This window comes from Sphaeramia orbicularis, chromosome 21, assembly GCF_902148855.1.
Source record: "Sphaeramia orbicularis chromosome 21, fSphaOr1.1, whole genome shotgun sequence".
Classification (NCBI taxonomy): Eukaryota; Metazoa; Chordata; class Actinopteri; order Kurtiformes; family Apogonidae; genus Sphaeramia; species Sphaeramia orbicularis.
This window is the reverse complement of record NC_043977.1, coordinates 9,190,616-9,396,915: the sequence shown is the minus strand read 5'-3', so window position 1 is coordinate 9,396,915 and position 206,300 is coordinate 9,190,616. Positions and strand designations below refer to the sequence as shown.

General features: G+C 36.9%; 6 protein-coding genes across 11 annotated transcripts; 3 read left to right on the top strand and 3 right to left on the bottom strand.

Moving 5' to 3' along the window:
* Positions 1-23,583: 23,583 nt before the first annotated feature.
* Positions 23,584-30,328, bottom strand: nup35 (nucleoporin 35). Of its 2 annotated transcripts, none has more exons than XM_030125077.1 (9): positions 30,026-30,328; positions 27,883-28,038; positions 27,667-27,800; positions 26,772-26,829; positions 26,557-26,665; positions 26,070-26,139; positions 25,866-25,994; positions 23,896-24,033; positions 23,584-23,812 (listed from the first exon to the last, which is right to left on the bottom strand). In XM_030125077.1, the coding sequence occupies exons 1-9, from the start codon at positions 30,036-30,038 to the stop codon at positions 23,735-23,737; spliced, it is 885 nt and encodes a 294-aa protein (XP_029980937.1). In that variant the 5' UTR covers positions 30,039-30,328; the 3' UTR covers positions 23,584-23,734. The 2 variants fall into 2 exon arrangements, with proteins under 2 accessions (XP_029980937.1, XP_029980938.1); XM_030125078.1 differs by having other exon boundaries at positions 27,667-27,794.
* Positions 30,329-31,355: 1,027 nt separating this feature from the next.
* dnajc10 (DnaJ (Hsp40) homolog, subfamily C, member 10) lies at positions 31,356-51,538 on the top strand. 4 transcript variants are annotated; one of them, XM_030125036.1, is made up of 26 exons: positions 31,446-31,467; positions 33,602-33,843; positions 33,932-34,097; positions 35,623-35,673; positions 36,751-36,833; positions 36,953-37,084; positions 38,389-38,482; positions 38,571-38,648; positions 38,751-38,794; positions 38,926-38,991; positions 39,799-39,864; positions 39,955-40,044; positions 40,135-40,245; positions 40,538-40,652; positions 41,012-41,139; positions 42,399-42,515; positions 42,589-42,690; positions 44,100-44,160; positions 45,517-45,611; positions 45,841-45,974; positions 46,661-46,714; positions 46,813-46,960; positions 47,036-47,158; positions 50,689-50,796; positions 50,879-50,918; positions 50,952-51,538. In XM_030125036.1, exons 1-25 carry the CDS (start codon positions 31,461-31,463, stop codon positions 50,888-50,890), a joined length of 2,427 nt encoding a protein of 808 aa, XP_029980896.1. In that variant the 5' UTR covers positions 31,446-31,460; the 3' UTR covers positions 50,891-50,918; positions 50,952-51,538. The 4 variants fall into 4 exon arrangements, with proteins under 4 accessions (XP_029980897.1, XP_029980898.1, XP_029980896.1 ...); XM_030125037.1 differs by lacking the exon at positions 31,446-31,467 and adding an exon at positions 31,356-31,424 and having other exon boundaries at positions 50,879-51,538; XM_030125038.1 differs by having other exon boundaries at positions 31,386-31,514; positions 50,879-51,538.
* An 11,806-nt stretch (positions 51,539-63,344) lies between these two features.
* On the bottom strand, positions 63,345-88,342 carry frzb (frizzled related protein). 2 transcript variants are annotated; one of them, XM_030125074.1, is made up of 8 exons: positions 87,962-88,342; positions 77,197-77,445; positions 73,996-74,031; positions 73,027-73,082; positions 72,697-72,763; positions 69,477-69,681; positions 68,665-68,728; positions 63,345-67,671 (listed from the first exon to the last, which is right to left on the bottom strand). In XM_030125074.1, exons 1-8 carry the CDS (start codon positions 88,266-88,268, stop codon positions 67,606-67,608), a joined length of 1,050 nt encoding a protein of 349 aa, XP_029980934.1. In that variant the 5' UTR covers positions 88,269-88,342; the 3' UTR covers positions 63,345-67,605. The 2 variants fall into 2 exon arrangements, with proteins under 2 accessions (XP_029980934.1, XP_029980933.1); XM_030125073.1 differs by having other exon boundaries at positions 72,697-72,762; positions 73,023-73,082; positions 87,962-88,341.
* Positions 88,343-95,772: 7,430 nt separating this feature from the next.
* On the top strand, positions 95,773-108,222 carry dusp19a (dual specificity phosphatase 19a). The gene is made up of 5 exons (XM_030125136.1): positions 95,773-95,846; positions 98,079-98,303; positions 100,149-100,195; positions 102,463-102,615; positions 107,928-108,222. The coding sequence occupies exons 2-5, from the start codon at positions 98,081-98,083 to the stop codon at positions 108,138-108,140; spliced, it is 636 nt and encodes a 211-aa protein (XP_029980996.1). The 5' UTR covers positions 95,773-95,846; positions 98,079-98,080; the 3' UTR covers positions 108,141-108,222.
* A 17,283-nt stretch (positions 108,223-125,505) lies between these two features.
* On the top strand, positions 125,506-171,100 carry pde1a (phosphodiesterase 1A, calmodulin-dependent). Its single transcript, XM_030125648.1, is given in 17 exon segments — positions 125,506-125,660; positions 143,023-143,049; positions 152,699-152,812; positions 152,901-153,083; positions 155,024-155,090; positions 157,268-157,294; positions 157,296-157,385; positions 160,232-160,372; positions 161,452-161,552; positions 165,564-165,689; positions 166,102-166,203; positions 167,193-167,313; positions 167,533-167,614; positions 168,031-168,151; positions 168,777-168,961; positions 169,703-169,882; positions 170,771-171,100. Coding segments are annotated over 17 exon segments (1,737 nt in total). The 5' UTR covers positions 125,506-125,658; the 3' UTR covers positions 170,839-171,100.
* Positions 171,101-187,361: 16,261 nt separating this feature from the next.
* Positions 187,362-198,857, bottom strand: LOC115412817 (interferon-induced protein 44-like). The gene is made up of 8 exons (XM_030125476.1): positions 198,836-198,857; positions 191,226-191,258; positions 191,091-191,124; positions 189,853-190,063; positions 189,165-189,323; positions 188,570-188,741; positions 187,665-187,765; positions 187,362-187,575 (listed from the first exon to the last, which is right to left on the bottom strand). Exons 1-8 carry the CDS (start codon positions 198,855-198,857, stop codon positions 187,405-187,407), a joined length of 903 nt encoding a protein of 300 aa, XP_029981336.1. The 3' UTR covers positions 187,362-187,404.
* Positions 198,858-206,300: the final 7,443 nt, after the last annotated feature.

Below are 206,300 nucleotides of genomic sequence, written 5' to 3'. Positions count from 1 at the left end.
CTCACAACGACACACACAGACACACAACGACACACAGACTCACAACGACACACACAGACACACACAACGACATACACAGATTCACAACAAAACGCACAGATTCACGACACACACAGACTCACGACACACAACGACACACACACACACACACAACAACACAAACAGACACACAGATGCACACCAACACACACAGACATACACAGATTCACAACGACACACACAGACACACAATGACACACACAGACGCACACCGACACACACAGACACATACCAACACACACACACATAAATGTAGGTCAGTAAAATAAAGTGTAAAACACAGAGGACTGTAAATATTTTAGCAGTGATGTATGTGCAGTGACACACACCAATGGAGACACACACACACACACACACACAGACACACACACACGGACACACTCATGGATCCACACATGGACCCACACAGACACACATGGACACACACTCCCAGACCCCCCAGGGGGAGTGGGGGGGTCTGAACAGCTTGTGACGTCTCCAGGCCATGATAACGTCTGTTAATTGGTTCCATCAGGCCTCAGTGTGAGTCTGTGTGTGTGTGTGTGTGTGTGTGTGTGTATTTCCGCACAGTAACTCACAAAGCCCAAATCTGTTCAGTGTAAATGTGCAGTAACACTTTAAACATGAGTCAGCGTCGGTTCCATCAGGTGAACAAACGTCTGCTCTGCTTTTGGTTTTGTGTTTTTTTTCTTCTTCTTGTGTTTTAGGCTCTATTACAGGGGTGTCAAACATACGGTCCATGGGCCAAAACGGCACACCAAAGGGTCCGATCTGGTCCATGGGATGAATTTATCGAATGCAAAAATTACACTGAAGATATTAATCATTTTATTCAGGTTCCACATTCAGACCAATATGATCTAAAGTGGATCAGAACCAGTAAATTAACACCAGAATAACCTATAAATGATGACAACTATGAATTCATCTCTGTTTATGTGTAAAAAAAAGTTAAATTACATGAAAATATTTACATTTGAAACTGTCCTTTCAAAAAATGTGAAAAACCTCAACAAATATGAACAACCTGAAATGTCTTCAGAGAAATAAACATAATTTTAATAATATTTTGTTAATGTTTCTCAAATTTTTATTCATTTTTATGCATGTTTTATTGCTTTTACAATTTTTTTTGGTCATAATTTTTGATTAGGCAATTTCTGATCATTTTGTTCATGTTTCTCAAATTTTTGTATGTTTTATTCATGTTATTTTTTTGTTTTGTTTCGTTTTGTTTTTGTTTTTTTTGAATTATTTATTGGTTATTATGATATTATTTTACTGGTGGTTAGGGTTAGGTGGTTCTGGTCAGAAAACAACACAACTAATTAGACACAACAGCTGAACCTGGACTCATGTTATTACACAAACCATAAGAAACTGAATAAACCTTTCAACTTTAATGTGTTCAACATCGTCCTTTAGTCCTGTTGGTTTGGTTTATTTCCACAGATTTAATGTCCTGGTCCTGGTTCTGGTCCTGGTCCTGGTTCTGTCTGTAGTTGCTTTTCCATTGACCCTTAAATTGCATGAATATAACTTGCACATAAAAATTTGCCTAATGGAAAAATGGAAATATGGCTCAAAGCTACACTGGAAAGACTTTTTTGTGGAATTAAAGTCACGTGAACAAAATAAAACTGGATGTTGATGGATGTTACAACAAGTGAAGAAGAAGAGTTCTAAAACAAACATGGTGCGTGTGTGTGGACACACAAAGCAACCCAATCATTTTTTAATTTAGTACGGGATAGAGGGGTAACGGGCATTTAAGATTCAAAACAACAGATATTTATGCTCGTTGCCATGTTTATGGAATGACTTCTCGTGACATCTCACAATAATAAATAAACAAATCATCGCATTTGTGATTTAATGGAAACACCAACAATACGTACTTCTTTGTTTTCGTCACTTGGTAAATGTCGGTAAAGTTTTGCGCAGATATCCAAAGGAAAAGCCACCTGTGTAATTTGTAGATCTGAGCCGGTCCACTTTAACCCCTTCAGTCCCAAAGCAAGAACCGACCAAACCCACTGATAGAACCACAGATAAACCCTCAGATCTGAGACACACGTCTGTTGAACCTGCTCCTTCCATTTCATTAGTGTTCATGTTCTATTTACCAGGTTCTAAAGCTTAGAACTGAAGAACTACGAGGACTAAATGAACCAATCACACCTCATCTAAAGGAAATCAACTCTAGTTTAAGAACATTTGCTTCCATATTACTGTTTTAGATTGTGGATGAAATAAAACCTGAGCTATATCAGGTTAAATTCAGAAAAAAACAGTTTTATCCTTATTTTTTAATCCATATTTGAATAATAATTATGTGACTCTCTTTTTCTTAATTTTTTGCTTATTTTTATTTGTTATTTATTATAAACCCAGTGTGTCCATCCACTGTCATTGATCCAACTCCATGGGTTTTACTGGTGAATCAATATTGTAGAAAATGACAGTGTTTCCATGGTAACTACGAAGCCTCTGAACGTCCAAACGGGTCACTTATTTTGTACATTTTTTGTTTATTTTTATTCATTTTATTTTATTTTTTAATTTTTATTCATCTTGTTACCTTTTTTGTTTATTTTTCAACATTTTGCTCCAACTTTTATTATTTTTTCTTCAATTTTGTTCAGTTCGTGGCTTATTGTGTTCATGTAACTTATTTAGTTAATTTTTTTTTTTTAATTTTTTGTTCATTTTATTGTTCATGTTGGCTGTTTTTCTTCATTTCATGGCAGTTCATTTTATTTATTATTTAATATAAATCCAATGTGTCCATCCGCTGTCACTGATCCAACTCCATGGGTTTTACTGGTGAATCAATGTTGTAGAAGATGATGGTGTCTCCACGGTAACTACGGAGCCTCTAAACGTCCAAATGGATCATATCTGATGACCATGAAAAGACAACAAACTGTATTTTACACCAATTATTTACAAGTATTGATAGGATTTGTGGATCAAAAAGTATTAAATATTTTCGTCAGTAGATAGTTTTGGTTTGTGGTGGATGTTTGGGTCTCAAAATTAAGTTAAATCATAGTCCGTGACATCCAGTGTATTCTATTATTTCCTGTGTATTGTCTAAAATCTGTGTGTTGGACTCTGGCTTTGTTCCAAATACAGTTGTGAGTGTGTTCATGTGTGTTCAGAGTATGTAATAGTGTTCAGGGGGAGGACCGTATGTAACCGACTGGGAGGAAACATGGGGAAAAAAAGCCAAAAATAGAGTGAATAAACCTCCGTCCATCAGCCTGAGGAGCATCTTTCAGACCCAAACTGACTTCGGAGGAAACGCTTCCACATCCATTATGTGAAGTGTTTACAGAGTCAGAACACAAAGCACGAGCCCCAACTGTGAAAGTCCACATAAATAAACCCGGTCCAGTGAACTAGGTCACAGTTCACATCATCAATCTGTCTTTTTATTCCAAATACACGAGTAATTAATGACAAAATAAGAGAAACGAGGCTGTTTACTGTGCATGTGTGTGTTTTTGCCATATGTTGGATGGGATCCAGGCCTGCAGCAGTTCCACGCTGCCGTCCCACAGGCGACGCAAGCTGTTACCGAGGACGCCGCCGTTGGACACGGATTCATGAGCTGCTCGCAGCCTTTTCTGCTTTTCATCAGAATAACCGACGTCCTGCAGGTCGGTGTGTGCGAAGCGATGACAGGCCGCTCTAAACTACAATGAACAGATTTGTTTATGTCTCATAAAACACACAGTAAATCACACAAATCCAGCAGATTGTGGTTTGGATCTCTGTGAACGTACGCATTTATGTCAAATAATCACACAGCTGAAAAATTGGTAAGAACGAGCAGAGAACAGGCCTGGAGGTGGAAATCTTCACTACTGTACAATTTACATAAGTGGAATTCATATATGAGGATGACCATTATATAACAGGAATAGATTTATTTATGTTGGTTTTGCAATAAAAGTGCCAGAATATGGCTTTTTTTCTGAATTCTTTTGCACCGTTTTTCAAGAAGAACTGAACTTTCACTATTTGTCCATTAATTATCATTATTAAATGTAATAATTGCCTAAAACTGTGTTATAGTAAAAAATACTACATCATATTTAGATCTTTAGACCTTTTTTTTTTTGTTGTTGTGCCTTTACAGCTTTTTTGTCTTTATTTTTTCATGTTATTTGATCTCAGTATGTCGAAGTCATATTTGCTTGTTCAGTCTTTTATTGTGTTCATCTTGTGTCTTTTACATCTATTTTCATCATCATCACTGCTTTTACAATGTTTCCATCTTGTTTTTGTCTCATTGTATGTTCATTTCTGTTTATTTAATTTACCGGATGGACGGATGGACTGACAGAGATTTATACAATATTTACAGATAAAATACAACTATCAATGAACTATACAAACCGCAAAAATACAGATAAAAACAGTGAAGAAAAGGTGAAAAAACAGCGAAACTTGACAAAAACACAACAAAGCACACTAGTAGAACATGCCAAAACAACACTATCAATATTATATACAGTTCTTTACCAGAATTCACCACTAAAACCTCATTAAAACGCTGGTAAAGGAAATAAAAAATCTTCCATCTCTCCCTCACCGACTGCACTCTGCTGCTCTGCCCACTTCCACCCCTTCCCCTCAGCCACTGCAGACCTCTACCCTAATGTGGTACAGACCAATAGAAAGCAGCCAATCTCAGATAAAAGATGATGTTTGGATTTAGTCAATAGTGTAAATGGTTCAGGAGTTACAGTCGTTTAAATGATAGTGAATGAAAAACTGTGTCATCTGAGACACAGTCGTCCATAAAGGGTTATTCTGTACATTTTAACACAAATATCTGTACTTTCTCCTTCTGACATTCTCAAAAACAGACTCAGCGCTTTAGTTTTTATTCAGTGACGCCTTTTGTGTTTCTGTCCTCGTGTTTCTCTTTCAAATGATTCAACTGTTCTGAGGTGAATCTGACGGACCGTCCTCAAGGAGACACGATGAGTTTCACCCACTTCAGCTCCTTCCTGTCCCAGAATCCACAGCAGTGATGTCACATCCTGTCTGGAACAACGGGCATTGTGCTGGACAGGAAGTGGACTTCCCGTTGACAGCCCCCCCCCACACCCCGAGGGTCGTTTGGTTCAGTCCAAGTTTGGCAGGAAGACGTTAGCATTATCAGGACTCATTAACATGGACGAGGCCCAGAGGGACTCAACCCCAACAATTACCCAGATAAGAACCACAACAGTTTACATGTCTTACTTTAACCAGTATCCGGGTGAGCGTATTATGCACACTTTACACTTCATGCTATAAAAGGTCATATTATTTTTCACAGTTTGTTTTGGGTCAGAATTCAAAAGTTGTTCATTTTAGCTTGATTTTTAATATTCTGACCCGTCCACTAAAATCAGCTCATTAGAAACAATGTTAAAACAAAATACACACTGACACATTTCGGCATTTAACATTTGACCTAGCACAAAAAATAATAATGGATATTAACCAGTAGGCCTGTAAAGGTACACATACTGAACCGAACCATTTTGGTACGCACCTGTAGTTAAAAAACAAAAAAAAAGAACAAAAAAACAAAAAACATCCCCCCGCCGCTGTGTTTTTGACAAGTCGCACCTTGCACACACACACACACACACACACACACACACACACACACACACACACACACACACACACACACACACACACACACACACACACACACACACACACACACAAGTACACAAAGTGGCCTAATCAGTTTGTTAGCTGTCCTAAAATAAATAATTTGGTTAATTTTGTTGTCAGTGTTTCTCTTCAGTTTGTTCAAACAGAATACCAGTTTGCCCTCTTGTTAACGTTGCACTTCATGTGGAATTTTTTTTGTTGTTATTTTTATGCAGAATGTGAACTGACAGAACTGTGATTAGATTTTTGTTGATTGTTCAAAACTGCCTTTCAGGGAAAAGTGCAATACTAATGTTTGAAATACATTTAATAATATTTTATTTATCTTATTTTTTATTTGATTTATAGCAGCAGAATTACATTATTTCTGTTTTTCTATATTTTATTGTCTCCAAAAATTAGGGGAAAAATGTTCAAAAATTCATAAATGCATTAAAAACATTTTGAGGGGTTTTCTTTCTTCCCGTACCGAACCGAAAAAAAAAAACGAACCGTGGCTTTGAAAACCGAAAACATACCTAACTGAAAATTTTGTGTACCGTTGCAGGCCTATTAACCAATGTTGGTGTTAATCATTGACATATGCCAGGATGAAAAAAAAAATAAAAAAATAACTAATACAATTTTTATGTAGTGTATTGGGGGAAAAAACTAAACGAACATGACATGTTTTCCTCATATTTTACCATTAATGTATTATTTTTATGCATTTTTTTTAAACTATTATTTTTGCTCATTCTGATGATTATTTTCTTCATTATTTTCTTCACTTTTGTCAATTCTTTAATATTTCCTTGATTTTTGCTCATTTTAAATAATATTTATTTATTTATTTATTTTCTTGATTTTTCTCTTTTGGTCATTTGACCTAGCACAAAAAAATAGTAATGCTTATTAACCAATGTTGGTGTTAATCACTGACATATACCAGGATGAAAAAAAAAAAAAAAAGTAATCCAATTTTCATGTAATATTTTGAAAAAAAAAAAAGAAAAAAAGAAGTTTTTGCATCAAAAAATATGGTTTGTTTACATTACAAACATGACATTTAAATGATTAAAATATGATAGTTATTGAATATTGTTTTTTTTGTTTTGTTTTGTTTATGGCTGAAGTTGATGAAATACAAAAAAAAAAATTAAGAAGTTAAAACATGACAGCATTTTTGACATGACGATGGTACTGTGCAGATTACACGCTTTAGTTGCTTAAAGGACCTCTATGGGTGGGACAGCAGAGGGTTAAAGTACAAATACCTCCAGTTTTTACTACATACTTGCCAAACATTCCACCATTGACTTTTTTCCCCCTAGGACTGAACCCAACCCTCTGACATCTGTTAACGTCTAGGATGTTCCGACAGCGAAGGGTTAACGCCTTGTGCTGCGTCAGTGTTTTAGTCCAACTCCCAGGACTGGCTTTCCAACCCGCGGCTCCATTAAGCTAACGAGGACTCATTTATTATGTTAATGAGCTGCGGCTGAAGGTGTCCTGAAGGGGGGCTGATGGTCTGGAGATGAGCTGAAGGCTGAGGGTGTCGTCTGATTGGCTCTAGCACATGTTGTGGGCGGGGCTTGGTCCTGAATGCTATCTGTCTGTGGCCCTGACCTGCTTATCACAGTCAGAGGCAGATCTGTTCCTGTGAGGTGGACGCTGTGGATCCAGCTGTTGGCCTCCTATCTACCACCTCCTGTTCTGTGTCCGTGTGTGTCAGTGTGTGATGGTGTGTGTGTTGGTGTGTGTGTCTGTGTGTGAGGGTGTGTGTGTCAGTGTGTGATGGTGTGTGTGTCAGTGTGTGGTGTATGTGTCAGTGTGTGATGGTGTGTGTGTCAGTGTGTGATGGTGTGTGTATGTCAGTGTGTGTGTCAGTGTGTGATGGTGTGTGTGTCAGTGTGTGCTGTATGTGTCAGTGTGTGATGGTGTGTGTGTGTCAGTGTGTGAGGGTGTGTATGTCAGTGTGTGTGTCAGTGTGTGATGGTTTGTGTGTCTGTGTGGTGTGTGTGTCAATGTGTGATGGTGTGTGTGCGTTAGTGTGCGTGCATAGGGGGAAGGAAGCTATAACGGCTGTTAATGAAGCTCCTCTGTGTGTTTCAACAACTAAACGACACGAGACATTTTCTATGCAGTCTTTAACCCTCTGAACCCACCCACCCCCCCACCCACCCATAGAGGTCCTTTAACCACCAAAAGCATGATATCTGCACAGTATCATAGTAATGTCAAAAAAAATTCACAGTTTGTTTTTAACTTTTTTTTTTTTTTTTAACTTTTTTTTGTATTTCATCAACTTGAGTCATAAACAAAATATACCAAATATTCAACGTGGCTTACGCTGTCAGGGGCCAACAGCAAGGGTATATCCCTGAAATCCCCCCAATCTCTGCTCCCCCAACCATTTGGAAAGAAAAGAAAATAAGACATCATGTAAACTCAAGGTAGTGGCATGAAGAAAGATAAACTTAATTGTCAGACAATCGATATGAACTCAGTTTGAGTTACATCAACCTGATAGTGGCAGAATAATGGTCATCCATTCATTCATTATCTGAACCCGCTTTATCGTCACTAGGGTCACTGGAGCCTATCCCAGCTACTGATTGGCGAAGGTGGGGTACACCCTGGATATAACGTCAGCTCATCGCAGGGCTAAAATAATGGTCAGAGAACCAATTTTTCCCCACAAAACTCCACCTAGTGAATAAAAATCCCACCATATGAACTCTGGATGGTAGACAGAAAATGAATATTTGTAAGATGATCAATATGAACTAAATTCTTATCTCAGTCAGCCTAAAACTGCTTGATTTATGTCCAAAAAAAACTGATTTTCAACTAAAGCGCCCCCCTTTGGATGACTTATAATACTCACAGAGAGGCTGAAATCCACAGGGTTCTTCCACTAGGGCAGGGGTCAGCAACCCTGGTCCTAGAGAGCCACTATCCTGCATGTTTTAGATGTTTCCCTCTTCTAGCACACCTGATGGTCATTATCAGGCTTCTGCAGAGCTTGATGATAGGCTTATCATTTGAATCAGGTGTGTTGGAAGAGGGACACATCTAAAACATGAAGGATCGTGGCTCTCTAGGACCAGAGTTGCTGACCCCTGCACTAGGGGTTCACTGTGATGGTCATCAAGGGAGAAGAAATCCAACCAAATCTGTCCAATCGTGTTCACACAAAGGACATCGGGTGGCTGTGGATCTGGTGGCAGTGTTCGGGGTAAAACCATTATATCCCCGAAATGGAGTTTTGGGGATATAATAACTGTCATTTATTTATCAAGAGTCACTTATTTTCATGTTTGTTTGTTTTTTTTACACCTGGCATATGTCAGTGATTAACACCAACATTGGTTAGTACATATTATTTTTTGTTCTAGGCCAAATGTTAAATGTGTCAGTGTGCATTTTGTACTCACTTGGTAGAAGGGTGTTAGTGCAGGAATTTAACATTGTTCCTAATGTGCTGATTTTATTGGATGGATCAGAATTTTAAAAATCATGCAAAAATGAACTTCTGAATTCTGACCTAAAACAAATTGTGAAAAATAATATGACCTTTAATAACATGGAGTGCAAAGTGTGCATAATATACTCACCCAGAAAATGGAAGGTTAAACAAATCACTAAATTGCTTGACAGTAAATGCAACACATAACACTGACAGGTTGTATTTTACTGTAACAGAATATACAACAGTGTTTGACCTTTGACCCTCAGGTTGAGTGAAGAAATAAATGTTTGGAAAAACCATCCTTTAACTTTACTGTCACTCGTTTTCACCGAGTATGAATCTAGAAATATCCTCTAATCGTGTCCCTTTAAGATGTGATGCTTTAACACTCACAGCTGTGAACTGTCCCACCGCGTTCTGAGAGGATTCACACTGTTCATGGTTCATTAACAGACTCTGCTGGAGCTGATCTTATGGATGTGATGCTGCCTTCGTGTCCACAGGCGTCCGTCCCATCAATCTGTCCTCCAATCCATCTCTCGCCTGATTCTCACTGATATTAAAAATAACACCAGTGTCCCTGTATGTCAGCGTCATGTTCTATCCAGAATCAATTCCCAGTTGAATGTGTGAGGTTGTCAGGTTCTGTCATGTTCCAGTCCTGTGGTCTGGATGAAGGAGATCAATCTAATGCCACGTTTCCACTACGTGGAACCAGCTCGACTCAACTCAGCTCGACTCGGTATTCCTGGAGACCGTTTCCATTACAGGATACTACCGACTTTACAGTACCTGGATGTCATAGCGATGCGGCGTGTTATTTCCATGTCATCTGTTCAGAGAGTTGCTGAAAACTCGCTCATTGCGTGTTGTCTCGTCTGAATTTTTACGTCGGCCACCAAAGACTGAATCTCCTCGACCGATCATGGTGTAGTTTTTGGCTGTTATCATGTGGATTAATGTACCGCTATATTTACTGTCCACTTCCACATCTGTTTTTTGTAACCAATCAGTGGTCTGCAGTGTTATATGTCACGGTTTAGTACCGCTTGGAACCTCGGCAGAGGTGATACCAAAAAACTAGCACTAGGTACCAGATTCCAAGTCCTTTCTTGTAATGGAAACGCAAAAAGGCCAAGCCGAGCCGGGCCGAGCCGAGTCGAGCCCATACCATGCAGTGGAAACACGGCATAACAACAGAAGTGGGTGGTACTTTCACTGGAGGAGAACTCAACTAATTCAATCAAAGTCCATATATGACTTCTATCAGTGATCAGTAGGAACTATATTGATATCTGTAACCATTTAAATGTTATAAACCATCAAAATATGGATTGTTAGAAGGAAAGGCACATTTGTAATATTTCAAAAATTCGTCAAAATTTTTAAAATCTAAATTTAGCAAAATTGTGAACAAACTTTGTAGACATTTTCCCAAGGAAGATACATATAAAATATGAAATGAATCCAACTGGCAGTTTAGTCAGAGATGTTTGAAGAAACTGTTAGCAAAGACGACAACAACGCAGATGACAACAACAGAGACAATGATGAAGACTACAAAGATAAAGACGAAAAAGACGATGACAATGAAGACGATGACGACAAAGATGAAGATAACAAAGACAATGGAGACTACGACGAAGATGATGAAGATGAAGATAAAGATGATGACGATGAAGACGAAGATAAAGATGATGACAATGAAGACGATGAAGATAAAGACGAAGACAACAGCGATGACAACGAACATGAAGGCGACAAAGGTGAAAATGACAATGTCGACGAAGATGACACAGATGAAGATGAAGACGTCCCTGGACACCACTCTTCCCAGTTTCTCATGTCCCTTCAGCTGGTGATAAAAACCAGAGACACAAACACGTCCTGGAGCTGCTCTTTACACTTCGCTGTCATGTGATCGTGAAGCTTCTGAAGTTTAAACCCGTGACGGACGGAGACATGACCTTCTGGAATCCTACAATCACATGGTGACCTGAACGCATCACAGAGGTCACATGTCACACAGATTCCCTGAGGACAGAGACATGGTGTCCTGCAGCACCTCATCACATCCATTTATCCCACTATCTAATTAGTCACCATAACTTATACATGTTTTTCTTAATCTGCTCTTAAATGTTATTTTTACTATTTATTGTCAAATGTGTTTGTTATTTGTGTTTTAACTGTGTAATCTTATAACTGTGTGTTGTATTTGCTGCTGCCTATTGGCCAGAACTCTATTAAGAGATAAAAGAGGTTCTTCCTCTGGATAGGATCTTTCTCCTGGTTAAACAATAATAATAATAATAACAATAATAATAATAATAATAATAATAATAATAATAATAATAATAATAATGATTGGTTGCAGTTGTTTTTATGTTCAGATAATGCTATATTTAAGTGAAAAAAAATTACAAAAAAAATAAGCAACAAAATGAACAAAACAGCTGTGATCAATGAAATGGACAAAAATTGATAATAAATCAAAAACAATATTTGCATAAAATAAGCCACAAACTGAACAAAATTGAAGAAAAAATAATAATACAAGGAATAAAATGTAGAGAAATAAACAAAATAAGCAAAAAAAGAACAAAAACAAATAAAATAATAAATAAAATGAATAAACATGTACAAAATGAATAAAAACTGAATAAAATAAGGTTGTAGACGTTTGTTTTTTGTTCAGTTAATGATATATTTTACTGAAAAAGTCACTTTTTCTTAAGTTTTCTCTGTTTTTGATATAATAATTCAATTTACTCTGAGCTTTAATGAACATCTACATGATCAGTAAATTAATTATAGGAAAATACATGATTGACACTGAAAAAAAATGTAAAATGCAGAGGATAATATTATAATAAATGGTGATAAATCACTTAGAAAAGGTCAGGTGTAGAAAAAAAGATATTTTAAAGACATTCTGCTTTTTTTTTTTTTTTTTTTTTTTACCCATTTAAATATAGTGTTTAATGCTTCATCATTGGGTCTGAAACTCATCAGCTTAAGTTGCTCCTTGTCATTTCCATCAAGGAAACTGGTGTGAAACATGTCTGCGGTCGGAAATAAAAATGAAAACTCACGTTTCTCAGAGATCCTAATCAGAGGTCAAAGGTCACTGCTCTGACCACCACTTCCCTTCAGTTGGTTTTGGTGGTAAATAACTCAGTAACCATGGTAACGTCACCGCTGACTGAACTTCCTCTTTACCGTCTCCAGATTGGCCGTTGCACCTGTTGTCCCCGGCAACAGATGTGGGCTCATCGTCTGTCAAGTGTCACAGGAAGTTGACCTCTGTCCAAGGCCATCAAAATAAAAGACCTCCTGTCAAAATAAAAGACAAGTCCTTCACTTCATATAAACACAACTTCCTGCATGCACACGTGCGCGCACACACACACACACACATATTTCCTGCCTCCAAAACCACCTCTCTTTCCTCTGAATTAAATAAAAAAGCCCCGACTCTGCTTCCCTGTGATTGGACAGTGGGTGTGACATCACAATTTTGTACAACATTGTCAACATAGTTCAACAAAAAGCACAAAATCAGCTGTTTACATCCACACTCTGTCCACTCCATGGTTTTAAATGGAAGAGGCGTTCAGGGACAGAGCAGGATTTTTTAAATTCTGACCCATCCACTAAAATCAGAAGATTGTAAACAATGTTAAATGACTTCAGTGAGTAAAAAATGCACACTGACACATTTGTACTAGTACAAAAAATGTAAACGTAAATTAACCAAAGTTGGTGTTAATCATTGGCATATGCAAGGATGAAAAAAATAACTAATCCAATTTTTATGTACTACATTGAACACATTTTTTTGTTTTTTGCATCAAAAATATGGTTGGTTTATATTACAAACATGGCATTTAACAGGTTAAAAAAAGGGTTAATGTCATGAAAATTCCAGCTACAGGAGCAGAAAGGAGGGAAAAAATAGCAAACACCCCTTCCTTCTGCATTGTCACCTCTCAACCCTTGCAGTATTCTTACTCAAGTATTTGTAGTTTTGTATATTGCCTGTATTTTACAGTATGTATGTTCAGTGTCATTTTTATTTGATCGTTTTATTTACAGTCCTTCCTTTTGCTCTTTAATCTGCTGATAAACTGAGTTTTATGGTTCCAGGGACAGTGGCAGTAAAGACCTCTTCTCTTCTCTTCTCTTCTCTAAATAGATCTTGACACCGTTTCAGTCACATCAATGTCCAACATTTATCACCTTGTCCGTTTCTCCCCAGTCTGTAAACTGAGTCCAGAGGAGGTTAAAGGTCTCGTTTCCTCACATGAACAAAAGTAATTATGATATTTTTACTCATCGACACTAAAAACGAGCTGCTGCTTTAGTTTTAAATGTGATTTTCATCTGTTTTTCCCGACAGCGTCTCTTTGTTCATTCATCTCCATGAAGGAGGAAGTTCTCCACCAGCTGACAGCTGTGATCAGTCACCATGGTAACCCCTTCCCAGACCCCCATCCTGTTTATCGGCCTCCATAAAAACACAAACAAGCTTTGATACAGAGAGCGGGACATTCATGTCAACCAATCAGAGGCCAGATCTGCAGTGATGTCACTTCCAAACTGTTCTTACTGTGATGGAGACGACGCAGGTCAAAATGTTGTTGTTGTTGTTGTTGTAATTTTTGTCGTGGTTGCCAGTAGCGATGTTGACATCAACAGCTGCTGTAACTGCAGGCATCGCCACAGTGACACAAACCCAGAATGCCTCTGGAGGAAAACAGCTGTTCTGTCCAGAGGCGAGAGACCTAGAAGAAAACAGAGAGAGAGAGAGAGAGAGAGAGAGAGAGAGAGAGAGAGAGAGAGGATGAAAAATGACAAACTTTACTTTGAAAAGTACAGTTTGTTTTTTCTATAGTTGAATAAAAACTCAATTCAACCATATGATGTATGTAAAGATGGATGACATGACGCTGTAGGATAGACAAGATGAAATTATGTCTTCTGAGGATGTGAGAGTCAGAAAAATGACCAGAGATTGAATTTTTTTCTTATTTTAATTTTCTGGTCTTTTGTTTGATTTCTTATGATATGAGCAGAAATACACCATAAAAAAATTTGACTTAACGCTCAGTTAATCTGTATGTAGACATGAAAACAGATGTGTATGTTTAAAGGTCCTGAACAGAGAATTTGTTTATAGTGGATTGCAGTGACACCTTCAGCTGGAATCGGTGGTGTTTTTAAGGGACAAAGACTCTGTTTCCCATGAACACTAGCACCTACTGTCATAAGGGCATAACTGTGGAGAAGGCGTTTTGAAGCTAATGACTGAAGAGCAGATCTACTTTACAACTCTGCATTTCTTTTTTTCCAAACAGTAACTTGCAGAGTGCAAAGTGACGTTTGAAAATAGACAAGTAAACTTCACAAAGTCCGTTTGTAGAGTAGTTTAGTAACTGGGGTGAAAACTTAAGTGAAACCTAACTTTGGACGTCTGACTCCAGCTTCTATGTCTGTTTTACTCCAGAACTCCTCAGTGTTACTCACAGACCGGTGTTTAAGACGTGTCCCAATAATATACATTTGCTCTAGCTTTTCCACAAAGTATTCAAGCATTTTCAGAAATGACTTCAGTCATTCAACACCTTCCTCATTCTGCATTAGCAGTTCAGCTCTAGCTGCTTCAGCCTTCTGCATTCACACTATTCTACTGGTAGACTTGTCTTGTTCCTGAAACACAGTTTCGTATCCAGGCCCTGACATGAACATTCAACTCCAAACAGAACCATGTCAGTCTCACCTTCCAAAGCCCTTAGCTTGGACTGAAACAATGTTCCAAATAAAACAGATTAGCCATGTCACAGAGCTAGCCATGTGGCTAACACAGAAGTGTTTACTAAGTGTTAGACTGAGCTGCCGACAGACACTGGAGTCCAATCCAATGTTCCAACGCATCTGCGTAAAGAACAGAAGCATTCTATACCTGTTAGAAGGAAGAGGGACAACTGCAGCTCTGTTTTCACTCCTTTAACTCCCTTAGTTCTATCCATCAGTTCAACGCAGAGGTTTTAGTCTGTGCTCTGTCACTCTACAGTTTAGTTTTCTGTTTCTTTCTGTCAGTCCAGCTCCAGCTCCAGTGTCCACCATCACAACTAAATAAATCCAAGAAATCCCTTTCTTTAGGAAAAAGGACAGATCTTACCCTCACTCGTTCATCTTACTTCCACTGCTAACCTCTGCCAGTCGGTGTGCTGTTGTCATAGCGACGCAAGTCTGCTGTAAATCAGTCCAGTCTTGTCCGACCCGATCAGAGAAGCTGGAAATAGCATTTGGAAATAGCCTATTTTGTTGAAGATAATCTCATTTTAAATTGTGGACTATGATCAGGCATATATATAAAAATTAGACTTTTTCAAGATCTCACCAAGTCTGTACAGCACCTTTAAAACGGTGAAAACGTCATCGCGTCAATATATCCATGAGTCTGAATGGGTCCAGCAGAGGACACCGCTGAGCACTAATACACAAGCATCTGGATAAAAACTAAGACACGTTAAAATATTCATCTTCTGTTTGATACATTTTTTTAATCATCAGGTCCATGGTCTTCCGTGGGATGGTCTAAGATTCAGATGTGATGTAGGTCTGTTAATGTTGGGTTTTTCTGTGAAACATTTTCTCTGTTTCAATTGTTTTTGTTAAATATTTGTTGTGTTTTGACTGTTTTTTTGGGGTTTTTTTGTTAAATCCCAACTGTTTTTGTTAAATCTTTCCTGTTTCATCTTTTTTTTTGTGTTAAATTACAACAGTTTTTTTGTTCGATATCTACTGTTTTGCAGATTTTTTTTTTTTTTGTTCAATATCTACTGTGTTTTTTTGTTTTTGTTTTCAATATTTGCTGTTTTTGGTTCATATTTGACACTTACCCATCTCCATGTGTTGAATCCAGACACAAAACTCCAAACTGAAACATCACGGTGAAGAAAATCAGTCCAACAGAGAAACCTCAATCCAAATCTAAATCACCTGTTTTTATTAACTGAGCTGAGCTGTGATTGGACCTCTGTATTTCAAACGGGCCAATCAGAGAAGAGCATGTCTGTCCACCTGACCTGCACCTGACGAAACAGGACATTAGTTTGACTAGAAAATAAAGTCTAAAAGCAGTGATGAACTGAGGAATAAATCTAGTATATATATATATATATATATATATATATATATATATATATATATATATATATATATATATATATATATATATATATGTTTTTTTTTTTTTTAAGTCATAATAGTATAAGATAACACTTTAAATGGGAAAAAGGCTGAAAAGGATCCGGTGAGTTTTGATTTAACATTTATGCAGCTTCATTATTTAACTTCATGCAACTTTATTCTCCTGATATTTTGATTTTTTCTTTGTTGAAACATGACTTTATTCTCTGAATACTGACTTTTATTTCAAATTAATGACTTTATTCTGCCAATACTATGCTCTTTGTCTCCTCTATTTATGGCTTTATTCCCTGAATGTCATGAATTTTCTGTAGAAATATGACTGAAGTTTTATAATAACATAACCTTTTTACTCAAAATACAACTTTATTCTAGTAATATAATGACATTTTCTTTTAAAAACATCTGAATCTGTGACTTTATTTGTCATCGGTCTGGTCTTATTTGTTCTATATAAACATTAAATGCTAAAATATGGTAAGTATGTCGTATCCTTCCACTGTGGTGCAGGAACTAGTTCCCTTGACGGGTCTGAAATGGGACACATGGACGAGGTCAGATGTGGACCAGGACGTCCACTTCATTATGTGTGTGTTTGTGTATGTTTGTGTGCGTTTGTGTGTGTGTGTCGTATAAATACCACGTCTAATTAAAGTTAAATTCGTCCTTCCTGTCCTCCGTTCCCATGGCGACTGTGAGAGACTGTTTGATTGTCCAATAACACAAATGCACACTGTTTATTATTACACAACACAATGAGCAGATTTGAACAAAAACACACACACACACTCTGATGTGAACAGACGAAGGCAGTGTCGTCTGGTTAAAGTGACTCGAAACAGGTGATTTTGTTTCTGGTCTCGTTGATTTTATTTTAACTCTAATGCGTCATCTGTTCATTTTTATTATTCATTCATTGATCAGATCTCAGGTCAGATGGAAACTTTAGTGGGTCAGAATGTGATTGACAGGTAGTACAATAGAAATAAATAAATACATAAATGTATGTAATTTTATGGACATGTTAGATTAGATTAGATTAGATTAGATTAGATTAGTTTAGAATAGAATAGAATAGAATAGAATAGAATTAGGTTAGATTTAGATTAGAATAGATTGAACTTTATATATATATGATAAAAGAAAAGAAAATAATAAATAACATGAATAACAATAACTATAATAAATTATAATAATAATACTAATAATTAACAACTGTAACAAACTAAGAATCATTATAAAGCGCTCATCAAAAGAGTAGACATAACAATATATAATAATAATAATAATAATAATAATAATAAATTATCAACAAACAAATATTGCACAGTGGATACAATAAACTCCATGTTATTTTCTGTAAATATTCAGTGTGATCTGATTAAATATGTGCTTACAGATGTGTTTTGTCGCCTTATCCCGTTGTCATATTTACAGATTAAATACCTGCTGTTTAACAGTGCTCGTGTGCAGCACAAACAGTAAAAGCGTGTGTTCAGACTCTATTGTTCTGTTTTGTCCCAGATGTGACACAGTTCGGTGCATTAATGATGAAGAGGCTGTGTGTTGGGTTGGCTTGTGTTTAGTTGTTGGACAGCAGAATGGACTTGCGTTGTCACATCTGCAGCTCTCGGCAGTTTCCCTCCAACCAAGGTCGACGCGCCGCTGGGAGGTCAGAGGTCAAAGGTCAACCTCAGCTTCTCTGCACTTTATGAAGCTTAAACCTGGAAATAGTTCACTTTTAAAGTCGAATATTCAGCATCAGTGAAGTCGATACAATAAACTATATGGACAAAAGTATGTGGACACTTTGAGTTCAGGTGTTTCTTTTCTAACAGGGGTCTGGGATACAAAACAGTAATAACTAATGTCGTAATATAGTTTTATATCGAGATAAATATCATTGCACCGGTTAGTTTGGTTTAAATTGTTATCTTTGCTTCCAAAATGCCTCAGAGATGGTTTTTACTTAATTTCTCTCAATATTCATTTTGTTTTGGTTTTTTTTATCCATGATTATGATTTTAAAATACATGATTTACACTGAAAAACTGAAAATGCATAGGATGACATTATATTAAATGGTGATAAATCACTTATGAAATGTTACATGTAGAGAAGAAATAATTTGGAAGTTGCTACAGTCAATAAAATCTGCAAAATAATGAACAAAATTATCAAAAAAAATGAACATAGTCACAAAAATAAACTCAATTATCAATAAAATGAACCAAATTATTAAAGGAATGAACATAAAAGAAGAAAAATAATAAATAATATTAAGAAGATGAACAAAGTAATGCACAAAATTAACAAAAAAAAGATTATCAATAAAATGAGCCTAATAATTAAAGGAATGAACATAAAACGAGGAAAATAAATAAAAATAAGAAGATGAACAAACTAATGCATGAAACTAACAAAAAAAAAAAAAAAGATCAAATACTAAAGAAAATGTTTAAAAAAGGTTTATGTTTATATCTCAGATCATCATAACAGGACATCTTACAGCTGTAGACATGATGTGTCCCAATATTTATGTCCATATAGTTTATAAAAATCAATATTTCATTAAAGTTTAATGGGAGATTTTTCTTCCTCAGTGAGATGTGAAGAAAGTAGATGGTTAGTTGTGGTAGAAAATTATTATTTGCTGTCAGAACATAGAAAATATTTTTTTTTAGAAATTTAGAGGTAGAATGTTTAAAATCATAGTCATGATTAAAAAAAACAAAAAATAAAATAATTGTTGACAGAAATTAAGTCAAAACCATCTCTTAGGCATTTTAGAAGCAAAGATAACAATTTAAACCAAACTAACCAATGCAATGATATTTATCCCAATATAAACTATTTTATGACATTAGTCATTATTGTTTTGTTTCCCAGACCCCTGTTAGAAAAGAAATACCTGAACTCAAAGTGTCCACATACTTTTGTCCATATAGTTTATTTACACCACACAGATGGTTTTTAATTAATAATATTCAAAACAAACTGATTTTTCCTTCTCTTTCTGATTCTTCCAGGTTTGGATGAAACCACAGAGACTGAACACGTCTGCGTTCAAAACACCTTTAATCTTTGCTTCATGTTTCCTCAGCTGTCGAAGTTCACAGCGAATAAAAAGAGTCTCAACGGGAACCGAACGCTGCATCAACACCCAGGGGTCAAAGGTCACAGGATAAAAGCGTCTTCAAAACTAAACGGAAGAGACTCACGTTGTTCAGGCAGAAGTTCGAATACCTAAAGTAAATATTCAATAATAACAAATCAGCTCCAAACCAAGTCAGAACCAACTTTTATTAAAACAACTTTAGGTTTTGGTCAGAAATGTATTTAGTTTACAACTATTTTCATGGTTATTGACAATGAATCCAAATGTACAATTTTTAATACAAATTTCACTCTTTAAATGTAAAAGTCTGTCAGATGCACTGCATAAGAATAAAGACTGAAAATATTTGATTCATTTTGGTGGAATGTTACGGAAGTTAACACAGTGAAGAAAATAATGAAGGAAATTAAGAAAATAGTAAAGAAAATAAAGCCAAATAAACATGGAAAAAAGGAAGAAAATATCAGGAAAATGAGTAAAGATGAAAAAAACAAAACAATAAAAGAACAAAACATTCAATTAAATAAACAAAAATGTTCAAAATAATCCAGAGGAAATTCAAATAATCATATCCATAATTAAAACCATGAAAAAAATGGACTTGTATTAATTATTGTTCATTTTGTTTATTTTTTGTTCATTCTAAAAATCATTTTGTTCATTTTATTTGTTTTATCAATTTTTTTAAAAATAATTTTTAGGAACTTTTCCCGTTCTTTTTAAAATTATGTTACTTAATCTATTTATTATCATTATTATTATTATTATTATTATTATTATTATTATTATTGTTGTTATTATTATTAAGAAGAAGAATTTCACTTTTTGTTCATTTTGTTCATGATTTGGTTTCTTTTTGAAAATTATAGCTTATTTTGTCAATTTTTTTTTCTTTTAATTTAATTTAGTCTGAACTGTCGATCAACAAATGGCAAATCAGCAAAGATAAGAACATCCCATAATAACTTTATACCTTCATAATCCTCAGAATCAAATTCACCCGTGTAGAAGAAACGCTGACATTTCACCATTTAACTCCATTCTTTACATTTTCATCTGAATCCAGCGGAGAAAACGACTCTAGTTTTATCACTTCTTTTCTTTGATTCTGACAGTTGTTTCTTAGTAGTTCTCATCCTCAGAGTGACTCACTACTCCCTCCAGTGGTCATATAAATCCCCCAACCTGTCAGTGGAAATAAATTCACTTCATATTTGTACGATCCAATACATCTGCATCTTTGACAGAACTTCACAGATCCATCCATATTATAAAAACTAATGAGAATTTAAGGTAATTTTTCTAATATTTTAAAGTATAAATACTATATATCGACCCTTTAAGGATCTATTGAATGAATACTTGCAGAGGTTTGTCCAACTTTTGGGAGTCAGTGTGAAACTCTACAGGTCGGTTGTTGCAGAAACACGAAAGTGCAGAGTTGTTTGTGTGTGTGTGTGTGTGTGTGTGTGTGTGTGTGTGTGTGTGTGTGTGTGTGTGTGTGTGTGTGTGTGTACGTGTGGTACCGGTGGGACTGTTCTAAACAATGCAGCATCACAATAACTCAGGCTCATATTTATCACCTGCAGCGTCAGGATGGAGTGTTATTAATCACAGCGGTGTTGCTGCTCCGGGGGGACGTCCTGGATCGGGGGGGCATCTGTTGAGCTGCCGCTGCTCTTCTTCTGTGGTGGAAAAAAAATGCGGATTTAGAAGCAACTGCAACAAAACAAGGGAAGTATATTAACATACAAACCCATCTCCAGTTTTTATTCAACGTTAACATTTAACTGTAAATAAAAAACTTTTAAAGGACTTATACGCCAAAATAAAACTGTCGATTTTCCAGTCCCTACATTAAGTAAGTAAGTAAGTAAGTAAATTTTATTTATAGAGCACTTTTCATAGACAGAGTCACAAAGTGCTTTATCAATTCAAATCAAATCAATTCAAATCAAAATCAAATCAAGTTTACTGAGACCCAACAGAGTCCTTCAGAAGCAAACACTTGTGATTGGTGACAGTGGCGAGGAAAAACTTCCCTTTGACAGCAGAAACCTGGAGCAGACCCAGACTCCTGAAGGATGGCTGTCTGCCTTGACCAGTTGGGGTTAAAGAGAGAGAGTAAAGGAGGAGAAAAGAGAGAGCGATAGAGATATAGAGAGACTGGGGCCCGGGGGGGGGGGGGCACATGGAGTACTTTATGATGAATACATAGAGTGTAGTCAGTCTGTGGTGGTCCTGGGTCAGGTGGGAGACTAAAAAGCCTTTTTGAACAGGTATTAAGCAGGTATTAACTGTAACTGACTGTGTTTTTATTTGTTTAATGTTTTAGTTTATTCATTAACAACTACTGATCCACTAATTCTACCAATCCATGGAAGTAATTGGTGTAAAATACAGTTGTCTGTAGTTACCATGGAGACACCGTCATCTTCTAAAACATTGATTCACCAGTAAAACCCATGGAGCTGGATCAATGACAGTGGATGGAAATACTGGGTTTATATTCAGTTATTTATATTTTTACTGAAAATCTCAGTTTTTCTTTATTTTTTTCTGTTTTGATAGAGTAAAATCAAAGGTTATTCTGAGTTTTATGAACATCTAAATTAAATATAGGAAAATAAATAAAGGAAAATATATGATTTACAGTGAACAATGCAAAATGCAGGTGATAATGTGGTAATAAATTGAGATAAATCACTTACAAAAGGCTAAATAGGAGACAAATTCATTCAAGAACTGATACAAAAGTAGCTCTGGGTCTTTATGGTTAATGAAGTTTTGAGTAACATCATATTCAAATAGTAGAGTTTGGATTGTTAATGCAGTTTAATGTAGAACCAGTTGATGAGGTTCAGCTACTGTAGCATTTAAAAGGACTAATGAGGCAAATACAAGCAACTGAGTAAAAGGAGTGACATTTTGCTTTCTTAAAATTGAATTATGCATTTTAAAATATTTCCCTGTCGTCTACATAAACTGGCGTACTCTGAGAAATAAATGTTTGTTTGAAGCCTTATATGTGCAAATGTCGTGACGTAACTAGTTACAGACGTAACAAATTAAGCAGGAATTAAAACAGGTTGTAGAAATCCCCTCGATTTTTGCCAAAATGAATATAAAGATAGCTTTGCAGCACCTGGAGGGTTCAAATTCAAACTGTATGAACTATTAGGGTCCAAATACACAAATAAATGAACCAAAGACTAATAAAAATGAGTTTAGCAAAATATGACCCCTTTAATGTGTTCTATATTAGAACACATAAAAAAAACACATGACCTGTAGTGTTCTACAGAAGAAATGAGAGGCTTCCTTATTCACAAATAAACAATGCATGATACAAAAACATCAATGAAAAGAAATGTAATGGGCCCAAAATAAAAGTCAAGGAAACTAATATGTTTCCCCTGGGGGTTTTAGTCAATATAATGTTTGCATTATTTCACATATAAAGAGTCTCAACCCTCAGTGTTTTCCTCCTAACAGAGTATACAGGATAAACAGGTGGGTCTGGGTTTAAGTAAAATGAACAAGACAATCAAGAACATAAAACTATAAGATATTATCAATAAAATTAAGAAAATAATCAATTAAATGAACAGAAGTGTGAAAAATAAGCAAGAAAATTAACACAATAATCAGAACTGTGAAGAAAGTCAGAAAAAAAAAAGAACAATCAATGAAATAAAATTCAAGTTCAAAATAAGAAAATGAAAACAAATACACAAAATAATCCAGAAAATTAGGAAAAATAAACAATAAAAAACATGACAAAAACTGAAGAAAAAAATGAATAAAATTATCACAGATTAACAAAATAATCAAGAAAATGAAATTAAAGTATGTGAACAAAGTAATTAATAAAATGAACTAATGTGTACAAAATAATCTAGTGAAACTAAACTGTATCCCATTTTCTGCTTATTTTACATTTCTCCATTTCTGAGTTCATTCAGTGCATTAACGTTCATCGTCCACGTCCTTCATAGTAATAAGTGTATGTATTTAAATGGAGGCACCGCCCCCTGGTGGACACTGACAGAAGCACACCCTGGACTGAATATTAAATCAGAGGAGCTTTATTGAGTCAGAAACATTAAAAAACAGATTATAAAACACACAAACGTACGCACACATGCAAGCACATGCGCACAAACATACACACACACACACACACACACACTGTAGTGAGTCCACCACCGATCGTGTCACCATCCAAACATGTACTCCATCGCCTTGGAAACGAAGCTGTCGTCCTTCCTGGGCGTCTGTCTGTCTGCCACCACCTGAGGACAGAAACACAGACACCATCAGTCATTCATTCAGTCGACCTTTACCAGACGGTGGACGAATGGAGGTCAGAGGTCACCTGGTAGTCGCCGCTGGGCGTCCTGTAGGCGGAGCTTAGCGGTCGGAGGGCAGAGCGAGGGGTGGAAGGGAGGGTGGAGGAGTTAATGAAGGAGGAGGAGAGGGGTGTAGACACGGCGTCGCTGCTCTCCATCACACTCTGAAAGACAGGAAGAGGACAGACACTAAGCATGATGGGTAATTTACTGAATAAAATACATAAGATAAAACTGAATCATTCACGTAATTTACAGTGTTTTTACAGTGACACTTAAAGCTATACCATATGATGTGGCATTTTTACACTTTTCTTTTGTCATCTTAAAATGCTCCTAATAAGTGTGTGTCAAACTAAAATGTAAAAGAAATCCACCAGGTATTGAAACTCAAAAATGTTTAATTCTCATATATTTCTGATAAAAGTCTGACCAATCATTTTAGTCGGTCCGAATAAAATAATTGGCCGAACCTGACTGAGCCTCCTGTCAATCATCCATTACGGCCGTCCAGCATCCGATCCATTATCGCCGTCTCACATCCGATATATGTTACCTCTGAATCTGACGCTTCACTGGCACTGCTCCTGTCACTGACCACAGTCTACTGTCTAGGATGTGTTTGGATAGAACTGACATGCACATGTGGAAGGGATTAAACGGATTTATGAACAGAAATGACAACTAAGGGGCACAAACGGGAGTCTGATTAGTGAAAGATGGAGATAAAAGTCCGGAAGTCAGCTGTACTGGACTGAACAGGTCTGCATAAAGCTCAGCTTTTATGACGGTGGGACTCATACAGGTACATGTACATGGTGTCACACAATGTAAGATGATGTAAGATGATAATTGTATGGACTATGAAACTTCAAATGTCCTCGGAAAATTCGCGGAGGCCGCTCGTTCACAGTGCGGCGCCCATCCCCTGGGCACTGCAGTGAAGACACTGGCCCAGCGCTGCACAGACCAGGTCTACTGATGGAACAGGAGCCGCGGGCCCACAGCAGGTGGATGATGCATCTGATTACTGAGGGAGGGGTCCGCGGACACGCCAAAAACGGACCGGACCTCCGCCTCTGCCTCCTCCTCCGTTTCCATCGCGCATCAGGTGAGAGGAGGAGAGAGGAGGAGGAGCCTCAGTGCTCAGGCAGAGGGAAGTGGGTGGGGCTTTGGAGGGAGGCGGGTTGTTCATGTTCAAACTTTTACCAAGTGCTGTGAGAAATGCCACATCAGTAGGTATAGCTTTAAGTGGAATCTAAAAGGTCTGATAATAGAAAGAAAATAAACAGATGATAATACTTTTGGAGCTGAACTCAAATGAAGTCATTACATCACTTAATTCAGAGAAAAAAAACACTAGATTCATTTGGAAAAACTCACAAACATGTGTCTTCAATCACAGGTTTGGATCTGAATCATAGACGGTGAATAAACAGTGGAGGAATAAATGAAAACCCCGCCCACATCCTCTAACAGTGTCATCATAAACCCCACCCACATCCCCTAACAGTGTCATCATAAACTCCGCCCTCATCCTCTAACAGTGTCATCATAAACTCCGCCCACATCCTCTAACAGTGTCATCATAAACTCCGCCCTCATCCTCTAACAGTCATCATAAACCCCGCCCACATCTTCCAACAGTGTCATCATAAACCCCACCCATATCCCCTAACAGTGTCATAATAAACTCCACCCACATCCATTAAGTGTCATAATAAACCCCACCTACATCCACTTGGTGTCATAATAATCTCCGCCCACTTCCACTAACAGTTTTTGTCCAGTCTCAATTTTTTCCTCCTTCTTTCACTTTATTTTTGTACATTACATACATACTGTTTTTTTATACATTATATTTTTTTAATGATAATTAATGGACAGATATTGAAAGTTAAGTAAAAAAAAAATTCTGTCACTTTAATTGCAAAAACATCATAAATGAACCCATGATATGATGGTAGTCTAAACCCTGTGACCCAGAGGTACAGACCTTGTCGATGCAGGGTTTCACTCCCACCATGATGGCGTCTCCGAACACTTTCCCGTCTTTAGACAAAGCTTTTCTGGCCTGAAGCCGCGACTGATACTGAAGATGCATCCAGTTGCCGGGAGATGCCATCTGACGGGAAAATACGTCATCAATATGACATCAGCGAAGATCAATACGTGACTGTTTGACCTGTCTGAGTCTCACCGAATGTCGCAGGATGTTTCCATACTGAGCAAACTGCAGCAGGATGTAGGAGGCCGATGCCGGAGGAAACCTACGGACAGTGAACGCAACACGTGAACGACGCACTAACGGCCAGAGGTAATAAATACTGTCAGTATGTTAGTATGTATATATTAATTAATTAATATTCATAGATATCCATACTGTTAATAACAGTTAACATTCAGATATAAAAACAGTTAATAAAGTTAACCCTTTAGGAGTTTTTTTCCCCATAAATATAAAATTTTAATATCCAGATTTCTAATTTTAGTTCTACGCTTATTTTACTTTTTGTAAAAGTTTACATTATGTTTTCTTATTTTACTTTTTAGTTTTTTGGAATTTTATATTCACTCTTCATATTGTTGATCTGACTGGAGTAGAACTCCTAATTTCAATGAACACAATGACAATAAAGGTGATTCTATTCTATTCTATTCTATTCATGTGTGGACGGTGATGATACCCGAACACGGTGACCCAGGTCTGGTCCAGCTGGTCCTCAGATGACAGAGCTTCTCCCTGACTGTAGAATGGGTCCACCTGGGCCGGAGACAGACACAGCTGCTGGACGCCTGGACACAGGCCACAGAAGGGACACAGGGGATGGGTCAGTATGTCCTCAGACTCCAAACAGTCTGGACTCAGTTCTGTCTTTTAATTCTAGTTCTATGGACGTACTTGCTCCTGGAGTGGACGCCTGGCGGGCAGACAGAGGGGACTGCATCACCGGGAAAGACTGAGGACATGGATAAAGACAAGTATTTAGGTCAGATTTTATAACAATAAGAACAACTTTATTATATTTGAATGGAGCAACTGTAACACATTATTACAGTATTCTGATTCTGAAATTACCTGGAAACATTGAACACATCACAACAGTAATATTCATTAGCATTAGCATTCTTATGGATCTGACTAGCTACACGTTCAGCATCAGTGGTTTCTTACACTGGTTGCATTATCTCCATGTAAATACTAAATGCTCTTGTAGCCTATGTTTCCACCTCCAACGAAGACACTCAAAATGATGATGATGATGATGTCATCAACCAGATTATTAAAGAAGGCAATTCCCCCAAAGTGACAGGGTGGACAGTGATTTCAAAGACACGTGTAGAATGTTAAATATTATTATGAAAATAAAATATAAATTATCAAAATGACTTGTTTTATAGAAAAACCTATTGAGTACAATGACAAGATGTAAAAAGTATTTAATTTTTTTTCTTCATTTAAACACTTATCAAACTCAATAAAGTTTAAAGGGCAGTGTGAGGGACATAAATAAATCATGTACATTCCCTCAAAGCTAAACTGTATAAAATAATAAAATTACAAAAAAGAGGTTTAAAATTATACTGATATACTGTATGTGTAAGTGTTTCATATTAAAATCCCAGAGTGTCATTATTTTTCAATGTGTTCATGATGACAGATTCTGCATCATTGTCTGAAACCTCATTAAAGGTTAAATCAAGTTAATTAAGTATTAGCAGTTGTTGAGGTTTTAATTTCACTAGATTTACAGTAAAAACACCAATATTCTCTTTTGGACAGTTGGCGTACTCACCTGTCTATGTGCCGCTAGAGGAGTCATTACAGTCGCCAGGTCGTCATGGATACTGCGAACAGGGGGGGCTCCGCTCTTGTCTTTGGGGGTGGGAACAACCGGCTGAGGGGCGGAGCTTCCTCCTCCTGCTGTTACTGATCAACATAAACAGATCAATAAGTGATAATCTGCTCCTACACAGTCAGGTGATGTGTTGGTGGGCGTGTCGTGCGGTACCTGTGCTGTCCAGGATGGGTGAGGCCAAGCTGAAGGGGCGGGGCTGAGGGGTCACGGGCGCTGGCAGGTCGCCCATCAGGAACCCGGGCAGGAACTGAGCCCCCGAGGCGGGTTTAGGGGAGGTGGGGGAGCCAAGAGTCATGGGTTCACTGCCCACTGAGACGGGAACAGAGAAACCATCAGAAAACACACCTGGACTCACCTGTCAGTGGGTTTTTATGGTTCTATTGCTTCTGTGGAGTCTTTTTCACTCAGGACACACAAAGCAGACGCTTCGATTTATGGCACAAACTAAAAGTCCTGATCATTCATGAGCTTTCAGAGGCAGTGTACTGTTTTCATGTGTATTCTACAATAGAACAGAATGTCTTTATTGTCATTTTACAGGTACAGCGAAATTGAAAAGTGCAATCATCCTAGGTGCCATCAAACGTATAAATAATGTATCGGCAAAAGTATGCAATCGTCTTAAACTCTTGTATCTATACACGTAGGTGAAAAAAAATAAATTTGTGCAAATGCAATCAATGATATGTTGTCTATAGTGTAATGTGGTGTTTTTTTGTTAGTTGTTATCCATGTTAATTGTTATAACGTACATTATATATCATATGTTACGATCACTTCAAATTCCAAATTATACATCAATGTATATGACACTAACAACATTTTCTAGATGTATTCTGAATTCTTTATATTTCTGTTCAATTGTTCAATGTAATATATTCAGTCAGTCAACTAAATCACAAAAAGAGGTTGCACTCACGGAAACTGAAAAAACAACAACATATTATGACTCTATAACAGTGTTTTTCAACCTTGGGGTCGGGACCCCACATGGGGTCACCTTATATTCAAATGGGGTCACCTGAAATTTCTAGTAATTGATAAAAATAAAAGTGAAAAAAACAAAAACAAAACCCCAAACAAACAAACAAACAAAAAACTTACTAATAACTTACGAATACTAAAATATATGGTGAGTTGAGAGAAACAATCACAGTACATAAAAGACATAAACTCTGAGTCAGAAACTGCAGCACTGTGGTTCTGTTTATCTGTCAAATGTTCATTGTGGTCAGTTTCAGATGCTGCAGCTCTTTTATAATACATAGTTTGAGTTCTTGGGTGTTCAGTATTAATTGTCAGCCTTGTAAATCCAAGCTGGACTGACTGTACATATACCGACCAAGGAAAATAAAATTCTCACTTTGTGCAGTAATCTACACATGGATTTACTGCCTCTGTCCATAATAATATACATTATATAGACTAAATGTCCTCTAAAATCAACATTCATTTGCAACATAGCATAGCAAACTATTACATGATCAAACACAAATTAATTTTAGCAAAAAAAAAAAAAAAGTCTCCTTTTTGAATGTCTGGGGTCGCCAACATTTGTTATGTTAAAATGGGGTCATGAGCCAAAAAAGGTTGGAAACACTGCTATACATCAACAACTGAAAAGTACAATGTAACAGAAAGATCTCCTGACAAGTTATCATGAAAACTCTTCAATATAGAGAAGAGAAAACACTGCATCCGACATGCTCACGACTTTTAGAATGAACCTCCATTCCAATAAAGCACAGGTGTCAAACTCCGGTCCTCGAGGGCCGGTATCCTGCATGTTTTAGATGTTTCCCTCTTCCAGCACACCTGACAGTCGTTATCAGGCTTCTGCAGAGTTGGATGATAGGCTTATCATACCGGCCCTTGAGGATCTGAGTTTGACACCCCTGCAATAAAGGGTCTCAGACTCTAACATTGTCCAGAGATCTAAAGATTCTGAATACAGAACATCCTAGAGTGAGGAAAGATTCACCTACATGTACAACTACGAAAGACATCTGGAATCATCTGGGTTTTAATAATTCTAAACACTATATGATCATGGAATTGTAAAATACGAACATAAAACCAGCTGTAAAACAGATCAGATCAGATCAGATCAGATCAGATAAGCCTTTAAATCAGTTTCACACCCAGTTCAACCCGGTTTGTCTGAACTTAAACCACATGTTTATCTTCCATCAAACCAACAGCAGCAGTCAACGGCTAAATTTCACACATCGGCCTAATAAACACATAAACAATCCATTACAGACCAATAATGAGCAGAATTAAAGCTCAAACTCACACTGAAGCTCCATTTCTGTTAATTTGTGGCCGCGATTTTCAAAAGAAGGAAGTGACGCCGGCAGGAGAAGGTGGGTTAGCGGCTAACGCGGCTAGCACGGCTAACGAAATACTCACTTTAACACACTGTTTATATTAATTAAATGATAAACTTCAGTCCAGAGGAGGTGAAGACTAACTGTTAGCATCCAACAGGGATCACATCACTGTTCTTGACGAGAAATATCTCTCTGAATCTGGTTTATTTGTCTTATTAGAAGCTGCTGCTGTAGTAGATGACAACCCAGGGGCTGATGCGGCTACACAGTCACTTCCGTCGCAGGTTTCATACGTATCATCAGAAGGCGTTTAGGGCAACCAGGAAATTTGTGCTTTAATGATGTTACCAAGAAAACGTTCTGAAATAAATACATCTAGAAGCCGTAATTGTACCCTTAGGAAGATTCTGAAGGACTTCCCTTTACAGAGAAATGAACTGACATAAATCTGTTAGATTAATGACCAATCTTTGGTTGTATTAATGAAGTTTGAGAGGTATTAGAATATATCAATTAAAGTCAAAGCCAGCTTTATTGTCAGTTATGCCTTATGTACAGCACAGACAGAAAACTGATAGCACAAAAGTCAAAGGCCCACGATGCAGCAGGAACATTGTAAAAATATACTTGAAAAATAGAACACATATATTTGCTCTTCGTTGTGAATATCCTTGGCAACCCTGTGAAGCAGAAAGAAGAAAGAATCTGTCCTTTTTTTTTTTTTAATCAACACATGTTTTACAAATTTTATGATTTGTTTAAAAATGCTATTTGAGTCTACTATATTGTCATTCATGATTTAACTGCACAGTCTGAGATACTGAGATTACAAGTGTGATTCGATGAATTTCTTTTGTAAAATATTCTGGGTTGATTTTCATATAAAACTGTGCAAGTGCTTAATTTTTCAGGATGCTATTAGAGGGGAAACACTGAGGTAACATGGTTCTGAATTTTATAAATTGGAGAAAACATCCACAGTCATTAGAAATGAGCTCAGGCAACATATTTACACCTGTGATGGTCTGTCAGTGAATGCACCACGAGGCGTGCATGGTCAAGTTTGACTCAATCAGCAGAAACACTTGTATGTGACATTAAAGGTAAAAGTCAGAAACAGATTGTGAAGCATGTTTTTACCAACATTTATCTGAAATTTACTCAGTGTTTTTTTCTCTGTTGTAATGGCTGTAAATAAAAAACACTAATTCGTTTCATTTGTTTAAGAATAAATAGTTCTATTATTTTGACATTTCCGGTATGAGCGGAAGTGGAATTATTACATTGTGTTTAACTTGATGCCGGTAAAAACCGGAGCCTGAACCGGATCCGCAGAGTTTTAAAAGTTGAGGCTCTTCCCAGGTAACGAGGCTTCTTTATTAACCTTAACCTCTGTAAATGTCAGGTACACTTTAAGTGCATTATTGTGGATGGTAGCCGGTTAGTTTGACGGTGAGTTTTGCGGGTTAATCGGTTGACATAGTCGCTGTTTGGCGCTGACTGCTCCTGAACTGCTAGCTTAGCTTAGCTCCGTTAGCTCATTTGGAAAAGTCCAATAAAGTCTAAACTGTGATTTACGTCAGGTTTTATTCTTCACACATCGGTACAGTTTCCAACCAAAGGCCAGCGTTTAGCGTAATGTTTAATAGAGGTTTAGCTTCCTTTAAATGTGCAGGTTTTTGCTTCTTATCTACAGTAAACGTGTCTTTCTCTTATTTTCATTGCTTATTTACTTTATTTTTTGTCTAAATGTATTCACTATGAGATGAATTTCAATCATTTTTTCACTGTTTCCTAGTTTTGAGAATGTTGTTTTAAGTGTTGTTTTGCTTAAGAAAGAGTAAAATCTCTGCTGTGGTTTCTTCCTCAGGAAAAACACTCCCCATTACCTTGAACAGACAGTGTTTTTATTCTGTTAACAGTCATTTAAACAGTGGGTCTCGTCTATTATTCATGAAATTGCAAATGGGCATCAACTTCATAAATGATCAGATTCGTTGCTCGTTTCTTTCTACTGCTTTCCAAATATAGCAATGTGCGTCCAACATTCTTACTAAAATAGCTTGGTTACAAATATAATTGAACTTAACCCATGACATTTGTTTTTAACTCTTTGCTTTGTGGCTTCTGTTTAGTTAGAGTTGGTTAAGTATCTTTATTTCCGTTTTTATGCAGATGAATTGATTTGTATAAGCTGATGAAGGTCAACTGAAAGAATGTATGATGTGAAACATATGTTGAGTTTCAAAGTTTTTTATTGGAAAGTTACTAGAGTCACAGGACATACAGAGAACTAAGATGCTGTTTCTCTCTCATCTTGTTATTACAAAAGAAGTAAAAGAAATAGAACAAGAATAAACTATCATAGAATATAAAATGTATGAATTTATTTACAATGGCTGTGGCATTAAATGTCCAATATTCTGCAAAGGTACTTAAGTCTTGTACATGAATCATTAACAAATGGGAAAAAAAAACAAACCATTATAATTTTGTCAGACATTCTGTGTCATTCAGTTTGTGTTGGGTTGTTGGAACTATCTGTCATTTTTATTTTCCTGAACAGAATCCTTTAGTTGAAGAGTTTAAGGTCTTGTCCTTTTGATAACTGCAGTAACTCCGGTCCAACCATAACACTGTGGAGCTGATTTACATTATCTATAGAGTCTAGATAATATTTTCCCCTCTGCCACAGTTTTCAGAGTTCCTCTTGTGCATTAGAACCAGGTCTCTTCATCAGTTTTAGTCTTAACTATGTTTACCACAGACTTGTAGAACATCCTCCTCATGTTCCAACATGTTTCAGACTCTGAATGACCCTGATGACCTGTTCTGTGTGTCTCAGACTGGGTTCATTGACCAGCTCAGCTTCCTGTCCTGGTCCACATCAAGGTTCTGATAGTTCTGGATTAGTCTCACGTATTGTCACTTTCCTGCAATAATTCTCTAAGTCAGGGCTGTCAAACCCTCTAGTTGTTGATTTGTTTTGCTGTTTTTGTGGTTTGCATAGTTCATTGATAGTTGTATTTTATCTGTAAATATTAAATAAATATGTGTGTAAATCTGTATGCAGATCTATCCAGGGCATAAACAGATGCAGTGTCTGTATTTGAATCAAATGATGGATGTTTTTGTCAGTGAAATAAGGGGCTCTGTCTACAACTGGACAGAAAATGAACACAGACTATCACACAGGATCAAATTGACTAGAAAGAATGAAAAATAAGAAGAAGAACATGGACACAGAATTATTTAGATCAGAGGTCACCAATCCTGGTCCTCGAAATCTACTGTCCTGCATGTTTTAGATGTTTCCTTCTTCCAACACACCTGATTCAAATCATGAGCCTATCATCAAGCTCTGCAGAAGCCTGATAACGACCATCAGGTGTGCTGGCAGAGGGGAACATCTAAAACAGGGGTCAGCAACCCTGGTCCTCGTGAGCTATTCTCCTGCATGTTTTAGATGTTTCCCCAGTTTCCAGTTTTGACTGTATCAACACTTGAACTGAATCCACACTGTCTTGTTTGTGTTTCAGCTGCTGGTTGTTGTCATCGTGTTGCTGCCATGGTAACGGGGTTCAGGATCGACCTCGGGGTTCGGCGTTCTCGCCCGCCGTCGCTGCCGCTGCTCTTCCTCCTCCTCATCTTAATGATGTCTGTTTGGGCTGAGAGTCGAGACTACTACGAGCTCCTGGGCGTGAGCAGAGAGGCGACGACCAGAGAGATCAGACGGGCCTTCAAACAGCTGGCGCTCACCATGCACCCCGACAAGAACCCGGTGAGGCACATCACATGACATCACAGACCCAGTCCGAGTCCATAGAGCCGCGGCAGAACCTGAATGGTGACCCAACTCTGTGTTACAGGGAGATCTGTCAGCACACGACAAGTTCCTGAAGGTGAACCGAGCCTACGAGGTCCTGAAAGACGAAGACCTGAGGAAGAAATATGACAAGTACGGAGAGAAAGGACTGGACGAGCAGCAGCAGGGAGGACGCTATGAGAGCTGGAACTACTACAGATACGACTTCGGTCAGTTTACATTTGAAGGGTTAAACCCTCCAGACTGAGCTTTAAAATGTACTTATTTATTTCTAATAGTTGTGGAGCTCCTCTGTCATATTCATCCTGTATGATTCGTCCATGTCTGTAAATTATAAAGTAACTAGAAAAGCTTCCCCCCCCATCACCACCAAAATTTAATCATTTGTTCCTTGTGCCCGTATCAACATTTACTGAAAATTTCATCCAAATCCTTCCATAACTTTTTGAGTTATCTTGCTCACAGACAGACAAACAAAAAAACCCCTATGAAAACATAACCTCCACCGTTCCTTGGTGGAGGTAAAAATGCTGCTGTAAATGACCTCCATATTTCAGTAAATACACAGGTCCTGTCATATTAGTCCTGAATCAGTCAACTCTGTAACTTGGTAACATTTGGACAGTTTTTTACATATTTCATGCATTTATTACCTCCACCAGGGAGGTTATGTTTTCATCGGGGCTTGTCTGTTTGTTTGTTTGTTTGTCTGTTAGCAAGATAAGTCAAAAAGTTATGGATGGATTTTCAGGAAATTTTCAGGAAATGTTGATACTGGCACAAGGAACAAATGATAAAATTTTGGTGGTGATCAAGAGGGGGGGGTTGTTGTTTGTCCGTCTGTTAGTAGCAAGGTAACTCAAAGTTATGGAAGGATTTTGACGAAATTTTCAGGAAATGTTGATACTGGTACAAGGAACAAAAAATGCTAAAATTTTTGTGGTGATCGAGGGGGGGCTGATCTGCCTTGGCAGAGGTCTGCGCTCTCCGAGTGCTTTTCTAGTTTAACCTGTTTCCTGTTGGAGGATGAAGTGGAGACGATGAATGAAAGTTTTAAAGGAGTTGTTCATGGAAATTCAGGAGGATATTCCTTAAAAAAACAAATTTAATTTAACTTTCTTTAATTCTATTCTGTTCCATTCTATTCCATTTGGTTGTGTTCTATTCTGTTCTGTTCTATTTTATTCTGTTCTAATCTGTCCTGTTCTATTCTGTTCAATTCTATTCCGTTCTGTTCGATTTTTTTTTTTTTTAACACTTATCTGTGAGTGTTGAACTTCTCTTTAACACCAGAACCATAAAATAATGTCAGAAAATTCCAGTAAAAATCAGACTTACTTTGTTAATATTCCACGTAAGTCAGATGTGAGGGGTTATTTACAAAGTCACTGCAGATCCAGAGGTTTTGCTGGTGTAGTGTCAATAAAACTACATACAGGTTTGTGATAAAACCTAAACTACAGCGATCAGAGTACAGAAATTTAGCTCATTTTACTCCAAAATGACCCACTTATATGTTTATTAAAATGAAGCCTATTGACCATAAAATCCAAAAAGTAATTGTAAAAGTTGGAGTAATGAGTTGGATAAAAATGTGTACCCTAGTATTAGCTGATACTTTATTCTTCATAATCAGATTAATCGGATTCTCTGATATTATCTGTTTATTGTCTTATTCTTATGTTCCAGTCCACAGATGATGGTTTTAATGTGTAAATGTGTCTTGGTGTGCAGGTATCTATGACGACGACCTGGAGATCATCACACTGGACAGCGGAGACTTCGGTAAGAAAACCTGTACCGAGTAAAAGTCAGTGCTGATGACTGATAGGTTTCCATGGCAACACATCTTCACACATCTAATAAAGACATAAGAGACACAAACATGAATGGGTGTAATATGTGAGGTCCATGTTTAGACCCGTCTGGACTAAATGTGTCAGTAAATGCTTCAACTATTCATTCATTTTCAACACTGCTGCCCTCAGTTTGTGTCATTTAAAACATGTTCCGCACAACCTCCTCCTTCTACAGAAGAATGTTTGGAGGTTTTGTTCAGGGTGAAACCACACGTTTGTTTCATTAGATTTTGTCCAAAGGGTCTGAAGTGAGGGTGTTTCCCCCAAATGACTCAGAAAATAAGACTCTAAGATTTTGGCAGAATTACACATTACGTCACTGTAGAAGTAAAATAACTCCTGAGGAAACGGTTTGAGTTGAAGCTGAATTCTGCTGCGTTTGCTCTGATTCTTATCTCTTGTATTCACACCCTGAGGATCCTCCTGTCGTCCAACCGTGACATGACTTTATCCCTCTGTTATTCTGCTCATAGAGGCCCTTCCTAATCACCAAAAGAGCGTAATCTGCACAGAGCAGCACTAATGTCGGAATATTCATCATACTGTTTCTTTGTAATTTCTTTGTTAAATGTGTTTTCTAATCTACAACATAAAAATTGTATTAGTTGTTTTTTGATTTTTTTCATCCTGGCATATGTCAATGATTAACAGCAACAGTGGTTAAGATGCATTATTATTTTTTGTACTAGGTCAAATGTTCTAAAATGAAGAGAACAATCAAGAAAATTTATAAATAATATAATAAAATTAAATAAATAAAATGAAATTATTCACAATGAGCAAAAATTAAGAAAATAATGAACAAAATGAAGCCAATCATCAAGGAAATTAATAAAATAATGAAATAATTAGGGAAAATAATCATCAAAATGAACAAAAATAATATGACTTTTTATAACATGAAGTGTAAAGTGTGCATAATATGCTCCCCTGGATACCAGAAGGTTAAAGTCAATAAAACATGCATTGTGTGTTTAATGGGGTGGTTGTGTTTGTGTTTCAGAAGCAGCAGTGAACTCTGGAGAAATCTGGTTTATCAACTTTTATTTCCCACGATGCTCGCACTGTCACCAGCTGGCCCCGACGGTAATAAGACACTAAAACACACCTGAGCCACGCTCTTTATCTGCATTTTACACCAGTTTTGATGTGTGTTTGTGAGGTCACCCTTCAGCTTTAATGACTAACATGGCGGTTTGTGTCAGTGGAGGGAGTTTGCCAAGGAGATGGATGGTGTGATCCGGATCGGAGCGGTGAACTGTGGAGACAACAACCACCTGTGCAGGAGGCGGGGCATCAACAGTTACCCCAGTCTGTTCGTCTACAGAGCAGGACAGGTGTGGTTACCACCTAATGTGAACCAAACACAACTGAAACCACAGGATGTTCTCAGAATTTATCTATAAAATCAGATTCTTACTGTGTTGATGCTGTAAACAGCCCATATGTCGACATGGATAAGATTCTGTATCAGCGTTCCAGTCGTGATGTCAGAGCTGAGGTCACTTCCTGTCAGACTCAGTTCAAATCTTTGTGACTCCTCCTCCATAGAGGAGGATTTTTTTTTTCATACAGTTTGTTTTTAACTTTTCTTTTTGCATTTCATCAACTTGATCCATAAACAAAAATCCCAAATACTCAATAACTGTCATATTTTTAACCCTTTAAATCCCATGTTTGTAATGTAAACAAACCAGATTTTTTTTTACACAAAAAGCACGATGTGTTTTTTTTTCCAGTATTCTACATAAAAATTTGATAAGTTTTTTTTTTTTTTTTAATCATCCTGGCATATGTCAATGATTATCACCAACACTGGTTAATATGCATTGTTATTTTTTGTGCTAGGTCAAATGTTAAATGCTAAAATGTGCCAGTGTGCATTTTGTACTCACTTAGTAAAAGGGTGTTAGTGTAGGAGTTTAACATTGTTTACAATGTGCTGATTTTAGTGGATGGGTCAGAATTTTAAAAATCATGCAAAATTGAACAGCTTTTGAATTCTGACCTAAAACAAATTGTGAAAAATAATATGACCTTTTATAACATGGAGTGCAAAGTGTGCATAATATGCTCACCTGGATACAGGAAGGTTAAACATGTTTCAACTAAATACGATTGCAGCTCCTACAACGAGGAGTTTCCATTGGTTTTTGTAGTGATTAGAGTTTCGCTTTTTGTTTTGTGACAAAAAAATTCAGCATTTTTCTTAACTTTCATGTTTTTTCAATGTAGAGCTTTTTAGTTTGACCACAAGCCTAACAATGTAAACACATTTTCGGTTCTTTCAGTGTGAAGGACAATTCATTTATTTATTTTCTTTGGTCAAGAAAATTAATTAAAGAAAATAATTTTCCATATTAGAAGAATGTTCTTTATGTGAATTGTAAATAAATAAGAAGAAACAAGTATTTTATTTGACCTTTATCTAACTCATTGAGAGCAGGAATCTGTTTACATACAACCATAAAAAAGAAAAAGAAAGTTGAAACGGAAACTGTAACCTCAAATTTGGGATTTATTTTAACTTTAATTTACAAACAAACCCTTGATTAATCAGAACAATTCCATATATTTCAGTGTTTAGACCGTAGATGACCTTCATGTTTTGTAGTTTAACGTCTGCTTCTGTTTTTTCTAGAAACCAGAGAAGTTCAACGGCGAACGCACCAAAGATGACCTCATCCGATTCTCCATGCAGTTTATTACAACGTCTGTTACTCACCTGTGGCAAGGTAAACCTTGTTGATTCCTCCCCTCTGTATGGGGTACACTGTTCTGTGGGTGCGGCCTGATATGTGGGTGTGGCCCTGTTGTTGCCAGGTAACGTGTTCAAGGAGGTCGAGAGCGCGTTTGCGTCGGGAATCGGTTGGTTGATTACGTTCTGCGCAGACTCTGGAGGTATGGACAGACATTCACAGAGACTGTAAATGATGAATAACGTGTTTTAATGTTATTTCTATGTTTTATTGTTATTTTATTGATCGTTTGTGATCGTGTCAGATTGCCTGGAGCCCAGAACCAGACAGAAACTGGCCGGGATGTTGGTGAGAATACTGATGCTGCAGTGCATGACTCAGATGTTCCAGTATTATTGTTAATATTTTTCTCCATTTTTGGACATGTGATCTGAATGTTTCTGCTCACTAACACTTTCATACATATGTGTTTGTCATAGGAGGGTTTAGTTAAAGTGGGATGGATGGACTGCACCAATCAGGAGCAGCTCTGTGACAGTTTCCAGGTAAAGGAATTTTACATTTTTACCTTGTATAATCTAATTTTGCCTTGTATATATCCTAAATTACCTGTATATATTATTATATATACTATATTACATGTATATATCCTAAATTACCTGTATATATCATTATATATCCTATATTACATGTATATATCAATGATATATCCTGTATTACCCGTATATATGATATATTACTTGTATATATCATTATATAGGCTATGTTTCCTGTATATATCCATTATATATCCTTTATTATCCATATATCCATTGTATATTCTATATTACCTGTATATATATCCATTAAATGTTATTACATATTTCTTCCATCTGTAATATAGAGTTGGCTTTTTGTATATTTTAGTATATTTCTGTAGTTTTTTTTTATATTGTTAATGTTTTTGGTATAATTTTGTGTGATATGTTCAGAGTCTATACAGTGTTTTTATTCAGTCTTTCTGTACAGAAACAGAAATTGCCATATGATGATATTAACATGTGGAAATGCAGAAAAAATGTACACTAAAACATCTATTAAAAAGGGAAAAAATCATGATGGATAGTTTCGTTTCTATCTTTCTGAAGGTTAAAAGTAGAAAATTTAACCTACTGTTGTAAATGTGAACATGAATGTGTTAAAGGATCGTTCTACAGATTTTTCTTCATCCTCCTCATTGTCAGTTTTTCCCAGTTTTTCTCATAGTTTTTTTTGTTCCGTTTTTCTTCTCTATGAAACAGAGTAAATCTGCTCCACAGTTTGATCATGAACACAGAATCTAAAGCTTTTATTTCATCCCTGTTGTGTTTCAGGTGACCAGTGGAGCCACGGCGTTGTTTCCACCTGGAAGCGCTCTGGATAAAGAAGGCAGCGTTCTGGTACCATCGCACACTTTACAGACGTTTGAACATTCAGGTCCTGATGATCCCACAGAGCTCTGACACAATATGTGTGCGTTTGTGTTTCAGTGGTTGAAAACTCTGGACAGTAAAGAGATCTACAGCCAGGTCATCAGTCATCTGCCTGATCTGGAGCTGCTGACCACAGACAGTTTCAAGGTAAAGTCAAACCCACCATGGTCTGTATCTGCCCATGAACGCCTCTAAAACCCTCCTGCTGATGGACTGTTGTGGACTTCCTGTCTGCAGAGGAAACTGGCCCGTCACCGCTGGTTGGTCAGTTTCACATACGGAGACAAAAGTGTCCCCTCCCACGAGTACAAGAAACTCCAGGCCTTCCTTCGAAATGACCACATCCAGGTACCTGTCTGTCTGTCCACCCACCTGGCTGTCCACCCATCTGACTGTCCACTCGTCTGACTGTCCACCCGTCTGTCTGTCCACCTGTCTGTCTATTCACTCGTCTGTCTGTCAACCCATCTAACCATCCACCCATCTGTCTATTCACTCATCTGTCTGTTCACCGGTCTAACTGTCCACCCATCTGTCTATTCACTTGTCTGCCTGTACACCTGTCTGACTGTCTTCCTGTCTGACTGTCCTCCTGTCTGTCTATTCACTCATCTGACCGTCCACCTGTCTGTCTCCTCAGGTGGGCAGGGTTGACTGTGTGTCAGATTCAGAGCTGTGTCAGTCTCTGTACATCCACAAACCCTGTGTGGCTGTTTTTAAAGGTCTGGGAATCCACGACTTTGAAATCCACCACGGTCAGTCGTTCTCCTCCTTCTTCTCCTTCTAAACACAGTTATAATAGCAGTTTGTACAATATGTACTAGACACATATTATCAACATGATGAATAAAAGACATGTAGATAAATGAGTGTACAAAAATACTGTTGTGTGTAATAATGTTTATGGGAGGGCATCTGTTGTCCCATTATCTATTAGTGTCTCTGTTTTTATGCTACTTATCAGGTGAGATTGAATAAAAACAGGAAAAACCACTTGAGGAACCAGGATCTTTTCACATTTCCCACCTGGTGTTGTTTTTACTGTTACTGTAGATCAGGTGTTACTGGCCCAAATGGTGAAGTTATTTACATTGAGTTTGATTTCCCTCTGTAGGTAAGGATGTTCTATACAACATCGTGGCTTTTGCAAGGGACAGCGTTCGCGCTCATGTGACCACTCTGAGGCCCGACAACTTCCCCTCCGACAGGAAGGAGCCGTGGCTGGTCGACTTCTTCGCTCCGGTACGTTTATAATGTTCTGCAAACACTGGTTTTATGAGTCATATGAATGTTTTCACTGCTGATCAGTGGATGGAAGGCGTACCAGCGACCATGATAAGGTGGAAATGTGTCTGTTTGTTCAGCTGAGTTTACCTTCAGGGCAGGTGATGATGATGATGATGATACACCTACAAGACAAACACAGGTTTACAACAAACTCAATAATCTGGGCAGGATTTAGATATATTTATCTGGAGGACCGAAGTCTGAAGAACCCTTCTAAAACTGGTTATATTAGACTAAATATTCAAGTTTTTGTCTTTATTCTGAAAAGGCAGTGTATCTAGGAAGTGGTTCATAAGGATCAACATGACATGATCTGTGAACCATTTTTACTCAGTTAAACACAAACTACAAGTTAAATTAGATGCATTCATTCTTCCCACATCCTAATCTATTCATGCAGTTCTCATTTATGAGCAATTTTGACCAAAAATGTGTGGAATGAGGTCACAGTGACTTTGAACTTTGACCACCAAAATCTAGTCATTTGATGTTCAAGTCCAGGTGAATGTTGGTATAAAATTGTGAATTGATCTCTCAAGTTGTTTTTGAGATGTCACATTCATAAAAATAGACAGACATGAGGTCACAGCAGTTTTGACCTTTGACCTTTTGGCCATCGATGATGATGATGATAATAATAATAATAATAATAATAATGATAATGGTAAAATTGATAAAAATGATGAAATTTAAAAATAAAATATAACAATAATAATAAAATGATAAAAAAAGAAATATATATGATAATAATAAAAACCAATAAAAGTAACAACAACCACAATGATAAAAATAATTTAAATAAAATAAAAAGTATGATAAGAATTAAAATTATTGAAAAAAATAATAGAAATTATAAAATAATAATAATGATCATTAAATCCTTTTAAAAATAATAACAATAATACTAAAAATGATAAAAAGTAAAAAGAATTCTACTACTGCTACTAATAATAATGTGAATCCAGCTAAATTCCACGACAGTAGACATTAAACCTGTACACTATGGGCTGATCTATGAACAGTTTCTTGATTTAGTTACACTTTAGAGAATAACCTCTTTAATTTGATCTGATAAGATCAGTGGAAATGTGAATGAAAACCTCTTTAATCCAGTCCCATTTTGAGCCCCAGACTTGATTTGAAGCTGTGAAATGTCCAGGCTGATTCTTGTCTGCGTTGACTGACTGTAACCATGGTAACCGTGGTGTTTGCAGTGGTGTCCTCCATGCAGAGCTTTACTGCCTGAACTCAGAAAGGCATCCATTCAGCTGGCGGGGCAGATGAAGTTCGGGACTCTGGACTGTACCATCCATCATAACCTCTGCTCCATGGTAAATACACATCTGGACCGCACCATTAAACATCCCATAGACCCACTGTGATGGTTTTCTGTGGTGATTTCAGTATAATATCCAGGCTTATCCCACTACTGTGATCTTCAACGGGTCGTCTATGCACGAGTATGAGGGTCATCACTCAGCCGACGGCATCCTGGAGTTCATACAGGTATGTTACACTCATGTACCTGCACCGCCCCTTTACTGCATTAGTTTGGGTATTTTATTCACAGGTAATGATGGAAAAACATCAAATTGTCACATTTTGCGAAGGTCCAAACAACAAATGTCTTTCTTTTACATTTGAAAATTATTAGCATTTAACCCACTGTCAATATGGATGCACAGTCAGCATTTAATTTGTTATAGTATTTATTTATACCAAAAGGAAACTCTGTGTTGTCTTATGTGAAATCCTATCGTCTTTAACCTGCCAGTATCCAGGTGAGCATATTATGCACACTTTGCACTTTATAGTATAAAATGTCATATTCTTTTTCACAATTTGTTTTAGGTCGGAATGTTCATTTTTGTGTGATCTTTAAAATTCTGACCCATCCACTAAAATCAGCACATTGTAAATGATGAACTCGTACTTTTATTGTAACAGAGTATTTTTTTTAAAATACTCTGTTATTGTAGTACAAAGTTTTTACATAGTGTTCTTTTAACATCTTATCAGTACTTTTATTATATCGGAGCGCTTTTATAACATAGTGTTCATTCTTTTAACCTTCCAGTATCCAGGTGAGCATATTATGCACACTTTTCACTTCTTGTTTTAAGAACTCATATTATTTTTCACAATTTGTTTTAGGTCAGAATTAACAACTTAATTTTTTCATGATTTTTAAAATTCTGACCCATCCATTAAAATCAGCATATTGTAAACAGTATTAAATTCCTACACTAACACCCTTCTACCAAGTGAGTACAAAATACATACTGACACATTTTTAGCATTTAACATTTGACCAAACACAAAAAATAATTATGTATATTTACCAATGTTAGTTTTAATCATTGACATATGCCATGATGAAAAAAAAGTAATAAGTAATCCAATTTTTATGTAGAATGTTGAAAAAAAAAATCATTGCGTTTTCCTCATATTTTTTCTTAATGCATTAAATTTTGTCCATTATTTTGTTCTTTTTTTGTTTATTCTTGTCATTATTGTCTCCATTTTTGCTCATTTGGATTTTTTTCCCCAATTTGTTAAATGTTTTATTGATTTCCTTAAAGATTTCCTTCATTTTGTTCATTATTTACGTTTCTTCATTTTTCTTGATTAATCTCTTAATTTTGTTTACGTTTCAAATATGGCATTTAAATTATTAAAAATATGACAGTTATTGAGTATTTGGTATTTGCGTTTATGGGTCAAGTTGATAAAATACAAACAATAGGGGGAAAAAAAGAAGTTAAAAACAAACTATGAAAAATATTTTGACATGACTATGATGCTGTGCAGATTATGCTCTTTAGGTGATTAGAAAGACCCCTATGGGTGGGATAATTCAGGGTTAATTCAGGGATGATTCAGGGTTAATTCAGCATCTGTTTGTGTCTCTTCAGGATCTGGTTCAGCCGTCAGTCGTGGTTCTGGATCCTTCGAGCTTCACAGACAGAGTCAAAGGTAAAACCAGTCCTGATTCAAACTAAAACCAGCCTCCTCATGTTTATTCTGACACGTTACAATGTCTTTTTAACGTCCGTCCACATCGAGGATGGGGTGGTGTCATTAATCTCACACCAGTCATGAGTCACCTGGACTTTGAGACAAAACTTGAACATTATTCACTGGAAAAACAATACATTTATATTCTGAATGAAACAAGTTTTTCCAAACTTTTGCACTAAAAATAAAAGCATCACTGTGTGAAACAGCAACAACAACGATAACACTGGTCAACAAAAAATTTATTGTTTAAGTTTTTTGAGCTGATTTAGGATAATTTTGGTGTGCTGAATCCAAAAATCACATTAATTTTGCTCAATCAGGTCAACTTTCTGAACTATGCTGCATATTGTCTTTTTAACATTTTTGCTTACATTTATGGGCATTTTCCCATCATATGATACAAAATTCTTTCATATTTCTTGCAATAAACGAGTTCTGAAGATTTTACTTTTGCCAATTAATGATTAATGGTTTTTTTAATATTACAGGTGAATGAAATGGCTTTGACTAGAAGATCTTGCAAAAATAAGCCTGATGTATTCTGCTACATCTGCGGTGAATACACCAATTTACCTAACAGGAATCCTGTTAAAAAATGATTTTTTTCTCTTAAAACCTATTTTGGGTGAGAACTATATAAAAAATCAACTGATAAAGTCACAAAAATGTAATCAATTTTGTTAGAAGATCAAATTTTTCAAAATCAAATTAGCAAAAAAACCTGACCTGAATGAGAAAAACAGATGTCATTTTTGGATTTAGCGGTGCAAAATGGTCCTAATTCAGTTAAAAAAACCTAGACAACTTGCAAAAAACATTTTTTTGTAACCCAGTGTAATGAACCAGTAGATTGTTTCTCACCACCATTGACTCTGTGATGCAACCAAAAGCATTATCATGATAAATGTAAAATTATTGTTTCTTTTGGTTTAGAGACTGATTTGTTGAAGAACCCAGACCATTGTCAACTTTTTAAATGGTATTTTAATGGTATTTAAAAATGTACAGGTGTAATATTCAGAAAAATTAAAGTCATACAGTGTTTGTTCGACAAGAAACAACAATAAACATGTATTTAGAAAATGGAGAAATTGAAAGAGATGCGATAAATAAAAATGTAAATATATAAAAATATACAAGAATGTACAAAAAGTATAATAATGTGCATCGTACAGATGTTTTACCGCACAGACAGATGTGTTTATACCAGGACCTCTGTTCGTCTAAATAGGGGAGGTCGTTCATGATGGAGTTATTGTTGTTTGTGATTGGAGGAGTTGACCTTTGACCTGCCATGTCTGTTCTGTCCAGGTCGGTCTGAGGGGGAGGTGTGGGCCGTGGACTTCTATGCCCCCTGGTGTGGACCCTGTCAGGCCCTGATGCCAGAGTGGAGACGCATGGCCAGGGTAAAGACTGACAACAGAAAACATGCATTTATATACAGATCTGTACACACATTTATGTACAGATCTATACACACATTTATACACAGATCTATACACACATTTATACACAGTCTGAACATTAAAACAGATCTATACACACATTTATATACAGATCTATACACAGTCTGAACATGGAACCTGAGCAGGTACAGATGATTTAACCTGTTGTGTGTGTGTGTTGACCCTCCAGCTGGTCTCAGGTCAGATCATGGCCGGTTCCGTTGACTGTCAGCGGTACCAGACGTTCTGTCAGAGTCAGGGTGTGAGGGCATATCCAGAGATCCGCCTGTTCTCTGGTAGTACACGGCAACCGGATCGATACATGTATGTACTGCAATTTGACTTAACGGGAGGGGAAACCTGTGTGTGTGTGAGTGTGTGTGTGTATTATTATTTCTACTAGCACTTTCTAACCTGCAATTGGCTGTATTTACACTGCTGTTTTTTTATACAGGGTGTCCCATAAGTCTCCATACATAGGAGACATAATACATTCCATGGTTCTAACATGTATTTCTTTATATTTCTTCTTTATAGTTCTTCAGCAGTGGAGGACACGCACTGAAATGTGTTCCCGACAAAATGGCAGTCATATAGAGCATATTATATAAATAAAAATGGTTTATGTCAAGAAACGTTTATTTTTCCTATGTATGGAGACTTATGGGACACCCTGTAGTTATTGTCATTAGTATTTTCTTGTAATAGTTCTTATGTGGGTACATTTGCTGCTACTGGAACCTCAATTTCCTGAGGGATCAATAAAGTTCTATCTAATCTAGTCTACTCTAATCTACTCTAATCTAGTTTAGTCTAGTCTAGTCTAATCTTAATCTAATCTAATCTTAACTGTAATCTTAATATTAATTTAATCTAATCTTAATCCTAATCTAACTGTATGGATTCATTCACATCACCAGGAGGCTGTGTTGTGTTGGTTTTTCTTGTCGTATGTGTTTCCGTTCTGTTCAGCGGGTTGAGTTCTGTTCCTCTTGTGTGTGTGTTTTCAGGACGTACAACGGTTGGAACAGAGACGCTCATTCACTGAAGACCTGGGTGTTGAGGTCAGAAACAGCTGCTGTACTTCTGTCTGTGTTTAGAATCACTGACTCTGGAATCATTCCTGGAGGTGCTTATTTGAGATGTGTCGTCCTGTGTCCAGTGCTTTACCCAGGGCGTCGGTGGATCTGACCCCAGACTCCTTCAGGTCTCTGGTTCTGTTCGGTAAAGACCACTGGGTCCTGGACTTCTACGCCCCCTGGTGTGGACCCTGTCAACACTTTGCCCCAGAGTTCGAGGTTCTGGCCCGGGTACGAGGTTTTTCTGTCTGAGTTTGTTGATGTGAAGTTGAGCTGGAGTATTGATGGTGTTGGTGTTTGTGTCAGACTCTTAAAGGGGAGGTCCGGGCCGGTAAAGTGGACTGTCAGGCCCATTATCAGACATGTCAGTCCGCTGGGATCACAGCCTACCCGACCATCAGGTTCTACCCGTACCTGGGAACCCGGAGGGTAAGGAACAGCAGCACAAATAACACAGAACACTGTGATCCAGGTTTCTTTAGTCTTTTTTCTCTCTGTTTGTGGATGTAGGAGCAGGTTTTTCCACAATATTTAGTTTATTTAACATCAGTCTGGAGCTCTGAGACAAAACTGGCTGAAATCCACTAGAGATCTGGATAAAGTCATTTTAGTCTTGACCTCACTGGTCGTTGCCTTTCCTTCTAATGGTCCATAATTAGGTGATTTATAACATGTAAAGGGCTAGAGACATCAATATAGTTACTATTGATCACTGATAGGAAGTCATGTATGGACTTTCATTTGGGTCCATGACCTTTGACCTTGAGTGACCTTGAAGGGTCAAACTCAAGGTCACCAGTGTCTGGATTTCAATAATCATCTTCTTCCCTGAAACTACTGGTTGGATTAATTTCATATTTTTTATGTATCTTCTTGGGACAGTGTCTACAAAGTTTGTTCAGTTTTGAGAAATTTTTAAATATTTTAAATGAGCCTTTCCTTATAATGGTCCATATTGTGGTGGTTTATAACATATAAATGGTTACAGATATCAATATAGTTCCTATTGATCACTGATAGAAGTCCTATATGGACTTTGATTGAATTAGTTGAGTTCTCCTCCAGTGAAAGTACCACCCACTTCTATTGTTAGATTGATCTGCATCCAGACCACAGGACTGGAACACAGAGACAGAACCCGACAACCTCACAAATTCAGCTGGGAATTGATAGAACATGATGCTGACATACAGGGACACTGGAACTATTGAAGTTTAGATTAATTTCACATTGATTTGAGTTTGGTTTAGATGATGACTAAAAGGACTCACTATATTTAAGGCTGATAATAGAAGTGATAATGCAGTGACCTGACTGTCCTCCTCGGCCGACAGTCAAAACTTTGATAACATGCATGCTTTGGTTTTTTTTCAAGGTTTGTATTTGACGTCTTTCAATGCCTTGAGGAGCTTCAAGTTATCATTAAATAATAAAGCCAACAAAACAGCAAATCTAAGAATAGAAATGGAAATGCATTTTGTGATAATCTTGGTCTGTACATTCAGTTCCTGTTAATTTTTACTTTATTATGTCTTATGTTCAACACTATTAATGAAATAAAATACACTATGATGAGGTTTTCCTGATGATCAAAGAGTGAAATTCACCAGATAAAGAAACCATGTTACATAGAAACAGCAGAAAGTAGATGAAACATACTATATAGTGACTAAAGTACTGACACTGATCTATTACCAATATTAAAAACAACCAAACTACACTGTTTTGTCATCATGTGAACCAAACATGGACGGTATAAAGTATGACTGATTGAATCCTGAATTGTCAATATCTCTCATGTCAGATGTGAAACTTCACCTGGAAAATCATATGAATCAAAATATGAACAATACAGCATTTTAAAATATTAATAACAGCTATAAATGCCTTTAACCTTCTGGTATCCAGGAGAGCATATTACGCACATTCTGCACTTCATGTTATTAAAGGTCATATTATTTTTGACAATTTGTTCTAGGTCAGAATTCAAAAGATACCATTTTTGTATAATTTTTTAAATTCATCCACTAAAATCAGCACATTTTAAACAATTTTAAATTCTTACACCAACACCCTTCTACCAAGTGAGTACACACATTTTAGCATTTAACATTTGACCTAGCACAAAAAGTAATAATGTGTATGAACCAATGTTGGTGTTAATCATTGACATATGCCAGGATGAAAAAAATGAATGAAAAAAGTTTACTTTTCAAACATGGCATTTAAAGGGTTAAAAATATGACATTTATTGAATATTTGTTATTTTTGTTTATGGCTCAAGTTGATGAAATGTAAAAAATTAAATAAAATTCTACATTACTATGGTGCTGTGCATATTATGCGCTTTTGGTGATTAGAAGGACTTGTATGATACCAGAGGGATAAAACTACAATGAGAAATAGATGGAGTTTGGTGCCCTCTGCTGGTGATTAGGACTAAGTACACAGATTCGCTCCACAATTTGTGATTCATGACAGCTTTAGAGCCATTAATCCTAGAAATAAAAAGATTTTAAAGTTACATGAACCCATCAGGAGGAATTGTAATTATTTATAGGTTATTCTGTTATTATTTTAACTGGTCTGACCCACTTTAGATCCTACTGGTCCAAAAATGGAACCTGAACAACATTGATAACACCCCTGGTCTAATTTAACATTTTGAGTAGGTGGGAGTTTTTCACATCTCACTATATTAATATTAACCATCACGAAGCTGCTACTGATTGAATCTGGGGGTGATTTAGATGCTCGCTTTGTAAACCTGATGATATGAAAATGTATTTCATGTTCACGTCAGTAAACGGGTTATTAAATGTGTATTTTAGGTCATTTCGTGAATGTTCAGTGGTTCAAAAAAACTAATATCACAGTATGTTCATGATATTTAACATATAATCCAAGTAACTGTGATTCAGTTTAGACAGCAGGGGGCAGCACACCATCCAAACATGTTAAAACCAAAGCAAAAAGGCTGGAAAATCTAACACCAAAAATGACAGAAGAATGTCTGATTATATATTTTACTGAAAAAGTCCTTTGTTCTTTAGTTTTCTCTGTTTTGATATAATCACCTTTGAATTTACTCTGAGTTTTAATAAACATCTACATGATCAGTGAATTAAATATAGAAAATGCATGATTTATACTGGAAAAAATGTAAAATACAGAGGGTAATATATAATAAATGATGATAAATCACTTAAGACAGGTTAGTCATAAAAAATCATGCATGTAACATAAAATGTACTAAGTTTAAAACCCAGATGTTTTTAACTCATCCTATCGTTACCCAAATTTTACTGTTTTTATGATGCTATGTCAAAAAAACCCCTAAGAAATTAATTATGAGAATCGGTAAATAACCAGCACGATTTAAAAAAAAAAAAAAAAAAAAAAAGTCTTTAACAGTCAAATATCCTGAATTTTTGCATTTTTCCATGGAAATGTGGGTAGATTAAAGGTAGAGAAAACATGATTTGGAAAGTGGTACAATCAATAAAATGTACAAAATTATCAAGAAAATAAAAATAATCAAAGAAATAAACTAAATTATCAACAAAATGAAGCAAATAATCACAAGAAGAATCAAAAGAAGTATGAATTTTCTCAGTGCACCACAGTTAGTCATGGAGTTCCTCAAGGCTCAGTTCTTGGACCAATACAGTTCACCTTATATATGCTTCCTTTCTGTAACTTATTAAGGAAGGACATCATGTCTACAGCTGGAAGATGTCCTGCTCAGGCTGATTTGAGATAAAAACATCAATATTTCCTTGAAGTTTAATGGGAGATTTTTCTTCCTCAGTGTGATGTGAAGAAAATAGATGGATAGATGTGGTAGACAATTATTATTTACAGTCAGAGCATGGAAAAATAAATAAAACCAAAGCAATAAGGTTTGAAAATCTAACACTAAAATGTGCAAACTCATGTCTGACTGTTTGTGTTGGAAGCATGAACACAGCGGCGAATACGTCAACAGCAGAGACTCCAACGTCATCGCTGACATCATCAGACAGAGACTGCAGCAGCTGTCGCCACGGTTACACAGCAAACCAAAGGTAACCACGGTTACAACAGTCGTTTAGAACCATCGGCGGCCAGTCGAAGCCTGACACTTCGTCTTTTTGTTTGTCTCTGCAGGATGAGCTCTGATGAGGGGCGGGGCCAAGGACACAGACCGGTGTTGTGATTGGTCAGGGAGGGACGGAGTCAGATGTGATTGGTCCGTCTGTGAAGGAGGTTACAGCTGTGAGACGGACAAACGGACACTTTAACCTACTGTGTATGAATGTACCGAACACTCTTGCCTTGTTTGGTTGTTTTTCTTCGGTCTCCATCGTTCGTATTTACTCTATGAAGTAAAACTGTGGGACTCTGTTACTGACGCACACGTACGTATATAAATACGGCCAAATGTCGAGTCAAACCCTGGTTCCACTTGGTTTTAAAGCACTAATGAACTGCTGTGACACATGTTTATTTCACCAACAGAACTTCTACGGTTTTATCATATAGTGTTTTATTATGTGTATATTGACCTATGCAATAATGGGAACATCCATAAACTGGGAATTAGCTGCACTTACTAGTTCCTTCAATCAAAAGTATTTGGTTTATACTGTATTTACTGTCATAGTGGTTGGGATGAGGATGTCAGGTCTTTATTTAACAGGCTTGTATTAGAGCAGGGGTGTCAAACATATGGCCCGTGGGCCAAAAGTAAGCCACCAGAGGGTTTAATCTGGCCCATGGGATGAATTTGTGAAATGCAAAAATTACAGTCATTGAGGTTGAAATCATTTTAGTTCAGGTTCAGACCAGTAAAATAATAAGAGAATAATCTATAAATAATGAAATCCTTTCTGTTTGTTTTGGTGTAAAAAAAAAAAAAAAAAAAAAAAAAGTTAGGAAAATATTTGCATATTTACAAACCATCCTTTCAGAAATTTTTGCAATTTTAACAATATTTCAGGTTTTTCATGGTTGTCCATATTGTTCATATTTTTGTAATAATAATGTACGAATGCAATTTTATAATAATTTCATTTTACTTTTTCACCTTAAAACAGAGAAAAGTTTAGAGTTGTCATTGTTTATACGTAACTATGTTATTATTTGACTAAAATCATTTTAGTTCAAGTTCCACATTCAGGCCAATATGATCTAAAGTGGGTCAGACCAGTAAAATAATAACAGAATAACTTATAAATACTGAAAATGCCAAGTTTTTCTGTTTGTTTTGGTGTAAAACAAAAAAAACAAAAAAAAAAAAACCCCTAAAATTACATGAAAATGTTTACATTTACAAATTATCCTTGAACAAAAAATGTGAATAACCTGAACAAATATGAACAACATGAAATGTCAGAAGAGAAATAAATATAATTTTAACTTTTTTTTTTTGGTAATTTTTCTGCATGTTTTGCGACTTTTATCATATATTTTATTCATATTTGTTCATTTTTTCTTTTTTCTATTCATATTTCTTAACATTTTTGTCTATTTTTAACATTATTTATAGGTTATTTTGGTATTATTTTACTGGTCTGGCCCAGTTGAGATAATACTGAGCTGTGAATAAAAAATATGAATGATGTGAATAAATATGTACATAAAATTTATTAAGAAAAATAAATGTAGTTGTACCAATATTCTGTCTGTTATTTAATGTTTTGTGGATTTGTAGATCCACTGTGATCTGTAAGTTATAATGTACAAGTATAAGTGATAAACTGAGTCAGAATATTGATAAAAAATTACACTTGTTTTTTTTAAAGACATTTCAAGTTGTTCGTTATTCATATTTTTAAAAGAGTTGTTTGTAGATGTAAACATTTTCATTATGCAATTTTACTTTTTTCACTGTAAAACATAGAGATATATGTGTATTTGTCATTATAAGTTATTCTGTTATTATTTTACTGGTCTGATCCACTGGTCTGATCATATTGGTCTGAATGTGGAACCTGAACTAACATCAGTTTGACATCCATGTATTAGAGGCTCAATTTTATTGGATTTTAATTTATCCATTTAAAACAAACCAAACTCATCTTTCATGAAAAAAGTACATTTGAACCACACAGTATACTGTCATAGTATTGACTATCATACACTACACATAACTGTCATCTTAGACGTTGACGTTACGTCTATAATCATAGATTTACTTCAGTATAGTTCCTCTGAAAGGTACAGATGCTGTATTTTCCTGTTATCAGAGACGTTCCAGGACACATTAGTGTTTAAACCATAGACGACACTTTAACTAAACTGTGATCCAGACCCTTTTTAATCCATTTTTCTGCAGTATGTGGGTGTGGGGTCTGGACTCAATCATCATCTGATCAAACTTCACTTTAAAACCAAGTGTGAACCATCAGGGTCTTTGTGTTGCGTGTTATGGATTGTGTAGAAACTGTTGGGACTTCAAGAATAAAACTGTTTCTCTTTAAACACAAAACCACAGCAGCTTTTCCTCCGTATCTGTTTGGTTTTTACCCATAAATCCAAAAACACTGGGCGATGATTCGCATCTGTAATGGTTTAATAATCATTATTTAACCCATAAAGACCCAAACAGCCAAAACCATCCACTGATCTAAACTGTTTAATACCTGTTGATCCACAAATTCTATCAATACATGGAAATAATTGGTGTAAAATAGTTTGTCATCTTTTCATGGTCATCAGATATGACCCATTTAGACGTTCAGCTCTGTAGTTACCGTGGAAACACAGTCATCTCCTACAACATTGATTCACCAGTAAAACCCATGGAGTTGGATCAATGACAGTGGATGGACACACTTGCTTTTACAGTAGATTCTGTTTTTGATATATTTGTTTAAAAGTTACTTTTTCTTTATCATTTATGTGTCAAATCATCATGAACAGGACATCTTACAGCTATAGACATGATGTGTCCCAATATTTATGTCCATATAGTTAATAATCATCAATATTTCCTTAAAGTTTAATGGGAAATTTTTCTTCCTCAGTGAGATGTGAAGAAAGTAGATGGTTAGTTGTGGCAGAAAATTATTATTTACAGTCAGAGCATGAAAAATATTTTAGAAATTTGGAGGCAGAACATTTAAAATCATAGTCATGAATTTAAAAAAAAATCAAAGTTGAGAGAAATTAAGTCAAAACCATCTCTGAGGCATTTTAGAAACAAAGATAACAATTTAAACCAAACTAACCAATGCAATGATATTTATCCCAATATAAAACTGTATTCTGACATTAGTCATTATTGTTTTGTATCCCAGACCCCTGTTAGAAAAGAAACACCTGAACTCAACGTGTCCACATACTTTTGTCCATATAGTACGGTTGATCTGGAGTCGTATGTTTCCGGTTCAACCAGCAGGGGTCACTGTTGTTCCTCCAGTTGAATCTGAAAAGAATCTGTGACGTCAGAAAAGTCTTGAACATGTTTCCATATGGACTGTAACAGCACTGAGGTTATTATCAGGTTATTGTAATTAGATTATTGTCAGATTGTGATCAGATTATTATTAGATTATTATTTATGATCATATTATTAGATAATTTTCATATTATCAGATTATTATTATCAGATTATTATCAGATTATTAGATTATTTTCAGATTAACCATTGTTGGTGTTAATCATTGAAATATGCCAGGAGGAAAAAAAAAAATCTAATAACATTTTCATAAAGAAATTATTGGGGGGAAAAACACTTTTTGTGTTTTTTGCATCATGCAACATGGCATTGAAAGGGTTAAAATATGACACTTGTTAAGTATTTGGTATTTTTGTTTATGGCTCAAATCGATGAAATATAAATAAATGTAAAAAAAAAAAAAAAAGTTGAAAACAAACTATGAAAAATATTTTGACATTACATCGCTGTGCATATTCTGTGCTTTAGGTGATTAAAATGACCTCTATGGGCAGGATACTGTAGTTTCTTCAGAGGCTGAAGTATTTCTTGCTGAATTCATCCAGTTGCTGTGGATCTTTATCTTCATCCTCATTGTCTTAATTGAAATAAACTGTAAAATGAGACGTAAACACTGCTGGAAAAACCTGATAAAAACCAGATAAATTGACGCAGCCACAGGCCTGGTTTTCCATCTGTGGTAAAATATGATACAATAAAAATATGAATAAAAGTACATGTAATAAAATAACACTTCCAAATGAGGGAGTTTCCCTTTGATGGTTGAAGTGTGTTTTTATTGCTGCAGTAAAGGCTGTGAATGCTCCTCTTTTGTTTCTCTGGAGTAAATGAGTGGAGGTACTTTCCACCTCGGGGTATAATTAGACTCGGACATTTCAGTGGATCTCCCTCCTCCTCCTCCTCGCCAGTTCTCCTTGTGTTTTGTGGGCAGTTGGAGGTCAGCATTGACGCAGCACCGCTCCATAAACCACTGGAACCACTTACTGTGTGTTCGCTCTATTGTTTCATGATGTGAAATGGAGCGAGTTGGACAAACACTCCCTGAGAAAGGCTGGGAACCGACCTGCTCGTCCACATTGGATGTCTGATCTGAGTGTTGGACGGCTGTGTTCCACTTTAACAGCTGATCACAGCCAGAACGTCAAGGTACATGCCATCACAGCGTGTGTTTTCACAGATTTCCCTCTGGATGATGTTGGATCGACTTATTCACATCAAATCTACGTAGTTCATTACAGATGCAGGGAATTGAACCAAAACACAGAGAAAACAGAGTAAAACCAAAGTTAAAACAACACATGTTAAGACTAAAATGGCTGAAAAACAGGTAGTTTTAGTCCAAATGGTCCACTAAGGTTAAAGGAGTGATATTTTGCTTTTTAAAAAAAATGGAATTCTTCGTTCTCCAACATTTCCCTGTGGTCTCCATAAACTGTAAATGCTCTGCTTGGGTCTGAATTTTTTCTTAATTCAACTCCACAGGTCCATCTTCAACCCTATTTCTGAGTAATGACACCAGAAAGGTCATTTTGAGCGCTGGCCCTTTAAATGCACATGAGCCACTTCAGGCCCCGCCCCCTCCAGGTTGTTGGCTGTGCTGCTCTGTCCTGTTCAACCAACAACTGAACATTTTAGGGAATCGGGTCCAAGTTTGGACATATTTTCAGTTTTTACTACAACCGCTGCTGCTAATAAACAATTATGTCGTACTCGGAGAAATGTTCGTTGGAAGTCTTGACCTTATATGTGCAAATGTCGCAACTAGTTATAGATGTAAGAAATTATGCAGGAATTAAAACGGGTTGTAGAAATCCACTCGATTTTTGCCAAAATAAATATAAAGATAGCTTTACAGCACCTGGAGGGTTCAAATTCAAACTGTATGAACTATTAGGGTCCACATACACAAATAAATGAACCAAAGACCTGGGGGGGGGGGGGGGGGGGGGGGGGGGGGGGCTGAAGTGGCTCATGTGCATTTAAAGGGCCAGTGCTCCAAACCACCTTTCTGGTGTCATTACTCAGAAATAGGGTTGAAGATGGACCTATGGAGTTGAATTAATGAAGAATTCAGACCCACGCAGAGCATTTACAGTTTATGGAGACCACAGGGAAATGTTTGAAAATGAAGAATTCCATTTTAAAAAAGCAAAACAACACTCCTTTAAAACATGGACGGGACAATGCACCAAACAGGCCTCAGGTACAAAGAAATAATGGAATGAATCAATTCTAAACACCAGTAAAGAAATGAGAAACTGTTGGACCTATCAGAGCTAAACAGATGATGGAAGTCTGAAAATATCTGAAAACACCAGATAAAACCATGATAGAACTAAGTACCTGAAGTTAAAGTTAAAACCACAGAATATATAAAAGGAATGGCGTCTAAGTGAGTTTAAAATACAGGAAAATATGTGATTAAATTAGTGGTTGATGAGTGTGAAACATGAGAATATTGCACCAAACAGGCTTAAGATATAATGTAATAATAAACCACATCACTACTAAATCACAGTTGGTGAACAAATGACAGTGTTGGACCAATTAGAGCTAAAACATCCAAGGTTGTGGTGAAAACCAGAGGTGTTGGATGGATCCATCCAGGGCTGAAGCACCAACAGAACCTGAACCCTTCCAGATGTTGAACATAAATAGACATGAGATAGAAGAGCAGAAACAGTCGATCCATCAGAACTTCAGCGTTAGATAAAAGTCAAAGTATCGTGGACTTAGGTACATGCCATCACAGCGTATGTTTTCACAGATTTCCCTCTGGATGATGTTGGTTTGACTTATTCACATCAAATCTACGTCGTTCATTACAGATGCAGAGAATTGGACCAAAATGGAGTAAAACCAAGGTTAAAACCACAGAGGTTTAGACTAAAAATGGCTGAAAAACAGGGGTAGTTTTAGTCCAAACTGTCCACCAAGGTTAAAGCCTTTTCCTGTCAGAGAAAACTGGTCAAATGTCACAGTATTTAACCAAAACAGGATTACACATAATTATGCAAACAAGAATATTGGACCAATATGGACCAACTGAAACATTAGAAAGCATTACATTAAAACATCAGCAGTTGGATGGATCCATTCAGAGCTGAAGCACCAACAGAACCTGAACCCTTCCAGATGTTGAACATAAATAGATATGAGATAGAAGAGCAGAAACAGTCGACCCACCAGAACTTCAGCATTAGATGAAGGTCAAAGTAACGTGGAATTAAAGCAGTGATAAAGTACTGTTGAATGTGGAACCAAATCAGCCTAAAACGTGAAGATAATGAACCAAACAGGCCTGAAAAGAAGGAAATAACTGACCAAACGTTACCCAACACCAGTGTCAACAAACTACAGTTCTGCTTCTAAACAATAGAACATGTTGGTCCAATCCATGTTAATCTGTCCCCATCTGGTTCAGATCAGACAGAGAACAGTGGACAGTCAGAGTCAGAGTTGATCATCGGCGCCGACCCTCGACCCGCCACACCACGGACAACGCCTCCAGCACCATGTCCAGTCGGTAAGAATGAAGGAACGGAACCGCCAAAACCACCAGACACAACAACATGTCCTCCCACAGGACGAACACAGACCGACCCAAAACATCCACTGCATGGGTCCAACATCTGTGGTGGAAGTGTTTCTGTCAGTAGAAATACTACGACCACTGTTAAATACAGGTTTACTCACACCCACTATGTGGACAAAAGTATGTGGACATGTTGAATTCAGGTGTTTCTTTTCTAACAGGGGTCTGGGATACAAAACAATAATGACTAATGTCAGAATATATTTTATTTTGGGATAAACATCACATAGGTTAGTTTGGTTTAAATTGTTATCTTTGTTTCCAAAATGCCTCAGATGGTTTTTATTTAATTTCTCTCAACATTGATTTTGTTTGTTTTTTTTAAATCCCTGACTATGATTTTAAATGTTCTACTTCTAAATTTCCAAAATATTTTTCATGCTCTGACTGTAAATAATAATTTTGTACCACAACTAACCATCTACTCTCATCACACCTCACTGAGGAAGAAAAATCTCTCATTAAATTTAAGGAAATATTGATGTTTTTATGTCAAATCATCATGAACAGGACATCTTACAGCTGTAGACATGATGTGTCCCAATATTTATGTCCATATAGTTTATAAACATCAGTTGGCTTTAGTTTTAATATGTATGTATGTATGTATGTATGTATGTATTTATTTATTTATTTTTTCGTCATAGTGCATCTTCAAATCCAGGTCATTTTATCCACCATCTAAACCTAATCAACAAGAATAACATCAGAATGAATATATATAGTACATATTATAATATAACATTATTACTTTTGTATTATTTTCCACTAGTAATTTTTAATGTAAACTGCCTTTTTTTTTTTTTTTTTTTAACTACTTTTTTAAAGGTGTTTATAGTTGACTATTTTCTTGTAATATTTCTTGTATGTGTACTTTCATTGTTGTGCTGCTGTTGGAACATTAATTTCCTGAGGGCTCTGCCTATCGGATTATTAAAGTTCTGTCTAATCTTAAAAATAAATGCCCAGGTTGTGGCGAAGTAAGAGCAGGTTTCCAACCACTGGAGTACAGACGGTGTGGACCTGATTACACAACAACTTAAAGGATCATTGAAACCACATCAACAACTGGTGCATAATTACAAGCACATGCACAGAACTAGAACTGTAGAAGGGTGGAAACAGTAGAACTAAAACACAACAGACAGAATAAAGTCAAGTACAGAGGATTCATTCAATCAGCTCCAAACCTGCACATGACGACCCACCAAAAACTCCAGTCCCTCCCATGGCATGAATCAGTGAAATACAGAAATTAACCTGAAGATATTAACAATCATTTTAGTTCAGGTTCCACATTCAGACCATTTTGATTTCAAATGGATCAGACCAGTAAAATAATAACAGAGTGACCTGTAAATAATGACAACTACAAACGTATCTCTTTGTTAAAGTGTAAAAAAAAAAAAAAAAAGTAAAATTACATGAAAATATTTACATTTACAAACTGTTCTTTAACAAAAAATGTGAATAACTTGAACAAACATGAACAACATGAAATGTCTTAATACAAATTAGTGTAATTGTACTAATATTCTATTGGAACTATTTTATTGTGTAAATTCCAGTCTTCTGTTTGTTCATGTTAATGTTTGACTAGTTTTTTTCCTGTATTTAGTCGGTGACTGTGAAACAGTCGTCGTCACCTCAGCATCTGTGATTGACGTCCTGACCTTCCTGTAAAGTGCATTGAATTCATCTCTGTTTAGACAGCGTTAGTGTAAGTGTTGACATCGCAGCAGTTCGTCGCATACTTTTGTGAATTCAGATTGTGTAGGAGTGGAGCTGAACGCAGGACGCATCTCTGAGACAATGGACATATTCACATAAGAGTCGTCCTTAAGCCCCTGTACTGGAGGAACTGTATTTAAAGTACATTCCATGACGTCTGTTTGTTTGTTTCTGTCCTCTAGTGTAGACAGATCACGTCACACAGTCCCTCTGTTTTTAGAAACGTCCACATTTGGTTCAGGGGCAGCATACAGATGAATCAGTCGTAGTCATTTTAATTTTTTTTTTTTTACACTAAAACAAAGAGAACATTTAGGGGTTGTCATTATTTATAGGTTATTATGATAGTATTTTGCTGGTCCTACTAAATGTTTTGTACATTTGTTGATTCACTGTGATCTGTAAGTTGTGTTCCTGATAAGCTGAGGCAGAATATTGTAAAAAAAAATTGCTCTTATTTTTCTTAATTTTCAGTTTGATCATGATTGTTCATTTTATTCACAAGGATAGTTTATAGATGTAAATATTTTCATAATATATTTTTTCCATTTCTCACTAAAACATAGAGGAAACTTTGTAGCGGTCATTATTTACAGGTTATATGTTATTACATAACTGGTCTGACCCACTTCAGATCACACTGGGCTGAATGTGGAGCCTGAACTAAAATACTTTATAAGAAAATAAGGCTTCTTTATCCCACTGAAGAAGCTTTAACCGGTTTGTCGATAACTCAAGAAATTCCACTTTACCATTTTACTGAGTTGGGAAGCTAATATCTAGCATTCGCTCAATCCTTATATTTGTGCCCTATTTGTCCAAATACAGTCACTTCACTCACTAAAAACCCCAATTAATGCAAAACTATGGCAAACTACTGGCCTCAGAATGGTGGTTCAGTGACCAGTCAGATACAGATTTAATGGACTCTGTGCACAGCCCCGTTACTTCCTGAACTTCAGGTGGCTCCTGTATTTCCTGTCTTTCATGATTGGACACACTGATTAATCCAGGTGTGCCTAATTAATCAGTAGTCCCAACAAGAAGTAGCAGACACACCTGGATTAATCAGTGTGTCCAACAATGAAAGACAGGAAATACAGGACCCACCTGAAGTTCAGGAAGTAGTGGGCTGTGCATAGAGTCCACTGTGATAGTGTTTTACTGCTCTGACCCATTTCAGATCATACTGAGCTGAATGTGGAACCTGAACTAAAATGCGGTGTAAAATGGTAACGTTCAGTTTCTTGAGCTATCAACAGATCAGTTGAATCTTCTTCAATGAGGTAAAGAAGCATTGTTTTCTTATAGAGTTGTAAGCTAGCATTTAGCATTAGCTCAAACCTTATGTTTGTGCCCCTTTTGTCCAAATATCGTCACCTCTCCTGCTAATTTAGTTTTAATTTTGATTAATTAGTTTGTATTTTGTTCTGAACTTGGTGTTGTTATATTGTTGTCTTATTGTGCTGTATTTCCTGTAATAGAATAGAACAGAATCGAATCGAATCGAATAGAATAGGTAAGCTAGCATTTAGCATTAGCTCAACCCTTATAGCTGTCTCCCTTTTGACCAAATATGGTAACTTCCCCTGCTAAAAACCCAATTATGGCAAAACTACAGTAAACTACTGGCTTCAGAATGGTGGTTCAGTAACTAATCAGTGACTAATCACAGTCCAAAGCTTGGATGGATTACATTCATCATAGTAGTTGTTCTGATTTAATTCTGATTGACCCACTTGAGTTTGAACTGGGCTGAATGTGACCCCTAAACATCCTTGACTATTAATATCCTCAGTGCCATTTTTTGTCTCCCAGTGGGCCTGATTTGATCCTCCGGTTTTGGCCCATGGGCCATGTATTTGACACCCTTATCCAAGAGGATGAAATATGCGAGTGTGAGTGTGTGCTGTGTCAGCGCTGAGGAACATGAATAGAAGCACTCAGCCTCAGGAAACAGACTACACCTTATACCAACACCAGGTGTGTTTTCAGTCAGCTGAAGTCAACACGAGGAGGAGGAGGAGAGGAGGAGGAAGAAGAGGAGGAGGAAGAGGTAGAGAAGGAGGAGGAGGAGGAGGAAGAAAGGGAGGAGGAGGAGGAAGAGGTGGAGGAAGAAGAGGAGGAGGAAGAGGTAGAGAAGGAGAAGGAGGAAGAAAGGGAGGAGGAAGAAGAAGAGAAAGGAGGAGGAGGAAGAAGAGGAGGAGAATGAGGAGGAGAGGAGGTGGAGGAAAAGGAGGAGGGAGAAGGGGGGGAGGAGGTGGAGGAAGAGGAGGAGAAGAGGAAGAAAGGGAGGAGGAGGAAGAGGAGGAGAAAGGAGGAGGTGGAGGAAGTGGAGAAGGAGGAAGAAGAGGAGGAAGAAGAGGAGGAAGTAGAGAAGGAGAAGGAGGAAGAAAGGGAGGAGGAGGAGGAGAAACGGCAGCAAAATCCATGAAAACATTTTCCCCAGCCTCTCATGGAAAGTGCAGCTGAGAAAACAGTGGTGGAAATGAGGAGGCAGGAACTACTGGAAGGACGCCTACACACACTGAACACACTGACCAGCACATGCTCCACACTGGCTCCCATTCGCTTTGAGCTGACAAAGCCCACTCCCATCAGCGGAGGTCTGAGGGTTCAGCTCCTCTGCAGCTCACATCTACTAATCCACTTAACCCTGTAAAACCAGACCCAAAAGCCAGACACAAAATTCAGATTTTTTGGAATTGAAATGTTTATTAGCCCTTTTAACATAATCCAAACCATGCCATGTCATTTTGTTTATGATATTTTTTTTTGTTTCACATTTGATACGTTGGGTGTTTTTGGCAACTTTTTGCTCACAATGTTAATTTTAGATACAAAAATAAATTTTACTCATAATATGTAGAAAATATAGGACATTTCAGGTCCATTCTGTTTTACATAAAACTTTTTACAGTTTTTGTTTTTGTTGCTGTTTTTATCTGTATATGTGCAGTTTGTATAGTTCATTGATAGCTCTTTTCCGTTTAACTGTTGAACGGAGAAGAACTACCAATAAGAATGATGACCTGGGCAAATGAGAACCTACACAGACATCTTTATTAACAGATGTATTTTAGCTGTAAATGTATAAATATATGTAAATCTAAATGCAGAGAGCTAACCAGGGCAGAAAGAGATGCAGTGTCTGTTAAAGAAACAAATGATGGAAACTATGGTTCCTCCATTCACTTATTTTATATAGTTGATGATTTTATAACATAAACTATGTGACATGTGAAAATAAGATTTTTTTTGTATTTCTCTGTTTTCCTCACTCTCCCTTTTATTTCATCACTCACATGACCACTGTCCTTGTCTCTCATTTGCTGAGCGCAGGAGGAGGCGGGGCTTGTACACATCTGTTACCGTTTACCTTTAATGCAGATGAAAATGTAGCTTCTGTGTAGTTTGATTAGATTTGTTGGACATCAGTCCATGAAATCAGCAGATATTTATGTTTGTGCAATCTGAATGTGACAAAACCAACAAATATCACGTCTATTTCTCAGATTCTGAAGTGTCGTCAGTCCTGTTTCATCTACTTTTATTCCGTTTGCTGTTGCTGCATAGAGGAAACCAAAGCCTCTATATTTTATTGTGTGACTTTGGTTTTTTAAAGGCCTTGAACTAATGTGTTAAAACACCAGTGCATCATAAAACCCTGCCTTTAAAAACCAAACTAACCTTTTAAAAGTCATTGTAAAGTTACTGCAGCTGTTAGATGGAATGGTGGCAGTGGGGGTTTTTCCAATGATTTTTTTATATTTAAATAAGTTTAGACTAACTGTTAACGGTGAGATTTTTGACCTTTGACCTTCCATTGAAACACTCAGACGTCCACTGTGTAAATTCATGTTTAATGGTTCAAACTGCTGCAGAGTCCAGAGTTCAAAACGTCAGTGTTAGTATGTTTTACTGCTAATAGTACTGAGTGTTAGTGTGTTAACATGAACTTTACTGTGTAATAATGTGAGTACTGTGTGTTTATGTGAGGACATGTTCAGACAGCAGGAAGTCCACTCCAACGTAAAACCACCTTCTCAGCTCAGTTTTACATCCCATAACTTTCTCTGATTGTGCTTCGTTGTGTTTCCTCTGTAGGACCAGAGTCTGTCAGAGAAAATTCAAAACCCACTGAAGACACATTGCTTTCTGTCGTGGAAAATGAAGAACCTTCTGCAGAACAACAGGATCAGGTCAAGATTAGACGAAGGTTCTTCTTCTAATGTTTTAATTGTCAAGTTCTGTCCTAAATGAGTTAATATGTAAATGCTTCTAATGTACATTCAGAAAAGGCAAATATGTTCATCTTTTAACCTCTTCTTCTTCTTTGCTAAACTGGTTCTAAGCTAGCATTTGGAAGTTCATTTGTATGTCCTCTACAGCTCTAATATATTTTTGCAATAAATGCTTAATTTCTGCTGCATTTTCACATCAGTTCAGTGTTTTACCCTCTAAAAATGGACTTTTGGACACTTTCTAAATCATAGTTGTTAATATAATAGTTAAACTCCAGCATTTTCATAATGGAAACATGGAAACATGCTAATGGGTAAAAACAAAGGTACAGACGCATTCACAGCGTCGTCTTCCCTGATTCGTTGAGCCTCTGTCATGTGACCCTTCATAGAAAGTGTACTCGTCAACCACATGCTAACTCAACTTAAATTCAATTGAAATACAGGCCATTCTGTAACAGCTGTTATTTAGCTGAATTATGGTTTTAATCATGAAGCTATTCACTATTTTCACCACAGGTGAGATGCTATTGTGTATCTCAGACATGATGGAATGTTTTCAGAATATTTCTGAAACTTTATGGATGAAAATCATATTTGTTTTCCAATGAAACTACATTAGCATGGACTTGACCTCGCAGCTACCTATACTTTTAACTTGAGAATATCTTATATTTCATATTTTAATCACCACTTTGAATTATTGTTGATTTGTTTCTGACCAATCAGCTGTTGTTGCTGGGCAGAAGTAACCAGTCAGAGCTCTGAATGATCCTAAAACGCTACATCGTCATCGTCAGTGGGTCTTCACCGTCACAGAAAAATACAACATGATCTTCAATAGGTTTCAGTTTCTCCAACAGTGTCTGACCTGTTTCAACAGTTAAATCCATTGTCACATCTGAATAAACTCCAAACTAAACATGCAACAAAAACATCTGTTTCAACAGTATCATGAAGAAAAATCAAACACAGAATGAAATATGTGTATGTGGAGTTTTCCACTGTGATAATTAAACCCTGGTAATTTTATATATTTTTTTGTATAGTTTCTGAATAGAATTTCCTCTATTAATGCACTGTGTAACTTTATATGTGCATACAGAATGTCAATAGGTGCACAATTTAAAATGTGCATAAGAAATGCTGAAAACCCCTCAGAATACTGTAAAAAAAAAAAAAAAAAAAAAAGAAAAAAAAAGTTTTTCCACAAGTGAAAAAAATACATGTAAAGAATGTGGAAAAAGTGCAATTAAAACTGGTTTAGTGAATAATTTTGTGTTTGCACTAAATTAACAGAAGAAATAAACAGAAATGATCAATGACAAAGGCTTTGACAAACAGTGTTATAAGATCCAGACCAGAGGTTAAGACTAAAACTAAAACCAGACTCACCTCACAGTGGATGGATACATCGGTAAAACTGCATTTATATTCTAAACATTAGGTTAAAAATTGCATTTAGTTGCATCTGATATTATTAAACCGTTCACAACTTCAGCAACAAAGATTAATGCTATTGTAAGACTGGATTTAATCTTTTAATCAAAACCTGTAAATGTATTTAACAGAGGAATGAAGTAAAACATGTATTTGAATATTGGACTATTTACAGACGTCAAGAAACCAGAGAAAACTAAGGGTCCAAAGCAGCTAAAGCCTGAGCTTTGTCTCACAGGTACGACTTTAACCCTCCAGTATCCAGGTGAGCATATTATGCACACTTTACACTTCATGTTATTAAAGGTCATATTATTTTTCACAATTTATTTTAGGTCAGAATTCAAAAGTTATTCATTTTTGCATGATTTTTTTTTTTTTTTTTAATTCTGACCCATCCTCTAAAATCAGCACATTGTAAACAATGGAAAATTACTACACCGAGTAAAAAATGTACATTCACACATTTTAGCATTTAAAATTTGATCTAGCACATGAAAATAAAAATGCAAATTAACCAATGTTGGTGTTAATCATTGACATAGGACAGGATGAAAAAAATCAAAAATAACTAATCAAATTTTTATGTAGAATATTGAAGAAAAAAAGAAAGTGTTTTTTGCGTCAAGAATTTTGGTTTGTTTACATTACAAACATGACATTTAAAAGGGTTAAAATATAACAGTTATCAGTATTTGGTACTATTTGTTTCCAGCTCAAGGTGATGAAATACAAAAAATAAATACATTTAAAAGTAAAAAAAAAACTGCATGAAAAATATTATGACATTACCATGGTACTGTGCAGACTTCTATGATACCGGAGGGTTAAACTCTGACCATGTTTAAAACAGAAATAATAAAAATAACAACACGTCTTCTTTAAAACAGATCAGATTTCTTCCAAATAAACAGTTTGGGTTCATTTTTCCAGAGGCGTCGTTCACTTTACACACATCAATGTGAAGGTCTGTGACACTTGAGCCAAATAGAAAGTGAATGAATTCTCCTCGAGTCCACACACTGATCCTCCTCCTCTTCTTCTTCCCCCTCTTCTTTTTCCTCCTTTTCTTCCTCCTCTTCTTCTTCCTCCTGCTGCTGTTATTGTTGTTACTGTTGATGTCATTGTCGTCCAAACCAGCTTTAGTATTTCAGCAGAGTTCACTAAAGTTCTGTTAAAGGTTCTTAGAGCAGATCGGTGACAGTCCAGATGTCCACGTCCAATGTCCCAATAGACAGGCCAAGTCCCGCCCCTTTCAGAGGTGCACCATGGGACTTTACCTCCGAGAACACAGTAAGGGTGTCAATGACGAGAGACATATTTTTTTTAATTTAGGGCTGCACAATTTGGTGATTTAGATTTGAGTATTTGCTTAGAAATCAAGGAAAATGCAAAAATGGAAGTTTTTTTTTCCCAACGCAAACTAAAAATATACAAACTTAAACATGAAAAACAATTCAGCCTCTGTTTTTGAAGCAGTACCTGTGTTTTCGCAGCGGCATTGCATCCAAAATGTCACCAGAAAACAGAGACTGTGTTTATTTTTTATCCCATTTCTGTAGGTGGATCAGACTAAAAAATGCACAGACAGATATTACGATTGGAATTTTAATCCCATTTGAATGTGATCATGTACAGATACAGAGTTTAGGTGGAATGTCCGACCATTATGTGCATCACCTAAAGCAAATTAATCCTAAAAAAATAATTTTCCCAGTCGACTTCATCTTTTGTCTTTTAGCTTTTTGCATCTAGTCATTTTAGGATATGCCTCTTCCTAATTTTTGAACACATATGGAAATAATAATAAAAATAAATAATAATAATAATAATAATAATAATAATAATAATGATGATGATGATGATGATGGTCCAAACTTTGGGAAATTATTTGTACTTTTTATTACAAAAAGTTTCTTGCTTGTTTGACTAAATTTCTCTCACCATTGACACTAAGATATTTCTTCTGATGTAAGGTCTCACAGGGCACACCAAAGGGGCGGGACTTCTCCTTTCTACCGCCTCTGTCTTGTTTTTATGTCCTTCATCCCGTTGCCATGGTAACACCACAGGTATCCAGGATTACTAGACTTGTAGCAGTGACCGTCGGGAGGAACTGCTGAAAGAGATGTTCGTTTCCCAAAAGTGTCATGTACGTACAGTCAGGCTGCTACAGCTTTTGAAGCTCCGCCCCCTTCTCGTGAGTGCTCCAGGTGTACACGCCACACGCTAAAAGCACACTAAATTATGTCTGTGCAAAGATAATAAATGACAAAAGTCAGACTCCAAAAGCGTCTGACGGATGAAGAGATGAACTACATTCAGCTACAACAGCCTGTGATAGTGCAATATCTATACACACACACACACACACAGTCGCACACTCACGCACGTCATACACACTCGTGCACACGGTCAGGTCTCAGTGACGACTCGGACGTGGATTCGGTCTTGGTCGGCCTCGGCCCTGAAGGATCTGGTCCCACCTCTGCACAGAAACGGAACGAATGCCTCAGTCAAACAGAAAATACCAGAGTTTTTAATGCAACTGTGACCTGAAGCAACTAAGACCTGAAGCAACTATGACCTGAAGCAATTATGACCTGAAGCAATTATGACCTGAAGCAACTAAGACCTGAAGCAACTGTGGCCTGACGCAACTAAGACCTGAAGCAACTAAGACCCAATGCAAACTATGACCTGACAATTTTCTCCTTGGTCAAATGTGAAAAAGTTAAGTAACATTATGAAAATGTTGACATTTTTCACAGTGAAATGTGAACCTAAAATTTCTAAAGAATAATAAGTGTCATTTTAAATATATTCTGCCTGTTACTAAATGCTTTGTGCTTTTGTAGATCTACTGTGATCTGTAAGTTGTGGTAATAATAATGTAATACTGAAATTTTCAATTTTTTCCAAAGAAATTTCATGTTGTACTTGGTTATTCAGGTTATTCACATTTTCATGATGTAATTTTACATTTTTCACACTAAAACAGTAGTTTTTTAATAGGTTATTATGTGACTATTTTGCTGGTATGACCCATTTGAGATCAAATTGGGCTGAATATGGAACCTGAAATAAAATGGGTTTGATGTCCTGAACTTAAAATAGTTTTTATCACAGACTGTATTATGTCCATATTTATTTATGAATACTTATATGTACTTTACTACTGATTATTTATATCGTATTTACTGTATTCATAATGTGTTATCCATGTGTTTTTTATTGGGGCCAATACAATTTCATTTTGCAGCCCATGAACATAAACATAAGTAAGTAAATAAATTGATCAGTTAATTGTGTTTAATATGTTGCTACAACTTTGTCAAATTTCCTGAGCTAACATCCTGAGAGGAAATCCTTTTGAATTGGTCAATATTGTGTTAGTACAAGTTGTTGTATGAAGGTTAATTTTTCTAACATTTACATATAGTTGAGGTGCGTTCAAGTGCAGCTCAGATCATCTACATACCTTGACCTTCCTGCCCATTTTGTCCTTCCACTTCTGAGCGATGGATCCATCAATGAGGAGCAACCTGCAACAACAACACAGTCACTAACACTATATGGACAAAAGAATGTGGACACGTTGGATTCAGGTGTTTCTTTTCTAACAGGGGTATGGGATACAAAACAATAATAATAAATGTCATAATATAGTTTTATTTTGGGATAAATATCATTGCATTGGTTACTTTACTTTAAATTGTTATAAAATGCCTCAGAGATGGTTTTTACGTAATTTCTCTCAACACTGATTTTTTTTAAATCCATGACTATAATTTTAAATGTTCTACCTCTAAATTTCTCAAATATTTTTTGTGCTCTGACTTTAAATAATAATTAAAAATAATAACAATCTCCCATTAAACTCTAAGGAAATATTGATGTTTATAAACTTTATGGACAAAAATATTGGGCCCATTATCGGCTATAGCTGTAAGACGTCCTGTTTGTGACGATTTGAGATAAAAACACCAGTAAGTTAGCATTTAGCATTAGCTTAACCCTTATATTTGTGCCCTTTTGTCCAAATATGGTCACTTCTGCCTCTAAAAACCCAATTATGGTAAATTACTGGCTTCAAAATGGTGGTTCATCAACCAATCAGTGACTAATAACATACAGTCCATGGCCTGGATGATTAAATTCATGTTGTAGTTGAACTTTGACCTTTCTCCAAGCCCTCCATGAGTGGACATAATGCTCTGTTCTGATCCCAGGATGTTTTTCTTTTTTTTTCTTCTACCATTGTTCCACATCCATTAGTCTTTGTCGTCGTACCTGGACGTCTCCTCGTTCTCGTAGCCCATGATGAGGTACTCGTCCCCGGGGGTCAGCGGAGGACACAGGCATGAGGACGAGTAGTACAGCGTGTGCGTCTCCCTGGGGATGTTGACCAGAGACGACTTCAGAACCTCCTTGACGTCCACCACTGCCGTGGGCTCCAGACCTCGGTTCCTCACATCCCTCACCCTCGCCCTGATCACTGGAACACGAAACGCAAACGGTGAGAGGAAACACCCACACCCACTTCTGTCCGTGTTACCACGGTAATGCTACACAGCACTTGTACTAATATACACATGCCATACATCCACGTAACCATGAGAACATCAGCTAAAAATTGAAACAAAACCAACAGAACACAACTCTACCAACAAACACTTAAATATATAAACTAGTCTAACAGTCTGAGACCACCGCATGTCAGGAATAATCAAATAAAATAACAAAAACAATCCTAGAAATGCTACAGCGCTAAGCTAACAGCACTAAGCTAATAGCACTAAGCTAACACTAAGAGCCAACAGTACAAGGATTACTTCTACTGACAAAACTCAATGAACGACAAAGAACAAAAATGTTCATTTTTGTGATTAGTTAACTTTTTTCTTTTTTCTACTTCATTTTTTTTAACATTATGCTATTTTTGTTATTCATTTTCTTGTACATTTCCTATTGTATGTTGATTTTTTTTTTCTTTTTTTAATTATTATTCCTGATTACTTTGTCCATTTTTACTTTCTTTCTTGGTGATTTTGTTCATTTTTGTTCATTTTCATTCCTATTTTGTTCATTTCCTCAGTGATTTTATTCATTTTCTTCCTCTTTATGTTTATTTCTGTTCAGTTTCTTGTTCATTTTCCATCTTGTATTCATTTTTTGTTTATTTTCTTAAATTGCCATTGTCCGTTTTTACCATTTTCCACTGTTTACAGTGTGTTGATTTTAGTGGCTGGGTCGGAATTTTCAAAAACAACTTTTGAATTCTGACCCAATACAAATTGTGGAAAATAATATGAACTTTTATAACATGAAGTGTAATGTGTGAATAATATGCTCACCTGGATACCAGGAGATTAACGTGAGAAAACACCAAGATAATGAGGTAATTAACTGGTGATCTGTAGATAATGTCTAGAACAGCTCTTGTGTCTCTTGGTGAAACAGGATAAATTCCAGTTTTAGTCAATTTAATCAATAAAGACATGAGTGTAAAATGCAAACTTACATGAGAGCAAATATGCAGAGACGATTTGTACCAAAGGTAAAATGACGCGGTGAACGCAGAAAAGGAGGAAGCTATGTAAAGCCATCATCCTCAGTAATGTTCTGGCATTTTTCAGTCGAACCCAGAGCACTGTGTCCTTCCATCACGCTGCATTAAAGTCCTCTGTTGTAATTAGATCTGAACATTTGGAACATGAACTCCAGCTTTTAATGATGGCTGGAAAACACGTGAGACGGTTCACAGATCGACTGAGTCCAAGTGGAAATCTGAGCTGGATTTGCCAAATCATGCCTGTATGCATCTGGAAAAGACTTTCTGTGCTTTTTGAAAGCTTTGAGTCTAATTTAATCCCAACGAAGTCACTGAAAAACCTCGAAGCTGAAGGTTTTCCCTTTTATAGCAGAGACGAGGAAAACAGCTGCAGGTTTCAGTCAAATATTTTAACCCTAACAGAGTTTAACCTTTGGAAAAGTAGAACTACACACTCCTTTTCACACTTTTCTGTGTCACGACCACTTTTCCAAACACTTCAGCCGACCATATGAACTAAACCAGGGGTGTCAAACATACCAAAAGCCAAAAGAGCCAAAAGAGTCCAATCCCTCCCATGAGATGAAAATATTACAATGAAGAAATTAACAATAAGTGATGTTAAAATCATTTTAGTTCAGGTTCCACATTCAGACCAATATGATCTAAAGTGGATCAGACCAGTAAAATAATAACAGAATAACCTGTAAATAATGACAAATGCAAACTTTTGTTAAAAAAAAACAACAAAAAACATGAAATTATTTCATTTATAAACTATCCTTTAACAAAACATGTGAATAACCTGAACAAATATGAACAACTGGAAATGTCTTAATTAAAGTAAATACAATTTTAACATAATTTTGTTTATGTTTCTCGAATTTTGGTCATTTTTGTGCATGTTTTGTTGTTGCTATTGTTTATTTTGTTCATATTTGCACATTTTTGGATAAATTTTTTTCTTATTTCTCTTCATTTTGTTGATGTTTCTCAAATTTTTGTGCATGTTTTATTCTCGTTATTGTTCATATTTGTTAATTTTTTCTTATTTCTGTTACCATTACTATTGACAAACTATCCTTTCACCAAAAATGTGAATAACCTGTAAACAAATATGAACAACATGAAATGTCTTACAAGAAATTAAGTGTAATTCTACCAATATTCTGCCTGTTATTAAATGTTTTGTGTATTTGTAGATACACTGTGATCTGTAAGTTATAATGTACATGTGGAAATGATAAACTGAGGCAGAATACTGTTAAAACTGCACTTATTTTTCTTAAGAAATTTCAGGTTCATGTTATTCATATTTTTAAAGGATAGTTTGTAGATGGAAATATTTTCATCATATAATTTAACGTTTTTCCACCGTTATTATTTTACTGATCTGACCCACTTTAGATCATGTTTGGCTGAATGTGGAACCTGAACTTAAACCGTCCATTTTTCTACATTTATTTGACACTACATGTATTTAAGCACCACTTCATCCAACCTCAGAGACAATGTTTACCACCTAAATTCTGTACAAATTACAACAATATTCAGACCTGTTCCACCTCTTGTTAAGTCTGATCGTCCCATCCTACCTACGTGATTGTTGAAACCTTTTGGCCACCAAACCTCACACCAAACCCACATCTACAAAAGCCAACAAATCCTGGAAAAACTAAAACATCTTGAAAATGTGGTGCGTTTTTGGAACCTATGCGCCTGAGAACCACTGTCCAAACCAAACCCTCAGCAGAGCTTCAGCTGGGAGCAGTCAGTGAATGCATCATTATTTTATATCTTATTATATGTTATAAATGTTATTTTTATATGTTATTGTGCAGACAAGTATAGAGTAACGGTGAAGACAGAGATGTGTATTCTGTTAATATAATAAGTTTATTGAAATTGTCCTGGACCTGGACCAGGGCCTGGATGTGGGTGGAATCCCAGAGGACTCACCGTAGTTGTAGTTGTTCTTCAGATAGGTTTTCAGAGCCATCCTTACTGTCTTACATTTACAGCGATCTGAAACACAAACACAGGATAAGACTGAGGTGGACAGATAGAGGGACAGGTGGATGGACAGGTGGACAGACAGGTGGATGGTTTCCAACAGAATCATGAAGAAAACGCAAAACAAAACAACATTCAGGACATGTCACACATCGGCAGTGAAGGTGGAGACTGGGTTAGAGACAAGGTGGATGGACAGGCGGACAGACAGATGGACAGATGGACAGGTGGACAGATAGATGGACAGGTAGAGGGACAGGTGGACAGGTTACCTCTGATTGGACTTCTGCAGTGGAAGTTATTGGAGTCCATGGGAAAGTCTGGACTGGATTCTATCAGAACAAAAACAGAACCAGAACCAGTTCAGGTGGATCAGACTCTTTAAGGTTCCCACAGACGCTTTAGACACTTTAACTTAGTGATTATTTAGTTAATTTTCACTCATTCTTTCATTATTCCATTCATTTTGCTGATTTTGTTTATTTCTGCTCATTTTGTTAATTGTGTTTTTTTTAAATCAGGAACTAAATTTCACAAAAATACCAAAAACTTCATTCTCAATTTTTAGTCAAACTTCCTTCTTCTCTTCCTCAAATACTGGATGAGAAAATACAGAGGAGGCTTTCCCACCGCTCCTCCTCCTGGGACGCAGAATTGTGACATTTGTCACATTTCAATGATGTAAATGTCTGATAAATGCAACCTGGCTGTTCAGACTAAAGTCGCATTACAAAATATTGGATATGTATCGGATTTAAGACCACATATGAAAGTGGCCTGGGTTGGATTTGACAAAAATCAGATTTGTGCTGTTCAAACTGTCTTTAACAGATCGGATACAGGTCACATATGGGCACAAAAATCAGTTTTATGCCACATTTGCCTGTAGCCTGAATGTAGCCATAGAGACAGAACCTGACAATGTCAGAAATTCAACTGGGGATTGATTCTGATAGGAGATGACGCTGACATACAGGGACAGTGGAACTATATATGCTTTTTATATATATATTTACAGACGTGTGTTTGTATTAAAAACATCCAGTGTCACATTTAGGCAGATTTAACAGGAATTCACTGTAGATACAATATTAATATTTGTGTTTTCATTCATGAAATGTCTAAATGACGTATAAAACTATAGATGGACTTGAATGATTAAATCACTTTCATCAGACACTGTTTAAGTCTAATAAAAACTAATGAGGACACAGGAAACAGACAGAAGGTCAAAGGTCATCCTACCTGGGTTACACCTGGATGGGTCCTGGTAGTACGGATCTACAGACACACAAAAACACACAACACAGTCAGTGTCACAACAACACAATCAGTACACAGTGTAAACTATACAACAGGGGGAAGAAACACATGGGATGGGACTTTTTAAAGGAATGTGAAAGATGTTTTATTATTTGAAGAAGATGTAATAAGATGAAATTATGTCAAGAAAAATAACATGGAAAGTTATGTAAGACAAAAGCAACAAAATAAAAATGTGAACTGTAAACTTATGGAAAACATGTTATAACATGAAAATAACAAAATAGAGGATGAAATTAAAAAAAAAAAGAAAACAATGAAACAAATTAGAAGTTACATTACAAAAATGCAACAAAAGTGATCTAATGGAAAGAACTGCAACAAAATGAAAAAAACATAAAATGTGTGGGGTTTTGGGGGTTGGGCTTGGTGGGATGGGGAGGTGGGCCTCCGGGCCCCCAGGGCGCTTGGCTGTGGCATTGGGGTGCGCACTGGCCTGCAGCGAGTGGCGGTCTGGGCCGGCCTGGCTGCCCGGTGTGCTGGGTGGGACCCCTGCCCGGGGAGATGGGTGGCTCCTGGGCTCGTGGGGCTCGGGGGCCGGCTCCTTGCCTGCCCCTGGGTGGCCGGCCCCCGGCGGGGGGGGTGGCGGCTGGCGTCCCTGGCCTCCTGGGGCCTGTGCTCGGCTGCTGTGGGGCCTCTGGTGGGGGGCCTCCCTCGACCATCTTCGGGGCGGGCACACTGTTGCCTCTCGGGGGGGGGCGGGCTGGATCCCCCCTCTCTGTGGTGTCTGCTAGATGGCCGGGCCTTGGGGCCCTCTTGGTCGGTCCCTGATCCTTGGAGGGAGTGCGGTTGCATGTGTGTGTTCTTCACCTCAGTCTGTTTGCCTGGTTCACTCTGTCACAGCAGATGAATGTGAACAACTGATGTTGTGTGGATTTGTTTCTTGTATTATTTGTGTGAACGTGGTATACGATATTTTGTTCATGCTTTCTTTTCTCATATTCATCATTTAATAGGTCTTATGTATGTTATTGTATTTTTTTGTAGTTTTATTTTGTTTTGTTTTGTTTTCTCTTTCTTCTGCCCAGTTTACTCAGTTCTGGTTGTAGTTACTGTTACCATTATAATTATCACCATGATTGTTACTGTTTGTATTGTTGATACTTCCTTGTGAGGGTCTTTGCCACCTTCTTCTCTCTTGCTCTCTCCCCTTCACCCCCCCCCAGGTCAGGTCCGGCATCGAAATGTGGTTCAACAAAACGCATAATAAACACAGTAGAATATCAAGGGGAGCTTCATATACTTTACGAAGTTACCCTTGGCAAAGCAAATTTGTTCAGCACCAAAAGACAGCCAGACTACCATTCTGCTGTTAGGATGCTGGACAAGACAAGGGGAAAAAAAAAAAAAAAAGAAAAAACATAAAATGTAGGAAGATAAAAATGAAAAAAACAAAATCAAAATGACTTAAAAACACACACAAAAATAAAAACGGCATTAAAAATGCCAGAAAATAAAAATGACTTAAAAAAAACAACAACAACAACAAAAAAACACACTACTGGTTCATTTTGTCAACTGGTCTAGTTCATTCAGATTAACAGGCCCTTGAACGCAGCATTAAACTTGTATTAAATGTCCATAAACAGTCTCTGTTAAACTCCTGTTAAACATCAGCAGTCGTTTCCAGTCGAGGTTGGGATTGAAGGGGTTAAATACGAGCCTTGGTCCTCAGGCCTCGGTCAGGACCACTTAGACTGAAGCTGACCTCCATGTCTTTGATGGCGGGGAAACCCGTCGGAAACCCAGGAGAACTCTGGGAGGAAACGGAGCTCTGCCCTGGTCGCCACAGCAACCCAGAGACTCTTACTGTGAGTCAACAGTGAAACCACCGGCGACGACCAGAGCAACTGCAGCAGATATTTGTGGTGAAACGACGGGGTTTAAACTGTACGTCACCTGATGGGTTTAAGAGAATCCTCTGAAAAAAAAGGGGGGGGGGGCATCGATGGACATGCACTATTTAGGGGAAAAATAACCATATTGTGATTAACGTGGATGACATTCTGATTTAGATTCAAGTTGACTTGCTTTGTTAGAGTAATGTAAATGTGTAGCAGCAGAATCCATAGATTTCCACCTTCAATTTTAAGTCGACCAGTCTCTGATGATGTCATACCTGTTGTCTTTGCTCTGATTGGACGTTTATTCCCATTGTTACTGGAATCTTATAGCCAGTATTCCAGGCTGATAACAGTTTTTTCCATTGTACTGGGAAACTTCATTTATAAAAATAACTGAATTTCTTTCATCACACACAACCATGAACTGAATTGCGTCTTATTCACCGATGGCGTCTGGAGGTCAGTGAGGTCGATATCAGGGTTTTACCTGGAGGTTATTATTCTTAGGTGCAGCACTAAAGACAGTTTGGTAACTGACCCAAATTAATGTTCAACCAATCTGGAAACACAGTAATGACTTTTACATTTTCATCTCTGGTTACAGTGGGCTCCTTGTTGATCTAAAACTGTTTTTCGGTAAAACAGAAGCCAAAATTCTAGAAAAGTATAGATTTTTTAAATTAAAAATGTTAGATTTTCTTGTTGGGCTTTCACCTAAGTCTGACTAAACATGTAGAAAATGGAGATCTGGTTATGAAAAGACTTTTGACCATAACAACAATGAGTGTTACCACTTTTCTGTTTAACATATGATAACTGGAAAGGATAACCATCAAATTTGTGTAAATTATCACATGGTAGCCTAAGAAAACCCCTGGATAATAATCAATACCACTGTGATGTTGGTGGATCCCCAATAATGACAATAACAACAGTAATTAAAGGTGCAGGCAGCAGTAATCAGACCCTCATATCCTTTATGCACCAAAGATTTGTTGTCTTTAGAGGGAGATATTGGGTTATTTTTCCATGTTCAGCCACAGATTCCACAAATGATCAAATTTGTCACCATGTCTGATCATTGCACCAATTTCTACATGTTTTCGGGGATGTTTAAGTCTCCAAAAATGTGATTTATTCAGCGCAAAGAGGAAGAATGAATGCAATAATACTCCTATCTGATGAAACATGTCCTGTCAATACCATATAATAATAAGAAGAGGAAGAAGTAGAAGGAAAAGTAGAAGAAGGAGGAGGAGGAGGATATAAGCCTTTGTACCTGGTCCCTCAGCCTTGACGATGGCCTCTGGGGAGATGCAGACTCCGCGGTCGTACAGCGGCAGTTCACTGCAGGCCAGGCTGTCAGGCCAGCTGTGGTTGTAGCGCTTCATGACGGGTTCGCAGCCGTACTTGGCCCGTTCGCACACGGCCTTGCAGGGTTTGATGGGCTCGTGCTGGAAGTCGATGGTGCAGATGGGAGCGTACATGGCACACAGGAAGAAGAGCAGGTCTGGGCTGCAGCTGGTTCCTGAAGACGACGACACGGACGGTTACATTGACCAATCACAACCAACATGGACCCAATCACATCCAACATGGACCCAATCCCAACCAACATGGACCCAATCCCAACCAACATGGACCCAATCGCAATCAACATACAATCAAAAAAGAATTTTATGTTTTGTGTCAAAAAATGGTTTGTGTACATTACAAACATGGTAATTAAAGGGTTAAAAACAATACAGTTATTGAGTATTTGGTATTTTTGTGGAAAAAAAGTGGATAAACAATCAAATTTTATGATAAATCCAAGTGAATAAAATAATTTATTGCAGTGCCATATATTACCTAAAGTACAAAGGAAAAAAAACAATGATATTGTCCAGTGTTTCCACTTTAAATCTTTATATTTATCTGTGGATGAGAAAACAAGAGGAAAATGTTTGATTTCCAAAATGTCTTCATTATTGTGGACTCTGTAACTGTTCAGAAATAGTTTGTCGTCCAGTAAATTCTGCTGGTTGATAAAATGAAACCCATATATTCCTTCAAATGTGCGACTCTTCTGCTCTAATGCTGTGCGTTTTTGTGCAGCTGAGGCGTTCGAGGGCCGTCTGAGTGCATCAGTACAGGACGGTGCGTTCAGGGACCTCTGTGTGACCACACACAGGAGCTTTAGTGTCACGGCCGTGGTTCAGAGCGGATCAGCGTTTTTATGGCAGCTCTGAGGTTTGGCCTGAACTCCTGACCTGGAGCTGCTCCCTGGTTTCAGGCCTTTCATTAGGACATTTTTTCTGGTTAAACTGACTGCCTTCTGTGCTTCCCCTCGGCTCTGACCTCAGCCCAGCTCAGTTCAACCAGAGTCTAAATATATTTATTAAAGACAGACGTGTACATGTACTCACACCGTCCTCATTAACTTTCCCTTCATTAAATGAGTTTAAACCCCATATTACTAACACTGCTGCACTGTGAAGATCCTCAGGAATATGTGGCCACGAGAAAAAACACAGAACAACAGAATGTAATGTGTTTAATAAGAGGTAAGGAAGCTGTCAAAATATTTGTGTGCATAAGACAGATAGGTGTGCATACTGGACTATAGTTGTGCAAAAATAAATATTTAGAAACTCTTGAATGAGTTCAGTCGTACATAAATGTATTGTGTGTATTTTATCTGTCAGAATAGGAATGAAAAAGTTTTGAAATCCAGAATTACAAACACGAAACGCAACTTTACGATTGTGCTTTCTCCATCACAAATACGAATTCACAAACAGACTCTACTGTCAAAAATATGTCACCACTTCACAGGCATTATTTATGAGCAGAAGATACATGGATTCCACAGACTGACTATGAGTTGAGAGACAGCGGGTGCACATCAAGGCAAAGCCATGGATTCACCAGGTGCCTCGCAGTTTGCCAGAAATATTAGTTGCATATTTCACTTGACCAGGCCTATTCCTGTGTAGCCTATGACTGGCTTTGGCTTCTGTGCCGGTAAAATACGTGTGAAGTTCTTGTTGGAGCTGTGGTATATCATAGTTTCCAGCGTAGCAGACTAATACGCTTCTACATAGTGTGTTTTACGTACTGTTTGTGCTCCTATTTCCTATTGATTGCATTAGACTGTTAGCTAAAGAAGCACCTTGTTCTGCTCGGCGCTGTGGACCATACATGTGCCAGTGTTACATAGAGAAGTTCTCATGGCATGAAGCCATGGCGGGGCGGGTGCTGCAGAAGCCACGCCAGTGCCTCGATCTGTGTCCAATATTTCTGGCAAATAGCAGACACCCGGGGCACTCAGGGCAGCTGCCACAGAATCCATGCCAGTGCCTCAATCTGCAGTCTGTGAACTCCATGTATCTTCAGCTCATAAATAATACCTGTGAAGTGGTGACGTATTTTTGACAGTAGAGTCACATTGGTGAATTCGTATTCGTACAGTTGCATTTCGTGTTTGTAATTCTTGATGTTAAAACTTTTTCATTCCCATTCTGACAGATAAAATACACACAATACATTTTATGTACGACTGAACTCATTCAAGAGTTTACAAATATTAATTTCTTGCACAACTATAGAATAATATGCGTGCATTTCTGTCTTATGCACATGAATATTTTGACAGCTCCTTATCCCATAGTTTTAAGTTGGGGTATCTGAGTCCTAATCAGCAAAAACGCATTATCTGCACACTGTCGTAGTAATGTCAAAATTTTTTTCATACAGTTTGTTTTTAACATTTTTATATATTTTGTATTTCATCAACTTGAGCAATAAACAAAAATACCAAATACTCAATAACTGTCATATTTTTAACCCTTCAAATGCCATGTTTGCAATGTAAACAAACCATATTTTTTGATGCAAAAAACACAAAAAATTGGATTATTAATTTAACTAGTTTCCAGAGTTGATTCAGCAACAGATTTGTTCTTTTGAACAAATTAAATGCTGGTTAGTTAAGTCAGCTTTCATAAAATTCCCTTTCTATGAAGGAACCCTGATGAATCCAACTCCATTAATCATTTTCCTTTTAGCTCTGTTTTGGTCACCACCACCACCTTTTAATCTGCTCATCTCTACCTGTGTCTCTGAGCTTTTATTTTGAAAGAAGCTTCCTGTCACTGCCCAAAACCACATTAGGTCCACAAGGGTCATTCAAAGCCTGAAACCAACTCTATGAACTCAAACTCTGACAAATAAACTCTAATAACAGACGTATTTCCATAAAAACAGGGAACATTCAGTATTTACATTCAGCAAAATGTTGAAAGTGAAAGTGGACATGGTGTAAATACGGTGAGTTTACAGAGTGTATGTACAGAACGTGCAGCGGTTTTAACTCTATTTGTCAGCTCATAGAGTCGTGATGTTCAGTATCAGCTGGAATGTGGAGCAGAAAAGCTTCAACCGCAGACAGAAAACACAGGATGCAGATAAACCAGACGCTTCCAGCCTCAGCCAGTGGTTTGATAAAGAGCATCGCACAAAAACAGGCCGTCAGACGTGGAAAATCATCAGCCTCAGTGTAGTTAACCTTCCAGTATCCAGGTGAGCATATTATGCACACGTTACACTTCATGTTATTAAAGTTCATGTTATTTTTCACAATTTGTTTTAGGTCAGAATTCAAAAGTTGTTGATTTTTGCATGATTTTTTAAATTCTGACCCATCCACTAAAATCACCCTTCTACTGAGTGAGTACAAAATACACACTGACACATTTTAGCATTTAACATTTGAACTACCACAAAAAATAATAATAATGTATATTAACCAATGTTACTGTTAATCATTGATATATGCCGGGATGAAAAACAAAAAGATAACGAATTTAATTTTTGTGCAGAATATTGAAAAAATAAAATAAAAAATTTGTGTGTTTTTGCGTCAAAAAATATGGTTTGTTTACATTGTAAACATGGCATTTAAAGGGTTAAAAATGTGGCAGTTATTGAGTATTTGGTATTTTTGTTTATGGCTCAAGTTGATGAAACAACAAAAAAAAAGTTAAAATACATGAATAAATCTTAAAAATCTTTCATTACTACAGTGTTGCACAGATTATTCACTTTTGGTGATTAAGACAGACCTCTATGGGATAACAGAGGGTTAAAGAGACATTCATTCACTCACTGAACATGTCTATTAAAAGTAAATGGAAAAAGTTCAAATAATTCCTCACTAATTACTTTCTGGAAGTAAACTGACCATAATTGACTTGCCATATTTGGCTTTAAATTATTGAATAATTATGTAAAAGATTCAACAACACAATGAAAAAAGGACAAAAATTAGGTAAAGGGAGCAATGAGATAAAAATGTGGCAAAAACCGACAGGATGAAAACTAAGTATACAACATAAGATTAAAAAAGTAATACATAAGTCAAATTTTTTTTTTAACAATATTGTAGATAAATGAGGTGAATTTATTTCCAGTGATTTGCTGGGGGACTTATGTGACCACTAGAGGGAGTAGTGAGTCACTCAAGGTCAAGTTGAGGATGAGACCCGAAGGAAACAACTGTCAGAGTCAGAACAGAAGTGATAAAACTAGAGTCATTGTTTTCTCCACTGGATTCTGCCCATAAACGTAAAAAAAAAAACTGGGTTTCATGGTGAAATGTCAGTGTCTCTTTACACGGGTGAGTTTGATTCTGAGGCTTATGAAGGTAAAAAGTTATTATGGGATGTTCTTATCCTTGCTAAATTGCCATTTGTTGATCAGACTAAACTGTGGTTTAGACTGTGGTTTTGGTTCAGACTAAACTGTGACAGTTCTGACCTTGTTTGTTGGATTCCAAAATGATTTTTAGTTCAGTTATTGACAACACAAATTGAACAGAAAGCAGAGGTGATTTCTGGTTTTACTGTGGCTGTTTTCTGTCTAAAAACAGAGCTAAGCTAACAGCGCTATAATGTAAACTATTGGCTGATGCAGCACATCAACATTATAAGACACAGTGTTATTTTAGCCACTGTTAAAATAAGCGTCTATGAATTTATTGACAACACAAACTGTACAGAAAACAGAGGTGTCTTGTAAAAATCTTGGATATCCTTGTATGCAGATGATGTTCTTTTATAGTGAAGAAAATCACACATCGCCATATCAGCAAATCTTACAAGAAATTTAACCAATAATGATATGAAGTGACAACTACAGTCACAAAATGACACATTACACAAACTCTGCAGGTTAAAGACACTAAAACCAACACTTTAGAGCAGAAAGACCACAAAGAAATACTACAAACTGACTGGAATGAACTCAGTAACATAATACTAAAAGGCATCGGTCTGTGTAAAATATTATAATTCCACCAACACACGAACCATTTATAATGAATGTCAGAGGAGGAAAGTTTGGGCAGAGCTGTTCCTCTGAAATCACAGATAAAGTGCAAAATTAAAATTATATTTTTTTACTTGATAATTACATCTACTGATAAAAGCAAAAAAAAAAAAAAGAAAAAAGAAGAGAAAAAGAGAACAAAAAAGAAAAAAAAAGAAAAAAGATAACTACATCTACTGTGATTTACATTCATTTTGATTTGAGGTTTTAATTAGTTCATATTATGTGTTAAAACACAAACAGTTCAGTGTAGTTTTGATGCTGAACCAAATTTTGTCATTCTAATATTTTTTAACGCTCATTCAATGGTTTGTATTTTATCACGTGTTTGTTCTTTTTCTGACCATAAAAAAAGAGTTAAAACCAGTAAAACGTGTGTTCTTGCTGAATAAGAACACATTTTCTTTACTTTAAAGCAGATTTAGTGATGGATGTTTGGTGTTAATTGTTGGTTTTACGTCCATCATGTTTTACGTTCATGTCTTTGTTTCTGCTGAATCGAGGAGGTTGAACTGAGGGAATGTTCATTATCGGAGCTCACTGCATCTGTTTTATTTAAATTCTTTTCCTTCAGCCCAAACCCAGAGTGTGTCCTGAACGCTGACGGTTCAGCCAAATCCAGATGAAATGTTCCTTCACTTCCTCCTGGTGTTTTTTCTGCCGGTTCTGTGAATGTTTGGGTTTCAGCGGTGCAGGTTCTAACATGTCGCTTTTAGCTTCTGCTTCTCACCACATTTACAAACGTTCAAACCAGCAGGATTTCTTCTGTTTCCGTCTGTCAGTTCCCATGTCTCCACGTCTTCACCTTCTCAAAAACATCCTGTTCCAGAGTCTGATCGTACATCTCCGACTCAATTGAAACGGTTCAAAATCAGGGTTCGTACACATTTTTCAAGGTCAGATTCAAGCACTTTTCAAGTACTTTTAAGAGTCATTTTGAAAATTTTCCAGCACAGCACCTTAACACTGGGGTCAAATCCATATGGGTGCTTCTATGAAACTGGTCCTAAAAACAGGACGTGGGGCTAAAAATTCATCCCAGACATAGACTATTGTTATGAAGCAAGTTTGGAAGCACTTTGGGTCTATTTTAAAACTGAATATTTACTGAGACAAAAGAGAAACTATTTTTCAGATAAAACACATTTTTATATTATTTTACGTTATATTTAATACAAAAATCTGCATGTAACATGGTCAAAAGGACATGAAAATTACACGCTATTTTTTTTGAATATCTCTTTATTCTCTCACAGGTGCATTTTGGGGATTGAATTAATTATGCAAGGCAGAGTCTTTCACACAAATGACTGCTGTTGCAAAATCATTTATGATTTATTTGTATTTAACTGGGCAGGTTCTATATGTAACGCAAGTCGCCATGATGGGCTACACACAAAACCTGGAATGAGACTCAGATTCATGAAAATCCACATGTCTGGATTAGAAAAACCACTAGGATCCTCAAATTTAACACAGTGTCTTTATTTCTAGTCTATGTAAGACCATTTCAAGTCATGTTTTCAGATCAGATGCACTGACACCAAGGTAGCTTTTCCTGTCCCAATTTTGGTCCTATTTTTGGCCCCAATATTTTATTAAAAATTCATTAATTTTGGGATGGCTCAGAGTAAGAGTATAACTTTTTTGGCATTTATCTGTGGTTATCATTAGGTCCATCCTGGGGGGAAATATGTCTAAATTTCTCTTTTATTATTGGGTCTAAAAAGCTGGAAAAGGGCCAGATACCAAAATGTACCCAGTTTCATAGAAGCACCCACATCTACAGGAATACATATACTCATGATTATATTTTCCACTTTTTATCACAATGATGTACATTGTATTATGCTATAAACATCTGAAATTATGTTTCATAGCAGAAAAAAGTTTAAGGGAAGGAAAAGAGAAGCCATTTGGTGTTTGTTCTTCAGACAGACTCGCACCGACACAAACATTTAGGCTACGTTTAGACTGTAATGATCTGAACCGAAAAGGCAAGAGTGGTGTTGCGTTCTCACTTTTCATTCCACATTTAGACATGTGTTTTGGGGGAAAACTCTGCATGCAGATGAACATGCAAAAGTGTGTTCAATTTCCTGTTGATGGATGTAGTATGCAGGCCAGGTGGCATCACCACCACCAAGACCAAGTGCCTGCGTAGAACCAAACTACTTCTCTTCCTGTAATTAGTGCATCAATAATTTGCTGAAGGTTGTTAATGTGTCTCCTCTGCTCTCTACTACTCTCTATAAAGATTTGTGACAGTTGCTGAAACGACTCTTGGATGTAAGTTAGAGCGGCTAGGGCAACTTGAAGGTCTGTGGCAGGGAAATAATCTGACATGGTTTTTTTCTACTGACGCATGCCTGTGATGTAAAGTCTACGTGATGAGAAATGCAATGTTGCATTTTCAACCCTTTAGACGCTGACATGAGAGTGAAGCGTTTTTAAGATTTCCACTCCGGAGGTTTCTTTCTGCTTCTTATCCTGATGATTTTTCCTAACACATGTATCAATGCACAGAAAAATCATGTTTCTAGAGATTTTTTAACGGTTGATTTCGCTGCCGTTGAAGGTTTTTGTTCATAGTAGAACTGTAGTGGTGCCATCAACACATTTCCAGTGCAATGCTGCTGATCCCTTTAATTGGATGGATGGATGGATGGATGGATGGATGGATGGATGGATGGATGGATGGATCCTGGTCTGACCAGCTCTAAATGTAAAGTGTCATGAGATAACTTTTGGTTTGATGTGGTGCTATATAAATACAATTTGATTGAATTTGATCCTCAACTTGGCCTTGGCTGTCAGTATGACACACTACTCCCTCTAATGGTCACTGGAAATAAATTTATTTCACATCTGCACAATCCATTTTTTTAAAGGGTTGAAAGTAAAAATACTACATACAGACCCTTTAAGAAAAGCTCTGTACTTTTCCTGTTCCAGTTGTTTTCACTCACTATCTGACCCTCCAGACATTAGAAAGTCAATAAAATCCAGATTATTTGCCAGACCAAGACTAGTCTGAATTCAACACTAGTGTTTGCACTTAAACCTCCATTGAGTCTTTAGTTTTTCTGCTCTTCTTTAACTCATCCTCAGCTCCTTCGTGTTTGTCATCATTTATTTTTCTCTAAATGCCTATTTTTCCAATTTGTTTCCCATCTTTTTTTTTTGTCACAATGTCAACAGTGACACCTCTAACTGTTCTTTGCAGACAGAACGTTGGTTGATTTATTTTTACTCATCAGGTGATATTTTATTAAATTTGTTTTGAACAAAACATGTTACATTTCAAATTTTTATCCTTAATGAAGGCTTTAATTAATTCAGTCTTCATACATTTTTTAAAGAAATTTTTCTTCCTTTTGTTCAACAACTGTTAACACAAAAAGCTGCAGCTATCAGATTATATTTTATACATTATCAGTAATCTGCAGATTTATGAACCGATCAGTGGAAAAGAGTCAAGAGTTTGGGTTTAAATAGTGTTTTGTTCATCTGTTTGTGTCTGTCAGTTACTAGAGTCCTACCAGGACATTTATCAACCTTTAGTTGTTTTAATTAGTGACCTTGACCTTTGACCTTTGGCCACCAACTCTCTTTACATCAGCTGAACCATAATGACTATGTTTTATCGCACTTTCATTGAATCTGTCGGGTTTTATCTTTGGTGTAATGGTTTTTGCCCCAACATTAAAAGGAACAAATTCACTACATCAGATCAACAACGTACAGAAATATTTAATTTACTTATTTAATCTTGTTCTACTTTCTACTGTAGTTTTTATTCTGTTTGTATCCATTTGAGTCCTTTTAGTTACTTATCATTGATTCCAATTTGTTTTTTGTTTGTGTCCTGATCATTGGAGCCTGTAGGACTTTTATCATGTTCTTTATGTACTAATAGTTTCTATTATATTGCAGTTCCCATTGTTTTATTAATTGTTTGTTAAAGTCAATGTCACCAGCTTCTGCAAAACAAAACTATTTACAGACACAAAAAAATGACATGACTTGGCCAAAAGTCCAATCCATCCATCCTTGAGTCCAAATGGACAAGTTTGGTCCAGAAAAATTGACTTTTATGTCAGGTCAAGATGAAGTTTTTCCTTAAAACCAGATTATGTTTCTAATGACAACCATGTGTAACAAAAGAGATCAGTGATAAAACAGCAATGATGGTGTGGCTAAAGCTAAGACTAGTGATTACTGTCACTGTTATTGATTAATTGTTTGATTTAAAACAAAAAGAGTTTGTTTCTCCAAAACCCCTCACATCATCCTCAAACATCTCATTTAGTCGACAACAGAACGAGGCTCAGTTACTATTTAAAAGGAGGGGAAAAAAAACCCAGAAAAAACTCACATTTAAGAAGCTGGAGATGTGATTATATCCATCAAATTATTAATCAAACACTAATTGATTATTAATCAATACAGCACCAATCATCGACTGGCACTATTACAGTTTACATGTTTGTCTTCATTTAGTTTCTTTACATTGTTGTGTGATAAAATATTTTATTATTAAAAGTGAAAGTTCTTCCTCTAGATTTGTTTAAACCACAAACAAAGCAGAATGGAGCAATAAAACAATCACACCTATCTTCTCAAATATAGTTTTATAAATTTTTCTATTTTCCTCTGAGATCAGTAGATATGACCAACAACAGTCAAATAAAGCACAGTATTTTAGATGTTTTACTTAGTTTGACCTGCTTCAATGTTTTAAAATATTAATTTTTTGTATAATATTCAGAATATTCTGCCTCTGTGGAAGGATTAGAACAACCAACATCACTATTTACTTAGTTTTCATCTCATTTCAATAATAACTCAGATCGAATTAGTCAAATGGAAGATGAATTCCATCAGTAAAAATCACTAAATCAGAGAGTTTTTGTCTTTTATGAACAGTTTAACATTAACTGTTTAATACCTGTTGATCCACTAATTCTATCAATACATGTAAATAATTGGTGTGAACTGCAGTTCTTCATCTTTTCATGGTCATCAGATATGACCCATTTGGATGCTCAGAGGCTCCGGAGTTACCGTGGAAACACTGTCATCTTCTACAACATTGATTCACCAGTAAAACCCATGGAGTTGGATAAATGACAGTGAATGGACACACTGGGTTTATGTTCAGTTAATGATATCTTTGCTGAAAAAGTCCCTTTTCTTCAGTTTTCTCTGTTTCTAATATAATAACCCTCATCTTTAATCTGAGCTTTTATGAACATCTACATGATCAGTACATTAAATCTAGGGAAATACCTGATTTTCACTGAAAAAACACGAAATACAGTGGATATTATTATAATAATAAATTGAGATAAATCACTTAAGAAAGGTTAAATCTGGAGAAAAATTCATTTAGGAACTGGACCAAAAGTCTCACTGGGTCTTTATGGCTTAAAACCACAAATAACTGTCTGGTTTCTGGAAGTTTGACTCAGAACTAAAACCAGCTTTGAAACTTGAAGAACTGATGATTTATCATTTATTCTGATTCTTCTTAAATGATCTGTGACATGTTTGTCCACATCTCAAACTCCTGGACCAGACTACAGTCCAAGGCTCGGCTACGCGTCTGGAAACCCGCTCCAGATCCAGGTCCAGATCCAGGTCCGGTGGATCAGACCCCCAAGCCCACTCACCCACAAGCCCCTCGAACTGCTCGATGGCCAGCACGGCGTTGTCCTGCGTGCTGTGGTGGAGGTGGTTCGGCATCTTGGTCATGTTCCAGGGCATGGACCGGCACAGCGGGATCCGCACCGGTTCGCAGGACGCGGCCCGGACCGCGGCCGGCCACAGCGCGCAGGACGCGGCCAGCAGCAGAGACACGGACAGCCCCGCGGACAGCATGGCGGATCCGGGTCCGGAGGGCTCGGGCTCGGCTTCGGAGAGGAGGAAGAGGAGGAGGAGGAGGAGCAGCAGGAGCCGGAGCCGGGAAGCGTCGCGCATTCACGGTGCGTAAAATCCAGGCTGGGCTCGTCCGCGCCTCGGTGCTTTGTGCGGCTGTTGTCCCAGGAAACGGGAGGAGCCGCGCTCTTATCCACACTTTCACCTCCTCCTCCTTCTCTCCCCTCCTCCTCCTCCTCCTCCTCTCCTCATCCAAAAGACAGATTCCATTTAGATGAAAAGACAACACCAGCAAAGCCATTAAAAGCCCAAAGTCCGTGAGCGCGTCTGTTTACATTACATCAGGTAAAATGAGCTCCATCTCAAGGTCCACGGGTCTATTCTGGGTCCAGGTTCTCTGAAAAGTCCTGGATCTTGGTCCACGTCGTGTGTCACCATGTTCCCATGGACCCATGTTCCACTTTAAGAGCAGAAGAGTCAAACTAAAGTAAAAGATGGTTAAAACTGACTAAAGGTTGGCAAAACTAACCTAAAAGACAGTAAAAAACAAAGTATTTGAAGGTTCAACCAGATTTAAACATGGTTTAACTAGACTAAAGTATGATAAAACCAAACTAAGAGATGGTTTAAACACAGTAAAAGTTGGTAAAACTAGTATAGACAGTAAAACTTAGGTGGTTCAAATCAACTAAAGATAGTAAAACCAAACTTAAAAATGCTAAACCCAACTAAAGGATAGTTAAACCATAAATTTTCTGCACTTATGTAATGAGTATTTCACAACTTTTCTGTGTTAAACTGGACAATGAAGCTGAAAAGTCCTGAAAATCAAGACTGTAAAACTAGAATAAGAGTATTTTAAAACAGATCAAACTTATGGATGGAACAGATGGAGTTTAATTCTGCACAGTTTCATAAGTTCTGCATGAAAAGTTGGAAGAGATGAGGGACTTCTGCTCTATTCCTTAAAAACAGAAAAAGGAAATTCGTCTATTCTGTAAATGGTTCTTTGGCAAACAAAACAAAACAAAACCACATCTGATCTTCTGATGCCACTTTTATGTCTCTATGATATACAGAAGGATGACAAATTAAAGGAAAAACCTGGAGCTACAGTGACAGCCCCCACACACATGTACATTATACTCAGTGGTTTGTACTAAATCATCACATCCATCTGACTGTGATTCCAGATCCAGACAGAAATATTTAACCCATAAAGACCCAAACAGCCACCGACGACCAAAACCACTGACTAATGTAAAATGTTTAATACCTGTTGATCCACTAATCCTATCAATACATGTAAATAATTGGTGTGAAATACAGTTTGTCATCTTTTTATGGTCATCAGTTATGACCCATTTGAACATTCAGAGGCTCCGTAGTTACCATGGAAACACCGTCATCTTCTCCAACATTGATTCACCAGTAAAACCCATGGAGTTGGATCAGTGGCAGTGGATGGACACACTTAGATTATGTTCAGTTACAGCTCATGGGCCGTAAGTGGCCCACCACAGGGTCCAATCCATCCTGTGGGATAAGTTTGTTAAATGCAAAAATTACACTGAAGATATTAATAATCATTTTAGTTCAGGTTCCACATTCAGACCAATTCAATGTAAACTGGATCAGACAAGTAAAATACTATTACAAACTACGACTACAAATATTTCTCATTGTTTTAGTGTAAAAAAAAAATTTTAATTACTTGAAAATGTTTACATTTACCAACTATCCTTTCACAAAAAATGTGAATAACCTGAACAAAAATACCTGAAATGTCTTATATAGAATATAATAGAAGTAAGTAATAATAGAAGTAAGTGTAATTGTACCAATATTCTGCCTGTTATGAAATGTTTTGTGTATTTGTAGATCAACTGTGATCTTTAATTTATAATGTACATGTGGAAATGATAAACTGAGGCAGAATATTGTTAAAATTGCACTAATTTTCTTTAAAAAAAATTCAATGTGTTGATAGTTGTTAGTCACATTTTTTAAAGGATAATATGCAGTTGTAAACATTTTTGTTATGTAATTTTACTTTTTTGACTTTAAAATATGGATACAAGTTTGTAGTTGTCATCATCTATATATTATTCTGTCATTATTTTGCTGGTTCAGCCCACTTTAGGTCATATTGGTCTGAATGTGGAACCTGAAGAGTGAAATTATTGCAGTGACTCAATCAAAGAATAAAATTAAGATACTGAGGTTACTAAAACTGGTTAAAAGAAAAGTCCAATGTATTATTAAAACCTGAAGGACAGTGGTGAACCGTCATCTATAAGAAAGAAATGTGAGCAGGAAACCAGAAGAAAGAAGATCAATTATAACATGTGTCAAATAAAATCATAAAAGTCAACATTAGAACTTATGGCTTTGTTTAATCAGAGCATTTTCCACAAACACAACTAGACTAAACTAAACTCGATAGCTGTGAAGAAAACCAACGGTCAGTGACAATAATCACAACAAAAGGCTTCGATTTGAACCAAAACCAAGCTATTTGAAGGTTAAACCAGATTTAAACATGACTTAATTAGACTAAAGTTTAATAAAAACTAAACTAAGACATGGTTTAAACACAGTAAAAATTGGTAGAACTAGTAGAGAAGACAGTAAAACTAAAGAAAAAAATGGTTAAAATCAACTAAAAGATAATAAAACCAAACTTAAAAATGCTAAACCCAACTAAATGATAGTTAAACCAGACTAAAATATAGTCTGTGATGATTGAATACTGATTATGAAGACAAAAACGGCTCAAAAGACAATGGGTTTAATCTTCTCTTACACTTAAACAACAGAACGTTTAGAATAAACCATTTTATGATGATTCAACTTTTATTCAGTTTCAAACTATGGAACTCAATGAAACATTTGATCTTTTATTTGACAGTTTCAACAAAATGAAAGCAAAAACTCTACATGACATTAATCATATGCACTGATCTGTCATAAACAGTCATGTCTATTTATGATACGATGACTTTAATGGACTTTTCATCTTTCTCGTTCCATTTCTTAGATAAATCGTCCTCCTACAGATCTGATCATCTGCTGGTTTCATGGTGGATGATGTTCAGGAATACGTCTTTTCTTGTTCCTGGCAACAAACGGAAGACGTTTTCATCAGATTCTGGTCGTTTTGATCATTGGTTTTCTTTCCTCTGCTGCTGATGCTTCTCATGTGTTTCCATGTAATTAGACCAAAGTTCAGGATGAAACACCAACATCAGTAGCTGTGGTTCCACCATGGACCATGATGGTTCTTCAATCTGATCTTCTCATAAATGCATAAAGTAGATCAAAACCCACAAATGAAAACTACTGACACATCAGACTTAGTTGAATTCCTCCAGTAGAAGAACAAATACTTGTTGAAAAGCAGAGATGTCAAACTGGTTTTAGTTCAGGTTCCACATTCAACCCAATCTGATCTGAACTGGGCCAGACCAGTACAATAATAACATAATAACTTATAAATAATGACAACTACACAGTGGTGTGCACAGACTTTCTGAAGGGCAGGGGTGAAAAGAAAAAAAAAAGTGCACATACAACGCGTTCTCGCCACTGAAGAGGGCATTTATAGTGCATTTTGACTCTCAAGAGGGCACTAGCACGGGTTTTGACTCCCTAGAGGGCACTTTAACGTGCATTTGGCTCCCAAGAAGGCACTTTAGCACACGTTTTTCAACAGTTGGGCCACGGGGGGGGTGTCCATCCATTCATCCATCCATCTGTCATTCATCCATCATCTGTCCGTCCATCCATTCATCCATCCATCTGTCCATCCATCCATCATCTGTCCATCCACCCATTCATCCGTTTTCTCAGTTTAAACATTTGTAAATTTCCATGGTATTTTGTGATTAAAACACAGGTTCCTAAACCATAATATTCAGTTTTTATGTACATTTTTCACAGGGTCCAAACTTTCAGTTATTAGTTTTGTACTTCGTTTCCTCCTTGTTGTTTCTTGTTTGTCATTACTATTTTATATTTGTATCTCATAACATCTTTAAATCATTTTTCTCTGTTGCATCTTAGGTTGTTTTCATCCTGTTGTATTTTTTTATGTTAATTTTGTCATTTCTCCTTTTTCACGTGTTCTAGTTTCATCCATTTAGGTTGAAATCAGTCTTGAAGAAAGGTGCAAAAAGTACAGAATACAATGAAGATATTTGCATTAAACTGCAGAGAATAAATATGCACGTTAGGTGTATTTGTGAATCTGTGCATGTAAACGTGGTCATGTGACGATGACGGGGTCACTTATATCCGTTGACCTTTGACCTCTGCAGGTTTGCTCGCTTACGCTATCATTTGTCTGTTGAACGTGGATGGATTGAATATGATGCTGCAGACTGTGTGTGTGTGTGTGTGTGTGCGTGTGTGTGTGTGTGTGTGTGTGTGTGTGTGTGTGTGTGTGTGTGTGATAGCAGTAATGGTTGTCAGATGTTGGAGGAGCTTCCCATGTTCGGCTTGAATTCCAGCCAACGCACACACAGGGTTTTCTGACTCATGCATCAACATCCAGAGGCCTGAGTCAGCACTTTCCCCTCCATCCTCTGTTCTTCCTCCTCCTCCTCCTCCTCCTCCTCCTCCTCCTCTTCTTCTTCTGTTCTCATGATTGCAGCTCTTGAAGCGTGTTTGTGTTTCTGACGTAAAACCTTGAATTTGGCAGGAGAACCTTATCAGTGAAACACACGCACACATTCCATCAGCCTCTCCTCTTCGTATTCTTTCTCATCACTCTTTCTTTTTCTGAAAAAGTAAAACAATCTGACCTCTGTTGATCTGGATCTAACAGGTTTTTCTTTTCTTACAAGGAGCTGCAACTCAGTTTGAACATAAATCAGTACGTTAGGGAGTCGTCTTAACCCTCAAAGACCTAAACAACTACTGGAGTCAACCTGTTGATCCACTAATCCCATCAATACATGTAAATGATTTGTGTAAAATAGTTTCTTTTCATGGTCGTCAGATATGACCCATTTGGACGTTCAGAGGCATCGTAGTGAATGTAGAAACACCGTCATCTTCTGCAACATTGATTGACCAGTAAAACCTATTGAGTTTGATCGGTGACAGTGGATGGACACACTGGGTTTATATTAAATAATACATAAAATGGATTTAAAACATCACAAAAGAGAAAATAAAACCCTGAAAAAGTAAGCAAAAAATGGACTAAAATGTAGTGAAAGAATAAAATAAGCAACAAAATTAACAAAAACAGCTCACATGATCAATGAAATGAACAAAAGTGAATAATAAATCAACAAAATAATAAGTTATATGAAGAAAATAAGCCATAAACTGAACAAAATTGAAGAAAAATAATAAGAGGCAATAGGGTGAACAAAAACAAATACAATAGCAAGTAAAATGAATAAAACTGGAGAAAAAAATGAACAAAATAAGGTTGTAGACAGTAATATATTTGACTGAAAAAGTTGCTTTTTCTTCAGTATTCTCTGTTTTTGATATAATAACTGTTGAATTTATTCTGAGCTTTAATGAACATCTACATGATCAATGAATTAAATATAGAAAAGACAGGATTTACACTGAAAAATGCCAAATACAGAGTTTAATATTATTATAAATGGTGATAAATCACTTAGGATTTAAAGGGTTTTTGGGTTAAAAGTACAACCTTGAAACACATGCAACTAGAATGAACGCTTACATAAAAAGTATGTTTCCTCAGGGTTTTATGTGGAACTCCTCAGGACATAAATCAGTAAATGTGTGGGTTAAGTGTTGATTCAGGGTTAATTCAACATGCTGTGATTACATGAAGTCGGTCACATTAAGACCTGACCTGCAAACCGAAGACGTTTCAGAGCCTCAAATGCCTTTTTCAGGGTCCAGATTAGAGTCAGATTACATTAGGGAAAGGTCAGGGGTTAAACATCCAGGTTTCATGGTTAAAGTCGGGATAAGACGCCTGGGAATAACAGCACTTTATGTCAGTGTGTCCCCATAACGCTGTTTGGATCAGTGTGTGTGTGTGTGTGTGTGTGCGGGTGTAAATGGAGGAATGAAAAGGTCCGATTTCAGCCAGAAAACTGTTTCTCTCTCTTTCTATGTGGAAATATTCTTGGAAACTACCAGAATCTTTTCCAACATAAATAAGACTGCAGCTGTCCACACACACACACACACACACACACACACACACACACACACACACACACACACACACACACACCACACACACACACTGAAAGCACAGCCACACACGTAACGTAATGATGTTTTAAACGTGTGTGTTTGTCCACAGGGTGGCGCTGCAGCAGAGGTCAGAGGTCATGAAGCAAAAGTCAATCATCAGATGCATCATGACGTTGATAATTCTTCCTGTTCTGCTGCATCTGGATGAAAGAAATGATATAAATACATCATATGGAGTTATTTAAGAGAGAAGAAGAGTGTCAAACATACGACCTGTGAGTCACAAACGGCTGCAAAAAGGTCTTATTTCTGTTCATTTTGTTTACCTTTCTCAATTTTTTATATATTTTATTGTTGTTGCTTATTTTATTCATATTTGTTAAATTTTTTTTGTTTATTTTTGTTCAATATGTTCATGTTTTGCAAATATTTTGTATGTTTTATTCTTGATATTGTTTATTTTGTTCATATTTGGGGAGTTTGTATATTTTTAATATTTCTGTTCATTTTGTTCATGTTTCTAAACTTTTTGTCCATTTTTTATAGTTGTTATTGTTTATTTTGTTCAAATTTGTCCATTTTTTTGGTAATTTTTTTCTTATTTCTGTTACTTTTGTTCATGTTTCTCATTGTTTTGTACATGTTTTATTGTTGTTGTTGTTGTTGTTTGTTCTGTTCATATTTGTTCATTTTTATTAATAAGTAAAAATAACCAAACTAAACTGTCAACAATTTTTGGCATCTGAATCTTCATCTTAATTAATCTTAACGTACTGATGCTCGTGCTTGAGGATTTTTTTCAGTTTCCAGTGAATTGAATTCATCAGGTTATTTAAATGGGGCTTTGTCTCCCTCTAGTGGACACACAGGAAACACACTGGCATTAAATGATTTCTACTGACTTTAATGACTTTTTTCACACTAATACAATGATGTTAAAAATATATATTTATATTTTTAAAATATATATAGATGTTCATACTTGAAACCGTTTATTGACGAGTTCTGTTTCTCCATTTGTGTTTCTGCTCTAGTTCTATGTGTTTAAACCCATAGAAATACAGACATGGACTTCAGTTTAATTCCATGATCATTAATGCAGTTGAATTGTTGTGTTTATGTGCGTTTGTGAATTTTCCTGGTTATAAAACAGTGTCAGTGACAGACGGAGGTGTCCTGTTACAGCAGTGTTCAGTCTCACCTCCAGCAGAGTCCAGGTCCAGTTTAAAGTTCACCTCGGTCTAGACTTGAACGTGGGTCTGGTCTGGACCAGGTTTAGCCTTTAAACTGGCCTGGCCTGGACCGGAACGCTTAACTGCATCAAACTGTGACAGAGGAAATGAGGAGTGAATGAGTTTAAAACCTGGAAACTGATCTGGATCACGGGTTTGTGTCTTTGGTTTTGTTTTTTCTTAAAGTGGACTGAAGACCAGCAGCTGAGCCTGACGAGTCCTGATCCGATCTGGTCCATCTGAACCACAGGTACACACTCTGAAACCCACAAAACTACACAAACCATGATGTTCACTATACGGACAAAAGTATGTGGACATGTTGTATTCAGGTGTTTCTTTTCTAACAGGGGTCTGGGATACAAAACAATAATGACTAATGTCAGAACATAGTTTGATATTGGGATAAATATCATTGTATTGGTTAGTTTGGTTTAAATTGTTATCTTTGTTTCCAAAATGCATCAGAGATGGTTTTGACTGAATTTCTGTCAACAATGATTTTGTTTTTTTAGTTTTGTTTTGTTTTTTTCTTCAATTTTTATCCGTGACTAGAATTTTACATGTTCTACCTCTAAATTTCTAAAATATTTCTCATGCTCTGACTGTAAATTAAAAATTTCTACCACAACTAAACATCTACTTTCTCCACATCTCACTGAGGAAGAAAAATCAAATTAAACTTTAAGTAAATGCTGATGTTTTGATGTCAAATCCTCATGAACAGGACATCTTACAGCTGTAGACATGATGTGTCCCAATATTTATGTCCATATAGTTTATAAACAATATTTTCATTGATTCGTTCATTTTTATGCATTTTGTCGATTTTTCTGTTAATTTTTGTTCATTTATGTTTGATTTGTTGACTATTTTGTCAGGTTTTTTTTTGTTTTTTGTTCTTTTTTTACTCATTTACTCATTGACTCTGAACACCAGGATCCCTGACCGGGTCATTTCAGATCCATCCTCTAGGACTAGAAATTAAGTCAAAACCATCTCTGAGTCATTTTGGAAGCAAACATACAATTTAAACCAAACTAACTAATGCAATGGTATTTATCCCAATTACAAATTATATTCTGACATTAGTCATTATTGTTTTGTATCCCAGAGAAACACCTGAACTCAACGTGTCCACATACTTTTGTCCATTTGTGTATTTTTCTCCACGTTACAGACAATAAAGCAGCTTAAACCTCAGGCTGAAACAGTCGTACACATACACATACATCTGAATATTCACATATTGATGCATAAACTACATCCAACAGCAGCTCTCACTTTACAGATGCACCAGTAAAAACCTGCTGTTCTGTTTTAACCCATTAAAACCCAGAACTAGTGTTTGAGGCGACATTCAAATGAATTTCTCTTTACATTTAACCATTACCAAGTAATTTATCACCCTTTTATTATAATGTTATCCTCTGTATTTTGCATTTTTCAGTGTAAATCATATATTTTCCTGTATGTTCATTAAAAGTAATTGAATAAATAACTAACTTTCTCTCAGTAAAATAAAGCTATTTTAGCAAATATCAAATTTTTTCCATGAAAAAATGCAAAAATTTAGGGTATTTAACTGTTTAAGATATTTTTGTAAGGGTGCTGTTTCTTTAATGTTTCTCATAATTCAGTTTTTGGGTTTCTTCAGTATTTAGTAATAGAATGTGACAAATAACATCATAAAAACAGTCAAATCTGGATAATGATGGGATGAGTTGAAAACATCTGGGTTTTAAAATGAATTGATTTTTCTTTTTTTTCTGTACTAACCTTTACTAAGTCATTTATCACAATTTATTATAATATTATTCTCTGTGTTTTGCATTTTTCAGTGTAAATCATGTATTTTCTATATTTAAGTCACTGATCATTTAGATGTTCATTCAAGCTAAGAGTAAATTCAAAGGTTATTATATCAAAACAGAGAAAACATCACATGAGACTTCATAAATTGATGTCCATTTTCCCCTGATTTATGTGTTTGATAAATGTGGATTGAATGTCAGTTAGTTCAGAAAAGATGACACTTGAGGAAAATGGGTCCAATATTTGTCATATTTTTTTTACTTTTAGGGTCAAATAAATAAATAGAAAATTTGTGAATTAAATAAATAACAAATAAAAAAAATATTAATAAAAATAAATAAAAATTAAAAAAAGAAATAATTTTTTCTCCTCCCATTGAAATGAATGGGTCAGGATCTGCTGATTGTCTCCTAAAGGGGCGGGGCTTAGGCAAACCATGTGACACTGAACCAGGAAGTTGCCAGATGGTCAATGTGGTCACCTGACCGGATCTCCAGAACAATGATTAATCACCGGGTCAACTTCTATTTATTATTTATTAATTTTGATCCTGAACTAACCCTAAGTTAAAAACAAAAATGACGTTAACGTGTCAGGGGTTCTGTATGAGTTTTGCAGTTCTTAACCAGCCTGATGTGGTTCTGTCCTGGTCCTGGTCCTGGTCCAGTCATGCACTCCCTGGCCGAGGAGATACAGAGTTTTTCTCGGACTCGCCTGAAGAAGCAGTGCACACGTGTGACATCACTGAGCGGCCGCCGCATCATCGAGACCTGGAAGGGGTCCACGATCACGGTGGTGGATGACCCCGCCCCGCAAGAGAGGACGCTGGGATACGTCCCTGACACCTCCTGGGATGTGCAGATCGGCATCGTGAAGCCGTACCTGCTGCTCGGTGAGTTGAGTAGAAACACGAATAAATGCATCTGAACCAGTGTTTTGAAGAACACGGGTTGTGTTTTTGTAAATGGAAGTGACCATATTTGGTTAAAAGGGGTGGAGCTGTGGGAGCGCAAGGAGTTATAAGTGGGCTAATGCTAAATGCTACTGTACTGACTTGGTAAAACAGCAAATTATTGCTATTGTTAGTGGAACCTGTTAGCTACAAATAGTACGACTGGGAAAAAATGCACAAAAGAAGTTTCAAAAGTCAGATGCAAGCTGTCAATCATACCTGTCAATCAATGGCCGACATCATAGCTTCTATTTGACCTGAGATCTGATTAATGGAGAAAACATACACAGAAGGACCAGGTCACTTATTAAAGGATCCAATGAGACCAGAAGGACCCCTGTATTTTCATAGAGTCAGGGGGGAACTCAGACGAGTCACATCATTTTGTCTAAAGTTTTATGTGTCTGTAAATTTCTTCTGATCATATTAATAATACAAAAAATACTACTAACAATAAATCACCGTGAAGAAAAAAGGTGAATAACAGATGTAGCAGTACGGTATCATCATAAACTATTTAATAAATTAATCCATAATAAAATTATTATTATTATTATTATTATTATTGTTATTATTATTATTATTATTATTATTATTATTATTATTATTAATAATAATAATAATAATAATAATAATAATGATAAAGTAATAATGAAAGAAACTTTGATTAAAAAAAAATAAGATAAAACTGTCACAAAAGATCAATAAATGCAGTAAAACAGCAGAAATAGAAACAGTTTCAACTGTATATGATGATTTGTTGGAAGTTAAACATTCAAATTGTACATAGTTATGTGTAGAAATTATTCTTTTCACTACTGATTAACCTGTCGATCCCTTTCTCATTTAATTGATCAGTTTTTCAGATTATTTGATGTCACAAAATGGTGAAAAATATCTATCAATATTTGCTCAAACCACAGGTCTAAAAAGGATTCATTTAATGTGGTTTTATAATAATGGGAGGATCATTAGCACTCCAGCATCCCACCCATAGAGGTCCTTTAATCACCTAAAGTGCATCATCTGCACAGTGTTGTAGTAATATCATAATATTTTTTTTAATCTTTATCTTGGCATATGTTAATGATTAACACCAACACTGGTTAATATACATTATTATTATTTGTGCTGGGGCAAATGTTTATGTTACTCTAGGAATTTAACATTGTTTACAATGTGTAGATTTTAGTGGATGGCACAGAATTTAAAAAATAATGCAAAAATGAACAACTTTTCACTCTTTGTATTTGGTCAGAATTCAGTTCTGACCAAACACAAAGAGTGAAAAATAATCTGACCTTTTACAACATGGAGTGTAAAGTGTGCATAATATGCTCACCTGATGTCAGAAGGTTAACACCATGTGGTTAAACGGCACCGGCCATCTTTATTTACACCCACGTCTCTGTGTCAACCTGAGCTGTGATGAAACCTTTGAAACCTGTCCATCAGTGGATGTAACCTGATCCCTGGACGTGGGGGGCGGGACTAGACATGACCTGCCGAGCCAAGGCGACCCCATGACCTGCAGCAGATCCATCCACATCCAGAGACAGGTCCAAGTCCAGATCCAGGACCAGACCTGGACACTGGAGCCCATCCCCAAAACTACCTATGACGACTTGACAGACCAGATAACTAATTACCTCACTAATCCACTAATTAATTAGTGTGTCATTACCTCAGTAATTACTTGATTACCCTTGTAATTATGTAATTACTGTGTAATCAGCTAACCCTGTGTGTGTGTGTGTGTGTGTGTGTGTGTGTGTGTGTTTGCAGGTTCACAAGATGCTGCACATGACTTCGGTACTTTGAGAAAACACAAGGTACTGACGTGGAAACACAAAATACTGCACGTTATGTCTTATATCATGTTACAGTAAAGGTCAAACTAATACAATATAAAACTACTCTGATGTGTTTGATTATATTAGTACAACAGTAAAAGTACAGTTAATCAAATAAAGTAGAATACAATACTGTTTGTAAATAAAAGTACTGATGCTGTAAAATGAAAATACTGTGTTAAAGTATAATTTATTAAATGTAATCATACTGATCTTTGATATTTTCATTAGAGAATCTCCAGCCTGTTAAAGTCTGATGGTTTTGACAGTACGTCTGTTTTAATACATTGATGATTTAATAAAATATTTTAGCACAAAATCAGTTTATTTGGATGATATTTGGCTGAACATGCATCTGTTAGAATAATGATCAGAAATTTGTTAAATTTGTACAGATTTTTCAACACTGATACAAGAAAATCAAGAATGTCGTGTCATTATTTTTCAATGCACTGAGATGGACAGACTCAAGGCTGCAGTGACTCACTGCTCCCTCTAGTGGTCACATCAGTTCACAGCCCATCAATGGAAATCAATTCACTTCATATCTCTGTGATCCAACACATCGGCAACTTTGGCAGAACTTCACAGATCTTTATTTTAAATACTACAATACGAATCTTAGGACAGTCTTTAGTATTTTAAAGTAAAAATACGACATTTAAATCCAATAAATTGAATCCAGCTGTAATAATGAGATTTTACAGGAGAGTCTGTTCAGTAAGTGGAATAATCCTGTTTCCTGTTTCACTCAGTATTTGTGCAGATTTGTCTGTTTTATTCAATTTAGTTTTCTGTAAATTTACAGATAAACCTGATGTGTTTTATCACAGACTTTACTGCCAACAGTGTGTAAATCTGTCACAGAAGCAAAATGTGGTTAATTTACAGAACCTAAAATCTGATTTACTACATAATTCCATGTGTTCCTTCATAGATGTGATGTTTTCATTAATAATATATAAGGTAGAAAACACAGAAACAAGCACTGATTAGTTCTGTATTTATTTGTTACTTTAACCCTCCATTATCCTGCCCATAGAGGTCCTTCTAAAACACCTGAAGTGTCTAATCTGCACAGTGTCGTTGTGATGTCAAAATGTTTTTCATACAGTTTGTTTTTAACTTTTTTTTTTACATTGTTTTTGTATTTTGTCAAGAAAAAATACCAAATATTCAATGACTGTCATATTTTCAACCCTTTAAAGGCCATGTGTAATGTAAACAAACCCTATTTTTTAATGCAAAATGTTGATTAACACCAACATTGGTTCATATATGTTATTATTTTTTGCGTCAGGTCAAATGGTAAATGCTAAAATGCGTTTGTGTTTTTTTGTACTCACTTGGCAGAAGGGTGTTAGTGTAGGAATTTAACACTGTTTACAAAGTGCTGATTTTAGAGGATGGGTCCGAATTTAAAAAATCATGAAACATTAACAACTTTTGAATTCTGACCTAAAACAAATTAACAGTTCTACTTGTAAAGGGGTCATATTTTGCTAAACCCACTTTTCTTAGTCTTTGGTTCATTTATTTGTGTATTTGGACTCTAATAGTTCATACAGTTTGAATTTGAACCCTCCAGTTACTGCAAGGCTATCTTTATATTCATTTTGGCAAAAATCGAGTGGATTTCTTCAACCCGTTTTAATTCCTGATTAATTAATTACGTTTTATAACTAGTTACGTCATGACATTTGCTCATATAAGGTCCAGACTTCCGATGAACATTTCTCCGAGCATGACATAATTGTTTATCAGCAGCAGCAGTTGTAGTAAAAACTGAAAATATATCCAGACTTGGAGTCGATCACTTAAAATGTTCAGTTGTTGGTTGAATGGGACAGAGCAGCACAGCCAACAACCTGGAGGGGGCGGGGCCTAAAGTGGCTCATGTGCATTTAAAGGGCCAGCGCTCCAAACCACCTTTCTGGTGTCATTACTCAGAAATAGGGTTGAAGATGGACCTGTGGAATTGAATGAATGAAGAATTCAGACCCAAACAGAGCATTTACAGTTTATGGAGACCACAGGGAAATGTTGGAAAATGTATAATTCCATTTTTAAAAATAAGCAAAAATATCACTCCTTTACCAAAATGAAGTGCAAAGTGTGCATAATATGCTCACCTAGTTACTGGAACATTAACCTCTGTTTTACCTGAGAAGACATGAAGCACCTGTACTGTTTATTTATACCAACAAATAATAAATAATCCAACAGACTCAACATCCATGTTTCAGGTTTCTCACATCCTGAACGTGGCCTTCGGAGTGGAGAATGTTTTCCCTGATCTGTTCATCTATAAAACCGTCAGCATCCAGGATCATCCAGACACTGATCTGCTGCCTTACATCCAGGACTGTTGTGATTTCATCAAGCAAGTTCACAAAGAGGTAACACACAACGGAAAAAATAAAGGTTAAACAGACCAACTGGACTTTAACTGAACAATAAACCTGATTAGTTCATCCAGGGGTGTCAAACATACGGCCCATGGGCCCAAACCAAAAAGTCAAAGAGTCTAATCCAGTCCATGGGATGAATCTGTGAAATACAAAAATTACACTGATGATATTAACAATCATTTTAGTTCAGGTCCACATTCACACCAATATGATCTAAAATGGATCAGAACCTGTAAAATAATAACAGAATAACCTAGAAATATTGACAACTACAAACTTTTCTCTTTGTTTTAGTGCTAAAAATTTAAATAATTAAGAATATTTACATTACCAAACTATAGTTTCACAAAAATCATGAATAACCTAAATATGAAGAACATGAAATATCTCAAGAAAAATTTAATTTTACCAATATTCTGTCTGTTATTAAATGTTTAATGTATTTGTAGATCCACTGTGATCTGTGCAAAATACAGAGGATAAAAACCCCACAGATGCAATAAATGATATTATGATATTTTCTTTGTAAATTGGTCTGAAATTGGACCAAAGATGACCAGAAAAACATCTGAAATAGTCAGCAATTCAGCTTCATCAAACCTGCAGATACTCTGATAGTATATTTTAGTTCATTTTCTGTATAGTTTAGTGTATTTTTTTTAGTGAATTTATTGTATTCTTTTGTGTATATTTCCGTGCATGTTGGTGTAAAATAACCAGGCCTGTTGGACTGTTATTTATGTTAATTTAAGGTCTGAAATTTGACCAAAGAAACCAGAAACATGTTTTAAAAAGTCAGAAATTCAGCTTCATCAAACTTACAGATAACTTAGCATATTTATTGTGTATTTTAGTGTATTTTAGCACATTTTATAGCTTTTTGGTGTTTTTTTAGTGTTTTTTTTTTTTTTGTGCAAGTTGATGTCTTAAATTTATCTTTAAGACCTTTAATTCTCCTTGAATTTGACAATTACTCCTTAAATCTGACACAAATCCAACATGAATAAAATGTAATTTTTTCCTGACTGACACATTCTACCATGTCAGTAAGCTAACGCTTAGCATTAGCTTAGCTAATGTATAGCATTAGCTTACCCAACATTTAGCATTAGCTTACACATCATCTATCACTGTCCAAATACATGAAGCATGAATATAACACAACAGATCATCACTGTTCGAATTTCCTGAGTAATGCTAAAATACTCATAAAATTATTGTGAATTTTTTGAGTATTTTAGCACATTTTTGTATATTTTAGTATATTTTATCTGTATTTTAATGCATTTTTTTAGTGTTTGTCCTAAATAAAGGCCTTAAATTCTCCTTAAATTTGATCATTACTCCTTAAATCTGACACAAATCCAACACAAATAGATTGTCAATTTTTCCTAATTGACACCGTTTTATCGTGTCAGTAAGCTAACATTTAGCATTAGCTTCCCCATCATCTATCACTGTCCAAATGTGGTCAGACTTGTCTTTTTTTTTTAACTCGTAGACCAGTGTAACCATCAAACATCTGGTCTGTTTTCTATTTTCCTGTTTGAGTTCTGCATGTGGAGCTCAGCCCAGTGAAAATGAAAACAGGAAACAGTCCCCTTAAGCCCAGAGGATTATGGGTAGGAGGAAGCGGGCTAAAGGGTCTCCTCTGACATGTGACACTTGTTTGGACATCTCCTCTTCTGAGCCTTTGTCTTAAATAATAGATGTGAAGTTTTGTTCATGTTTTATTAAACTGCACCCAGATCAGATCTCAGTGTCATACAAGCTTTTAGCAGCGAAGCCTGGAGCTCACCTTAACATGACACCGCACACACAGACACACACAGACACACACAGACACACACTCATCATTAGTCAGTCATTAGCAGTGTATCATTACAGGAAGTGTGTGTGCTCATTATGATATGTTTCTCTGTGTGCATATGTGGTAATTCCAGCCCTGATAATCAAACTGATGCTTTTACTTTGAAATGCCGTGTCCGATTACCCAGCAGGCCATCTGGCTCTTGACGACCCTCAGTTATTATCGCTGCCATGGCAACAGCAACATCATGTGACCCAGTTCAAGACTACATACAGAACATTTAAAAACTTTTTCTGTTTCCTGATGTTTGAGTTGATAACATCACATTTTATCATCATTTTCATGTCTTAAACCTCCTTTATTTGATCTTTTTTGGACTTTTTAAGCGCAGAATGTGCAAAAAAAACCCAACAGGAAATAAGGATGAAACAACAAGAAAAAGTAATATTTTATCTGAAATGTAAGCTTTTTTTTGCAAGTTTTAGTCTGATTTTGACCCAGATTTTGGACTAAATACTTCATTTTGTCTAATTCCCATATTCATTCTTTTACATTAATTATACATTTTTTACTTTAATCTCAGATCATATTCAGCTTGTTTCTTGCAATTTGGGGAGTTTTTCAATTGAACTTGTTTTTCAATATTCAATTTTTAGATGAGGCAAAGACGATATTTGCAGATTACCTCATCCCTCCGTTTTGACACTGTAAAAGCATTATTCATATTAGGAATGTACAGTGATTGACTTTATTATTGATTGTAAAACTTGAAGTAAAAGAGATAAACACCACCATGAATAAATATGGAAAATCAAACTCAAAGTGACTCATTAATAAATGAAGTCAGGATGTAAATGATCTGTGATTTTTATCTTGACCGACGTGATTTATTGGTTTATTTCTACTGATCAGTTCTGGTTGAAGCTGTGATCAATAATGGCTGATAGACATGATAGAAACAGGCTTTCATTTTAAGAATATTCACATTCTTTCTTGTAATTTTATGACTTTTTTATGACTCAAATATTCAGTTTTCTCTGGTAAATTGACTTGAATATTATAATATTTTAATGTACTGAATATACTTCACTGCATTTTAGTGTATTTTCCGAGTATTTAAGCATTTTTCCTGTGTCTTTTACTGCATTTTTTGTGTTTGTAGAGTATTTTTTTGTGCAAGTTGGTGTTTTAAACTTGTCCTAAACTAAGGCCTAAATTCTCCTCAAAAGTGGTGATTAATCCTTAAATCTGACACAAATAAAATGCATGTTTTTCCTGACAGACACTGTTTTACTGTGTCAGTAAGCTAACGTTTAGTATTACGCATCATTCATCACTGTCCAAATAGGGTCACTTCTGTTTCCATAGAAGGAACATGACATAATTCTCATTAACTCTCACTTTTTCACATTTTCCACTTCATTTTTTTCTCCTTTGTATCATTTATGTATCATAATTACTTTTTTATCTATTTATTTTTTATATTCTGTGTTGTCTTTTTTATCCTCTGCTGTAGTGTCCATGGATGTTGTGAAAGGTGCTTAGAAAATAAAATGTATTATCATTTATTATTATTTTGACCCAAAACTGCATTTTCTGTATTTTTCCATATTCTCTACAAAAGTTTCATTCATATATTTATGTTTACTTGCTAAAAATTCAGTAGTAACAACAATTTCTGACTTTTTCATGCAACTTTAGCTGCATGTTAGTCCAGATGAATGATTAAAACCTTTTGATTTGTGTTCCGTGGACTCTGACATTTGGATAAAGCTCCTGTTTTTTATCTGCGTTACCAGCCTCAGGCGAGGTGATGATATCGGTTTGTTTCTGGCAGCAGTGAATGGCTTATAACTGGGCCGCCGCCGCCATGTGAAGACCGACAGACGCTGTAATGGAGACGCTGATGGGAATCTAAACACACTAACAAACATGCAAACCCTCTCTTTTACCTAAACACCAGCGTGTGAACTGGGACTTTAGACCTGATGAACTGGTCCACAGAGTCCTCTAGTGGTCAGATAGAGTCACTACAAGGGTCTGAATCCCACTGTGGACAGTAGAGCTACAAAAAGTAACATGAATAAGAAAAAGGGAAAAAAAAAAAGGAAATATGAACAAAATAGACAACAATGAGAATAAAATGCACAAAAATAAACAAAAATATGAGAAACATCAAACAAAATATTGTTAAAATTGCCCTTACTTCTTTTAAGACATTTCATGTTGTTCATATTTGTTGATATTATTCACATTTATTGTTAAAGGATAGTTTGTAAATGTAAAGTTCTTCATGTAATTTTACTTTTTTACACTAAAACAAAGAAATGTTGTAGTTGTCATTTTCATAGGTTATTATGTCAGTATTTTACTTTAGATCACAGGTGTCAAACATGCGGCACGGGGGCCAAAACCGGCCCACCAACGGGTCCAATCTGGCCCACGGGATGAATTGGCAAAGTGCAAGTTAGGGCATCAAACCCAAAAATTATATCATAATAACATATAAATAATGACAGCACCAATTTTTTCTCTTTGATTTAGTGCAAAAAACATTAAATTATGAAAATGTTTACATTAACAAACTATCCTTTAAAATGTGAAAAACTTGAACAAATATGAATAACCTGAAATATATGAAGAAAATTAAGGGCAATTTTAACAATATTCTGCCTGTTACTAAATGTTTTGTGCCTTAGTAGATCTGACCTACAATGCGTATGTATAAATGATAACTCGAGGCATAATATTGACAAAATTGTACTTATATTTTGTAACAAATTCCATTTTTTTCAGGTTATTCACATATTTTTTGTTTGGATAGTTTTTAAATGTAAATACTGGCATAACTGAATGTTATTTTTTGCAGTTAAACAATTTGGAGTTGACATTATTTATCGGCTGTCATGCTGTTATTTTACTGGTCCGGCCCACTGCAGATTAAATTGGGCTGAATGTGGCTCCTGGAAGAAAATGAGTTTGACACCCCTGCTTCAGATCATACTGGTCTGAATGTGGAACCTGAACTAAAAGGATTTTAATATCTTTGTTAATCTTCAGTGTAATGGTTTCATCCCATGGGCCAGATTAGACCATTTTGTGGCTGGTTTTGGCCCACGGGCCGTATGTTTGACACCTGTGTCTTACAAACTGCTTCAGGGTCAAAACATGCTATCCAAATAACTCTGACAGGACATTTTAGAGACGATTTGACAGATTGTTGTTGCTAAATGACCCACATTTTTACTTTTAAATTATTTTTTGTTTTAGTTGGACCATAAGGGATTATTCAAAACAAGGAGCTACTTTATATTGAAATAAATGTTGGAATGGCAATCAATTAAAGTTTGCTCTCTGACGGGACATTACTGTGCTTTAACCCTTCACTAATTGTGTCCATTGAAGCCGGTGTTGACCCAACTCTGTCCCCTTGTGGCCAAAACCCAAACACCTGCAGCTTTAACATGACCTCTGACCTTCTGGCCCTCAGAAAGGCGTGGTTCTGGTTCACTGCAACGCCGGTGTGTCACGGGCACCCGCCGTGGTGATGGGCTACCTGATGTCATGCGACGGCCACTCCTTTGACTCTGCCCTCTCATTGGTCCAATCGGTTCGTCCCTCCTCTTCTCCGAACCCCGGCTTCTTGGAGCAGCTGAGGAACTACAAAACGACCACGACGATGAACGGATCCACCAAACACTAGAGGTCTAGACCAGGACCAGATGATGCAGGTTTACCTCCAACAAGAACTGGAACAGGGCTTTGATTGGATGATATTTTTACTGGGTTTTGCACTGAAATGGTTTTTCTTTGCTCTGGTTTGTTCATTGGAGCAGGTGAAGGTTGAAGGTGAGGTTTACATGTGCGACTGTGTAAAGCTTTAACCCAGAAAGACCCAGAGCTGCTTTTGTGACAGTTCCCAAATGGAATTTTCTCTATATTTAACCTTTATTAAATGCTTTATCACCATTCACTGTAATATTAACCTCTGTATTTTGCATTTTCGGTGAGAATCAGGTATTTTCCTATATTTAATTTAACCCATAAGCACCCAAACCTCCACCGACGACCAAAACCATCTACTGATCTAAACTGTTTAATACCTGCTGATCCATTAATCCTATCAATACATGTAAAAAAAAAAGGTTTAAAATGCAGTTCTTCATCTTTTCATGGTCATCAGATATGACCCATTTGGACGTTCAGAGGCTCCATAGTTACCATGGAAACACCATCATCTTCTCCAACATTGATTCACCAGTAAAACCCATGGAGTTGGATCAGTGACAGTGGATGGACACACTGGGTTTATGTTCAGTTAATGAGAGATTTTGCTGACACACTCACTTTTCCTTCTGTTTTGATATAATAATCTTTGAATTAACCCTGAGTTTTTATTAAATATAGGAAATTCAACGTAGGAAAAAAGATTTACAGTGGAAAAATGCAAGATATAGAAGATGATATTATAATAAATGGTGTTAAATCACTTAAGAAAGATTCAACGGAGAGAAAAATTCATTTGCCAACTGCCATAAAAGTAGCACTGGGTTTTAATGGGTTAAACTGATCATGTAGATGTTCATTAAAGCTCAGATTAAAGTTGAGGGTTAATATATCAGAAACAGAGAAAACTGAAGAAAAAACGACTTTTTCAGCAAAGATATCAATAACTATAAAACTGAGCATCTCCATCCACTGGCATTGATCCAACTCCATGGGTTTTACTGGTGAATTAAGGTTGTAGAAGATGACAGTGTTTCCATGGTAACTACAGAGCCTCTGAACGTCTAAATGGGTCATATCTGATGACCATGAAAATATGACAAACTGTATTTTATACCAATTATTTACATGTATTGGTAGGTTTAGTGGATCAACAGGTATTAAATATTTTCGATCAGTAGATGGTTTTGGTTGATGGTGGATGTTTGTGTCTTTATGTGTTAAAGTGAATTACATGCATGAACTGAGTGGATGGTTTTATTAAAGGGTCAGTTTGTCTAAATATGAACACATACTTTACTTCTCCATACAGATTCTCCATGTTTTGTTGATGCAAACAAGGCCAGTGATTCATCAAACAGATGGGAAGAGATAATGCCCTTGTATGTTTCTGTAAATCATGTGTAATCTGAATGTTTCTGAACCAAAACCAGGACTCATTCCAATATTAATATCCCCCAAATCGAGTTTTGGGGATACACTGGAAAAAATGTAAATCTTACCAAGTGTATTTTTCTCATTTCTAGTCAAAATATCTCATCACACTTAAAATAAGACATAATCACCAAAAGAGTAACTTTTCAGTGAGATATAAGAACTTATTTTTAGACAACAGATCTGGAAAATCTTATTTCAAGAAATCTTACCTAGATAATTTTCACTTTGCTTGAAAAAAGAAATTAAAAATCTACTATCTATAAAAACAACTTGCATGAATTTAGGTCTTTCATTTTACTAAAACACCGGTAACTGTTCAGTCATTTGTGACATTTACTGGTTAAAACATGTTGAGAAATGTTGATATATGATGTTTTTTTGGTTCTCAAACACTAAGACTGTATGGTTTTTGCAGAAAAGTACAACATAGAAACATATTTTTCTTCAGAGGAGCTAATCTTTATAGAGCAGTGATAAAAGTACTCACGGACCAGACTTTAACTAGATATTTCATGTTTTATGCAAAAAACTTCCAAGCAGAAGCTCTAACGATGAACCGTCGGATCAATGTGTTAGATTAGTGCGTTAATGCAGTGGAAAACCAGTTAGATTCACACTGAAACTAGTACATGCAGGATGTTTAAGATAATTATGACGTTTTTTAATGACTGTGTTTGTTCTTTTGTGTGTTTTAAATAATGCTTTTTTTTTTTGATGCTTGTTCCTATTTTCATCTCTGTGTTTTATTAGATTGTATCAAACCAAACCACAAACTGTAATTCAACAATAAAAGAAGTAGAAAACTTTATTGACACCGTCTTGTTGACATTGCCTCTACATTTATTCCAGCAGATTAGTATAAAAAACATTCACTGGTATGTCAATATTACTTTGCATTCATGTTTACTGATCAGTTTTTTTCTATGATAGTGATTCAGAATGATCTGGTCTACACCTTTTACTTGATTTATTTATATATTGATGTGTTTTTCTCAAGTGTTTCTTTATGTAAGGGAAGTAAATAGACTGTAAAACACAAGAACAAGAACAAGAAGAAAGTTTGCTGCTGTTTGATTATAGGATGAAACCAATGAAAGTCAACGTTAATGTGTACGTATTGTCCTCTGTGAACTGTGACTGTAACTTTGCTAAATGTTGCCAATATAACTTTCTATTATCTCATAAACTAACCGGAATCTCTCATTAATGCTGCCTTCATGTGCTATGGGAATTTTCGTAAATACTAGCTACGAATTCCAAAATTGCACATGAACGCTCCCTAATGTCGTATTTTTTCTATTTGTATTTTAAGACATGTTTCCCAACATCTTTGGTCAAATTTCATATAAGAAACAGTTCAATGGGCCTTATAGTTATTATACACCAGCTTGCACAAAAAATACACAACACACAAAATTTCATTAAAAATACACTAAAATGCATGAAAACTACACTTAAATGGACTATAATATACAAGAAATAAAGTAAAATGCACATAAATATTGTACAAATACACAAAATGCACTAAAATATGCAAGAAATACACTAAGAGTCACTGAAATGCATTAAAATATGACTCTATCTGCTTCTGACCTTCAAGCTGCTAAAGTTCACACCTGATCCACCCATGAATGACTGTTGGAGTTATTTCACACCAACATGCACAAAATATACACTAATAAACACCAAAAAGGGGTTGAAACATTCCCCTGTGAAATGGGACAACCCTTGCAGACCTGTTACATCATCATCAGCCATCGATGCTACTATGAACAGATGCGACAACTTTGTTTCCAAAATAATTCCCCATTCCATCAGCAGCTGGAACCATCTCTGTTCCATGGGCTTTGGTCATCTTTTTGTGGCTATCAACCGCAAACTGCAGAAATGCGATCTATAACACACTGAAACGGCATTAAACAGACGATCAAATAATAGAATTATTTATGAAGAAAATGTGAACATTTGTGTGTTTCTTTCGTCACACTGCTGCACTTTTTTGCTGTGTTTACCTCCATCTTGCTGATGATTCAAACAGAATTATGGGAGATTTCTCACAACCCTCCATTTGTAGTGTGGTCCTGAAATATCTCCATTTTGAGGGCCAAACAGCCCTTCCACTTTAGCCCTTCCCCTCCAACTCAGATTGGAACACCCCTACTCCTTCACATGAACGCACAAAATGTTGGGGTAGGGGTAAGGGGGAGGGGCCAAGGGGTGAATTGGGATTGAGCCAAATACTGCCCCCGTCTGCTGATATCTGGAGGTGATTCTGTCATCGTAGTTTTACAAATTGCCCCTTTAATGTGTGTGTAAACCGCTGATGTGTGCATCACACACACTGACACTCTTCAGCCGCCACTTCCTGTTCGAACAGAAACCCTTCAGCGTTCAGACCCACAGGAGGCAGAGCTCAGCAGAATGAAGACCAAACAGCATGGACATGTCCTCCATTAGCCTGGAGCCTCCCAGCACCTCCTCCACCTCCTCCTCCTCCTCCACCTCCTGCTGACGATGGGCTCCTTCTGTTCGAGTCTGGACAGGAAGATGACGGTGGTGACGGCGACGCCGCGTAAGGAAACATCGACAGGTCAGACTGGTTTAACTCTGCCTTTATCAGCTGTTCACCACAGAGTCACATCATTTATTTACAACAGGAACATGCAGAGTTTACACTTTTTGCACAATTTGTTGTGGTTGAAAGTAGATCTGAGAATTGAAGCAACAGTTATACTTATAAAATACTTTAATATAAAGGTTTTTATCTTGTTTTACATCACATCTTGTCACATCGTCTTATGCCATTTTCATTTTGGTGCATCTGGATCATTTTCATTGTGTGTTTGCACTTGTTGCACCTACTGTCCACATCTCCATCACTTAAACAGAAGCGTCTACAGACAAGTTAGGAAGTTAAGAAAAGTGGCTTCATTTCTTCACAGTGAATCTGCACATTTGATGAGGCTGAATTTCTGACTTTTTGAGACATTTTTCCTAGTGTCTTTAGTCAAATTTCACACCTCACATTCATATAAATAACTGTACAATGGGCATCATAGTTATAATACATCAGAATGCATAAAAAATATACAAAATAATACACTAAATACCTCTAAAAATACTCTACAATGCATTAAAATATACAGGAAATACACTTAAATGCATTAAAATATGACTCTTTCGACTACTGATGTTCAAGCTGTTAAAGCTCACACCTGGTCCACCCATGAATAACTCTTGGAGTTATTACACACCAACATGCATTAAAAAAATACACAAAAAAGCATTAAAATACACAGAAAATATGCTAAAATATACAAAAATACACAAGAAATATTCTAAACAGAGACATCACAGTTATTATACACCAACATGCACAAAAAAATACACAAAAGAATACACTAAATTTCACTAAAAATTCCTTTTTAAGCATGTTTTTTTTTTTTTTTTAGTACATTTAAGTTATTTTCTGTATATTTTAGTGCATTGTAATGCATTTTTAATTGAATTTTGTGTGTTGTGTATTTTTTTGTGCATGTTAGTGTATAATAACTATGAGGCCTGTTGGACTGTTATTTATATGAATGTAAGGTCTAAAATTTGACCAAAGACGCTGGGAAAAATGTTTTTAAAAGCCAGAAAATTAGTTTCATCAAACCTGCAGATGCTCTAATTGTGTATTTAGCATATTTTGGTACATTTCAGTGTGTTTTATGAGTATTTTAGCAAACTTTTGTATACTTCAGCATTTTTCTTGGTCATTTTTCTGTATATTTTAGCGTATTTTAATGTATTTTTTTGTGTTTTTTGCATTACAGTACATTCACTTTACAGGTTCTATTTATTGAACATTTACAACTACTAACTCTACTGTATAAATGAACTTCAGCTAATATATATGTGGAATCACACTTGATCATATGCATCCAAAGCATCACTGTTTGACATTCATCTTATTAAAGTATGTGAGATTTTGAGACATTTGATCTGAGGAAAATCATTTATAAAAAAAAATAAAAAAAATAAATTGTATACCAGTGTCATGAGTTATAACATGATGACAGCTTTAATTTATAAATTTAATCGTCTAAATCGAGTTAAAGAGTTAAAAGGTGTTGAAATGTTTTTCTAATCACATGAATATTCATCTGATTTTCATCGATATATTAAATCCAGGTGGACTAAATGATAAATTGGCTGTTTTTGAGCTTTACTCTGATGCTTTATGGGTAAACATTGTCTTTCGGCTCCACTCGTGTCCTACTTATGGTGTCGAAAGCCTTTTGACAAACAAAGACCTGAATACATTAACTCAACACACATACATACTGGATCGTAGTGTGTTCAGGGGACGTTGCATTGACTTCCATTAATTTCCCAAAGACTTGTGAACCTAATTCTGGTCTGGCAACGACTCTCAGCCTCTAATTCAGTCGTTTACGTCACCAGGGTTTTTGGTTTGTCTTGTTAAGGAGCTGGTGTCTTCACGTGTCACTGTGGAAGGAGGTCCAGGTCCCCAAAAGGCCACATATACCAGAACTCCCACCACTGCTCACTCGCTCATCTTTAGACGACTCTCCAGAGTTTGGGTTGATTATGAAGACTCAATTAACAACTAATTAGCCAGAAGACCAATCAGAGGGCCAGCTGTTGCCATGAGGGTATATTTACATCGATAACACAGATGCACACTTTAACACACACACGAACGCACACTTGAACACACACTGATTATCTGAAGAGTCTGGACGTCGTTGTCGCTGTCGGATCAGGTCCAGACCTTTCATTCCTGTTCATGTTTTAAGAATCAGGAAAACTAAAACATATAGACACAACCTGTAATTAATGCATCTGAGCATGAATCATGTGACTGTTGTTGAACCTGACTGATGAAGATGATGATGATGATGATGATGAAGGTCTGGAGTGTTTGTCAAAGTCAAGGATTCCTCTGTCCTTCAGGATCTTCCATGGTTATTGATCTAGAAGATTATTACACAGATCATGTCATTCAAAGGTTAAATAACTGCTTTAAATGTCTTGTTTATCAGTGTAATTACAGTATTTTACACTAACATCGTTAGCCTCGTAGCATAATTACCTCAGTCATATTTTTGGCCAAATTGTGACATCGGCATAACTTTACTCTCCTAACACTGTTGATTCATTTGATTCATTGGCTATGACCTGAAAAAAATATGGCTGAGGCAATTATGCTCCAAGGAACACTTATTTATGTATTTTTATTTTATTTATCAGATTGATAATATTTGTCTAGTACATATTGTACAGATTATTGTTCAAATTGTGTGTGTGTTTTTTTTGTTTTTTTTACATATTTATTTAAATTTTGAATGTTAGAATCACAGTACATAGATATAAAGTCAACATAGACATACAATATGAACTATTGTTAATGCAAATTGTGTTTTAATAGAGTGTTTTAATATATACATATGTAATAAAAATACAATATTTTGGGAGATATTAGTAATTTTAGAATACAATAGCCTTGCAATCAAGTCGTGTTGCCCATGACGGTTGACAGGGAGTGCAGTACCATGCTGCATGATGGGAAATGTAGTTAAAAACAGGAACCTGTGGGGAACCATGGGTCATATTAATACAGATATCTAGGGACTGAAGTTAGTAAATGCGTTGTTCCTGTTTTTAACTACATTTCCCATCATGCAGCGTGGTACTGCAGTCCCCGTCAACCATCATGGACAACGCAACATGATTGTAAGGCTATTTTATTCTAAAATTACTAATATCTCCCAAAATATTGGTCCTATCAACTTGCCAAGATATTTAATGTAGAGATGGGACTATTCCTCAGCTGTAGGAACCAAACTGGACCGTTAAAAACATCTCAGTTTCTCAGAACTGTGCAGATACACACACACACACACACACACACACACACACACACACACACACACACACACACAAACGATGCTCTGAGACCTTCCAGTATTATGATATAGATATATATGTGTGTGTGTGTGTGTGTGTGTATTTATACCTTAGACTGATAGAGCATAAAAATGTGATAATATGAGTCCAAAATGATGCAAAAAGTCAGATACAACATCACAAAGCAATAGATAGATAGATAGATAGATAGATAGATAGATAGATAGATAGATAGATAGATAGATAGATAGATAGATAGATAGATAGATAGATAGATAGATAGATAAGAATAAACAGAATATAAGACAAAAATAGAACACAAGACAAACTATACATAATAAATTCTAAGTAAAAACAGATCTGGCAAAAATAAAAAAGGATAAAAATCCTGATTTCTAAATTATGTTTAAACTGACAAACATCATATGTGTAGATGATGCAGAATTCAATAGGATTAAAAATGACTTGACTGTCGAATAGGATTTACCTGGAAGGGGCGGGGCTTCTGTTTACTGCAGAGGCTGGTTTAGCCCCGCCCCCTCTCACCTGTCCTCTAAACTCCGCCCACCTTCACCTTCACCTTCCCTCTGTCAGGTTAGTGTCACTTCATCTTCATCATGTTTCCCTTTTGTGTTTCTCGGATTTTCCCAGTTTGTTGGACTTCCTGTTTGCTTTGTAAGTTTGGTTTCAGTTTATAAACTCCTCCTTGAACCTGAACTGAATTCATCTGAACATCATTGATCGTTAGTGTCGTCACTGTGATTTTTCCATGTCACACATTCATCCCATGGGACTGTTTGGAGTGTGTGTGTGTGTGTGTGTGTGTGTGTGTGGGGGGGGGGGGGGGGGGGGGGGGGTAGGTGCGCATATGTTCGTCTCTTTTGGTTTGTTTAATAATTATTAGACATGAAACTTTAACTGTGTTCAAACATGCATCTTCTTTGTTACATTCAAAGCACAGATTTAATGTTCTTCCACTTTATTATGTGAGGTGCATTCAGGGTCTTAGTTTTCTCGGGTATGCTTAGTCTTATCGTGTTTCTCCTGGTTTTTCTGGTCTCGTTTCATTCCTCCTGGGGTCTTATGTTCTGGTGTTGATGACATTTTGTTAATGCTAATGCTAAAGCTAATGCCACCTCTGCTCTGTTCTGTTCTGTTTTGTTTTGTTTTTTTCTCTCTCTATTGTTGTGGTTTCTTCTGGTCTGGTTCTATCGTCGGTTGTGTTATTGCTCTTTTGCTATAAATCTGTGGGAAAAAAGTTGCCTTTTAAACGAACCATTTGATCCAGATTACAAAATAGGAGATACGTTTCATTGCTGAGGTGAAATCCAGCATTTAGACGGCACCGAGGCTCCGTTATCTGGACCATCATATGAGTTCATTAAGTCTGGACATATTATCATGTTTTTAATCCACAAAGACCCATAGCTACTTTTATGTCAGTTCCCAAATGATTAATTCTCTCTATTTACCCATTATTAAGGGATTTATCACCATTTATTATAATATTATCCTCTGTATTTTACATATTTCAGTGTAAATCATATACTTTCCTGTATTTAATTCACTGATCATGTAGATGTATATTAAAACTCAGTAAATTCAAATGTAATTATTTCAAAACAGAGAAAACTGAAGAAAAAGGGACTTTTCCCGGTAAAATATATCATTAACTGAACATAAAACTCATTTTGTTCATGTTGATTCCTTTTATTTATTATTCAATTTGTTTTTGTTCACTTTGTTGCATGTGTCGCTTATTTTTCTACATTTTGTTGCCTGTGTTTTGTTCAAATACTGATTATTTTGATTTAGGAGACAATGACCAGCATCCAGAAGTATACAGCAGGTGAATTCACGGGTCTGACCACTAGAGGGAGACACATGCTTATGGTGATGGGTTTCAGTCAGTACTTCAAATGGAGCTTTTTCTCAGGAGTCAGTGGAGCTAAAGAAAATCCATACTGACTATAATGATAACACAAACATTAGAAATAGGTGGTTAAATGTCAGTTCAAAGGTAATAATCATTATAAACCAGGCCTCATTTATTGTCAGAAACATCTTTACTCGCCAATAAACTCATACTAGGAATGCTTTGCTGGTAGATGTTATCTTTCTAGTAAATTCTAATTACAATATATAATCATCATCATCATCAAATCTGAATACTTTATTAATCCCTGGGGAAATTATTGTGCGTTGCAGTTGCTCTGTGCAAGAATAATTAAAGCAGCAGGACTTAGAATTATCAATACTACAAAAATAAATGAATGCACTAAACACACACATGCATGCACTGTCTATGTACTAGATAATATATTATCAAGATAATGAAAAGAAATATACATAAGTAAGTGCAAAACTATTGTATGTAATTAAAATGATGTGGTTATACAGTAGAATGTGGCTACATATAAACTCTATATCTATAAACTAATCCATCCTTGAACATTAAATTAATCTGTAACCGTCCTTGAAGTTTTGTACCATGAAGGAATGAACACAGAATAAGTGGTCTCTTAGTAATGGGGCCATTACTGCATTTTTGTTAATTAATTCACATTTTGTGTGTAGGTTTAGGCTTTAAGTGTGTTATTTCTGCTTTGGGGAGTCATTAACGTTGGTGTATAAGTAAAAAAATGAACTCAAATGAGTGCACTGGAGCCAGATTTAGTGAATAATTATATGTATGTATATGATGAGACTATAATGTTGCGTTGGATCCGCACCATGGGGTGGTCTTTTGATGGAATTGTTGGATTATTGATCAGTTCATCAAGGCTAAATCAGGCGCGATGTTGGAAAGGTTAAAGGTCATCTGACTATTATTTCTGTATGGAAATTCAGTCGCACACAGACACACACACACACATACACACACACACACAATGCATAGCATTAGCACGTTGGGAAAGATGTGCAAAATAAAAGTAGTTCCCTAATAGATGGAGTCAGTTGAAAATATAAAAAGTAGAAAGTCCAGATATTTCTGAGCAAAAGGGAAAAAATACTTGAACTTCAGTGATAAGATAAGGCACGGCAAAAAAAAAAAAAAGGTCATTATCTGGATTTAACTTGGTAAATAATTCAGATCCTCTCATTAGATAATTAAAATGGCTGCAGTGATGAATGTGATTTGGTTCTTTAACCGTTTTAGTGACGCGGAGAGAAGCTTCTCATTTCTGAAACAACCATGAGAGAAAGATGAAACAAATGAATGAAACTAAACAAAGAAACAGAACAGAGAAGATGAAACTACTAAAACTGGTTTGAAAACTTTCCAGTCATTCAGTTTTAATTATTAAAACATGCAAGGATCGTGGTGAACCATCATCTTTTGGTAGAAGTGAGTGGGTTTTTTTCATTTGTTATATGGAAAATAACTTTTTGTGTGTGTGTGTGTGTGTGTGTGTGTGTGTGTTTTTCATAAACAGCAGGGACTTCAAGACTTAAATTCCTTAAAATAATTGAATGTTTAGTAGTTTGAAGCAGGGCTGAAGTTTATGCAGAAAAAAATATTTTTTACTGTTTTATAGCAGTTTTTTTTTTTTTTTTTTTTACTTTTTTTGGCCTGAATGAATGAAGAGGGAAGTAAATGTTAAACCTGACAAACAAATAATTCACCAAAGTCAATATGTTGGTGAATGTTTGACAAATCCAAGACTGATTTAAAAAAAACAACCAAAAAAACCCATCCATCAAACATTTGTTATATGGAAAATAATTTTGTTAGTATTTTATATAAATAACAGTGACTTCACGTAATCAGACTGGTGTGGCAAAGGTTAAAATCCTTAAAATGACTGAATGTTTGGTGGTTCTGAGCAGGGCTGAAGTTGTGTAAGAGCTTTATTTAGAAAAAAGCAGTACAAATATGAATGTGTTCTATCTTCTTGTCAGTTTTTTTGGGAGGTTTTCGTCCTGACTTTAAGTGAACCCAAGGGTCAAACCCACATCGTTCCTGTGTTTTCTTTCATTTCCAGGTGATTCTGTTCATCTGACTAAAGCCATTCATCGACTGCCACAGATCAGTAACAGACTCAGCCTCGGGAGACGAGTCCTCGGACCCCCAGGACCCTGCACCGGCAAGAACCCCAAGACCTGGTAAAGACCTGATCAAGTCCTAGTTTATGAGGTTTTTAATGCAGACGTGATGATAAAAACCAATGTTAACCCTTATAAGACGAGTGTGTCTCCGGCGACACATTTTGTATTTTGCATCATTCAAATGGCAGCAACTCCTGAACCATTTACTTTATTGAAAAAATCCAAATGTCATCTTTTGTCTGGGATTGGCTTCTTTCTGTTGGTCTGTAACACATTAGGGTAGAGGTCTGGATTGGCTGATGGGGAGGGATGGAAGTGGGCGGAGCAGAGAGCAGCAGAGTGCAGTTGGTGAGAGAGAGATGGTAAATTTGTATTCATTTTAGCAGCATTTTAGTGAGGTTTTAGTGGTGAATTCTTTTAAATAATTGTATATAATAGTGATAGTGCTGTTTTGGAGTGTTCTACTACTATGCTTTGATGTGTTTTTGCCAAGTTTCGTAATTTTTTTTCACCTTTTTTTGCTGTTTTTATCTGTATTTTTCTGGTTTGTATAGTTCATTGATAGTTGTATTTTAGCTGTAAATATTATATAAATGTATGTATACATATATATGTAAATCCATATGAAGCTCTATCCAGGGCATACAGAGATGCAGTGTCTGTTTTTGAATCAGATGATGGATGCTTTTGTCAGTGAAATGAGGCGCTCTGTCTACAACTAGACAGAAAGTGAACACAAACTATCACAGAGGATCAAAATGACTAGAAAGAACTAAAAATAATAAGAACATGGCCACAGAATGATCTAGGCAAACTCAAATGTGAAATAAGTGAAAGTTTATTTCTGTTTCATTATGAACATTTTCAGTTGTCTTTCATTATAAATATGATAAAAATTCAAGTCGATAGTTTTTTTTTTGTTGCTAAAACATACTGTTTTAAGCATTTATTACATATAATAATAATTAATGGTTAAGTTCTTCCTGAAAAAACATGCAAAAGAATTGGAGAAAAAAAGACAATTTCTGACATTTTTATTGCAAAAACAACAAATAAATCTAGGCCAATTAAGATGGTAGTCCTTAAAGGGTTATTAATCTGCAGTAACAGAAGGACACAGTGGCATCAGGTTGTTTAATAGTTGAACTGATTCAAACCCTGTAAATGAAGTGAATCAGATGAAACAGACGCTGCTGTGCATGGACTCGTACGGTGACAGACGCTGCAGCACTTTTTCATCTGATTCTGTTGAAAAAAGACGAGGGCGTTGAACAGGTGGGTGGATGCGAACTGACAGAGCACAGCCAGTTTCTGAACACCATCACATCTTCTGACAACGGCAAACATGAGTAAAAAAAAAAAAATGAATAAATGACAAAAATAATAACTAACAAAACCAAGCTGAGCCACAAACTGAACAAAACTGAAGGGAAAAAATAAACCCATGGAGTTTGATCCATGATAGTGATTGGACACACTTGTTTTTTTAATTTATAAAGAGTAAATAAAACAAACAAAAATTAATACAAAATTTACAAAATGATACACTACATGAAAAAAATAACAAAAAAATAATGAAATAAAGTAAAAAATAAATATAAAATAAGCAAGAAAATGAACAAATACAGCCAAACTAATCAATAAAATCAACAAAATGAACTAGAAGCACTCGGAGAGCGCAGACCTCCGCCAAGGCTGATCAGTGGCCCCCCCTGTGGGCGCCCCCACCCCCGATCACCACCAAAATTTAATCATTTCTTCCTTATCCCATTTCCAACAAACCCTGAAAATTTCATCCAAATCTGTCCAGAACTTTTTGAGTTATGTTGCACACTAACGATCAGTGCCCCCCCCGTGGGCCCCCCCACCCCCGATCACCACCAAAATTTAATCATTTCTTCCTTATCCCATTTCCAACAAACCCTGAAAATTTCATCCAAACCTGTCCTTAACTTTTTGAGTTATGTTGCACACTAACGGACAGACAAACAAACAGACAGACAAACAAACAAACAAACAAACCCTGGCAAAAACATAACCTCCTTGGCGGAGGTAATAATAAATTGACAAAAATAATATGTAACAGAAACAATATAAGCCACAACCTGAACAAAATTGAAAACAAATAAATACATACATACATACATACATACATACATACATACATACATACATAAACAAACCCATGGACTTCAATAAATGACAGTGGACAAACACACTTGGTTTATGTTCAGTTAATGATAGACTGGAAAAGTTACTTGTTTTGATATACATCCTTTGAATTTACTCTGAGCTTTATTGAACATCTGTATGATCAGTAAATTAAATATTGGAAAATACATGATTTACACTAAGAAATGCAAAATACAGAGGATAATATTATAATAAATGGAGATAAATCACTGAAGAATGGTTAAATAGAGGGGAAAATAAATTTGGGAACTGACACAAAAGTAGTTATTTATAACTGTAGTAATTACTGATCTCATCTAGGGATGTTAAACTCATTTTCTGTTAGGTTTCACATTCAGCCCAATTTGACCTCCAGTGGGTCAGACCAGTACAATAACACCACCTATAAATAACTCCAAATTTCTCTTTTTGTTTTAGTGCAAAAAACAATGTTAAAGTATGAAAATATTTATATTTACAACCTATCCAAACAAAAAAGATGTGAATGACCTGAAAAAACTGAAATAATAATTGCAATTTTAATGATATTATTCCTAGATGTATCATTTATACTTGTACATTAAACGGATTGGATCTACTAAGGCAAAAAACATTTACTAACTGGCAGAATATTGGTAAAATTGCACTTAATTTTCTTTAGACATTTCAGGTTCATATTTGTTCAGGTTATTCACATGCATGGTTAATGAGAAAAGGACTGGTCCAAGAATATAACCCTGAGGGACACCATTCTTGATATGACACAGATGATATGAAGTTGTTCATGGACACACAGAGCATCCTGTTTTGCAAATAAAATGGCAACCATTCCAAACAGATTCCAGGTAAAATTGTACTTAATTTTCTGCAGACAGGTTTCAGGTTGTTCATATTTGTTCAGATTACTACTGTTCACATTTTATTGTTAAAGGATAGTTTGTAAATATTTTCAGAATTTAATGGGGTTTTTTTTGCACTAAAACAAAGAGAAAATTTTGGCGTCGTCATTATTTATATGCATAATGTAATTTTTTTTTTTTTTTTCACATCAAACCAAGAAAATGAGGGGTTATTATTTACAGGTTATTATGTTGTTATTTTACTTTAGATCAGGGGCCTCAAAAATGCAGCCCGGGGTCCAAAACCAGCTCGCCAAAGGTCCAATCTGGCCCCTGGGATGAATTTGCGAAGTACAAAAATTACACTGAAGATATTAACAATCAAGGGTGTGAAACTCACTTTAGTTCAGGTTCCACATACAGACCAATATGATCTAAAGTAACATAATAGCACAGTAACCTATAAATAAGGACAAGTCCATTTTTCTAGGTACTAGGTTCAACTGGACTAGTTTTGCTTCAAAAGAGCAAAACTAATCCAGTTGATCCTCAAAGAACTACCAAGGAGCAATGAGCAATGAGCTGGGCAAATGAGAAATTGAATGAGAAATTGTTATTTTAGTTCCAAATTCCAAATTTTTAACAATTTTATGCTTGTTACCAAATGTTTGTATACCATTGTGCATAATGCACATGTATAACTGTTGAGTTGAGGCATAATATTGTTAAAACTACCCTTATTTTTCTTACAAATTTAATTTTTTTTCAGGTTATTTACATGTTTTTTGTTAAAGGATAGTTTGTAATAATTTAAAACTTTTTACTGCACTAAACAAAGATAAAAAGTTGTCATTATTGATAAGTTATGATGCATTACTTTACTGGTCTGGCCCACTTGAGGTCCAATTGGGCTGAATGTGGCCTCTGGAAGAAATGAGTTTGACAAATCAAATCAAATCAAATTGTATTTATATAGCACCAAATCATAACAAAAGTTATCTCATGACACTTTACATGTTGAGTTGGTTGAAACCAGACTCTAAGCCAATTTACAGAAACCCAACAGAATCCTCCAGGAGGAAACACTTGTGACAGTGACACTTGTGACATCCCTGCTTTAGATCATATTGGTCTGAATGTGGAGCCTGAACTAAAACCAGTTTGTCACCCTTCACTGTTAGTATCTTCAGTGTAAGTTTTGCATTTCATGGGAGGGATTGGACTCCTTAGCGGCCCACGGGCCACATGTTTGACACCCCTGGTTTAATCTGATGGAGGCATTAACTCTGATGTGTTTTCTGAGTAAATGACAGTAATGCAGCTCTATGCTGGACATCCATTTGGGAGATACTGTAGTAACACGGCGGAGGCGAGGAGGCGATCTACTCCCTCTGTGGATATAAACGGCTCCATCAAGCTGTTGAGTCTTTATTTCATTATTTATGTGACAAACAGCGATGACACGTCTACTGAGTCTGTGCAGAACAGGAGAAGGCAAGAGGAGGGAGGACGCTGACGTTTGGACCAAGTTTTCCAATATGTTGTAGTGTCAGTTTTGGCCTGTAGGGGGTGGCAGCAGGACTCCGGGCTGTAGATGTTCTACCTCTGGACTGAGGATGAGGTTTAGTCATAATCGTCTCCAGTAACATTACATCATCTGTACAAAACACACACACACACACATACACACACACACTCTGCCGGTAGCAGGCAGCGACGGATGGAGATGCCTGTGCGTCGTTTGAGCTGAGCGTAAAGTTATGTGTGTTTGAATTTGGCAGAAGGGAGGAGGAGGAGGAAGAGGAGGGGGAGGAAGAGGAGGAGGAGGGAGGTCTGTTGGATGCAGGATTCCATCACTCTTAGCAACCGTTACTGAGTTACCACGGAAACACTCAGCGATGTTCTCTGCTTCTCCTTTGTCCTCCTCCATCACTCTCCTCTCTCTCTCCTTCCACTCTGTCTTTACCATCGGTCGACTTCCTCCTTACGTTGCCACGGCGATGCTCCGGGACATTCATCCTGATCATTCTGCGGCGGCGTTGGTGGCGGCGTGTGGAGCCGTCTTCTACTGAAGGGACGAGTCGTCACGTGATCGGATCTTTTTGACGGTCAACTCCAACTTTCAGGACCGAAAAGAACTACTCTGCTCATCTTGTGACCTTTAACCCCTCGGCTGCCCCAAAAGGATCCGATTGCAGCTGATTGGCTGAGCCCTGAGGTGACATCACAGGAAGTTGGAAGAAGTTCCATCAAACACAAATGATCAGCGTCAATGTTTTCACGACTCGGTCGGTCTGAGAGCGCCTCAAACTCTGCCTTTGTGAACAGTTTCCGACAGCGAACGCCTCCTTCTGCTCCTCCCCGACGAGATGAATGAGGAGGTGGAGGAGCTGCAGCTGCAGGAGGAGGAAGAGGAGGAGGAGGAGGTAAAGCAGGAGGAGGAGGAGGAGGAAGAGGAGGAGCAAGAAGAGTTGGTGCAACAGGAGCAAGAGGTTGAAGAGGTGCAGCAGGTAGAAGAGGAGGTGCAAAAGGAGCAGGAGGTGAAGCAACAGGAGGAGGAGATGATGCAGGAGCAAGAAGCGTTGGAGGAGGAAACTGAGGAGGAGTTGGGGGAGCAAGTACAGCAGGAAGAGGAGGTGCAAAAGGAGCAGGAGGACGTGGAGGCAGTGCAAAGTGAGGAGGTGCAAGAGGAGGAGGAAGGGGAGATGCAAGAGGAGCAGGAGGAGGTGGAAGCATTGCAAAGTGAGGAGGTGCTGAAGGAGGAGGAGGAAGGGGAGATGCAAGAGGAGCAGAGTGAGAAGTTGCTGCAGGAGAATAAGGAGGAGGAGAGGAGGAGAGAGCGAGGGGCATCAGATTGTGGAGGTGTACATCGAGGAGGTCCCACTGAGTGAGGAGGAGGAGGGAGCAGCTGCAGCAGGAGGAGGTGCAGACTGAACAGATGTCACAGGCTGAGAAGGAGCATCAGGTTGGGGAGGAGGTGCACTCAGAGGAGGTGCAGCAGCAGAGCGAGGAGGAGGTGCAGATTTTGAAGACGCTTTGGAGCAGAACTGCAACAGTCAGGTCCTGATCCGGCTCCGAGGAATGTGAGTAAACACTGAGGATGAGGATGAGGATGATGTAATATCGATGACGCAGTGCGATGGCTGTCGATTGATTATCAGTGATCGTGTTTTGTGGGAATCACTTCTGTGGAGTCTGACGGCCGTTTGCGCGTTTGTGTGGTCGGCTGGTTGCCATGGCGACGCTGGCACGGACCGAGGATGGAGGGAAAATGAGTGACAGAAATGAGTGGTTAACAGCAGGAGTGCGACATCAAGTGTGGTGTGTGTGTGTGTTTTTATCTGTGTGTGTTTTTATCTGTGTGTGTCTTTATCTGTGGTGTGTGTGTTGTGTGTCTGTGCCTGATGTTAGTAACAACAGGAAACCGTCGCAGCAGGACTAACAGCTGTCGGAAATCGGAGGCTCACGCATCAGATATATCCAAACGGCGTGTCTTTTTTGTCCTCCGCTGTTGCCACGGTAACGGCCGAGCGTTGCGATGCAGCAAACTCTCTGCAAAAGAAAAGAAACACAAACCCAGGAGCGAGATTGCGCACACAGAAAAAAAAAAACAAATGGTGCATAAATGAGCCACAATGTGAGCTGATTGATTAACGACGGTTAAAACAAGGCTATTATGTGTGTACACACACAGGGTCTGGACCCACAGTTGGATCCACAGAACACAGACACAACAGGCACATTACATTTAACCTCTGGAGACCCAGCAATGCACTTACGTCCTCTGTCCTCCTCGGGAGGGTTAATCTGATTTCTTCAGTCATCTTTGTCACTCTTCTCGTTAACAGTTTTCAGTAGCAACATCCTCTCTGACAAAACTATGGTTAGACTGCATTTCAAATTTTGTATGTAACTTCACTGGGATGATGTCGGAAATCTGTGCCTTTACTTGTAGTGGTCCATATTTTGATGGTTTATAACATGTAAATGGTTACAGATATCAATATAGTTCCTATTGATCACTGATAGGAAGTCCATATATGGACTTTGATTTGAGACCATGACATCGACCTTGAATGACCTGAAGGTTAAACTCAAGGTCACCAGTGTCTAGATTCAACAATCTTCTTCTTTGACAAAACTACTGTTAGGATCATTTCTAATTTTATATGTATCTTCTTGGGACAGTACTACAAAGTTTGTTCACAGTTTTGACAAATTTAGATCGTTGAATTCTTGAAATATTAAAAATGTGCCTTTCCTCATAATGGTCCGTATTTTGATGGTTTATAACATGGAAATGGTTGTAGATACCAATATAGTTCCTATTGATCACTGGTAGAAGTCATGTATGGGACTTTGACTGATTAGTTGTGTTCTCTTCCAGTGAAAGTACCGCCCACTTCTATTGGCAGATTGATCTCCTTCATCCAGACCACAGGACTCTAACATAGAGACAGAACCTGACAACTTCACACATTCAACTGGGGATTCAGATAGAACTGTGCCCGGTGACATACAGGGATGTGGAGCAATTTTTAATTCTTTTTTTTTTTTTTTTTTTTTTTTTTTTTAAACTTTTTTCTGCATTTTATCATTAAATGTGGCCACAGTACAGTGTGCAGGCGTTCTATAAAAGGCTGTACTGCCTCTGTTCAAGAATCAGTATCTATAAAAAAAATCAGCAAAAATTGAGATGAATTCCCAACTTGAAATATTTCTTTACACTCGTAGTCTGTATCCAAACAAGTTCAGTCTCGTGCATCACAGTGTGTGTGGACGTAGCTTTTTTCTTGTTTTATTACTTAAGTTTAATTTAGGAGAAGTGTGAATGTTCTGCAGGATGTGATGATGCGACGCTGTAGCCGTGGACTGTCTATTAAATATGGACACTGAGCTCCTGCCAATGCATGAGCTAATATGATGGTCTGGTAATATAATCAATGTGTGTCTTATAGATTCAGGTCTGGGGTTCAGTCTTCTGAGGTTGTGGGGTTTTTGTGCATCACTTTACACATTTTGAGACTATTACTGCACTATAATTATGTTTGTGGAAACACCTGGGGGTTTTGGGGGAAAGGAAGTATTGTAGCTTTTATTTATATTTGCACTGTTACATGATTGTGACTGTTACATGTGGTTTGGAATTGGACGGATGGTTGGACTTTAGACAGTTTTCAGTTCTACATCTGGTGGTGGTTTTTAGTCCAATGACCTGAAGGTCCGACGACTATTGGTATCAGTTGTCGTCCATCTGCCGTCCGTTCATCATCTGTCCGTAAACATTTTCTTCAAGAAACTTCTTTTCCAAAACCATCAGCCAGAATCACCTGAAATTCATAGCAGGGTTTTGTTGGGCGTGAGGTCTACCAAGTTTATTCAAAGAATGGAGAAATATAGATTTTTAAATTTTGATGAATTTTTTAATTTTAAAACTCCCATTGGTTCATAATGGGTTTAAGTGCTATAACTTGGAAACAGTTGAAGATATTGATATAATTACTATTGGCAATAAGTCACATATGAGCTTTCATTTGGTGCCATGACCTTTGACCATGAGTGACCTTGAAAGGTCAATAAATGTCAATTAATGTCTTTAAATATGCTGTTTGACTACAAGACCCTTGGTGCTGTTTTTTTTTTATTACAGATACTTTAGTACATTATCTTTATGCACAAGAAGACAGTCTGAATGTTGTTTGTGACAGGTTATGTGTGGAATTCAGTTTGGGTTTCTTGAAGTTTTGTGTTTTCCTCCAAACTTTGATGATAAAACCCTGACTTGTAGAGTATTCTGCATATCCTTCAGTTTGTGGATGGCCACTGTGATGTTCTTTACAGATTTTCAGTACATTCTGTTGATAGTACATGTTGTGAGAAGAAATTCCCAATATCTCTAATTTGTAATTAAAATTAGGATGATCTTTACAACTCCTGTTTATATCTAATTGTCTGATCTTATCAACACTCACACAAACACCATATAACTTTGAATCACTATAAAATAACCTGTATAAACTGTAAAACTGTCCCTTCTGTTCTGATATTAGTTTACAAAGCATAGATTTACTTCATTAGAGCAGTTTTTTCCAGGTGGTGGGTTAAGAGGAAAATGACCTCAAACTGCAGAAGCATCAGGTGTGAAAACCTGAAATGAACACTTTAAGTTGGCTCATCACAATGAGCTGATCAATTAAAGTGAATTGTATGTGAATTATTCTGTTTCTGTCTTTTTTATCTGTATTCAGTGAACTGTTCTATGATTTAACCCACACTGATCACATTTTATTGTCCTCCGACACTCATGAGTGGAGACAAAAATGTAATTAAACTGTATCGTAGCATCGATGGCACCGCAGCGTTGAATGTTTTGGTGTAGTGGTAGTGGTTATAAGTATTATAGTTATTATTAGTAGGAGTAGTAGTGGTGGTGGTAGAGTATTAGTAGTAGTTGTAGTATTAGTAGTATGGTAGTAGTGTATTAGTGGTAGTTGTAGTTGTGATAGTAGGAGTAATGCTGTAATAATGTGGTAATATTGTAAAAATTCCCTTTTTTTAATGTAAGGTTGCTCATGCTTATTCACATTTTTCAAGGATAGTTTTAGATGTAAACTTTTTCATAAAGTAATTTTCCTTTTTCACTCTAACACATGGAGATAAGTTTGTAGTTATCATTATTTATCATTATTCTGTTATGATTTTACTGGTCTGGTCCACTTTAGATCATATTGGTCTGGCTGTGGAACCCTGAAACTAACATAGTCTGACAGCTCTAGTCTAACTGACACCGTCATACCTCCAGTCATTTGCATTGACATGTCGGGTCAACCAGCCTCATATTTTCGTGGTCGTGCAGGTTTTGTGTCCGACAGTGGAATGAGCAGAGGTCAGGATGAAAGCGGTTCCGGCTGAATAAACCACGGTCTGGAGGTGAGAGGAACCTGTAATTGAAGGCTTTTATCGGCCCTCCTCATGGCATAATTCTCTTTCATCTGTGAAATCAAGCGTCATTTTCTTAAAACAATCCTCTGGATCTCTGTTGTGTTTTACTGGACCCAATGTGCAGCATCTGTATTAGTAACCAGTTGGCAGCAGAAACAGGAATTCCAAAGCAGAAGTCAACGCCAAAACCAGCTTTTATTCCTGCCAAAGCCTGTAATAAACATTGGCAAGTGAAGTGTCAGCAGTGGATTCAAAGAGACAGAAACAGCCGAAGGTGAGAAAACGAGAATGAAAACTCACAAGGACGTTGAATGTTTTAACCCTGGAACACTAGAGCAGACGCTGACACCTGTAAACGGGGAAAGTCTGGTTTCTATGTGGATCTGATCTGGATGTTTAGACAACTCTATAACAGCGGTGTCAAACATAAGGCCCACGGCCCAAAGCCAGCCCAACACAGAGTCCAGTCCCCCCATTGGATGACGATGGGAGGGGGTGTCTGGGAGGGATTTGCTTGGCTATGGTGTGTGTGTGTGTGTGTGTGTGTGTGTGTGGTAGTGGTGGTGGTGGTGGGGGGTAGCTTTTTAGTTAGTGAAAACCTGACATGTTACCCATGTATTGAAAATATATAATACGTTTTTTTTATCTATCTATCTATCTATCTATATCTATCTATCTATCTATCTATCTATCTATCTATCTATCTATCTATCTATCTATCTATCTATCTATATCTATCTATCTATCTATCTGTGTGTGTGTGTGTGTGTGTGTGTGTGTGTGTGTTTACGTGTATCGTGTACGTAAATATCTTGTGACAGGGCTTGACATGAACCTTTTCAACCCACTGGCCAAACAGTGCTGTAACTTTTTAAAGCTACATCTGACTTTTGTCACCAATTTTTATCAGCTCTGTAAAACCCAAGTCATAGCCGAAGTATCACAAATCCATAAGCCTTTACACGATTACTCACTTGAATGTCTTCCCTCACGGTGAACAATTTCGAAGTGTACTCCACCATAAATAGTCCATTTCTTCAAAATGCCTGAGTGACGTACTGGCTCCATTTGTAAACAAATGGATTGTTTATGGTGGACTACACTTCAAAATTGTTCACCGTGAGGGAAGAGGTTCAGGTGAATAATCCTTACGGCTTTTCCTTAAGGCTTATGGATTCGTGATACTTAGGCTTTGACTTGGGTTTTACAGATATGATGAAAGTCATACGGCGTTTTAAAGTCACTGGCCCTGATCCATGAGCTACTGGCCCACATATCAGGCCCACTAATTTTGGTTAGAGCATATACAGGGGATGCAACATTGTTAGTATGTATATGCAAATTTTGGCATCATTAAGCATGAAAAAAGAAAGCAATTGGCATGGTGATGGGTTGTTTTTATTCATCTTTTATATTAAAAATATTATGGGTGATTAGTAATGAATGCCGATAACCGATATTTGGAGCCAATATTCATTTGCTGTAAAATTGAAAAACTTGGTGTCAAATATCTATATCTATATCTATACCTATATGTAACACAATTAGAACAGCAAAACAAAAATTCTAAACTAATGTAACTTAAAAACTAAGTTAAGTAACTAACCTATTAACCAGAGTTTTAAAGGCTCATTCCATTGATTTAACCCTTTGTTCAGTCTGACTTGACCTGAAAAATAAAGCTTTATTATCTCATCTGTGGCAGACGTCATCATGGTTTCCTTAGATTAGAAGAGACCAAACCAGGCAGCATTATGGGAAACGTAGGAGGTTGTTTTAGAATTTGAGCTGCTTTTTGGCTTTGTTTAGGTTTGAAGGAAACTGTTCAGATGTCATCAAATAAAGTAAACTCCAGTCTGGTATGGAGAGTTGAACTAAACTGTTCTATTTTACTGAGAAAAAGTGACTTATTTATTCAATTAGTTTTTATGAACATCAAACTGGTGGATGGAGACTCTCGTTTTTATGTTCAGTTGATGATATATTTTGCTGAAAAACTCACTTTTTCTTCAGTTTTTTCTGGTTTTGAAATAATAACCTTTGATTTTACTCTGAGCTTTAATGAACATCTACATGATCAGTGAATTAAACATAAGAAAATACATGATTTACTCTAGAAATGCAAAATACAGAGGATAATATAAATGGTTTAAATTACTTAGAAAAGTTTGAATATAGAGAAAAATTAATTTTGGAGTCACCACAATCAATAAAATGTACAAAATAATGAAGAAATTGAATAAAATTATTGAGAAAATTAACCAAATAATGAAAAGAATCAATATAAAATGAAGAAAATGAGAAATAAAAATCATGAACAAAATGTTGCACAAAATTTACACAAAAAACTGGTGAAATAATCAACAAAATGGACAAAAAAGGCAAAAGTCACTTTTTCTTCACTTACTTTTGTTTTGATATAATAACTTCTGAATTTACTCTGAGCTTTAATGAAAATGAATTGTGAATGATCAGTGAATTAAATATCGGAAAATGCATGATTTACACTGAAAAATACAAAATACAGAGGATATATAATAATGATAAATCACTTAGGACAGAAAGGTAGGAAAAGAAAAATTCATACCCATAAAATAAAATAAACATTATTTAACAGATACTTTAACTCATCCTTTACCCCAATTTTAGTGTTTTATGATGTCATTCATCACATTTTTATCATTAAATACTAAATAAACTGAAAAATCAAATGAAATAAACTCCACTGTGAAAATATCATCTGACACTAAAGTACACAGGTTTTTTCCCAATATTTTTCCATTGAAATGTGGAGAAATCAAACCAGTAAATGATTTAAATCAGTCTATTTCAACAGGATATTTGTTAAAGTGTGAAAAGGTGAATTTATACATTTGCTGAGCTTTATTTTATTCAGCCCGTTCTCAGCATTTATAAACCGTAACTCTGTCTAAAATGTGCAGAAAAGTTTGATAAAATTGAATTAAAGTGCATCCGAGGTGTGAAAGTTGTGTTTCTGTGTTTGTTGTGTGTTTTCTGCTGTGATGCGTTGTATTCGTCGTCTGCGATGGATGTAAAACTGTATGTGGTCGTTCCTGTTTGAAGAGAAAACAAATAAGTGCACACATTTGGTCTTTTGTCCTCCTCCCTGTCAGTTTCCGTGGTAACAGCGAGAGCATTTCAATGCAGCAAACTCTGCCGAGGAGAAAAAAAAAAGGAGGAAAAAAGAGACCAGGACGACACTTTTTTAAATTTTTATTTGTGCATTGTGTGAATTTATTGACATCTTTTGTGAGAAACAGCAGAACTCGAGTCCGACAGATTGTTTCGTGAAGCACAAATGTGTAAAATAGCATTTATTTAGCAAAACAAACACACAAACAGCAGATTTTTCAGCGTTTGGTCGATTAAAACTGAACAAGACGAACACAGAAATGCTGGAAACCCATGGAATTCCCTGATTGATAATAAAACAGACCATTCTCATGGTGCGTTCAGGGTCCCATATGGGCCGTTTCAACACAACATGGTGCATTTGAGGACAGGTTGATGTGTATGTGCATTTGAACTCAAACCGCTGAAGTTTGAGGGGGTTTTGCGTTTTTCAGTAGCATTACAGATTCTGCGTTGATGATGCACCTGAATGCATCACAGTCAATTAAGAAGTAGATTGCAGTCAATCAGATAAAAAGAAGTACGATGCTATTTTTTTCAACACTTTTTTCTGTACTTTTTTTTTTATTGCTTGTATTCATTTTTGTTCATATTTATTTAATTTCATCCTCATTTGGTTCATTTTCTGCATGATTTTGCTCCTTTTCTGTCCATTTTTTGTATTATTTTGCTTATTAATGTTACTTTTGTTAAATTTTTGTAATTTAGTCTGTGTTTTGTTTATTTTCTGGATTATTTCACGTTTTTTTTATTCAGTTTTTGCTTTTTCTGTACTTTTTATTATTGCTTAGCTTGTTTTTTGATCATGCTTTTACTCATTCTCTGCATTATTTTACAATCTTTTGTCCTTTTTTTATTATTTTGCTTGTTTTTGTTCATTTTTATTTATACTTGTTTAGTTTAGTGTTTATTTTGTTTATTTCATGCATTATTATACAGTTTGTTTTCCTTTGTATTGTTTTTTTCCCATTTTGGTTATTTTTGTTATTTGGTCAGTATATTATTTATTTTATACAATTTTTTTGTTTGTTTTATGACAGATGCGTGTGATTCCAAACTTTCATTCGTAGGTGGTGTCGGGATGAAAACGACTTAAAGACTCTGCACTGATCGTGCACCTGAAGGCATCACAGTGAATTAAGAAGTAGATCAGAGTAAATCAGATAAAAATAATTATTCCCTAAAGACCGACTTGTCCTCCACAAACTAACTCTGTCCACGTTGTTGAAGTAGGATTCAGACTTATTCAGCTTTTTGTCTCTTTCTGTTCCTTTTTTTTTTTTTGGCTTTTTTCAGTCTTTTTTTGGTCTTTTTTTCTGTCTCTTCTTCTTTCTTTTTTTTTTTTTTTGTCTTTTTTGTCTTTTTCTGTGTCTTTCTTCTTTTTTTTTTTTTTTTTTTTCTTTTTTTCTTCTTTTTTCAGTTTTTTTGTCTTTTCTCTTTTTTGTCTTTTTTGTCTTTTTTTCAGTTTTTTCTTTTTTCTCTTTTCTGTCTTTTTCTGGTATTTTTTCTTTTTTCTGTCTTGTCTTTTTTGGTCTCTTTTCTGTCTTTTCTGTCTTTATTTCCTTTTTTCTGTCTTTTTGTCTTTTTGGTCTCTTTTCTGGCTTTTCTGGCTTTTTCTCTTTTCTTTCTTTTTCTGTCTATTTTTGTCTTCTGTGTTTTTCTATCTTTTCTGTCTTCTTTGTCTTTTCTTCTATGCCTTTTGTCTTTTTTCAGTATGTTTTCTGTCTCTTTTCTGTCTTTCTCTATTTTTTCTGTCTTTTTTCCTTTGTGTCTTTTGTCTACTTTCAGTCTTCTGTCTTTTTCTATTTTTTCTGTCTTTTGTCTTTTCTCTGTTTTCGGTCTCTTTTCTGTCTTTTTTCTACTTTTCTGTCTTTTTCCTGTCTATTTTTCCTGTCTGTGTTTTTTCTCTTTTCTGTCTTTTTTCTGTCTTTTTTTTTGTCTTTTCTGTGTCTTGTCTGTTTTTAGTCTCTTTTCTGTCTTTTTTCCTGTTTTTTCTATCTTTTTTGGTATTTTTTCCAGTTTTTTTCCTGTCTTTTTTCGCTGTTGTCAATGGTCAAAAACTCAGATGAAAAGGCGCTGTTCGCCGCCTGTTCTCGCTCCGCGCTGATTTCGCCCACGCAGGCCAGAGTCAGTGTACAATTAGACATGAAAAAAAGACGTCAAATCACAGGTTTGTTCAGTCACGTCTCCAGCTGAGAGGTGTCAGGGCTGTGATTAGCTGCCGGCCTCGGGTCCAGGCCTGTGATTGGCTAATTTCAGACCCGGTGCTGCATTCGGAGTCGTTGTAAATGAGGGGGAAAATGGAGATGCAGATGTTTGAGGTTATTTATGATGACGTTTGGGTGAATTAAGTCTAAAGACGAGGATGAATTAAAGGAAAATCCTGAAGAACTAAGTCAACTGTGCATTACAAATGTGAATTAATGCTAAAAATTGACTGATAATAAGTTCATACAGGACGTTTATCATCTTAATCGCTGTTATTTTCAATCAATCAATCAATCAAATTTTTTTTTATATAGCGCCAAATCATAACAAAAGTTATTTCACGACACTTTACATATCGAGTTGGTCGAAACCAGACGCACAAATTTTGCTGTGTATTTTTATTTGGTGCTGCTTTTGTTCATTTTCAAAATTATTTGGATCATTTTAAGTTTTTTTTCTGCATTATTTGACTCATTTTAGTCTTTTCTTTTGGAATTCTCTAATTGTTTTTGTTTATTTTGGTTCATTTTTGTGTTTTAGTCACTGTGTTGTTTGTTGTCTGTATTGTTATTTTACTTGTTTTTTTGTACAGGTTTTGATTTTTCTGGACTTTTTAATAATGCTTAGCTTTTGTTTGTTCATACTTATTTAATGTGGTGCTGATTTTGCTAATTTTCTTTTCCTTTTTTTGCTTATGTTATTTACATTAGTTCTGTTTGTTCAGTTTTGTCATTTTATTATTTGAGTATCATTTTGGTTGTTTACTATTTTTCATATTTTTCAGAATTGTTACTTGTTCATTTTCTACATATTTAATTTACATCTCATTCTATTCATTTTCTGCATAATTTTCCTCTTTTTGTCTTTTTTATTACTTTGCTTGCATTTAGTAATTTTTGGTCATTTTATTTTTTAGTCTGTATTTTGTTTATTTCTAGATTATTTCACTTGTTATTTGTGTAGTTTATGTTTTTTCTGTACTTTTTTATTATTGTTTAGCTTGTTTTTGTTCATACTTGTTTTATTGTGCTCATTTTGCAAATTTTTTTACATGATCAGATGTGTCATTGAATTTTTCCGCTATTAATCTGATAATTAATCAGACTCAGGTTGGACTTTGATTGACATGTGATTGACAGTTCATTCATCTGCTAAATCTGACTTCAGAGTCTGATTTTTTTTAAGAAAGCACATTTTTTCTTGACAATAACTATGGTTGTGATTAACAAGTTCCACCCAACTTGACCGATGTGTTCGATGAATCCCAAACTATTGGCGCCCAAAGCAGTGACATCATCATTTCTCTGCCCACTGATTATTTACAATGATTTAAACTGAAGAAAACTCATGCATGTTGAAATCTTTGTCACATAGAATTAGTGCTGAATCTCCGATGTGTATGAGTCACATACTGCGGGTCGTTTTCTGGCGTCCGATTGGTCTGGTCATGTATCCGTGGTTACTGATGCAGTGAAACCGACCGGACTTTGGGAGCAATAAACTCATTTTCCGATCAATAAAACCACTTTTCAAGCTGTGTTTGACACTGATCCTGTCGCCGTGGGGGTCCACAGTCAGTTCTGGTCTCGACGCTCTCGCCCACTTATGGAGAATACGGTGAAGGATGAGTCATCGGACCAAACGCTCTCTGCAGACCACCAGGTTTTACGACGTTCAACTCTCACATGTGGATTCAGCTTTTTAATGAGAGCAACATACTGTTAATGGAACAGAAGATGGACTGTTCCAGAAGAAACCTGGTAGATGCACAAATACATGGATTTATCCACCATCCACAAACGTCTGCTTTTTCTTCTCCTTAAATAAACCAAACAGACTCATTACTTAAGTTTTCATTAATTTGAGGTGAATTACCCGTTGGTTGTATTTTGCATCATTGTGCTTCGTCACAAAGTCAAGACTGAAGCAACTTCATACAGAAAAGACGACCTTTATGCATGAAAATGCAACAAAATGGTATAAAACAAGTCAGGTATTAAACGTGATATGGCTCACGTAAATATACAAGACACTTTTAATTGGTGTGTTATCTGTACATTATAAGTTTTCCATGTGTATGTTCATGCCGAGTCAAATACCACACTGGGGGTTAGAGTTGTGTGAACTGGAGATCTTGGTGTCAATTGACGTACGATCAAATGGCACACCATACGACCATACAAAGTGAAAGTGAAACTTACACTTTGCTAATTCCTCTATGTCTCCCACTGTTGTGCACCTCATTTTCCTTTTCCCTACCTTCAGAAACTTTTATTTGAGGGGGCAGGACATTTGTTGTCCCTCCAGAACCAGGCCCGGATGGTGCCCTGATGTTTGTTCTGCCATTAGATTCACAAGTGTCGCTAAGTAGCGTATCAAACATGTGACATTCCTGCAAATGAATGCATGCTGTGTGGACAAATGTTTGAGCATATTGGAGGTATTTCCCTTTTGAAGAAATGGAAGCTTTTGCAAGTGTTACACATGGCCCTGGTGTCGTCTTTTCGCATGAAATGTAGCTGTACTTTGGAGTGTTTCTGCACTGACGCCATGTTGACTATGTTCTAAACCAAAACAATGCAGCGTATATGTGATGTCATCACGCATGTACAACGAGGGCAGAATCAATAAGCAGAATCGTTAAGCAGGCAACGATTCTAAGGATTTGAGCTACTGGGAACCAGTTCTGAATTCCCATCATTTCACTGACAAAAACATCCATCAACTGATTCAAATACAGACACTGCAGCTGTTTATGCCCTGGATAGATCTGAACTGTACAAACTGGAAAAATAGAGATAAAAACAGTGAAATTCAACAGAAACACATCAAAACACACTAGTAGAACACTCCAAAACAGCACTCTCACTATTATATACAACTAGCCCGATGACCCGTGGGGAACCATGGGTTCTAGATGTGGCAAATAATAAACTTACCTCTGATCCAGTTCATTCCTTTACTTTCTTTACTTTTCTTGGCAAAGTCCACTGGCATTTTCAGTTAAATAACCTCTCAGCTGGCATGTCTGTTTCTGGACATGAAATTTGACACCATGGCAATGTGACCCTATTGTTTATCTGTTGCTAGGTAACCCACTTTCGATTCTATGATTCTGGGCAAGGCTACTGTGAGGCTATTGTATTCCAAAATTACTAATATCTCCCAAAATATTGGTCCTATCAGCTTGCCATTTTCACTATTCTCTTCCTCGACCAATAATGCATAAGTATGTCAAACTACAGCAGTCAGATCTGTATAGCTTTTTATGATGCCCGAGACACACTGACAGAGTCCACTTAACTGAGGATTATTTCCAAGAATTCACTACTAAAACCTCTCTAAAACGCCGATAAAAGTAATAAACATCGTCCATGTCTCTCTCACTGACTGTACTCTGCTGCTCTCTGCTCCACCCACTTCCACCCCTCCCCCTCAGCCAATGCAGACCTCTACCCTAATGTGTTATAGACCAATAGAAAGAACCCAGTCTCAGATAAAAGATGACAGTTGGATTGTGTCAATAGCGCTATATAATAGTCATTTGAATGAGGGTGAATGACAAATTGACAAAACAAAAAGAGACAAATCACCTAAAAAATAGTGATGATAGAACCATATTTTAGCTTAAAAGTGAGGTTTTGGATGCATAACCTTTACTTTCAGTATTTTGTGTGTAGTAGTAATTGTAATGTAATGTAACTGCTGCTTTATCTCAGTTCAGGATTCAGACATTGACCATATTTTAACAGATAATGTGAACAAAAAAAAACAGACTACTGTAAATCTGAATCTTGGCCTCGTGTCCTGATCCGATCACATCAAACTTGTGTTTTTCATTGATTATCAAACTAATTTCATCGTCAGATCTGAGGCGTCGTCCACAGTTTGACGCTGTTTCAGATCTAAACAGATGTCACTTTGATCTTTTCCTCAGCTTTTTTGGTCCATGAAACCAAGCATGATGGGATGTTAATTGCTCCGCTGTTCCGTGCAGTTCATCTGGGTGGAAACATCTGCATTCATTATGTTTATTCAGGTTTCCCTTTAATTTACCACCTGTCAGTGCATCAGTACAAATCTAAGTTCATTCTGTATATTTCCTACTGATGATGACTGCACTTTGGCTACGATTTAGGCCTTGAACAACTTTAAATGCATGACATGAACTTAATAAAATATGATGCACTGGTTTAAGTTTTACAAATAAACCAAGACTGAAATGACGGACGACAGGAATCAGTGGTAAAAGCCAAGGCAAGGCAAGGCAAGGCAAGGCCGATTTATTTGTATAGCATAATTCATACACAGCGCAATTCACAGTGCTTTATAAGAATGGAAAAGAGGCAAGTTAAAAACACACAATTACAATTAAAACATAATCAATAAAACATAAATAATAATCAATTAAAACAAAGTAAAAGGTCAGAGTGCAGATAGAACCCTTTCAGTTGTTCTATGCACAGTTGAACAGAGCTGTTTTCAGCCTGGACTTAAACATTGTCACAGTAGAGGTCTGCCTCACATCATCAGGAAGACTGTTCCAGAGTTTAGCTGCGTGGAACTGAAACACAGCTTCTCCCTGTTTAGTCCTGAAACTGGGAACCAGCAGAAGACCAGTCCCTGAGGTTCTCAGGGTCTGAGATGGTTCATATGGGACCAACATGTCACAGATGTACTTTGGTGCTAGACCATGAAGAGACTTATAGACCAGCAGAGCTGTTGTAAAAATCTATTCTCTGAGCGACAGGAAGCCAGTGCAGATCTGAGCACAGGACTGATATGGTCGTACTTCCTGGTTCTAGTTCGGACCTGAGCGGCAGCATTCTGGATGAACTGCAGCTGTCTGACAGCTGGTTTAGAGAGTCCAGTGAGAAGGCCGTTACAGTAGTCTAACCTGTTAGAGATAAATGCATGGATAAGTCTGTCTAAGTCTGCTTTAGACAGTAAAACCTTTGATTCTGGCAAGGTTTTTGAGATGGTTAAAGGCTGATGATGTAATTGAGTTAATGTGGCAAAAAAGACAAACATTTATTACTTTGCAAAATCAGCCTCAATGAAAAGAAGTCAAATATTTTTTAACAAACCCAAATGGGCTGGATTTATTAAAACTACAATAAATATAAAGTTTTAAGCATATTGTACTTACATTAAAAGCACCAACAGGCCTGTTTATACATACAGTAGACCATACGTATAGTATACAGTATGCCATACATATAGTATACAGTATACCATAGGTATAGTATACAGTATGCCGTACATATAGTATACAGTATACCATAGGTATAGTATACAGTATGCCGTACATATAGTATACAGCAGGCATGTCCAAAGTCCGGCCCGGGGGCCAATCACGGCCCGCGGTCAGATTTTATACGGCCCACAGCTTCGGTTTTATATTATATTATTTATGGCCCGTTTGGACTGTTGAACCGAGTACATGAATCATAAAAGGTTCCAAATGCAGTTCCTCCTTTCACCTCATGGTGGCAGCACCACTCTAACTCTATCTGGCTCTGTGACCTTGCCGTGAACCCTTTTCGCTAATTTCTAAAAAAAAAACGAAAGTTGACAGTGAGGGCCGCCGCTTCCAGGAGAGATGGGAATTACAAATTTTTTTCACTGAAAATCGAGGTGATTGTGTTTGCCTAATTTGTCAAGAGACTGTTGCCTTGTTTAGGGAATTCAACGTAAAGACACTAGCAGACAAAACATGCTAACACATACGACAAGCTAGCAGGGAGTGAGCGTTCGGAAAAAGTGAAGCAAATTCAAGCTGCTTTAAACTCACAACAGTGACTCTTCATGTGAACCTGTGAGTTCAGTGAATTCACCACCAAGGCAGCTACCAAGTTGCCAGGTTAGTTGCCTCTAACTGCTGGTGTTATGTACTTGTACAGGGGTTGGACAAAATAATGGAAACATCTTGAAAAATCAACAAAATATAATTTAATATGGTGTAGGTCCGCCTTTTGCGGCAATTACAGCCTCAATTCTCCGAGGTATTGATTCATACAACTTGTGAATTGTTTCCAAAGGAATTTTCAGCCATTCTCAGTTAGAATACCCTCCAACTCTTTTAGAGACGATGACGGTGGAAGTCGACGTCTTACTTGAATCTCTAAAACTGACCATAAATGCTCAATAATGTTGAGGTCTGGGGACTGTGCCGGCCATACGAGATGCTCAACTTCAGTAGAATGTTCCTCATGCCATTCTTTAACAATTCTAGCTGTATGGATTGGGGCATTATCATCTTGAGGTGAAGGTGTTTCCATTATTTTGTCCAACCCCTGTAGATGTGACACAAAATATTACTTTCTGAATGATTTTGTGAAAGACAAGAGCAAGAGTCATGTTTTCATCTTAAATGTTAACAGACTTTGCATTACTGAGTAATATATGAGTAATGATTACTCACATAAGTCATGTTTAAAATGAATGTGGGGTTAAGATTTTTATCAACTTCTTGGACATTTAAGATACTCCACACGGTTTGTTCTATGTTATCTGACTCCAGATGTGAAAGGAAGGCAGAAATGTTTTTTTTTTTTAATTTGTTCATACCTGAGTGGCTTAGATTTGGTTACATTGCCATTTTAAAAAAATGATATTTTGACAATGAAAATAAAGTTGTTTTTAAAATTATCGCTTTTATGTAATTTTTACTGTTTAAAAAACGTCAGAAGGGACCACTGGCCCCTGTCAGTCTCCACATTCAGATCTGGCCCTCTTTAAAAAAAGTTTGGACACCCCTGGTATACAGTATACCATAGGTAGTATACAGTATGCCGTACATATAGTATACAGTATACCATAGGTATAGTATACAGCATGCCATACGTATAGTATACAGTATACCATACGTATAGTATACAGTATACCATAGGTAGTATACAGTATGCCATACATATAGGTACAATATGCCATAGGTATAGTGTACTGTATACCATAGTATAGTATACAGTATACCATATGTATAGTACACAGTATGCCATACGTGTATATACAGTATACCATAAGTATAGTATACAGTATGCCATAGTATAGTACACAGTATACCATATGTATAGTATACAGTATACCATAGTATAGTATACAGATACCATAAGTATAGTATACAGTGCCATACGTGTAGTATACAGTATACCATAAGAGTATACAGTATACCATATGTATAGTATACAGTATACCTAAGTATAGTATACAGTATGCCATACGTGTAGTATACAGTATACCATAAGTATAGTATACAGTATGCCATATGTATAGTATACAGTATACCATATGTATAGTATACAGTATACCATGCGTATAGTATACAGTATGCCATATGTATAGTATACAGTATGCCATAGGTATAGTATACAGTATGCCATACATATAGTGTACAATATGCCATAGGTATAGTGTACTGGTATACCATATGTATAGTATACAGTATACCATGCGTATAGTATACAGTATGCCATATGTATAGTATACAGTATGCCATAGGTATAGTGTACTGGTATACCATACGTATAGTATACAGTATGCCATATGTATAGTACACAGTATGCCATACGTGTAGTATACAGTATACCATAAGTATAGTATACAGTATGCCATATGTATAGTATACAGTATACCATATGTATAGTTTACAGTATACCATACGTATAGTATACAGTATACCATGTGTATAGTATTCCATGTCATGTTTACATCTCTTGGTTCATTGGTCACTGAAGCCTCAGTTTGAGAGACTGATTGAAAATTAAAGTGAAAATAAAACCATTACAAGATAAAATGGATCTTTTACAGGAACTACGTTTTTTTGTGTGAACTTCCTTCTGTTCAGTTTTCAGCTGTGATGGTGAATGTGTGGTCTTAAAGATGATGATGATGATGATGATGTTGGGTTTATTTCTATGAATGTTCGATGTTCTTTTGTACTGATTAGTTCTTTGAATGTCTTGAATTTATTCTCCTCCTCCATGTGTCTCTCTGTTTGTCCATCTGTCCATCCATGTGTCCATGTGTCTGTCCATGTGTCTGTCTGTCTGTCCATGTGTCCATCTGTCTGTCCATGTGTCCGTCTGTCTGTCCTTGGTGCTTTCCTCCTGCTGACTGCTCTGTTTTTCTGTTTGTTTACAGGCAGAAATATAAAAGTGCTTCACAGAGGTAAGAGACTGAACCACAGACGGATCTGACACTAACACAAACACACCTCCTACGTCCACCTGTCTGTCTGTGTCCATCTGTCTGTGTCTGTCTGTCTGTCTCTACTCTGGTCCTCTCTTTCCTCTCAGAACCACTTGATCTGACTCTTACCTGTTGTTTCTGACTAAATTTATTCCCATCGCTGTTGTTTCCACAGACGTGGGTTTGTCTGGTTGTGTGGGTTTGTCTGGTTGTGTTTGTGGGTTTGTGTCATTGGTTGTGTGTGTTTACTGACATTAAGCCTTTATTTTTAACCAGAGACACAATAAATACAAATAAAACCAGGAAAAAAAAATCACAGCTTGCAAATTGTGGAACAAGTAACTGGACCTGGAACATTCTGTTTGGGTCAATTCTGCAGAAGTAGAGTCAGAAAAGGTTATGCTGGAGATTCATCTTGAAAAGAGGAAAATAAAATGTGTTTACAAGAATGTTCATGTTCGTGTGAATGAGGCATTAGTGTTTAACTGATAAAACTGCATGTCATACAAATTTAACTACATTAGATCTTTTTTTTTTTTTAAATCATTTTCATCTGTTGTACTTTAATTAACTCCTCTTACAGACTTTAATATAAACACATTTGCATTGTTATTACAAAATACGTTTTTTTATATATATGTTGCAAAAGAAATGCTGCAGATTCTATGTTTGACCTGAAATGACTCAATAGCACCACAACAGTGATTAAGTTTGCCATGAAATAATAATGTTTTTGCTGTTAATAACCACGACATGCTTAAAATTTTGCATTTGTTCTAGTTTTAATAATTTGTACCCCATTAATCAACAAAATGAACAGAAATAATCAAAAAAAAAACCAAAAAAAATTATCAATAGCCTTTAAAATCTCCTGTTTCTGAAATAAGTGGGAGTGTCTGAATGTTTCCAACATTATCCGCCATCATGGCCTCAGGACAGAGTGAGAATTATGGGAAATGATGTTTGAACCAAACATGACATTTTCATCACAGTGAAGATGAATGAGGTGAAGCTCATACTGAACCTGAACCACATTCAGTACACATGCACCCATGAATTCAGTTACAGTTAATGATGTGAATGTGTTTTTCTGTTGTTTCGGTGCAGTGATGTTTATTTCCAGAATGTTCTGGTGTCCTGGTGTTCATCCTCCAGTAGATGATGGAAATGTTTCCCATAGAAGTGAAAACAGTCTGGACTTTATTATGTCATAATCTTTCAGTAGAGTCACTGAGCTTTGTTCAGGGAGGGTATTATCTTTCTTTCTTTCTTTTTCTTTCTTCTTTCTTTCTGAATTTTCTTTTTCTTTCCGAATTTCTTTCTTTTTTCTTTCTTTCCTCTGAATTTCTTTCTTTCCAAATTTCTATCTGAATTTCCAAATTTCTCAATTTCTTTTAAACTTTCTTTCCAAATTTCTCAATTTCATTCTTTCTTTCTTTCTGAATTCCAGAATTTTATGAATTTTGAATTGGTAATGTTGACATTAACTGTCCTGATGTGACCTCTACCTGTAAAAAAAAATGGTCAATTTGAATATAAATGCTGTTATTCTGAGTTTCTGTAAGTGTTCCATTTTGGTTGAGGCTTGTTTTCTTCTGCCGATATTAATCACAATAAAAGAGGCAGCATATTTATTATTATTTTTTATTCAGGAAATAAAAAGCCTGGAATCTCTGCAATCTTGAACTTTTCTTTCACTCCACCTCTCTTCTTTTCTGGCTGCAGCCGTAACCATGGCAACTAAAACTGATTTCATCCAATTTACAGGAAGGTGTTTGGTTACTACGACAACAGCAGGATGCCTGACCACAGCGGAGTCTTTATTTCTCCCTGTTGTCAGTCTCCTGTGTTGAAAACATCCATCCGTCCGTCCATCCATCCACCCCCTCATCGGCGCCGTAGATTCGGTCCATGTCGGTTACATAATGCAGATTCACGCCCACCCGTCCTCCTCCACCACAATTATCACAAAATATGGAAGTACAGAGGTGATTCTGAACCGTCTGTATGGAACATCCTTCTGTTGGTTGGTCAGGAGGCCTATGAACCCATAATCCTACACTTTTATTATACGTCACGCTGCATGTACATGGAGCATTAAGCATTTCAGAATTAAAGGATACAGCCATCAACAAAGGTTTTTAAGAAAATGAAGCTTTTATTAACCTTTAAAATCCTAAAACTACTGCACTGGGGAATTTTCCTCTACATTCAACCTTCATTACATTATTTATCATTTATTTGAACATTATTCCCCTCACTTTGCATTTTTCAGTGAATAATCCGGTATTTTTTTGTATTTAATTAATCTGTCATATAGAATTAAACACGTTTATATCATTTATTGGTGTGATTTCACCAAATTTCAGTTGAAAATAGATTAACTGCCAGAGAAACAGTTTATTTTATGTAGGTTTGATAAAATCATTTTGAAATTGTTAAAACAAATAATTAATTAAAATTAGTACAGAACAAGTAAAACATTTTTTTTTAATTTTTTGTGTCGAAGGTTGTGTCGAAGGTTGTGTTTAAGTTGTGTTGAAGGTTGTGTCGAAGTTGTGTTGAAGTTGTGTCGAAGTTGTGTCGAAGTTGTGTCAAAGGTTGTGTCAAAGTTTTGTTGAAAGTTGTGTCAAAGGTTGTGTTGAAGGCTGTGTCGAAGATGTGTCGAAGGTTGTGTCAAAAGTTGTGTTGAAGTTGTGTCGAAGGTTGTGTCGAAGGGTGTGTCGAAGTTGTGTCGAAGGTTGTATCAAAGTTGTGTCGAAGGCTGTGTCGAAGTTGTGTCGAAGGTTGTGTCGAAGATGTCGAAGGTTGTTTCGAAGGTTGTGTTGGAGTTGTGTCAAAGGTTGTATCAAAGTTGTGTCGAAGGTTGTATCAAAGTTGTGTCAAAGGTTGTGTCGAAGTTGTGTCGAAGTTGTGTTGTATATTTTATTGTATCTGTTTGAGCATTTCAACCCTGTAAACCCCAGAGCTGACGGAGGGCTGGAACTTTCCCTCAGTTCAGTGTGTGTTCTATCAGTGGAATCAGGGTCATGGATGTAAATGCTGTAAACCTGTTGTATGTGTGAATGTGGAGGTGGAATCTGAGCACAATGGATCAACTGTTCCAGTGAATGTTGAAGCGAGGCCATCGCTGATGCCTTTGTGTTCCATCTATTCTGGCTTTTCTAGGTTTGTGTCTCACATTAAATGTGTTAAATCTTAAATACTTTAATAAGATGAACTGAAAACAAATGACCAAAGTGTTGTTTATCTGATGTTTTCAGTGATAGTCTTGTTTCACATATACATTTTTTTGCTCATTTTGAAGATTATTTGATTAATTTTGTTGATGACAGGGGCAGCCATGGCTCAGATGGTAGAGTGGGTCATCAAATAACCAAAGGGTTGGCGGTCCAAATCCCGCTCTGTCCCAGTCATGTGCTGTTGTGTCCTTGGGCAAGACACTTCACCCTCCTTGCCTCCAGTGCTGCTACTCACACTGGTGTATGAATGTGTGTGAATGTTTGGCGGTGGTGGGAGGGGCCGTAGGCACAGATTGGCAGCCACGCTTCCGTCAGTCTGCCCCAGGGCAGCTGTGGATACAAATGTAGTTTACCACCACCAGAGGGAGAATGTGTGAGTGAATGAATAATGGATCCACTGCGCTTTGAGTATGCGTTCATAGAAAAGCGCGATATAAATCTAATCCATTATCATTATAATTGATTCAATTTTTTTCATTAGTTTGTTCATTTAGTTCATTATGTCGATTATTGTATTCATTTTGTGATTATTTTGTTCATTTTTCTGTATTTTATTGATGTTTTGTTGAAAATTTTGTTCATTTTTGTTCATTGGTTTACTTTGGTTTTTTTTTTTTTTTGTTTATTTTCTTAAGTTTAGCTCATTTTGATGTTGTTTTTTGATAATTTTATTCATTTCTTCGATGATTCTTGTAATTTTTAGAATTATTTTACTCATTTTTGTTAATTTTTCTTTTGTTTAATTTTTTTCATTTTGTTGATTATTTTCCTCATTTTCCTCATTATTTTATTTTATTTTTTTCATTTTACTAATTTTGAATGAATACGTTTTGTGATTCATTTATAAATAATGTAATTTATAACTAAAATAATAAAGCCATGTTCATTTTATTTGCTTCTTTGGTTATTGTGTTGATTACTTTATTCATTAATTAGATTATTTTTGTTTTTAATTTTGTTGATTATTTAGTTAATTTTTATGCATTTTGGTGATTTTTTTTTTTTGATAATTTCTGTTCACTTGTGTTCATTTTGTTCATTATTTTGTTTGTTTTCTGCTAATATTTTAATAATAAAGCAGTTTTCACATCTTGGGGAGTCCAAGAAGCTCAGTTTCATGAGCAGACATGAAAACTGGGCTTTGAGATCATCATTAAAATCATTTTTTGTTTGATATCTGTGGAAAACCTCTGATCTTTTTAATTTGAGCTGTAACTCAGGATCTGACCTGTTCGTTAAGATGATTAATTATCAGTTAAATCAGTGTTAAATGTTGCACGAGCTGAGAAAAAGCAGAGACAGATTTGGACGGAGACAGATCTGTTTTCCCATATGGGACAAGTCGAAGCAGACACTTTGCAGAACGGCCGATCTGCTAAGAATAACAACACCTTATTGTGGAAACACAACAACAACAGACGCACGATGGACAACAGTGGATTAGACAAAGCAGTTCAGGAAATACATGTTCACTATATGGACAAAAGTATGTGGACACATTGAATTCAGGTGTTTCTTTTCTAACAGGGGTCTGGGATACAAAACAAAAATGACTAATGTCAGAATATAGTTTTATATTGGGATAAATATCATTGCATTGGTTAGTTTGGATAAATGGTTATCTTTGTTTCCAAAATGCCTCAGAGATGGTTTTTACTTAATTTTTCTCAACACTGATTTTATTTTTTTATCCATGACTATGACTTTAAATGTTCTACCTCTGAATTCCTCAAGTGTTTTTCAAGTTCTGACTGTAAATAATAATTTTCTACCACAACTAACCATCTACTTTCATCACATCTCCTGAGGAAGAAAAATCTCCATTAAACTTTAGGAAATATTGATGTTTTTATCTCAAATCATCATGAACGGGACATCATACAGCTGTAGACATGATGTCCTGTTCATGATGATTTGACATAAAAACATCAATATTTCTTTAAAGTTTTAATGGGAGATTTTTCTTCCTTAGTGGGATGTGAAAAAAGTAGACAATTAATGGTGGTAGAAAGGTGTTATTTACAGTTAGAGCAGGAAAAAAAATTGAGAAATTAAGAGGTAGAAGATTTAAAATCCTGGTCATAGATTAAAAAAAAAAACAAAAAAAAAACAATGTTGAGAGAAATTAAGTAAAAGCAAAGAAAACAATTTAAACCAACTAACCAATGCAATGATATTTATCCCAATATGAAACTATATTATAACATTTGTCATTGTTTTGTGTCCCAGACCCCTGTTACAAAAGAAACACATGAATTCAATGTGTCCACATACTTTTGTCCATATAGTGTAGATTTCACAGTAAATTGCAGTAAATATACAGACCGAGCAACAGCAGAAGCTAAAAAGCAACAAAAAGACAGAAAAATAAGTCACATAAGTAGATTTTAGTCCTGGTTTTGCTTCTTCTCCTTTGTTTTCTGTGTTTTATTGAACTTCCTGTTAATAAGCGTCACTAATAATGACTAAGCAGCCGAAATCATTTAGTTTTGGGGATTATATGTGTCAGCTGATCCCTCTGAGCTCTGTTAAAACCTAAATATAACCCTGTTAATTAGTAAACGGGGCTCTGCTTTACTACAACATTTCTCTAATTCAGCTTCAAAAACACAAAGAAACTATTAAAAAAATAAAGGAGAAGAATCAGAGTTTGGGCTTTTATTTCGCACTCATTTATCTGGACTTTTGGACTTTAGTTCCATCTGGACCATGTGTTCGGGTCTAAAAACCTCATCTAGACCTAAAAGAGTCTGCATCATTTACCTCTGAATATTTATAACCTTTAGGTGAATCCCAGGTTTTCCACAGATATCGTCAACATCAGGATCGCAAAGTCCAGTTTTCTAATTTTCTTACAGGGGTCTGGGATACTAAACAATAATGACTAATGTCCTAATTTAGTTTTATATTGGAATAAATATCATTACATTGGTTAGTTTGGTTTAAATTATTATCTTTGCTTCCAAATACCTCAGATGGTTTACTTAATTTCTCTCAACATTGATTTTTTTTTTTCTCCATGACTTTGATTTTAAATGTTCTGCCTCTAAATTTCTAAATTATTTTTCATGCTCTGACTGTAAATAATAATTTTCTACCACATCTACCATCTACTTCCTCACATCTCACTGAGAAAGAAAAATCTCCCATTAAACTTTAAGGAATATTGATGTTTATAAACTATATGGACATAAATATTGGGACACATCATGTCTACAGCTGTGAGAGTTCCTGTTCATGAGGATTTAACATATAAACATCAATATTAATCATCAATATGCCCGTTATCCCGATATCAAGCTATATTCTGATATTAGTCATTACTGTTTTGTATCCCAGACCCCTGTTAGAAAAGAAACACCTGAATTCAACATGTCCACATACTTTTCTCCAAATAGTTTATGACTTTGAAATGATGATATATGAAATTATGCTAAGAGGATAACAAAATATTAGAAAACACAATAGGACGACGATTAAGAGTCATTTCTGCAAATAATGTAGCTTTAATTAAAGACTGAATAACACAGCAGTAATGAATGCATGAAAGGGTAATCTCAACAAGTCATTTATAATAATAATAATAATAATCATAATTAGGGGGTGTTAGAAATATCGGTTCTGCACTATATAGCGATATTTCATTTCACAATACTGTATCAATATTAAAAACCACTGTATCGATATTTTAGATATTTATTCAAATGCAGATATGGCAGAGGTTCATTTTTGTTTTTTGTTTTTCTTAATTGTTTATACCCTATTTATTATTTTTTAACACTGTTTTATTAAATAATGGTTTTTTGAAGCTTTCTAAAAGTACTTTTTCCTGTCTGAGAGGCAGATGGTAGTTCCTTTGGAAACAAGGAGAATTAGAAAAGTTGTATGATATAGCATTAGATCCTGTTCTGATCAAATAAAAATTGTTTAGTATTTGCACATGTTTCTGGTGTAATTCAGTTTTTCCAGGAAATGATCTTAAAAAAAAAAAAAAAAAAAGCCTTTTTAACAGTATCATGATATATCGTATCGTGATCCTAGTATTGTGATTTGTATCATATCGCCAGATTCTTGCTGATACACAGCCCTAATCATAATCATAATAATGGGTTAAAGAAAATTTTACTGCTCATTCTTGAAGTTGTGAAAGTTCGTCTCAGTCTAAATCCTGGACTTTTAAAGCTCTGAAATCATTAAAGGACTAATATGTCACTAAAAGACATGTGACCAGAATGACCACTAGGAATTAAACTCTGCCCTGTAGACACTGTTGGGAGCGGGGTCTGGGTTGTTTTGGATGTTTTTTGTTGCTGGTGTATCTAGGTCCAGCTGCTCGCCTCCGTCAGACATGTGCTGTTATTTTTCGTACGTGGATTCGCCTTTTGGCGTGGGCGGGTTTGATTGACAGGCGGTGGAGTATCATGTGACCATCTGGAGGGAACAGATTGGGCCGTGGTGCTTCTGTGCTGTGAACAGGACAGCAGATGTGTGGGTGAAGACCTGGATTTCCTTCAGCCGCCAAATGCGAACACACAACACCTTTTTTATCTTTGGCGGCGACTCAAGATGGTTTTATTTTTGTGAGAAATAAAATCACGAATCCAGCTCATTGGGCTTTGGAGGCTGAAGGGAAAACAAGTCGTTCTGACCCTGAGACTCGATTGAAAAAGGATAAAGTTTTTCATCCAGAACATTCCATCCACCATGTACTTTGACCTAAATGTGAAACTCTTCTTCTCTACATCAGTCATCACAAAATGAGGAAATAATCCGTGAAGTGATCAGATCTGCGGTTCAGGCCAATTAAAATGAGCAATAATGAAGAAATTAAACAACAAATCAACAAAATGAAGAGAATAATCAACAAAATGAGCAAAAATGAATAAAGTAATGAACAAAACTAAGAGAATCAGGAAGGAAATTATAAAATAGTCCAAAAAATGGGAAAAATAATCATCAAAATGAGCAAAACCAAACCAAATATATATGTGTATAACACTTTATCATATACATCGAAAACATCACACAAACAACACTTGATATATGTGTGTATGTGTATGTATATCTATAGATATATATATATATATCTATAGATATAGATATATAGATGTGTATATCAACAAATGAACAGAAGTGAATAAAGTAATGAACAAATGAAGAGAATCGAGGAAATGAATAAAATAATCAAAAAAATGGGGAAGTTTGCTGTTAACTTTTTTTTTGTATTTCATCAACTTGAGTCATTAATAAAAATACCGAATGCTCAATAACTGTCTTTTTTTTACCCTTACATGCCATGTTTGTAACATAAACAAAACATATTTTTGATGCAAAAAAACGCTAAAAAAAAAAAAAAAATGCCAACCTTTTTTTTTCAATATACTACATAAATATTTGATTTGTTATTTTTTTTAATTTTTTCATCCTGGCATATGTCAATGATTAACACCAACAGTGGTTCATATTCATTATTATTTTTTATGCTAGGGCAAATGTTATGGTAGAAGGGTGTTAGTATAGGAATTTAACATTGTTCATAATGAGCAGATTTTAGTGGGTGGGTCAGAATTTAAAGGTGTGGGAGACTTTCGTGACCAATTTTCATCAAATCTATCAAACCTCAGTCATATCCTCAGTATCATGAATCCGAATAAGTCTTTCTGTGATTACTCACCTGAATCTCCTCCCTCACGGTGAACAATTTCGAAGTGCCATCCACCATAAACAAACCATTTGTTTACAAACCGAGTCGGGAGGGAACTCGGGCATCTTCTGAATTTTGTTGTAACGTGCATTGTGGGAAAGGGAGGTTCATGCAGCCACCTGACAGCGGCAGCGCGACCATATGATGTTTATATGGATAAAGAAACACGGCATGGAAACGGCTTAAATGTGGAAACGGCTGGAGGGATATGCATAGAGGGAAGGGAGCTCCTGCTGTTTCCACGTCATGTCTGTAGCAGCTACTGCTGCAGGTGGCTGCGCAACCCTCCGTTTCCCACAATGCACGTCACGACAAAATTCCGAAGATGCTCGAGTTCCCTCCTGGCTCTGTTGTAAACAAATGGTTTGTTATGGTGGATGCACTAAGAAACTGTTCACCATGAGGGAAGAGATTCAGGTGAGTAATCACAGAAAGACTTATTCAGATTCGTGATACTTAGGCTGTGACTGAGGTTTTACAGATTTGATGAAAAATTGGTGACGAAAGGCTCCCGCAGTTTAAAAGTACAATGAAATAATAAACAACTTTGAATTCTGACCTAAAAGAAATTGTGAAACATAATATGATCTTAATAAATTGAAGTTTAAAGTCTGTATAAGATGCTCACCTGAATACTTGGAGGTTAATTTGTTCTTTAACCCAAATCTCCGGTCGTTTCCAGGCTGAAGGGGGTCCTGGAGCAGATGGACCATGGCGTGGTCGATCTGCAGGAACTCCGGAGGAACCTGGAGCTCGCTGCCGCCATGTTGGACGCCGTTTACACCGACGAGACCAAGTGAGACAAGACGCCTTTTAGAGCAGATGAAGTTGTCTCATTGGTCATCCTGTATCTGACTGTTTTTGGCGTTTGTTTGGTCCCGTAGGCGTCTGTTGGACACCGAGGACGAGCTCAGCGACCTGCAGGCGGAGTCGGTTCCCAGCGAGGTACGCGATTGGCTGGCGTGTACATTCAGCAGGAAGATGGGTGTGGCCAAGCGGCGCCCTGAGGAGAAGCCGAGATTCAGGAGCATCGTCCACGCGGTGCAGGCTGGGATATTCGTAGAAAGGTAAGGATAAAGTCGTCAAAGAAATGAGTGAAGTAACTGGATAAAATTTTTTAAAAGATGGTTTATTCTACAGATGCACTGATTGGAAAATACTTCATAGATGCTGAGGATGATGAGGTTTTTGTTGGTATTTATCTCCCATCAGCAAAGAAATAGTTCATATTTATCCTCCTGAGACCCAGAAAAACATAAACAAAACAAATGCTGTCCACTGTAAAAAATATTCCATAAAAAAAGTTCATAACAAATTAATAAACAAAAATACCAAATGCCCAATAGCATATTTTTAACCCTATAAATGCCATGTTTGTAATGAAAACAAACCATATATTTTGATGCAAAAAACACAAAAAACTTTTTTTCCCCCAATATTCTAGATAGAATTTGGATTAGGTTTTTTGTTTTTTTTCATCCTTGCATATGTCAATGATTAACACCAACACTGGTTCATATACATTATTATTTTTTCTTCTAGGTCTAATATTAAATGTTAAAATGTGTCGGTCTGCATTTTGTACTCATTTGGTAGAATGGTGTTAGTGTAAGAATTTAACATTGCTTACAATGTGCTGATTTTAGTGGATGGGTCAGAATTTAAAAAATCATGAAAAAATGAACAACTTTTGAATTCTGACCTAAAACAAATTGTGAAAAACAATATGACCATTAATAACACGAAGTGTAAAGTGTGTATAATATGCTCACTTGGACACTACAAGGTTAAAATGAACCCAGATCATCATAGTAATAATAATAATAATAATAATAATAATAATAGTAATAAAACATTGACAGGAACCTTTAACTCTACTGTAAATACTGATAATAGTGAGGTAAATCCATAATCTTTACTTCCAGTCCAGTACTGCAGTATTTTTGTGTATTAATGATTTTAATGAATGAAAATTACCTCAGCTCTAATTCCACGGGTTTAATGCACATATCAGATATTGACCTATTTTAACAGATAATATGACCTTTATAACATGAAGTGCTAAGTGTGCATAATATGCTCACCTGGATACCAGAAGGTTAAATCACAAATGAGCAGCTTTTCAGTAAAGTATGAAATGAGTGGGATGTGTTTTTAATTGTTTAGACTCTGTTAAAACAATCCCATTACTGAGTGTCTTTCCTGTTGTTTTGACGTCATGATCATTGATCCTCATAAAACATTTGGCTCAAACACTTTTCCAGTCGGTTATTTCTGAACCGTGTCAACACAGAGCAGAAAACCATCACCCCCTTTTTTCTTAATAAACATCAGAAAACATCCGTGCGACTCGGACGCCGATGTGATTATGGCACCGAACACGGAGCGTAACGACGTTAGTGCGGCATCGACACAAACTCTGAACTCCAGTATCATTAGTGTAAATGACTCGTATCAGTTCATCTGCTGCAGTTTAATGACGCATGAAATATAGAAAGAATATGGAGCCAGGCAGTGGCGGTGGCCCTGTGTGTTTGGAGCAGGGTTACCATGGCAACCATCCACCCATCCAGCCTGGAGAACGGCAGTGCAGGTCTGTGTGAATGAACAGTGTTGATATGTGATGGGAATAGTTATTTTAGGCAAATATCAGCCAATAGCAATGTTTGATGCATTTCTATATTTTAGATCTTAAATTAAAAAAAAAAAAAGAATAAAAAGGAAAATAATTGGAAATGTAAATGACCATGAACTTATGCATAACTGTACAGTAATTTAACACATTCAGATTCAACTTTAATGTCATTACAAGTGTACAAGTACAAGGTAATGCAGTACTATAGTTATAATATATTTTATTATATAATTATTATAAAGATAGTTTTCTTTGCTCTTTGTACACATTCAGGTTCAGAGGAATTATTATGCAGAGGTCGTTGCAGGTGCGTGTGAATGACCAGCGTCAATATGTGATGGAATGTGTGTTTTTATCTGTGTGTGTTTTCAGGATGTACAGACGGACGTCCAACATGGCTGGACTCACCTACCCCCCCACGGCGCTGACCGCCCTGAAGGTAAAACTCCTGACTGGATGAAACCGGTCCAACAAACCTGATTGGACCAGGAGGACAGATTCAAACTTTCACTAAATGGATAGGACATACAGAGAATGAGAGTCTGTTTGATTCACCATCTTATTAAATGCCATGCACTGTTTAAAAAGAAAAGAGGTGAAAATAGAACAAGAATAAATATGTGCTATAAAAGATCAACTATAACAGAGTATTATACAGTCTTAGTTTTATCCTAATACAGAAACATGACTGATGTAATTCACTTTTATCCTAAGAACAAAAGATGTGATTTAGCTGCTTTTTCTTTAAATATTGTTGTTTGATTTCATTTTAGTCTCCTTATCCAAACCCAAACCTTAACCATGACACTGTCACATCCTAAATGCAAACTTAAGGAGGATTTTTAACAGTGTTTCACCCAATGTGGTCAATTTGACCAGAAGGAAGGGTTTTATTTTAATCCAGTCGACATTTTAACACAGAAACATGACTGATGTAAATCACTTTAATTCACTTTTTTAAGTTTCACTGGTTTTTCTTCTGTTTTTCTTATTCTATTTCCTTTCGTTATCACTTTTTCCCAAACCAAACCTTAACTCTGACTCTGTGTCAATGATTTAGTAACATTGGTTAATATACGTTATTGTTTTTTGTTCTAGGTCAAATGTTAAACGCTAAAATGTGTCAGTGTGTATTTTGTACTGTGTTAGTGTAGGAATTTAACATTGTTTATAATGTGCTGATTTTAGTGGATGGGTTAGAATTTAAAAAATCATGAAGAAAATGAACAACCTTTGAATTCTGACCTAAAACAAATTGTGAAAAATAATATGACCTTTAATAACATGAAGTGCAAAATGTGCATAATATGCTCATCCGGATCCCGGAAGGTTAATGCCCATGAAATGAGCTGAAAGGAAGGGAAGATGGAAGTAAATGAATGAAGGTAATTAAAGAATAGCCATTATTCTCACAGTGTGTTCAAGAGAATCAAGAGTACCACTCCAGTCAGTGAAACAATATATAAAAAAACAAAAAAAAAGAACAATATGTCAGAAAACAAGAATAGAGCATCAAGTCAAGTCAACTTTATTTATAAATCACTTTAAAAACAATACAGTTGGCCAAAGTGATGCACACAGACATAAAAACAAATAAAACACATAAAAGAATTAATTAAAAATAATAAAAGTAATTATACATTAAAACAGTAAAAGCCAGCCTCTCGCAGTGTTAAAAGCCAAAGAGACAAAATATGCTACTTGTTAGAATCTCATATAAGAAATATTTTTTTAAAATTACAAAAACTAAAAAGTAAAATTAGAAAATAGAATGTAAAATATAACAAAAAGTAAAATAAGAATAGAACTAAAAGTAGAATAAAATTTTTGAAAAAAGACAAAATATGAATAGACACAATATTAACAGTATGTATATCTATGAAAGTCTGTAAAAATAGTGTGTTTATGTTTGAATAAATATTGAATAAGTATCGCATTGTCATTGCAAAAACGGGATTTTGCTCGAACTTATTCCATATAATTCACATTATACAGTTATTGCACATTATTGGACATGACTGCACAAGGAACAGAAGGATGGAAAATATGACGTAAAGAGGCTGAAGCAGGTGAAGAAACGAGGAAATGAACAAAGGAAGGAGGTGAAAGGAGAATGTCATTAGATGTATGAATATAGGTTGTGACACATGCCTGAGGAACCAGTGTAATTACAGTAATTAATCATCTACGCCTTTCCCATGATATAAAACACACAGGAATGCAGCAACAGCGCACAATCGCACACACTGAAAAAGTAAACGTTGACTAATGTGTAATTATACTCATTATTATCATGGAATCGTTTCCTCTCATTATGATCCAATTATGTCGCTGCAGTGCCCTCTAGTGGCCGATGTGGTCGATGACACTGAACTACAACATTTCAATGGGAATGTTCTGATCCTGTCAATCACAATCAATATTTTTAGGAAATCAGTGATTATTTTAAAAGGAAAGACACAAGACTTTAAAAAGAGATGATGAATAAGACAAAGAAAAGGCAGGAAATTAAATAATAAGACTGTTCTCTCGGTTTATCCCAATGAAGAGGCTGGTTTACATTCAAACACATTGCCATAGTGATGCTGATGCTGATTCTCATTGGTCGTTTTACAGGAAGTGGATCAGTGGTCATTCGATGTTTTTTTCCTTCCACACCGCCACCGGAGACCACGCCCTCAAGTTCTTAGTCTACGACCTTTTGACCCGCTATGACCTCATCGCCAGGTTCAGGGTACACGCCACTTTCTGTCATTCTGGGCCTGGTGTGGGCGGGGCCTGACACTGGGCTGGGGATGGGGGTAGTTGTACGGGGACAGAGTAAGGCTGTTTGTTTTCATCCATTTTGTTGTCAGTTTTCATAAATAAACTTACAAACTTAGGATAAATTGAGGCACTTTATTTGGAGCAGCAGCCGTAGATCCATCCGCTGCTGGACATAGTCCCCAGTGAATCAAACTACATATCACCTTATTGGGTTTATCCATGGAGTATTAGTGTGAAGTTTTTTAATCCATAATTCATGTAGAAGAGAGTGAAAAAATGCCATGTTCACCTGATTTTCACCGGAGATTCATATACAAATGTAAACAATCAGCTCAAAAACACCCAAAAACATCAATTTTACATTACATTTACATTTACCGAAATACATGCATTGATGATTCAATTTAGTTCCTCTTCCTTCAGAACATGTTCATTTATATGTTGTTTTTGTATCATTTATATAATGTTTGTCTTGTTTCATTTTTCATGTCTTGTTTGATATTTTACATCATTTCTGTTTTGTCTTTTTTGTGTCTTTCACGTTGTGTTGTTGCTTTACGTCTTTTTACATTGTTTTCATCTTCTTATGTCATTTCAGTTGTTGCATCTTTAATTTTTTTGCTGTTTTTGTCCTTTTACATTTTTGTTTTTTAGGTTATTTTTGTCTCATATCACATCGTTACACCTTGATTTGTTTTCATGTCTTGTTACATTTTCTTAATTTTGTTGCATTTTTACTTTTCTTTTTATCTTGGTATGCTGTCTTATCTTGTTACATCTTGTTATTTTTCTTTTTCACATCTTTTCAGTCTTGTTTTTTTCCCATGTCCTGATTTATCTAGTTACACTGTTTTTTTATCTTGAAATATTTTGTTGTATTTCCTTTGTTACGTCTTTTACACCTTATTACATGTTTTACTTGTGCTGTTTTTATCCTATTACATCTTTGTCTTTTAGCTTATTAGCTTACCGGCCGATAGGCTGTAAGCTGTTGTCGTCATGCGGCCTCCGGCGGCGGCGGCTGTCATCTGTTACAAAAATTTCAGTCGTCTTCTTCTCCGAAACTACAATTCCAATTTACTTCAAACTTGGTATACAGCTTCTTTATGATGATGTCAACAAAAGTTAGTGAAATTATTTCCATCCAGATCTGATTCTGGATTTGGTGCGACTTTGAAAAATTTCCCCATTATAAGAGATAGGAAGTGGATCGATGCAATAACTCAGTAAATATAAATGATATCCAGTGTAAATTTCTACAGTCCAGCCCTGATGGGGAGATGACCAAAACATAATGTCCACATGCTGATCAGGATCTTCTTCTGGATCCGGGAACTTACGGAAAATTTAACATGGGCTCTTATGGGGAAAAAATTTCAATCGTCTTCTTCTCAGAAACTCCAGTTCTGATTGACTTCAAACTTGGTATACAGCTTCTGTATGATGATGTCAACACAAGGTATTGAAATTATTTGGATCCGGATCTGATTCTGGATTTGGTGCGACTTTGCAAAATTTTCCCATTATAAGACATAGGAAGTGGATTGATCCAATAAATCAGTAAGTATCAATGATATCAAGTTGGAATTTGAATTTTTTACAGATCTGATTGGAATATGACCAAAACATGGGCTATTTGTGTAATATAATAAATACACATACCTGGGTGATAATAAATGGCATCTGGATACATTTCCCAAAGCTTTTAATTTGGCCGGTAAGCTACAGGGCCGTTGGTCCTATTTTTTTTGTCTTATGTGTCAGTTTATTTCATCATATCTTGTTACATTTTGCTGCGTCTTTTACATCTTTTCAGATCTTGTTACTTTGTTTCATCTAATATTTTGTTGTCCTTTCAGTCTTGTTTTATCTGGTGTTTGACACATTGTTTTGCTGTTTTTAATTATTCATTCTTTACCTTGTAATAATTTTACATTGATTTCACATCGTGTTTTTGTCTTGTTACGTCTTTTCAGTCGTTACATGTTTTACTTGTACTGTTTCTGTCCCAAAACATCTTTGTCTTCTAGGTGTTTTTTGTCTTACATTTTAGTTTGACTTATCATATCGTTACGCCTTGTTTTGTTAATTTGGTTGCTTTTTTTTTTTTTTTTTAACATCTTTTTTTTTAATCTTGTTACATTGTCTTGTAACACCTGTTACATTTTTCAGGCTTGTTTCATCTCTTGTCGTGGTTTGTCTGGTTACAATGTTTTTTATCTTTTAACTTTTGGTTTATTTTTATCTCGTTACATGTTCGATTGTTTCATCTTTGTCTTTTAAGTTATTTTTGTCTAATTTCTCAGTTTGACTCGTCACATTTTGTTACATTTTGTTCATCTTGTTGCATCTTTTACTTTTTTTATCTTGTAACATTTTATTATGTCTTTTCAGTCTCGTTTCATCTTGTGTCTTGATATATTTTTTTCCATTTTGTGTAATTTTTTCTTTGTCTTGCTACATTTTTGTTTGTTTGTTTTTTACATCTTTTTACATCATTTGCTGTTTTCTTCTCGTTTCATCTCTTGGTTTTGATGAGGTCAGAATTTATAAATTCCAGAGAAATCTCCTCTAAATTCACATATCGTATTATCGTCGCCTCATTTTCAAATTAAAAACAGATGAAGACAAACTGAAACAGCTAAACTTAATCTCTGTGAATAAACCGTTGAAACTTTGCTCATCTTCTATAAACTGTGTCTGGTTAATAGAATAATGAACCAGTCGGTGTTTGTGTTTGTGTAGCTGGGTTCATGTTGTGTGACACCGCTGTAGTGGGTCTGCTGCTGGTACTAGTTGTGGTTCTGTGTTCAGATCCCGGTCCAGGCTCTGGTTCAGTTCGTGGAAGCTCTGGAGGTCGGATACAGCAAACACAGAAACCCCTACCACAACCTTATCCACGCCGCCGACGTCACCCAGACCGCCCACTTCCTGATGCTGCACACAGGCCTCATGGTAATGCACACGACCAACGCAAACCCACAATGTGACACAAATATGTCAGGGACTCATTTTAGTTCAGGGTCCACATTCAGCCAAATAAGTTTTCAAATGGGCCGAACCAGTAAAATAAGAACAGAATAACCTATAAATAATGACAACTCCCAACTTTTCTCTGTGTTTGAGTGAAAAAAGTTAAATTACATGAAGGAAAATGTTTACGTCTATAAACTATCCTTTAAAAAATGTGAACAAGATGAACAACCTGAAATTTCTTACGAAAGATAACTGCAATTTTAACAATATTCTGCCTCACTTTATCATTTACACATGTACATTATAACATACAGATCCCAATGGATCTACAAATACACAAAACATTTAATAACAGGCAGAATATTGGCACAGTTACACTGATTTTTTTATGAAGACATTTCAGGTTGTTCATGTTTTTCAGGTTATTCACATTTTTTATTCATGGCCCAATATGATCTCAAGTGGGCCGGACCAGTAAAATAATAACATAATAATCTATAAATATTGACAAACATTTGAGAAACATGAACGGAATGAACAGAAATTAAACAAAAAAAAAACATTACAAAAATTAACAATTGAACACACTATATGATAACAAGAACAAAATATGCACAAAAATTAACAAAAATTTGAGAAACAGCAACAAAATGATGTTAAACTTGCGCTTATTTCTATTAAGGCATTTCTTGTTGTTCATATTTGTTCAGGTTATTCACATTTTTTTGTGAAAGGATAGTTTGTAAATGTAAATATTTTCATGTAATTTTACTTTTTTACACTAAAATAAAGAGAAAAAACTGTAGTTGTCATTCTTTATAGATTATTCTGTTATTTTACTTGTCTGATCCACTTTAGATCATATTGGTCTGAATGTGGAACCTGAACTAAAATGATTTTAACATCATTTATTGTTAATATTTTCTGTGTAACTTTTGTATTTCACAAATTCATCCCGTGGGCCGGATTGGACCCTTTGATGGGCCGGTTTTGGCCCATGGGCCATATGTTTGACACCACTGCTATATGTGATTGTATATGTGTGTGTTTGTATGCAGCACTGGCTCAGTGAACTGGAAATCCTGGCCATGGTTTTTGCTGCAGCAATTCATGACTTCGAACACACAGGGACCACCAACAACTTCCACATCCACACCAGGTGAACGACGACCGATGCTGACCTCAGACCTGTTACTGTCATAACATACACACAGATATTTGAAATATTTAAATTATAGCTTGACAAGGTAAAAAAGAATATTTTATTCCAACTTTATGGACAGTAATTTTTTTGCATAATGTCCAAAAGCTTCTTTCCATAAAGAAAATATATGATTAATTTAGGAAAATGTAATCTAAAAGGAATCTGTAGTGGATGTAATATCATTTATCCGATAACAAGTTAGTATCTGATAATGTAGAGAAAAATATGAATTAAACAATCCATGTTTTTTCATTTTCATGTCTTGTTACATTTAGTTAATTTTGTAACTTTTTTTTTTTTTTGAACTTTTATTGAAGAAAACAAAATAAAACAAACAAAAAAAAAATGTACAGAGTAACAACGTTTGTCCTGAGATTGGGCCCAAGATTACAATATAAAATACTTGGTTACAATGAAGAAAAGGAGAGAAAAAAACAAAAAAACAAAAACAATCCAGGCTTAAATATCCATTCCAAAAAGACCGAATACTGGTCTCCATCTTCTTTCAAAGGTCGGAGTCTTCAGCTGTAGCTGTGCTGTTAACTGTTCCATCAGACAAACTTGTTTAATTTTTTGTATCCATTGTCCAATTGTAGGTGATTCAGGTTTCAGCCATAACATTGCTATCATTTTTCTTGCAGTCATCAGAAGAAGATGTAGTATGAATTTTTGGTCGTGGGACAGACCATCAGGGAATATGTCCAGTAAAAATAATAATGGGTCCATAGAGAGGTTCACTTTAAGTAAACTATCCAATATGCCTTTTACATTAGTCCAGAAGTGTTTCACAATGGGGCACTCCCAAAATATGTGTCTGATCACCGACAAGACCACAGTTTCACCAACACTTGTTGCTAACACCACTTTTAGAGAGAAAAGATTTTAATGGGGTTCTGAAAAATCGTATTTTAACCTTCCAGTCAAATTCCTTCCAAAGCTGACTCCCCACCCCCCTGTGACAACCAGAGCAAACATTTCCCCAGATATCCTCATCTAATATTACGTTTAATTCCAGTTCCCATTGTTGTTTTATGTGCTGTGTATTATCTGAAAAATCTAACAACAGCTTCTGATATATCAAGGACACTTGTTTTTTCATTACACCATCATTTTCAATCAAATTGATAAAATGTCTTTCTATGTTTGTTGGTTCTCTTCTGATGTGATCCCAGTCAGCATGTTTTATTATGTAATTTCTTATTTGTAAGTACCTGTAGTGGTCGTTTGATGGTAAGTTAAATTTGCTTTTTAGTTGGTCAAAAGTTTTAAATATGTTTCCCTCAAACAGCTGATTGATAGTGATAAGTTTCCTCTCGGCCCACCGATCAAAAGTAACTTTTTTTTTTACAGCTTTTCTTTTTATCTTGTTACATTGTCTTATTTTCTAACATCTTGTTACATTTTTTTCAGTCTTGTTTCATCTCATGTCCTGGTTTGTCTGGCTTCACAGTTTGTTGTCTTCAGATAATCTGTTGTATTTATTTTGTTATGTCTTTTACATCTTATTACATGTTGTACTTGTATTGTTTTTTTTCCTGTACAGCTTTGTACCTTAGGTTATTTTTGTCTAATTTCTCAGTTTGACTTGTCACATCTTGTTTCATTTTGTTTATCTTGTTGCATCTTTTACTCTTTTATCTTGTAATATTTTATTGTCTTTTCAGTCTTGTTTCATCTTGTGTCTTGACATATTTTTTTTCCCATTTTATGCCATTATTTTTTCTTTGTCTGGCTGTGTTTTTTGTCTTTTAGGTTATTTTTGTCTTACGTCTCAGTTTGTTTCATCACATCTGGTTACATTTTGTTGCATCTTATACATCTTTTTTTTTTTTTTTTTTTTTTTTAATCTTGTTAAATTGTTTCATCTTCTAATTAATATTTTGTTGCATCTTTTCAGTCTTGTTTCATCTGGAGTTTGACACATTTTGACCTTGTTTATTCTTTCTTTACCTTATAATGTTTTTTACATAATTGTTACATCATGTTTTTGTCTCGTTACATCTTTTCAGTCGTTACATGTTTTACTTGTACTGTTTTTGTCCTGGTACATCTTTGTCTTTTAGGTTATTTTTGTCTTACGTCTTAGTTTGACTCATCACATTGTTACATCTTGTTTTGCTAATTTTGTTGAATTTTTTTTCCATCTTTTTTTTTATTTATCTTGTTACATTTTCTTAACTTGTAACATCTTGTTACATCTTTTCAGTCTTTTTCATTACGTGTCCTGGTTTGTCTGGTTAAAGTGTTTTTTACCTTTATATATTTAGTTATATTTACAACTTTTTACATGTTTTACTTGTTTGTTTTTGATGTTACACATCAGTGGTGATATCATTTATCTGATAACAAGTTACTATCTGATAATGTAGAAAAAAAATATTAATTAGACAATCCACGTAGAAATATTAGCATTGTAGTGCTATAACTAGCTAATTAGGAATAATTATTGCAAATATAAATGTGAAGAACCATGCATAGAAGGGTTAAATATCTCTCAGAGTTTATTCTGTAAAATGTGATGTTCAAGTACCAGAGGCTGTACTGTTCTGTACAGCCTCAGTAACCTCACAGTGAGATGTTTAATAAACCTGAGTGGTGTTGGAACATTATAAAGACCCTGGAGAACCACTTTAGAAACTTTATAATGACTTTTGAAACAGTTCAGGACTCATTACATGGTCCTGAAGCCCTCGTTAAAGCTGCCCCAGGAAACAAGAGCTTAATAAATACCTGATAGGTCCAAAAGATCCAGTGGTCATATCATTTAATGGTGTCTGAATGCTGCACTGGGAAAATCAGCTCCGCTCTTATCAGACATATTTAAGTTTTTAATGCAAAAGATTAAAACAGATCCAATTAAATGTCTCCATCCTGCAGGACATGGTTGAGTTTTTGGGGCTTGTTCGGATTAGTGTTAGGAGACGTTTAAAGAAAACTGTAAAGTAATATCATCCATAGTTTTTTTATTGGTTTTCCCAGTGAGGACAAACTTATCTTCCCCTAAAATGTTAGAAAAGTTCTGTCAAGATATGGTTTAACTGTAAGTGAAGAAGTGCAGCAAACACAAAATGATCAAATAGTCAAGTATACGAGATACTGAGTGGTCCACAAAAAAATCTAAATATCTGAAAACAAAGGAAAGTAAAGGAAACTACAGTGATTGGTCAGATTTACAGAGGAGCTGTTTTCATTGGATGAAATGACAAGTGTAGGATTTAGAGACAGTTTACAAGACGACAAAGTAGTAGTAGTAGTAGTAGTAGCAGTAGTAGTCGTTATAGTAGAAGTAGTAGTAGTAGTTGTAGTAGTAGTTGTAGTAGTTGTAGTGGTGGTCAGTGTCGTAGTAGTTGTAGTGGTACTAGTAGTAGTAATGGTAATAGTAGTAGTAGTGGAGGTGATAGTAATAGTTGTAGTAGTAATAGTAGTACCGGTATCTCTACATCATGTCTAACTTTACATCTTTGATTTCAGTCTTATGTTCCCATTTTTGTTCAGGAAGTAAAACTCACCAAAAAAACACCCAAATCCATCCATTGATCCGTCAGTCCATCAGTTTGGGTTTATAGCCTGGTACAAGGACAGATCAATAACTGTGAGTCTGGGGAAGGTGTAGACCAGGGGTGTCCATTCCTGGTCCTCGGGGGCTGGTATCCTGCATGTTTTAGATATTTCCCTCTTCTAGCACACCTGACGGTCGTTATCAGGTTTCTGCAGAGCTTGATGACAGGCTTATCATTTGAATCAGGTGTGTTGGAAGAGGGATATATCTAAAACATGCAGGATACCGGCCCTCGAGGACCAGGATTGGACACCCCTGGTGTAGATGGTGCAGATTACCATCCTTCACCCCCTACCAGGTCTCAGTACTAAGTACAACTCCTGTACCACTGCACATGTTCCACACACAAAGTAAAAGTACTGTGTTGCAAGTACTGTGTGTAACTGTGTGGTGTTTGCGTCCGTCAGGTCGGAGGTGGCCATCCTGTACAACGACAGGTCTGTGTTGGAGAACCACCACGTCAGCGCTGCCTACAGGCTGATGGCGGAAGAGGACATGAACATCCTGGTCAACCTCAACAAGGACGACTGGAGGTAAGGCAACCACCAGGATACACAGAGTACGCAGATGAAGTACATACAGGAGGTAAAGCAACCACCAGGATACACAGAGTACACAGATGAAGTACATACAGGAGGTAAAGCAACCACCAGGATACACAGAGTACACAGATGAAGTACATACAGGAGGTAGAGCAACCACCAGGATACACAGAGTACACAGATGAAGTACATACAGGAGGTAAAGCAACCACCAGGATACACAGAGTACACAAATGAAATACATACAGGAGGTAAACCGACCACCAGGATACACAGAGTACACAGATGAAATACATGCTGGAGCATCATGTAGTACATCTCTGCAGTAGAATACCTGGATACTTGCCCCATGTTTGTGTTAAATGTTGTGTATTTTTGATTATTGGCTATTGATTATTGACAGGGAGCTGAGGGCTCTGGTGATCGAGATGGTGATGTCAACAGACATGTCCTGTCACTTCCAGCAGATAAAGACCATGAGGAACGCCCTGACGCAGACACACAGGTCAGTACTGCAGTACTACTACTACTACTACAACTGATACACCCTGACGCAGACCCACAGGCCAGTACTGCATACTACGAATGTTTACTACATATTTTACTTCAACAGCGTCCTTTTTCCTGTATCATATTTATACTTTTATGGTATTTTTGTATCTAGGCTTTGGCACTTCCATTTTAATAGGGTGTTTTTATGGCTCAGTACTGTAACAGAGTATTTGTACATTGTAAACAGTACTACAGTACTGGTACTCACAGTTCCAGTTTTTCTGCTCATTCGATACTTATTTTATCTTTGTTTAATTCCGGTGTGATCCAGCATCTGCAGCAGTACTTTCTGTCAGATGGAGTGTGAGGGCAGTCCATCTGATGAGGACGGTCTGATCTGGGGGGGGTGAAATATAAGATCCAGTAGGTGGTCCAGTCTGAACCCCCCCACCCCCCCTCAGGGGTTTTCACAGTCTGACTACAGTCCAGGTTCCTGTGTCAGTTTGTCAGTCCTGCAGGAGGTGGGGGGAGGTTTACAGAGGGGGTGGGGAGCTGTCAACCTCTCAGCTCATGCTTGGATGACTTTTGTTGTGTGTGTGTGTTGGGGGGGCTGTCTGTCTGTGGACGTTGTGGTCCACATGTGAAACAGCTGCATCCTCACAGGAAAACAGTTTGGGTGGAATCTGAAGGATCAAAATATAAACACAACAAACCACTGCTACAGTCGACTTTCAACCCAGTGTTCAACATAATCTAGAAATTCATGTAAATCTGTAGATGATGGAAACAACATGAACCAGTAAAAAAAAAAAAGAAAAAAAGGGAAAATGTGGCCATGGTAGAACTACTACTACTACTACTACTGCTACTACACCCTGGTGGTAATGGTATCAGTAATGGCAGTATTAGTAGTAGTCGTAGTAGTAGTAGTAGTAGTCATGATGTGTAAAAGCATAAACTTCAGTGAATGTGAGTTAATGTGTTCAATTTCGTTTTCCTCAGTTTGGACAAAGTGAAGGTTTTGTCTCTGATGCTTCACGCCGCTGACATCAGCCATCCGGCCAAAGCCTGGCCTCTGCACTACCGCTGGACGCACAGTCTGATGGAGGAGTTCTTCAGACAGGTGGGCATCACCCCCACAGCCACACCATAACCACACCCACAAATACAACCACGCCCAAAAACACATCTACAACCACATCCACAGTTACAAACCATACCCACCGCACCAGCCACAGCCACACCTATAACCACAGCCACACCTGCAAACAGATCTACAACCCCACCCTCTGAGTCTTACCATGCCCCCTCTGAGTCTGACCACACCCCCTTTGCTTTTCAGGGAGATAAAGAGGTGCAACTGGGCCTTCCTTTCTCTCCTCTCTGCGACCGAAAGGCCACCATGATTGCCCAATCACAGATAGGTAAGAGTGCCTGTCAGCCAATCATGGCAAAGGACAGACAGAAGAACTGTAAAGAACGAGAGTCATCATCGGTCAGTCATGACTTCGTTGCTTGTTGTCCTCCTGTCACATCTAAAGACAATGTGTCCTAAGTAACAGTTTTATCCAGACAGAATTCATCTCAAAGGATCAAAAATGACATGAGGATGAGTTGATTTACTTAGTTATTAGTGTTTTAGGTTTTGTAGCGTTGAAGTGGTGCGACCCTCTACTCTATAAATATAATCATATAAAAAGTCTAGATGGTTCATGTCAAACCTCTAACTGTACAAATCATTTCAAATCCAATGTGTGACTCACAGCCTCTAATGGTCAGTACTGGTTCAACACTGACACCCGGTGGTCATTCACAGAACTGCCTCCTATTCTGTTCACAGGTTTCATCGACTTCATCGTGGAACCGACCTTCAGCGTCCTGATCGACACCACGGAGAAGGTGATTGGTCCTCTGATAGAAGAGGACAGGAAGGCCCGGGAGACCGGAACCAGGAGGTCCAGGTACCACAGAGGAAAACCCGTCCCCAGTTTACTTGATGGTCTCCTGTAAACAGAGCTCTAACCATTATTTAACTCTTTGATGGAGAATTAATCCATGTATTTGTTATTTATTAATGTTTATATATTTGTACTCTGCACACAAGCGCAAATATACGCAACATTTGGTTCTAAATATGGAAGTTCTAATTCAAAAACACAAAAGACGCACAAAGACACAAAGCCATGCAAAGATGTACAAAGATATACACACACACACACAAAGACATGCAAAAACACACACGCACACACACATAGTAGTAATGTGCAGTAGTAGCAGAAGTAGAAGTAGTTTGTAGTTGGAATAGTAGTCAAAGTATTGTGTACATTACTCTGTAGATACATCTTATGCAGATTCTTATGCATCCAGACATCATCAAATAATAATATCCTCATCCTCCTCTTCCTCAGTTCATCCAAACAGCTGATCTCACATGACCTCTGACCTCTGGCATTATAAACAGGATTTGGACGTTTTAGTTCAGGATCTTCATTAACTGTTGATGATTCCAGTCCAGGGCTGAGTTTTCCTACTTTTTGCTCTGGTCAGTGAATGGGTCGTAAGGTGGTGTTTCCTCCTCTGCTCCAGTCTAACAGGAAGTGGAACCGTTACTGTGGAGTCGGTGCAGCGGCATAGCAGCTGTCGCCATGGAAATGGGGATGACGGACAGACGGACTTCTCACTGACGGCGATCGACCTGCCGGCTCTGAGGCTCCACCTCTCTGGCGTCATCGGCAGCAACAAGGACCGATGGAAGGAGCTGTCAGTGCACGGTGAGTGGACGCACAGACACATGCAAAGATGAACAAAGAGACGCAAAGACGCACAAAGAGACGCAAAAACGCACAAAGAAACGCAAAGATGCAAGAAGAGACACATAGAGACACAAAGACGCACAAAGAAACGCAAAGATGCAAAAAGAGACACAAAAACATCCAAAGATGCATAAAGAGACACAAAGATGCACGGAGACACAAAGACGCACAAAGAAACACAAAGAAACGCAAAGATGCAGACAGATACACAGACACACAAAGACTCACAAAGAAACACAGACGCACAAAGATGCTCAAAGACACACAATTCAATTTCAATTCAATTCAACTTTATTTGTATAGCCCAATATCACAACAAGGTTATCTCAAAGGGCTTTACAGAGGCAGTTGGAGTAAACAACAGTCAAATAAACAGCAAGAAAATGAGTAGTGTCCAGGGCATCCCCCGTCCTTAGACCCTCCTTCTCGGCAAGGAAAAACTCAAAACCCAGTGGGAAAAGGGAAAAGAAACACAAAGAAACACAAAGACTCACAAGAAACACAAAGACTCACAAAGACACACAAAGATGCGCAAAGAGATGCAAAGACACGCAAAAACACACAGACGTACAAAGACACGCAGAGACGCACAAAGATGCACAAAGACACGCAAAGACACACAAAGAAGCACAAAGACACCCAAAAACGTGCAGACACACAAAGAGACGCACAGTATTTTACTTTGATTTCCTTGTGCAGAGCTGGCCAATAAGGAGCAAGAGGAGCAGCAGGGGGCGGAGTCTAAAGTCAGCCAATCCCACGCTTCGCCAAGCCACAGCGTTCCAGATGGAGACACTTCGGACCAATCACACAGCGCAGATGACTGCCCGCCCAACGAGTCACATGACCAAGTGGCCGCAGATCACCTGACCTGGAACGGTGCGAAAAAGTATAGAATTAGAAATGACATCGGTTTGTTTTAGATGTGCTGACATTTGGAGATTTGATTTTTACAATTGAACGTCTGTAAGTATCCGTTACCGTTGGATACACAACAACTAATGCTGCCCCAGGTTGAAACTGCCACTCAACATTAGTGCCATGTTTTTGGTCATTTTTGTCCACTTTTGGCCATTTTTGTCCTTTTTTAGTTCATTTTTGTGAATTTGTTTTTTCTTTCTTTTTTTTTTGTTCATTTTTGTCCATGTTGTCCATTATGTTGACTTTCATGTTCTTTCTCATTTGTTACATTTATTTGTTGGATAGTTAGGTCAGTTTTTGTTCACTTTTGTTTTTGTTTTTTTTTCATTTTTGTCCATTTTGTTCATTATGTTGACAATCATGTTCTTTTTTATTATTTTATGGTAATTTTGTTGCATATTTTTGCCAGTTTTTGTTCATTTTGTTCAATGTATTGACTATCATATTCTTTTGTGTTAATTTGTTAAGCATTTTGTTGGTTAGTTCGGTCAGTTTTTGTTTATTTTTGTTTTTTTGTCATCACGTGTCATCATGTTTTGTTTTGTTTTTTTTTCTTAATTCTGTTTGAGATTTTAGTCAGCTTTTCTTCATTTTTTGTCCAGTTTTGCCCATTTTGTTCTTTATGTTGACAATCATGTTCTTTTTTTTATTTTTTATTTTTTGCTCATTTTGTTGTATATTTTGGTCAATTTTTGTCCATTGTGTTCATTGTGTTGACCATCATATACTTGTCTTTTCATTTTTATTCTTTTTTTTTTTGGTTAGTTTGGTCATTTTTGTTTAGTTTTTGGTCATCATTGGTCTTGTCCTCAGTGAGATAACCTGCTGCTATGGTAACCTTTGCAGGGGAAGGGCCTGGCGGAGAGAAGGAGGGGGAAGAGGAAGAGGAGGATGAGGCGTGTGAAAACGCCTGAGGAGTCTTATTCCTGTACACTTTCCCTGGATTGGACAGTGACAGATCGCCATGGCAACAGGCGGGGCGGTGCACAGACATTGAGGTTGAGTTGATTAAAGTGCCCTGGGTTTCCCCATAAAGGGCCTCATACCTTATGTTTACAACTGAAACTCCAGACTGATCACACACTCTTCAGACCACGGCTTCTTAGCAGCTTCACAACCCAAACCGGCAAAGATTCAATCGAAAAGAACTTGGAATCATGAAAAAAAAAGAAAGAAAATCATAAAAACTCCAGGATATGACTTGGAAATAAAAGTCTGTTCAGAAACACACAGACAGACGAGTAAAACCAAAGAACGTTAAGAAGTTACACTGAAATCTTTCGATGTTTCTGAAGGATTGAGTGGTGAAGCTGCTACGAAGCGGTTGTGGAGATTTTTTAATGAAGGTACAGCATCGACCAGCGTGTTGTAAATCAGGAATGTAAGGACGCTTTTCTGCTCTTTGTTTGGGGTTAAAACCTCATAAAAACCACAGTCAGAGGGTAATTCTAACAGAATAAAAAGGCAACAGCTAAGATGATGAAATGTGAGTAAAATTTTGGGGTAAAAGTTGTAATATTTCAAGAAACAAGTCAAAACACATTCATAATATGATGGAAAAAGTCACTTTTTACCCGGAAGTTGTGGACAAACACCACCTACTGTTGATTTTGAAGTCTGCAGTTTAGTGTTTTGGTCATGTGCAGCTCTGGAAACACCCCAGTCACCTGCTCCTCTGGGTGGTGGAGGAGGTGGGCGCGGGGGGTTCTGGTTTAGCCCAAGCACTTCCTCCCAACTGAAGGTACATGAACCATCTCCACCAGGAAGGAGTTCAGGAGGCATCGTAACCAGATGAACCAGGCTCCTCTAGATGAGGAGGAGCACTGGCTCTACTCTGAAGTCCCGCCTCTTCACCCTGTCAACGAATGAGAGCCCACCCACCCTGCAACAGAAGCTAATTTCCACCATTTGTATCTAGAACATCGTTGTTTTGGTCACTTTGATCCATTAGTGTTCAGAGTCAAGACCCCAGTGGCTCATTTCTTTGGAATCATTAGTCTGTTTGCTTAACGATTCCACTTATCCGGTCCATGATGTCATCAAGTCATTATTTCGGTTGTTTCCTCTATAGTACGTTTGTATTTGACCTGTAAAGACGACACCAGGACCATTTACAACAGTTATGACAAAGGGTTAAATACCTTCGGCATGTAGAAACATTTAACCACAGCATCCAATTCAACTGCAACAATAGAGCATCTCTGATTGGCTGCTTGGCAAAGGGGGCGGTAACTCCTGAGGCGAAGCCTATGGTAAGGCGTCCTCTGTAGCAGCCACTAATATTTAGCTCATCCAGGTTCTATTGATACTGTTAATGTTAGCGTCATTTCACTGTGTCAACCTGCTTTACAATTGTTGATGAATAATCTCCATGACGACCAGGCTCAGAGGAGCAGCGGGTAGATGTAACACTCACCTTTAAAGCCCTTTATCAACAGACGAAGGCTGGGTTCACCCTGGATGTGTCACAGATTCATGGCAGGGTTTGGGACTTAAGGTTTGGTTTTTATGCGTCAGTTCCAGAAGATGTTACTTGTTTGGTTTTCATCAAGAATAAGAAAGTACGAAGTTAGACACTGAGCCCGTTTCCATCCACACTCATACTCCGATCATTGTCTGATTTCTGGAGTTCTCCAATTATTCAAGTGATCATATTAATGATATAATCTGATCTGTTTTATCAGATAACAACAGTAATCTGATTAAAATGAATCAGATTAACACACTTGGGTTGAGCCATTGACAGCAGCGCTGGTGTTTCAAAATACTGACTTTTATTTCATGTTCAAACCGACTAACTTTGTTCAGATATACTTCTCCATTGTGATGAATGACAGTGACTAACGCCCCCCATTTGTGCCTGAGCCCCCCCCCCCCCCCAGCTTTCTTGTTCAAAATGCCTCCCAACGCCCCCAGAGAGGTGGTACTGCCCCCATTAAGACACACAAATATATATAGTAGAGCAGAGGAAGACAACGTCCTCCTACTTATTTACAGTTCTGTCCTTCCAGATGAGTGACAATGGCCGCTTGTGTTGATAATTTTAGTTAATTTCTGGATATTTTCAGCTAAAAATGGTGGAAAGTTTTCTCATGAAATGAAAGAATGTGAATATGTCAGGATGGTAGAAGATGTAAAAGATGTCAAACTGACCTTACTTGAACATGGGACACACACCAGCTGAAGACCATTATTGTAAAAAGCAGTGAATGTGTGAACTTTACATCCAAACACTGCGCCTGAAGTACTGGGACACAGTTCCTGGTGTGTTCCCAGGTGTCCAGTTACTTCTGGAACTCCTGGACATTTACTGGTCATCGTCATGGGTCATTCTGTAAAAAGCGGTGCAGTGCATTGTGGGATTGTTGACTGAAAACAGTAGATGAACACAGTGGGCACTAAGTATTGAACTGGACGAGTACACAGAAAAATTAGCATTAGGTGAGACCTAATTCACAACCAAAATAAAACACATCATCGCTGTCAGGTGGAAACCTTGTAAGTCTATTTTTGGTCTTTTTTTTTTTTTTTTTTTTTTTATTGTCATAAAATGATTTTATTGGTCAGTCTTCACATTGGCCTGATGGTTTTACAAATATTTAACTAATGAAAATGATTGAAAATGTCTTGTGACTACAACTCTTTAAATCCATTCATTTATTTAGAATATACATCATTTTTCCAGTTGCCTGAAAAATAACTGTTTTGGACAAGAGGATTTCACCCAATACCGATGATAGGCAGACGTAAACCCTGCAGATTAAATAGAAACTACAGTCAAACTGTTGCAATTAGACACAAAGTCATTGTCAGTGCAGAAGTCTGGAAAATAACTCACTTTACAATACAATGACATTGAATGAACACATTGACTCAAGACTAGGCTGTTGAGTTTTTTCCACATTAGCCTAATTTTTCATGATGTGTTCATAGCTTTCAGAGCTTTCCTCTATTCCTGTTTGATTTATTACATCTAAGGAAAACAAAGATGCCTTTTTTTGCCGTTTTGGTTGAATGACGAGGTTGTAAAGCGAACCCACAAAGAGCAGAACAGCAGCAGCGACTCTGACTGGATGTAAACCTTTAATTCAGCGCTAAACAAACACGTGTCCACTTTAACAGAGGTTCGTAGAGCAGGAGTTAGCTTACCATCGCATCGTACTCTCCCCCTTCGTTGTAGAGACTGGACACGAGCAACGGTGACGCCAAGGAAATATCAAAAAACACCTGGAAATTCCTTTAAAGCAAGGGTGTCAAACATGCAGATGAATTTGTAAAGTGCAAAAATAACACTGAAGATACCAACATACAGTGGTGTTGAACTGGTTTTAGCTCAGGTTTCCACATTCACACCAATATGATCTAAAGTAAAATAACAGCATAATGACCTATAAATAATTACCCAAAATTTTCTTCTTGGTTTAATGTGAAGAAAATATTACATTATGTCTATAATAATAATAATAATAATAATAATAATAATAATAATAATAATAATAGTGACAACTCCAAATTTTTTCTCTTTTAGTGCAAAAAATTAAGATTATGAAAATATTTACATTTACAAACTATCCGTTAACAATGAAATGTGAATGACCTGAACTCATATGAACAACCTGAAATGTCTAAAGAAAAATAAGTGCATTTTTATCTGGAATCTGTTTGGAATGGTTCTCATTTTATTTGCATAATAGGATGATCTGTGTGTCCATGAACAACTTCATATCATCTGTGTCATATCAAGTATGGTGTCCCTCAGGGTTCCATTGTTGGACCAGTCCTTTTCTCATTAACCATGCATGTGAATAACCTGAACCTGAAATGTCCAAAGAAAATTAAATATAATTTTAACAATTTTCTGCCTGTTGCTAAATGTTTTGTGCCTTTGTAGATCTGATCTGTAATACACATATATAAATGATAAGTTAAGGAGTAATATTGTTAAATTTGCACTTATTTTTCTTAAGAGATTTCAGTTTTTTTCAGGTTATTCACATCTTTTTTTGGGATAGTTTAAATGTAAATATATTCAGAATTTAATGTTATTTTTTGTGCTAAAACAAAGACAAACATTTAGAGTTGTCATTATTTATAGGTTATTCTTTTATTCTTTTACTGGTTCTGACCCACTTTAAATTAAATTGGGCTGAATGTGGAACCTGACAGAAAATGAGTCTGACATCCCTGCTTTATATTAACAGTTCAGAGTTCTGTATAAAAAACAGTGTCACTGCTATGAACGGCAGCGTCGCCCTCCAACGGAAATACCAGTTTCCATAGCGACAGCCAATGAACTGAAGGGTGGAGCCACGATGGCTGACGATGGGAACTCTTTGGATCCTCTGAGCACTGTGTTTGTTCATGTGAGCTATAGTTATTGTGTGTTCTTCAGCTCTGTATGCGAGAGAGAGATGGAGTGTATGTACGTTCACTGTAACCTGTACAGCTGTTTTCTGTATTATTGTATTAAACATTCAGAACTCACATTCCCTCGTCAGGATTCTAAAATGTCTGGTTTATTACCCATGATGCACCAGCTCATCATCGACCCGGAATCTGGGCACAAATGACAAATACTCGCTTTTGTTCATATTGATCACTTTGGTGGTAAATTATTATTTTGTAGATTTTTAAAATTAGTTTTTGTTCGTTGTATTTTATTTTAGTTCAGTTTGTTGTCTTTTTTTAAAATTCAATTTCATTCACACTGTAGCTTTTTTGGTTCATGTTACTTATTATTTTGAGGGGGGCATTAATTTTTTTTCTCTTTATTCAGTACTTGGGCTGTTTTGGTTCATTTTGTTACTTATTTAATGTTTTGGTTTGTTTTGTTTTTTTTACTTATGTTGCATGTTTTTTTAAATAAATTTTTGGTCATTTATTAAGTGTCTCCATCCACTGTCATTGATCCAACTCCATGGGTTTTCCTGGTGAATCAGTGTTGTAGAAGATGTCACTCATCTTTCACCGGTAGAGGGTTGGGAAAAAGCAGAGGTTACTATGGGTTACCTGGAACGCGGCATAAATCCGAGATAAAGCCCCGCCCTCTAAGTGCGTCATGCGGAAGTGCACCGGATGTGGAATGAGCAGGAAGAGAAAGTTGGTGCCTGTAGAAGGAGATAAACACTCATAATTGAGTTTTGATAAGGACATTCTACGAAAAGACAGACAGAAAAATTGCCATCTCTTCATCTGAGTAAACATCCAACTGGATTCGGTGAGTTAAATTATCAACAGTATAATAACTTATGAACAGATTGATGCTAGCAGCAGGCACAGCTAACTAAGCAAAAACTATTCTCATTTATCAAAGCTATACTAACGGAAATGTCCTTAAAGCTGCAATGACACTGGTACTATATGTAAGATTCGTACGTGTTGTGACAATGACTTGAAGTTTTTTTTTTTTTTTTTGCATTATTGAAACCACTTTTACTCATTAAACTCTGTTAATTGTAGTTTAACTGCGGTAGTAAGCTGCTGCTGTTTTGAGTCTTCTTGAGAAACTTATATTCTGTTGCACTTGGTAAGAATTATCTATTTATTGTTTTTCTCTACATTCTCTATAAGAACAGAGAAGTTTGTTTTCGCAGGGCAGGTTGGTGGCATGTGACACATAGGCGTTTGCTTATGGCGCCAATAACTGGAGGGGGCACCACTGATAGGCAAAAAAACCCAAACAAAAAACATAAAGGAATAATAATAATAATAATAGTAATAATAATTATAGTAAATGAAGAAATACAAGTACTGATAACATGATCATTTCTCATTAATTGTCTTTAAAATAAAGAAATGAAAGGAAAAAATCAAAACAACAACCCCACCTGTAATTTCTCAGGTGAACTCTACATGACCAGATGCTCACTGTGTGTGTGAGTGAGTGAGTGAGTGAGTGAGAGAGAGAGAGAGAGAGAGAGAGAGAGAGAGAGAGAACAGAGTGGAATGACAGTCAGACAATTGTTGAACTAAGCATCCAGGTAAAGGATGGAGAATTTATCACCATGAAAAGGCCTTCTAAGGCCTTAGCTGCACAGTTTAGAAGAGGAGAAAAGGGGAGGCAGAAAACTAATCCAACTGTAGAGGGATGTAACCTTTTATAATGTTAAAAAACGTTTGATGTTACTAGCAACAGCTAGCTAAATTGAAACGAAGCAAAGTTGGTTAATAATGGAACTGCAGATGATTAAGCTATGAGATATCTGCTAAGGTGTGTGGTTTACTGATGATGAACTGGTTTATATATGTTTCTATGTGGTTTACTGCTGGTTGACTGGTTTACATATGTTTCTATCTGGTTTATTTATATTTCTATCTGCTTTATATATGTTTCTATGTGGTTTACTGCTGGCTGCTTTGTGCATCTCCTCTCACACTTCACGCATCTCCTCTTCGTGCCCCCCCCCAATATGTGTGTGTGTGTGCATGTGCGTGTGTGTTTTTTGAGGGTGGGGGGTGCCAAATTCATATCTCGCCTAGGGCACAAATATGGCTAGAACCGGCCCTGGATTTTAGAGCTGGCAAGAAGAAAGTTTGTTGTGGCTTGGACATTTTAAACTTCACTAGAAGTTCAAGTGCAGAACTGCTGGGTAGTCCTCGGCTTTTCTGGGTTAGGGTAAGGGTGCCTAACCATGGCCTCAGATATCTGAATAATTGCACAATAGTTGTCAGATGCCAAAAGAGAAAAAAAGTCTGCCCGGATAGACTGCGAGACCACCCAAACCAGTGTGAGACAAAACTAGTGTCTCCTCTTGTTGAGAATGCACAGGCTTTGAGATGTGGACACAAATGAAAGATTTCCTCAATGAAATGTTTTGCTAGGAAATTGTAATGTGATAGCTAGTGTTGATTTTTCAATGTTGTCTGAGTGTGTTATGCAGGTCAATTTTTTTTGTTTGCTGAGATTTAAAAATAGAAGATCCTGTCCAAGGCTGGTGAACCTGAACCAAGGGTCTATTGTGAACCCTGAATTGCCCTGGATGAACTGAACTTGAGCAGTAGGATAAACTCACATCCACCTGTTTAGTAATAAAGAGGGTTGAGACTCTTTATTACTGAGTGATTCGTGATTGATTGTCGGAGTGTGTGTGTGTGTGGGGGGGGGGGGTCCGTGATTGTCGCTTTACTGTTCCTCTATCTCCACACTAAGCCTGGTAAATGTGGATCCAAATTAATCTTCCTAGAATGACCGGCTTCCACGACCCGCCTCCGAGAGCCTCCACCAACCAGACGGTCTGGACGGCCAGCTCCTCTGCACTGTGGGTTTGAGTTTGAGGCCAGGAGGATCTGCCGTGGAGGTATTTTGCCCACCCTTCCTCCATGTCCTTCCCACGCCAGAACTGTTGCGAGTGAGAGCGAGACACCCTGTCTCCCCCAGGGGCCCGCGAGACGGAGGTCCCCGCCCCCTTATCTGCAGTACCTGGGTTAGGTACTCGCGGTCCTGCTTTGAAAAATCAGTCTCATCCACTATTAATCGATTTCGCAAAATTAAAATGAAATCAATCTAAAATTGTTCAAATCGATTTTTTATTTTACCCAGCCCTGTTTGTGAATGTGAATCTTGTGAATTAGGAAGTCATTCATTACTTTTGTAGAACACTACAGGTCATGTTTATTTGTATAGTGTTAGTATACACTGCATCTGTAATACCAGTTTAACAAAGTCGCATTCGTCTATAGGGTTGGGTAAAAAAATTGATTTAATTGATCTTAGATCGACCTCATTTTAATTTTGCGTAATCGATTAATAGTGGATGAGATTGATTTTTCAGAGCAGGACCGGGAGTACACGGAACCGCGGGCGGCTCCGTCTTGCGAACCCCTGGGGAAGACTTGGTCTCACTCACAAAAAAGATGCGGTGGGGAAAGCCCCTCTGCTGGAGGTCCTCCGGCCTCAAACTTGAACCCGCAGTGTGAAGGAACTGGATGCCCAGCAAGTCGCGGAAGCCAGTCGTTCTTGGAATAAAAACTTGGACCCATACTATCACCTATGGCTGAGTATGGAGTCGGAGGAATGGTACAGCGACAAAGTCCGACCGCTACACTGCTACCCCCGACCAACATTCATGGAGTGCGTGCACCCCCCAGCCCCGCTCCACTCTGGCCAACAATCACGGAGCGCACCCCACCCCCCACCCCCCAGTGAGTGGAAGTCTCCAGCCATAAAACAGAATAAAGGTGACGAAGTCCGCTCTTAGCCACTGTTAAGCATGGCAATGTTTCTGTCCTGTTCATTATTTAAGAGCACATTCAGCAATTTACTGCTGAAATGTCATATTTATTTCCTTTCTAATATCAATATTGATACCAGTATTGATGTGTTGCATGACTGCGGTACTTAAATAATCAGGTTGCAACTCAAAATTGTACTTCGGTATCACTAAATTACTCTGAATCAGTCAATTAATACTGAATCCAGTCGATAATGAATCGAATCAAATCAAGTCGTGATTAATCGATTCAGAACCTTATGAATCGAAATCGAATCGATTATGGAAATTGGCCATGATACCCAGCCCTATTCGTCTAATTAGTCCTTTCGATTGCTCCAGTAGCCAAACCTCAACTGGTCCACACTATACACTGCATCACACACTCCACCTCCACATTATGAACTGGCTCCTACATGAGTCTTAAATTGAAAATGTGTGAAAACCACAGTTTATCACAGTCTGCACCAGTGTTACCGCCGGCTCCTCCCTCTCCACTTCATCCACCTTCAGACTCACCTGTAGCGCACCGCACGGCTGCCTACCCTGGACCTACCCTGGACCCTGCACTGTGGGGGAGGGAGAAGGGGCAAGTTAATGCAATTATTGACAGATGTCACAGAGGACTAATATTTGCCATAACTGTTACCATGAATAGGATGTCGAACCTCTCAGAAAAAGAGGAGGAGCCAGTCTACAGGTAGGTCATGTTTTTTATAATATTAAAAAATGCTGTTTGACTTTTCATTTGTACTAGCTAGGGGTTAGCTAATTTGATATAAGCAAAGTTGCCTAGTAATGGTACTAAGAACGGCGCCCTCTGGTGGATTAATTGAGAAACATTCATTCCAACACATTAAATGTCAGTAGCAGCACTCTGTTCCAGTCAGACTAATGACAACGACAATAAAGCACATTTACAAAAGGAACTAAGAACTGGAATGGTATTATTAAGTACTCATATCAGTACTTGGTATCGGCAAGTACTCAAATGTAAGTACTTGTACTTGTACTCGGTCTGGAAAAAAGTGGTATTGGTGCATCCCTACATGATACATTAGGGAATATTCATTCGCCTTATAGGTAAAATCACATCACTTTAAGATTTCTCATGTGTTTGACGATGATGCAATTTTTAGACCAAAACATGATTCAGTCACTTGATCGAATCATAATTTTATTATTTTATAATTGACAGTGGTTGGAGACACCTGTTTTTATGTTCAGTTAATCATGTGTTTTGCTGAAAAACCTTCTTTTTCTGTGTTTTGATATCATAACTTTTGAATTTACCCTGAGCTTTAACAAACATCTACATGATCAGTGAATTAAATATAGAAAATACAGGATTTACGTTGAAAAATGCAAAATACAGACAATATTATTATAAATAGTGATAAATGACAGGAAGGGTCAAATGTAGTGAAAAAAAAATCATACATATAATACAAAGTTTATACAAAAATCATTATTTTGAAAACCCAACGTTGTTTTACTGATGTTTTTAACTCATCTTTTACCACATTTTATTGTTTTTTATGATACTGTTGGTCACATTTTTATCACTAAATATTAAATAAACCCAAAAATGAATCATGAGAAATTAACTACATCCCATTGACAGTTAAATGTACTGATTTTTTTCAGTTTTTCATTGAAATGTGGTGAAATCAGATCAGTTAATCAGTTCAATTTGATATTGATAAACATTTTATTTTACTGAGAAAAAGCATTTTTCATAAACTATATGATCAGTACATTAACTATTGGAAAATACCTGGGTTTCACTGAGAAATACAAAATGGAGATATAATAAATCACTAAGGAAAGATTCAACATAGAAAAAGAATTAATTTGGATGTTATTACATAAATAAAATAAACTCAATATTCAAAGTGTTACGTATTTTATTGTTTTTAACTCATTCTTTTACCAATTTTACTGTTTATGATCCTATTTGTGAAATTCTTTACCAATTTTAAATGACTTCATTAAAACCAAAAATGCTGAGAAACACATTTAATCATCTTCTTTCTTTTCTGTGATGAATTAAAGGGAAGCTGTTCATCATGGTTACCAAGGAAACCTTCCGCGTCCATGAAGCCATACTGAAACGGGCCATGACTACAAGGTCAAAGGTCATGGTCACCGACGACGCACGGGGCTGTGACGGCGTCATCGTCTTCTGTCCAATCGCCTTTCAGAGCCGACGGGACGTAGATGCGTCATGAAACTGATCCCAGGTAAAAGACTGTGGACAGAGGTCAAGTTTAATCTGAATACGATGCAACAACTGACCCAAAGAAACTAAACACATGCTCATGAACTGGAAATGTTTGATATTAGTTCAGATTTTCCATGTTTCTGTTCATGTGTTTGCAAAGCAGTCGAGCCTTAAGTTCAGTTTGGGTTGAAATTGACAATAAAAACACTTTAAATGAATGAAACTATTTATGAACAGTGACGTTCTGTAACATCTTTTACATCATTTCTGTTTTTACTTTACTTGTTGGGTCTTTTTATTTGTTGCTTTCACATTTTTAAAAATTTTGTTGTATCTTTACATGTTTTTTTTTCCTCAAATTTTCTCATTTGTTTTTTTACATAATTTATTAATTAATTTATTAAATTAAATTTATTAAATAATTAATTTTACATATTTTTTACATTTACATTTACAGTTTTACATAATTTTACATTGCATCTTACATTTTTTATATTCTTTTACATTTTTATTTTGTTGCTTCTGTCCATTATTTTCTGTGTTGTCTTGTTAATTTTTTTTTTGTTTTGTTTCATCTTTGACAAAATTATTATTACTCATATACTCATTTTTACATGTGTTTTTTCTTCAGGTTTTCTCAGTTGTAGCTTTTGCATCTCTTGTTGCCATTTTTCAACTTTTTAATTTTTTTTGTGTGCATATTTTTGTCTTGTTGCACCTTTAGCTTTTTTTGTATCTTTTCCTTAGTTTTTATTTTGTCGTTTCACCTAGTGTTTTTCTTGCATGATTTACATTTTTATTTTGTTGCATCTTTCCCTTTTTTTTTATTTTGTTGTATTTTTCCCCCAGATTTTCTCATTTGTTGCATCTTGTGTAAATTTTTTTTTATCTTACCTTTATTTTATTTTTACCTTCATTTTTCATCCATATTTTTTTTTTTTACATAGTTTTTATTTTTTTCTCATTTTTTCACATTTGTTGCATCTTAGATTTTCTAATCTTGTAGCATTATTTCCATAGTTTTCATCTTGTTCAATCTTATATGGGCTTATTTGTATTATTATTGCCACATCTAATGTTTTGCGTCTTTTGCATTTTGATTTTGTTGCTTATCTTACATTTATTTTTATTCTATCGCCTGTTCTGAGTTTTGTCTTGTAGTATTGATTTTTTTCGTTTTATTGCATCTTTTTACTTTTTATCTCATCTTGTTGCATCTTTTACATAACTTTTGTTTTATTTCCATCTAGTTTCATCTTATTTTCTTCAGCTTCTGTTTGCATCACATAATTTTTTTTTGCATAGTTTTAATCTTGTTGCATCTTTTTTGTCTTTGTTAAGATATTACATGAAATGTTTCGTTTCCTCCACAGATGACTGATGTAAAACCTAAAACTTCATATGATAAGCTAAATGCCAGTATGTAGCGAGTAAAACACTGTCTCAAATGTGTGTCTTTCAGAGCTGGCCAAAGGCAAACCAGTGATTCTGGTGCTGATGCATCAGACCAGAGATGCCGACTATGAAATTGATGAACCAAAAATGATCTGAGAACCCAAGTGTCAAGTCTGAAGTTCACATTCTGTACGACGACACCGCGAAGGAGCTGCTGATGGGTCCCAAAAATGACCAGGCCATTCGTCAGCTCCAAGGCATCTTTGACAAATGTGGAGTACCCATCTTACTGTGCTTAATTTCTTAATGCATGAAGGTAAAGAACCCAAGTATTTATAGCAGACATGGGAAATATTGTAAACGAGTGCTGCTTATCCACTGTCGGTATCAGCGCTCTGCATGGTTTGGCTTTTCAGATGAGCGTAGTCGCCAAGATGTAAAATCTTGGCTCGGTTTATCACAACGGAACCAACTTAAAAATTGTCTCCAATGTTTTGGGAGTTTTCCCTCTTCTTCATCTCAGTCTTCCACATCTCAACATGGTGAATAGGGCTGGGTAAAAAAATCGATTTAAGATCAATTTCATTTTAATTTTGCGTAATCGATTAATAGTGGATGAGATAGATTTTTCAGAGCAGGACCGCGAGTACCTGACCCGGGTACTGTTGACGCGGAGGCACAGCCAGCTCCGTCTTGCGAGCCCCTGGGGGAGACAAGTGTCTCGATCTCACTCACGACGGTTCTGGCGTAGGAGGGACGCAGCAGAAGGCCACAGGTGATAGTATCACCGATGGCTGAGTGTGGAGTTAGAGGAATAGTAAAGCCACAACCATGGACCGCTCAATAAATTAATAATGAATCGGATCGAATTTAATCGTGATTAATCAATTCAGAACCATATGAATTGAAATCAAATCGATTAAGGGAATTGGCCATGATACCGAGCCCTAATGGTGAATGACACACGTATTAACAATTCCGCCTCGACCAATCTATGATCTGTAGTTGATGGCTCCTCCCCTCCCACACTGGAAACACCAAAAAAAGCCACGCCCACATGAGGCCGACTAAGCTGATACAGGAAGTGGAAAAGAAGCAAAAGCTTCTAGTTACTCAGATAGGTTCACTCACCTCTTCACAAGCTAGTTAGATTTATATCTGGAGTTGTAGAAATTGAAAATATTTTTACAGATGTTTGCAGTCAACCTTAACAATTGTGTGTTAAGTCTTCACAGTCATTTGCTAAATTGCAATCACCAACACTAAAAACATTATATATACAAATTGATTTTTGTGTTTATTTCCTCCTCATTGTTGATTTTGTGCGGTTTATTTCTTAAACTTTATATTTTACTCTCCCACTCCCATTTAAAGCTATACCTACCGATGTGGCATGTCTCACAGCACTTAGTAAATAAATATTTTAACATGTACAACCCGCCTCCCTCCAAAGCCCCCCCCCCCCCCCCCCCCCACCTGAGCTCTGACGCTCCCCTCCTCTCACCTGATGCGCGCAGAGGTGGAGGCGGAGGTCTGGTCCACTTCGGTGTGTCTGTGGGCCCCTCCTTCAGCAACCACACACATCATCCACCTGCTGCACAGCGGCTCCTGTTTGAGCAGTAGACCCTGTATTTAAGGGTCTGGTCTGTGCAGCGCTGGATCAGTGTCTTCACTGCACCTCATCACCTGGGTGGAGTGGGCCGTACCATGAGCACACGGACTCCTCCACTGTCTGTGGACATTTGAGGTTTCAGAGTCCATACACTGACTGACACCAAGTACATGTAGGTGGAGTCCTGCTGTAGCTTTGTGCAGACATGTCTGTGGAGTCCAGTCCACCAGACTCCTGGACTTCATCTCCATCCTTCATTCACTGGACTCTGACTGCTACAGTCGGGTTGTTCTGTTTGTTCCCCTTGGCTGTTGTTTCTGTTACTAAATCCTTTTTTCCCTTCCACACGTGCATTTCAGTCCTATCCATTCACATCTTTAGACAGGAGACTGTGGTCAGTGACAGGAGGAGCAGTGTGAGTGGAACGTCAGATTCAGAGGTACCGGTATCTGATGTGGAACAGTGGTAATGGATGACTGACAGGAGGCTCAGCCAATTATTTTATTTGTACCGAATAAAATGATTGGTCAGACTTTAATCAGAAATACATGAGAATTAAACATTTCTGATTTTCACAACCTGGTGGATTTCTTTTACATTTTAGTTTGACACACTTATTAGGCTCATTTTAAGATGACAAAAGAAAAGTGTAAAAATGCCACATCATACGATATAGCTTTAATTATTCATTTCCTGTCTTTAAAGAGTGAAAATATTCTATTATTTTTAGTATTTCCAAAAGTATTGGGACACCTCTCCAGATCATTGTGTGAAGGTGTTCCAGTCACTTCCATGTCCACAGGTGTTTAGAGTCAATCCCCTGGACATGCAAACTGATTCTACCATGAATTCCAACGTGGTTCCATGATAGGACGCCACCTCTGCAATAAGACCATTTAGACCATCCTCGCTACTAAATATTCCGCGGTCAAGTGGTTTTGTAGTGAAGTGGAAGCAATCAACAGAAACTCAGACATGATGTGGTCAGACAGGTAAAGTCCAGCAATAAATCATTTTCACTCGTGCCTGTAGACTGGGCCAGAGACAACAGTTAAACAGTTTAGAGCTGTGGTTTAGCTGGACTAATCTGTGTGTGCATGTAAACATACTGAACACTGTCAGACGTCCAAACCTCATGTGTCCTTCAGGTTCACTCCAGAACAGTGCAGAGAGCTTCATGGAGGGAGTTTTCACGACTAACCGGCTGCATCCAGGCCTTACTGTCTGGCAGTTGGTGATGCAGGAAAACTAAGTCATTTTGGACATATGGTGCTGATGTCTTCTAGATCAGCACTCTTTGTACATCATCTTATAATTGGGTTAAACCAATTACAGGCCATAACTTACAATGACACTCATAATCTGATAAAACATTTACAATGTTCTACTGAAGCAGCATCAGTCTCTGTAGCTGCTAAAATGGAAACAATAAAACATGTATTTACAAGAAAAGATTCATTTCAGTCTGTTCATCTCATGGAAATGTCACTATGATGCATTAGTTTGATGCAGCAGGTGATGAAGAGCCAGGTGCATCTTCAGGTTTTCAGACAATTAAACTAATTAGAAAAGATGGAGTCTCAACTGCATGAAAAACTGTGAACACTAGAGAAAGTTTAAACTTCACATTTGTCATGTTTCCTAGTGCATAGACGAGGATGTCACCTGATGGTCAAGATCAACTTGACCTCTCACTAACCCCCCCCCCCCCCCCCCCCCCCCGACACTGTTGCTATATTGAGTTTTAACACTCAGCTCTGTGGCATTTCCAGTTGTATCAGATATTCCAAAGGAAACATTTAGAAATCATGAAATGGTTCACAGAAACAGCTGGAGGAGCGGTCTTCACTCTGTAGCGTTAATTTGATCAACAAAAAGTCTTCAGTAAGATGATTTCAGTGCTTTTAGCTGCCGTGGAAATAAAGATACAGAGATAGGATCTTGTCTTTGAGTAGTTTATTGAAACAAACAATCAGTAAATGAATGAACAAGCATAGAAGAAAAGGATGAAAAGATCATGAAGGCCCCTGGAACACTCTGAAAGTAGGAGCTGTGCACATATTTACTGTTACAATAAAGACATACCTACAAAACTACACTCAAGCACTGTAAGTATCTAGTATTAAATATTGGATACTGTAGCAGGGGGTGACATGGTGGTACAGTGGATAGTACTGTCACCTCACAGCTAGGTCCTGGATTCAATTCCAACACCAGGGACCTTTCTGTGTGGAGTTTGGATGTTCCCCCCATTTATGCGTGGGTTCTCTGCAGGTACTCCGGCTTCCTCGCACCATTCAAAGACATTAAACTAATAGGTTAATAGATTAAGATAGGTGTGACAGTAATCAGTTGTTGTCTGTTTATATCAGCCCTCAGAAGATGACTGACTCACTGATGTAACCAACATGATTGTAATGTAAACATTGTGGCGATAACGGAGACATCTCACTACAGAAATGACTAGGTGTGTATTGGCAAGAATCGATACGATACAAATCACAATACTCGGATCACGATACGATATATCACAATATTGTTAAAAGGGCAATTTTTTGTTTCTTTTTTTAAATGATCATTTCCTCAAAGAATTTAGTTACACCAGAAATATGCAGAAATACTAAACACATTTTTATTTGATCAGAACAGGATCTAATGCTATATCACAAAATTTTCCTGTGTTGAAACTTAAATTGTTTTACAGACATTACAGTTTAAGCTCCTGTTCAAATATGTTCTGTTAGTTCATAACTAACGTCATAACATTATTTTTGTGCAACCCCAACAAAGGAGCTACGATTATTTAATAAAAGAATGTTAAATAATAATAAAGAAAATACAAACAAAAAAGAAAAACAAATATGAACCTCCACAATATCTGCATTTGAAGAAATACGTAGAAATATCGATATAGTATTGTGAAATGAAATATCCCAATATATTGCAGAACTGATATTTTATTACACCCCTAGAAATGACAGAGATAGATGCTTAATATTTAAGACGACGGCCTCATTAAACACAGTGAAACAGGCTCATCTCAGTCAGACACACTATCAATAAAGTCATCTGCAAAGTTGAGCATGTGCTTCAGTGCTGTCAGGATCAGTGTGTCCATGTCTTCATCTTTTTCGTTGTTTCCTTCACTGTAGTTCTTGATAGGGAAGATGCAGTTGATTGGGATTCCCACTGTGGAGCTGAAAGCGTCCATCTACACATTAAAGACACAACGTTTTATCATTAGTGAAGTAGAACAGGTGAACATCAGTCTCCATGACGCTACGTTTTCTGTACAAACACCTTTCTGAGCAGATGCTTGCTCTGGTAGACGTTCTGAACATCCTTTTGGGTTTCTGGACAGGCACTGTCAATGTTGGTCAGTATGGCCACCTGGGGAATCCCTGCAAATTCACAAAGAAACCCAGAAGAACTGTTGTGTGAGGAGTTTGCATGAAGTGGAGGAGACTCAACAGGAGGTAAAACCAAGTCAGGTCAAACCACATGGGAGTCAAGAACCAGTAGCCCAGGTCCTTGAGATCATTAGTCTGTTTACTTAATGATTGAACTACTGTTACTTCTACCACCTCTATCGCTACTACTACCACCACCATCATTACTACTTATAGTACAACTACCACTACTAGGGGCAGCCATGGCCTAAATGCCTGGAGAGTCAGCTTGTGACTGAAGGGTCATCGGTTTGATTCCTCGGAAAGGCAGAAAGTTGTTTGCTGATGTTCCCTTGAGCACAAATCCACCCATTTGCTCCCCGGGCACTTGATATGCTGCTGTGTTCCTGCATGTTCTAGTGATGGGGTAAATGCAGAAGGTCCATTTCAGTGTGTGGTGCATGTCTACGAGTGCCATCTATATACTGACAATTAAGAATCTTAATTAGTTCTTAATGACTACCACCACTACTACTAGTTCTACTGTTACTACTACTTCTACCACTACTAGCACTATTACTACTAATACCATGACCACTAATACTACTTCTACCACTACTACTATTACTGCTACTACCATCATTGATGCTACTACCACTAGTAGTGCTAATAGTACTACCACTACCATGCAGTGATATTTACACCATCTAAAACGCACATATCTGCTTGTATTTAGAAGATAAATTTTTACCTTAAAAGTCATTTATTTTGAGTTAAAGGTGAACCTGTGCATGTAATCCCAAATCCAGATTTTACCAAGCTGGTGGGCTCTCTCTCTGACTTCCTTCATCTTTTGGATTATTGAGGTTGGAATGCCGGGTACATTAGCAGACAGGACACAAACCAGGACATGGACTCGGTCACTCAGATTTGGACAGGGGTTGTAGAACTCACTGTTAGTAGGTGACAGTGGATGTCTGGGATTGAACTGGAAACACAGTGAATGAATTTATGAATGAACACCAAAAACTGTATTGGATTGTTTTACATGAAAATAACGTAACAGCAAAATGACCCATTGACCCCATTCTTCTTCTTCTCCTTCTCCTGGACCTGGAGTTGTTGGCTGATGTGCCCTTGAGCAAGGCACTTACCCCCTCATTTGCCATTTGCTCCCAGGCGCCTGACATGGTGAGCCCACTGCTCCTAGCATGCAGCGTGTGTGTATGTGTGTGTGAGGCAGAAGACAAATGTCGTGTGGTGCATGTTTACATGTGTGACAAAGCTACTACTGACAAAATAAAGATTCTACTGTATTCTGCTGCTACTACCACTATCTCTACTATAATCACTACGACTACTATGACCACCACTACACTAAACGACATGAGTTTGTGGGTGTCAGTCGTACATGGTAACCTTCCTTTACATGTCCCTTCATGACCAGATCGATGTCTTGAGGACAAACTCCAATTTCTTCTCCGTCTTCCAGGCCCATGATGTCATTGAAGACCACAGGGTAGTAGACTCGTGGAACTTCTCTTCCTCTTCTGATTTTGTGAACTTTGTACTAGAGATAAAGTCAGATTTCCTATTAATGTTAGGTCCGGAAAACAACATTGGATGGTTTTTTTTATAGATTTTAAGCAAAGTATGCAAATACTGCTTACTATTACCATCACCACTACCACTACTACTACTACTACTACTACTACTACTACTACTACTACTACCACCACCAGTAATACTCATACCACCTCTATCACGACTTCTACCATTATTATTGCTATTACCACTACTACTACTACGACCACTACCACTACTACCACCACCACCACTAGTACTACAACTTCTACTACTACTCTTACCACTACAACTTCTACAACTACCAGCATTACTACTGCTACTACTGGTTCCACGACCACCCCTACTACTATTACTACTACTATTACTATGACTACTTCTACTACTACTACCACCTCCTGTCCAAAATTCCAACCAGGTAACTCCCCTTCCACATGGTGGCCAATATAAATAAGACTATTTCAGGTTCTAAATTAATGGATGATTGATCATAGATTGTCCTGGACATGTACTACCTGTGTGGTGTAACTTCTCTGTGTTCTTTCATCGCCTCTGTTGGTTCCAGCTCCGATGGCCATCCGGCCGAGCACAGCAGTGGTGGCAGAGTTGACAAAGCTGGATTTCCCAGTTGCTACCGGCCCATAGAGCATAATCCTGATATGTGTCACCTCACTACCACACTGGTAGTTCTCCACAAACCGGAGAAGGTCATCCTTCACTGGTTTTCTGTTCAACAGTTCACATGGGATTTTAGACTCAAGAATGATATGATGATGGAATTATAGAACAGGATATGAGATGGTGTTGGCTGTGGTGATGTTTTGAGTTATACATGATGAATTACAGTAGGATGTGATGGCAGATATCCTATTGAATTAAACTGATTTCACAATTTTACTACTACTGCTACTACAAATTCCACTGTACTACTACTACTACGGCTACCAATACTATTACTATACTTCTACTACTACTAATGCCTCTACTATACTACTTTTAATAATAATAATAACAATAATAACAATAATAATAATAATAATAATAATAATAATAATAATAATAATAATAATAATAATAATAATAATAATAATAATAATAATAATAATAACAACAACAACAACAACAACAACAATAATAATAACAATAATAATAATAACAATAATAATAATAACAATAATAACAACAACAATAATAATAATAAACCTCTAAAAGTATTACCAATACTACTGCTACTACTGCTACTACACAACTATTAATACTACTAGGACCACTACTACTACCATTACTACTGTTATTACCAATACTAATATTGTACTACTGCTACTATGTATATTACTTTTCTACTACTACCACCACCACTATTCTTACTACCAATACTACTATACTAATACTACAAGCGTCTTTGAGTGTCCAAAAAAGCGCTATATAAGTGCGATGTATTATTATTTTTTATTTTTTATTTTTTTTTATTCCACTATTGCTATTAGTAATTATAATGTTGTACCACAACTACTACTAAGACTACTACTTTACTTCTACTACTACCACCATTACCACTATTACCAATAACACTAATACTACCACTATTACCAATAACACTAATACTACCACTATTACCAATAACACTAATACTACCACTACCAACACTACTACGACCACTAAAAGTGCTGCTGCTGCTGCCGCTGCCGCTGCTAAGAGGAAGCTGACTGAGAATCATGGATGAAGCTTTAATGATTCTTATTTGTCCACTTACCCCCACTTCACATCTCTCCACGGTTGCCTCAAAGCTGTACAGAAAATGTATAAAACACATTATTTAATGAATGGATGTCATTTAAATCACATGGTAAATATTATTATAAAATATACCAACAGCATCATTTCTTACTGGGAGATGGTGGTGACGGTGGAGGCAGTGAATCTGAAACAAAAAATATTTAGGAAACAGGTTGAAAAGTTAAAAAAAAAACAAAAAAAACAAAACATATTTCTGATGCAGTGAATAATAACTATGAATATACTGAAAACTTACCAAATCCAAATAAACCTTTGACTGAAAAGGAAAAAAAACACACATAACATGAGGATTGCCTGTGGTAAATGAACATATTTATGTATAAATAATATCTTCTGAATGCATCAGTTTAACATGGACCAGTGACCTTCAGACAGTCAGTGTTCACAGATGGAGGAGGAACAGGTAGATCATCCTACACACACATACTACAACTAGTACTACTGCTGCTACTGCTACTACTGATATCACTACTACGACTACTACTACTACCACTCCTACTACTAATACTACTACCACCACCACCTCCACTAATACTACTACTATGACTACTACCACCACTAATACTCACCCCCCCACTAAGTAAGTAAGTAAGTAAGTAAATTTTATTTATAGAGCACTTTTCACAGACAGAGTCACAAAGTGCTTTATCAATTCAAATCTGAATCAAATCAAGTTTACAGAGACCCAACAGAATCCTCCAGGAGTAAACACTTGTGATTGGTGACAGTGGCGAGGAAAAACTTCCCTTTAACAGCAGAAACCTCGAGCAGACCCAGACTCCTGAAGGATGGCCGTCTGCCTTGACCAGTTGGGTTTAAAGAGAGAGAGTAAAGGAGGAGAAAAGAGAGAGCGATAGAGATATAGAGAGACTGGGGGAGAGGGGGGGGACACATGGAGTACTTCATGATAAATACATAAAGTGTAATCAGTTTGTGGTGGCCCTGGGTCAGGTGGGAGACTAAAAAGCCTTTTTGAACAGGAGGGTTTTGAGGTGTTTCTTAAAGCTCTCTACAGAGTCCATGGACCGTAGGTGTAGAGGCAGGTCATTCCATAGACATGGTGCCAAAGCTTTAAAAGACCTGTCACTGCGTGTGCTAAAACAGGTGCATGGAACCATCAGCAGGTACTGTCCTGAAGATCTCAAGCTACGAGTTGAGCTGTAGGGCTGGATCAGGGAAGCAATGTATGCAGGGGCCTGGCCATGTAGGGCCCGGAAAGTTAGCACCAGAATTTTGAAATGAAAACGATATAAAACAGGGAGCCAGTGGAGAGATTTAAGAATGGGAGTGATGTGGGTTCTCCTGTTTGTGCGGGTCAGAAGCCTTGCAGCAGAGTTCTGGACAAACTATAGACGGGCCAGCTCCTTCTTGTTTAAGCATGTGAACAGGCTGTTACAGTAGTCTAAGCGAGAAGATACAAAAGCGTGAACGATCATCTTGAGCTCATTGATGGACACCATAGACCTGAGTTTGGAGATGAAACAGTTTTTGACTAGGTGTTTGGAGTAGAATTCTAAAGACATGTCCTGGTCAAAGATGACACCCAGATTCCTCAGTTTGGTCTTTACCGAAGAACTCCGGTCTCCAAGGTGTTGTTTGATCCCTGGGATTGCACTGTCCAGAGCAATGATGAGGGTCTCTGTTTTGCTGGAGTTCAGCTGGAGGCTGTTATCATTTAGCCACTGCTTCAGCTCTGACAAGCAGTTGATTAAGGAACTCAGTTTGTGGGGCTCAGAGGAGTTAAAGGAGCAGTATATCTGGGTGTCATCCGCGAATAGATGATAGGAGACATCACTGTACTGTCGGATAATGTGGCCAAGTGGGAGGACAGAGTAAGAATGGCACTGGTCCCAGGACAGAGCCTTGGGGCACACCGCACAGTAGATCTGCTGAGTCAGATTGGAAGTTGTTTATTGACACAGTGAAGCTTCTGCCGGTTAGGTAAGAGGAGAACCAGTCTAGCACAGAACCTGACATCCCTACCAGGTCCCTCAGTCTCTCAATCATTATGGTATGGTCCACTGTGTCAAAGGCCGAGGCTTGTGGCTCTAAGTTTGTGGAAGTAGCTGGATCTTGCCTCCTTAATCATTTTATTTAAGGAGGTTATGAGATCTTTAAGATGTAATCTGTGTACTTCCAACTGGGTTGATTTCCAAAGACAGTTTTGCGACAAGTTCTCCTTAAGTTTAAAATGCTTTCATTTATCCAGGGACAAGACCACTTGCGAGTGACATTGGTTTTCAAGGGAGCCACCTGGTCAAGAATAGAGCTGCAGTGTGTGGCAAAACACTGGATAAACTCATCAACATCGGAACACTCATTAAGAAGACTAGGGTTAAACAGGGCACGGAAATCCTGGGCTGTGGACTCTGTAATAATCCTCCTCTTGGTCCTTCTAGGTGCAGGCTTGGGCTCAAGAGGCACACGTAAGTCAAAAAACACACCACAATGATCACTTAAGTGGACATCCTCAACACACACATTTGTGACGTGTAAGCCCAATGAGAAAACCAGGTCCAGGGTATGTCCTTTCTTGTGGGTGGGGCCAGATACATGTTGTTTGAGGTTAAAATTGTCAGTCATGGCTAAAAGTTCCATTGCTGGGCTGGATGAGTCGTTGTTGATGTGCAGATTGAAATCCCCAAGAATTAAAACCTTCTCCAGTTTTATTATTGATGTTAGGAAATCACTAAAATCGTTTAAGAAGGCACCAGCAGGGCCAGGGGGACGGTAGATTAAGAAACAGTAAAACGCACTGGAGGAGCCAATCTTGATCATTTGTGACTCAAATGAGGGAAAGTCATTGGTGCTCATCCCTCTGCATGTGTATTTGTCTTGGTACACTACAGCAAGGCCACCGCCCCGGCGACAGGGGCGGGGCTGACCAACAGCAGAGCAGCCAGGAGGGCACAGTTCATTTAAATGAATGAACTCCTCATCCCTCTGCCACATCTGTCCGGAATAATGCATCCAAGTTCCTGTTGGTAAAAAGCTCATTTAGGGAGAAGGACTTATTGGCAATGGAACGTGCATTTAGTAACCCAAACCGGCTAGGTGGTGGTGACGTCATGGTGTTCATGTCCACTGTGTGTAATGGGATTTGTCTCAACCACCTACGATGCCTTTTAGCAGAGTGAAACCCCATACGTGATCCGGAAATGACAGAAATGGGGAAGAGCAAGGCAGAGGTGTAGGCCGCTGGAGATGGGGAAGGAGAAGAGGAATTCACTGAGGAGGTTGGTTGACAGGTGGACAGTGAGGGCCTGGGAGAGGAGCAGAGATCAGTTGGGGTGGTGTTCATTCTCACTACAGATTTTACAGGAGACTCTGAACGTGGTGATATTAGATGTGACCAGCAGGGGGAGCAGGTGGCTGCAGCAGAAGAGGGAGGGCATAGTCACATAGGTGTGGGTGTGGTTTTAGTCAGGACAGCGTGTTGAATGTTTTGAGCCAAGACCCTGCTGCCCAGTCTAGAGGGGTGGACACCATCAGACTTGTAAAAGGAGGAGCAGTTCCAGAACAGATTAAAGTTATCAATAAAACTGAAGCCGTTCAGAGCAGAGGCGGACTGGAGCCAGGTGTTCAGGCTGAGGAGTCGGCTGAACAGCCCCGCACCACGGGCAAAGGAGGGGAGGGGCCCGGAAATGAAAACAGCCTTCCCGGATCCTTTCAGTTTATCAAAGAGGTTTTTAAAATGAACCTTTGTCACTTCGGACTGTTGAAGAGTAGTATCATTGAAGCCCACATGAACTCTGATACGGGTAACGGTGGACGGCAGTGAGAGCAGCAGCTGAGGCAGATCATGGAGGATGGAGGTGACGGTAGAACCAGGAAAACACCTGGTTATGGCACTACTACTATAATGACTTCTTCTACTCCCACCACCATCGCTACTACTACTATCACTAATAACTACTACTAACTCCACTACCACAACCACCGCTACTAATACTAATACCACTACTATCATTATTACCATTATTAGTATCACTAAACAAATTACTGCTAATTGTGCTACCACTACTGTTGTAACAACTACTACTAACACTACTACTATTACTAGTAGTACTATCACCAGTAATAATACCACTACCACTACTACTAATACTAGTAGCAGGCCCGGACTGGCTAATCGGGAGGACCGGGACAATTCCCGGTGGGCCGATGTAATTTTTAGGCCACGAGGGCCGGAGTTCACTTTAAATATATATTTAATATTTTATGTATTTATTTATTTGTTTATTTATTTGGGGGTTTTTTTTGGGGGGGGGGTTCAGTGATAGCACTGGGTTGATCATGTAATCTGCAACCGCTGTTCCTGGGCCCCACCCCCTCTACTAGCAAGCTGTTTTTTTTCCTTCCTCTTTTTTGCAGACGCACCGTGACCTGCCGTAATCTGTCCTTGCATACGGTTAGTAGCTCTGTACTGTAGCTGTGTAACATATATGATCTGTGCTCTGTAGGCTGTGGATGGTCAGCTGTGTTTGCTGTTTGAAACATGGATAATAGAAAGAGCAAGGGTGGTGTGGAGAAGGGAAGAATTAAAAAGGAAAGCTCTTGAAGCAAATGCAGCCAAATGTGCCAAAATCTGCAACTTTTTCACAAAAACGACCTCCGGTTGGAAACAACTAATGAGGACGATGAACCGGGTAAACCACCTTTCAAGTTAGTTAATTATCGAGTCAGTGAATTGTGTGGCATTGTGGCGTGGAACATAACATTATGCAATTTAAATAATAGTATGATGCGACGCCACAGAACTGGGAAACTTTGTCTTGTAGCTCCTCAGAGTCAGAAAGCAGATCCAGCAGCAGACACCAGCCATGAGCCCACAAGTCCAGAGTGGGCAGGTAGGACTGCTCAGAGAGGGAAGAGGATTAGAAGAAATAGGCTCCAATGAAGAGTATGGTGTAGGCCTGTTCAGTATGAAAGGTGCTCTGAGATGCTCCAGGATTCAGCACAACATGAATGAAACTGACACCAAGGCTTTGAAAAATAGAAGATTTGTGCTGAGAATTCTGACCATTTTTAAAATGTGATTTAGTGTCAGAAGCAGAGCCAGGAGCAAGTAGTGATGAGGGGATTGTTCCTGTCAGGATGGAAGGAAAAGGTGAGCAGTTGGAACAGACTGTGTGAACAAGCATTAATTCCAGTAAAACCACTTTTTAGACCCAAACGATAGTCCTGACCAGGGCCGGACTGAGACTCATTTTCAGCCCTGGAGTTTCATACCTCAGACCGGCCCACTTTAGATCACGACCGATTATTATTAAAATCATGCAATTCTAACCTTACATGTTAGGTCTACACACTGTTCTCCAAAGCCTTCTAATTCAGTGTATTTTCTAAAATATTTCCAATTCAGCGCAAGTGAAGGTTGCTTGACAATGTGGATTTATTTCAACAGTGAGTGCACATCCACATCTCCAACATTATTATTCCTCACAACACAACAATAACAGAATCTATATTTTTGTTCTTATAAGTGTTAACATTTTTCAAACCTTTAAAATGTTTGTAATGAAAGTATAAAAATATTTAAAAAATAAATAAATAAATAAAGCTTGCTGCACTTTCTAATAACTATTATTTTTGTATCCTCTGCAACAAAAGATTTCCATCACAACTTACTTGCGGTTTGTTCCATCGATGCTATTGAAAACTTTTGGTATAGTGATATTAGGGGTTTGATGAGGATGATAAGAAAAAAAATGTGTATCCTGTGACTGAGGGTGAGCAAAGCAATCAAAGCTAACAACAGACTCATCTTCATCTGTGTCATTTGTGCCTAGTGGTTCAGGGTTGTGCTGCTGAGCTGCTCCTCTGTCATCAGTAGACTCTGCTCTCCCTTTCATACTTCCTCCAGTTTCCCTAGACTCTCCTGCACCTGTATCACAATAAAAAATAATATCTACAGACATTTGGACTTACTTAACTAATTCAGATATTTACATTGGCAAAATATGCAGGCTTATTTAATATGACTTTATACTATTGCCTTTCAGTTGTGGGCTTTGTGTATTTACTGTCTCACTTTTAATAATAAAAAATAAAATAGGTCAGGACTATGGTTTGGGTCTAGAAAGTGGTTTTACTGGAACTAATGCTTGTTCACACAGTCTGTTCCAACAGCTCACCTTTTCCTTCCATCCTGACAGGAACAATCCTCTCATCACTACTGGCTCCTGGCTCTGCTTCTGACACTAAAGCACATTTTAAAAATGTTCATAATTCTCAGCACAAATCTTCTATTTTCAAAGCCTTGGTGTCAGTTTCATTCATGTAGTTCTGAATCCTGGAGCATCTCAGAGCCCCTTTCATACTGAACAGGCCTACACCATACTCTGCATTGGAGCCTATTTCTTCTAATCCTCTTCCCTCTCTGAGCAGTCCTACCTGCCCACTCTGGACTTGTGGGCTCATGACTGGTGTCTGCTGCTGGATCTGCTTTCTGACTCTGAGGAGCTACAAGACAAAGTTTCCCAGTTATGGGGCGTCGTATCATACTATTATTTAAATTACATAACGTTATGTTCCACGCCACAATGCCACACAATTCACTGACTCGATAATTAACTAACTTGAAAGGTGGTTTACCTGGTTTGTCGTCCTCATTAGTTTCCAACCGGGAGGTCGTTTTTGTGAAAAAGTTGCAGATTTTGTCACATTTGGCTGCGTTTGCTTCCAGAGCTTTCCTCTTTTTAATTATTCCCTTCTCCACACCACCGTTGCTCTTTCTATTATCCATGTTTCAAACAGCAAACACAGCTGACCATCCACAGCCTGCAGAGCACAGATGGTATATGCTCCACAGCTACAGTACAGAGCTACTAACCGTATGTAAGGACAGATTACGTCAGGTCACGGTGTGTCCGCAAAAAAACAGGAAGAAAACAAACAGTTTGCTAGTAGAGGGGGTGTGGCCCAGGAACAGCGGCTGCAGATTACGTGATCAACTCAGTGCTATGACTGAACACCGGCCCCCAAAAAATAAATAAATAAAATATTAAATACATATTTAAAGTGAACTCCGGCCCTCGTGGCCCAAATATTATACCGGCCCACCGGGAATTGTCCCGGTCCTCCCAATTAGCCAGTCCGGGCCTGGTCCTGACCCATTTTATTTTTTATCATTAAAAGTGAGACAGTAAATACACAAAGCCCACAACTGAAAGGCAATAGCATAAAGTAATATTAAATAAGCCTGCATATTTTGCCAACGCAAATATCTGAATTGGTTCAGTAAGTCAAAATGTCTGTAGATATTATTTTTTATTGTGATCCAGGTGCAGGAGAGTGTAGGGAAACTGGAGGAAGTGTGAAAGGGAGAGCAGAGTCTACTGATGACAGAGGAGCAGCTCAGCAGCACAACCCTGAACCACTAGGCACAAATGACACAGATGAAGATAATATGTAAGGTTATAATTCCATGATTTTAATAATAATTGGTCGTGATCTAAAGTGGGCCGGTCAGAGGTATGAAACTCCAGGGCTGAAGAGGAGTCTCAGTCCGGCCCTGACTACTAGTATTACCACCCCCACCACTCTTCCTATAGTTCACACTGTCTCGTAACGACCTGTAGTTGTATTTTAACTCAATGGCTGAGCAGGAGGTGTGGACAGTGTGGACGGAGGTGCACCGGCATGCGTTAACCGAAGAGCTGACAATCTGAACTTCACTGCCACTAAGTCTTATCTTACCCCACTTCCATATGGCGCCCATCTTTTTAGAACCTGCAAGAAAACAGAAATTTAACATAAACCTAACAAAGGCATTTCCTTCAGATATTCAGAATATTTGTAGATTTAATGAAAATGCATCTGATAGTTTGGTGAATCCCAGTTGGTAAACAGCAGAGATTATCTAAGTTCAGAAGAATCACCTGAAGGTAAGTGTGAAAAATCAGAGATGATGCAAAAATAACTGAAACTAGTCATGAAATGAGTGGTCTTCATGTGAGTAGATGTGGAGATGATCAGACTTACCTGCAGCTTCTAGATGCTCTGCTGATGTTGGACTGAAAGACAGAACAGGGGTCTGCAGCTTTTAAGGACCGAGGCCCCTCCCAGACCCTCAGACTTGGAAACAACCTGATATACACAAAACCACATGTACTTTCAGTTTGACTCAGACAAATGCATTAGACTAAATACATTAAATGTGTAAAGTCCAACTGGTTTTAATTCACTGTGGCAAAGCACATGGAGGAAGAAGAGAAAGGGAAAAAAAAGTGTGTGAAATTCAGAGGCCACATCACAGATCAACACAATCAGGATCCCATTTGGCTCAGCTGTGCACTGTGTCATCATGCACACTGCTGAAAGGCTGCAGGTGTCTCCAATGAGACAGCACTGCAACAGATAAAAGGGCGGAGCGGACGCTGCTGTGGCTCCTGTGCAAACTACAGACTGCTGTGCAACAGAAGTTTGGAAACTGCAGAGGGGCAGCTGGTGAGACTATTTTGTGAAATGCATAATTTATGTACTGTATTAGAACTGCCATCATTTGATCATAACTATAGTCTCACACTAATGTGCTGTCTGCCTGAGGTTATGTGTGAGCGCACCGGAGCGCAAAACGGGGTTTAAAGGCTTAAACTTAAAGCTGCCTGTTTGTAACTGCAGCGGTGGGTGGTTTTTGTTAAACAGTTGGGTTAGTTGTGTTTTATATTGAATATAATCATGTATCTTAAAAGTAAATTGCCTGGGCACAGGATTCCAGTTGTTTAATTATGTCAGTTAATTATAGTCATAGTAGTGAGTTTGTTGGGTTTAAGTATTGTTAATTGAGTGCAACTAATTGGATTTTCTGCTTCTACTTATTCTATTTCTTCATACATGTAAAATATATATTTCCTGTTAATCAATTTAAAAATAAGCAATTTTTGTACTGTATTTTATCTACATGTAAATATCTATTTTCTATATGATGGTGAGTTTGTATTTATAGCATTTTGCACTTGTTGGTCGATTAATTGTTTGTTTTTGTGTTGTTTAAAGGTTTTCCACCTAAAGACTGTGACTGCATTCAGTGTATGTGCACCAAATGACCTGTGCCTCTGAGCTTTAATAAAAGGAAAAAAAAGAGGAAAGTCGTCCTGGGAATCTTTATGTTTTGAGTGAAGTCCAGTTGCCCAAACCTCCAGCAGACGTTTGTGCCTTTATTAAAGTTGGGGCAAACAGCAAAATCAAACAAAACCAGAACAACTTGACAATGCATTAAATATAGTAAATGCATTAAATACATTAAATATAGGAACTGTATTAAATATAGGAAATTAATTAAATACAATAACTACATTAAATATAGGAGCTGCATTAAATACAGGAAAAACTTTAAATGCAGTAAATGCATTAAATTGCATTAAATATATTACATACTAAATACAATAAATGCATCACAAACATTAAACTTGTATAAATATAAGGTGAGTTTAAATTATTTTGAGGCAGCAGAAGGTGATTAAGAATCAGGTACATTTTCAGGTTTTCACACAAATACATGATAAAATAAGAAGGTAAAGTATGTAGTAGTTTAGAATTTACTTTGAAAAAGTCAATTCACATTTTTCATCTTTTAAAACTACAAAAAAATATGACTAAAGTATTACACAAGAAAATATGCATCTACTATTACCAGTACTGTTCTTCTTGTTAGTCAGGTGGTTTCCAGTTGGTCCTGGACCAAATGGGAGGGGTGTACTGACATAAATATCCAGATTTACTCTTTCTTTCAGTTGTAGACCTCAGACTTCAGCAGAGCTTCAACAAACTGCAGGCATGTTTCTGCTTCTACACTCAAAGAAAACATGCTTTGACTTTTATCTGACTTGTATCTACTACTATTACCACTGCTAAAATTTACTGTTTATTTATTTACAGCAAACTGTAAATAAACAATCAACAAATATACAATCAGAGTAAACTTATTATTAGTAGTAGTAGTATTCTACAGTGAATCAGTATCTGATTTATATCAAAAAATAAACAGATGAAAGAAGTACATGGATTTAATGAATCAATGACATACTGCCATCTGCTGGAGAAACCAGGTAGACTAATCAGTGGACTGCTACTACTACAACTACTACAACCACTACTAGTACTACTGCTACCACTATGACCACTACTACTATTGCAAGCACTACTAGTACTACTGTTACTGCTACTATTAACCAATACTGCTACCACTACGACCGCTACTACTACTACTACTACTGCAACCACCACTAGTACTACTACAGCCATTATTACTGCAACCACTACTAGTATGTATGTAAAGCACTATGTGCTACACCCTTAATGTATGAAAAATGCCGTATAAATAAAGACTGATTGATTGAGTGATTGATAGTACTAGTGCTACTACTACTATTAACCAATACTGTGACCATTACAACTACTACATTTACTACTATCATATCTTTTTGTATAAATTAGGGAGCCCCTTCTTTAATTTTTAAAAGATGGATCTGTTCAGTCTCAGATTTATAAAATACTACATAATAGAATACTACTACTATAAGGAATAGAAAGAACAGTGAAATGTATGGAATTAAAGGAAAACATAAAGTAAAAGTAAAGTACAGATTTGTGATAACTGAAGTATTTGTCTGCGGTTAATTGCCTCCCCTGTGTGTATTAAATTAATTCTTGTCTGTAGGTGCAACATGTTTAGTGCAGAAAGGGCCCAGGACCAAGATGAAGAACCAAACACCAATAGACCTGAGCACAGTGATAAACAAGAGCTGAAGGTACAACAAACTACTACTGATAATACTACTTCTACTGCTAATAGTACTAGTGCTACTGCTATAACTACCACCACTACTGCTTCTACTACCACTGCCAACAAAATGTGTTTGTATCTACATCAAGGGTAGAAAGAACTGCTAAATGTGTGGAATAAAAGTAAAAAACTGTCACAGAAATAGAACTCATATCAGGATGTCTTTTCTCTGTTCATTTGTGATTTTCACCAACATGTACATGGATCATCTATGTCTACATAGTACTGTTGGTTGTAGGAGTACGTTGACATAAATTGAAATACTCAAGTACAGATACATGAATAATCTGAGTATTTGACTGTTCTTTTCCACCTCTGTTCATTTGCTTGGTCATTATTTACTACTTCGCCGTGATGATTTTTTCTTTGTCATTACAACTGCAGAAGATCTTAGAGGAGTTGGAGTCATACAAATCAGAAGAATCTTTTAAAGGTATGTACTAAATACTTACATATACACACACTACCAGTCAAAAGTTTGGACTCAACTGGTTTTTCGTTATTTTCATGACTACTTACATTGTAGATTCTCACTGAAGGTATCAAAACTATGAATGAACACATATGGCATTATGTAGTTAAAAAAAGTGTGACATAACTCAAAGCATGTTTTATGTTTTAGATTCTTCAAAATAGTCACATTTTGCTTTTATTACTGCTTTGCACATTCTCGGCATTTCTCTCGATGAGCTTCATGAGGTAGTCACCTGAAATGTTTTCCAAAAGTCTTAAAGCAGTACCCAGTGATGCTGAGCACTAGTTGGCAATCTGTGGTCCTTCTCATGCCATTTAAATGAAAAGGTGTGTCCAAACTTTTGACTGTGTGTGTATGTATATATGTATGTGTATATATGTATGTGTGTATATATGTATATATGTGTGTGTGTGTGTGTATATATGTATATGTATGTATATGTGTGTGTGTGTGTATATATGTATATGTATGTATATATGTATATGTATATATGTGTGTGTGTGTGTGTGTGCCTGTGTATGAATTTCCCTTTAACATGTGTTTTCCTCCTGCAGCTCTTGGACAGGTGGTGAAGGATTACAAGAACAAACCCCGGGAAGAATTACTTCATCTGGTTGAATTCCTCAGATGTGACCTGAAGGACTGCAAATCCAAAAAACAGAAATCACGCTGTAAGTGCCAGGTAGTATTTTCTTTGTCACATCCAGGGAGGAGTCATGTGAGGGTGGTACCTACGTCACCGAAGTAGTAAAATCAGCTGTTTTTACCTGTTGAATGAATGAACGGAGGGGGTGAGGGGGGAAGGTCCTACTTTGCTGACCGCCGCCACCGCCAGAGGTATACTGTCTTGGATGTTTTTTAGATGTTGCTGGATTATTTCACTGTTTTGTTTTGTTTTTCAGCCTTAATAAATATATGGAACAATATTCCTCTGGAGCTCAGTTTTTTATTGTTTAGCAGCACGTCCAGCAGGTAAAGATTCTTTTTTTTTCCTCGCATAGCCTCTCAGTGACTACATCATTGTTTCATTAAAAGTCGCCCAACGAAGGCATAAGTGATTTTATTTTCTTTCTTATTAAACTGCTGTATCTTAAATATTTACTAAAGATGACATTTTTTACAGGGAAAACCTGATGTCGACATTAATTTTACACAGAATTTTTCTCAGGATGAAAAGTTCATCCACCAGTGATCAAAAGCCTCCACTGATGTAAGATATCTAATACCTGTTGACCAAAAAACAGCTTTGAAACCAGAAATAATAGAAAATGAAGACTGATGATGAATATTTGTATCATGATGATATTTTTGTCTCCCTCTGACTCATATTGTCAGTTGTATTTTATTATAAGATGTAAAAAGACTCCAATCATTCTGGAATAATGAAACGTTTCCAGACCAGTATGTTCAAGCTGTACCTTTACTGTCATGATATACTGTAGATGGGAGGAAAATGCACATCAGCATCACCAAATATAAGAAACTACATGATTTTCACTGAAAAACACAAAAATGCAGAAGATAATGTTAGAATTAATGGTGATGAATTACTTAGGGAAGGTTAAATGTAGAGAAAAAAACCTCTTTCATTGAAATTTTGGATATAAATTGCATCCAATTTTCTTTGTTAGTAAATAAAATAAGGCTGATAATCTGGAAACAAATGATTTTCCAAACATGATTTTTTTTTTTTTTTTTTTTTTTTTTTTTTTACATAACCCCACCAGTTCTCTCCAGGTCCACCTCTATCATTAACAGTATCATTAATATCAGTTAATTCTGCTGTTAGAACCTCTCGAGTTGGTCACTGAGGCCCTTCAATGACAAATCACTGCTCTGATGTGCTAATGCTAATGCTAGGTGCTGTGTGTATTATGGGTTCAACGCAGAGGCTGAATTTCTCCACAAGGATAATAAAGTGTGTTGACCTCTGACTGGGAAATGACTATCTGATTCTGTACTTTTTCATATTGCGGAGGAAGTTAAAACTGTACGTTATATAAATGTGTCTTTTCTGATTTTTGATTGTTTTTTATCAGTATCATCTATACCAGGTTACGAGTGGCTGTTCCCGTCATCACCATCACCACCATCAAAACCTTCCTCCAGTAAAAGGAAGCTCTTCATGGTCGTTGCTGGTGAAACCTTCGGCGTCCATAACATGATACTGCAAAGGGTCATGACTAAAAATTCAAAGTTCCAGTTCACCGACGAGCCGCGGGGCTGCGACAGCGTCATCGTCTTCTGCGTCATTATGTCTCGAATTGCATCAGACGTGGACGCCGGGATGAGAGGCATCCCAGGTAAAGGATGCACAGTTCACAGAGGTTAGGTTTCCTTAAAATACATCGAACACAAACGTTCTATCCAACTGCTCGACCCTCTTCTACCTGCAGTTGTACAAAGGCAAAATCTTCTCATTTCTTTATTTTGTGCGACTTTGCTTTCTCCTTCCTCCATCTTTTAACAGACATTGATCTGAGTGACATTATGTCACTTGTACATGTTAACAGTCAGTCATCTATCCAAACTGAGGGTACTTATGGCATCCCACAGGGTTCTGAACTTGGACCACTTCTTGAAGAATGTCTTGGGCTGCACAGAAAAAAAACACTAGGTCAGGAATTACTCCTATTGATTTCTGGAGAACTTGTTAGTGTTCCTCAACGCTGCTTCTTGGTGACAGATGACCCACAGCCCATTAAAGACTTTTACAATGTAGCGTCTACATGTACGAAAGTGTAATCGATTTACTGTGGAGCTCAGGTCTCCTCCACTACCACAGATGGCGATATCCACTCTTTCAGCTTGTTAACTTACGACTTCACAAATATAAAAGTAGTTGATAGCGAGTTAGCAAGTCATCGCCCCAGAGGTAAACTGGCACCACAGTGGACAATGTTCCAAATCTGTACAATGGTACTTTGAGTCTGCTCTACTTACAGATGAGATGCATAATGTGGGACACTTTAATCACATTATCTTTGGGTTAGTCCCACTAGCAAAACTTTGATTTCAGTCAAGCTAACACACTTACTTGCACTTATAAATTAAAATTTTAGTTGGACGGATGCAATATTTAGTTTTTTTTTTAAGTGTCACATAAATATACTGATTGACTCTGCCGAAAGTTGTGGAGTTCTGTTGTTCAAAAAGCTTCCGCTTTATTATAAAACAGTTGACCGTGGAATAATTTGTTGCAAAAAAATTCCATGAATGGGCTTATTGCACAGGCAGTGTCTGGGAGTGTATCTGTGTTCCCCAGTACTTATGTTCCCCAGTACCTAGACCACCCTGGTTTTCTTCAATTGCTTGTTCATTTTAATGCCTGGTACAACTAAAGGTACATTTGTTTGGACAAATATAATAACAACAAAAATAGATCATAGTAGTTTAATTTCAGAGCTGATATCTATCCATTTAACATGTTTTCTTGATAATAACCAAAATCCAAATAGGTTCGTACTGTCTACCAGAACTTATACAGATTTCCTTTCCTTATTTGTCAGACAGATGGAAAGAGTTGATTCTTTTACCTTGTAGCTGAAACATGTCAAGGTAAAAGGATCAACTCTTTTTATGATATTATTTATTATATTATATTACATAATATATAAATAACGTCAACTCCAAACTTTTCTGTTTTAGAGCGAAAAAAAAAATTACATTATGAAAAGGTTTACATCTACAAACTATCCTTTCAAAAGATGTGAATAACATGAACAAATTGAAAAAATAAGTATAATTTTAACAATATTCTGCCTCAGTTTATCATTTCCACATGTACATTATATATAACTTACAGATCACAGTGGATGTACAAACACACAAAACATTGAGTATCAGGCAGAATGTTGTTAAAATTGTACTTAAGATATTTCAGGTTATTCACATTTTTTGCA

Excerpts from the sequence above, each read along its gene's own strand:
- LOC115412817 (XM_030125476.1), bottom strand. The coding sequence starts at position 198,857 with ATGGGCGCCATATGGAAGTGGG. Across the intron at positions 187,766-188,569 it reads AGAGAGAGCCCACCAGCTTG|GGATTCCCCAGGTGGCCATA; the intron begins GTAAAATCTGGA and ends GTGAATTTGCAG. Across the intron at positions 187,576-187,664 it reads GCAAGCATCTGCTCAGAAAG|ATGGACGCTTTCAGCTCCAC; the intron begins GTGTTTGTACAG and ends TTTAATGTGTAG.
- dusp19a (XM_030125136.1), top strand. The coding sequence starts at position 98,081 with ATGCACTCCCTGGCCGAGGAGATACAGAGTTTTTCTCGGACTCGCCTG. Across the intron at positions 100,196-102,462 it reads GTACTTTGAGAAAACACAAG|GTTTCTCACATCCTGAACGT; the intron begins GTACTGACGTGG and ends TCCATGTTTCAG. Across the intron at positions 102,616-107,927 it reads TCAAGCAAGTTCACAAAGAG|AAAGGCGTGGTTCTGGTTCA; the intron begins GTAACACACAAC and ends TCTGGCCCTCAG.
- frzb (XM_030125073.1), bottom strand. The coding sequence starts at position 88,268 with ATGCGCGACGCTTCCCGGCTCCGGCTCCTGCTGCTCCTCCTCCTCCTC. Across the intron at positions 77,446-87,961 it reads GCAGTTCGAGGGGCTTGTGG|GAACCAGCTGCAGCCCAGAC; the intron begins GTGAGTGGGCTT and ends CGTCGTCTTCAG. Across the intron at positions 67,672-68,664 it reads AAATGGGCAGGAAGGTCAAG|AGGTGGGACCAGATCCTTCA; the intron begins GTATGTAGATGA and ends GTTTCTGTGCAG.
- nup35 (XM_030125077.1), bottom strand. Across the intron at positions 25,995-26,069 it reads GAAACATCCTGCGACATTCG|ATGGCATCTCCCGGCAACTG; the intron begins GTGAGACTCAGA and ends TTTTCCCGTCAG. Across the intron at positions 24,034-25,865 it reads TGAAACCCTGCATCGACAAG|AGTGTGATGGAGAGCAGCGA; the intron begins GTCTGTACCTCT and ends CCTGTCTTTCAG.
- dnajc10 (XM_030125036.1), top strand. Across the intron at positions 38,992-39,798 it reads AGCTCTGTGACAGTTTCCAG|GTGACCAGTGGAGCCACGGC; the intron begins GTAAAGGAATTT and ends GTTGTGTTTCAG. Across the intron at positions 42,691-44,099 it reads GCATCCTGGAGTTCATACAG|GATCTGGTTCAGCCGTCAGT; the intron begins GTATGTTACACT and ends GTGTCTCTTCAG.